The sequence below is a fragment of the Oryctolagus cuniculus genome, chromosome 16, assembly GCF_964237555.1.
Source record: "Oryctolagus cuniculus chromosome 16, mOryCun1.1, whole genome shotgun sequence".
Classification (NCBI taxonomy): Eukaryota; Metazoa; Chordata; class Mammalia; order Lagomorpha; family Leporidae; genus Oryctolagus; species Oryctolagus cuniculus.
In genome coordinates, this window is record NC_091447.1 from 70217401 (window position 1) to 70505758 (window position 288358).

General features: G+C 43.6%; 2 protein-coding genes and 2 long non-coding RNA genes across 6 annotated transcripts; 3 read left to right on the forward strand and 1 right to left on the reverse strand.

Annotated features, from left to right (window-relative positions):
- Positions 1 to 47275: 47275 nt before the first annotated feature.
- On the forward strand, positions 47276 to 50669 carry LOC103347214 (female-specific lacrimal gland protein-like). Its single transcript, XM_008253694.4, has 7 exons — positions 47276 to 47363; positions 47506 to 47645; positions 48369 to 48439; positions 49012 to 49122; positions 49779 to 49880; positions 50135 to 50170; positions 50507 to 50669. Exons 1-6 carry the CDS (start codon positions 47289 to 47291, stop codon positions 50149 to 50151), a joined length of 516 nt encoding a protein of 171 aa, XP_008251916.2. The 5' UTR covers positions 47276 to 47288; the 3' UTR covers positions 50152 to 50170; positions 50507 to 50669.
- Positions 50670 to 64947: 14278 nt separating this feature from the next.
- Positions 64948 to 194264, forward strand: LOC138845734 (uncharacterized). 3 transcript variants are annotated; one of them, XR_011382921.1, is made up of 3 exons: positions 64948 to 65364; positions 66769 to 66975; positions 67111 to 68162. It is a non-coding gene; the product is annotated as an uncharacterized lncRNA (long non-coding RNA). The 3 variants fall into 3 exon arrangements; XR_011382922.1 differs by having other exon boundaries at positions 67114 to 68162; XR_011382920.1 differs by lacking the exons at positions 66769 to 66975; positions 67111 to 68162 and adding exons at positions 193140 to 193346; positions 193482 to 194264 and having other exon boundaries at positions 64951 to 65364.
- LOC127485440 (uncharacterized) lies at positions 167827 to 181884 on the reverse strand. The gene is made up of 3 exons (XR_007912495.2): positions 181694 to 181884; positions 168306 to 168431; positions 167827 to 168082 (listed from the first exon to the last, which is right to left on the reverse strand). It is a non-coding gene; the product is annotated as an uncharacterized lncRNA (long non-coding RNA).
- Positions 194265 to 262263: 67999 nt separating the features above from the next.
- On the forward strand, positions 262264 to 264402 carry LOC127485783 (zinc finger protein 665-like). Its single transcript, XM_070059363.1, has one exon. The coding sequence runs from the start codon at positions 262264 to 262266 to the stop codon at positions 264400 to 264402; it is 2139 nt and encodes a 712-aa protein (XP_069915464.1).
- Positions 264403 to 288358: the final 23956 nt, after the last annotated feature.

The window sequence follows — 288358 nt, forward strand, 5'->3', positions numbered from 1 at the left end:
ATTGCCCTATTATGGGAACGAGTGGCCAAAGCAGTCATTGGGAAAATGTGGACGTTCATGAAAATTGTCTGTGAGAAAAGGAAAGAATGATAAATTGACTTCAGTTGATTAAACCTGCAAAGATAATCTGGGTGCAATTCATTAGATATCTATACATTTTTTCTCTATGCTTAAAGGATCAAAAAACTAGAGTGGGCAGATCCCAATAGGATGTTCATTGCTTTTTGATATTATTCTTAGAAATTATTCTTTGTAACATTTTTCTCATTTTCTCAGACATGTATTTGCTTCAATGGAGGAGTGAATGAGAGATCTCACATCTGAGGTTCCCTCTCTCAGATTCCTTCAAGAACTTGGGCTGGGCCAGGCAGGATCCAGGATCCTGGAGCTCTATCCAGGTCTCTGACTAGGGTGGCAGTGGCAGGGACTCATGGACTAGGATAAGGATCCACCTCATTCTCATGTGCATTATCAAGAAGTTGGATTAGACACAGAGTCTCCAGGACTCCCAATGGAACTTGCATATGGATGCCATTGTCTCTCTTGGCAGCTTCACCTGCTGCACCTTCACGCCTGCTGCAACTTCTGCTTCTTTAACTGCTTTATACTTCTGGAAGTCTTTCTTGGGACTGCTTTTCTGTATTGGAATATTCATGAATAGAGGATAGGTGTGTGCATTGATTTCACATTCACAGGAATCAATGTTATCACGAATGGATCAGTAGCAACATTTTATAGACATGACATCCAGATGAGGGTTAGGAGAAGAGGAGGAGAATGTTATCAACCCAGGACTCTGAGGAACTGACTATCACTGGTTAGAGTTTGAACAATCATTCTCCCAATGTGAAATGAAAGGTAGACAGGAACAAAAGTTTGGTTTAGTAGTGTATCAGCAGTAGAAACTGTTTCTAGAAATGAAATGTGTGACTCCCTCTGTGGTATGTGTACTATGTGTGTGTGTGAAATCATGGCTTCCTTTCTTGCATTCCCATGGAAACCGACTAGGACCCCGGGGGATCTGGAGGGGGAATCCACTTTGGGATCAGTTGATTCTGGGAGAGGGGTTTCCAGGGAGTTGACTCTGCATGAGGCCTTCAGTGCCTGACACCCTGCGCTAGCTTAGTCATGCCGGATTGCAGGGACTGCTTTTCCAAAACATCACCAAGGCTTAGTCAAGTCCCACTGATCTTGGAAAGCAACCCAAATGCTCCGATTCCCCCTGCACATGCACACTGAGCACTTCTGGCCACCAGGCTTCCGTGCGCATATGCAGCCCACAGAGCTCACGAACAAGGCAAGCCTGCACACTTGTGTATTAGGTGTTGCTTGGCAACAGTTACTGTGAGCTCAGAGAAGAGCCCTGAGCCCCTGGCTTGTGGCTGCACACAGTTGCAACGGGTTCCTCAGGCCTCGGAATCTGTGAGAGGTGGCCGCCAGCCTCGGCCAGGAAGAAGGCCTACTCCTTCTCGTTTGGGAAGCAGGATCAGGTGTGAAAATGGTGGGTAGGATGAAATCCCAGTCCGGGGTCTGTCAGCGTGGGTGGAGCGGCCCGAGTCCACCTTAGGTATGGACTACCTGACCTACCTCCTCCTGCAATAGTTCATCCATTGTCACAGGTTTTTGATGGGCTGTGGAGCTGTTTCTGAGGGTCTAATCATGTCATCTGCAGATATGGACTTTTGGTTTTCCTCCTTCTGTTGATTACCCACCTAATGTTTCATATGAATTTTCAATATGAGAGATTTATTTGGAAAATAGGAATATATTAAATAATAACCCAGAAAATAATACTTTATTATTTCTACCTGCAGCAGGACACATTCTCAATTAGTTACAAACCTGGAATCTGTTTTCCTCCTCCTGAAATTCAAGGCCATCTAGTACTGCCAACAATACATACCCACAAGGAAAAAGATAAAAGACTTCATGCCCCACTTTCTACCTGACAACACCAAGTAGCCACAACTCATATTGTGTGAGAGTGCAAAAGAATACTCCAGATTACAGCAGAGAGGAGCAAAGCACCCTTAATTTCAGCATTGCACAGATGCATATGATAGAAGATACAGACAATAGACTCAACTCCAAAGAATTCAAGAGAACCTTGGCATTTCAAATGAAAGATATCTTCACAGTTGGTTAATGGAAAAAATTCCACTGTGAAGGATCAACTGCTATGTCTGAAAATGTGAGAGCACACAGGTCATGAAGGAACCGAACTCTGTTGGAAAAGACAATGAATTCAAAGCCCAGAATGAAAGTTGATCCAGAGTCACACAAGCTTAATGCTTACCCTTCTTCTCACTGTGAAGAATTTAATGTCAACCCTACTGCATGGCATATTTTATGTGTTGAAAGTAGATATCTTCCTGTTTAAGTTGAGTAAAAAGCATGTGTAGAATATTTGTCATGAAGTGTGAATTCAGTCCTTCTCTATAACTTGAATAGTAAAAACATTCTGTGTCAATATACAATGGGAGTATGGGAGAAATAAATTTAGTCTGGACTGGAGGACTAGAGAAGTCCCTTATTGAGAATATCTGGTACACCAATGTTCCCTATTACCACTTTCACAAGGTGACATAAGGACAGGTAGAATCACACTTCCTCCATTTGATGGAGGGAAAACTGAATCACAAGATGACACAACCTGGAAGAGCTAATCTTGCAGTGGAAAGACTCCAAGGTCTCTCCATTTAATGGTTCATTCACTCTCTTCTATTCTTTTTGAAGTTGTATTGATTTATTTGAAAGGCAGAGTGACAGAGAGGCAGACGCAGAGAGAGAGAGAGATGTCTTCCATCCACTGGTTCACTCTCCAAATGGCCACATTGGCAGGAACTGGGCTGGTCCAAAGCCAGGAGCCCAGAGTTCTTCCAGGTCTCCTCTGCAGGTGCAGGGGCCCAAGGACTTGGGGCATCTTCCACTGCTTTCCCAGGCTATAGCAGAGACCTGGATCAGAAGTGAAGCATCTGAGACTCGAACCAGCACTCATATGGGATGCCAGCACTGCATTTGGTGATTTACCCACTATGCCACAGTGCTAGCTCTTCACTCTCTTCTTAAAATGGGTCTAGTAGGTCCTAACAGCAAGGAAATTGATCTTTCTCCAAGCATCCTAACATCCTTATAAAATTTTCTGGCACAGGCGGGCAAGAGAAATTTATTATATAGTGGATGATACATCCTTGGAATAGTGATGAAATGTTTCTATAACTCATAATCTTTTGTTACTATAAAATAAGGTTTATTTTTTTTTGTCAAAGATTTATTTTATTGAAAGAGTTACAGAGAGAGGAAGAGACAGAGACAGAGGTCTTTTTTTTTAAACTTTTATTTAATTAATATACATTTCCAAAGTACAGTTTATGGATTACAATGGCTTCCCCACCCCCAACTTTCCTCCCACCCACAACCCCCCATCTCTGCCCCCTCTCCCATTCCATGCACATCAAGATTCATTTTCAATTATCTTTATATAGAGAAGATCAATTTAGTATATATTAAGTCAAGATTTCATCAGTTTGCACCCACACAGAACATAAAGTGTAAAATACTGTTTCAGTACTAGTTATAGCATGAATTCACATTGAACAACACATTAAGTACAGAGATCTTACATGAGGAGTAAGTACACAGTGACTCCTGTTGTTGACTTAAGAACTAATTATCAAATGCTCTTGGGGCCAGCGCTGTGGTGCAGCAGGTAGAAGCTGCAGTGCCAGCATTCCATGTAGGCGTTGGTTCAAGTCTCAGCTGCTCCACTTCTGATCCGGCTCCCTGCTATGGCCTGGGAAATTAGTACAAGCTGGCCCTAGCCCTTGGGCCCCTGTACCCATGTGGGAGACCTAGAAGGAGTTTATGTCTCCTAGCTCCAGATCAGAGCAGCTCGACATTGTGGCCATCTGGGGTGTGAACTAACAAATGGAAGACCTCTTTCACTCTCTTTCTACCTACCTGTAACTCTGCCTTTCAAATAAATAAATAAAATAAAATAAAGCTCGAGCCAGCACTGTGGCACAGTGGGTTAAAGCCCTAGCCTGCAGTGCTGGCATACCATATGGGCACCATTAGAGTCCTGTTGTTTGACTTCCATTCCAGCTCTCTACTATGGCCTGAGAAAGCAGAAGATGGCCCAAGTCCTTGGGCCCACACACCCACATGGGAGACCAGAAGAAGCTCCTGGCTCCCGGCTTCAGATTAGCTCAGCTCTGAACATTGTGGTCATTTGAGAAGTGAACCAGCAGATAGATGACCTCTGTCTTGCTCTACATCTCTCTGCAATTCTGCTTTCACATAAATAAAATGTCTCTAAAAAGAAAAAGCTCAAGTTGACAACTTAGTTAGCAGCAAACAAAATATCTTCAACAAAAAATATATTACCACAGATATAGAAAGGCTTTACATCATAATAAATGGATTATATATTAGGATGATATAACAATTATAAATGTTAATGTACAATAAACAAAGCCTCAAAAGGCAGAAAACAAAATTCACACATTTTAACAAGAAATTAAAAAAAACACAAGTAATATTAGACAATTAATATATCTCTTCTAGAAGTAAAACATAAAACCAGTCAACTATACATGTGAATGACAGCATATTGACCTAATTAATATCCATAGGCCACTCTGTGAAAAATAACCACCAAACAAAACATATGATGAGTCATAATTAATGACTAAAATAATAAAACATTCTGTCTGATCATACTTTCAAGGTAGAAGTCAATAAGAAAAATGAAAACCAGAAGAATCTCCAATATTTAAACATGAAGAAATGTAATTCCAAATAATCTATGAGTGAGAGAAGAACTCACAAGGTAAATTTGAAAGTATGTTGAACAAATGATCCCATAACAGTGACATCTGGGGCATATTAGTGATGGGACATGCAGTGAGCGTTGACTGGGAGACCACATGGATTCCTGGATGAGTGTTGTTAAGGAGAAGAAAATAGAAGAGTTCAAAGAGAAAGATGAGAAATCACCAGTGAGGTCATGTTAGAAAGAAAAATGAAACAAAAATTTCAGGAGCAGATCACTTACATTGGTTTCAAATATTGCAGAGAAAAAATTAAAGAAGAGGGTAGGCATTTAGACTAGTGTCTAGGATGTCAGCTGAGAAACCCTAATCCAAATTCAGAGTGCCGTGGTTTGATTCCCAACCCTGATTCCTGATTCCAGCAGCCTGCTAATGCAGATGCTGTGAGGCAGTAGTGATAACTCAAGTAACTGGACAATGTGGGTAAGGACTACATTCCTGCCTCTCAGCTGTAGCCTTAGGCCAGTCCTGGCTGCACTGGGTATTTCAGAACTGAGTCAATTGAGTTCTGTCTCTCTTTTTCTGTCTTAATCTCCCCCTCTCTCTGTCAACCTCTCAAATATATATATAGGCTTTGACCGTATATTCTTGGTAAGTACTTGAAGAAATGAATTTTGACAATTTTGAGTAGGTTAAACTCCAAATGAAGAATAGACTGATTGGCCCGAATATATAAATTTACACTAGCTCCAACATGGCTGAAAGAAATGTATAAGAGAGTTCTTTAAGAAAACCACTGTCCACTATATCACCTACAGGACCAAAAAAGACTATATCAGGTTTTCCATCCCACAAGAGTGCTCTAAGTTTCAGCTTGAATTATGTAATGAATAGTCTTTTTGTTATGTAATCAGAAAAACCAGAGGGCAATTTGCAATTAGAATACATGGTTCTAGTGTGTTGTAAACATAACTTTATCTTGTTTATGTATATTCTGTAACAGTGAGTTTTAATTACTTTTACATTTCCATTTTAATCATCACAACCTCTTAAAGCTCCTAAAATACAACATAAAACAATGGAGGAATAAGTTAATAAAGAACTTACTGGCGATGTCTTCATTATCTCAGAGACATGTAGAGGTCTCTAGAACCGCATCTGTAAAGGAAGGTGAATGGAGGGAGTTGTGAGCGAGCTGATCTGGCTTGCTCTTACATTCTACTGCACTAAGAAAGATCATACTGTGTTGAACAAGGAATACAGAATGAGCTGAGAAATAAAAGCAATGAGTTGAAGAGAACTAATTTGTATTTTTAAAGATTATTGTTCAAATCATTTTCAGTACACCATGGAAAGAAATATAATGCTGTCACTAAAACCTACATTAAAAAATGCTTGGTAGGTGTTAAGCATTTCTAATTGATACAGATGCACAATGCAGGGCTCCATGTTACTGTTTATAGAACACCTCTTGTGGTTGTATCCCTACAAAGCCAAATCCATAGAATTTATGCACCTTGTCATTTAGATTTTTCTCCCCACAACTATATAGAAAAAATGGACACACTGTAGTACATCATTGCAGTGCATTTTTCTGGTACTTGGTCCAAATGACACACCTTCCAGGACCCAAGCCTTCACAGACTCCTTCAACACAATAATCCTTGCCTTTGCCATTTCACTTCCTTTATTCCATGGGACATCAGTGACTACAATACTAACATACTTTGAAAAGTAGGTACCTGCTGGAATTTGCCTTATCAGATAGTCAACTTGTGATGAAACCTGGGACGTGCTTGATGGGAGATGTGGGTGCAAGCAAGAACTACAGAAAATAACCAAAGGAGGGATGGGTATTGTGGTGCAGCAGATTAAGCTGCTTCTTGGGACGAATCGCATCCCAGATCAAAGATCTTGGTTTGTGTCCTGGCTATTCTATACCTGCAATACAACTTCCTGCTAATGTGCCTGGGAGGATAAGAACTTGGGTTCTTGCCATCCCAAAGGGAAAACCCAGATGTAGTATATGCCTCTTTATTTCAGTCTGGTAGTTATGGACATTTCGGGAGTATGTTTCTCAAGTCACCTATGTCATCCTTCTCAAAGTTCATGTGAAATTTGAAACATCACCCAGTTTTTGCTTACAGTTAACATAAGAGAGCATCGCTAAAATCTTGCTCACTCTGGGCAGAAGGATCAACAACTGCTTGGGCCTTAGCCATTCTAGGATTCCCTTGCCTAGTCCATGAAGCTCTAGGGAGAGGGTGTGCACCAGAGGGGTGTCCTTTCATGTGGATTCCAACTGATGGAGTCCACTCCTTCATTCAGCATGAACCACTTTGTTAGAGAGGAAATGGGGTCTTCATCCAGAACCCTGATTTCCACCATAAACCCACTGCTCATGAAAACCACACTGTGTATAGACTTCTATGAACTCAAGGAAGGTACTGGGCAGGCCACACATCACAGAAATGGAACAGACCTTTTACTTGTTGGTGAGACACCACAAAGACTCCACAAACCAAACTGCCCCATAGTAATAGATCTTGCACACACTTCACAGTGATTTAGATCAGGATTTGGGAGATATTTTTCTGGTATGTGGAATGCCCTCATGCTTCAGATGGATAAACCAATGTTATACAGGTCAGTAACAGGATCCTTCAGTGGCTGAGCTTGAACCACTCATACTGCACACTTTCCTGCTCATGTGGTCTGCACAGTCCCCGTGCCCCACTGCAATCTTGCATTGACCACATTCATGGAGCTTCTGTAATCAGCTTCTGAACATCTGTAAGCACACAGAGTCATTTAGCTTAACTGCTATACCACAATCTCAGCTACTGACATGGGAATCTCTTGAAGCACAGCCCACAGAACCCCTTTCCTGATTCCCATTCAGAGGATCCAGTGCCACTGTGTCTCCCACACAGACTGAGGCTTATGGCTAACACCTCAATATCAGGGCTCAGCCGCCTGGGTATCATGGATGTTTCTGCTCCACACAAGTGGAGAATGTATGTCCCACTTCCCAGGGCATCCCTGTGGCCTCTACAATCACCTTTTCTCCTGGGATCAACCTTCAGGGATACAGAATCCATTTAATCCATCAAGCAGCATTGGGGGCCACAAAGCCTGAAATTTCTTGGAAAAGAGAGAGCAGAATGGCCAATGCTCTGAATGACCCTGAAAAATCTTCTCACATGGTTTTGTGCCAGTGACGCCATGGCATGGGAAAACACATTTCCCACAGCCTCAGCACTCCTCCTATCAGGAAATAAGAATGATTCATCTATTTCCTAGGTACTCAGTCCTGCTGTCTGGACAGCATACATGATGTATCAGAATTCACCTGCAACCCTGTGCTATCCAAGTCAAATTCTGATGAATCTTAGCTTAGCAAACTCATGTTTCAAAGAAACGTATGAGGAATGGAGAAAATCAAATGTGAGCACAAGACTTGATGATAATTGTCACTACTTTTATTTTAAGTTCTGGTAGTTATATTGTAGTTATAGAACCCCTGTTACTTCATATGGATGCTTGCTTAAAGCACAAGGATAGGAACAATGACTCTATTCTACTTTAAGACACTGAAACAAATAAATAAGGTTCTTAGTGCTACTCATGTCTAACGCTTTATAAAGATGCTTGCTCTCATGTAGTGAAATCATCAGCGATGCATCAATGGATCATATTACACACTTGGGAAAACTCTACTAGTGCACATATTGGAATAAAATAGCGGGTCTCAAGTCAGGTGCATTTCAAACTCAGTGTGGAAATACAAAATTCCAACTCTGATAATTACTCAGCTAGGAACTCCTGAAAATCCATCTGTTCCTTTATCCATCTGTCCATCTGACACATCTTCACAAATCTGAGAGCTGGATCTGCATGCTGCTATAGACAAAACAAGGTCAGCACAGGGTTGCATGGGGTTCCCACTGCTACTGCTGCTCCTCTCCAAATGGGGAAGATCAGGATTGATGTGGGCTTCCTTCTCTGTGCCCAACACATGATTTACCCTGCTTAAAATCCTGATTCTTCTCTAATCCTGCCATTGCCCTTGAATGACAATACTGTAAATGCAGGAAGCTCGGTTTTGAGCTTCCAGCCTTTCAGCTGTCCCCACTCAGAGCACAGTTCTGGAAACAGAACCCAGCTGTCAGCTAGCAGGAGAGGGAGCCCAGTGTTCTCATTCCACAGGTATGGAGTGGAGTTTTCTGAGAGGGGAGAGAGGAAACAGCTCTGCATTCAAATGGCACTGAATCTCCCTGCTTTCAACAAACACTAAATTTTCTTCAGTAAATATTTCTTAATTTGCTGCAACTTTAGGACCATGTCTAGAGACTTTACTTTTTTTTTACCATAATTTTGACCAGGGTTAGCACTGTGACACAGTAGGTTGAACCACCATTTCCAAGGCTTGCATCCTGTTTCACAGTGCTGGTTCCAGGCCCAGTCATTATGCTTCTGATGCAGTTTCCTGATAATACACTTGGGATGGCAGCAAAGGATGTCCCCAAGTGCATGGCCCTTGCCACCTGCATGGGAGACCCAAATGGAATTCTGGGCTTCTGGCTTTGACCCACCCAAGCCAAGGACATTGGGCAAGTGAAGTGCAGGATGGAGGATCTTTCTATATTTCCTTCTCTCGTTGTCACTTTGCCTTTCAAATACATAAATGAATAAGTCTTTTTAAAATAATTTCTATCATTTCTAGAATGAAGGTCCACATAGTTTTTTTTGACAGGCAGAGTTAGACAGTGAGAGAGAGAGAGAGAGAGAGAGAAAGGTTTCCTACCTTTGGTTAATTCACCAAATGGCCACTACAGCCAGAGCACTGTGCTGATCCAAAGCCAGGAGCCAGGTTCTTCCTCCTGGTCTCCCATGCCAGTACAGGGCCCAAGCACTTAGGCCATCCTCTGCTGCCTTCCTGGGCCACAGCAGAGAGCTGGACTGGAAGAGGAGCCACCAGGACAGAACCAGCACCCTGGTCCACAGTTATTCACCCTGTCATGCCAAAAACTTTAAAGCTGCATGCTCTGAGAATTGTGTTTCTAATGTCCACACAGTAATTACATGTTATTACACAAAGAAAAATAAACTCAATCAAACACCTCCTATAAATGACCCACAATATTACTTATGTGCCTTGGAAGTTGTGAAGATATTAAGGAGATCTATATAATTATAATATTAAACTTTATTTAACCCCTCTAAAGGTGGCCCCCATGTTCCCTGAACTGGTAATATCAGTGCATGTGTTGAAAAAGACATGCTCGATGATAAATTTAAACTCTTAGTTATTACAAGTGGTGGTCAAAGATCAGAAAAACCCACAATGATTTACTGTGTGGTTAATTTAGTAGATAATGCTGAGAAAAGAAGAAACCCTAATTAAAAATCTTGCTTCACACTTTTGGGGAGTATAGTCACAATTGCTGGGAAAGTATCTGATTTTGCTTACAAAATTGATTTGATTCAGTTTTTTTTAAAGATTTATTTATTTACAGTAAAGTCAGAGTTACAGAGAGAGAAGGAGAGGCAAAGAGAGAGAGGTCCTCCATCCACTGGTTCACTCCCCAATTGGCCACAACGGCCAGAGCTAAGCCAATTTGGAGCCAGGAGCTCCCTCCAGGTCTCCCATGTGGGTGCAGGGGCCCAAGGACCTGGGCCATTCTCCATTGCTTTCCCAGGCCAGAACAGAGAGCTGGAACAGAAATGGAGCAGCCAGGACTTGAACCAGTGCCCACATGGGATGCCTGCACTGCAGGCTGTGGCTTGACCTGCTATGCCACAGCACTAGCCCCTCTGATTCAGTTTGTAAAGGTTTCTGCAGCTGAACCCCACCAAAGGAAATTTTCATTTCAAATTTGTGGAGACATCTGCCAGGTTATCCTCCAAAGAGACTCTACCATATTATATGCCTCCCAAGTGTGAGTGCGAGGCCCTCACTTCCGCCTACCTTCATCAACAAGTGTTATGTTATCACACAGCCTGTTTGCAATTCCTCTATCACAAAGACTGCTACCACCCTGGGAAAGCAGTGGAAGATGGTCCAAAGGCTTGGGCCCCTGCACCCACATGGGAGGCACAGAAGAAGCTCCTGGCTCCTGGCTTCAGATCAGCCAAACTTTGGCCGTTGCAGCCATTTGGGACGTGAATGAGCAGATGGAAGACCTCTCTGTCTCCCCATCTCTCTGTCTATAACTCTGCCTCTCTGAATAATTAACTGAAAAATAAGAAAAACAAGAACTGCATCTAAGAGTTCTACCTCCAAGTTGTACACGTGGGTATTTTATAAGCCAATTCAGTCCCCTAATATTGTGCTGTTCTTTAAACAAGCATTTCTGTGTGTATCCATATCCCTGCATACAGTGCATATGTGCCATATTTATTTAGTTACTTTTAGACTACAAAACACACCTGTGTGACCTTCTCCATCTCAGCCACCCTACAAGGCAGGGCAAGGATTATCCGCTTACTCTCATTTTTTTAAATTTTTTATTATTTATTTATTGCCACAGAGTTAGACAGTGAGAGAGACAGAGAGAAAGGTCTTCCTTTTTCCATTGGTTCACTCCCCAAGTGGCTGCTACAGCTGGCGCGCTGTGCCTATCTGAAGCCAGGAGCCAGGTGCTTCCTCCTGGTCTCCCATGCGGGTACAGGGCCCAAGCACTTGGGCCATCCTCCACTGCCTTCCTGGGCCATATAGCAGAGAGCTGGACTGGAAGAGGAGCAACCAGGACAGAATCTGGCACCCCAACCGTGAATAGAGCCCAGGGTGCCGGCACCACAGGGGGAGGATTTGCCTAGTGAGCCTTGGCACTGGCCGCTAGCTCTCATTTAAGTAGGAGTAGCTGGGGCTCAGAAGAACAAAGTGATTTACTTGGAGTCACACAGCTCATCCCTGACAAGCCCAGCATTTCTGATCCTGCATTGTGACCCTGTCCTTAAGGTGTTCTTCACTTTCTAGGCACCACTTCCCACTTGTCAGTGTGCCAGGAGCTGCCCAGTCCTGTGCTCAACACTGAGAGGTCCTTCACACTCTATCAATTGGGCTGAAGCCAGACAGTGCCTCTCAGCAAAGAGGTTCATTTACTCTCACAACCACTATCTCTTGAGCCAAGCACAACATGAAGTGATACACTGGATACTGTGTCACAAGGAGACAGACATACACTTACAGGAGAGAAACAATGAAGCAAATAATTACAATGAAATGAGATGAGCCTTTTAAAGGGAGGTAGGAAATTACATTAGGAGTAAATCCCACACAGAAGTCTAGAAACAAGTTTGAGGAAGGCAGCTGCTAGTGGTCAGGTATCTAAAGCCACCAGACCTCACCCTGAGCCCTTTCTGTAGGTCATTTAACCTCACAGCCACCAGCACTGCCCCCAGGAAGGGGCAGAACTTGAAGCAGAATGCCAATCTGCATGTGCCCCTGACTAATGGGCCACTTCCCACCCTACAGCACTTATTTATTTACAAATTAGGATTTCAAAACTTGAGAGCTGGCAAAGAGAAAGGGAGTGCTGATTTAAATACAAACAAACAAAACAACCCTCCAGCCCCTCCTGGCAGTATATAGCAGTAAGATCAGCTGGTGGAAGCCCAAGCCATACCAAAGCATGCCCAGCCTCCCCCACATCAGACTAAGCACCCCAATTCCCTCCCCTAATTACAAAATTGCAGAGAAGGGGCAGCTGGAGCATGCACCATCAGCTGGTCAGCAATGTGGGAAGGAAAGGGAACTCCCCATGAAGGAGCCAAGGGCACCAGGGGGACACAAGGCAGCTGGGCAGATCCTCCGCAGGACTGGGTGAGAAAGGCACTGCTGGGAGCAGACCTGTGTCTCCACTCTCACCTGCTGCTCTGCAGAATGGCATCCTCTGTCTCTCCTCCCTCCTAACCCTAACTCTCAGTCCCTCAGGGTCAAACTCCTCTGTAAAACCTTCATTCCCTCTGATGCTGTCCCCCTAGAAGAGGGACCCAGAATCCACAAGGGACAAAAGCATCACCTCAGGAGGCTGCCTGCTAAAGACAAAGAACTCTGGGCAGCATTCCCTGTGGCTCTGCTCAGCAGGAGGAGTGCAGGCCCTGGGAATCTGCATTACACAGGATGATCCCCACACTCCCCACCCCTCCTCCACCACCACCTCCACCACACATGACCTGAAGCTGGCTGTCCTGACATCACAGCGTGATGCCTGCCCAGGACATGTTCAAGCCCTTCCTGTCTGTGGTTTTTCATGACCATTTCTGCTTCATATAATCATCTTAGCTACCCACCATGACCACCAGGCTCCCAGGAAGAAGAAGTAGGACCCCCTATTTTGACCTAGCCTCCCTCAGGAAAGCCAAGGCCAAGCAATGCACCTCTAATGGGAAACCAAAGAACTCTGCCAAGAATCCAAAGGACAATGGGGCTTCAGCTAATGGCCAAGTGACCAACCATGCAGAGGGCAAAATATAGAGCTGAGCATTAACTCCAGTTTAATCAGGACTCCTAATCTACCTCCCAATAAACAGCAGTAAGGCAATGTCCTCCTTTGCTCACCAAATATTTCCTGAGTGTCTCCTCTGCACTGGGCATGTTTCTGAATACCCTTGGGGTCTTCTGGTGGTGAAGCGATCACACATCACCAGAAAGTATTTGATAGTGATTTCTCTTTGCAAAGTAACTTGAAATGCAAGATCGTCTGTGATGTCAGGCCTTAGAACCACACAAGTGCCAAGTCCTGAATCCCATGTTCAGTGTTGCTCTTCTGCCTCCCAAACAGCTTTGTGAGCCTGTATGGGAAGGCCTGGGGACAGGGAGAGGAAAAACTGGGTGCTCCATGACTGACAGCGAGGTCCTGCCCAGCAGTGAGCTGAACTCCTTCCCTTAAATCAAAAGGCAGCCATGAAAGAGCTGACAGGATTTGAGCTAGCATCTGCTTGCATCTGCTACACACATATGAACATGAGACTACGAACACAACCCCTACTTAAACAAGTGGACTTAGGTAACAGACTCCAGTCCAAGGTCAGCAGGCAGACAATCAGCGTTTCCCACTCCCACACTCCTACTCCACACTCCCTGGCAATCAGAACTCTTCTCTGGCATTCCCAAGCCCCAGGGGTTCCCTTCCTATGACAAGGAAAACATTGAGCTTATTTATGCACTCAGGGTATTGGACAGTCCTCCTTCAGCCCTAGCAGGATACACACAGAATACATGCAAAGGCCTCACCCCAGCTATGCTTCTTCTGCCTCCCCTGTCAATCCCTGTCCAGAACTCCCCCAACTCAGGTCTGCTGTTTATTTCTCACCTGAACTAGAAGGCCCCTGCAAGGCACATACTCCACCTCCACTGAGAACAGATAACCCCCTCTGTGGCCTTGCCTCTGCCGGGCTGGTCCTGCTATCCCTGAGGCTTCTTCCCACAGATGATCCATGTCCAGCTTCACAGCTCAGTTAAGTCAGCAGGCAGCTTTGAGCGGGCAGCAGCAGGGATCACTTCTGCATGGCAGTGGCTGAAAGGGGCAGGAGCAGAGCCAGGTGACCCAGTAGCTTCCCCAGGCAGAGCAGCCAGCTGTCTGCCAGCAGCAAGCAGAGCCAGGCACACTAGGCCAGACAGCTCTGTAGCCATCAGGGACTGCTCCTGCCAGCCAGGCCCCACATCAGCCGTGCAAACATCGCTTCATTCTGACAGGACAGACCCAGCAGCAGGAAAAGGAGTCCCCATGATTGTGTTGAGAGTGAGCAACCAGAAAGCACCATCCTCTTCATAGGAACCTGGGCCCCCTTGGAGAGGCAGAGGAGGAAAGAGGCTCAGAGAACCCAGGAGCGGCTGAGCAGGAAGAGGGCTAGGTCTGTGCAGTCCAGAGGGATGGCCCATGTCGTCTGGGGATTTGCTTTACCCTTAACCGGGGGCTTCTGCTCCAGCTGCACTCCAGAGGTGGAGCCTGGTGACCTGGGCACTGCCCCCATCTCCCCAGCAACCACAGATCTGCTAAAAGCTCAGACTAGTGTCCCCACACCTGCTTCATGACCAGATCCCTTGGAAAGTACCCCCAACCCCCAACACCATCTGCCTGATGTCAGACAGGCCCTGCTCAATCCAGGCTGCCCATGGCCTGGATGGGCTCAATTGATTCTTAAGACACAGGGTCCTCCATGACAACTGACTTTATAAAGACACATCTCAGAGTACCAAATGCCACCCCCTATTCAGAGCTGAGAAGGGCTTTTCAAATACATCACAGAGGAGAGCAAAGCAGAAATCCTGAGGGTGCTGTGATCCACCAGTTTCCTGCCTGAACATAGGAAGTAGCTGCTCCTAATTCAGGGAGACAGCCTGAGGAAGCCATGCTAACAAAGGTGAGAGCTGCAGTGTCTCTACTACTCTTCTCAGCACGATAAAAAGAAGAGAGAAAAGGGTGGTTATAGAGAGGATGGAAGCACAGAAATTCCAAAAGAGAGGAAAGAAAACTTTAGGAAGTTTGCTTAAGAAAATAAAGAGATGGGGCTGGCATTGTGGCATAGTGGAAAAAGCCACAGCCTGCAGTGCTGGCATCCCACAGGGCTGCTTCACTTCTGATACGACTCCATGCAATGGCCCTGGAAAAGCAGTGAAAGATGGTCCACGTTGTCAGGCCACAGCCCCCAATGCAGGAGACCTGGAAGAAGCTCCTGGATTTGGCCTGGCAAAGCCCCGGCCATTACATCTATCTGGGAAGTGAACCAATAGATGGAAGTTCTCTCTTTCTCTATCACTCCCTCTTCCTCTTTCACTCTGATTTTGAAATACATAAACTTTTTTTTAAGAAAGAAAAGTAAATGAAGCAAATCTTTAATATGGGGTGTAAAAACAACATCAGCTCATAAATTCTCACCAGGCTTGAAGCAAACTGCCCTGTCTACCCACAGCCCAAATGTTTCTTTTCTTTTTTTAAGACTTATTTATTTATTTGATTTTTTTTTTATTTTCGACAGGTAGAGTGGATAGTGAGAGAGAGAGAGACAGAGAGAAAGGTTTTCCTTTTGCCCTTGGTTCACCCTCCAATGGCCATTGCGGTCAGTGTGCTGAGACCTGCACATCACACTGATCCAAAGCCAGGAACCAGGTGCTTCTCATGGTCTCCCATGCAGGTGCAGGGCCCAAGCACTTGGGCCATCCTCCACTGCACTCCCTGGCCATAGCAGAGAGCTGGCCTGGAGGAGGGGCAACCGGGACAGAATCTGGCACCCTGACTGGGACTAGAACCTGGCTTGCCAGTGCCGCAAGGAGGAGGACTATCCTAGTGAGCCCCAGCGCTGGCCTTATTTATTTGAAAGAGTTAACACAGAGAGAAGGGGTGACTGAGAGAGAGGTTTTCCATCCGCTGGTTCACTTCCCAATTGGCCAAAATGACTGGAGCAACACCAATCTGAAGGCAGGAGCCGGGAGCTTTTTCTGGGTCTTCCACATGGGTGCAGTGATCCAACAGCTATGGCCATCTCCCACTGCTTTTCCAGGCCATAGCAGAGCTGGAATGGAAGTGGAGCAGCTGGGTCTCAAACCAGTACCCATATGGGATTCCGGCACTGCAGGTAGCAGCCTTACCTACTAAGCCACAGCGCCGGACCCCCAGATGTTTCAAAACACAATTATTTTCTGGTCAACTTTGAGTAGAAGATTATAGGGCTTAGCACTCCAAGTCTCCAAGTGCCAAGTAAATATTTAGTTGTCACTCTGGGTGAATGTAGCCAGAGTCCAACCAGGCACTTGGAAATCTTGAGAACAGCTGTTTCATAAGTTGTAGACATGAAATATGGGGCAGTCACACAGGACAACTGTGTCCAGTGTTCAAGTGAGACCCAGGACAGTAAGCCTGTTATATCCCAAGAGAAGTCAGCTTTCCAGTCTATTACAAGATAAGCACCAGGAAAACACAGCTGCTTGAAATGAAAGATGGATGCTTTATGGAAGACAGATGACACCTCTGTCCTTCACTGAAAAATATCCTGAGGTGCACAAGGGCTGAGAGTTGTGAAAACAGAAGCCCATGCAGTCTGTTAAGTGTGAAACAACAGAAATCCTGGAAAATAATTCCGAGGTCAGAGAGGCATAAGGAGGAAGGCAAAGAAATGAGGGATGGATGGATGGATTTCTGGATGCCATCTCTTCCACCACATTCCACAGGAACTTACACTTGCTAAAGCAGGGGCATTCATTCCACTGCCAAAGGACTGCAAAGGTAGCACAAGTTGGCTGCCTCAAAGGTGCCCACATCATGTCCATGAGCATCTCTGCCAATGGCCAATGTCCCACAAGAAGCAGTCTTCCCAGAGGGACAGAGGCTGACTGGCAATTTGGATCAAGGAGTGAATATTCCTGGAAAATCCTCCTCTTTCCAGACCAGCAGTAACAGCAAATAGAAAAAGAGAGAGGGGGAGAAAGTCAGGGGCAGAAAAACAGGGAAGCCCCAATGGCTGAGCTGCCATCTTTCTGGCTTCCAGATGCTCAGACGAGAGCCACCACAGGCCTTAGGACCCAGTGGGCAGCAGCAGCAGAGCACTGTCACTTAGGAAAACCCACAGATGGCATCCTGGGATCTGCACACAGCTGACTTTGGTCTGCACACATGCTGGGTAAAATGCAGTTGAGCCAAGCCAAGCAAAAAAAAAAAAAAAAAAAAAAAAAAAAAACTGCAAAACCTTCAGCTACAATATTTCCTGGGAAGATGAACTTTGCAAGGCCAAGTCGCCCAGAACAGGTGAGGGTCTCTGGTGAAGAAGCACCGTGCATGGTGGGCCTGATTCAGAGCCCAGTTTCCAGCTGTGTGGTTCCCCCACCAATATATCTTCTCTTCATCTCCCCAGACAAGGCCCAGACACAGAGGAATCCCTGCATCATGCTCATCTGCACACGGAACATCTGTACATGTGAGTCAGTGTGCAAACACACGGATACCTCCAATACTGTGGCACAGACACACACATCTTCCTGTGTCTCTTTTCAGAAATAGCTTCTATGTGAGCCAACAGCCCCTGGAACTGACCAGAGTTAGAACAGACTTCTTTCCCTTTCCCTTGTAAAATTAAGACTTTACAGTTTCAATGCTACCAACAGCGTTTCCAAATATCTATGGAGGAGCTGGCTCCATGGCACAGAGGGTTATACCACTCCAGGATGCAGCCTGGAGACAAGCAAACCCCACACTGGGGCTGAGAGGAGGCACTCAGCAACCTTCACACCCACTGCCTAGAGTCCCTTCTGCTCCTCCCTCCTAGGCGGCCTCATTATGGGCAATCAGGTTCATCAACTGGGAATCCGGTGACAGCACTAATCTAACAGAACAGGGACTCACTCAAGACTGGTTACTCTGCTGACAATTCCACTATGCGGAAGATAAGTGCTGTATTTTCCTGGGCCACAACTCTTTCCCCACTGCGTGGGCATCTCTGCGGGAGAAAGTGGGTGTTTATTTCTGGTCCCTTTCTGTTACCCCTCCTCACACTTGTACAGAGGCCTCCACAGCCCAGACCTTGTGCAAATTAGTAGTGCGCTCCCAATGCTAAAAATGTCTTGGGCTTTGGCACCAAACAGAAAATAAGAACTGAGCGGCTCCCTTACTTCCAGCTGCAGGGACTGTAGGACAATCAGCAGGGAGCTGCACTGCGGGACAGTGAAGAACAGCGGGTAAAGTCAGCGGAGCCCACAGAGCCCCAGCAGCCCCAGTTGCCGTGGGGACCTCACCTTGGGACTGTGTGCATGTGGAGTGGGGGCAGCAGGGCTGATCCATCCACTGCAGCCCTGGGCTCCCTGCTGGGGGCCACCCAGCCCTGCTCCACGGGAACTGCTGCATAATGGCTTGGTAAGTCTGAGGTCGCATGGGCACAGAAAGAGGAAGCTAGCTCTTAACAACTCCAGTTCCAGGCAGTCACCTGCCTGCGTGCACCCAGACCACTGACCCAGCTCTGCACTGGGGCATTTCTCAGAAAGTCTAGCTCCAAACCTCTACCTGGTTGTATGTGTTGTTGTTGTTATTATTTCTGTTTTTGTATTGTTTTCTTTGCCTTTCGCCACATTTTTTCTTCCCAAGAGGAGGGGTCCCTGCCATACTTAGAACCATATAAAAATGAACTCTCCCACCCCACACCTCCGATTGTGGTCCAATTAAAAAAAAAAAAAAAGCGAGACTTTTAAAAACGTGGTACACCTCCTGAAAACCAGCATCCGGCTCACTTAAGACTCTACCTTCACTTGGCACAATAAAGCTTCTGCCTTTTTTGCTACCTTTTCCCGGCCGTTTATTGCTACACTGAGCGGAAGAAATGAACCCACCGATCCATTCCAGTAACTGAACACCCCACACACACCCTTCGCGGCTGGGAACACCCCTTGTACCCCGTAAATAAAAGGCATTTAGGAAACTTGAGAAAAGGGGAGACGCGGGACCCCCAGAGCGTGGGGAAACGCGGGACAGCCTGGGTCCCTCTCAGTCCTTGCCGCCGCCCGATGGCACCCAGAGAGCCAGGACCCCCAGCCGCCAGCAGCCCTGGTACCCAACCCCTCTGCATGGTCTCCGTATCTGCTGTGAGAATTCCGGGGAGCCCGGAGGCTCCCTTCAGGACACGCAGGGAAGCAAGGGGACACGCGGGAAAGGTAGTGGCGATGGCTACAGCCCAACAGCAGCGGGAGGAGAAGCAGCGGGCGCAGCCCGGGTGTTTCGCTCGCAAACTGCCTGGGACCTCAGGTGCAGAGTAACGGATTCGCTGAGTGCAAGCGAACCCGCTGCTCTGCCTCCCAGCGCTGGCTCCTGTCGGTGAATGAAATTCCGCAGTCCTGGGCTTTGGATCCACCTGTGTGCACGCGTGATCCGACATGCACACACGCACGCAGGCGCTCAAGTGCGAATGACGTCAGGGCAGGAGGAAATCTGGAAAATGGAGTCCAGGACCAAGGCTTGCCTGCAGACCAGACTCGCTGGCCATCCTCAAGGGCTTGACAGTCTCCAGCAGGTGGAGACAGAATGGGAACTAAGAACCTTTGCTTTTGTTTACATCTCTCCACTCTTCCCCTCCAAAAATCTCAAGGATGGGTTGCTGCCCTTATTCCTTTTTTCAACAACATCCTTTTTAAAATTTTCTTATAAAACTTTTATTGAATAAATATAAATTTCAAAAGTACAACTTTCAGATTATAGCAGGTTTTCCCCCCATAACCACCCTAACACCGGCAAACCATCCCATCTCCTACACCTTTCCCATCCCATTCTTCATTAAGATTCATTTTTAATTATCTTTATATACAGAAGATCAACTTAGTATATACTAAGTAAAGATTTCAACAGTTTGCACCCACACAGACGCACAAGGGTAAAGTACTGTTTGAAGACTAGTTTTACCATTAATTCACATAGTACAACACATTAAGGACAGAGATCCTACGTGGGGATAAAGTGCACAATGACTCCTGTTGTTGACTTAACAATTAACATTCTTATTTATGACGTCAGTAATCACCCGAGTCTCTTGTCACGCGCTGCCAAGGCCACGGAAGCCTTTTGAGTTCACAAACTCCGACCTTATTTAGACAAGGCTAGAAGCAAAGTGGACGTTCTCTCCTCCCTTCAGAGAAATTGAACCAACATCCTTCAGAGTGACACCCAGTGAAGCTGACCCCAATTTCAGGATGCTTTATAAACTCTGCCTTCTTCCAAAAAGTACCTTACCTGCTGCTTACCTGGAAGATTTCTCTGAGTTTTTACCTGTAACAGTCAAATAGTAAATGAGAATAAATGCAAAATAATTTTTGATGTGTTGCAGAGGGGAAAGCATAGCATCCAGGTTTGAGAATAAAATTTGTATGGTGTTTTATTGATGTTTGGTAGTTATTTTCAAATCATTTTATGTCATCCTTTAGTTCACCAAGTACAGAAAGATAAACAGGAGACCTGGATAGAGAACTAACATTCCTGAGAAACTAAATGCCTTCCATCATTTCTTTTAGCCCATAGATTAATACTAGGGACCATATTATCACTAGTTTGCTAAGAGGAGACTCAAGTGGAAAAGGTTGGATGGAAGACCTTTCTCTCTCTCTCTCTCTCTCTCCTTCCCTCCCTCCCTCCCAACCTCCCTCCCTCCCTCCCTCCCTCCCTCCCTCCTTCTCTCTCTTTCCCTGTCTCTCCTTCTATTACTCTACTTGTCAAATAGATAGATAAATCATATGTACACACACACACACACACATATATATATATATATAATTAAGGGAAGTGTGGTTATATCCTTGGAGTCATACCCATGAAATGCATAACATTTTTATATTAATAAAAGAATTTTGGGGGTCCAGTGTTGTGGCGTACTAGGCTAAGCCTCCACCTGCAGGGCCTGCATCCCCCATATGGGTGCCAGTCCATCTCCCAGCTGCTCCATTTCCTATCCAGCTCTCTGCTTATAGTGTGGGAAAGTGGTGGAAGATGTTCCAAGGGCTTGGGCCCCTGCATCCATGTGGGAGAAAATGGAAAGCCCCAGTAAGCTGAGCTTGGAGTTGAGATAGAAATGGGTGAAAACTGTTGAGCAAACTGAAGAGGAAATTGAAGAAAACTTCACCCATTAAGAGCCCAACGTATGCCAGTGGGCATGTGATGGGTGCCCTCTTAACTCAATCAGGCAGGTAAGTAATAGCTCCATTTTACAACTGAGAAATCAGGCCAAGAGAAGATGATTTCACTTATTCAAATATATGCACAAGGAACCTATATATGTGTAAGATTTTCCCAAGAAGCTCTGAATATCATAGGAGATAGAGGCAAATCATCATATTACATGAGGATGTTTAGACAAGGTACAATGAAGCCATAAGATCAGTCCGTGTGAGAGGCAGCATTCAAATCCTGGACTATCTGGGTGCAAACTTCACCACCTTAGTGGGCCAGCTTTTAGTTAGCATCCTAACACACAGTACATTTCAGAGGGGCAGTGGCCCTTGCTGCTGGCAGGGAGTTGTTGAGAGCAAAGAGAGGACATTGGGAATTGGGAAGCAGCATCTACAAGTAATCCAGCAGCAATTCAGACCCAGAAGAGATGGTGATATATGTCTCCAAAGTGAACAAGCCATAGTGATCCTTCCCGTGGGAAGGGTTGACTCCAGAGTCTAGAGGTGATAGTGGTTCTGGCTTTGGGAGCCACTGGAGGTAGGAAACCAGGTTGCTCATGAACAAAACAACCTGAGGACAAGGGAGTAGAGGGCTCTTGAGCTAGGGTTGACAGTGGAATAGCATTGTTGATCTGAGAAGGAAGGATGCAAATTCTTGGGTTAGGAGGAGAAAATAAACTCTGACAGGATTGGCTGCCTTGGAAAAAGTAAACCTTTGCTTCTTTCTTCCCCTGTGAGCCCCATAGTTCAGGGACCCTGGGCTCCAACATTTGTAGAGATGCGTAGTCTGTGGCTAGTGGATGCATAGCTCAAGCAGGCCTTGTGCATTGGGACAGGCTGTAGGCTTCATTGAGTTTGTGACCCATTCCTCTGGGGCATGTGCATGCACCACTCTGGACCAAGGTTGGCTGAATGATGACAGAGGAGGTGAGGAGAAGAGGTGAGAACTAGATGAGACACAGGAAGTAGAGTGTGGAGCAGCTAGAGGAAGAGCTCCACTCTTGGCAGGTGGCTTCCTTTGATTTCTGATCCAATGGGAGATTTGTAAAGCCAACAAGAAAAAGGCTAATTTAAAAAAATATATTCGGCACTGTCATTGTAGTATAGCAGGTAAAGCCACTGCCTGTGACTCTGGCACCCCATATGGACACTGGTTGAAGTCTTGGCTGCTCCACTTCCAATACAGCTCCCTGCTAATGGCCTTGGAAAGCAGCAAAAGACAGCCTAAGTGCTTGGGGCCCTGCACCCGTGTGGGAGACCTGAAAAAAGCTCCTGGCTCCTTGCTTCAGATTGGTTCAGCTCTGGCATTGTGGGCAATTGGGGAGTGAAACAACCTCTCTCTCTCTCTCTCTCTCCCTCTCTCTCTCTCTCTGTGTGCCTGTGTGTATGTGTGTCTCCTTCTCTCTGTGTAACCCTGATTTTCAAAGAAATAATTATATATATATATTGCAATATATGTACATATATATTGTATATGTATATATATGTATATGTATATATATATTGCACTGCCTTGTAGCATAGAAGGTAAAACCATTGCCTATGACTCTAGCATCCCAAATGAACATCTGTTCAAGTCCTGGCTGCTCCACTTCCAATCCAGCTCCCTGTTAATGGTCTCAGAAAAGCAGTGGAAGATGCTCCAAGTGCTTGGGTCCCTGCCACACACATAGGAGACCTGAAAGAAGCTCCTGGCTCCTGGTTTTGGCACAGCCCAGCCCTCGCCATTGCAACCATCGGGCAGTGAACCAGTGGATGGAAAAATCTCTCTCTCTCTCTCTCTCTCTCTCTGACAGTCAAATAAATAAATAAATTTTTAGAAAACATATTGAACTGCAGCATATGTGTCCCCAGGGAGTTCGCCCTTGCCATGAGAGGTCTCCCAGGGAGGTCGTGCATTCCCAAGCCTGCAGCTTTCTAGGCACTTGCAGGCCTGTAGAAACACCAATGTGCTGCTGCACTTGCTTTTGGTCACTGAAATTTTCAACAAATTCATATTAAAAACAAAGAGAAAAGTAAATGGGGCCAAATGAGTGCTGTGGAAGACCTTTCTCTCTGTCTCTCCCTCTCACTGTCTATAACTCTACCTCTCAAATAAATAATTTATTTGTTACAAAAGTGATGTGAATGTCTTATTGCTCCTGAACACCATCACCCCTACAACTTTTGGAAACTTTGCTCTGTATAGCTCATAGATAAGTAGGCATGTAATCTGTAAAATGTCCCTGTTTTGTGGGAAAGGCAACCAAGGCACAGATGCTGCACTGTTTCGACAAGGTTGGCAGCACCCAAGAAAAGGCCCTTCACGCTTCCAGCAAGAGCAACCTCCCCACCAACATCCAGCAATGCAGCCAAAGAGGCTCAGGAGGGTTAGCAGCCCAAGGTACAGGGAATCACTGAGATTCTAATCATTGAAAACTCTGGTATACTGGGAAAGGAAACAAGAGTGGAAAGATCCAGGCCAACTTTGGAGAAGCAGAGAATTAAAAATAGTGGAACTTTGTTTTGGCTTCTCTTATGATTGTAACTGTGACTTGATAGTCCCAGTAAGTGTTGTTTTCCTGAGTGAGTGGGTAAATGAATGAATCAAAACATTGCTTTCTGAAGTTGAATTATTTCCCTTTAATGGGAAAGAGTGGCAAAACCAGTCATTGGAAAAATGTTGACATTCATGAAAATTTTCTGTGAGAAAAGGAAATAATGACAAATTTTCTTTAGCTGATTAAACCTGAAAAAATAATCTAGGTGTAATTCATTATATATCCATGCATTTTCTCTCCATGCTTAAAGGATAACAATGGCAATACATTCTTCACTCTATTAAAGGAAAATATCCTACCGTTCCTGACTCTACAGTGCAAGTAATGTAATATATGAGGTAAACAGGGACAGGTGTTATGGTTCAGTGAGTTAAGTTGCTGTTTCAGATCCTTGCACTGTGTATGAGAGTAGGCACCTGTTTCTGAGAAAGAAATGAACATCCTATTTGGATCTGATGAATATAGCAAAAATAGTTGTCCAGCACGAGATTTTTTTTAATTGCAAAGTATCTATTTATCATAATTCCTTTTTACATCACATTTTCAACCTAGATTCAGGTAAGTATCTGTGTCTCCCATCAAAGGAGAAGGGTCCTGCACATTACAAAGAGCAAAATTTTTTTCAGAAATAAAACTTTAAATTAATCCATTTCTATTTGCTAAAGTTTCTTGAGTACATTGGAGAGTTGAAAAAAGAAAGAGGAACATATATACTTCAAACAGGGACATTGTGATAACCTTCTTTAAGTTGGTAAGCTATATATTCTTTTATCTGTAATTCAGACCCTGAACCCTCTGACATCCCCTCAAAATTCCTAAATCACAGTTGTTGCTCCCCCATTCATGGAGGAATGACACAAGACCCTGCGCTGTTCTCTTTGCCTGGCCCTTCCCGGGTTAGCTGCCATTCCCTCACTCATGGAGGAATGACGCCATCCCAGGTTGGCTGCCAGCCCCCCCCTCCTCAGAGGTGTTCTTTGGCGTTGATACGCACCTGTACTCAGTGCCCCACGGCACACACTCTGCTCTGCCCTGCTCGAGTTGCCCACAGGTGCTTACAGCCCTACCAATCAGGCAAACAGAATCCGGGTCCTCTCATTGCCATGTTGTGGGGAGACTTATTGGTGTTAATATGTGCCTATTTCGGTGACCTACGGTGCATACTCTGCTAGCTGCCCGCAGGTGCTTACCGCCTTACTAATCAGGCAGACCGAATCCAAGCCCTCTCATTGCCGTGTTGTGGGGAGGCCTTTTTTATTTTTCTCTATTTCTCTCTATCTCCAGGCATTCCTATTTCTCTTATTTTACTTCTATCTCTGGGCATTCTTATATCTCTCATTTTACTTCTATCTCCCAGCATTCTTATTTCTCTTATCCCCATGGGTTCCTGGCGCCCACTGCCCAGCAGCTTCCCAGCACCCTGCACCGCAGTGGCTTCCTGGCTCTGTGTGGGTTCAGCCCATGCTTCTCTCATCTGTGCGGCTTCCTGGCTTTGCATGCGCTCCGCGGTCTCCGCGCCTTTCACACTTGCCCCCACGGCCTCCGTGCTAGCCCCACACTCTTATCTACTTGCGCCCTGTGCGCTCTCTCCGCTCGTACCCCGGGCGCTCTCTCTGCGCTCAGCGGCTTCCGCGAATCACGGCCTAGCTCACGTTTCCACTACTGGTTTAGTTTTAAGTCTAATGCCAACCTAGCTTACATCTCCGCTTCCGGTTTAGTTTTTCACCTTTTGCTCCCCGGGCTAACTTGACAAATCCCAACCTAGCTTAGGTCTCCACTTTGGCCTACCCCCGCAGCTTCGCTTTCCCTAGCTTATATTTTTCTCTACCCAGTACTTTTCCTAGCTTTCTTCCAGTAATATTTCTCTCTCATTTCTCCTAGCTTCTCCCCACAGTCCATATCCGAGTCTAAGTTTTTCCCAGCTTACACTTTCGCTTTCAACCTTAGATTTCTCCTAGCTTCTCCCCACAGTCCGTATCTGAGTCTATGTTTCTTCTAGCTTTCACTTTCACTTTCAAGACCCTGTGCTGTTCTTTCTGCCCGGCTCTTCCCAGGTTAGCTGCCGTTCCCTCACTCACAGAGGAACGATGCTGTCCCGGGTTAGCTGCTGGCCCCCCACCTCCGTGGAGGGGCGGCACCCCCCACCACTTTCCCCACTTCCGTGGAGGAGTGGCACACCACCGGCCGGCTTTCTCGGGAGCTGCTCAGATGTTCCTCAGGTGTTCCTGGTGCATGTTGTCTCTCTCATCCTTTATAGTCCTCTTCCACCAATCCCAACTCTGCTACCTACATGCCGAGCATGCTGCCCTCCTCCAATCAGAAGCAGGATCAGCTCCTGCAGCTTATCAGTCAAATTGGCGAGGGAGCTGCGTAGAAGTTGTTTACTCCTCCCCAGAGCCATATTGTGGGAGAGCAGATGCATAGAATAAGTCTTAATTCCAGTAACTTAGTCTAGTCTCAGTTGCTCCCCACAACAGTGCTCTAAATTCTCCTACATCTCAATGTCAAAGAACTCATTAGTAACCACAAACCTATTATCCTTCCCCAAGAAGGCTGACAAAAAGCAGCAGGCTATTGTAGTGTTTTGTTAGTGCTGAGGTCCAGCTTTCTTTAAAGGCCACTGGAGAGCTATATTTTTAGAGCATGGCTGCAGTACCAGTTCTTTAAAAATCCATAGACTCTCAAGTTCAGATACATCTGGGCTTGGATATCAGCTCTAGCAATTACCGGCTCTGGGATTAAGGCACTGGTTTTACCTCGCTGACCCTCCCTTTTTTATACCTATGAATATATATATTACATATATTTAATATACACAATGCCTATGCTAAGGCACAATAATAAGAATAGAAATAACCAAGTGAGCTAACAGAGTATGTCTGCACATGCTTCATAAGCATTTAACAAGTAGAGGATGAATTTTAATGCTCTCTAGAAACAATACTTTTCAGAGCTTGGTTTACTAAACTTCCCCCAGAACCCCCTATCTTTCCAATGGAGCCAAAGAAATGTACTTGTCAGAAAGATTAAATGCCAGTTTCACTGGATGCTGAAAGGGGTCATACAAAAAAAAGACAGTTTTGCAGGACAAACATGTTTGGGAAAGTCTGGGTTAGTCAACTTTAAAAAAAAAAACAGTCTCTCTCCTTTAAACTTCTGAGGACTTCTACTCTAACATGCATTATGTTCTCTAAAAGATGTCACGAGTACAGCTTGATGTCATTTATCAAGCGCCCACTGTGTGCTAGCTTCTGTGTTAAATGTTTCACGTGTATTAATCCTTGCTTAATCTTGTCACATAACACAGATGATTTCATTACCTTAATGCTATAGATGAAGAAGTGAAGGCATAGAGTGGTTAAGTACCCCATCCAAGGTCACAAGCAAGAAATCAGCAGAGCTGATAGTCTGGGGACTGCACAGATGTTCATTGAATCCATTTCCTCTTCTCATAGGGCTCACCACTGAAGTACATTCCCCAGGCCCTTTGAGGAGTGAACCAAGCAGATGGAAGATCTCTCTCTGTCTCTCTCTTGCTCTCTCTCGCACACACTGTCCTCCTCTCTCTTTCTGTAACTCTGCCTTTCAAATAAATAAAATAAATCTTAAAAAAATCCAGTCACTTGCAGCATGGATGGAACTGCAGGGCATGCTAAGTGAAATAACCCAGCCATAGAAGGACAAATACCACATGTGCTGTCTCATATCTAGAAGCTAAAAATGTTGATTTCACAGAAGAAGAAAGAATGGTTACCAGAGCCTGGGAAGGGGGAGGAAAAAACCTACGTAGACCTGGTTGATGGGTACAAAAGTAGTTATATAGAAGAGTTGGTTTCTAGCATTTTATAGCACAACAGGGCAATGGCAGTTAACAATAACAATTCATTGTGTATTCCTAAGTAGCTATTAAGAGAGAATTCTGAATGTTCTAATCACAATAACAAATTGATAAAGGTCTGAGGTGATAGATAATGCCTAGTACTCTGTTCTGAGCATTACATTCGCTCTTCATGTATTGAAACATCACACCGGACCTGATAAATATGGACAATTATTATGTGTCAATTAAAAATCTTTAAAAATGATGTCTGTCTCCTATACCCAGTCTCTCAGCCTCAATCCCCTCCTATGCCTGGAATGGTGTTCTTGTCATTCCTCAGTGCCCAGTCTAATGCTACTGTAGGTGCACAGGGATCAAATTCTTCAAGTGTCACCTGTAGGCAGAGGCTGGGGGGGGCATAGTGGATTCTGGTGACAAGGGAACCCTTGATCTGTGTGCAGTGAGTGAGTGCTCTACTCAGTGACCCAGAAATTTTCATTCACAAATATCTATCCTCCTGGAGAAGATAAAACAAATGCCTCTTGTGTCCCAGCCAGCACTGGCCATCCTCAGTCTGCCTCCACCATCCAGAGAGAGAAGAAAAACTTTTTTCCATTATATCAGACATGTATTTACTTGAATGGAAGAGGGAGAGACTGAGAGATCTCACATCTGCTGGTTCACTCTCCCAGATTCCTTCAAGAACTTGGGCTGGGCCAGGCAGGATCCAGGAACCTGGAGCTCAATTCAGGGCCCAGACGTGGGTGGCCATGGCAGGGACTGAAGACTAACATCAGGAACCACCTCATTCTCATGTGCATTAGCAAGAATCTGGGTTAGATGCCGAGTCTCCAGGACTCCCAGTGGCACTTGCATATGGATGCCATTGTCTCTTGTGGCAGCTTCACCTGCTGCACCTTCATGCCTGCTCCAACTACTGCTTCTTTAAATGCTTCAAACTTCTGGAAGTCTTTCTTGGGACTGCTTTTCTGTATTGGAATATTCATGAATAGAGGATAGGTGTGTGCATCGATTTCACATTCACAGGAATCAATGTTTTCATGAATGGATCAATAACAACATTTTATAGACGTGACATCCAGATGAGGATTAGGAGAAGAGGAGGAGAATGTTATCAACACAGGACTCTGAGGAACTGACTGACAATCACTGGTGAAAGTTTTAACAATCATTATGCTGATGTGAAATGAAAGGTAGACAGGAACAAAAGTTTGGTTTAGTGGTGTATCAGCAGTCGAAACCGTTTCTAGAAAGGAAATGTGTGACTGCCTTTGTGGTATCTATACTACGTGTGTGTGTGAAATCATGGCTTCCTTTCTTGCATTCCCATGGAAACTGACTAGGACCCCGGGGGATGTGCAGGGGGAATCCACTTTGGGATCAGGCGATTCCGAGAGAGGGGTTTCAAGGGAGTAAACTCTGCATGAGGCCTTCAGTGTCCTGACACTCTGCACCAGTTTAGTCATGCTGGCTGCAGGGAACGCTTTCCCAAAACATCACCAAGGCTTTGTCAATTCCCACTGACCTTGGAAAGCAACCCAAGTGCTCTGATTCCCCCGCACATGCGCACTGAGCACTCCTAGCCACCAGGCTTCTGTGTGCCTGCGCAGCCCACAGAGCTCCTGAGCCAGGCACGCCTGTGCAGTTGTGTTGCTTGGCAACAGTTACTGTGAGCTCAGAGAAGCATCCTGAGACCCCGGCTTGTGGCTGCACACAGCTGCCACAGGTGCCTCATGCCTCGGAGTCTGTGAGAGGTGGCCGCCAGTCTCAGCACGGAAGAAGGCTAGCTCCTTCCCCTTTCGGAAGGGGAATCATGTGTGAAAACTGTGGGTAGGAAGAAATCCCAGTCCGGGGTCTGTCAGCGCGGGGGGAATGGCCCGAGACCACGTTAGGTACGGACTGCGTGACCTACCTACCTCTTGAATAGTTCATCCGTAGTCACAGCTTTTTGATGGGCTGTGCAGGTGTTTCCAAGGGCCTAATCATGTCATCTGCAGATATGGACTTTTGGTTTTCCTCTTGTGAAATTTGATGCCTGTTTTCCTCTTTTTCTTTTTTATTCATCCCACACCCTGTGAGTGAGAGCCCTGCTTTGTCCAGTCCCTCTCAGAGGGACAGACCTGGTTTGTCCGGGAACTCTGGCTGTGGCAGTCTTGCTTTGTCCCGCCCCTCTGTGCCTGGCAGCCCTGCTTTTTACCACCCCTGAGGTTGTGACCATCTTGCTTTCTCCTGCCCCCTGAGAGTGAAAGCCCTGCTGTATCCCACCCCTGAGGGAGTGACAGCCTGCTTTGTACCGCCCTCTTGTACTGACAGCCCTGCTTTGTCCCGACCTTGGGAGTGACAGCCCTGATTTGTCCTATCCCCCTGGGACTGACAGCCCTGGTTTGCCCTGGCTCTCTGGGTGTGACAGCCCTGCTTTTTCCCGACCCCAGGAGTGAAAGCCCTGCTTTTTCCCAACCCCAGGAGTGACAGCCCTGCTTTGTCCAGCCTCTGTCAGAGTGACAGACTTGGTTTGTGCAGGCCCTCTGGCTGTGGCAGTCTTGCTTTGTCCTGCCCCTCTGGGCATGGCATCCCTGCTTTGTCCCACCCCTCAGGGAGTGATAGCCCTGCTTTGTCCTGCCCCCTGTGCCTGACAGCCCTGCTTTGCCCCTCCCCTCTGGGTGTGTCAGCCCTGCTTTATCCTGCCCCCCCCAGGAGTGACAGTGCTGCTTTATCCCACCCTTTGAGAATGAGAGCCTTGCTTTGTCCCGGCCTTCTGGGAGTGACATCCCTGTTTGTCAAGCCCCTCTCAGTGTGACAGCCCTGCTTTGTCCAGGGCCTATGGCTGTGGCAGTCTTGCTTTGTCCTGCCCCTCTGGGTGTCTCAGCCTTGTTTGTCATACCCCTGTGACTGACCACCTTTCTTTGCCCCACCCCTCGGCTTGTAACAGCCTTGCTTTGTCCCGACTATCTGGGAGTGACAGTCCAGCTTTCTCCTGTCACCTGGGAGTGACAGCCCTGCTTTGTCCTGCTCCCTGACGGTGACAGCCCTGCTTTGTCCCAGTCCTATGGCTCTAGCAGCCTTGCTTTGTCCTGCCACTCTGGGCTCTTGGAGCCCTACTTTGTACTGCCCCTCTGGTGGTGGCAGTCTTGCTTTTTCCTGACCCCTGGGATTGACAGTACTGCTGTGTTCCACCCCTCTGGGAGTGACAGCTCTGCTGTGTCCTGCTCCATGAGAGTACAGCCCTTCTTTGTCTTGCCCCCCTGAGAGTGACAGCCCCATGTCTGACTCCCGCTGCCTTTCTCTTTTTCTAACTGCTATGGTGAAGCTTCCAATACTTCATGAAATAAGAGCCGTGGGAGTTGATATCCTTGTCTGGTTCCAGCTCGGAGGGGAACTGACAGATGACTTTGCTCTTCTAATTTTCCTGATCTGTTCCTCCACTTGAATATAGGGTAAAATCAACCTTTTGTCCTTTTGGCTTCTCTTAGGATTGTGACTGTGACTTGATAGTCCCGGGAAGTGTTGCTTTCCTGAGTGAGTGGGTAAACGAGTGAATCAACACACTGCTACCTTAAGTCATATTATTTCCCTGTAATGGGATCCAGTGACCAAACCAGTCATTGGAAAAATGTTGACATTCATGAAAATTTTCTGTGAGAAAAGGAAATAATGACAAATTTCCTTTAGTTGATTAAACCTGAAAAAATAATCTGGGTGCAATTCATTATATCTCTATATCTTTTTGTCTATGCTTAAAGGATCAAAATGCTAGAGTGGGCAGATCCCAATAGGATGTTCATTTCTTTTTGATATTATTCTTAGAATTTATTCTTTGTAACATTTTTCTCATTTTCTCAGACATTTTGTTACTTCAATGGAAGAGTGAGAAGTGAAAGAGTGAGAGATCTCACATCTGCTGGTTTACTCTCCCAGATTCTTCAAGAACTTGGGCTGGGCCAGGTGGGATCCAGGAAGCTGGAGCTCTATCCAGGTCTCTGACTGGTGTGGTGGTGGCAGGGACTAAAGAACTAGGATCCTGAACCAGCTCATTCTCATGTGTATTAGCAAGAAGCTAGGTTAGATGCAGAGTGTCCAGGACTCCCAGTGGCACTTGCATATGGATGCCATTGTCTCTCGTGGCAGCTTCACCTGCTGCACCTTCACGCCTGCTCCAACTACTGCTTCTTTAACTGCTTCAAACTTCTGGAATTCTTTCTTGGGACTGCTTTTCTGTATTGGAATATTCATGAATAGAGGATATGTGTGTGCATCGATTTCACATTCATAGTAATCAATGTTTTCACGAATGCATCAGTGACAACATTTTATAGACATCACATTCAGATGAGGATTAGGAGAAGAGGAGGAGAATGACATCAACCTGTGACTCTGAGGAACTGACAATCACTGGTTGGAGTTTTAATAATCATTTTGCTGATGTGAAATGAAAGGTAGACAGGAACCAAAGTTTGGATTAGTAGTGCATAAGCAGAAGAAACCATTTCTGAAAATGAAATATGTGACTGCCTTTGTGGTGTCTATACTATGAGTATGTTTAAAATCATGGCTTCCTTTATAGAATTCCCATGGAAACCGACTAGGACCCCAGGGGATGTGGAGGGGGAATCTGCTTTGGGATCCGCTGATTCCGAGAGAGGGGTTTCAAGGGAGTTAACTCTGCATGAGGCCTTCAGCATCCTGACACTCTGCACCAGTTTAGTCATACTGGCTGCAGGGACCGCTTTCCCAAAATGTCACCAACGCTTAGTCAAGTCCCACTGACCTTGGAAAGCAACCCAAGTGCTCCGATTCCCCCTGCCCATGCGCACTAAGCATTCTTGGCCGCCAGGCTTCTGTGCACATGCGCAGCCCACAGAGCTCGCGAGCCAGGAGTGCCTGCACAGTTGCATGTTCAGGCGTTGCTTGGCAACAGTTACTGGGCGCTCACAGAAGCGGTCTGAGCCCCTGGCTTGCTGCTGCAAAGAGCTGCCACAGGTTCCTCAGTCCTCGGGGCCAGTCTCGGCCCCGAAAAAGCCTTACTCCTTCCCCTTTCGGAAGGGGAATTAGGTGTGAAAATGTTGGGTAGGATGAAATCCCAGTCTGAGGTCTGTCAGCGTGGGGGGAGTGGCCCTATACCACCTTAGGTACGGACTGCGTGACCTACTTGCTCCTTGAATAGTTCATCCATTTTCACAGCTTTTTGATGGGCTGTGCAGGTGTTTCCAAGGGTCTAATCATGTCATTTGCAGATGTGGACTTTTGGTTTTCCTCTTGTGAAATTTGATGCCTTTTTTGCCTGTTTCTTTTTTTTTTTTTTTAATCCCACATCCTGTGAGTGAGAGCCCTGCTTTGTCCAGCCCTCTTAGAGTGACAGACCTGGTTTGTCCGGGAACTCTGGCTGTGGCAGTCTTGCTTTGTCCCGCCCCTCTGTGCCTGGCAGCCCTGCTTTTTACCACCCCTGAGGTTGTGACCATCTTGCTTTCTCCTGCCCCCTGAGAGTGAAAGCCCTGCTGTATCCCACCCCTGAGGGAGTGACAGCCTGCTTTGTACCGCCCTCTTGTACTGACAGCCCTGCTTTGTCCCGACCTTGGGAGTGACAGCCCTGATTTGTCCTATCCCCCTGGGAGTGACAGCACTGCTTTATCCAGCCCCTTTCAGAGTGACAGCCCTGCATTGTCCCAGCCCTCTGGCTGTGGCAGTCTTGCTTTGTACCGCCCCTCTGGGTGTGGCAGCCCTTCTTTGACCATCTTGTAGTGACCACACTGCGTTGTCCTGCTCATTGAGAGTGACAGCCCTTCTTGGTCATGCCCCCCTGAGAGTGACAGCCCCATATATGACTCCCGCTGGCTTTCTCTTTTTCTACCTGCTCTTGGTAATGCTTCCAATACTGCATGAAATAAGGTTGTTGGGAGTTGATATCTTTGTCTGGTTCCAGGTCTGAGGGAAACTGATAGATGACTTTGCTCTGCTAGTTTTCCTCCATCTGTTCCTCCACTTGAATGCTGGATAAAATCAAGCTTCTCTCTCTCCAACTCTCTGTCTCTGTCTCTTTTTCTGTCTCTCTATCTCTCTGTCTCTGTCACTCTGCCTCTGCTTCTGCCTATCTGTAACTCTTTCAAACAATCTTAAAAAATAATAAAGTGATCCTTCAGTGATCAATGTGTTTTGTCAAATAACAGGTGAACAGTGTATTGAGTGTAATTTTATTGTGTGATTCTTCAGTTTTACCATATTTTATCCATCTTTTCATAAACTTATAGTCCTTTTTTCATTGTTTTTTGTTTGTTTCTTGAGAACAGAGAGTAAACTATATGCCTTTCCCTAGTTTCTTATTTGTATGCAGCTTGGATCTCTCTCCTGAATTCCAGCTCATTTCTTCAGTTCCCATTTGGACGTCCATACATATTTGACACAGAAACTTTGGACATAAGGTGTTCAATATCAACTTCACATCTTTTTTTCTTTTTAAGTTTTATTTATTTATTTATTTGAAAGTCAGAGAGAAGTTACACAGAGAGGGAGAGGGAGAGAGAGAGAGAGGTCTTCCATCCAATGGTTCACTCCCCAGTTGGCTTCAAAGACCAGAGCTGTGTTGATCTGAAACCAGGAGTCAGGAGCTTCTTCCAGGTCTCCCATGCAGGTGCAGGGGCTCAAAAACATGGGCCAACTTCTACTACTTTCCCAGGCCATAGCAGAGGGCTGGATCAGAGGTGGAGCAACCAGGTCTCGAACTGACACCCATACCGGATGCCCGCACTTCAGGCCCAGGTGTTAACCCACTGTGCCACAGCACTGGCCCCAACTCCACGTCTTTCCATCACATTCATTGTCCTTTTTCCCCCAAGTTCAGTTTGCAGTGCCAGTGCCTATCCCACTTGTCATACAGAGTGGAATTAAACTGTACATGTCAGGCCCCTCACAACAAACAGCAGTGAATTCTCCTCTTGCCCTTTTTCCATTTTCTCATGTACACTCAGTTTTCCTGTGCTTATTGCTCTGTGTCCTGATGGAAATTGGTCATGTCTCAGTCTGTTTTGCTTCCCTCTATCATTTAGTTCTTCTCCATTTGCCTCACTGGGGATGGCATTTAATATACCAATCTGTCCGAGTAGTTGCCAGATTTTATTGGTCTCATTATTTACAGCAAATTATTTTCATGTAAAAAATAACAAGTATTTTGATAATATTTGGAGGAAATAGAAAGATACATATTAACATACTTTATAAACTTTTTTTAAGAAATAGCAAGTGCATAAAACTCATTGGAATTAGGTCAAGCACATAAATAAAGTGTCACCTAAGTATCAGCTCTTTAAACACCTTTCTACTTTTACCACCTCACAACCCAAGGCCACTCACTTAAAAATGCTACAGGTTTTAGGCCTGGTCTGGGTTCTCTGTGCTTTTAACAACTGAATGGCTGCATCATATTCTTATGAGCAATTCTTGCATGAGTGAACTGAAACCTGATAATAAAGAAAAATCCATTTTTAAAAACATTCTTGCATCCTGCACCATGACATAGCAGGTTAAGCCATGGCCTGTAGCACCAACATTCCATATGGGTGCTGATTTGAGTCCCAGCTCTCCTTTTCCAATCCAGCTCCCTGCTAATGTGCCTGGGAAAGCAGTGGAAGGTGGCCCAAGTCCCTGATCCCTGCACCCACATGAGAGACCTAGAAGAAGCTCCTGGCTCTTGGTTTCAGACTGGTATAGCTCTGGCTGTTTTGGACTTTTGGGGAGTGAAGCAGCAGGTGGAAGATATTCTGTCTCTCTCTATCTCTACCTTTCAAGTGAATCAATCTTTAAAACATAAAATAAAGAAATTATTTGCTACCCTAATTGAAGATGTTCTCCTGTAGTTTGTCGAGAATGTTAATTCAGTCCTGTGTTTATACTTGAGTCTACAGACCATAGTCTGAGCTCCTTTCACAATCACTAAAAATGAGCTCCAAAATAAGGGAAACTCCACTGTAGTGGTTTTGGAATGGAGGGACGGCAGCCAACCCGGGAAGAACCAGCAACAAACCCGGGAAGGGCCGAGCAGACGAAAGAACAGCTCAGGGTCCTGTGTCGTTCCTCCACAAAGAGGGGGAGTGACATAATGGTGCCGTGACTCGGATAGGAAGCCTAGGAGACATAATGGTGCCATGACTCAGATAGGAAACCTAAGTGGGAAGAAGTGGGAAAATACCAGAGAGAGAGACTAGCAAAGAGCCTAGGGAAAAGCCGGATGGAAAAAGTGCCGGAAGAAGTTAGGATTGAAAGCGAAAGTGAAAGCTGGAGGAAACCTAGACTCGGATGCGGACTATGGCGGGGAAGTTAGGAGATTAAAAGCGAAAGTGAAAGCTAGAAGAAACTTAGACCGGATACGGACTGTGGGGAGAAGCCAGGAGAAATGAGAGGGGAATATTGTTGGAAGAAAAGTTAGGAAAAATACCGGGTAGAGGAAAATATGTTAGGGAGGATGAAGCCGCGGGGGCAGGCCAAAGCGGAGACGTAAGTTAGGTTGGGATTCGTCAAGTCAGCCCAGGGAACAAAAGGTGAAAAACTGGGACCAGAGGCGGAGACATAGGCTAGGTTGGAACCCGTCAGATTAGCCCAGGGAGCAAAAGACGGGAAGCCAAACCGGGAGCAGAGACGTAAGCTAGGTTGGAATTCGTCAGGTTAGCCCAGGGAACTTATACTGAAAACCGAGAAGCAGAAACGTGAGCTAGGCCCTGATTCGCGGAAGCCGCCACATGCAGAGAAAGCACGCGGGGCACAAGCGGAGAGAGTGCACGGGGCGCGAGTAGATAGGAAGTGTGGGGCTGGCGCGGAGGCCGTGGTGCAGGTGCGAAGGGGCGTGGAGACCACAGAGTGCGCGTGAAGCAGGGAAGCCCCGCAGATAAGAGAAGCACGGGCTGAAGCCGCGCAGAGCCAGGAAGCCACCGCGGGGTGAGGCGCCGAGAAGCCGCCTCGGGGCGGGCGCCAGAAAGCCGTGGGGATAAGAGAAACAGAAGTATAGAAGTAAAATGAGAGAAATAGGAATGCTGGCAGATAGAAGTAAAATAGGAGAGATAGGAATGCCCGGAGATAGAGAAATAGAGAAAAATAAGGCCTCCCCACAACATGGCAATGAGAGAGCTTGGATTCGGTCTGCCTGATTAGGAAGGCGGTGAGCACCTGCGGGCGGCTAGCAGCTTATGCACCACAGGACACCGAAGACAGGCACGAATCAACATCAATAAGTCTCCCCACAATACAGCAATGAGAAGGCTCGGATTCAGTTTGCCTGATTGGTAGGGCTTGTAAGCACCTGCAGGCAGTTCTAGCAGAGCAGAGCATGCGCTGCAGGGCACTAAACACAGGCATGCATCAGCACCTAAAAACCTCCTCACAACATGGTGAAGAGAGGACCCGGATTCGGTTTGCCTGATTGGTAGGGCTTGTAAGCACCTGTGGGCAACTCTAGCAAGCAGAGCAGAGTGTGTGCCGTGGGGCACCGAAGACAGGCGCATATCAACACCAAAAAATAAAAAGAAAGGGGGAACTGTGGGGAGCAACTCGGACTAGACTAAGTTACTGGAATTAAGACTTATTCTATGCATCTGCTCTCCCACAATATGGCGCTGAGAAGGGAGTAACAGCTTCTACACATCTGCCTCTCACCAACTTGACAAGCTGCAGGAGCTGCTTCTGATTGGAGAAGAGCAGCATGCTCGGCGTGTGGGTAGCAGAGTTGGGATTGGTGGAAGAGGACTATAAAGGAGGAGAGAGACAACATGCACCAGGAACATCTAAGTGGAACATCTGGATAACATCTGAGCAGCCCCCGAGAGAGCCGGGGGGTGGTGTGCCGCTCCCCCGCAGAAGTGGGGAATGTGGCAGGGGGTACCGCCCTTCCACAGAGGTGGAAGGATCAGCAGCCAACCCAGGAAGAACCAGCAGGAAACCTGGGAAGGGCCGAGCAGACGAAAGAACAGCGCAGGGTCCTGTGTCATTCCTCAACGAAGAGGGGGAGCGACATTGGAATTAGAAAATTAATATAGAAGCAAGATTTTTTCCCTATGATTATGCTTTCTGTTGCTAGGCAGATTACAAACTAAGCTGCACCTTATCAAAAGAAAATAATATGCACACAGAATGCAATCCCAATCTTTGATGAGAGCAGATATAATCAGGAGTACAGATGCTGGTGTCTTTTGAAGATCTGGCTGTAGGATTCAGCTAGTAAGAGTGGCAGCATGTGGACAATGCTAGGAGGACCCTGTAGAGGGATGTGATGCTGAGAACTATAGTCTTTGGGTGAGTAAAACTCACCACAGTCTTTGGGTGAGTGAAACTCCCTTGAAATGGACCACTTTATTCCCATTTGACAAATAACTGGACACATTGTAAGGTTTTGGGCTGGGTAGGTTTAGGAATTGAGACCATGAAGGGTGAGCAGAGCATCTAAATGGGCACTTTTGCTGGGGCTGGCACTGTGGCACAGTGGGTTAAAGCCCTGGCTTGAAGTGCTGGCATCCTATGTGGGCACTGGTCCAGCAGCTCCTCTTCCAATCCAGCTCTCTGCTATGGCCTGCGGTAGCAGTAGAAGAAGGCCCAAGTCCTTGGGCCCCTGGACCCTTGTGGGAGACCCAAAAGAAGCTCCTAGCTCCTGCCTTCGGATTGGCACAGCTCTGGCCATTGTGGCCACCTGGGAAGTGAACCAGTGGATGTAAGACCTCTCTCTCTGTCTTGACCTCTCTCTGTAACTCTGTCTTTCAAATAAATAAAATAAATCCTTAAAAAATAAATTGGCACTTTTGCTGCATAAATTCTAGGACCAAATATTGTCCTTCAGCACTCTAACTTACTGATTTACAAAACCAGCATCATTTTCTAGGAGCAGGGTGTTACAGCACCAAATGCCAGGAGGTCTTCAAGCTGGAGCAAGGAGAAGAGCCCTGTGTGGTGGCAAAATCCATCAATCAGAGCCTCTCAGGTCAGTCAACACACAATGGGCAGGGAGGCTGGGACTAAAAGAACTGCAGAAAGAACTCAGCAGATGACGACTGTGTAGAGCTCTTATCACTAATTTTTCCCCATCCCTGCTCTGAGAACAGCTGGTACCATGCACCAGACACAGGGATTCTGCGGTCTCCAAGGAAGGCTGCCATGTGTATGTTCATCTACTTGCTTTTCTGCTCTTAGTGAATATTATCTTAGATTTTTACCAAAAATTCAATCAATTTGTGGCTCTAATAAGGCTGTTTTCTAGATTAGACAGAGCCCTTACATTCTATCTTGTCCTTGTCTCTACTTTTTTAAGGTAAACAAATTTCATGTATTTCATGAGTGTATGTATTTCATATATGCAGATTTAGGAACATAGTGATTCTTCATCTCCTGCCCTTCCTCCTGTCCACTCTCCCACCTGTTCCTCCTCCCTTCCTCTCTTATTTCTGTACAATTTTTACAATGATCCATTTTCAGTTTACTTTATGCTCATAAGATTAACCCTACACTAAGAGTTCAGCAAATAGTAAGAGGGAAAAAGCCCATTTCCTCCACAGCATCCTGGGTTCTACTACACACCTGGCTTCTTTTTAGACATCCATTTATGTATTCGTTACTTCTTTCAATGCTTATTAGCTGGAAAGTCATAGGCACTGGTTTCTTACTAGTTACAGAGACTGAACTCCTAACTCGTGCTTTCAGCCAGGCAAAGGCATTGTGTTGCCTAAATCTGAGGACTGCACCAGTAAATGAGAACTAATTCCTTCTCCCTCTCCCTCTCCCTCTCCCTCTCCTTCTCCCTCTCCCTCTCCCTCCCTCCCTCTCTCTCTCATGTTTCTCTGTCTTTTCTCTCTCTCTCTCTCGGTCGCTGATTCTCAAATAAATATGTAAGAAAAAATAATACACTGTTGGCAATAATTGAGAAGTAAACCAGTGGATGGGTTCTGGTTTCCTATGTGCTACTCTCTGGATCTCAAATCAAGAGTAGGAAAGAAGTAAAAATAACAGCAAAAGACGCCTCTGTATTATGACATCAGAAATTGAGACACTAAGCAAAAGGAAATGGGTGGTGCTAAACTAACTGAGAGAATCAGGAGAATATGGTTACCAAGGCTACATGAATCCATGGATTCTCAGTGAATCACTGACATTTTTTTGGGAGGGGAGATTGTACTTAAAGTTTTCCTTCAAGGACTGGCACTGTGGTTCAGTGGTTTAAAGCCCCAGCCTGTAGTGCCTGCATCCCATATGAGCGGTGGTTTAAATTCCAGCTGCTCTAATTCTGATCCAGCTCTCTGCTATGGCCTGGGAAAGCAGTAGAGGATGGCCCAAGTCCTTGGTCCACCCTCCCCCATGCCTCTCTTCTCTCAGGGTGTAATTATACTTTCAAATAAATAAATAAATTTTTTGACAGGCAGAGTGGATAGTGTGAGAGAGAGACAGAGAGAAAGGTCTCCCTTTTGCCGTTGGTTCACCCTCCAATGGCCGCCACGGCTGGTGCACTGCAGCCGGCGCATCACGCTGATCCAAAGGCAGGAGCCAGTTGCTTCTCCTGGTCTCCCATGGGGTGGAGGGCCCAAGCACTTGGGCCATCCTCCACTGCCTTCCTGGGCCACGGCAGAGAGCTGGCCTGGAAGAGGGGCAACCAGGACAGAATCTGGCGCCCCGACCGGGACTAGAACCCGGTGTGCCGGCGCTGCTAGGTGGAGGATTAGCCTATTGAGCCACGGCGCTGGCCAATAAATAAATCTTAAAAAAAAACTTTCCTCTTCTGGGGATTAAAAACCTCAACAATAGTTAAGGTTAAGTCTGCTTTTGGGGTCCTTTGATCTTCTTGTATCTGGATGTACATGTCTCTTTCAAGACCTAGGAAATCCTCAACTACTTTTTTACAGATTTATTTATATGAAAGGCAGAATTACAGAGATGGAGAGGCAGAGGCACAGATAGAGAAGCTTCTGCCTGTTGGTTCACTCCCCCAAATGGCCACAATATCTGCAGCTGCGCCAGTCTGAAGCCAGCAGCCAGGAGCTTCCTCTTGGTCTCCCATGTGGCTGTATGGGCCCAAGGACTTGGGCCATCCTCCACTGCTTTCCCAAGTGCATTAGCAGGGAGCAGGATTGGAAATGGAGCAGCCAGCTCTCAAGCCAGCACCCATATGGGATGCTGGCACTGCAGGCGGCAGCTTAACCCACTATGCCACAGTGAAATCCCCCTCAACTATTATTTTCTTTAGCAGGTTCTCAATGCCTCTTCTCTTTTCCTTCATGTATACCTGTAATTTGAATATAATGGTATTCCAAATTTCGTATAGACTTTTAAAATTCTTTCCTGTTTATTTTTGTTTGATTGAGTTGTCTTGTCCTCAAAGTCTGAAACTCTTTCCTCCACTTGGTCTCTTCTGCTGTTAAAGGTCTCAATTGTATTTTTAATTTCACTGATTGAAGATTTCATCTCTAAAATTTCTACCTGGTTCTCCTTAATGATTTCTATCTACTTAGTGATATTTTCATTATGCCATTTATTGATTTCTTCATTTCTTTAACCTATCTGTATGCTCTTGCATTGCATTGAGTTTTCTGACAATCTTTCTTTTGAATTCTATTTCTGACATTCCATGGATTTCCCTTACTTCAGGATCTAATTCTGGAGAACCATTGTGATTTTTGGAGGGCCACATGTACCTTGCTTCTTCAAGTCTCCTGTCCCTATGCTGACACCTGTGCCTCTGGTGTGATTATCTTTTTTTAACGGAGTGGATGTTATTGGTAGAGCTTATGGTTTAGCAAGAACAGAGATATCAGAGCGTGACTGGCTGTTGCAGCCATTTAGGGAGTGAACCAGTGGATGGATCCTCTTTCTCTCCATCTCTAACTCTAACTCTGCCACTCAAATAAATAAAATCTTCAAAAGGTGCATGTCACTGTGCAATAGTGGATAAAGCGGCCACCTGCAGTGCCGACATCTGATATGGGCACCACTTCTGATCCTGGCTGCTCCACTTTTGATCCAACTCTCTGCTATGTCCTGGGAAGGCAGTAGAAAATAGCCCAATTCCTTGGGCATGTGCACCCATGCAGGAGACCCGGAAGAAGCTCCTGACTCTTGGCTTCTGGCCTGGCTCCAGCCATTGTGGCCAATTGGGGAGTGAACTGGTGGATGGAGGAACTTTCTCCCTCTCTCTCTCTCTCTCAGCCTCTGCCTCTCTCTAACTGTCTCAAATAAATAAATAAATAAATACTTTTTTTTACAGGCAAGTGGACAGTGAGAGAGCAACAGAGAGAAAGGTCTTCCTTTTGCCATTGGTTCACCCTCCAATGGCCGCCATGGCCGGCACACTGCAGCTGGCACACCACGCTGATCCGAAGGCAGGAGCCAGGTGCTTCTCCTGGTCTCCCATGGGGTGCAGGGCCCAAGCACTTGGGCCATGCTCCACTGCACTCCCTGGCCACAACAGAGAGCTGGCCTGGAAGAGGGGCAACCGGGACAGAATCCGGTGCCCTGACCAGAACTAGAACCCGGTGTGCCAGTGCCACAAGGCAGAGGATTAGCCTATTGAGCCGCAGCACTGGCTTAAATAAATAAATCTTAAGAAAAATAAAGAGAAAAAAAAAAGGGGTAATTGAAAGACTCCAGTGAGTCCTTAGGGCAGAGAAACATGCAAGTACCCATGACCTTCCCTGCCTGCATGGTGGAGGAGATGGTTGAAAGGAGAGACTCCATTCCTACCTCTCCTGTTGCAGAAAGGGCCAACAGTAAAGTTTTGGATCACAGTAGCCTGAGCTCCCCCCAACACCCCCAGTCTACCACATTCCCTCTCTTGTGACAGACATTCCCAGCTCTACTAGTACATGAACAAAACTATGATCACTCTGGAGAAGATCCTAAGTTTGAGCAGAAGGTCAAGGTAAAAACTGAGAAGGCAGGAGGAGTGAAAAAGCAGGACTGCCCCAGCCCTTGGGCCTATCAGTCTTGTGTACATCTTCTTCCTGTTCCATGGGGAATGAAGAGTGATTGGTCTGGGAACATTCTTAGGGGCTTTTCTGATGTTTTGTCTGGAAGAAATCAGAAACATCTATAATCAAAAAAATTTTACAATTCAATATTCCATGATGATTCCAACTGGAATCAAGGGATTCCCCCCTCCCCCAGGGCCTTTGAAATGTTGGTGTGTCACTTGTGCCACCCTGTCAAATGCACAGGGTGCAGGACTGCAACTCTGAAGAGGCAAACAGGTCTCCCAGGTTCTGAAGAACTTTGACTCACCTGTGTATTCTGATTCCTACAAGTCCATGTGAGCTAACCCAACTCTTCCTGCACATGTGCAAAGTCACATGAATGTAGCTTTTGAGACAAGTCTCCATCTCTCAGTGGCCTATGAAAATTCAACATCAACATATGCATATTCCCTTGACGACTTTATTGGGTTCTTTTTTGATTTAACTTGGATTTTCACTGAGTCCTTTTACCTACTGACCAGTAGAAAAGTTATGCACACAAGCCTACCGACCTCAAAAGTAGTAACTCAGGGAAAAGCCCTGTGGTGTAGCAGATAAAGCTGCCGCCTACAGTGCCAGCATCTGATATGGGTGCTGGGTTGAGTCCTGGATGCTCCACTTCCAATGCAGCTCTCTGCTATGGCCTGGGAAAGCTGATGATGGCCCAAGTCCTTGGGCCACTGCACTCACGTGGGAGATCTAGAAGTTGTTTCTAATTCCTGGGTTTGGATCAGCCCAGCTCCAGCTGTTGCAGCCATCTGGAGAGTGAACCAGTGGATGAAAAACAAATTCTCATTCGCTTGCTCTCGCTCTCTCTCTCTCCCCCTTTCTCTCTAATTCTGCCTAACTCTTTCAGATACGTAAATAATATCTTTAAAGAAAAAAGCAGTAACTAACTCAGAGAGAGACTTGGTGTTAGACATTCTAGTGAAAGACCTGAAAATGAAGCAACTACCTTCTACTGAAATCAACAGACCCCAAAATAGAAATCCACATGCCAATTCTAACCGCCCATGAGTTCTCAGCAATGGTGCCACTTTATCACTGTTGTTTTTCCAAAGGATCCTTATATATGTAAGCTACTGAATACCTCTGTGACCATTTTGTCTCATATTGTGCATAAAATTCGCAGTTTACAACATTTTCACATTTTTAACTACAGTTGTTCATTACCCACAGGCTAGTTTATATTTTCCCATGATTCTACAGCATGCGCACTGTGAACCCTGTGCCCATGTTTAGGAACTGTGCGCAAGCAATCCGCCCAGTGTGCATGCGCAGCGTGATCTCGGACATTTCGACGCATGCACAATGTAAAATGGCCGCCATGGCCAGGAATGAGGCGCATGTGCAGTAGGAAACATACCCAGCGCACATGCACACTGTGACCCTGGGCAATTTGACGCATGCACATTGTGAACCTGGGCCATTTTAGCTCATGCCCATTATGACTCACGGATTTTGCGCATGTGCAGTGTCCCCCAGGCACCGCCCCGCCATGGCCACGCGCCGTGCACCTGGGGCTGCTGTTGTTGCTGCTGAGCACGGGGCTGCACGCCCAGAGTGAGCTGGGGTGTGGCCAGGGACGCCGGGGGCGCCGGGTGGGGGCACAGCGACCCCCCGAAAACAGCCCCAGTGTACACGGGTCCTGACTCCGCCCCATAGCCAACTCCCGGCGTGCACCACAGCACCAGCAGGGCTCTGGGGGCTGCATCCAGGTCTCCAGCAGGTGCAGAGCGGCTCCATCCGGGTCTCCTCTGGCAGGTGAACGGGTCCCCAGGAAGGTGTTGCGGACCCGGATGGAGCCCCTGTGGGACCCAGACGCAGCTCGCGGAGTTGGCCTGGGACCCGGGAAGCTGCTGGGAGCTCGCGGGGGCGGGCCCGGGTGGAGCTCCTGGGGCAGATTCTGGGGGTGACAAAACATTCTGGAATTTTTTTTTTATATTTTTTTCATGGAAAGCTCATTTTTTTTGTTGCTTTTTGACCTTTTTCTGTCAAAGCAACGGATTTTCTGACTGAAAAAATATTCTAGAATGTTCTGGAGTGTTCTAGCAATTGCTTCCATGTTGATTATTGGCCCCTAGGCCATTTTTTCTCATTTTTTAAAACCTTTTTTGTCAGAAAACAGGTTTTCAGACTGAAAAAAAAATTCTAGAAAATTCTGGAACATTCTGGTTTTTTTTAAGATTTTTTTTTAATGGAAACCTTATTTTCGCTCATTTTTTCACCTTTTTTTCTGTAAGAAAAACATGTTTTCTGACTGAAAAAATGTTCTAGAAAGTTCTGGATTGTTTCTAGAAGTCGCTTGCATGTTGTTTGTCCCTAGGCTGTTTTTTGACCTTTTTAAAAAATTTCTGTCAGAAAAACAGGTTTTTTAACAGAAAGAAACATTCTGGAACCTTCTAAAACAATCTACAATATTCTGGAAATTTTTTGAGGATTTGTTTTCTGGGGAAACAGATTTTTATCTTTTTTTGACCTTTTCCTGTCACAAAAATGGGCTTTCTGACTGAAAGAATATTCAAGAATGTTCTAGAAATTGATTTCTTTTTGATATTCCCTAGGCCAGTTTTTCTCATTTTTTTTTTAAACTTTTTCTGTCAGAAACAGGGGTTCCCTAACTAAAAGAACATTCTGGAACATTCTGGATTTTTTTTTTAAGATTTCTTTCATGGAAACATCATTTTTGGGCGATTATTTTTTTACCTTTTTTGGTCAGAAATACAGGTTTTAAGAAAGAATGTTTCTAGAATGCTCTGGAAAGTTCTAGAAATTGCTTTTGTGTGTTGATTGTAGATCCCTAGGCCATTTTTCTCATGTTTTTAGATTTTTTCTGTCAGTAAAAGAGGTTTTCTTACATAAAGAACCTTCCAGAATATTCTGGAATTTTTAAAATTTTTTTTTTCCATGGAAACCTCATTTTGGGTCATGTTTTTGACACTTTTCTGTCAGAAAAATGGATCTTCTCACTGAAAGAATGTTCTAAAACAGGTTTCCTGACAGAAACATCATTCTAGAATTTTCTAGAACATTCTAGGATGTTCTAGAAATTTGCTTCCATGTTGTTTCTCCATAGGCCATTTCTTGTCATTTATTGACTTTTTTTGTTAGAAAAATGGATTTTTGACGGAAAGAACACTCTACAACATTCTGGAATATTCCAGAAATTTTTTTAAAGCATTTTTTTCATGAAAGACTCACCTTTGGCCTTTTTTCAACTTCTGTCAGAAAACCTGATTTCCTGACCCCCCCCCCCCAAAAAAAAGCTATGTTCTAGAGCATCCTGGAACATTCTAGAAAATTCCAGAAGCCAGAAATGCCATACAATCTTCCAGATTTGGTGCCAGGTGGTCTCAGGCAGGTCCTGGCACACACTCCCATGCTTCTCCTGGCCACTTTGTTCTGGCCGGAGCCAGCCTGAGCCCAGGGCAAGTAGAGCGAGAAATCGGATTAAAGGATTTCACGCTGTGGAACTGGTCTGAGCCAGTTTTTTCACTGAGACACAGAGACCTGGAGTGACCTCCCCATGGAACTTGAGGTCATGCCTGGGCGCCCAGGCACAGAAGATGCCAGAAAAATCTGGATTCTGGACAACTCTGGAACATTCCTCTCCAGAACGTGCTAGAATTTCCCGGGATGTTCCAGAATGTTCCACAATGTCCCAGAATGTTCTAGGCTGGTCCAGACTTTTCCCCGAATGTTCTAGAATTTTCTAGGATGTTCTAGAATGCTCCAAAATGCCACCAAGTGAGTCTGGGGGGATGCTGGGATGCAGGTCTGAGTGGAAATTCCCCGGCTGGGTGTGATGGGCCTCCTGGCACCGCACCCAGCCCAGCTGACATTTACACAGGCCACACAACCCACGTGCACACATACAGTGTGGGAGGGGGGCCTGAGGCTAAGGCCAACCCAGGACATCACGTGCCCATCTCTGGGGGCTGTGGAAATTTCCAGCCCATCAGGGGAGGTACTCGACCCCCCAGGATGCTCACTGGGCGCTTTGTGATGTTCTAGAACATTCTACAAATTTCTAGAAAACTCCACAAACCTTCTAGAACATTCTAGAGAATTCCAAGACCCCCCCAGGCACTCACCAGGCATTCTGGAGAGTTCTAAAAGCATTCTAGAAATTTCTAGAAAATCCTAAGTATATTCCCCAGATGTTCTAGAAACATTCCAAGACCCTGAGGACACTCACCAGGCATTCTGGAGCATTCTATGAACATTGCAGAACATTCCAGACTATTCTAAAAAGTTTTAAGAACATTCTAGAAAATTCCATAGAATTCTAGAACATTCTAAGACCCCGGAAACACCCACCAGGTGTTCTGGAAAATTCCAAGCCCCACAAAATCCATGACGAAATCTCCAGGAGCATTCAGGTACCTCCTCCCTTCCCTGGCGGCAACCCAAATGTTTGCACGACCTCGGCCCCGCCTACTCCCGCCCCCCCCCAGCCCCAATTATAAATAGACGCCGGGTCCCAGTCGGCTCCAGACGGCTTCAAAGACGACGAAGACGAGGACGAAGACGAGGATGAGGACGATGATGAAGGCTCTCCTCCTCGCCCTCGTGGTGGGCGTGGCCTGTGCCGACGTTGACCCCACCCAGGTATTATTAATTTGCGTCATTAAATCGCATCATTAATTCACATTAGTTCACGTCATTAGTTCGCATCATTTCTTTGCATCATTCGTTTGCATCACTAATTCGCATCATTAATTCGCATCATCAATTTGCTTCATTTCTTCAGGTCTCTGGGCCCTGGCGCACCGTCGCCATTGCCTCTGACAACCCCGCCCTGACCGCGGACGGCGGCCCCCTGCGGGTGCTGCTTCGAAACATTCAGTGTGACGAGGGCTGCAACGCACTGACGATCACCTTCTTCGTCAGGTGAGCATGGGGGCGGGGCCAGGGGAGACGAGCCGAGCCCAGAGTCAGAGACAAAGGGGGGAGCAGTGGATCCCAGAGACGGGAGAGCAGTCGAGCCCAGAGTCAGAGAGCTGACAGTCCGCTTAGATGTCAAGTGAGCAGGGGTGGGGCCAGGCGGGCTAGGCAGAGGGAGAGATGGGGAAGCGGTGGAGTCCAGAGTCAGAGAGCAGGGAAGATAGGAGCAATCGAATCCAGAGAGAGCCAGGGGAGAGCAGTCGAGCCGAGAGTCACAGAGCATATGGCCCAGGGGGAACAGTCAATCCAAAAGACACAGGGAAGACTAGCCAAGCCCAGAGAGAGAGCAGACAGGAGCAGTCAAGCCAAGAGACAGAGCCAGGGAAGAGCAGTCGAACCCAGAGAGTCAGGGGAGAGCAGTCAAACCCAGAGAGAGCGACGGGTAAAGCAGTGGAGCCCAGAATCAGAGAGCAGATGGCCCAGGGGGGAGCAGTCAAGCCCAGAGACACAAGGAAGATGAGCTGAGCCCAGAGAGAGGGCAGGCAGGAGTAATCAATCCCAAAGACCAGGCATTCATGAGTAGTTGATCCCAGAGCCATCGAGTGGGTGGGCCAGGCAGGAGCAATCTATCCCAGAGAGCAGGCCAGGCAGGAGCAGTTGAGCCCAGAGACCAGGCATGCAGGAGTAATGGATCCCAGAACTGTCCTCCCGGCCCATCCCCCCACCCAGGGAAAACGGGGTCTGCACCCTGCACACAGTTGTGGCCCAGAGGAACGCGGATGGTGTCTACGCAACTGACTGTGAGTGCAGGGGGGGATTCTGGGACGTTCCAGAAAATTTCAGGACATTCCATGGGGCAGGGGCAGGGGGTGGGGGTGGGACTGTCTGTGCACAGCCCTGGGGGGGTCGCAGGTGACTTCAGGTGATATTCCAGGAAGAGAGCTTTGCAGAATGTTCTAGAATGTTCTACAATGTTCCAGAATGTCCCAGAATATTTCAGAAAATTCCCAGAATATCCCGGATTTGCTCTAGAATGTTCCACAGTCTTCCAGAAATGTCCCAGAGTGTTCTAGCATTTTCCAGATGTTTCCACAAATGGTCCATGATGCTTTTCTGGAATGTTCTAGAACATTTCTGAATCTCCTGGAATGTTCTAGAACATTTCGGAATCTTCCAATTTTGCACCAGATAATTCTAGGATGTTCCAGAATGTTCTACACAATACCACAACGTTCTGGAATGTTCTAGATAAAGCTTCTGGGATGTCCCAGCATGCCCCAGAATGTCCCAGCATGCTCCATAATGCCCTGAAATGTTCCACAATGTCCCAGCATGCCCTGGCATGCCCCAAATGCCCACCTCTTCCCCACAGTTGAGGGCCAGAACTACTTCAAGTTCCTGGAGCAGGACAACGGCCACATTGTCTTCCTCGGCCAGAACGTAGGTGCTGATGGCACCGTCAGCCGCATCACCCTTGCCGCCGGTGAGCACCCTACACACACGCGTGTATACAGCCGGTACCCACTACAGAGAGAGCCTGCCCCCGACTGTATACATTTGGCACCCACTAGATAAAGTGAGCGTATACAATTGGCACTCCCAGACAGGGCGAGTGTATACAGTCAGCACCTACTAGATATCCAGATGGTTTTTGCTGAATGTATACAGTCAGCACTTACTAAGCAGAGCCATCCTGACCCCATCCTATCCTGGGTGCATTTGGTCAACTGTTCACAGCCGGTGCATACTGGAGAGAGAAAGCCATCATGACCCTGACTGTATACAGTCAGCACACACTAGCAGAGCCATCCTGACCCTGAGTGTAGACAGCACCAACCGCATGCTGCCCCAGGTGGGTCTGGCCAGCAGTATGCAGCCTAGGTGCATACAGTTGGCGCCAACCCCAGTGGTACACTGAGGGCACCAACTAGATGGAGGCACCCTGACTGCATATAGCTGATGCACACTAGACAGAGGCACCCTGAATGTATACAGTCGGTGCTGACCTTGTGCTGCCCTGGCATTAAGCAGTGGGTACCCACTAGACAGGGTAAGTGTATACAGTCAACACTGAACCTGGCGGTATGCAGTGGGCGCCAACTAGACAGGGTGAGTGTATACAGTCAGCATTCCCTGTAGCCTGGGACCAGGAGCTGAGTGACGAGCACCTGGCGCGGTTCACGGCGCTGACGGAGAAGACTGGGATCCCCAGGGAGAATGTGGATCGTGTGGCCGGCACGGGTGAGCCTGGGGTGTGGCCGGGGTGGAGGGGGTATGGCCAGGTGGGAGTGGGGGCGTGGCCATGGTGGGCATGGCTATAAGTCAGGGGCGGGGCCGGCATGTGAGAGCTGTGTGGAGGGGGCATGGCTGGCACGTTCCAAGGGGCTCCAGAAAAATCCAGAATGTTCCAGGGAGTCCCAGAAAATTCCGGAACGTTCTGTGCAGCCCATGGGCCACCCTGTGCTGACTCAGCTGTGTCTCTCTCTCCCTGACAGATACCTGTCCCCAGTGACACCAATGCCGAGGCCCCGGTGAGCAGAGCCATGGTGCCAGCTGGTCCCCGCGCCTCCCCAGGAGAGCATTCTGGACATTCCGGAATATCCCAGAATGTTCTGGAATGCCCTAGATGTTCCCACCAAGGCCACAATTGCCCCCCAGTGGGCGGGGCCATGTTCTAGATTGTCCAGATTATTCTAGAATTCCCTGGAATATTCTAGATGCTCCCAACACGGCCACGGTCGCCCCAGTGGGTGTGGCCATGTTGCAGACTGTTCCAGAATGTTCTAGAATTCTCTGGAATGTTCTTGAACATTATTTAACATTCCAAAACATCCCTTTTTTCTCCGTTTCCCCCCTCCCCGCAACAGAACAGCCGAGATACTCTCACCGACGTCTCCCTGCCCCTCGGACGCAATCGCCACTGGAAGCTTCCAGAATGTTCTGGAATGTTCTAGAATGTCCTGGAAGCCTCTGTCCCCAGCTCACCCTCTCTCTGCTCCTCTCTCTCACTTACGCCATAAACTGCATTGCACACGACTGTGGGTTCTGTGGTCTTTCTGGAATGTTCCATGGCTGGATCCCCACATCTGGCTCCCAGAATCCCCTGGGAGAAGCCAGGACCCCACTTCTGGCTCCCAGAAACCCCTGGGACTCCTACTCCAGCACCGTCTTCCCCACCACCTGCGCCTTGTGGGGACACAGGTTTGGGGATCAGGACTGTCAATCACCATAGTCCCGCCTCTTTCTGGCTGCCAATCATGATAACCCCGCCCCATCTCTAGGCCCTGAGCTTCCACCAGGGGCTCCATCCGGGTCCCCAACAGGTGCACAGGGCTCCCAGGAGCTCTATCCGGGTCCCCAGGGATCTATCTGGGGCTCCAGAGGTCCCTAGGGATCTATCCAGGTCTCCAGGGCTCCATCTGGGTCACCAGGGGCTCCATCCGTGTCCCCAGCACGTGCTCATGGCTCCCAGGAGCTCCATTTCTGGTCCAGCTGGGACCTCAACAAAGCTGGGACAACCCAGTGGCCACCAGGCCAGGACCATGGGACAATCCGGGAACCGTGGGAAAACATGGTGCCCTGGCACCTCTGGGCTGTGGAGCCCAGATTCGGGGGAAGGGAGGGATCGCCCAGCCCCAGTGAGTGTCCCTAAGGGCGGAGACCCCCGCCCCTCCCCCACCCCTGGATCTGGGTCTCCAGGGCTCCATCTGGGTATCTAGCAGGTGCACAGGGCTTCATCCGGGTTCCCAGCAGGTGCCCAGGGGCCCCAGGAGCTCCATTTCCGGTCCACCTGGGACCCCCGAAGCCTCCGGCCAGGACCGTGGGAACATGGCTAGGCAACCCATGCAGGCGCCCTCAGGGCCTCTGGCCAGCTCTCTGTTGCTAGGCAACAGCCACAGACAACCCGGACCTCTGGGCTTAACCCAGTTTCTAGGCAACGCTAGGAGGCGCACTAATTCTTTAATGAATTTTTAATTTTTTAAATAAAATTTTAAATGAATTTTAATTGAATTTATTTTAAATTAATCTTTGAATTTTTAAAATTAATTTTTAATGAATTTATTTTTAATTATTTTGGACAGCAGTGGCAGCCATATTGGATTCTGGCAAAACTTCTCTGACAGAAACTCGAGGGCGTCCCTGTCAAGGAAAGTTGCCTTTCAGACCCAGGACCGATCTACTGACAGAAACTTGTATGAGAATTAAAATGTTTTTCCTGAGTGACAGGTTTCTGAGTGATGGGCAGGGGTGATCGGTGTTGACAGGTGTCCCCACTGAGACCCCTGGGACCCCCAGAGACACTGAGTGACACCCAGAGACCCCAGAGAACCTGAGACACCCAGAGAACCCCTGAGACCCTCACAGACCCCCCCAGAGCTCCCAGAGACCCCCTGATACTCTGAGAGACACACAGGGACCCCAAGTGGCCCCCAGAGATGCTGAGAGACCCAGAGATCCCCAGAGACCCCTGGGACCCCCTGAGACCCGTGGGACACCAAAAGATGCAAGGGACCCCGAGTGATCCCCAGAGATGCTGAGACCATGAGGGACCCCCCAGAAACCCCCAGAGACACCTGGGACCCCCAGAAACCCCCAGAGACACCCTGCAGTGACTGTAAGAACTCAGAAGTGGACCAGAAGTACCAAAAATGGGTATAAAAGGGACGGAAGTGGACCAGAAGTGACTTAGGAACCCAGAAGTGCAGGGAAGGAAGGAGGGAGCCCACTGAGCTCAGAACACCCCCCCCCAACCTGGGCTGAGAGCCCTGCCCCTGGGTTGAGAGCTCTCCCCGCCCCTTTTTTAAAAGAATTTTTTGGCATCGCGGCTCTTGTCTACCCAGTCCCTGTCCTAGTACAGCATCCTCCGCCCTCTGCCATCCACAGGGTTCATGCCTGCAACGCCCACAGCAACAACCAGGGGGTGGGGCCAGGCTGGAGTCAGGAGCCTGGAGCACTCCATCCAGGCCTCCAGCAGGTGCACAGGGCGCCCAGGGGCTCCATCCAGGCCTCCAGCAGGTGCACGGGGCCCCCAGGGGCTCCATCCGGGTCCCTAGAAGGTGCACGGGGCCCCCAGGGGCTCCATCCGGGTCCCTAGAAGGTGCACAGGGCCCTCAGTGGTTCCATCCAGGCCTCCAGCAGATGCACAGGGCCCCCAGGGGCTACATCCAGGCCTCCAGCAGATGCACGGGGCCCCCAGGGGCTCCATCCGGGTCCCCAGAAGGTGCACGGGGCCCCCAGGGGCTGCATCCGGGTCCCCAGAAGGTGCACGGGGCCCCCTGGGGCTCCATCCGGGTCCCCAGAAGGGGCATGGGGCCCCCTGGGGCTCCATCCAGGTCCCCAGCAGATGCACGGGGCCCCCAGGGGCTCTATCCCGGCCTCCAGCAGATGCACGGGGCCCCCAGGGGCTCCATCCGGGTCCCCAGAAGGTGCACGGGGCCCCAGGGGCTCCATCCAGGCCTCCAGCAGATGCACGGGGTCCCCAGGGGCTGCGTCCGGGTCCCCAGAAGGGGCACGGGGCCCCCAGGGGCTCCATCCGCGTCCCCAGCAGGTGCACGGGGCCCCCAGGGGCTCCATCCGGGTCCCCAGAAGGTGCACGGGGCCCCCTGGGGCTCCATCCGGGTCCCCAGAAGGGGCACGGGGCCCCCAGGGGCTCCATCCGGGTCCCCAGAAGGGGCACGGGGCCCCCAGGGGCTCCATCCGGGTCCCCAGAAGGGGCACGGGGACCCAGGGGCTCCATCCAGGCCTCCAGCAGGTGCACGGGGCCCCCAGGGGCTCCATCCGCGTCCCCAGAAGGTGCACGGGGCCCCCAGGGGCTCCATCTGGGTCCCCAGAAGGGGCACGGGGCTCCCTGGGGCTCCATCCGGGTCCCCAGAAGGGGCACGGGGCCCCCAGGGGCTCCATCCGGGTCCCCAGAAGGGGCACGGGGCCCCCAGGGGCTCCATCCAGGCCTCCAGCAGGTGCACGGGGCCCCCAGGGGCTCCATCCGGGTCCCTAGAAGGTGCACGGGGCCCCCAGGGGCTCCATCCGGGTCCCCAGAAGGGGCACGGGGCCCCCAGGGGCTCCATCCAGGCCTCCAGCAGGTGCACGGGGCCCCCAGGGTCTCCATCCGGGTCCCCAGAAGGTGCACGGGGCCCCCTGGGGCTCCATCCGGGTCCCCAGAAGGTGCACGGGGCCCCCTGGGGCTCCATCCGGGTCCCCAGAAGGGGCACGGGGCCCCCAGGGGCTCCATCCGGGTCCCCAGAAGGTGCACGGGGCCCCCAGGGGCTCCATCCGGGTCCCCAGAAGGTGCACGGGGCCCCCAGGGGCTCCATCCAGGTCCCCAGCAGATGCACGGGGTCCCCAGGGGCTGCATCCGGGTCCCCAGAAGGGGCACGGGGCCCCCAGGGGCTCCATCCGGGCCTCCAGCAGATGCACGGGGCCCACAGGGACTCCATCCGGGTCCCCAGAAGGTGCACAGGTTCCCCAGGGGCTCCATCCAGGCCTCCAGCAGATGCACGGGGCCCCCACGCCTCCATCCGGGTCTCGAGGGCTCCATCTGGTTCCCCCAGAGATCCATCCAGGCCTCTAGCAAGTGCACAGGGCACCATCTGGGTCCCCAGGGCTCCATCCGGGTCTCTAGCAGGTGCACAGGGCCCCCAGGGGCTCCATCCAGGTCTGGAGGGCTCCATCTGGCCCCCCAGTGTGGGCAGCCACAAACTCCCTTTGTTTACACTTAAACATATGAATGGAGACTTCCTGGCACAGACAATTAGGCTAGGGAGATTCTGGGAAGAGGCAGGAAGAACCTAAACCTTTCACAAGAGATGATATAGATAATCAGTCACACCTGAAACCTGCATTTATCACCTAAGTGTAGTCAATAATTAAGAACCTTATCGGGAACTCTTTGTAACCTTAAAAGCCTTTTTGATATGTAAATCTTTTGTGCTCCTTCTTGTAAACAACTTGTCATGTTTAAATACTACTGGATTTGTTGAATAAACAAACAAACAAAAAAAGCCTTGTTCAGGACTTGGCTTCATTCTTTGCATCCTTGTCCCCACATTCCCACTCTCTGTTTCAGGAAACCCGGTTCATTGTGCTGCAGGCCGGCACACCCCAGAGATCCATCCGGGCCTCTAGCACAGGGCTCCATCTGGGTCCCCAGAGCTCCATCCGGGTGTCTAGCAGGTGCACCGGCCCCCAGGGAGGGAATGCATGCACGGGGTGACAGAAAAAACACAAGAGGGGGCCAGCGGGGACCCAGATGGAGCTCCTGTCATGGATTTAACACTGGGGTGATGATTTATGACACCTAATGCAATATAACCCCTATGTGGGGTTGTTATGACAGGAAAAAATATGGAAGAGTCAAGATGGCGGGCAGCAGCGCGCAGGGGGCGGAGCAAAGGTGGAAGAAGGGGAGTGGCCTCCGTGTGCCCCGACCCCTCCCAAGGACCCAACATGGCCGCGCCGAGGGCGCAAGATGGCGGCGCGCAGCGGGGACGGGGCCTAAGGGGCGATGCCGCCCGGGAGTCGCTGCCCCCACCAGCATCCCTCAGCCGCCGTCGCCGCCCGCGCCCCCGCCGCCCTCGCCGCCCGCGTTCCCCGGACCCTCAGCCGCCCTCAGCGCCTCAGCCGCCGCCACCTTCGCCCTCAGCCCCTGCGTCCCCGGCGTCTCCCGCGTCCCGCGCGCTCTCAGCGCCTCAGCCGCCCGCGTCCCCACTGACCACTGACATGGAAGCCGGGTCTCTGCGCCGACCTCCTCTCCCAGTCCCTCCCCTCCCCGCCTGCCCCTGCTGACGTCACTGCGCCCGCCGTAGAGTGTGTCCTGATTGGTGATGTCTTGCCCTCGCTGCCCCTGGTCCTGATCGATTGGTGATGTCTGCTGTGGGCAGGGAGTCCCTTAGAGTGGGTCCTGATCTATTGGTGATGTCTGCTGTGGGCAGTGAGTCCTGTAGAGTGGGTCCTGATCTATTGGTGATCTCTGGCCCCCCACTGCTCCCCTGCAGGCACCCTGGCCTGAGTCATCGACCTGACTGTGGACCAGGGTCATCGACCTGAAGGAGGGCATGTGCCTGTCCACCTTCTGGTTCAGCCACAAGCAGTGCTGCTGGATGTCCAGCGAGACCACATTCAAGGACCCGAACCACTGCCCACTATGGCAGACGTGGGCGTAGCTGCTGGTCAGCTGCTCTGAGGTGAGCAGGGCCGGGGGCGGGGCCTTGGGACCGAGGGCATTGGGGGTGGGCAGGGCCAGGGGACCCGAGGGCGTCACCCTCAGCATCGGCCATGTCCATCCCCTGTGTCCACCATCCAGGGGCCAGCACCTACGTCCTCAATTACCTGATGTACGTCTTGTGGGCGCTGTTGTTTGCCTTCCTGACCGTGTCCATGGTGCATGTGTTCGCATCCTACACCAGCGGCTCTGGGATCCTGGAGGTGAGTGGTGGATGTGGTGGGCGTGGATCCTGTGGGTGGGTGTGGCTCCGTGGGTGGGCATGGCTCCCAATGCTGTCCCTGACCCTCATCTCCCATCATCTCCCACTTCAGGTCAAGACCATCCTGAGAGGCTTCGTGATCCGGGGCTACCTGGGCAAGTGGACGCTGCTAATCAAGACGGTGACGCTGGTGCTGATGGTGTCGTCCAGGCTCAGCCTGGGCAAGGAGGGGCCCCTGGTGCATGTGGCCTGCTGCTGTGGGAACCTCTTCAGTGGCCTCTTCTCCAAGTACAGCCACCACGAGGGCAAGCGGCAGGAGGTGAGTGGGGGCCAATGGTGACCACCCCAGAGCCTGCTGTCCAAGGCCCGCCCCCTTCTTGTCCAAGGCCCGCCCTTGTCCACAGCCCCGCCCCTTCCTCTCTGAGGCCCCGCGCCCTCACTTGCACATGCTCCTTTCTGAGGCCCCGTCCCTTCTTGTCCGAGGCCCACCCCTTCCTCTCCAAGGCCCCGCCCCCTCCCAGCCCCTACTCCTCCTCAGGAAGCCGTGGGAGCTTACCAGCCACTGTCTGTCCTGCAGGTCCTGTTGGCTGCCTCTGCCGCCGGCATCTCTGACTTTCGGGGCCCCGATCGGGGGTGTGCTATTCGATTGGAGCCAGCACTGTTGCATAGCAGGCTAAGCCTCCGCCTGTGGTGCCAGCATCCCATATAGGCACCAGTTAGCACCCTGGCTGCTCCTCTTCCAACCAGCTCTCTGCTTATGGTCTGGGAACCGTAAGTTCTCTGCATATGCTATAAGATGGTCCAAGTCCTTGGGCCCCTGCATCCGCGTAAGAGACCTGGAAGATGCTCCTGACTTTGGATCAGTTCAGCTCTGGCCGTTGAAGCCATTTAGGGAGTGAACCAGCAGATGGAAGACCCTTCTCTCTGTCTCTCCTTCTGTCTGTAGCTCTACCTCTCACAGGCGGACATCAAACATCAGTGCCCCACTTGAATTTAATCTGTGTGTGTGGATAGTTTTTAGAGACTTTCAGGTACTGAAAATCACCACTTCTCCAGCAGACCATGTTTCTCTAAAATTAACTTTTAAATTTATCCTCAAATTACCCAATGACGCCCACAATGGGATATGGGTAGGCTAATTTGGAAAACTCCCCAAAGAAGTCCCTGACTGGCTCTTCATGCCTATTGTGCAAGCTGTGATTCCTGTGTAAAGACTAACAACTGGCAAAAATGTGCAGAACTTGTTTCTGACTCAAGCAAAAATCATAAATAATATAACTTCTACTCTGGAAGACCACTACATGGTTGTACATTTAGTATCTATGGTTGTCTGAGTATTCACTTCACACCTTGATTTCTTCTAGGCACGGGGAACTCTGTGCTATAGCAAACACTGCTTACTATGGCTATATACCATAAGAGAGGTAAAATAGCTGGGGATAAATCCATCTGTTCCCCCAAAGTAATAATAATTTCATCTTTGGTCATTGTTAGTCTTGCAGTTGGCTGATGTGTCCTTACGGAGTTTCAAAAGCCACTACACAGTTATTGACCAAGTGATGGGATGCTAAAGAATACAGTCTTGTAGTTAAGGGGACAGATGCATTGGCTGATATGGGTACAAAGCCCAGCAATCAAGGTCCCTCGGATGAAGTATGAACACTCAGTGATCTGGCCATGGCTGCTCCAGGATAATTACCAGATAAGCCACTGTCTGCCATTATAGCATCGATTCAAGTCCCAGCTGCTCCACTTCCCATCTAGTTCCCTGCTGATGTGCCTAAGAAAAGAAGAAGAGGAGGAAGGGGAGGAGGGGGGGAGGAGAGGGAGAGGAGGGGGATGGGGAGAAAGGGGAGTGTTGGAACTGAGGAATGACTGACTAACATAGAAAACACTAACTTTAAAGTCGGTCAGAACTGGATTCAAACTTTGGGTCTGCACCAGCTGTGTAACTTCAGGCAAGCCACTTAGCTTTTCTGAGTTCCTTTTGCCTAATTTAACAGTGAAGATTTTAATGACCAACTCACAGAGTAATCACAGAGTAATCACTGTGAAGTAAGTGAGTTCATGGACAGAAAGTACCTGAGACTCAGTGGAGCTCATTCAAAGGTAGCTATTATGAAAGGGAGACCATGGCACCTGCCTGGCATAATGAGGACCTGATTGATAGTAATTCCCCTAACTCCTTTTCCCACTCTGATGCCTATAGGCTGGCTTAGTTTGGCAGGCACCTTGTGCTGGACTGCTGCTCTCCCAGCTCCATCCTGGCCAGCGTCTTCTTGGTGGCATCTTTTCCCTCACTCTTAAGAGCTGGTCCATGACCCATCTTCACCTACCCCAAATGCCAAAGCCCCAGGTGAAGCCACTCTGCTAAGCACCTTCCCCTTGAGAATGCCTTGTGCAGTGAATACTGTCCCTCTTCTGTAGATACTTGTGATCTCATTGTTATCACAGCATTATTCACAATGGCTAAGATAGAGAAGTCTCCTAGGTGTCCATTGACCCATGAACAGATGAATATTATATACAACGGAATCCTATTTAGTCAGAAAAACAAATGAAATTCTTGGGGCTGCTGTTGTGTTTCGGTGGGTTAAGCCACTGCCCACAACTCTGGCATCCATATGAGCTCCAGTTCCAGTCCTGACTGCTCAACTTTTGATCCAGATCCCTGTGAATGTGTTTGTGAAAACATCAGAAGATGGACCAAGTGCTTGGACCCCTGATATTCACTTGAGAGACTCAGGTGGAGTTCCAGGCTCCTGACTTTGGCCTGGCCCAGCTCTGACTATTGCAGCCATTTAGGGAGTGAACCAAGCAGATGGAAGATCTCTCTCTGTCTCTCTCTTGCTCTCTCTTGCACGTGCTATTCTCCTCTCTCTTTCTACAACTCTGCCTTTCAAATAAATAAAATAAATCTTAAATAATTCCAGTCACTTGTAGCATGGATGGAACTGCAGGGCATGCTAAGTGAAATAACCCAGCCATAGAAGGACAAATACCACATGTGCTGTCTCATATCTAAAAGCTAAAATGTTGATTTCACAGAAGCAGAGAGAATGTTTACCAGATCCTGGGAATGGAGAGAAAAAACTATGTACACCTGGTTGATGGGTAAAAAAATAGTTATATAGAAGAATTGGTTTCTAGCATTTTATAGCATAACAGGGTAATGGCAGTTAACAATAATAATTTATTGTGTATTCCAAAGTAGCTATTAAGAGAGAATTCTGAATGTTTTAATCACAATAACAAATTGATAAAGGTCTGAGGTGATAGATAATGCCTATTATTCTGTTCTGAGCATTACATTCGGTCTTCATGTATTGAAACCTCACACCAGACCTGATAAATATGGAGAATTATCATGTGTCAATTAAAAATCTTTAAAAATGATGTCTGTCTCCTATACCCAGTCTCTCAGCCTCAATACCCTCCTATGCCTGGAATGGTGTTCTTGTCATTCCTCAGTGCCCAGTCTAATGCTACTGTAGGTGTACAGGGACCAAATGGGAATTCATCAAGTGTCACCTGTAGGCAGAGGCTGGTGGGGGCATAGGGGATTCTGGTGACAAGGGAATCCTTGATCTGTGTGTAGTGAGTAAGTGCTCTGGGCAGTGACCCAGAAAATTTCATTCACACGTATCTTCTCCTCCCAGAGAATACAAAACAAATGCTTCTTGTGTCCCAGCCAGCACTGGCCATCCTAAGTCTGCCTCCACCATCCAGAGAGAGAAGAAAAAAAGATCCAAAGTTCCACTTTTTTAGTTCTCTGCTTCTCCAATGTTGGCCTGGATCTTTCCACTCTCATTTCCTTTCCCAGTATACCAGAGTTTTTGTTGATTTGAATCTCAGTGATTCCCTGTGCCTTGGACTGCTGAGTCTCCTGAGCCTCTTTGTCTGGCTGCATTGCTGGTTGTTGGTTGGAAGTTTGCTCTTGCTGGAAGTTGTGCAGGGCCTTCTCTTGGGTGCTGCCAGCCTCGTCAGAACTGTGCAGTATCTGTGCCTTGGTTGCCTTTCCCACAAAATGTGGACATTTTACAGATTCCATGCATACTTATCTATGAGCTATACAGAGCAGAGGTTCCAAAAGTTGTAGGGATGACGGTGTTCAGGAGCAATAAGACATTCACATCACTTTTGTAAGAAAGAACTTATTTATTTGAGAGGTCAAGGTATAGACAGTGAGAGGGAGAGACAGAGAGAAAGGTCTTCCATAGCACTCACTTGGCCCCATTTATTTTTCTCTTTGGTTTTAATATGAATTTGTTGAAAATTTCAGTGACCAAAACCAAGTGCAGCAGCACATTGGTGTTCCTACAGGCCTATAAGTGCCTAGAAACCTACGGGTGTGTGAATGCACGACCTCCCTGGGAGACCCCTCATGGCAAGGGCGAACTCCCTGGGGACACATATGCTGCAGTTCAATATGTTTTCTAAAAATTTATTTATTTATTTGAATGTTAGAGAGAGAGAGAGAGAGAGAGAGAGAGAGATTTTCCATCCACTGCTTCACTGCCCAGATGGTTGCAATGGCAAGGGCTGGGCTGTGCCAAAACCAGGAGACCAGGAGACCAGGAGCTAGGAGCTTCTTTCAGGTCTCCTACGTGTGTGGCAGGGGCCCAAGCACTTGGAGCATCTTCCACTGCATTTCTGAGACCATTAACAGGGAGCTGGATTGGAAGTGGAGCAGCCAGGACTTGAACCGATGTCCATTTGGGATGCTAGAGTCATAGGCAATGGGTTTACCTTCTATGCTACAAGCCAGTGCAATATATATATATATATATATACACACACACATATATGTATATATATATTTCAATATATATATAATTATTTGAAGATCAGAGTTACACAGAGAGAAGGAGACACAAATACACACACGCACACACAGAGAGAGAGAGAGGGAGAGAGAGAGAGAGAGAGAGAGAGAGATAGAGAGGTTGTTTCACTCCCCAATTGGCCACAATGCCAGAGCTGAACCAATCTGAAGCAAGGAGCGAGGGGCTTTTTTCAGGTCTATAACATGGGTGCAGGGGCCCAAGCACTTGGGCTGTCTTTTGCTGCTTTCCAAGGCCATTAGCAGGGAGCTGTATTGGAAGTGGAGCAGCTAGGACTTCAACCAGTGTCCATATGGGGTGCCAGAGTCACAGGCAGTGGCTTTACCTGCTATACTACAATGCCAGTGTCTAATAGATTTTTTAAATTAGCCTTTTTCTTGTTGGCTTTACAAACCTCCCATTTGATCAGAAACCAAAGGAAGCCACCTGCCAAGAGTGGAGCTCTTCCTCTAGCTGCTCCACACTCTACTTCCTGTGTCTCATCTAGTTCTCACCTCTTCTCCTCACCTCCTCTGTCATCATTCAGCCAACCTTGCCTGCTGGTCCAGAGTGGTGCATGCACATGCCCCAGAGGAATGGGTGACAAACTCAATGAAGCCTACAGCCTGTCCCAATGCACAAGGCCTGCTTGAGCTATGCATCCACTGGCCACAGACTACGCATCTCTACAAATGTTGGAGCCCAGGGTCCCTGAGCTACGGGGCTCACAGGGGAAGAAAGAAGCAAAGGTTTACTTTTTCTGAGGCAGCCAATCCTGTCAGAGTTTATTTTCTCCTCCTAACCCAAGAATTTGCATCCTTCCTTCTCATATCAACAGTGCTATTCCACATATGCCCTCTCCTCTCCACCCTAGCTCAAGAGCCCTCTACTCCCTGGTCCTCAGGTTGTTTTGTTCATGAGCAACCTGGTTTCCTACCTCCAGTGGTTCCCAAAGCCAGAACCATTATCACCTCTAGACTCTGGAGTCAACCCTTCCCACGGGAAGGATCACTATGGCTTGTTCACTTTGGAGACATATATCACCATCTCTTCTGGGTCTGAATTGCTGCTGGATTACTTGTACATGCTGCTTCCCAATTCCCAACATCCTCTCTTTGCTCTCAAAAACTCCCTGCCAGCAACAAGGACCACTGCCCTCTGAACTGTACTGTATGTTAGGATGCTAACTAAAAGCTGGCCCACTAAGGTGGTGAAGTTCACACCCAGATAGTCCAGGATTTGAATGCTGCCTCTCACACTGACTGATCTTATGGCTTCATTGTACCTTGTCTAAGCATCCTCGTGTAATATGATGATTTGCCTCTATCTCCTATGATATTCGGAGCTTCTTGGGAAAATATTACACATCTATAGGTTCCTTGTGTATATATTTGGTGAATAAGTGAAATCATCTTTTCTAGGCCTGCTTTCTCAATTATAAAATGGAACTATTACTTACCTGCCCGATTGAGTTAAGAGTGCACCCATCACATGCCCACTGGCATATGTTGAGCTCTTAATGGGTGAAGTTTTCTTCAATTTCCTCTTCAGTTTGCTCAACAATTTTCACCCAATTCTATCTCAACTCCAAGCTCAGCTTACTGGGGCTTTCCATTTTCTCCCACATGGGTGCAGGTGCCTAAGCCCTTGGAACATCTTCCACCACTTTCCCACACTATAAGCAAAGAGCTGGATAGGAAATGGAGCAGCTGGGAGATGGACTGACACCCATATGGGGGTTGCTGGCACTGCAGGTGGAGGCTTAGCCTAGTACGCCACAACACTGGACCCCCAAAATTCTTTTATTAATATAAAGATTTTATGCATTTTATGGGCATGGTTCCAAGAAGATAACCACACTTCCCTTAATTATATATTTGTGTGTGTGTGTGTGTGTGTGTGTGAGCGCGTGTATGATTTCTCTATCTATTTGAAAAGTAGATTAATAGAGAGAGAAGGAGAGACGGGGAGAGAGAGAGAGAGAGAGAGAGAGAGAGAAAGAGAGAGAGAGATCTTCCATCCACTGGTTCACTCCCCCAAAAGCCACAGTGCCTCTGGGCTAGATAAAGCCAGAAATCTGGACTCCATTCGAATCTCCCACATAGGTGACGGGGGCTCAAGTACTTGGGTCATCTTCCATTGCTTTCCCAGGCAAATTAACAGGGAACTGGATCAGAAGTTAAGCAGCTAGGACTTGAACTGGCACTCATATGGGGAGCCAGTGTCACAGGCAGCGGGAGACCAGAAGCACCTGGCTCCTGCCTTCAGATAGGCGCAGTGCACCGGCCACAGCGCACCAGCCATGGCGGCCATTGGAGGGTGAACCAATGGCAAAGGAAGACCTTTCTCTCTCTTTCTGTCTCTCACTGTGCACTCTGCCTGTCAAAAAAAACATTAAACATAAAAAATGACCATGAAATAATAAGAGTGAGACTTTGAGTGTAATTCATTTTTTTTTGACAATTTGCAATCCTACGTGGATTTTTGCAGTGTGTTCTTCTACAGGTATTCTTCCTCTTTCTCACATTGTTTTGGGAAAGATTTATTTATTTGGAAGGCAGAGTAACAGAGAGGGGTCAGAGAGAGCAATCTTTCATCTGTAGGCTCACTCCCCACATGGCCACAATAGCCAGGGCTGCGGCAGGTTGAAGCCAGAACCCTGGAACTCCATCTTGGTCTCCTACATGTGTGCAGGGGCCCAATGACTTGAGTCATCTTACACTGCTTTATCAGGCACATTTGCAGGGACTGGGATCAGAAGTGGAGCAGTAGAGACTCAAATCGACACCCATTTGGAATGCCAGCCTTGCAGCTGGTGGCTTAAGCCACTGTGCTACATTGCTGGTCCTCTCATTTTTTTTTTCAGCTGGGAAATCTGAGGTTTGAGAAACTGAGCCATAAGACAAAACAATGATTTCTTAAGCTGTGTTAGACTTCAGCTGGTGTCCCTTCTAGTCTAAAAGACTATATTCCCCATGGGCAAATGACAAAACCTTTTCCACCTGAGTCTCCTCTTAGCAAACTAGTGATAATATGGTCCCCAGAATTAATCTATGGGCTAAAAGATATGATGTAAGGCATTTAGTCTCTCAGGAATGTTAGTTCTCTATCCAGGTCTCCTGTTATTCTTTCTGTACTTGGTGAACTAAAGGATGACTTAAAATGATTTGAAAATAACAAACAAACATCAATAAAACACCATACAAATTTTATTCTCAAATCTGGATGCTAAGCTTTCCCCTCTGCAACTTATCAAAATTATTTTGCATTCATTCTCATTTATTATTTGACTGTTACAGGTAAAAACCCAGAGAAATCTTCCAGGTAAGCAGCACGTAAGGTACTTTTTGGAAGAAGGCAGAGTTTATAAAGCATCCTGAAGTTGAGGTCAGCTTCACTGGGTGTCACTCTTAAGGATGTTGGTTCCATTTCTCTGAAGGGAGGAGAGAACGTCCACTTTGCTTCTGGCCTTGTCTAAATAAGGTCGGAGTTTGTGAACTCAAGAGGCTTCCATGGCCTTGGCAGCTCGTGACAAGAGCCTCAGGTGATTACTGACGTCATAAATAAGAATGTCAATTGTTAAATCAACAACGGGAGTCAATGTGCACTTTATCCCCACGTAGGATCTCCATCCTTAATGTGTTGTACTATGTGAATTAATGGTAAAACTAGTCTTCAAACAGTACTTTACCCTTTGTGTGTCTGTGTGGGTGCAAACTGTTGAAATCTTTACTTAGTATATACTAAGTTGATCTTCTGCATATAAAAATAATTAAAAATGAATCTTAATGAAGAATGAGATGGGAAAGGAGTAGGAGATGGGATGGTTTGCAGGTGAGAGGGTGATTATGGGGAGGAAAACCGCTATAATCCGAAAGTTGTACTTTTGAAATTTATATTTATTAAATAAAAGTTTTATAAGAAAATTTTAAAAAGGATGTTGGTTGAAGAAAGGAATAAGGGCAGCAACCCATCTTTGAGATTTTTGGAGGGGAAGAGTGGAGAGATGTAAACAAAAGCAAAGGCTCTTAGTTCCCATTCTGTCTCCACCTGCTGGAGACTGTCAAGCCCTGAGGATGGCCAGCGAGTCTGGTCTGCAGGCAAGCCTTGGTCCTGGACTCCATTTTCCAGAGTTCCTCGTGCCCTGACGTCGTGCGCACCCGAGCGCCTGCGTGCGTGTGTGCACGTCGGAGCGCGCGTGCGCACAGGTGGATCCAAAGCCCAGGACTGCGGAAGTTCGTTCACTGACCTGAGCCAGCGCTGGGAGGCGGGGCAGTGACTTCATTTGCACTCAGCGAGTCTGTTACTCTGCACCTGAGGTCCCAGGCAGTTTGCAAGCGCAACACCGGGCCGCCCCTGCTGCTTCTCCTTACCCTGTTGTTGGTCTGTAGCCATCGCCACTACTGTTCCTGCGCGTCCCCTTTCTTCCCTGCGTGTCCTGAAGGGAGCCGCCGGGCTCCCCGGAATTCTCACGGCAGATAAGTAGACCATGCAGAGGGGTTGGGTGCCAGGGCTGCTGGCGGCTGGGGGTCCTGGCTCGCTGGGTGCCATCGGGCGACGGCAAGGTTGAGAGGGACCCAGGCTGTCCCGCGTTTCCCCTCACTCTGGGCGTCCCGCGTCTCCCCTTTTCTCAAGTTTCCTTAATGCCTTTTATTTACGGGGTACAAGGGGTGTTCCCAGTCGCGAAGGGTGTGTGGGGGGTGTTCAGTGTTACTGGAATGGATCGGTGGGTTCATTTCTGTGGCTCAGTGTAGCAATAAACGGCCGGGAAAAGGTAGCAAAAAAGGCAGAAGCTTTATTGTGCCAAGCGAAAGTAGTGTTAAGCGAGCCGGATGCTGGTTTCCAGGAGGTGTACTAGGTTTTTAAAGGTCTCGCTTTTTTTTTTTTTTTTTAAATTGGACCACAATCGGAGGGGTGGGGTGGGAGAGTTCATTTTTATATGCTTCTAAGTATGGCAGGGACCCCTCCTCTTGTTAAGAAAAAACTGGCTAAAGGCAAAAAAAAAATACAAAAACAAAAATAATAACAACAACAACAGGTAACTACCAGGTAGAGGCTTTGGAGCTGAGACTTTCTGAGAAATGCCGCAGTGCAGAGCTGGGTCAGTGGTCTGGGTGCACACAGGCAGGTGACTGCCCGGAACTGGAGTTGTTAAGAGCTAGCTTCCTCTTTCTGTGCCCATGCGACCTCAGACTTACCAGGCCATTTTACAGCAGTTCCCATGGAGCAGGGCTGGGTGGCCCCCAGCAGGGAGCCCAGGGCTGCAGTGGATGGCTCAGCCCTGCTGCCCCCACTCCACATGCACACAGCCCGCAAGGCGAGGTCCCCACGGGCACTCGAGGCGGCTGGAGCTCTGTGGGCTCCGCTGACTTTTCTCCCCCTTGTTCACTGTCCCGCAGTGCAGCTCCCCGCTGATTGTCTTACAGTCCCTGCAGCTAGAAGTAAGGGGGCTGCTGAGTTTTCTTATTTTCTGTTTGGTGCCAAAGCCCAAGACGTTTTTAGCATTGGAAGCACACTAACTGCCGATTTGCACAAGGTCTGGTCTGTGGAGGCCTCTGTACAAGTGTCAAGAGGGGTAAAATAGAAAAAGGGACCAGAAATAAGCACCCCATTCCCCCGCAGAGATGCCCACGCAGTGGGGAAAGAGATGTGGCCTAGGAAAATACCGCACTTATCTTCCGCATAGTGGAATTGTCAGCAGAGTAACCAGTCTTGAGTGAGTCCCTGTTCTGTTAGATTAGTGCTGTCACCCGATTCCCGGTTGATGAACCTGATTGCCCATAATGAGGCCGCCTAGGAGGAGGAGCAGAAGGGACTCTAGGCAGTGGGTGTGAAGGTTGCTGCATGCCTCCTCTCAGCCCCAGTGTGGGGTTTGCTTGTCCCCAGGCTGCATCCTGTTATGGAGCCTCTGATGGACCAGCAGCTGTGTATTGCTGTTGGGAGGTGCTGTTTCAAGCCGGCGTTCTGAGCACCCACGTTCTGTGACCATTCATCTCCCAGGGAAACAGCCAGGAACAGGATTCCTAGAGCTGTCCTGTTGGCAGGCTGTCCTCTGCAGATCATACCCAGTGCCGCTGGAGGGTGACAGGCAAGGTACTTAGCATGTGGAAGAGAAGTTTTTAATATGAGATACATGCTCTGGTGATTTAGCAGTGATGTCTCTAGGAAAGGCTCCCTGTGGGGAAGCTGATGGTGTCTGATGATGTCCATTCATCTCCCCGTTACTAGCAGCTACTGACATCTGCTGTGGGCTGGAGAAGGAAGCCTTGTCCTCGAACTCCAGTGACTGGGAGGATTCAGCTACAGTTTAATGGAGGCTTCATTTGGAGGGAGTAACCAAAGTACTTCATTTTGTGTGTGTGTGTTTTTTTTAAGAGGTAGTAACATTTTTCAGTTATAGCTCTGCCTGTAAAGATTGTAATTTGTAGCAAATGATGATTTTTTGGTTACATTTTGAGTTTCATTTAGTTTCTGTTTATGTTTTTCAAGTTAATGAATCCTAGAAATCAGCTTATATTATCCTGGCTGTTAATGCAATAACCTTTCTCTCATCTCTCACTCAATGTACATTATAGAGATTTATTTTATTTATTTGAAAGGCAGAGGGACACAGAGAAGGAGAGAGAGAGACAGAGAGACAGAGGGGTCCAGAACTCTATCTGGGTCTCCCATGTGGGTGGCAAGGACCCAAATACTGGAGCCATCTGCTGCTCTTTCCCAGGTGTGTGAGCAGGGAGCTGGATCAGAAGCAGAGCAAGTAGGTCTTGAGTAGTGTTCACAGGGGATGCCAGCATTGGAGGCAGTGGCATAACCATCTGTGCCATGGAGCCAGCTCCTCCAAAGATATTTGGAAATACTGTTGGTAGCATTGGAGCTGTAAAGTCTTAATTTTACAAGGGAAAGGGAAAGAAGTCTGTTCTAACTCTGGTCAGTTCCAGGGGCTGTTGGCTCACATAGAAGCTGTTTCTGAAAAGAGACACAGGAAGATGTGTGTGTCTGTGCCACAGTATTGGAGGTATCCGTGTGTTTGCACACTGACTCACATGTACAGATGTTCCGTGTGCAGATGAGCATGATGCGGGGATTCCTCTGTGTCTGGGCCTTGTCTGGGGAGATGAAGAGAAGATATATTGGTGGGGGAACCACACAGCTGGAAACTGGGCTCTGAATCAGGCCCACCATGCACGGTGCTTCTTCACCAGAGACCCTCACCTGTTCTGGGCGACTTGGCCTTGCAAAGCTCATCTTCCCAGGGAATATTGTAGCTGAAGGTTTTGCAGTTTTTTGTTTTTTTTTTTTTTTTGCTTGGCTCAACTGCATTTTACCCAGCGTGTGTGGAGACCAAAGTCAGCTGTGTGTAGATCCCAGGATGACATCTGTGGGTTTTCCTGAATGACAGTGCTCTGCTGCTGCTGTCCACTGGGTCCTAAGGCCTGTGGTGGCTCTCATCTTAGCGTCTGGAAGCCAGAAAGATGGCAGCTCAGCCACTGGGGCTTCCCTGTTTTTCTGCCCCTGACTTTCTCCCCCCTCTCTCTTTTTCTGTTTGCTGTTACTGCTGGTCTGGAAAGAGGAGGATTTTCCAGGAATATTCACTCCTTGATCCAAATTGCCAGTCAGCCTCTGTCCCTCTGAGAAGACTGCTTCTTGTGGGACATTGGCCATTGGCAGAGATGCTCATGGACATGATGTAGGCACCTTTGAGACAGCCAACTTGTGCTACCTTTGCAGTCCTTTGGCAGTGGAATGAATGCCCCTGCTTTAGCAAGTGTAAGTTCCTGTGGAATGTGGTGGAAGAGATGGCATCCAGAAATCCATCCATCCATCCCTCATTTCTTTGCCTTCCTCCTTATGCCTCTCTGACCTCGGAATTATTTTCCAGGATTTCTGTTGTTTCACACTTAACAGACTGCATGGGCTTCTGTTTTCACAACTCTCAGCCCTTGTCCACCTCAGGATATTTTTCAGTGAAGGACAGAGGTGTCATCTGTCTTCCATAAAGCATCCATCTTTCATTTCAAGCAGTTGTGTTTTCCTGGTGCTTATCTTGTAATAGACTGGAAAGCTGACTTCTCTTGGGATATAACAGGCTTACTGTCCTGGGTCTCACTTGAACACTGGACACAGTTGTCCTGTGTGACTGCCCCATATTTCATGTCTACAACTTATGGAACAGCTGTTCTCAAGATTTCCAAGTGCCTGGTTGGACTCTGGCTACATTCACCCAGAGTGACAACTAAATATTTATTTAGCACTTGGAGACTTGGAGTGCTAAGCCCTATAATCTTCTACTCAAATTTGACCAGAAAATAATTGTGTTTTAAAACATTTGGGGGTCCGGCGCTGTGGCTTAGTGGGTAAGACTGCGACCTGCAGTGCCAGAATCCCATATGGGTACTGGTTTGAGACCCAGCTGCTCCACTTCCATTCCAGCTCTGCTATGGCCTGGAAAAGCAGTGGGAGATGGCCCAAGCCCTTGGACCACTGCACCCATGTGGGAGACCCAGAAAAAGCTCCCGACTCCTGCCTTCAGATTGGTGTTGCTCCAGTCATTTCGGCCAATTGGGAAGTGAACCAGCGGATCGAAAACCTCTCTCTCAGTCTCCCCTTCTCTCTGTGTTTAACTCTTTCAAATAAATAAGGCCAGCGCTGTGGCTCACTAGGATAATCCTCCTCCTTGCGGCACAGGCACACCGGGTTCTAGTCCCAGTCGGGGCGACAGATTCTGTCCCAGTTGCCCCTCTTCCAGGCCAGCTCTCTGCTATGGCCGGGAGTGCAGTGGAGGATGGCCCAAGTGCTTGGGCCCTGCACCTGCATGGGAGACCATGAGAAGCACCTGGTTCCTGGCTTTGGATCAGCGTGATGCACAGGCCACAGCACACTGGCTGCAGTGGCCACTGGAGGGTGAACCAACAGCAAAAGGAAAACCTTTCTCTCTGTCTCTCTCTCACTATCCACTCTGCCTGTCGAAAAAAAAAATCAAATAAATAAATAAGTCTTAATAAAAGAAAAGAAACATTTGGGCTGTGGGTAGACAGGGCAGTTTGCTTCAAGCCTGGTGAGAATTTATGAGCTGATGTTGTTTTTACACCCCGTATTAAAGATTTGCTTCATTTACTTTTGTTTCTTAAATAAAAAGTGTATGTATTTCAAAATCAGAGTTAAAGAGGAAGAGGGAGTGATAGAGAAAGAGACAACTTCCATCTATTGGTTCACTTCCCAGATAGATGTAATGGCCGGGGCTTTGCCAGACCAAATCCAGGAGCTTCTTCCAGGTCTCCTGCATTGGGGGCTGGGGCCCAACAACATGGGCCATTTTTCACTTCTTTTCCAGGGCCATTGCATGGAGCCATATCAGAAGTGAAGTAGCCCTGTGGGATGCCAGCAATGCAGGTTGTGGCTTTTTCCACTATGCCACAATGCCAGCCCCATCACTTTATTTTCTTAAGCAAACTTCCTAAAGTTTTCTTTCCTCTCTTTTGGAATTTCTGTGCTTCCATCCTCTCTATAACCACCCTTTTCTCTCTTCTTTTTATCGTGCTGAGAAGAGTAGTAGAGACACTGCAGCTCTCTCCCTTGTCAGCATGGCTTCCTCAGGCTGTCTCCCTGAATTAGGAGCAGCTACTTCCTATGTTCAGGCAGGAAACTGGTGGATCACAGCACCCTCAGGATTTCTGCTTTGCTCTCCTCTGTGATGTATTTGAAAAGCTCTTCTCAGCTCTGAGTAGGGGGTGGCATTTGGTACTCTGAGATGTGTCTTTATAAAGTCAGTTGTCATGGAGGACCCTGTGTCTTAAGAATCAATTGAGCCCATGCAGGCCATGGGCAGCCTGGACTGAGCAGGGCCTGGCTGACATCAGGCAGATGGTGTTGGGGGTCGGGGGTAATTTCCAAGGGCTCTGGTCATGAAGCAGGTGTGGGGACACTAGTCTGGGCTTTTAGCAGATCTGTGGTTGCTGGGGAGATGGGGGCAGTGCCCAGGTCACCAGGCTCCACCTCTGGAGCAGAGCTGGAGCAGAAGCCCCCGGTGAAGGGTAAAGTGAATCCCCAGACAACATGGGCCATCCCTCTGTCCGAACTGCACAGACCTAGCCCTCTTCCTGATCAGCCGCTCCTGGGTTCTCTGAGCCTCTTTCCTCCTCTGCCTCTTCAAGGGGGCCCAGGCTCCTGTGAGGAGCATGGTGTTTTCTGGTTGCTCACTCTCAACACAATCATGGGGACTCCTTTTCCTGCTGCTGGGTCTGTCCTGTCGGGATGAAGAGATGTTTGCACAGCTGAGGTGGGGCCTGGCGGGCGGGAGCAGTCCCTGATGGCTGCAGAGCCGTCTGGCCCAGTGTGGCCTGCTCTGCTTGCTGCTGGCAGACAGCTGGCTGCTCTGCCTGGTGAAGCTACTGGGTCACCTGGCTCTGCTCCTGCCCCTTTCAGCCACTGCCATGCAGAAGTGATCCCTGCTGCTGCCCGCTCAAAGCTTTCTGCCGACTTAGCTGAGCTGTGAAGCTGGACATGGATCATCTGTGGGAAGAAGCCTCAGGGATCACAGGACCAGCCTGGCAGAGGCGAGGCCACAGAGGGGCTCCTTGTGCTCACTTGCCAAGGGCATCCCCCCAGACTCCACCCCTGATGAGGCTTGCAGGTGCTTTCAGAGTTGTTGGTGAGCTCATCATCTCTTTGCAGGATGTGGCACTCATGAGTGAGTTCTATACTTAGAAACCAGAGTGGGAGGGTCCCTTCCATCTCTTTCAGGCTTCTCTGTGCCCCTGGGTCCATTTGCTGTCTTCTGGGTGGAGGCTGGGGGACTGGGTCAGTAGCACGAACGTGACCAGACCTGCAGTGGAGAACAGACTACAGGGCCTTGTTGTGATAGGAGCCAGTGGAAGGTGCAGGTGGCTGTGGGGGTGGGGGCCAGAGGGAAGGCATGTGGAGGCCTGAGAGCATAGGAAGGGTGAGGGGTGTGTGGTTCTAGCCATGGATGTGCAGACTCATGCACCAGGGCCTGGCTTTTAGGAGATCTGCTGTTGCTGGGGGAATGGGGGCAGTGCCCAGGTCACCAGGCTTTCCCTGGTGCACTGGGACTTAGCTTCTCCCTGGGCACCTGGGCAGTTGCACAGCCATCCATTCAGTCCAGAGGCATTTCCCTTTTCCTTTTCAAGGCCATGAAGCACTTTGGGAGCATTTCCCAAGCCCAGGATCTGCAGGTGGCAACGTGTCCATCCATGGGCCATTCAACACTCACCCCCACAGACAGATGCACAGCAGGCTCTACAGTTTTCATTAGGGATCCAGTGCTTTCTGGAACTCTTCTCACAGGTAGTTTTTCCAGGGATGCTTGCAGGTCAACCCTAGGTTGATGATTTGGAGGTCTTTCTCTGAATCAAAATGCACACATTGTATCTAAACAGCAGAAGCTGCACCATCTACTCCGTTGCCATTTATAGTAATGTGGGAATGGAGGGAGAGAGGCTCAAAATCCCTTTTCTGTGCTGTTCCAGCTGCTCTCTTTTTATTATTATCCACACACCAGGACTAGGCCTGGGTTTCCTCTGACTTCTTTTTCCTTTTATTTGATTCAGATGTGAGCTCCTATTATAGAAACTGAGTCCCTGAGTCAGATGGACTAGGGATAGAGAATCCCCAATCTCAGATACTTTCTTGTCCTGTAAATTTGTTTTGTCACATGTTGTTTGAAATGAACAGTCTACTAGAATTCATGTATCAGGGAGATTGGGGTGATATAGAACAGGTTTGCTGTGATGATACTTGAGCAGTATTCAGGTACAAGGTCTTAGAGTCTCTGGTGTGTGCTCAGACCGTGAGTTACACTGACACCTTCACCCTCTGGCCTAGAGGAGACACATCTGCAGCCCCTTCCCCCATGTGTGTGTCTCAGGCCCATGGCAGGATGGTTATCTGTTCTCAGTGGAGGTGGAGTATGTGTCTTGCAGGGGTCTCCTAGGTCAGGTGAGAAATAAACAGCAGGCCTGAGTTGGGGGAGTTCTGGGCAGGGATTGACAGGGGAGGCAGAAGAAGCATAGCTGGGGAGAGGCCTTTGCATGTAGTCTGTGGGTATCCTCCTAGGGCTGAAGGAGGACTGTCCAATACCCTGAGTGCATAAATAAGCTCCATGTTTTCCTTGTCATAGGAAGGGAAGCCCTGGGGCTTGGGAATGCCAGAGAAGGGTTCTGATTGCCAGGGAGTGTGGAGTAGGAGTGTGGGAGTGGGAAACGCTGATTGTCTGCCTGCTGACCTTGGACTGGAGTCTGTTACCTAAGTCCACTTGTTTAAGTAGGGCTTGTGTTCGTAGTCTCACGTTCGTATGTGTGTAGCAGATGCAAGCAGATGCTACCTCAAGTCCTGTCAGCTCTTTCATGGCTGCCTTTTGATTTAAGGGAAGGAGTTCAGCTCACTGCTGGGGCAGGACCTCGCTGTCAGTCACAGAGCACCCAGTTCTGCCTCGTCCTGTCCCCAGGCCTTCCCATACAGGCTCACAAAACTGTTTGGGAGGCAGAAGAGCAACACAACATGGGATTCAGGACTTGGCGCTTGTGTGGTTCTGAGGCCTGACATCACAGACAATCTTGTGTTTCAAGTAACTTTGCAAAGAGAAATCACTATCAAATACTTCCTGATGATGTGTGATCGCTTCACCACCAGAAGACCCCAAGAGTATTCAGAACTGTACCCAGTGCAGAGGAGACACTCAGGAAATATTTGGTGAGCAAAGGAGGACATTGCTTTGCTGCTGTTTATTGGGAGGTAGATTAGGAGTCCTGATTAAACTGGAGTTAATGCTCAGCTCTATATTTTGCCCTCTGAATGGTTGGTCACTTGGCCATTAGCTGAAGCCCCATTGTCCTTTGGATTCTTGGCAGAGATCTTTGGTTTCCCATTAGAGGTGCATTGCTTGGCCTTGGCTTTCCTGAGGGAGGCTAGGTCAAAGAGGGGGTCCTACTTCTTCTTCCCGGGAACCTGGTGGTCATGGTGGATAGCTAAGATGTTTATATGAAGCAGAAATGGTCATGAAAAACCACAGACAGGAAGGGCTTGAACATGTCCTGGGCAGGCATCGCACTGTGATGTCAGGACTGCCGGTTTCAGGTCATGTGTGGTGGCGGTGGTGGTGGAGGAGGGGTGGGGAGTGTGGGGATCATCCTGTGTAATGCAGATTCCCAGGGCCTGCACTCCTCCTGCTGAGCAGAGCCACAGGGAATGCTGCCCAGAGTTCTTTGTCTTTAGCAGGCAGCCTCCCGAGGTGATGCTTTTGTCCCTTGTGGATTCACTGTCCCTCCTCTAGGGGGACAGCATCAGAGGGAATGAAGGTTTTACAGAGGAGTTTAACCCTGAGGGACTGGGAGTTAGGGTTAGGAGGGAGGAGAGACAGAGGATGTCATTCTGCAGAGCAGCAGGTGAGAGTGGAGACACAGGTCTGCTCCCAGCAGTGCCTTTCTTGCACAGTCCTGTGGAGGATTTGCCCAGCTGCCTTGTGTCCCCCTGGTGGCCTTGGCTCCTTCATGGGGAGTTCTCTTTCCTTCCTACATTGCTGACCAGCTGACGGTGCATGCTCCAGCTGCCCCTTCTCTGCAATTTTGTAATTAGGAGGTGGCCCAGGGGAGGGGCTTGGGGTGCTTAGCCTGATGTGGGGGAGGCTGGGCATGCTTTGGTATGACTTGGGCTCCCACCAGCTCATCTTGCTGCTATACTGCCAGGAGGGGCTGGAGGGTTGTTTTGTTTGTTTGTATTTAAATCAGCACTCCCTTTCTCTTTGCCAGCTCTCAAGTTTTGAAATCCTAATTTGTAAAGAAATAAGTGCTGTAGGGTGGGAAGTGGCAGATTAGTCAGGGGAACATGCAGATTGGCATTCTGCTTCAAGTTCTGCCTCTTTCTGGGGGCAGTGCTGGTGGCTGTGAGGTTAAATGACCTACAGAAAGGGCTCAGGGTGAGGTCTGGTGGCTTTAGATACCTGACCACTAGCAGCTGCCTTCCTCAAACTTGCTTCTAGACTTCTGTGTGGGATTTACTCCTAATGTAATTTCCTACCTCCCTTTAAAAGGCTCATCTCATTTCTTTTTTTTTTTATTTTTTTATTTTTTGACAGGCAGAGTGGACAGTGAGAGAGAGAGACAGAGAGAAAGGTCTTCCTTTAAGGCTCATCTCATTTCATTGTAATTATTTGCTTCATTGTTTCTCTCCTGTAAGTGTATGTCTGTCTCCTTGTGTCACAATATCCAGTGTATCACTTCATGTTGTGCTTGGCTCAAGAGATAGTGGTTGTGAGAGTAAATGAACCTCTTTGCTGAGAGGCACTGTCTGGCTTCAGCCCAATTGATAGAGTGTGTGGGACCCCTCAGTGTTGAGCACAGGACTGGGTAGCTCCTGGCACACTGGCAAGTGGGAAGTGGTGCCTAGAAAGTGAAGAACACCTTAAGGACAGGGTCACAATGCAGGATCAGAAATGCTGGGCTTGTCAGGGATGAGCTGTGTGACTCCAGGTAAATCACTTTGTTCTTCTGAGCCCCAGCTACTCCTACTTAAATTGAGAGCAAGTGGCCAGTGCCAAGGCTCACTAGGCTAATCCTCCCTCTGTGTTGCCGGCACCCTGGGCTCTATTCATGGTTGGAGTGCTAGATTCTGTCCTGGTTGCTCCTCTTCCAGTCCAGCTCTCTGCTATATGGCCCAGGAAGGCAGTGGAGGATGGCCCAAGTGCTTGGGCCCTGTACCTGCATGGGAGACCAGGAGGAAGCACCTGGATCCTGGCTTCAGATAGGCACAGCGTGCCGGCTGTAGCAGCCACTTGGGGAGTAAACCAATGGAAAAAGTTAGACCTTTCTCTCTGTCTCTCTCACTGTCTAACTCTGTGGCAATAAATAAATAAATAATTAAAAAAAATTAAAAAATGAGAGTAAGCGGATAATCCTTGCCCTGCCTTGCAGGGTGACTGAGATGGAGAAGGTCACACAGGTGTGTTTTGTAGTCTAAAAGTAACTATATAAATATGGCACATATGCACTGTATGCAGGGATATGGATACACACAGAAATGCTTGTTTAAAGAACAGCACAATATTAGGGGACTGAATTGGCTTATAAAATACCGACGTGTACAACTTGGAGGTAGAACTCTTAGATGCAGTTCTTGTTTTTCATATTTTTTAGTTAATTATTCAGAGAGGCAGAGTTATAGACAGAGAGATGGGGAGACAGAGAGGTCTTCCATCTGCTCATTCACGTCCCAAATGGCTGCAACGGCCAAAGTTTGGCTGATCTGAAGCCAGGAGCCAGGAGCTTCTTCTGTGCCTCCCATGTGGGTGCAGGGGCCCAAGCCTTTGGACCATCTTCCACTGCTTTCCCAGGCTGGTAGCAGTCTTTGTGATAGAGGAATTGCAAACAGGCTGTGTGATAACATAACACTTGTTGATGAAGGTAGGCGGAAGTGAGGGCCTCACACTCACACTTGGGAGGCATATAATATGGTAGAGTCTCTTTGGAGGATAACCTGGCAGATGTCTCCACAAATTTGAAATGAAAATTTCCTTTGGTGGGGTTCAACTGCAGAAACCTTTACAAACTGAATCAGAGGGGCTAGTGCTGTGGCATAGCAGGTCAAGCCACAGCCTGCAGTGCAGGCATCCCATGTGGGCACTGGTTCAAGTCCTGGCTGCTCCACTTCTGATCCAGCTCTCTGCTCTGGCCTGGTAAAGCAGTGGAGAATGGCCCAGGTCCTTGGGCCCCTGCACCCATGTGGGAGTCCTGGAGGGAGCTCCTGGCTCCAGATTGGCTTAGCTCTGGCTGTTGTGGTCAACTGGGGAGTGAACCAGTGGATGGAGGACCTCTCTCTCTCTGCCTCTCCTTCTCTCTCTGTAACTCTGACTTTCCTGTAAATAAATAAATCTTAAAAAAACTGAATCAAATCAATTTTGTAAGCAAAATCAGATACTTTCTCAGCAATTGTGACTATACTCCCCAAAAGTGTGAAGCAAGATTTTTAATTAGGGTTTCTTATTTTCTCAGCATTATCTGCTAAATTAACCACACAGTAAATCATTGTGGGTTTTTCTGATCTTTAACCACCTCTTGTAATAACTAAGAGTTTAAATTTATCATCGGGCATGTCTTTTTCAACACATGCACTGATATTACCAGTTCAGTGAACATGGGGGCCACCTTTATAGGGGTTAAAATAAAGTTTAATATTATAATTATACAGATCTCCTTAATATCTTCACAACTTCCAAGGCACATAACTAATATTGTGGGTCATTTATAGGAGATGTTTGATTGAGTTTATTATTTTTTTTTTTTGTGAACTAACATGTAATTACTGTGTGGACATTAGAAACACAATTCTCAGAGCATGCAGCTTTAAAGTTTTTGGCATGATAGGGTGAATAACTGTGTGGACCATGGTGCTGGTTCTGTCCTGGTGGCTCCTCTTCCAGTCCAGCTCTCTGCTGTGGCCCGGGAAGGCAGTGGAGGATGGCCCAAGTGCTTGGGCCCTGCACCTGCATGGGAGACCAGGAGGAAGAACCTGGCTCCTGGCTTTGGATCAGCACAGTGCTCTGGCTGTAGCGGCCATTTGGTGAATTAACCAAAGGAAGGAAGATCTTTCCCTCTCTATCTCTCTCTCACTGTCTAACTCTGCCTGTCAAAAAAAACTATGTGGATCTTCATTCTAGAAATGATAAAAATTATTTTAAAAAGACTTATTCATTTATGTATTTGAAAGGCAAATTGACAACGAGAGAAGGAAATATAGAAAGATCCTCCATCCTGCACTTCACTCCCCCAATGTCCTAGGCTTGGCTGGGCCAAAGCCAGAAGCCCGGAATTCCATTTGGGTCTCCCATGCAGGTGGCAAGGGCCTTGCACTTGGGGCCATCCTTTGCTGCCATCCCAAGTGTATTATCAGGAAACTGCATCAGAAGCATAATGACTGGGCCTGGAACCAACACTGTGAAACAGAATGCAAGCCTTGGAAATGGTGGTTCAACCTGCTGTGTCACAGTGCTAACCCTGGTCAAAATTATGGTAAAACAAAAGTAAAGTCTCTAGACATGGTCCTAAAGTTGCAGCAAATTAAGAAATATTTACGGAAGAAAATTTAGTATTTGTTGAAAGTAGGGAGATTCAGTGCCATTTGAATGCAGAGCTGTTTCCTCTCTCCCCTCTCAGAAAACTCCACTCCATACCTGTGGAATGAGAACACTGGGCTCCCTCTCCTGCTAGCTGACAGCTGGGTTCTGTTTCCAGAACTGTGCTCTGAGTGGGGACAGCTGAAAGGCTGGAAGCTCAAAACCGAGCTTCCTGCATTTACAGTATTGTCATTCAAGGGCAATGGCAGGATTAGAGAAGAATCAGGATTTTAAGCAGGGTAAATCATGTGTTGGGCACAGAGAAGGAAGCCCACATCAATCCTGATCTTCCCCATTTGGAGAGGAGCAGCAGTAGCAGTGGGAACCCCATGCAACCCTGTGCTGACCTTGTTTTGTCTATAGCAGCATGCAGATCCAGCTCTCAGATTTGTGAAGATGTGTCAGATGGAGAGATGGATAAAGGAACAGATGGATTTTCAGGAGTTCCTAGCTGAGTAATTATCAGAGTTGGAATTTTGTATTTCCACACTGAGTTTGAAATGCACCTGACTTGAGACCCGCTATTTTATTCCAATATGTGCACTAGTAGAGTTTTCCCAAGTGTGTAATATGATCCATTGATGCATCGCTGATGATTTCACTACATGAGAGCAAGCATCTTTATAAAGGGTTAGACATGAGTAGCCCTAAGAACCTTGTTTATTTGTTTCAGTGTCTTAAAGTAGAATAGAGTCATTGTTCCTATCCTCGTGCTTTAAGCAAGCATCCATATGAAGTAACAGGGTTCTATAACTACAATATAACTACCAGAACTTAAAATAAAAGTAGTGACAATTATCATCAACTCTTGTGCTCACATTTGATTTTCTCCATTCCTCATATGTTTCTTTGAAACATGAGTTTGCTAAGCTAAGATTCATCAGAATTTGACTTGGATAGCACAGGGTTGCAGGTGAATTCTGATACATCATGTATGCTGTCCAGACAGCAGGACTGAGTACCTAGGAAATAGACGAATCATTCTTATTTTCTGATAGGAGGAGTGCTGAGGCTGTGGGAAATGTGTTTTCCCATGCCATGGCGCCACTGGCACAAAACCATGTGAGAAGATTTTTCAGGGTCATTCAGAGCATTGGCCATTCTGCTCTCTCTTTTCCAAGAAATTTCAGGCTTTGTGGCCCCCAATGCTGCTTGATGGATTAAATGGATTCTGTATCCCTGAAGGTTGATCCCAGGAGAAAAGGTGATCCTACAGGCCACAGGGATGCCCTGGGAAGTGGGACATACATTCTCCACTTGTGTGGAGCAGAAACATCCATGATACCCAGGCGGCTGAGTCCTGATATTGAGGTGTTAGCCATAAGCCTCAGTCTGTGTGGGAGCCACAGTGGCACTGGATCCTCTGAATGGGAATCAGGAAAGGGGTTCTGTGGGCTGTGCTTCAAGAGATTCCCATGTCAGTAGCTGAGATTGTGGTATAGCAGTTAAGCTAAATGACTCTGTGTGCTTACAGATGTTCAGAAGCTGATTACAGAAGCTCCATGAATGTGGTCGATGCAAGATTGCAGTGGGGCAAGGGGACTGTGCAGACCACATGAGCAGGAAAGTGTGCAGTATGAGTGGTTCAAGCTCAGCCACCGAAGGATCCTGTTACTGACCTGTATAACATTGGTTTATCCATTTGAAGCATGAGGGCATTCCACATACCAGTAAAATATCTCCCAAATCCTGATCTAAATCACTGTTAAGTGTGTGCAAGATCTATTACTATGGGGCAGTTTGGTTTGTGGAGTCTTTGTGGTGTCTCACCAACAAGTAAAAGGTCTGTTCCATTTCTGTGATGTGTGGCCTGCCCAGTACCTTTCTTGAGTTCATGGAAGTCTATACACAGTGTGGTTTTCATGAGCAATGGGTTTATGGTGGAAATCAGGGTTCTGGATGAAGATCCTATTTCCTCTCTAACAAAGTGGTTCATGCTGAATGAAGGAGAGGACTCCATCAGTTGGAATCCACATGAAAGGACACCCCTTTGATGCACACCCTCTCCCTAGAGCTTCATGAACTAGGCAAGGGAATCCTAGAATGGCTAAGGCCCAAGCAGTTGTTGATCCTTCTGCCCAGAGTGAGCAAGATTTTAGCGATGCTCTCTTATGTTAACTGTAAGCAAAAACTGGGTGATGTTTCAAATTTCACATGAACTTTGAGAAGGATGACACAGGTGACTTGAGAAACATACTCCCGAAATGTCCATAACAACGCTCACTACAGACTGAAATAAAGAGGCATATACTACATCTGGGTTTTCCCTTTGGGATGGCAAGAACCCAAGTTCTTATCCTCCCAGGCACATTAGCAGGAAGTTGCTTTGCAGGTATAGAATAGCCAGGACATAAACCAAGATCTTTGATCTGGGATGCGATTCGTCCCAGGAAGCAGGTTAATCTGCTTCACCACAATACCCATCCCTCCTTTGGTTATTTTCTGTAGTTCTTGCTTGCACCCACATCTCCCATCAAGCAAGTCCCAGGTTTCATCACAAGTTGACTGTCTGATAAGGCAAATTCCAGCAGGTACATACTTTTCAAAGTATGTTAGTATTGTAGTCACTGATGTCCCATGGAATAAAGGAAGTGAAATGGCAAAGGCAAGGATTATTGTGTTGAAGGAGTCTGTGAAGGCTTGGGTCCTGGAAGGTGTGTCATTTGGACCAAGTACCAGAAAAATGCACTGCAATGATGTCCTACAGTGTGTCCATTTTTTCTATATAGTTGTGGGGAGAAAAATCTAAATGACAAGGTGCATAAATTCTATGGATTTGGATTTGTAGGGATACAACCACAAGAGGTGTTCTATAAACAGTAACATGGAGCCCTGCATTGTGCATCTGTATCAATTAGAAATACTTAACACCTACCAAGCATTTTTTAATGTAGGTTTTAGTGACAGCATTATATTTCTTTCCATGGTGTACTGAAAATGATTTGAACAATAATCTTTAAAAATATAAATTAGTTCTCTTCACCTCATTGCTTTTATTTCTCAGCTCATTCTGTATCCTTGTTCAACACAGTATGATCTTGCTTAGTGCAGTAGAATGTAAGAGCAAGCCAGATCAGCTCGCTCACAACTCCCTCCATTCACCTTCCTTTACTGATGCAGTTCTAGAGACCTCTACATGTCTCTGAGATAATGAAGACATCGCCAGTAAGTTCTTTATTAACTTATTCCTCCATTGTTTTATGTTGTATTTTAGGAGCTTTAAGAGGTTGTGATAATTAAAATGGAAATGTAAAAGTAATTAAAACTCACTGTTACAGAATATACATAAACAAGATAAAGTTATGTTTACAACACACTAGAACCATGTATTCTAATTGCAAATTGCCCTCTGGTTTTTCTGATTACATAACAAAAAGACTATTCATTACATAATTCAAGCTGAAACTTAGAGCACTCTTGTGGGATGGAAAACCTGATATAGTCTTTTTTGGTCCTGTAGGTGATATAGTGGACAGTGGTTTTCTTAAAGAACTCTCTTATACATTTCTTTCAGCCATGTTGGAGCTAGTGTAAATTTATATATTCGGGCCAATCAGTCTATTCTTCATTTGGAGTTTAACCTACTCAAAATTGTCAAAATTCATTTCTTCAAGTACTTACCAAGAATATACGGTCAAAGCCTATATATATATTTGAGAGGTTGACAGAGAGAGGGGGAGATTAAGACAGAAAAAGAGAGACAGAACTCAATTGACTCAGTTCTGAAATACCCAGTGCAGCCAGGACTGGCCTAAGGCTACAGCTGAGAGGCAGGAATGTAGTCCTTACCCACATTGTCCAGTTACTTGAGTTATCACTACTGCCTCACAGCATCTGCATTAGCAAGCTGCTGGAATCAGGAATCAGGGTTGGGAATCAAACCACGGCACTCTGAATTTGGATTAGGGTTTCTCAGCTGACATCATAGGCACTAGTCTAAATGCCTACCCTCTTCTTTAATTTTTTCTCTGCAATATTTGAAACCACTGTAAGTGATCTGCTCCTGAAATTTTTGTTTCATTTTTCTTTCTAACATGACCTCACTGGTGATTTCTCATCTTTCTCTTTGAACTCTTCTATTTTCTTCTCCTTAACAACACTCATCCAGGAATCCATGTGGTCTCCCAGTCAACACACTTTCTGATTTACCTTGTGAGTTCTTCTCTCACTCATAGATTATTTGGAATTACATTTCTTCATGTTTAAATATTGGAGATTCTTCTGGTTTTCTTTTTTTCTTATTGACTTCTACCTTGAAAGTATGATCAGACAGAATGTTTTATTATTTTAGTCCTTAATTATGACTCAGCATATGTTTTGTTTGGTGATTATTTTTCACAGAGTGGCCTATGGATATTAATTAGGTCAATATGCTGTCATTCACATGTATAGTTGATTGGTTTTATGTTTTAGTACTATAAGAGATATATTAATTGTCTAATATTACTGGTGGTTTTTTGTAATTTCTTGTTAAAATGTGTGAATTTTGTTTTCTGCCTTTTGAGGCTTTGTTTATTGTACATTAACATTTATAATTATTATATCATCCTAATGTATAATCCATTTATTATGATGTAAAGCCTTTCTATATCTGTGGTAATATATTTTTTGTTGAAGATATTTTGTTTGCTGCTAACTAAGTTGTCAACTTGAGCTTTTTCTTTTTAGAGACATTTTATTTATGTGAAAGCAGAGTTGCAGAGAGATGTAGAGCAAGACAGAGGTCATCTATCTGCTGGTTCACTTCTCAAATGACCACAATGTTCAGAGCTGAGCTAATCTGAAGCCGGGAGCCAGGAGCTTCTTCTGGTCTCCCACATGGGTGTTTGGGCCCAAGGACTTGGGCCATCTTCTGCTTTCTCAGGCCATAGTAGAGAGCTGGAATGGAAGTCAAACAACAGGACTCTAATGGTACCCATATGGTATGCCAGCACTGCAGGCTAGGGCTTTAACCCACTGTGCCACAGTGCTGGCTCCAGCTTTTTTTTGTTTTATTTATTTATTTGAAAGGCAGAGTTACAGGTAGGTAGAAAGAGAGTGAAAGAGGTCTTCCATTTGTTAGTTCACACCCCAGATGGCCACAATGTTGAGCTGCTCTGATCTGAAGCTAGGAGACATAAGCTTCTTCTAGGTCTCCCACATGGGTACAGGGGCCCAAGGGCTAGGGCCAGCTTGTACTAATTTCCCAGGCCATAGCAGGGAGCCGGATCAGAAGTGGAGCAGCTGAGACTTGAACCAACGCCTACATGGAATGCTGGCACTGCAGCTTCTACCTGCTACACCACAGTGCCGGCCCCAAGAGCATTTGATAATTAGTTCTTAAGTCAACAACAGGAGTCACTGTGTACTTACTCCTCATGTAAGATCTCTGTACCTAATGTGTTGTTCAATGTGAATTCATGCTATAACTAGTACTGAAACAGTATTTTACACTTTATGTTCTGTGTGGGTGCAAACTGATGAAATCTTGACTTAATATATACTAAATTGATCTTCTCTATATAAAGATAATTTAGAATGAATCTTGATGAGAATGGAATGGGAGAGGGTGCAGAGATGGGGGGTTGTGGGTGGGAGGAAAGTTGGGGGTGGGGAAGCCATTGTAACCCATAAACTGTACTTTGGAAATGTATATTAACTAAATAAAAGTTTAAAAAAAAGACCTCTGTCTCTGTCTCTTCCTCTCTCTGTAACTCTTTCAAATAAATAAAATAAATCTTTGAAAAAAAGAATAAACCTTATTTTATAGTAACAAAAGATTATGAGTTATAGAAACATTTCATCACTATTCCAAGGATGTATCATCCACAATATAATAAATTTCTCTTGCCCGCCTGTGCCAGAAAATTTTATAAGGATGTTAGGATGCTTGGAGAAAGATCAATTTCCTTGCTGTTAGGACCTACTAGACCCATTTTAAGAAGAGAGTGAAGGGCTAGCACTGTGGCATAGTGGGTAAAGTCGCCAAATGCAGTGCTGGCATCCCATATGAGTGCTGGTTCGAGTCTCAGCTACTCCACTTCTGATCCAGGTCTCTGCTATAGCCTGGGAAAGCAGTGGAAGATGGCCCAAGTCCTTGGGCCCCTGCACCTGCAGAGGAGACCTGGAAGAACTCTGGGCTCCTGGCTTTGGACCAGCCCAGTTCCTGCCATTGTGGCCATTTGGAGAGTGAACCAGTGGATGGAAGACATCTCTCTCTCTCTCTGCGTCTGCCTCTCTGTCACTCTGCCTTTCAAATAAATCAATACAACTTCAATAAGAATAGAAGAGAGTGAATGAACCATTAAATGGAGAAACCTTGGAGTCTTTCCACTGCAAGATTAGCTCTTCCAGGTTGTGTCATCTTGTGATTCAGTTTTCCCTCCATCAAATGGAGGAAGTGTGATTCTACCTGTCCTTATGTCACCTTGTGAAAGTGGTAATAGGGAACATTGGTGTACCAGATATTCTCAATAAGGGACTTCTCTAGTCCTCCAGTCCAGACTAAATTTATTTCTCCCATACTCCCATTGTATATTGACACAGAATGTTTTTACTATTCAAGTTATAGAGAAGGACTGAATTCACACTTCATGACAAATATTCTACACATGCTTTTTACTCAACTTAAACAGGAAGATATCTACTTTCAACACATAAAATATGCCATGCAGTAGGGTTGACATTAAATTCTTCACAGTGAGAAGAAGGGTAAGCATTAAGCTTGTGTGACTCTGGATCAACTTTCATTCTGGGCTGTGAATTCATTGTCCTTTCCAACAGAGTTCGGTTCCTTCATGACCTGTGTGCTCTCACATTTTCAGACATAGCAGTTGATCCTTCACAGTGGAATTTTTTCCATTAACCAACTGTGAAGACATCTTTCATTTGAAATACCAAGGTTCCCTTGAATTCTTTGGAGTTGAGTATTGTCTGTATCTTCTATCATATGCATCTGTGCAATGCTGAAATTAAGGGTGCTTTGCTCCTCTCTGCTGTAATCTGGAGTATTCCTTTGCACTCTCACACAATATGAGTTGTGGCTACTTGGTGTTGTCAGGTAGAAAGTGGGGCATGGAGTCTTTTATCTTTTTCCTTGTGGGTATATATTGTTGGCAGTAGTAGATGGCCTTGAATTTCAGGAGGAGGAAAACAGATTCCAGGTTTGTAACTAATTGAGAATGTGTCCTGCTGCAGGTAGAAATAATAAAGTATTATTTTCTGGGTTATTATTTAATATATTCCTATTTTCCAAATAAATCTCTCATATTGAAAATTCATATGAAACATTAGGTGGGTAATCAACAGAAGGAGGAAAACCAAAAGTCCATATCTGCAGATGACATGATTAGACCCTCAGAAACAGCTCCACAGCCCATCAAAAACCTGTGACAATGGATGAACTATTGCAGGAGGAGGTAGGTCAGGTAGTCCATACCTAAGGTGGACTCGGGCCGCTCCACCCACGCTGACAGACCCCGGACTGGTATTTCATCCTACCCACCATTTTCACACCTGATCCTGCTTCCCAAACGAGAAGGAGTAGGCCTTCTTCCTGGCCAAGGCTGGCGGCCACCTCTCACAGATTCCGAGGCGTGAAGAACCCATTGCAGCTTTGTGCAGCCACAAGCCAGGGGCTCAGGGCTCTTCTCTGAGCTCGCAGTAACTGTTGCCAAGCAACAACTAATACACAAGTGTGCAGGCTTGCCTTGTTCGTGAGCTCTGTGGGCTGCATATGCGCACGGAAGCCTGGTGGCCAGAAGTGCTCAGTGTGCATGTGCAGAGGGAATCGGAGCATTTGGGTTGCTTTCCAAGATCAGTGGGACTTGACTAAGCCTTGGTGATGTTTTAGAAAAGCAGTCCCTGCAATCCGGCATGACTAAGCTGGCGCAGGGTGTCAGGTGCTGAAGGCCTCATGCAGAGTCAACTCCCTGGAAACCCCTCTCCCAGAATCAACTGATCCCAAAGTGGATTCCCCCTCCAGATCCCCCGGGGTCCTAGTCGGTTTCCATCAGAATGCAAGAAAGGAAGTCATGATTTCACACACACACACACACATAGTATACATACCACAGAGGGAGTCACACATTTCTTTTCTAGAAATGGTTTCGACTGCTGATACACTACTAAACCAAACTTTTGTTCCTGTCTACCCTGCATTTCACATTTGGAAAATGATCGTTCAAACTCTAACCAGTGATTGTCAGTTCCTCAGATTCCTGGGTTGATAACATTCTCCTCCTTTTCTCCTAACCCTCATCTGGATGTCATGTCTATAAATGTTGCTACTGATCCATTCGTGATAACATTGATTCCTGTGAATGTGAAATCGATGCACACACCTACCCTCTATTCATGAATATTCCAATACAGAAAAGCAGTCCCAAGAAAGACTTCCAGAAGTATAAAGCAGTTAAAGAAGCAGAAGTTGCAGCAGGCGTGAAGGTGCAGCAGGTGAAGCTGCCAAGAGAGACAATGGCATCCATATGCAAGTTCCATTGGGAGTCCTGGAGACTCTGTGTCTAATCCAACTTCTTGATAATGCACATGAGAATGAGGTGGATCCTTATCCTAGTCCATGAGTCCCTGCCACTGCCACCCTAGTCAGAGACCTGGATAGAGCTCCAGGATCCTGGATCCTGCCTGGCCCAGCCCAAGTTCTTGAAGGAATCTGAGAGAGGGAACCTCAGATGTGAGATCTCTCATTCACTCCTCCATTGAAGCAAATACATGTCTGAGAAAATGAGAAAAATGTTACAAAGAATAATTTCTAAGAATAATATAAAAAAGCAATGAACATCCTATTGGGATCTGCCCACTCTAGTTTTTTGATCCTTTAAGCATAGAGAAAAAATGTATAGATATCTAATGAATTGCACCCAGATTATCTTTGCAGGTTTAATCAACTGAAGTCAATTTATCATTCTTTCCTTTTCTCACAGACAATTTTCATGAACGTCCACATTTTCCCAATGACTGCTTTGGCCACTCGTTCCCATAATAGGGCAATAATATGACTTCAGGAAGCATTGTTTTGATTCACTCGTTTACCCACTCACTCAGGAAAGCAACACTTCCCGGGACTATCAAGTCACAGTCACAATCCTGAGAGAAGCCAAAAGGATGAAAGCTTGATTTTACCCTATATTCATGTAGAGGAACAGATGGAGGAAAAGTAGAAGAGCAAAGTCATCTGTCAGTACCCCTCAGACCTGGAACCAGACAAAGATATCAACTCCCACCACTCTTATTTCATGAAGTATTGGAAGCCTCATCAAGAGCAGTCAGAAAAAGAGAAAGCCAGCAGGAGTCAGACATAGGGCTGTCACTCAGAGGGGGACAGGACAAAGAAGGGCTGTCACTCTCCGGGATCAGGAAAAAGTAAGGTGGTCACTCCCAGAGGGGTGGAACAAAGCAGTACTGTGAATCCCAGGTGTTGGGAAAAAGCAGGGCTGCCAAGCCCAGAGGGGTGGGACAAAGCAAGACTGCCACAGCCATAGGGCCAGGACAAAGCAGGGCTGTCACTCTGAGAGGGGCTGGACAATGCAGGGCTGTCACTCCCAGGTGGCAGGACAAAGCAGGGCTGTCACTCCCAGGTGGCAGGACAAAGCAGGGTTGTAACTCCCAGGGGGTGGTACAAAGCTGGGCTGTCACTCCTAGAGGGTCTGGACAAAGTAGGGCTCTCACTCCCAAAGGGGCGGGATAAAGCAGCAATGTCATTCCCAGGGGTCAGGACAAAGAGGATTGTCACACCAAGAGGGGCATAACAAAGTATTACTGTCAACCCCAGGGGGTGGTACAAAGCAGGGCTGCCACTCCCTGAGGGGCAGGAGAAAGCAGGGCTGTCACTCTCAGGGAGCAGGACAAGGCAGGGATGTCAGTCTCAGGGGGCAGGGCAAAGCAGTGTTGTCACACCAAGAGAGGCGGGACAAAGCAGGGCTATCACACCAAGAGGGGCAGGACAAAGCAAGGCTGTCACTCCCTGAGGAGTTGGACAAAGCAGGGCTGCCAATATCAGGAAGCAGGACAAAGCAGGGCTGTCATTCCCAGGGGTCAGTACAAGGCAGGGATGTCTCTCCCACAGGGGCGGGATAAAGCAAGGCTGTCACATCCAGGGGCTGGGAAAAAGCAAGCCTGTCACTTCTGGAGGGGCAGGACAAAGCAGGCTGCCACGCCCAGAGGGGCAGGACAAAGCAAGTCTGCCACAGCCAGAGGGCCTGGACAAACCAGGTCTGTCACTCTGACAGGGGCTGGACAAAGCAAGGCTGTCAGTCCCTGGTATGTGTAACTGCTCCAGTCTGTAAAGATGGAAGAATTTAACAGCCAGATTTATCTAAATCTTAGGGGAGTATAGTTAACATTAAAAAAGGAAGAAGAAGAAAAAGCAGAGCCAGGGCCATGGCATAGTAAGCTAATCTTCTACCTGCAGCACCAGCATCCCAATATGGGTGCAGTTCATATCCCAGCTGCTGCACTTCTAATCCAGTCTCTGTTATGGCATGTGTAAGCAGTGGAAGATGGTCCAAGTGCTTGGACCTCTGCACCCATATGAAGACCAAGAAGAAGCTCCTGGATCCTGCCTTTGGATCAGCTAAGCTCCAGACATTGTGGCCACTGGGCAATGAACAAGGAGACAGAAGACATTTCTCTCTGTCTCTCCCTCTGTCTGTAAGTCTGCCTCTCAAGTAAATAAATAAAATCTTAAGTAAGATTTGTTACTCTCCTCCTATTGAATCCACTCTCACCTTTTCTAACACTGGATAGCAATCTTTAGTAATATTCATGAAGCACCTGACTCTCCCGTGTCTTTGGTCCCCTCTTCTTAACCATAGTACTCATTACTGAAGCTCAGGGCCCTAATATCAGTACCTGGTATATTATTACAGCTCTGAGTCACCCAAATCATTCAAAACAACATGCAACACTGACCTTCACCTGTAGATGGAGCTCTGAAGGTCAAAAGAGAGAAGGGAGAAAAACCTGTGGACACATTTTGGGTGGCAATGGTTCACATTAAAGCTCAGGGGAAATGTCTAAGACTCTCCTCAGCCCTATTACCAATCACTCACCACTGGCTTTCCTATCTTGATCTGATAACCTCTTCACAGCTGTGGGCAGCCACAGGCAGTCACTCCCTTTGTTTACACTTAACCATATGGATGGAGACTTCCTGGCACAGACAATTAGACTAAGGAGATTCTGGGAAGAGGCAGGAAGAACCTTATCTCACTGCTATACCTCTCACAAGAGATGATATAGATAATCATCACACCTGAAACCTGCATTTATCACCTAAGTGTAATCAATAATTAAGAACCTTATCTGGAACTCTTTGTAACCTTAAAAGCCTTTTTGATATGTAAATCTTTTGTGCTCCTTCTTGTAAACAACTGGTCATGTTTAAATACTACTGGATTTGTTGAATAAACAAACAAACAAAAAAAGCCTTGTTCAGGACTTGTCTTGGCTCCATTCTTTGTGTCCTTGTCCCTACATTCCCACTCTCTGTTTCAGGAAACCCGGTTCATTGTGCTGCAGTCCTGCATGCACAGCGTCTTCCCTTCTCCAAATGTGAAAGCAATGTCCACCAGAGCAGAGTTTGCTCAGGACATTCTGGCAATTTCTCAACCCCCTATACTATAAGATAGCACTTTGGGAGACCGAACAAGGCCTAAAGATGTCAAGTAAACACAGTCTTAGGACTTTTCTTTTGCCAGCTCCAGACACACACTCCCATAGAGGCCCTGAATGACTGTAGGACTTTTTAAATGCAGCAAGGAAAAGAAAACACAAATGCGGTAGTAATAGGAACATTGATAAAAGTCTAGAAAAGATTTCTGAATGTGTGAAAAAGTTATTTTCTCTTTACATTTTTGTTTGAAATTTGCATGATGTCTAATCCTCAGAGGCCTAACCAAAGTTTTAGTTATAAATAATGCAAGTTTCCTAAAATAGAAACAAATAAAGGTAAGGCAGAAAGTTTGCCTTTCCTCCTTTTAAATCCAGCTCCTAAATTTCTCACTACTTTAGTCTTTAAATAAAAACCTCACTGCTCAGAACAGAAGTGGCCTCATTCCAACAAACACAAAGGCTTGTCTCTGAATGGCTGCCAGCTGGCACCTGGCTACTCCCATCCAAGGTAGAAGAGATAACACCCAGTGAAGTCCACAGAATGCTTCAAAGGCAAACAGCCCACTACCACATGCATGGAATGGACAATGCCAAGTGTCACTTTTTTTTTCCAGCTTTCTTCTTTCTCATTGAATTAGCCACACTCACCTACATCTTGATAAAGCTATGTGCTAATGTAGGTCTTCAAAGTACCTGAATTTCTAGTGAGAGCTCATGGTGATTCAGTAGTGGTAAGGCTGAAAGCTATGTTAAATTGTTTCTGGGTCCTACAGAAGCACAGCACTTGTTTATCCCACTGTGTTATAGCTCTCTAAAAATACAGCCAAAATCCCTTTGCCTGGGTGTGCAAAGGTTGCCTTGTGTTTCACTCTTGAATCCCTAGGAGAGACAAAGGGCCACATCCCTTTGGAAAACAGAAAGCGAATTAACTCTCAACATCACCCTCTTTTGAAGGTTAGCTGAGATGGGAGACACTAATATTCTCAGATTTCTCATTCAAGGTGTGATGCAACGTCCCTTAGTGCCTCAAACTCTTCTCTACTCTCATCAGCTTAGGTCATATATAAGGCCTTTTGAAAGACTTAACCTTAGGCTAGTGCTATGGCATAGCAAGTAAAGCTATTGCCAGCAGTTCTGGCAACCCTATGGGCTCTGGTGGGAGTCCCAGATGCTCAATTTATGATCCAGATCCCTGCTGATATGCCTGGGAAAACACTGGAGGGTGATCCAAGTTCTTGAATCTCTGAATCCAAGTGGGAGATCCAGAAGAAACCCCTGGCTTTGGATGAGCCCACCTCTGGCCATTGCAGCCATTTGGGCAGTAAACCCATGGATGGAAGTTCTCTCTCTCTCTCTCTCTCTCTCTCTCTGCTTTTCAAATAAAATAAATAAATCTTTTAATTTTTGACAGGCTGAGTGGACAGTGAGAGGCAGAGACAGAGTAAAGGTCTTTCTTTTGCCGTTGGTTCACGCTCCAATGGCCGCCACGGCCAGTGCGCTGTGGCCAGTGTACCACACTGATCCGATGGTAGGAGCAAGGTACTTATCCTGGTCTCCCATGGGGTGCAGGGCCCAAGTACTTGGGCCATCCACCACTACACTCCCTGGACACAGCAGAGAGCAGGCCTGGGAGAGGGGCAACCGGACAGAATCTGGCGCCCCGACCAGGACTAGAACCCGGTGTGCCGGCACCCCAAGGTGGAGGATTATCCTAGTGAGCCACAGTGCCAGCCAAATAAATAAATCTTTTTAAAGGAAAACCTTTTGGAATCTGTAGACAGTATATATATAGTATATACAATCAACTAGACTGACAAATCCAAACAAAAATTAACCATCGTCATTAAGAAATGCTTCCAGGTTTGAATGCTGACTTTGTCATGCTTAGCAATAGCATCTTGGGTAATCTCTGTTCCTCTTCATCTGGAAAATGATAACAATAGTTATATCTAGTGCTTAAGCAAAAATGAAATGGGACAACACATTTAGAATGCTAATAGTCATGTCTGGCATATAATGACTCATTAAATACTGGTTAACCACTATTACTATTATGTCCTAACAGGCTATTTCCAATGGGCTACCCTTGAGTTCCCATACTCTGAATATATAACCTGAATCAACACATCATGTAGCTGCAGAGGGATCAGTGTCTCCCGTATTCCTCCCTAGAGTGCTCTAGACTACATATAGGGCAAACTATATCCAAGGAGACTCTTAAGAATACACAAGATGAATGGAATTAAAGGGCCAGTGCAGTGGTGCAGTGGGTTAATCCTCCACTTGCAGTGCCCGCAACCCATATGGGTGCCAGTTCTAGTCCTGGCTGCTCCTCTTTGAATCTAGCTCTCTGCTGTGGCCTGGGAAAGCAATAGAAGATGGCCCAAGTGCTTGGGCCCCTGCACCCATATGGGAGACCAGCAAGAAACACCTGGTTCCTGGCTTCAGATAGGTGCAGCTCTGGCTGTTCTAGCCATTTGGGGAGTGAACCAATGGAGGGAAGGACTTTCTCTTGGTCTCTGCCTCTCAATGTCTGTAAATAAATAAAATCTTTTTTAAAAAAAGAAAATGGAATTAAAAGGTAAGTTAACTTTATTACAATTAAAAAATTGATACCTAGTTTTTCTCTGACACACATTTTTAATGAAATTTTTGAAGACTCCTCATGTACCCTCGTCTCTATTATGGGCAACATATTGATTTTCAGAGTCCTTTTGCTTGCACATTATATTTTCTCACTTGATTTAACTCACATATAAAAGCTTTAGGAAATCATGGGAGTAGCCATTAATAGGTCAGGCCTCCCAATATCAGTAGTCACTGGGTTCCACACTCCCCTTCCTTCTCACAGCTAAGTTCAGCTAAGTCAAAGAAAAAAGGGTAGTTCTTTGTATTTTATTCCTGAAAACATCAATCTTAAGACATTTTAAGTCCTCTTTTAAAGCTTCAAGTTGGAGAGAGAACATTTATCCAAGGTCCATGATCTAGGTAGCTGATTACTTTTAGCATCTTTGAGCAAGAATTGTTAATGAGCTTTTAATCTGAAGGGCTTAAATCACCAAAGTGTTCCAAGTTTCAGGGAAGCACCACAGAATTCAAAGGAAATCTCATCAATCGCTTTCTATCAGTTCACTTCCTGACACTCACCTTCCAATAAAAGCAGCCAAAAGACTTTCTAAGATCACAGGTACACTTTAGTGGAGCCACATTCCAAGTCCTTGTTTATAAATTGGTTTTTAAATGGTCAGGGATTGAGGTAATATACTTCATCTCCATTACACAAGTCCACAAAATAATATTAACTTTGTGCCAAAAAAGGGGAGACAGAGCATGAAGCCACAGGCAGTCCAGGTTTTATTCAGAAGGTTTATTCACTCCAAGGTAAATGCATGGCAGAGAGTCCCCAGCAAGCACACAGCAAAGAGAGAACCCCCTGTCTTACAGACTAGTGCTTTATATAGTACAAAGTAGTGGGAAGGAGCTTGGAGGTCTGAGCTAAAGCAGAGCTGCTGAGATAGAGAAGTGCTTGGGCTAGATTTAAAGGTCCTTTGAGGTCACAGTGTGAGCTGGGAGGGGTTTGGAATGAGGCTGGATTCTGAGGCTGAGCTGCTGAGATAGAGGGAGACAGCTTGGGAAGAGTGAAGGAGATCTCAGGCTGATAGCAGGAGCATTCATATATTGTTGTGTCCAAAAGTTGAGGCAGGGCAAGGATGGTCAAGGCGGGGGTGGGGGGAAGAGGCTGTATTAGCAAGACAGAGAAACAGGAGTCTGCTTGTTGTGTAGGTGAGAGGTCAACATGGATGTAAGATTTTTTCTTCCTCCATCACTGTGTATGATAAATCCAGAATAAAGGATACTTTGATGGAAAATTTCTGATATAAATTCTATCATAAAAATGTAGCCAATCACAATCTTTTGCAGTTAAGATAGATTTCTGTGGGTGATCCCATGGGACTGCCTGCCCTGCCCCATGCAGAAAGTTGAGAGGGCATGGTGCACCATGCTTGCTTGGAGGGACCTCACAGCCTGGCTGCTGGCAAGTTGCAGGAGCTCCAGGCCCATTTCCTCCATTCCCCACTTCCTGTTGGAAGCCTTGTGGCTGTGCTTTTGTGGTTCATAAACAGAGAGCTGATAAGCAACAGCCAGATGTGGGCTGGTTGCACAAAGGAGCCCAGGAGCCTATGTGTCCTATGTGACCTATAAGTCGATTAGTTAGAAGCCTTTTGGCATGCTGCCCCTTCTGCCCTATAGAATTACTGTTACCACCCCAGGCTTTTTTCTTCCCCTCTTACCCTATACAAATCTGTGCCTGATTGCTAATAAACAGACATGCTCATCAGGTCTGTCTCCGGTGCTTCTTGTTGAGTGATGCTTTCACTCTTCCAGCCTAACAAATGAGAGTCTCACACAAAGAGACCACAGATGTCAGCCTTTCGATAATGGGATTCACGTTTGGCTGCCTTTCAGCTGGGAATCTGAGGAAATGTCTAGCAAGGGTAAATGCCATAGGAGTTGTCAGAGACCTAGTAGAGAAAATGATGTGCACCACCAATGGCAAAATCCAGCTCTAATGACAGAACTCCAAACCCCCAATATGGAGCCACACATTTAGCATCTTTCAAGTCAGCAAAGAGTACTTATATTTTGCAAGAACTCTCAGTCAAGTCTCAAGCTATATGCATGCCTCTATTTGTTTTAAGAAAATATTATTTGTTGGGTCATTTTAGGAAAGACCAGCAGAATATTAGCCACATTGGGCCCTTTATTCACAAGTTCCTACATCATTACTAGCACCAATTCAGATTTAAGAGGAGGGCAATTGCTAACCTTGAATGTGCATCTTGGGGAAGGGGCTAAGGAGATGTAGTATTTCCTATCTCTTTGCTCATTTTCTAGCTTGCAAACCTCCCTTGCACTTCTCTAGTAGCCACAGGTAAGAAATCAGCCTGCTTCACTTGCTCACAGGTCCTTCTTGCAAATCCCATGGCCCACTCTCCCTCTGTCAGACCCTCATTCATATCAGGCATGTGGGTGAACGCAGGGGACAACACCCAACGTTGCACATACGGTTGTCATTATGACCCACAACCTGCATACATTAACCAGAATTTCATCTGGTGGTCTCTCAGCATCACCCACCCAGGTTGTTGCACTTGACTCAGGCTCATCTAAGTTCAGAGGAGCATAAGGGGAAGGACATGTAGTTAGGAGACCACCCTGCCTTGCAGGGCTAACCCTGCCACATCATCCCCTGAAAATATTGTTGCTATGGCAACTTTCCAACCTTGAGGCCAGTGCTGCATACTTCCTCTGACTGTAGGTCTACACACATCCCTTGGCCTCATCAGGCACTCCAGGAGCAGACTCGCTCCATGCATACTGCAGTGCTGGTTAAGCTGAGACAGGATTAGTTCAAACCACTGCCACCAGTCATCCCTGATGTGTCAACAGCTGCAGGCAGTACCACAAAGCCACAACTCACAAAACATCTTCAGGCCTTCTGTGATCATCCTATCTGTGGGCAGATGTGTGATACAGCAAGCCTCTGAGTCTTCTGCTGTATCCTTTGACCAATGGGCTCTAGTGGGGCAGGGCTTTTCCTCCCCAAATGCTTTCTACACTGTCAAGATAGTGCCTGTCCAATTCTGGTCTTCAGGGATTTGTCATTGTTCCAGGAGCATGTACTCAGGAGGTGGGTGGCTGGGCACTTCTGAAGTGTGCATAGGATTTTCGTTTTCCTTTTCTCTCTTCCTTTCTTTCTTTCTTTCTTTCTTTCTTTCTTTCTTTCTTTCTTTCTTTCTTTCTTTCTTTCTTTCTTTCTTTCTTTCTCTCCTTCCTTCCTTCCTTCCTTCCTTCCTTCCTTCCTTCCTTCCTTCCTTCCTTCCTTCCTTTCTTCCTTCCTTTCTCCTCTTTCTTTCTTTTTTGCTTGCTTGCTTGCTTTGTAAGGAGGACTCTGTGGTTCAGCCTGACCAATGTCCCCTGCCTCAGTTTTCTCACCTTCAAGTATACCTATAAGCTGAGAATAGATTCATGAGTCTTCCATTTACATGATACCTCAAGATTCTGTTCATTCAGCCATTCGTTATCATGTGCCCTGTGATGTGGGTCTATGGGAGGTCTAGTGGCATGAGAGGTTTATGCTAAGAAGACAAGGCCAGAAAAGCCTTCCTATGAAAGAGGGAATCTCAGGGTTAAAAAGATTCTGGCTTCAAATGTTGGGAGCTCCCATAGTCCTCTCAGCCAAAGCCAGAGATGATTTTCTCTTTCTTGGTTATGCCTCTCTGCCAAGACATGGGCACTAGGATAGATATTGGGAGATCCCAGCCTTGTCCAGGTTGATGAGTGGTTTGACAGCCTCCCAGTCAAGATCCATGTTCTGATCCCAGCTTCAGTTACCAAGCTTCTACCTATCATCTGTCTATTTTCATTTCATACAATGCTGTCATTTCTAGGCTCTGCTTCCTCTGAGATCTGACTCTTTTTTTTAAAAAAAGATTTATTTATTTATTTGAAATTCAGAATTACACAGAGATAGAAGGAGGGGCAGAGAGAGAAAGAGGTCTTCCATACCCTGTTTCACTCCCCAGTTGGCCACAAAGGCAGGAGCTGCCCTGCTCAGGAGCCAGGTGCCAGGAGATTCCTCCAGGTCTTCCCATGAGAGTGCAGGGGCCCAAGGACTTGTGCCATCTGCTTTCCCAGGCCATAGCAGAGAGCTGGATCAGGAGTGGAGCAGCTGGGAATTGAACTGGTGCCCATATGGGATGCTCACACTGCTGGGGGTGGCTTTACCCTCCACACCACAATGCCAGCCCTGAAATCTGACCTTAACCTGATGGTTCCTGACTGATAGGCATGGCATCCAAAAATGATGTAGGAGATTGTATTGTGTATCTACAACTTTTGTCACACTGTTTTTAATTATCTATGTCCTTGTCATCTGTCCACCAGGACTCAAATTGCCTTGAGAGTAATCATGATACTCACATTATTCATGTTGCATCAATTATACCCAGGAGAGTACCAGGCATAATGCATACAAGTCATCCTGTCTCCATTCACTCTCTGCTCCTCATTCCCACAGTGCTAGGGGCTCTTGCTCTTCTCCTCCTCCTCCACCCCTCCCTCTGCACAGCTACCACCACCATGAGACCCACACACCATGCTCCTCTACTCCCTGTGACCCCATACACTCTCCAGTTCCAGTGGATCCTAACAGAATGGCATATCAAGTGTGTGAGGTTTAGTTGTCCTCATGAAACAAAGCTACAGTACTCCACTATCACTAAGTGAATTGTGGATGTTGGACTTGAAAGCTCTGATTTTTGTGCTCAGTTCTATGGTCCTAGAACAACTCAGAGCATGGCAGAAATTAAGGAGATGCCTGCCTGCATATTACATTCATTTAGGAGCCACAGAGCTCTACAGCATTGTTCTTGGAGCCCTTTCCATTTATTCACTGCTCAAACCTATTGCTTGCTTTTCTGCTTTGTGTCCATCCACTCATATCAGAGTAGCCAAGGCAGAGTGAGTTTTTTATGAGTCATGATGGTGACCCATTGGCTAGACACCTTACTTGGACTTTATAATGTGCATTTTGGTTATTACAGGAAATTTTTTAGAGATTTACTTATTTATTTGAAATAGTTCCACAGAGAGAGAAGGAGAGGAAGAAAGAAAGGGAAAGGCCCTCCATCTATTGGTTCATTCCCAATTGGCTGCAATGGCTGGAGCTGTGTCAATCGGAATCCAGGAGCCATGACCCAGGAGCCAGGAGCCTCTTCTGGGTCTCCCATGTGGGTGCAGGGGACCAAGGCCTTAAACCATCTTCTACTGTTTTCCCAGGTAATAGCAGAGAGCTGTAGCAGAAGTGGAGAAGCTGGGACTTGAACCGATGCCCATATGGGATGCTGGCACTGCAGGTGGCAGCTGTACCCACTGCACCATAGTGCCACCCCCTACCACGGGGAAATTTTTTTCACTTCTTTCCTGCTTGATTGTGCTTTAGTTATCTAAGGTTGGTGAATATATAAATTGTGAATTACTGAGGTATTCCAAATTTAGCTTTGAATTATATGATTTTGAGGTGTTTTTAATTAAACTTTTTTATAAATATTGACCATTACTATACTTTTTAAACAATATTTATTTATTTATTTGAAAATCAGAGTTACACAGAGAGAGGAGAGGCACGTCGGGTTCTACTCCTGGCCGGGGCACCAGATTCTGTCCCGGTTGCCCCTCTTCCAGGCCAGCTCTCAGCTGTGGCCCAGGAGTGCTGTGGAGGATGGCCCAAGTCCTTGGGCCCTGCAGCCACATGGGAGACCAGGAGAAGCACCTGGCTCCTGGCTTCGGATCAGTGCGATGCGCTGGCCATAGCACACCGGCTGCAGTGGGCATTGGAGGGTGAACCAACGGTAAAGGAAGACCTTTCTCTCTGTCTCTCTCTCTCTCACTGTCTACTCTGTCAAAAAAAAAAAGTGGAGCATCCAGGTCTCAAACAGGTGCCTGTATGGGATGCCAGCACTTCGGGCCAGGGTGTTAACTTGCTGTGCCGCAGCGCGAGCCCCTGAATTTAACTTTTTTATTTAGATTGTTCTTATAGACTCTGACTATGTCTTCTAGTTTCTAAGTAACTGCATCATAAAAAGGACCATTGTATATTTAGCAGTTAAAAATATTTGGCATGATGATCAACATAAGGCTTATAGATTATAGCTACACATGAGACTGTGTCCTGGATTTAGGGGCAGTTTATAAGTCGGTTGGAGGTAGCCTTTTATTACTGATGAACGTTAATGTACTGAGAACTCCTTGCCTATTAAATAATAAAATCTAAATGAAGACTTACACATGAGTTCCCTCCTGCCTCCATCTACCATTGAAATCCTGTTGTTTCTGCGTTTTAGATCTCCCTCTGATCTGTTGCTTCTTCTTCTTTCCCATTACCACCATACCTTGGCTCAGATCCTACTAAATTACCTTTGATATACTTTTCAATTGACCTCTCTGCTTTTTGTTTTTCTTACCTTTGTGTAAATCCTCTTAGTTCATCCAAACCATTTTCTGATTGCTCAGGTTCTCTTACTCCAATAACTAGGGAAATCATGTGGCTGGTAGTTCTTTCAACACACCACACAAAAGAATGCTCAGTAAATGCTTACTAAATAATGAATGAAATGCCTTACAAAGCTAGGGTGAACATTTAACCCGCTTGGCCATGAATGATTTCTGTTTATACATTTCAACCCTGTGTCATTATTAATATGTCTCTTTTATGATCAAATTTATCTCTGAGCAACAAATTATACAGTCATCTAATTGTGGCAGTTATCAAATAGATATCTATTTCATTGTCTCTTCAACTAGGTAGTTCTTGGGATCAGAAATTGTATTTGTTTAATTTTTATAGCCTCATTTATTCATTCAACTAAAAGAATGACTATCAAGATGCTGAGTTTTAATGTCAAAGCAAACATGTTTCTTGCCCTCCTGAATTTTCAATCTGGCAAGAAAAAGCAGTCTACACAAATAATATTGCCTGACATGATAAACATTAGTGTTAAATGAATGGATACATTTAAGCATTCCTAATCCAGCAATTCTAATCCCATGAATTATAATTGCCAGAAGTAATCACAAACAGCACTGCATGTCATCCTGCTTCCATTTACATTCCTACTTAAATCTTAAAAATCAGACACCACAGATATACCTAAGAATGCATAATATTTATATGCTATCTTGATGTTAAACATGAGAAAATTAACCATACAGCAACAGCAACTTTGAATCTCCTTTCTTTTTTAGATAAGTTATAATCCTATGTGTTTCTCTATAGTGAAGATTAGCATTGTAGATACTCTTCCTCTCCTTCACTTTTTATTTTAGAGATGAGAAATCTGGGGTTTAGAAACTGAGCCCCAAATTAAAAGAAATATTTCCTTTTAAAGATTTATTTTTTTATTTGAAAGGCAGAGTTACAAAGAGGCAGAGGTAGAGAGAGAGAGATGTCTTCCATCCACTGGTTCACTCCCCCAAATGGCTGCAATGGCCATAGTTAAGCTGATTCAAAGTCAGGAGCCAGGAAGTTCTGGGTCTCCAGTGTGGATGCAGGGTCCCAAGCATTTGGGCCATCTTCTACTGCTTTCCCAGGCTAGACCAGAAAGCTGGATTGGAAGTGGAGCAGCAGGGACTTGAACCTGCACCCATGTAGAATGTCAGTGTTGAAGGCAGAGGCTTAGCCCACTATGCCACAGTGCTGGTCCCAAAATATTTCTTTTTTTAAATTTTATTTAATAAATATAATTTTCCAAAGTACACTTTTTGGATGTTAATAGTCCCCCCCCCCATAACTTTCCTCTCACCCGCAACCCTCCCATCTCCCACTCCCTCTCCCATTCCATTCGCATGAAAATTCATTTTCAATTATCTTTATATACAGAAGATTAACTTAGTATATATTAAGTAAAGATTTCAACAGTTTGCACCCACACCGAAACACAAAGTGAAAAATACTGTTTGAGTACTAGTTATAGCATTAATTCACCTTGTACAACACATTAAGAATAGAGATCCTACATGAGGAGTAAGTGCACAGCGACTCCTGTTATTGACTTAACAAATTGACACTCTTGTTTATGGCGTCAGAAATCTCCCTAGGCTCTAGTCATGAGTTGCCAAGGCTATGGAAGCCTTTTGAGTTTGTTGACTTCAATCTTATTTAGACAAGGTCATAGTCAAAGTGGAAGTTCTCTCCTCCCTTCAGAGAAAAGTACCCTTCTTTGATGGCCCATTCTTTCCACTGGGATCTCACTCACAGAGATCTTTCATTTAGTTTTTTTTTTTTTTTTGAGAGTGTCTTGACTTTCCATGCCTAAAATAATTTCATGGGCTCTTCAGCCAGATCCTAATGCCTATATTTAACTTTGGTTGGTTGGCCTTTAATCTAGACTTTTTAACCATATTTCCGTGGGCAAATTCAATTCTGAACTCTTTCCACCTCGGCTTTCTCTTTGTAAATTGATAATACTGTCTCCACAATTGACGTAAGGTATAAATGATACAAAGTAAGGCATTTACTCTGTTAATCTGGCCCCTAGAAGATACTTGGCAATGTTAGTCCTGTATCCAGCTCTCCTGTTGTTTTTTTTTTTTTTTTTTTTTTGTACTTGGTGAATTAGAGGGTGGTGTGAAATGCTTTGAAGAGAACAACAAACATCAACAAGACACAAATAAAAATTGTATTCTGAAATCTATATGTTAATCTATGCTGTCTACACCTGTGCTAAGAGTTACATTGAAATCATTGTCATTTATTACTTGAGAGAAGCTGCCCAGGAATAAAGCAGCAGGGGGATTTTTCTGAGGGAAACAGCATGTGTGAGGGAACTGGCATTTGGGACTCAGCAGCAGTGGCTGTGAGTTCTTAAGATTTTGTTCAAGAAAGGAAGAACAGCACCTGACCCTTGAGATTTGGGGTGGGAAGGAAGGGAAGGAGGGATGTAAACAAAAGCAAACGCCCTCTGGTTCCCAGCCTGTCTCCACCCACCCCACACTGAAGCCCTAGGAGAGGGCCAGTAAGTCTATCTAGGAATGCCCTGGCCTGGACTCCATTTCCCAGAGTCATCCGGTGCTCTAACGTTTTCCTCTCTGAATGCCTGTGCGCGTGAATGTGGGAGAACGTGCGCATGCGCGTGCCTTTCCCTGTGGCTCAGGGTTGGGAACAGATGAAGTTCATTTACTGGTCAGAGTGTTCCCTGAGAGGCTGCTTTGCTCTTTCTCCCACATTCACTGGGGCGTCTTGCTCTGCAAGTGCAATTGCAGGCATTTGGGGAGCACACACCCCAGACCTACCACCCGCTGCTTCTGTGCTTCTGCATCTGCCACCCGTGGGTCCCAAATTCCAGTGACTTCTCCTGTCCCACACTCTCCACTTTGCCCTCCAGGTGTCCTGAAGAAAGGGGACGTGCTCCTAAGATTTTCCACGGCAAGTATGGAGAATAGGAAGGGGCATCTATGCATGTGTGGGAGAGGGGTGGGTGTGATGGTGGATGTCGGCTCCCAGGCATTGATCACTAGCTTCTCAGTGATTCTGGGAGCTTCTCCAGCAGAGTCAAGGCTGGGGCCCAGGTGTTGTGTCTCCCACCGCCGCTTCCCAGTCTCCCAGTGCTCGGCCAGTTCCATGGGCTGCCTCACTCAAATTCTTAAAGTACACAGGACGAGTAACGGCACAAGCAGGGCAGTTGAGAGCAAGGCGAAGGAAGGAGTCCCATTCTCTATATTTAAATAAGCCCAGTTCTCACTTTGGGTGGGTCAAAGAATGTTTTCTGGCTGGGCCTCCTGTTATATCCCATGGTAGTTCCAGCTGGGTGGGCTCGGTGGCCTTCAGCTGGGAGCCTGAGGCAGCAGAGAGGTGGAGAGAGAAGATCAGAGTAGGATCTGGCTCATGGCCCCAATGCTGGACCCCGTGGACACATCTGACAGCTGGGGCACCTTGTGTTTGGATGTATTTCCCAGGAGCAATGTGAAGCTTGTGCAGTAGCTTTGTGCATTGATCTCTCCTGTGTGTTTAATTAACAGACCCTTTTTCAATCTGGAGCTTGAGGCCATGGAAACACAGCTGATTTATTTTCCTGCTTTTCAATTTCTGTCTTCACCCCTTCTTTCTTATGTTATTAGGGATGTCAACTATTACTACCTGCTGCTAATCTCTTTGCAAAGTGAGAAGTGAACTGATTTTTTTTTTCAGGCAGAATGGACAGTGAGAGAGAGAGAGAGACAGAGAGAAAGTTCTTCCTTTGCCATTGGTTCACCCTCCAATGGCCGCCGCGGTGGGCATGCTGAGGCCAGTGCACCCCGACCAGGACTAGAACCCGGTGTGCTGGTGCCACTAGGTGGAGGATTAGCCTATTGAGCCACGGCACTGGTGTGAACTGAAATTAATGCAAGTCTACCGTGTGTGTTAATAATGAGCTACTTTAATATGGATATTCATAAAGTGGAGAGCTATGAAAACATAAATACAGAAAAGTGCAATTTTTCTCTTCTGGTTCTTTACAGTCACTCAATGCTCCACCAAGCTGGTTATCTTACAGTCCATACAGTTTTAATTAAGAGGGCCAATTACTTTTTACAAAGAAAATATTTATTTATTTGAAAGGCAGAGTTACAGAGAGGCAAATGCACAGAGAGAGAGAGAGAGAGAGGTCTCCCATCTGCTGGTTCACTCCCCAGATGTTCACAATGGCCAGACCTGCATGGATCTGAAGTCAGGAGCCAGGAACTTCTTCCAGGTCTCCTACACAGATGCAGGGGACCAAGCACTTGGGTCATCTTCCACTGTTTTCCCAGGCCATAGCAGAGAGCTGGATCAGAAGTGGAGCAGCCAGGTCTCGAACCAGCACCCTTATGGTTTTACCCGCTCAGCCAGAACCCCAGCTTCCAATTACTTTTCTTATTCTGGGTTCTGTGTTTAACCCCATGACATTTTCAACATGGGAGGATATTAGTGATAGATTTTCATAATGACTGTGGTCTGTGTCAGCCTTTGTACAAGGTGTTAACCTGAGGAGGAGTAAGGAAGAAAAGAGAAAATATGCCCCTTCCCCCCACAGAGATGCACACACAGTACAGTAAAAGATGTGGCTTTGGGCTGGCACTGTGATTCAGCAGATTAATCCTCTGCCTGTGGTACCAGCATCCTATATGGGTGGGCACTGGTCAAGCACCAGCTGCTCCTCCTCTGATCCAGCTCTCTGCTGTGGCCTGGGAAGGCAGTATAAGATGGCCCAAGGGCTTTGGCCTCTGCACCCATGCGGGAGACCCAGAAGAAGCTCCTGGCTCCTGGCTTTAGATCAGTGCAGTTCTTCTGGCCATTTTAGCCAACTGGGGAGTGAACTAGCAGAAGGAAGACCTTTCTCTCTGTCTATCTGTCTCACTATCTGTAATTCTACCTCTCAAATAAATAAATCATCTTTACAAAAAGAGAGATGTGGCCCTAAAAACTATTGCTGTAGACTTTCAGTATAATGAAATTTTCACTTGATTAACTGAGTGATTCATAGATTCTGTTAGAGTCCTGTTGTCACAAGATTAATAACCTGTGAAACTCATTTAGCATAGTAAAAACAGGAAGTAAAAATAGAAAGGGAATCCTGGATAGAGGTTGTTAGGGTAACAGCATTCTTCCTGTCAAACCCAGTGTGTTTTGACCTTTTCCCCCATGTACTCCCTATCACAGTGCTTGTGAGTGGACAAGCAGTTATGTGTTTCTGCTGAAAAGAGTTGCTTCACACCCAGGAAACAGCTGTAAGACACTTTCTCAGCAACTATGTTGTGTGTACATTAATACAAACTTAAAAAAAAGCCAAGAACAGGATTCCTAGACTACTCAGGCTAACTGACTGTTCTTAGCACATCATTCCCTGCTCTGCTCTAAGTTTCTGGCAAGTTCTTTCAAATTTTTAGGAGAGATATGTTTCACATGAGAGACATAATCTGTTAATGTAGCAGTGATGTCTTTAAGAAAATGTGCCATGTGAGGAAGCAGTCTGATGGTATCCATTCATCTTCCCATTTTTTTTCTGACAGGCAGAGCTAGACAGAGAGAGAGACAGAAAGGTCTTCCTTCCATTGGTTCACCCCTCAAATGGTCACCACAGCCGGAGTGCTGCACTGATCTGAAGCCAGGATCCAGGTGCTTCCTCCTGGTCTCCCATGTGGGTGCAGGGCCCAAGCACTTGGGCCATCCTCCATTGCCTTCCTGGGCCACAGCAGAGAGCTGGACTGGAAGAGGAGCAACTAGGACAGGACTGGTGCCCCAATTGGGATTAGAACCCAGAGTACCAGTGCTGCAGGTGGAGGATTAGCCTAGTGAGCTATGGCACTGGCCCATTCATCTTCCCATTAATAACTTTCATTGATGTCTACCACAGGGTGGCAGAAGGCAATCATCCTCTGAATTGCATCAAGCCAGGAGAATTCATCTACAGTTTATCTGAGCTTTCTTTGTATGAGGGAATAACCAAAATATACATTGTATACAGTGTATTTTTTAGATTCATTTTATTTACTTGAAAGGCAGATTTACAGAGAGATTGAAAGAGAGGTCTTCCATCTGTTGGTTCACTCCTCAGATGGCCACAATGACTTGGGCTGGGCCAGGTGAACCCAGGAGCTAGGAGCTTCTTCTGGTTCTCACACTTGATTTCAGGGGCCCAAACACTTGGGCCATCACCCTCTGCTTTCCTAGGTCAATTAGTAGGGAGCTATATTGGAAATGGAGCAGCCAGGTCTTGAACCAGTGCTCATGTGTGGTGCTGGCACTGCCATGGTCTGCTTAACCTACAACACCAGCCCCATGTGCATTTTTTCAAAGTGTGGGAGGGGTTAATTTTTTTCTAACATGACTCAAAGATTATAATTTGTAGTAGATTATTTTGGTTATATTTTGAGTTTCATTAAATTTCTATATTTTTGAAATTAATGAGTACTAGTAGTTATTTTTTAAAGATTTATTTATTTTACTTGAAAGTCAGAGTTACACACAGAGAGAAGGAGAGGTAGAGAGAGAGAAGATTTCCATCTGCTGGTTCACTCCCCAATTGGCTACAGTGGTCGGAGCTGTTCCGATCCAAAGCCAGGAGCCAGGAGCTTCTTCTGTGTGGTATTATCTTGTTATCCTTGCTTTGGAGAAACAAACTCTCTCCCATCCCTCATTTAAAATGCTTTTTAAAATAGGTTTATTTTGAGGACTGGCACTGTGGCATGGCAGGTGAGGCTGCCACCTATAGTGCTGGCATCCCATATGGGTGCTTTTTTGAGATCCAGCTTTCTGCTGTGGCCTGGGAAAGCGGTGGAAGATGGCTCAAGTTCTTGGGTTCTGCACCTGCATGGGATATCTGACAGAAGATTCTGGCTCCTGGCTTCAGATAGATCCAGCTCTGGCTATTGCAGCCATTTTCAGAACGAATCAGTGCATGGAAGACCACTCTCTGTGCCTCTGCCTCTCTGTAATTCTGCCTTTTAAATAAACAAATAAAATTTTACATGCTACACCACTGCACTGGACCCAAGACCTAACAGGTTTTCTGGGTGCTTATCCTGGAGTTCACTTGGAGCACTAAGCACAGTTATTCTGTGTGCCTGAATATTTCATGTTCCTTCATATGGAAAAGTTTTTCTCATGTTCTGAGTGATTTGGCTACATCTGCCCATAGTGGAAACTAAAACTTAATTTGGCATTTGAACACCCAGAGTGCTGATTCCTGTAATCTTCTGAATTTAATCAGAAAATGGGTTTTGAAACATTTGGTCTATGGATAGGCAGGGCAGTTTTCCTGGATCCCTGTGAGAATTGATGAACTGATGCTGTTTTTCTACTCCACATTATATTCTGAAATTGACTTCATTTCATTTTCTTAAAATAACTATATTTGAAATTTGCTCCCCCCTTCTGAAATGCTTGTGCTTCTGTCCTCCTTATAACCATGCACATGAGTAGCTCTTTTCATTCTCTTTATGATGCTACAAGAGCAATGAGACAATGCAGCTCTCTCCCCTGGCAGCACATCTTCCTCAGTATGTCTCTTTGATTTTGACCCTGGGTTAACTTGGCTGCACAAAAGGCTTATATCTAAACCCAGTGTACCTATTGAATGAAAGTTATCATAAAACAAATATGCTTTGTGGGAGCACATAAACAAGTCTAGTACCTGCTAACACTAACCGATGGAATAAATAAAGGGGAGAGTGATCCAACATGGGAAGTGAGATACTCAGCAGACTCATAGAATGGCAGATGTCCTAAATAGCACTCTGGCCTCAGAATCAGCCCTAAAGGCATTCGGATCTGGCTGAAAAGCCCATGAGAGTATTTCAGGCATGGAAAGCCAAGACACTCTGGCAAAAAGATCTCTGCGAGTGAGATCCCAGTGGAAAGAACAGGTCTTCAAAGAAGGAGGTACCTTTCTCTGAAGGGAGGAGAGAACCTCCATTTTGACTATGACCTTGTCTAAACAAGATAAGAGTCGGAGCACTCAGAGGGCTTCCATAGCCTTGGAAACTCATGACTGGTGCATAGGGACATTACTGATGCCATAGACAGGATTGTCAATTGGTAAAGTCAACAACAGGAGTCACTGTGCACTTACTCCTCATGTAGGATCTGTGTCCTTAATGTGCTGTGTATTGAGATTTAATGCTATAACGAGTACTCAAACGATATATTTCACTTTGTGTTTCTATGGGGGTGCAAACTGTTGAAATCTTTACTTAATGTATACTAAACTGATCCTCTGTAAAAAAAAAAAAAAGAAATTATCAAATCCCAACTTGACTCTCACTGGGATTAAACATGACAATAGGTCTGAAAAAAAAACAAAAAGAAAAACAAATATGCTTTGTAAACCTCTCATCTGTTGTTTTGAAATGTCTTGTGAATGTGTCTTTTATGTCAGTGTCTGTAAGCTGGAGACTTCCCACTTAAGGCAGAAGGCTGCTGAGGGACAGCACAACTGTAGCTTTGCTCTATTACTTTACTATGGCTACTCTTTCACCCTTTCCCTTTATTTTATTAAGATTTAAAAATTTTAGTTTAAAGGCAGAATTACAGAGAAAGAGGCAGAGACAGAAGGATGGGGATCTTGCATCTGCTGGTTCATTCAAGAGACTGAAATGAATAATGCTGGCCCAGCCTGGAAGTCCAACCAAATGTTGCATGTTGGTGCAAGGACCCAAGTACTTGTGCCATCTGTTTCTGCTTCCCCAGTTGCATTAGCAGGGAGCTGGACCAGAAGTGGAACAGCTGTGACTCAAACTGGCACTCGTGAGGCTGACATTATGGCACAATGGGGAAAGCCACCATCTGCAATGCCAGCTTCCCAGATGAGCAGCAGTTCATGTCCCAGTTGCTCCACTTCTAACCTAGCTCCCTTCTGATGGCCTGAGAAAAGCAGCAAAGGATGACTTAAGTGTTTGGGCCATTGTAACCCATGTGAGAGACCCAGATGAAGTGCCTGGCTCCTGGTTTCTGTGTGGTTCAGCCCTGGCCATGGCAGCCATCTAAGATGGAAGATCTCTCTCTCTTTTAGCATTTATTTGCAAGGCAAAGATAGAGAAAGGGAGAGAATGAGAAAGAGATTTTCCATCTGCTGGTCTACTTCCTAGATGGCTGCAATGGCCAGAACTGGGCCAGGCCCAAGCCAGGTGCCAAGAGCTTCATTCAGGTCTCCCACTTGGGTGTCAAGAACCCAGGTATTGGACCATCTTCTACTTTTCCAGGGCCACTAGCAGAGAAGTGGATCAGAAGTGGAGCAGCCAGGACATGAACTGGTGCCTATATGGGATGCCAGCATTGCAGGCAGCAGCTTTACCTGCTAATCCACAATGCCATCCCATCTGACTCTCCCTCCTCTCCATAACTCTGACATTTTTAAGACTGATTTTATTTATTTGACAGAGTTACTGATAGAGATAGAGACAGATAGAGAGGTCTTCAGTCTGCTGGTTCACTCCCCAAATGGCCGCAGTGGCCAGATCTGAGCTAATCTGAAGCCAGGAGCCAGTAGCTACTTCTGGATCTCCCATGTGGATATAGGGGGTCAAGGACTTGGGCCATGCTGTGCCACTTTCCCAAGCACATTAGCAGGCAGCTGGATTGGAAGTGGAGCAGCCAAGACCCAACCGGTGACCATATGGGATGCCGGCCAGGGTCTCAACCAGCTGTGCCACAGCACCAGCCCCCAAATCTTTGACATTCAAATAAATGAATCTTTTTTAAAGGGTGGACACACATATTGGATCCCAGCATTTGATTTGGTGGTGGCTTAATCCACTGTGCCACAAAGCCAGCCCCACCCTTTATCCTTCCGATGACTTGTGTGTCAAGATCTTGGTAATACCTGCTGAACAAATGTTGGTATTATGTTAGACTGTTCTGTTTTATTTTGGTTCTCATTTGTTGAGTTTATTTTGGCTGTCCCTTTTGGGTAGCAAGCTGTGATGTCATCAGTGGCTAAAGCTGCCATGTGTTAGGCTGGCACTGATTCTACCTTTCCATCTCTTCAAATAGAAGTGGAATATGAAATCCTCTCAAAACTAACATGCTACAAAGTAACAACTGGAAATCAAGCTTCCTTCCTTCTCACCTAACAGACTCAACTGGTCTCTGTGTTTCTCATTTTAGCCCAAATCTGTATCAGATTTCTAGAGCAGAAGGAAGCTTATTTTTTAAGGCAGAATTCATAGATGTGGCTGTCCATTCACCTCTGAGAATTAAAGCCATAACTCTGCTTTTTGACTTGTTTTCAGTTTGTGGTGGTGCCATCTCTCACAGGAAGACAGATTCCTCACAGAAGAATACACCTAGGTGGAGAAAAATTTATGGAGTGGGTTTTCCAAAGTGAAATGGAATTCTGGCCTGGACATCTTTGAGATCGTGATTAGCAGAGTGGGGAAATTCTTAGCTATGTCCATTCACACCTTTTCCTTTTGTGTTCAATGTATTCCTCCCTTACATAGTGCTCTGTGTTCCCCTTCTGTTGCACACACACAAGGTGTGTCTGTGATTGAGGCTGTTTGTGTACCACTGCAGTATCTGGAGTTGCCTTTGTCTCCCTCTCTAATCAGAAACTCAGATGCAAAGTGGGGAGGGGACTGTCACCCTGCCACACAGGGTTTGGGCCCCTTGCTCCTTTACTTTTCCTCAGTGCAGGAGCAGCCTTAAACAGAGCTGTACTGGGTAGTATTATTTCTTTTGGATTTGAATGTTTGGATAGCAAAAGAAATAAATATTTTTTTCTTATAGAATGGATTGAGGAGACACTATATAAAGTCAGCAGCAACTTTCTTGGCTCCTGTTACATGTCAAGATGAGTCAGAATATTTAGGGCCATTTGTTAAATTTTTTAAAAAATTAAAAATATTTATTTATTTGAAAGGCAGAGAGAGAGAGAGAGAGAGAGAGAGCTAGAGAGAGAGAGAGATGTAAATCATTTATCCACTATTTCACACCCCTAATGGCCACAACAGCTGGGGTTGGAGCTGGATTAAAGTCAGGAGCCAGTATCTTCTTCCACATTTCCCATGTGGGAGTAAGAGCACAAGCACCATCCTTTGCGGTTTTCCTAGGCACATGAAGGAGCTGGATCAGAAATAGAGCAACTGGGACAAGAACTCATGCACAATATGGAACAGCAGCATCACAGGCAATGGCTTTCCCACTATGCTCTACTGTCTGCTTTTAAAATTATTTTTATTTATTATTATTATTATTTATTTTGTTTTGTTTTCTTTGAGTTAGAGAGATGCAGAGGCAGAGAGAGAGGGAGAAAGGTCTTCCATCTTCTGGTTTACTCCCCAGATGGCTGCAATGGCTGGAGCTACCCCAAACTGAAGCCAAGAGCTGGGAGCCTCTTCCAGTTATCCCACATGGGTTCAGGGGCCCACGGACTTGGGTCATCTTCTACTGCGTCCCCAGACCTTAGAAGAGAGCTGGATCAGAAATGGAGCAGCCGAGACTCAAAGCAGCACCCATAAGGGATGCCAGCAATGCAGGCAGCAGCTTTTCCTGCTAGGACACAGTACCAGCCCCTCTATTGCCTGTTTTATGGAAATATATATTTAAGGGATATTAGAAGGCCATTCAGGCCCTTCCTACAAAACATTTTGCAATAATGATTGACAGTCTACAAGACTGGTTTGAAAGGGAGAGAACTGCAGGGACAGAGAGGCAGTGATATTGAAAGGGTATGAGGAACAAGGGAAGGCAGGAAGGCCAGAAGAAATCTGGAAAAGTACTCCAAAGAATAAAGTAATAGGACACAGGTTATTTGTGCAGATTGCCAAAATGAACCATTTCTATTTTAGGGTTTTCCTTTTTTTAAATTAGAGATAATTTCTAACATAATTTGTGATATACTTGACTCACTTTTCAGTTTTCTTCTTACAGATATGATGTGTTTATAAGATGTAGAGGTGATGGTACTGTGGCACTGGCACCCCATATGGGCACCAGTTCTAGCCCCAGCTGCTAATCTTCTGATCCAGCTCTCAGCTATGGACTGAGAAAATAGTAGAAGATGGCTCAAGTACTTAGGCCCCTTTACCCAAGGGGGGACAGAGAAGAAGCTCCTGGCTCCTGGTTTCAGACCAGTGCAGCTCCATCTGTGAGAGCCATTTGGGGAGTGAACCAGCAGATGGAAGACTTTTATCTCTGTCTCTTCCTCTCACTGTCTATAATTTGACCTCTCAAATAAATAAAATGTGAAAAAATAAGATATAGAAAAGTACTGTAATTAAATGCAATAGTACACTCCTAAATATGCAGTTAGCATTAAATTTTTGTTGAGAAAGGGATGAGCTTGCTTTATGTGTGTCTTGCTTAGAGCAGAATTTTTATGACTAATGATAGGATTAAGAGTCAAAGGTCTGTACTAGTAGATAGAATTAAAAAGGCGAGAATATTCCAACATGGGAAGTGGGATACACAGCAGACTCATAGAATGGCGGATGCCCTAAACAGCACTCTGGCCTCAGAATCAGCCCTTAAGGCATTCAGATATGGCTGAAAAGCCTGTGAGAGTATTTCAGGCATGGAAAGCCAAGACACTCTGTCAAAAAAAAAATGAAAGATCTCCACGAGTGAGATCCCATTTGAAAGAACAAGTCATCAAAGAAGGAGGTGCTTTTCTCTGAAGGGAGGAGAGAACTTCCACTTTGACTATGATCTTGTCTAAATATGATCAGAGTCAGTGAACTCAAAAGGCTTCCATAGCCTTGGCAACTCATGACTAGAGCCTAGGGTGATTACTGATGCCATAAACAAGAGTGTCAAATTGTTAAGTCAACAACAGGAGTCACTGTGCACTTACTCCTCATGTAGGATCTCTGTCCTTAGTGTGCTGTACATTGAGATTTAATGCTATAACTATTACTCAAACAGTATTTTTCACTTTGTGTTTCTATGTGGGTGCAAACGGTTGAAATGTTTACTTAATATATGCTAAACTGATCTGTATATAAAGAGAATCAAAAATTAATCTTGATGTGAATGGAAGGGGAGACAGAGTGGGGGATGGGAGGGTTGTGGGTGGGAGGGAAGATATGGGGGGAAGCCATTGTAATCCTTTGGAAATTTATATTCATTATATAAAAGTTAAAAAAATAAAATAAATTAAAAAAGAAATGAAAATGTCCTTAAGACAGTAAAAGTCATCATGACTGAGCACTGAGGAATCTATTGAAATGATTACATTTTAAAAGATTTATTTATATATTTGAAAGGTAGTGTTAGAGTGAGAAAGGGAGACACTGATCTCTCTGCTTTGTTCTCCTCCAGAATGGCTACAATGACTGGGGCTAGACCAGGCTGATCTCGTAAGATAGGAGCTTCTTACAGATATCACATGGGTTCAAGGGCCCAAGCATTTGGGCAAGCCTTTGCTGCTTTCCCAGACACATTAGCAGGGAGCTGGATAAGTTTGGATCATCAATATCTATGACATCTTCCTTGCAGTACAAGGATATAGAACCCATCTGGCACAATTAACATCCTATTTATGGATGGGCCAACTATAACAGCTTCCAACTCTCAACATGTGGACTAGATGGGCTCTGAGAAATTGTGTTATAATAGACATTAATCCATAACTCTTGGTTTAAGCTTTTGTTAGCAGATAATGGCTGTGACTACTTTGGGTCTCTGCTTTGTCACCAGTGAAGGCATTCCGATTAACAGTAATGAGATCAACAGTCAGCAGAATGGTGTCCAGCTGAACTTAAATGGTTTTTCTATTTTATTGTTAGAATAGTGACCTCCTGCAGTACCCTGGCATCTGGATGTAGACAGTAGACATTGGAAGCCATCCCCTTTGCCAAATGGAGTATGTCAAGTTTGGGTCCATCATATATTAAGGAGGCCATAGTAGCCATTCTCATGTTTTACTGTTCTATATCCATGGCCAAAGTCCTACTAGACAACAAGGTTTGGAGAATCACAGGCTCAAGGTGTGTAGGTGACTGTTTTTCCAGTAGAGCACAGTTAATAGCCATCTAATTTAATTTTACTGGCACATAGCAAGGTTCCAAGAGAGGCTATTCCTTGCATCACAGCCCTTGAGAAGTAATGGATATCATAACTGATCCAAAGAATTTAGAAGGCATATGAGCTCCACAAGTGAAGAAGTCACTGAGAGTACTAATGAGAGTGCCTACAGAATTCAATTTGACTAATTTTAGGACTTTTCATTGGAAGGGGGGCCATATAAGCTGGGCTGATTTGTAGCATCCATGACAAATAATTTTTTAAAGGAGGCATGCATTGCACCAAAACCCAGGAAGGACTAAAAGGCATTAGCATTGTATGTTCTTCAAAGGCAGGTCAAATAGTCTCATTCAGGGAGGAAGTCATCAATGTGATGACTTCTTGCTCTCCTGATAAAAGCTGGGTACAGTTAAATTCTTTGCAAAAATTATGTTTGATGGCAAAGTCAATGAAATGCTCATGTATACCCTAGAAAAAGTATCTTTTCAAAGTGAAGGCAAACTAGACTGAGGAACTGTTGGAAAAGCTTTGAGCAAAACACATTTTCCACTTTTGTAATAATTAAGACAGGTCCTGAAATCTGGTATTGTAATGCCTCCAGCTTTGTTTTTGTTGTACAAGATTGCTTTAGCTATTCGAGGTCTCCTGTGTCTCCATTTGAATTTCAGCATATTTTTTTCCAAATCTGAGAAGAATGTCTTCAGTATTTTGATTGGTATTGCATTGAATCTATAAATTGCTTTCGGAAGTATGGACATTTTGATGATATTGATTCTTCCAATCCATGAGCATGGAAGATTTTTCCATTTTTTGGTATCCTCTTCTATTCCTTTCTTTAAGGTTTTGTAATTTTCATCGTAGAGACTTTACCATCCTTGGTTAAGTTTATTCCAAGGTATTTGATTGTTTTTGTGGCTATTTTGAATGGGATTGATCTTAGAAGTTCTTCCTCAGCCATGGCATTGTCTGCGTATACAAAGGCTGTTGATTTTTGTGCATTGATTTTATACCCTGCTACTTTACCAAACTCTTCTATGAGTTCCAATAGTCTCTCAGTAGAGTTCTTTGGATGCCCTTAATAAAGAACCATATCATCTGCAAAGAGGGATAGTTTGACTTCTTCCTTCCCAATTTGTATCCCTTTAATTACTTTTTCTTGCCTAATGTCTCTGGCTAAAACTTTCAAACTATATTGAATAGCAGTGGTGAGAGTGGGCATCCCTGTCTGGTGCCAGATCTCAGTGGAAATGCTTTCAACTTTTCCCCATTCAATAGGATGCTGGCCATGGGTTTTTCATAAATTGCTTTGATTGTATTGAGGAATTTTCCTCATATAACCAGTTTGCTTGGAGTTTTCATCATGAAAGGGTATTGTTTTTATCGAATGCTTACTCTGCATCTTTTGAGATAATCGTATGGTTTTTCTTCTGCAATCTGTTAATGTGGTGTCTCACACTGATTGATTTGCAAACACTGAATCATCCCTGCATACCAGGGTTGAATCCCACCTGGTGTGGGTGGATGATCTTTCTGATGTGTTGTTGCATTCTATTGGCGAGAATTTTATTGAGGATTTTTGTGTCTATGTTGATCAGGGATATTGGTCTGTAATTCTCTTTCAGTGCTGCATCTTTTTCCGGCTTAGGGATTAAGGTGATGCTGGCTTCATAGAAAGAATTTGGGAGGATTCCCTCTTTTTCTATTGTTCTGAGTAGTTTGAGAAGAATTGGAGTCAGTTCTTCTTTAAATGTCTGGTAGAATTCAGCAGTGAATCCATCTGGTCCTGGGTTTTTCTTTGTTGGGAGGGCCTTTATTTCAATTTCTGTCTCAGTTATGGGTCTGTTTAGGTTTTCTACGTCTTCCTGGTTCAATTTAGGTAGGTTGCATGTGTCCAGGAATCTATCCATTTCTGATAGGTTTCCCTGTTTTCTGGCATACAAGTCCTTGTAGTAATTTCTGATGATTCTTTTTATTTCTGTGGTATCTGTTGTTACGTTTCCCTTTTCATTTCTGATTTTATTGATTTGGGTCTTTTCCCTTCATTTTTAGTTAGTTGGGCCAACGAGGTGTCAATTTTGTTTATTTTTTCAAAAAACCAGCTCCTCATCGTTTGGCTGATTTTTTTGTAATTTTTGTTGTTTAGATTCAATGCTATTCATTTCTTTTCTGATTTTAATAATTTCTCTTCTCGTATTGTTTTGGGTCTGGTTTGCTTCAGTTTTTCTAGATCCTGGAGATGCATTGAAAGCTCATTTATTTGGTGCCTTTCCAATTTCCTGATGTAGGCACCTATTGCTATAAACTTTCCTCTTAACACTGCTTTTGCTGTATCCCATAAGTTTTGGTATGTTGTGTTATCCTGATTTACTTCCAGAAAATTTTTGATTTCTCTTTTGATTTCTTCTATGACCCATTGTTCATTCAGGAGCATGTTGTTCAATCTCCATGTGTTTGTGTATGCTCTAGGGATTCCTGAGTTGCTAATTTCCAACTTCATTCCTTTATGGTCTGAGAAGATGCATGGTATGATTCTAATTCTTTTGAATTTGCTGAGACTTGCTTTATGGCCTAGTATGTGGTCAATCCTAGAGTAGGTTCCATGCACTGCTGAGAAAAATGTGTATTCTGGAACTGTAGGATGAAAAGTTCTGTAGATATCTGTTAGATCCATTTGGGCTATAGTGCCAATTAAATATGCTGTTTCCTTTTTGATCTTCTGTACAGTTTATCTGTCTATTTCTGAGAGTGGAGTATTTTTTTTAATTTTATTTAATGAATATAAATTTCCAAAGTACGATTTATGGATTACAATGGCTTCCCCCCCATACTGTCCCTCCCACCCACAACCCTCCCCTTTCCCACTCCCTCTCCCCTTCCATTCACATCAAGATTCATTTTCAATTTTCTTAATATACAGAAGATCAGCTTAGTATACATTAAGTAAGGATTTCAACAGATTGCTCCCACACAGAAACATAAAGTGAAAAATCATAGATGAGTTTTTTTTTAAATGATGATGAAATCAGATCAGACCTATTGTCATGTTTAATCCCAGTGAGAGTCAAGTTGGGAATTGATAATTTCTTTTTTTTTTTTTACAGAAGATCAGTTTAGTATACATTAAGTAAAGATTTCAACCGTTTGCACCCACATAGAAACACAAAGTGAAATATACTGTTTGAGTACTCGTTGTAGCATTAAGCTTCAATGTACAGCACATTAAGGACAGAGATCCTACATGAAGAGTAAGTGCACAGTGACTCCTGTTGTTGACTTTACAAATTGACACTCCTGTTTATGGCGTCAGTAATCTCCCTATGCTCCAGTCATGAGTTTCCAAGGATATGGAAGCCCCTTAAGTTCTGCAACTCTTATCTTGTTTAGACAAGGTCATAGTCAAAATGGAGGTTCTCTCCTCCCTTCAGAGAAAGGTACCTCCTTCTTTGAAGACCTGTTCTTTCCACTGGGATCTCACTCACAGAGATCTTTTTGCCAGAGTGTCTTGGCTTTCCATGCCTGAAATACTCTCATGGCCTTTTCAGCCGGATCACAATGCCTTTAGGGCTGATTCTGAGGCCAGAGTGCTATTTAGGACATCCGCCATTCTATGAGTCTGCTGAGTATCTCACTTCCCATGTTGGATCACTCTCCCCTTTATTTATTCTATCGGTTAGTGTTAGCAGGTACTAGACTTGTTTATGTGCTCCCTTTGACTCTTAGTCCTTTCATTATGATCAATTGTGAAATGAAATTGATCACTTGGAATAGTGAGATGGCATTGGTACATGCCACCTTGATGGGATTGAATTGGAATCCCCTGGTATGTTTCTAACTCTACCAATTGGGGCAAGTCAGCTTGAGCATGTCCCAAATTATACATCTCTTCCCTCTCTTATTCCCACTCTTATGTTTAACAGGGATCACATTTCAGTTAATTTTCAACACTTAAGAATAACTGTGTATTAATTACAGAATTAAACCCGTCATATTAAGTAGAACAGACAAAAAAAATACTAAGAGGGATAATGTATTAAGTTGTTCATTAACAGTCAGGGCTATGCTGATCAATTAAGTCTGCTGTTTCCTTTTTGATCTTCTGTACAGTTTATCTGTCTATTTCTGAGAGTGGAGTATTGAAGTCCCCCATACTATTGTATTGGGGTCTAAGTCTCCCTTTAAGTCCCATAACAAATTTTTAAATAAACCAGTACCCTGTAATAAGGTGCATACACATTTACAATAGTTACATCTTCCTGTTGAATTGATCTGTTATCATTTTATAAAGCCCCTCTTTGTCTCTCTTAACAGTTTTTTGTTAAAGTTTATTTTATCTGATATTACAATGGCTACACCAGCTCTTTTTTCATTTCTGTTAGCATGGAATATCTTTTTCAAACCTTCCACTTTCAATCTGCATGCATCTTTGTTGGAAAGATATGTTTCTTTTAAGCAGTAAATAGATGGGTTTTATTCCTTAATCCACTCAGCCAGTCTGTCTTTTAACTGGACAGTAGAGGCCATTAACGTTCAATGTGACTACTGATAAGTAGTAACTTTGCCCTGCCATTTGCCAAAGATATTTTCTAATATGTGCTTTGAACTTCTTACGATCTTTTACTGTGAGGTTTTCTTCCTTTACCTTCTTTCATATTGATGGCTGTGTTTCTGTGTTTCTGTGTGTAACACATCTTAAACATCTTTTGCAGGGCTGGACGAGTGATATCAATTTCTTTCAATTTCTGTTTGCTATGAAATGTCTTTATTTCACCTTCATTCACAAATGATAGCTTTGCAGGATGTAATATTCTGGGGTGGCAGTTTTTCTCTCTTAGTACTTGGGCTATATCTTGCCATTCCCTGCTATCTTGTAGGGTTTCTGATGAGAAGTCTGCTGTGAGTCTAATTGGAGATCTTCTGAGAGTAATCTGACGTTTCTCTCTTGCACATTTTAGGATCTTTTCTTTGTATTTCACTGTGGTGAGTTTGATTACAACATGTTGTGATGAGATCTCTTCTGGTCATATTTACTAGGAATTCTATGAGCTTCCTGTGCTAGGATGTCTCTGTTCTCCAAACCCTGGAAGTTTTCTGCTTGTATCTCACTGAAAAGGCCTTCTAATCCTTTCTCTTTCTCCATGCCTTCAGGAACTCCTAGAACGCGAATTTTTTTTTTTTTAATAGTATCCTGTAGATACCCAACAATATTTTTTAGATTTCTAATTTCCTCATCTTTTCTTTGGTTTGACTGTATACTTTCTTGTGCTCTGTCTTCCAAGTCTGAAATTTTCTCTTCTGCTTCACTCATTCTGCTTTTAAGGCTCTCTAATGTGTTTGTCATTTGATCTATTGAATTGTTCATTTCATTATGATTCATCATCACTATCACAGTTTCATGTTCTATTAGTTTTTCATTTCATTTTGATTCCTCCTTAAGATTTCATTTTCATGAGAGAGAAAATGTCCATTAAGGATTTCTGTAGTTCAAGAATTTGTTTTTGAGAACTTCTAAATGTTGTTTTCATAAATTTTTTGAATCTGTATCTTGCATTTCTTCTATCTCATCATGTTCATCATCTTGAATTGGGGTGTCTTGTTCATTTGGGGGTGTTATGATGTCTTCTTTTTTCTTGTTTCCTCATTTTCTTCATTCATTGCTTGGCATTGTGAAGATATTCTTTGGTTTCTAGCTCTATTTTTTTTTTTGCTTTGGTGGTTTTTCTCTTATACATTGACTCTAGATGAAGTGGACTGTCTGCTTTTGATGGATCCTTAGAGGCTTGTGATGGGTGTGGCCACAGAGCTCTGTTCGGTTCTTCAGGGTTAATGGTGACACACCCAGGTTAGGCATGCTAGATATTCTCTTTCTCTCCTTTTTCTTTTAATTCAGAAGGGAAGTAATTCCACACAGATGAGTGTAATTGAAGGCAGTCATTGTCTGAGCTCTGGCCCCTGTGGGTATAATATTCATCTGCTCTGTCACAAGGACCACCCAAAGGATCTCTGCAGTCCTCAGTGTAAGCTCACATTTCCCTGCAATCTCTCATAAGGTTGCCAAGTTTACCAAGTTTGTGGCATCTCCCGAGAGTACTCACATCTCAGGCACTCCATGAGTTCTCTCACACACCCTCAGCTTTGTTTTTTTTTTTTTCACAGTCTCAGTTCATAAGCTCCACACATTCACTAGGTCCTAACCTCCTGTTATTTCTCCCCACCAGAGTCAGGTTTTTCTGTTTGGCTTAGGGCAGGCACAGCCCTGAGGTGGCATAGCTTTTATGTATATCCAGAATGGTGCCTGCTCTTTGTCTTGCTCACCTTTGTAAGGTGAGTGAGAAAAAGAATCGTGTCCGTACTGGTCCATTTTATTTTATTTTATTTATTTTTTTCTCTCCTCTAGTTAGACTGGTGGACTTTCCCCCATGGAGCTTCAAGCCTCATTCCCTCTAGGCTCTTCCTGCTGCTTCCCCACCAGTGTCTCAGGCTACTGAGGTTTCACCTCACCTCCCTTTCCAGAGCTGGTGCATAGACTTGGCAGCTGGGGTCCTGAGCCGTGGGCACCTGTGTCCTCCACATAGGTTCACCGTGTCCCACTACTTCTGGAAGAGTTTCCTCTGAAGTTTTTTCCATAACTCTTCCCTGAAACTACAGTATCTCCACTTTTATTAAACTATCTTTTCCTGGATTATCAGTGTGCTCCGTCCCTATTCCACCATCTTGGAGGACTCCTTCCCCCTGTATTCTAATAGTCCTCCCTGGTAGCTCAAGGAAGTTTTGCCAGGATCTTTGTAAAAAAGATGAAACATATTGTATTTCAGGAGAAAAGTGCTTTGTGCAGTGTCACATGATTTGTAAATACCTGGCACCCTAACTTCTGTCTAATGTTCTCCACTTTGCCACACTTAATTAAAAAACATTTATTTTTCAGATCCATTTCAGAAATTGTCACCAGTTCAAATAGTATTGCTTTAGAAAATTTTCCTGAGCATGTCTTCCCTTTTGCTACTAATGCTATGTTTGGAGTGTGTGACTTCAAAAAGCATATCATGAGGCCGGTGCTGTGGCACAGTGGGATAATGCCCTGTCCTGAAGCACCCACATCCCATATGGGCATGGGCTCAAGACTTGGCTGTTCCACTTCTGCTATGTCCTGGGAAAGCAGTAGAAGATGGCTGAAGTATTTGGGTCCTTGCACTCATGTGGGAGACCTGGAAGAAGCTCCTGGCTTTGGATTGGTGCAGCTCCGACCACTGCAGCCATTTGCGGAGTGAGCATTTGGATGGGAGGCCTCTCTTTCTCTCTCTCTCTCTGTGCCTCTCCTCTCTCTGTGTAACTTTGACTTTCAAATAAATAAATAAATCTTTAAAAAAAACAAAAAGCATATCATAAAAATTTTCCCCCTTTCAGTAATTTCTTCTTGAACAATATGCAGTATACATGCAGCTACAGAAAACTACTCTGAACCTTTATCCTGCTTTCTGAAATAGTAAAATTATATTAAACTAGATTTCATGCAATAATAAGCTTATTAAAATATTAACCAAAAGAACACAATGACCATATATATGCCGAAATGTGAAGCACAACCATATGATCTCCAGATAATTTATTTGTATGAATCCCAGGAATTTTTTTTAGTGTCAGCAGCTTTCCTAAGTTCTAACTGATAGGCAAATATTGTGTTTATAGGAGCTTTTTCTAAGCTTTTAAAAAATTTATTTGAAAATATTGTATATAGAGGAGAGACCCAGAGAGATCTTCCTTCTGCTTTTTCACGTCAGAGATGGCCTCATTGAGCAGGCCTGGGACAGAATGAGGCCAGGAACCAAGATCTTCATCTGGATTTCCCACATTGGTAGCATTTGCCCAAGTATTTGGATCATCTTTCATTGCTTTGCTCAGGCCATCAGCAGGAAGCTAGATCAAAAGCAGAACAGTCAGAACATGAACCTGTGCTCATATGAGGGGCTTGCATTGCACACAGCAGGTTTACTTGCTATGTGACAATGCTGGCCTTGTTTTAATGCAACTTCTAAATGAAATTTTGAAGTTGTATGCATTGTAGTTTGCATGTAATTCAACTTTCTGCCATGCTTACTGATATGTATCAGCATTTGAAGTAAGACAAATCAGAAAACACAATGGCTTAACAAATAGCCATTTGATTTGCAGTTCTTTTACTTATTTATTTTTTGACAGGCAGAGTGGACAGTGAGAGAGAGAGAGAGAAATTCTGTTGGTTCACTCCCCAGTGGCTGCTGCGGCAGGTGTGCTGTGGCCCTCTTAGTATTGTTTTTGTTTGTTCTACTTAATACTTTTGGTTGAATACTGTAATCAATACACAATTCTTCTTAAGTGCTGAAACTTAACTGAAAAGTGATCGCTGTTAAATATAAAAATGGGAATAAGAGAGGGAAGAGATGTGCAATTTGGGACATGCTCAAGCTGACTTACCTCAAACAGTAGAGTTAGAAACATACCAGGGGATTCGAATTCAATCCCATCGAAGTGGCATGTACCAATGCCATCTCACTAGTCCCAGTGATCAATTTCTGTTCACAATTGATCGTAATGATAGGACTAAGAACCAAAGGGATCACATAAACAAGAATAGTGTCTGCAAATACTAGCTGACCCTGAAAATACTAGCTGATAGAATCAAAAAGGGAGAGAATGATCCAACATGGGAAGTGAGATACACAGCAGACCCATAGAATGGCAAATGTCCTAACAGCACTCTGGCTTCATAATCAGCCCTTAAGGCATGAAGATCTGGCTGAAATGCCCATGAGAGTATTTCAGGCATGGAAAGCCAAGACACTCTTGGGGAAAAACAAAAAACCTAAATGAAAGATCTCCACGAGTGAGATCCCAGTGGAAAGAATGGGTCACCATCTTCTACTGTTTTCCCAGGCCATAGCAAAGAGCTGGATCGGAAGTGGAGCAGCCGAGTCTCGAACTGACACCCATATGGGATGCTGGCACTGCAGGTGGTGGCCTTACCTGGTATGCCATAGAACCAGCACCAGAAATAGACAATTTCTAAAGTATTTGCCTTTTCAGATTTTCTTTTTCTGACTGTTGATATCTTCTGAAAAACCCTGGGGCCTGCCTGTTGAAGAGATAGTATGTAGGCTGGCATTGCAGCTCACTAGGCTAATCCTCCACTTGTGGCACCAGTACTCCAGGTTCTAGTCCCAGTTGGGGTGCTGGTTCTGTCCTGGTTGCTCCTCTTCCAGTCCAGCTCTCTGCTGTGGCCTGGGAAGGCAGTGGAGGATGACCCAAGTGCTTGGGCCCCTGCACACACATGGGAGATCAGGAGGAAGCATGTGGCCCTGGCTTTGGATTGGTGCAGCATGCTAGCCATAGCGGCCATTTAGGGGTGAACCAACAGAAGGAAGACCTTTCTCTCTCACTAACTCTGCCTGTCAAAAAAATGATAATATGTAGCCAAGATTCACCACAAACCCAAGACACTTAAGTGAAGCCTCAATAAGTTCTCCATAAAAAACCCAACATTCGGGTTCTAGGAGTTCCTGAAGGCATGGCGAGGGAGAAGGGATTAGAAGGCCTTTTTAGTGAGATATTAGCAGAAAATTTCCCAGGTTTGGAGAAGGACAGAGACATCCTAGTACAGGAAGCTCACAGAACCCCTAATAAACATGACCAAAAGAGATCCTCACCATGACACGTTGTAATTAATATCTCCACAGTGAAACATAAAGAAAAGATCCTAAAATGTGCAAGAGAGAAACATCAGATTACTCTCAGAGGATCTCCAATCAGACTCACAGCTGACTTCTCTTCAGAAACCCTACAAGCTAGGAGGGAATGGCGAATAAAGCCCAGGTACTAAGAGAGAAAAACTGCCAGCCCAGAATATTATATCCTGCAAAGCTATCATTTGTGAATGAAGGTGAAATAAAGACTTTTCATAGCAAACAGAAATTGAAAGAATTTGTCGCCACTTGTCCAGCCCTGCAAAAGATGCTTAAAGATGTGTTACACACAGAAACACAGAAACACAGTCATCAATATGAAAGAAGGTAAAGGAAGGAAACCTCACAGCAAAAGATCACAGGGAATTCAAAGCATATATTAGAACTTATCCTTGGCAAATGGCAGGGCTAAGTTACCTCTTATCATTAGTCACATTGAACGTGAATGGCCTGAACTGTCCAGTTAAAAGACACCGATTGGCTGATTGGGTTAAGGAACAAAACCCATCTATTTGCTGCTTACAAGAAACACATCTTACCAACAAAGATGCATACAGACTGAAAGTGAAAGGCTGGAAAAAGATATACCATGCCAACATAAATGAAAAAAGAGCGGGCGTAGCCATCTTAATATCGGACAACATAAACTTTGCCACAAAAACTGTTAAGAGAGACAAAGAGGGACACTATATAATGATTAAGGGATCAATACAACAAGAAGATATAACAATTATCAATGTACATGCACCTAACTACATAGCACCGGTTTATCTAAAAGATTTGTTAAGGGAATTAAAGGGAGACTTAGACCCCAATCCAATATTCCTGGGGGACTTCAATACTCAATCCAGAAATAGATCAACAGGACAGAAGCTCAACACGGATACAGTAGATTTAAACGACACCATAGCCCAAATGGATATAACAGATTTATACAGAACTTTCAATCCTACACCTAAAGATTTTACATTCTTCTCAGCAGTACATGGAACCTTCTCTAGGATTGACCACATACTAGGCCATAAAGCAAGTCTCAGCAAATTCAAAAGAATTAGAATCATACCATGCATCTTCTCAGACCATAAAGGAATGAAGTTGGAAATTAGCAACTCAGGAATCCCTAGAGCATACACAAACACATGGAGATTGAACAACATGCTCCTGAATGAACAATGGGTCATAGAAGAAATCAAAAGAGAAATCAAAAATTTTCTGGAAGTAAATGAGGATAACAGCACAATATACCAAAACTTATGGGACGCAGCAAAAGCAGTGTTAAGAGGAAAGTTTATATCAATAGGTGCCTACATCAAGAAATTGGAAAGGCACCAAATAGATGAGCTTTCAACACATCTCAAGGATCTAGAATAACTGCAGCAAACCAGACCCAAATCTAGTAGGAGAAGAGAAATAATTAAAATCAGAGAAGAAATCAACAGGATTCAATCCAAAAAAAAATTACAAAAAATCAGCGAAGCGAACAGCTGGTTTTTTGAAAAAAGAAACAAAATTGACACCCCATTGAACCAACTAATAAAAAAAGAAGAGAAAAGACCCAAATCAATAAAATCAGAGATGAAAAAGCAAATGTAACAACAGACACCACAGAAATAAAAACAATCATCAGAAATTACTACAAGGACTTGTATGCCAGAAAACAGGGAAACCTATCAGAAATGGATAGATTCCTGGACACATGCAACCTACCTAAATTGAACCAGGAAGATGTAGAAAACCTAAACTGACCCATAACTGAAACAGAAATTGAAACAGTAATAAAGGCCCTCCCAACAAAGAAAAACCCAGGACCAGATGGATTCACTGCTAAATTCTACCAGACATTTAAAGAAGAACTAACTCCAATTCTTCTCAAACTATTCAGAACAATCAAAGAATAGGGAATCCTCCCAAATTCTTTCTATGAAGCCAGCATCACCTTAATCCCTAAGCCGGAAAAAGATGCAGCACTGAAAGAGAATTACAGACCAATATCCCTGAAGAACATAGATGCAAAAATCCTCAATAAAATTCTGGCCAATAGAATGCAACAACACATCAGAAAGATCACATCCACCCAGACCAAGTGGGATTTATCCCTGGTATGCAGGGATGGTTTAATGTGCACAAGACAGTCAATGTGATACACCACATTAACAGACTGCAAAAGAAAAACAATATGATTATCTCAATAGAAGCCGAGAAAGCATTTGATAAAATACAACACCCTTTCATGATGAAAACTCTAAGCAAATTGGGTGTGGAACAAACATTCCTCAACATAATCAAAGCAATCTATGAAAAACCCACAGCCAACATCCTATTGAATGGGGAAAAGTTGGAAGCATTTCTACTGAGTTCGGGTACCAGACAGGGATGCCCACTCTCACCATTGCTATTCAATATAGTTCTGGAAGTTCTAGCCAGAGATATTAGGCAAGAAAAAGAAATTAAAGGGATACAAATTGGGAAGGAAGAACTCAAACTATCCCTCTTTGCAGATGATAAGATTCTTTACTTAGGGGACCCAAAGAACTCTACTAAGAGACTATTGGAACTCATAGAAGATTTTGGCAAAGTAGCAGGGTATAAAATCAATGCACAAAAATCAACAGCCTTTGTATACGCAGACAATGCTATGGCTGAGGAAGAACTTCTAAGATCAATCCCATTCACAATAGCTACAAAAACAATCAAATACCTTGGAATAAACTTAACCAAGGACATTAAAGATCTCTATGATGAAAATTACAAAACCTTAAAGAAAGAAATAGAAGAGGATACCAAGAAATGGAAAAATCTTCCATGCTCATGGATTGGAAGAATCAACATCATCAAAATGTCCATTCTCCCAAAAGCAATTTATAGATTCAAGGCAATTCCAATCAGGATACCGAAGACCTTCTCAGATCTAGAAAAAAATGATGCTGAAATTTATATGGAGACACAGGAGACCTCGAATAGCTAAAGCAATCTTGTGCAACAAAAATGAAGCTGGATTCATCACAATACCAGATTTCAGGACATACTACTGGGCAGTTGTAATCTAAACAGCATGGTACTGGTACAGAAACAGATGGATAGACCAATGGAACAGAATTGAAACTCCAGAAATCAATGCAAACATCTATAGCCAACTCATATTTGATCAAGTGTCCAAAACCAATCCCTGGAGTAAGGACAGTCTATTCAATAAATGGTGCTGGGAAAATTGGATTTCCACTTGCAGAATCATGAAGCAAAACCTCTACCTTTCACCTTACAAAAAAATCCACTCATGCATTAAAGACTCAAATCTACGACCTGACACCATCAAATTATTAGAGAGCATTGGTGACACCCTTCAAGATATTGGCACCGGCAATGACTTCTTGCAAAACACCCCAGAAGCACAGGCAGTCAAAGCAAAATTAACTTTTGCGATTGCATCAAATTGAGAAGTTTCTGTACTGCAAAAGAAACAGTCAGGAAAGTGAAGTGACAACCGACAGAATGGGAAAACATATTTGCAAACTATGCAACTGATAAAGGGTTGATAAGAAACTTCACAAGATCAAAACAAACAACCCACTCAAGAGATGGGCCAAGGACCTCAATAGACATTTTTCAAAAGAGGAAATCCAAATGGCCAAAAGACACAATAAAAAATGTTCAAGATCACTAGCAATCAGGGAAATGCAAATCAAAACCACAATGAGGTTCCACCTCACCCTGGTTAGAATGGCTCAAATTCAGAAATCTACAAACAATAGATGCTGGCGAGGATGTGTGGAAAAAGGGACACTAACCCACTGTTGGTGGGAATGCAAACTGGTGAAGCCACTATGTAAGTCAGTCTGGAGATTCCTCAGAAACCTGAATATAACCCTACCATTCAACCCAGCCATTCCACTCCTTGGAATTTACCCAAAGGAAATTAAATTGGCAAACAAAAAAGCGGTCTGCAGCCTAATGTTTATTGCAGCTCAATTCATAATATCTAAGACCTGGAATCAACCCAAATGACCATCAACAGTAGACTGGATAAAGAAATGATGGGACATGTACTCTATTGAATACTATACAGCAGTCAAAAACAACGAAACCCAGTCATTTGCAACAAGAAGGTGGAATTTGGAAAACATCATGCTGAGTGAATTAAGCTGGTCCCAAAGGGACAAATATCATATGTTCTCCCTGATTGGCGACAACCAACTGAGCACCAAAGGGGAAACTTGTTGAAGTGAAATGGACACTATGAGAAACAATGACTTGATCAGCTCTTGTCTTGACGGTTGATGTACAATGTAATACTTTATCCATTTTAGTATTTTTTTTTGTTCTAGTACCATTGGTTGAACTCTGTAATTAACACACAATTATTCTTAGGTGTTTAAATTTTAACTGAAAAGTGATCCCTGTTAGGAATTTGGAAAACATTATGTTGAGTGAAATCAGCCAATCCCAAAGGGACAAATACCACTTGTTCTCCTTGATAGGTGACAACTAACTGAGCACCAAAAAGGAAACCTGTTAAAGTGAAATGAATATTATGAGAAACGGTGACTTGATCAGCCCTCCCCCTGACTGTTGATCAGCAGCTTAATATGTTATCCCTCTTAGAATTTTTTTTGTTTGTTCTACTTAATACTTTTGGTTGAATACTGTAATCAATACACAATTCTTCTTAAGTGCTGAAACTTAACTGAAAAGTGATTGCTGTTAAATATAAGAGTGGGAATAAGAGAGGGAAGAGATGTGCAATTTGGGACATGCTCAAGCTGACTTACCTCAAACAGTAGAGTTAGAAACATACCAGGGGATTCGAATTCAATCCCATCGAAGTGGCATGTACCAATGCCATCTCACTAGTCCCAGTGATCAATTTCTGTTCACAATTGATCATAATGATAGGACTAAGAACCAAAGGGATCACATAAACAAGAATAGTATCTGCAAATACTAGCTGATGGAATCAAAAAGGGAGAGAATGATCCAACATGGGAAGTGAGATACACAGCAGACCCATAGATTGGCAAATGTCCTAACAGCACTCTGGCCTCATAATCAGCCCTTAAGGCATGCAAATCCAGCTGAAATGCCCATGAGAGTATTTCAGGCATGGAAAGCCAAGACACTTTGGGGTAAAAAAAAAAACCTAAATGAAAGATCTCCACGAGTGAGATCCCAGTGGAAAGAATGGGTCAACAAGGAAGGAGGTACCTTTCTCTGAAGGGAGGAGAGAACTTCCACTTTGACCATGGCCTTGTCTAAAACTGATCAGAGTCAGTGAACTCAGGGGGCTTCCATAGCCTTGGCAACTCACGATAAGAGCCTAGGGTTATTACTGATGCCATAAACAAGAGTGTCAATTTGTTAAGTCAACAACAGGAGTCACTGTGCACTTACTCCTCATGTAGGATCTTTGTCCTTAGTGTGCTGTACATTGAGATTTAATGCTATAACTAGTACTCAAACAGTATTTTTCACTTTATGTTTGTGTGGGAGCAAACTGTTGAAATCTTTACTTAATGTATGCTAAACTGATCTTCTGTATATAAAGAGAATCTAAAATGAATCTTGATATGAAAGGAAGGGGAGAGGGAGTGAATAAGGGGAGGGTTGCGGGTTGGAGGGACGTTATGGGGGGGAAGCAATTGTAATCAATATTCTGTACTTTGGCAATTTATATTCATTAATGAAAAGTTAAAAAAAAGAAATCTGGTGTTGTGATGCCTCCAGCTTTGTTTTTGATGCATAAGATTGCTTTAGGTATTTGAAGTCTCTTGTTTCCATATGCATTTCAGCCTTCTTTTTTCTTGATCTGAGAGGAATGTCATTGGTATTTTGCTTAGGATTGCATTGAATCTGTAAGTTACTTTCAGTAGTATGAACATTTTGATTATATTCATTCTTCAAGTCCATGAACTTGGGGGATTTTTTCCATTTTTTGGTGTTTTCTTCTATTTATTTCTTTAATGTGTTGTAATTTTCATTGTGGAGATCTATGACATCCATGGTTAAATTTTTTCCATGGTATCTAATTACTTTCTTTAGCTAACATGGATGGGATTGATCTTCTAAGTTTTTCCTAGACATGGCATTGTCTGTATACAAAGGCTGTTGATTTTTGTGTTAATTGTATATACTGCCACTTTACCAAACTCTTGCATGAGTTCCAGTAGTCTATCAGCGGAATCTTTTGGTTCCTATATGTATAGAAGCATGGCATTTGCAATTAGGGATAAGTTTGATTTTCCTCTTCCCAATTTGTATGCCTTTGATTTCTCTTTCTTGTCTGATGGCCCTAGATAAAACTTCCAGGACTATATTGAATAGAAATGGTGAGAAAAAAATTAGTAATGGGGAGAGTGGGCCTCTTGGGTTCCAAATCTCAGGGGGAAGGCTTCCAACTTTTCCCCATTCAATAACATATTTGCTGTGGGTTTGTCATAAATTGCCTTGATTATGTTGAGGCATGTTCCTTCTATACCCAATTTGTTTAAGGTTTTTGTCATGATAGGATGTTGCATTTTATCAAATGCTTTTTCTTCATCTACTGAAATAATCAAGTGATTTTTGTTCAGTTTGTTAATGTCTTAACACTGCTTTTGCTGCATCCCATAAGTTTGGATAATGTTGTATTGTCACCTTCATTCATTTCCAGAAACAGTTTTGCTTTCTCTTTCAGTTTCTTCTTTGTTCATTCAGCAGCATGTTGTTCAGTCTCCATGTGTTTGTATATGTTCTTGAGACTATTGAGTTGTTAACTCCAGCTTCATTTCATTGTGGTCAGAAAAGAGGCATAGTGTGATTTTGATTATCTTGAATTTGCTGAGACTTGCTTTATGACCTAACATGTGGTCTGTCCTAGAGAAACTTCCATGCACTGATGAAAAGAATGTGTATTCTGCTTCTGTGAGATGAAAGGTTGTGTACATATCAGTTAGGTCTATTGGGTCCATAGTGTAGATTAGCTCAATTGCTTCTTTGTTGAATTTCTATCTGGTTGATCTGTCCATTGATGAAACTAGGGTCTTGAAATCTCCCATTACTATTGTTTTGGAATCTGTCTCCCTTTAGTTTTTTTTTAAAAGATTTATTAATTTATTTGTAAGGCAGAGTTACAGAGACAGAGGCATATACACACAGAGGTCTTCCATCTGCTAATTTACTCCCTAAATGGCCACAACAGCCAAAGCTGGCCTGACCAGAAGCCAGGAGCCAAGATTTGGACCATCTTCTACTGCTTTCCCATGCCATAGCAAGGACCTGAATTGGAAGTGGAGCAGCTAGGACTTGAACTGGTGCCCATATGGGATGCAAGCACTGCAGGCAGTGGGCATACCTGCTATATCACAGCACCAGCCCTCTGTCTCACTTTAGAGACATAAACATTTTTTTTTAAATAGCCAGGCACCCTGTGATTGGATTCATATACATTTATTATAGTCACTTCTTCCTGTTGAATTGATCCCTTCATCATTACATAGTGTCTTTCTCTTTCTGTTTTTAACAATTTTTGTCTTAAAGTGTATTTTGTCTGATATCAGGATGGCTACAGAAGCTAATTTCTGCTTTCTGTTAGCATAGAATATCTCTTTTTCCATCATTTCACTTTTAGTTTGCATATATCTTTGTTGGTGGGATTTTTTTTTAACTTTTATTTAATGAATATAGATTTCCAAAGTACAGCTTATGGACTACATTGGCTCCCCCCCCGATGACTTCCCTCCCACCCACAACCCTCCCCTTTCCCACTCTCTCTCCCCTTCGATTCATATCAAGATTCATTTTCAATTTTCTATATATTCAGAAGATCATTTTAGTATACATAAGTAAAGATTTCAAAAGTTTGCACCCACATAGAAACACAAAGTGAAATATACTGTTTGAGTACTTGTTATAGCATCAAATCTCAATGTACAGCACATTAAGGACAGAGATCCTACATGAGGAGTAAGTGCACAGTGACTCCTGTTGTTGACTTTACAAATTGACACTCCTGTTTATGGCGTCAGTAATTTCCCTATGCTCCAGTCATGATTTTCCAAGGCTATGGAAGCCTTTTGAGTTCTCCGACTCTTATCTTATTTAGAAAATGTCATAGTCAAAGTGGAAGTTCTCTCCTCCCTTCAGAGAAAGGTACCTCCTTCTTTGAAGACCTGTTCTTTCCACTGGGATCTCACTCACAGAGATCTTTCATTTAGGTTTTTTTTTTTTTTTGCCAGAGAGTCTTGGCTTTCCATGCCTGAAATACTCTCATGGGCTTTTCAGCCAGATCCGAATGCCTTTAGTGCTAATTCTGAGGCCAGAGTGCTGTTTAGGACATCTGCCATTCTATGAGTCTGCTGTGTATTTCACTTCCCATGTTGGATCGCTCTCTCCTTTATTTTTTCTATTGGTTAGTATTAGGAGGCACTAGACTTGTTTATGTGATCCCTTTGACTCTTAGTGCTTTCATTATGATCAATTGTGAACTGAAATTGAACACTTGGACTAGTGAGATGGCATTGCTACATGCCACCTTGATGGGATTGAATTGGAATCCCCTGGTATGTTTCTAACTCCACCATTTGGGGCAAGTCAGCTTGAGCATGTCCCAAATTGCACATCTCTTCCCTCTCTTATTCCCACTCTTATATTTAACAGGGATCACATTTCAGTTAATTTTCAACACTTAAGAATAACTGTGTATTAATTACAGAATTAAACCAGTAGTATTAAGTAGAACAGACAAAAAGAAAAAAATAGAGGGATAATGTGTTAAGTTGTTCATTAACAGTCAGGGCTTTGCTGACCAAGTCACGATATCTCATAGTGTCCATTTCACTTCAACAGGTTTCCTTTTTGGTGTTCAGTCAGTTGTCACCGATCAGGGAGAACATAAGATATTTGTCCCTTTGGGACTGGCTTAATTCACTAAGCATGATGTGTTCCAGATTCCTCCATTTTGAAGCAAATGACTGGATTTCATTGTTTCTTACGGCGGTATAGTATTCTAAAGAGTACATATCCCATAATTTCTTTATCCAGTCTACCGTTGATGGGCATTTAGGTTGGTTCCAGGTCTTGGCTATTGTGAATTGTGCTGCAATAAACATTAGGGTGCAGACCGCTTTTTTGTTTGCCAATTTAAATTCCTTTGGGTAAATTCCAAGGAGTGGGATGGCTGGGTCTAACGGTAGGGTTATATTCAGGTTTCTGAGGAATCTCCAGACTGACTTCCATAGTGGCTTCACCAGTTTGCATTCCCACCAACAGTGGGTTAGTGTCCCTTTTTCCCCACATCCTCTCCAGCATCTCTTGTTGGTAGATTTCTGTATAAGAGCCATTCTAACCGGGGTGAGGTGGAACCTCATTGTGGTTTTGATTTGCATTTCTGATTGCTATTGATCTTGAACATTTTTTATTGTGTCTTTTGGCCATTTGGATTTCCTCTTTTGAAAAATGTCTATTGAGGTCCTTGGCCCATCACCTGAGTTGGATGTTTGTTTTGTTGTTGTGGAGTTTCTTGATCTCTTTTTAGATCCTGGTTATTAACCCTTTATCTGTTGCATAGTTTGCTAATATTTTTCACGTTATGTCAGTTGTCTCTTCACTCACCTGTTTCTTTTGCAGTACAGAAACTTCTCAATTTGATGCAATCCCAGTAGTTGATTTTGGCTTTGACTGCCTGTGCCACCTGGGTCTTTTCCAGAAACTCTTTGCCTGTGCCAATATCTTGAAGGGTTTCTCCAATGTTCTCTAATAACTTGATGGTGTCAGGTCATAGATTTAAGTCTTTAACCCATGTTGAGTGCATTTTTGTGTAAGGGGTAAGGTAGGGGTCTTGCTTCATGCTTCTGCATGTGGAAATCCAGTTTGCCCAGCACCATTTATTGAATGGACTGTCCTTGCTCCAGGAATTAGTTTTAGATCCTTGATCAAATATAAGTTGGCTGTAGATGTTTGGGTTGATTTCTGGTGTTTCAATTCTGTTCCATTGGTCTATCCATCTGTTTCTGTACCAGTACCATGCTGTTTTGATTACAGCTGCCCAGTAGTATGTCCTGAAATATGGTATTGTGATGCCTCTGGCTTTGTTTTTGTTGTACAAGATTGCTTATCTATCCTAGGTCTCTTGTGCCTCCAAATGAATTTCAGCATCATTTTTTCCAGATCTAGGAAGGTCTTTTTTATCTTGATTGGTATTGCATTGGATCTATAAATTGCTTTTGGGAGAATGGACATTTTGATGATGTTGATTCTTCCAATCCATGATCATGGAAGATTTTTCCATTTTTTGGTATCCTCTTCTATTTCTTTTTTTAAGGTTTTGTAATTTTCATCGTAGAGACTTTACCATCCTTGGTTAAGTTGATTCCAAGGTATTTGATTGTTTTTGTACCTATTGTGAATGGGATCAATCTTAGCAGTTTTTCTCAGCCTTGGCATTGCCTGTATATGCAAAGGCTGTTGATTTTATATCCTGCCACTTTGCCAAACTCCTCTAAGGGTTTCAATAGTCTCTTAGTAGAGTTCTATGGATCCTCTAAGTAAAGAATCATTTCATCTGCAAAGAGGGATCGTTTGACTTCTTGCTTCTCAATTTGTATCCATTTAAATTCTTTTTGTTGTCTGATCGCTCTGGCTAAAACTTCCAGATCTATGTTAAATAGCAGTGGTGAGAGTGGGCATCGCTGTCTGGTGCCAGATCTCAGTGGAAATGCTTCCAACATTTCCCCATTCAATAGGATGCTGGCCGTGGGTTTTTCATAAATTGTTTTGATTATATTGAGGAATGTTCCTTCTATACCCAATTTGCTTAGAGTTTTCATCATGAAAGGGTGTTGAATTTTATCGAATGCTTTCTCTGCATCTATTGAGATAATCATATGGATTTTCTTCTGCAGTCTGTTAATGTGGTGAATCACATTGATTGATTTGCGAATGTTGAACCATCCCTGCATGCCAGGGATAAATCCCACTTCGTCTGGGTGGATGATCTTTCTGATGTGTTGTTGTATTCTATTGGCGAGAATTTTATTGAGGATTTTTGCATCTATGTTCATCAGGGATATTGGTCTGTAATTTTCTTTCAGTGCTGCATCTTTCTCTGACTTAGGGATAAAGGTGATGCTGGCTTCATAGAAAGAATTTGGGAGGACTCCCTCTTTTTTAAATGTTCTGATTAGTTTGAGAAGAAATGCAATTAGTTCTTCTTTAAATGCCTGGTAGAATTTAGCAGTGAATCCATCTGGTCCTGGGCTTTTCTTTGTTGGGAGGGCCTTCATTACTGTTTCAATTTCTGTTTCAGTTATGGGTATGTTTAGGTTTTCTACATCTTCCTGGTTCAATTTAGGTAGGTTGCATGTGTCCAAGAATCTATCCATTTCTGATAGGTTTCCCTGTTTGCTGGCATACAAGTCCTTGTAGTAATATCTGATGATTCTTTTTATTTCTGTGGTGTCTGTTGTTACGTTTCCTTTTTCATCTCTGATTTTATGGATTTGGGTCTCTTCTTTTTTTAGTTAGTTGGGTCAATGGGTTGTCAATTTTGTTTCTTTTTTCAAAAAACCAGCTGTTCGCTTCGCTGATTTTTTGAAAATTTTTTTTTTGGATTGAATCCTGTTGATTTCTTCTCTGATTTTAATTATTTCTCTTCTCCTACTAGATTTGGGTCTGGTTTGCTGCAGTTTTTCTAGGTCCTTGAGGTGCGCTGAAAGCTCATTTATTTGGTACCTTAACCATGTCTTGATATAGGCACCTATTGCTATAAACTTGCCTCTGAATACTGCTTTTGCCGTATCCCATAAGGTTTGATATGTTGTGTTGTTATCCTCATTTACTTCCAGAAAGTTTTTGATTTCTCTTTTGATTTCTTCTATGACCCATTGTTCATTCAGGAGCATGTTGTTCAGTCTCCATGTGTTTCCATACTTTCTAGGTTTTCCTGAGTTGCTAATTTCCAGCTTCATTCTGCTGTGGTCTCAGAAGCTTCATGGTATGATTCTAATTCTTTTAAATTTGCTGAGACTTGCTTTATGGCCTAGTATGTGATCAATCCTAGAGAAGGTTCCATGAACTGCTTAGAAGAATTTGAAGTCTTTACCTGTAGGATTGAAAGTTCTGTAGATATCTGTTAGATACATTTGGGCAATAGTGTTGATTAAATCTGCTGTTTCCTTGTTGATCTTCTGTCCGGGTATTCTGTGTATTTCTGAGAGAGGAGTATTGAAGTCCCCCAGTACTATTGCATTGGTATCTAAGTCTCCCTTTAAGTCCCTTAACAAATCTTTTAAATAAACCGGTGCCATCTAATTAGGTGCATATACATTTATAATAGTTACATCTTCCTGTTGAATTGAACCCTTAATCATTATATAGTGTCCCTCTTTGTCTCTCTTAACAGTTTTTGTATTAAAGTTTATGTTGTCTGATATTAATAGGGCTACACCTGCTGTTTTTTTGGTTTCTGTTGGCATGGAATATCTTTTTCCAACCTTTCACTTTCAGTCTGCTTGCATCTTTGTTAGAGATGTGTTTCTTGTAGGTAACAAAGAGTTCGGTTTTGTTCCTTAAGCCAGTCAGCCAATTGGTGTCTTTTAAATGAAGAGTTAAGTCCATTAATGTTTAATGTGACTATTGATACATAGTGACTTTGCCCTGCAATTTTCCCCGAGATATTTTCTAGTATATGCTTTGAGCTTCCCATGCTCTTTTACTGGTAGGTGTTCTTCCTTTCCTTTCTTTCATATTGATGGCCGTGTTTCTGTGTTTCTGAGTGTAACACATCTTTAAGTATCTTTTGCAGGGCCGGATGAGTGGCGGCAAAGTCTTTCAATTTCTGTTTGCTATGAAAGGTCTTTATTTCACCTTCATTCACAAATGAGAGCTTAACAGGATATAATATTCTGGGCTGGCAATTTTTCTCTCTTAGCACCTGTGCTATGTCTCGCCATTCCCTCCTAGCCTGTGGTGTTTCTGATGAGAAGTCTGCTGTGAGTCTAATTGGAGATCCTCTGAGAGTAATCTGACGTTTCTCAATTGCACATTTTAGGATCTTTTCTTACTGTTTCACTGTGGTAAGTTTAATTACCACGTGTTGTGGTGAGGATCTCTTTTGGTCATGTTTATTGGGGGTTCTATGAGCTTCCTGTACTAGCATGTCTCTGTCCTTCTCCAAACCCAGAAAGTTCTCTGGTAGTATCTCACTAAAAAGGCCTTCTAATCCTTTCTCCCTCTCCATGCCTTCAGGAACTCCTAGAACCCGAATGTTGTTTTTTTTTAATAGTATCCTGCAGATTCCTGGCAATATTTTTTAGATTTCTAATTTTCTCTTCTTTTCTTTGGTTTGACTGTATGTTTTCCTGTGCTCTGTCTTCTAAGTCTGATAATCTCTCTTCTGTTTCACTGACTCTGCTTTTCAGACTTTCTAATGTGTTTGTCATTTGATCTATTGAGCTCTTCATTTCATTTTGATTTCTCTTCACTATCACACTTTCCTTTTCTATCAGTTTCTGCGTTTCATTTTGATTCTTCCTTCAAATTTCATTTTCACGAGAGAGATTTTCAATCCTGTCCAATAAGGATTTCTGTAGTTCAAGGATTTGCTTTTGAAAACTTCTAAATGTTCTAATCATAAATTTTTTGAAATCCGTATCTTACATTTCTTCTATCTCATCATCTTCATAATCTTGGCTTGGGGTGTTTTGTTTATTTGGAGGCATCATAGTGTAATCGTTGATCTTGTTCCCTCGATTTTTGTGTTTGTTGCTTGGCATTGTTAATTGTTCTTCCCTCACTGTGTTTTTTTTTATTTTATTTTATACTATGTCTGTGTTAAGTGGACTGCCTGCTGTTGGAGAAGACTTGGAGGCTTGAGATGGGTGTGCCCTGAGAGCTCTGCTTTGTTCTTCTGGGTTATGTGTGTGCAAAGGTGACACCCTCAAATTATGCATGGTAAATCTCTCCTTTTATTTATTTATTTATTTTATTTTTTATTCAGGAGGTAAGTAATACCACACAGCTGTGCAGAATTGATGGTATTTAGCTTCCGATCTCTGGCTTCTACCCAAAGAGTCTGTGCTGGCTCACTTTCTGCTGTGGACTCCCACTGGGTTGCCTAGGCTACTGAATTGTAGCCTTAGCTCTCCCCTTTTGTTATGTATATTCTGAGTGGGGCCTGCTCTTTGTCTCTTGATCGCCTTTGCAAGGTTGGCGGAGAGAGAAACTTGTTTGTATCAGTACCCCCCCACCCTTTTTTTCCCCTTCTCTCCTGTAGTCAGTCTGGTGAACTTTCCCGCCTCAAAGCCCACTTCCCTCTCGAGTCTGTCTGCCGGTTCCCCACCAATGTCTCTGGTTACTGGGCTCACCTCCCCTTCCAGCGCCGATGTGTAGACTTGGAGCCCTGGGCATCCCTGCTCTCCCCACTGGTGTCTGTGTCACATCCACTCCCCTTCCCGCAGTGGTGCACAGATACTGCAGCTCCCACGGCTCGGCTTCCATGTGGTGGGCAACCTTGCTCTCCCAGTAGGTCCTCTGAGTCACAGCCACTAGATCTGGAAGAGTTTATTCTGCAATTTTTTCCTCATCCTTTTTCTGAGGCTACTGTAACTCCACTTTTATTAAACTAAATTTTCCTGGACTATCAGTGCATGCGCTCACTATTCCGCCATCTTGGCTCTGCCCCTCCCACTCTTATCGAGATGTTTGTTATAGGCAGCAAATACATGGGTCTTGTTTTTTAGTCCATTCAGCTACCCCGTACCTTTTTTATTAAGATTAGATTATTTGAGAGGCAGAGCTATAGACAGAGAGAAGGAGAGGCAGAGTGAATGATCTTCCAACTTTTGTTTCACTCCCCAAATGTTTGCAATGGCCAGTAGCCATTCTGAAGCCAGGAGCCAGGAGCTTCCTCCAGGTCTCCCATGCAGGTTCAGGGGCCCAAGCACTTGGGCCTTCTTTCATTTACTAGGCCATAGCAGAGAGCTGGATTGGAAAGGAAGCAACTGGGCCTTGAACTGGCACCCATATGGGATGCCAGTATGGCAGGTAGCAGCTTTACCAGATGTGCCACAGTTCCAGCCCCCAGCCCTTTTTACCAATTAAAGAGTTTAGACCATTTGCATTCAAGGTAACAAATTGGCCCTCCCATTTTAATGTAAATATTTTTATTTTTTGCTTCGTATTTCCTTTGTACTTTTCTGGAAGATTTTCTGCCTTCACATTTCTTTCATAATAATGATTGTCTTCTCTGTCAAAAAAAATGACCTAAATGAAAGATCTCTGTGAGTGAGATCCCAGTGGAAAGAACAGGTCATCAAAGAAGGAGGTACCTTTTCTGAAGGGAGGAGAGAACTTCCATTTTGACTATGACCTTGTCTAAATATGATAAGAGTCAAGACTTGCTTTATGGCCTAGTATGTGACCAATCCTAGAGAAGGGTCCATGTACTGCTGAGAAGAATGTAAAATCTTTAGCTGTAGGATTGAAAGTTCTGTAGATATCTGTTAGATCCACTTGGGCTATACTGTCATTTAAATCTACTGTCTCCTTGTTGATCTTCTGTCCTGTTGATCTTTCTATTTCTGAGAGTGGAGTATTGAAGTCCCCCAGTACTATTGTATTGGGGTCTAAGTCTTCCTTTAAGTGTCTTAACAAATCTTTTAAATAAACCAGTGCTCTGTAATTAGGTGCATATACATTGATAATTGTTATATTTTCCTGTTGAATTGATCCCTTAATCGTTATATAGTCCTCCTCTTTGTCTCTCTTAACAGTTTTTGTGTTAAAGTTTATGTTGTCTGATATTAAGATGGCTACACCTGCTCTTTTTTCATTTCTGTTGGCATGGAATATCTTTTTACAGCCTTTCACTTTCAGTCTGTATGCATCTCTGTTGGAAAGATGTGTTTCTTGTAAGCAGCAAATAGATGGGTTTTGTTCCTTAAGCCACTCAGCCAATCTGTGTCTTTTAACTGGACATTTGAGGCCTTTAACGTTCAATGTGACTACTGATAAGTGGTAATTTTGCCCTGCCATTTTCCATAGATATTTTCTAATATATGCTTTGAATTCCCTGTGATCTTTTGCTGTGAGGTTTCCTTCGTTTAACTTCTTTCATATTGATGACTGTGTTTCTGTGTTTCTGTGTGCAACACATCTTTAAGAATCTTTTGTAGGGCTGGATGACTGGCGACAAATTCTTTCAATTTCTGTTTGCTATGAAAATTCTTTATTTCACCTTCATTCACAAATGAGAGCTTAGCAGGATATAATATTCTGGGCTGGCAATTTTTCTCTCTTAGCACCTGTGCTATGTCTTGCCATTCCCTTCTAGCTTGCAGGGTTTCTGATGAGAAGTCTGCTGTGAGTCTAATTGGAGATCCTCTGAGAGTAATTTGATGTTTCTCTCTTGCACATTTTAGGGTCTTTTCTTTATGTTTCACTTGGTGAGTTTAATTACAATGTGTCGTGGTGAGGATCTCTTTTGGTCATGTTTACTATGGGTTCTATGAGCTTCCTGTACTAGGATGTCTCTGTCCTTCTCCAAAACCTGGGAAATTTTCTGCTAATATCTCACTAAAAAAGCCTTCTAATCCTTTCTCCCTCTCCATGCCTTCAGGAACTCCTAAAACCCGAATGTTGGGTTTTTTAATAGTATCCTGTAGATTCCCCACAATATTTTTTAGATTTCTAATTTCCTCTTTTTTCTTTGGTTCGACTGTAACCTTTCCTGCTCTCTGTCTCCCAAGTCCAATATTCTCCCTTCTGCTTCATCCATTCTGTTTTTAAGGCTCTCTAATGTGTTTGTCAATTGATCTATTAAATTCTTCATTTCATTATGGTTTCTCATCACTATCTCAGTTTCATATTCTACTGGTTTTTCCTTTCATTTTGATTCCTCTTTAATATTTCATTTTCACGAGAAAGATTTTCTATCTTGTCCATTAAGGATTTCTGTAGTTCAAGAATTTGTTTTTGAGAACTTCTTAATGTTCTTATCAATTTTTTGTGATCCACTTCTTGCATTTCTTCTATCTCGTCATCTTCATAATCTTGAATTGGGGTGTCTTTTTCATTTGGGGGCATCATTGTGTCATCCTTGTTCTTGATACCTTCTGACTTTAACTACAGGTACTCATTGAGAGAAGCTCTTCACAATAACCAGTGCTTCCATTTTTATGGTATCTAAATATCCTACTGTTAAACATAAGCAGAAGATTGAGGAATGTGTTCCTTTCCTAATGGGTAACCCCATGCCATTCAGTATATTCCCTTATGTTGGAAATTTTGTGCATTTTTTCCATTCATTTCATTTCATTTTCATTCATTGTAACCCAAATATTTGCTTACTATCATAGCCATCTGTAACAGTTTTCAAAAGCTTACTGTGAATTTTAATTTGAAAACTGGGCATCCATTAAGAAGACATGGTAAAAACCTAATACAATAGTACTGGGGACTTAAATACTCCTCTCTCAGAAACGGACAGATCAACCAGACAGAAGATCAACAAGGAAAAAGCAGGTTTAATCAACACTATAGCCCAAATGTATCTAATAGATATCTACAGAACTTTCAATCCTACATTTAAAGATTTTACATTCTACTCAGCAGTGCATGGAACCTACTCTAGGATTGACCACATACTAGGCCATAAAGCAAGTCTCAGCAAATTCAAAAGAATTAGAATCATACCATGCAGCTTCTCAGACCATAAAGGAATGAAGTTGGAAATTAGCAACTCAGGAATCCCTAGAGCATATGCAAACACATGGAGATTGAACAACATGCTCCTGAATGAACAATGGGTCATAGAAGAAATTAAACGAGAAATCAAAAATTTTCTGGAAGTAAATGAGGATAACAGCACAACATACCAAAACTTATGGGATGCAACAAAATCAGTGTTAAGAGGAAAGTTTATATCAACAGGTGCCTACATCAAGAAATTGGAAAGGCACCAAATAGATGAGCTTTCAATTCATCTCAAGGATCTAGAAAATCTGCAGCAAACCAGACCCAAATCCAGTAGGAGAAGAGAAATCATTAAAATCAGAGAAGAAATTAACAGGATTATATCCAAAAAAAAAATAACTAAAAATCAGCCAAAAGAGGAGCTGGTTTTTTTGAAAAAGAAACAAAATTGACACCCATTGGCCCAACTAACTAAAAAAACAATTGAAAAGACCCAAATCAATGAAATCAGAGATGAAAAAGGAAATGTAACACAGACACCATAGAAATAAAAAGAATCATCAGATATTACTACAAGGACTTGATGCCAGCAAACAGGGAAACCTATCAGAAATGGATAGATTCCTGGACACATGCAACCTACCTAATTTAACGAAGAAGACATAGAAAACCTAAACAGACTCACAACTGAGACAGAAATTGAAACAGTAATAAAAGCCCTCCCAACAAAGAAAAGCCCAGGACCACATGGATTCACTGCTGAATTCTACCAGACATTTAAAGAAGAACTAACCTGACACCATCAAATTATTAGAGAACATTGGAGAAACCCTGCAGAATATTGGTACCGGCAATGACTTCTTGGAAAACACCCCAGAAGCACAGGCAGTCAAAGCCAAAATTAACATTTGGGATTTCATCAAATTGAGAAGTTTTTGTACTGCAAAAGAAACAGTCAGGAAAGTGAAGAGGCAACTAACAGAATGGGAAAATATATTTGCAAACAATGCAACTGATAAAGGGTTGATAACCAGAATCTACAAAGAAATCAAGAAACTCCACAAGATCAAAACAAACAACCCACTCAAGAGATGGGCCAAGGACCTCAATAGACATTTTTCAAAAGAGGAAATCCAAATGGCCAACAGACACATGAAAAAATGTTCAAGATCACTAGCAATCAGGGAAATGCAAATCAAAACCACAATGAGGTTTCACCTCACCCCAGTGAACGGCTCACTTTCAGAAATGTACCAACAATAGATGCTGGAGAGGATGTGTGGAAAAAGGGACACTAACCCACTGTTGGTGGGAATGCAAACTGGTGAAGCCACTATGGAAGTCAGTCTGGAGATTCCTCAGAAACCTGAATATAACCTTACTATTCAACCCAGCCATCCCACTCCTTGGAATTTACCCAAAGGAAATTAAATTAGCAAACAAAAAAGCAGTCTGCACATTAATGTTTATTGCAGCTCAATTCATAATATCTAAGACCTGGAACCAACCCAAATGCCCATCAACAGTAGACTGGATAAAGAAATAATGGGACATGTACTCTATAGAATGCTATACAGTAGTCAAAAACAATGATATCCAGTCATTTGCAACAAGATGGAGGAATCTGTAAAACATTATGCATAGTGAATTAAGCTAGTCCCAAAGGGGGAAATATATGTTCTCCCTGATCAGGGACAACTGACTGAACACTGTCGCTCCCCCTCTTCGTGGAGGAACGACACTAGACCCTGCGCTGTTCTTTTGTCTGCTCGGCCCTCCCCGGGTTTGCTGGTGGTTCTTCCCGGGTTGGCTACCAACCCTTCCACCCCCGTGGAAGGGCGGTTCCCCCTAGCCACTTTCCCCACTTCCGCGGGGGAATGGCACACCACCGGCCGGCTCTCTCAGGGGCTGCTCAGGTGTTCCTTCAGATAGATGTTCCCCTTAGATGTTCCTGGTGCATGTTGTCTCTATCCTCCTTTATAGTCCTCTTCCATGAATCCCAACTCTGCTACCCACACGCTGAGTACGCTGCGCTCCTCCAATCAGGAGCAGGTCCTGCTGTTTATTGGTTGAACTGGAGGCAGCTGTGTAGAAGCTGTTTCCTCCTCTCCCAGCGCCATATTGTGGGAGAGCAGATGCATAGAATAAGTCTTAATTCGAGTAACTGTCTAGTCTGTGTTGCTCCCCACAGATCCCCCTTTCTTTTTATTTTTGGCATTGATACGCGCCTGTCTTCGGTGCCCCACGGCACACACTCTGCTCCGCTTGCTAGAGTTGCCCACAGGTGCTTACAAGCCCTACCAATCAGGCAAACTGAACCCGGGTCCTCTCTTCGCCATGTTGTGAGGAGGTTTTTAGGCGCTGATGCATGCCTGTGTTCGGTGCCCTGCAGCGCATGCTCTACTGTGCTAGAACTGCCTGCAGGTGCTTACAAGCCCTATCAATCAGGCAAACCAAATCCGAGCCTTCTCATTGCCGTATTGTGGGGAGACTTATGTTGATAACGTGCCTGTCTTCGGTGACCTGCACCCACCCACAGGTGCTTATCGTCTTACTAATCAGGCAGACCGAATCCAAGCTCTCTCATTGCCATGTTGTGGGGAGGCCTTATTTTTCTCTATTTCTCTATCTCCGGGCATTCCTATCTCTCCTATTTTACTTCTATCTGCCAGCATTCCTATTTCTCTCATTTTACTTCTGTACTTCTGTTTCTCTTATCCCCAAGGCTTCCCGGCACCCGCCCTGAGGCTGCTTCTCTGCGCCTCACCCCGCGGCGGCTTCCCTGCTCTGCGCCGCTTCAGCCTGAGCTTCTCTCATCTGCGCGGCTTCCCGGCATCACGCACACCGCAGTCTTGGCGCCCTTTTCGCCCGCACCACGGCCTTCGCGCCAGCCCCGCATTTCCTACTCGTGCCCCGTGCACTCTCCCCGTTTGTGCCCCGTGCGCTCTCTGTGCGCGGCGGCTTCCACGAGTCACACAGCCTAGCTCACGTTTCTGCCACCAGTATTCAGTCTAAGTTCCCCGGGCTAACCTGGCGAAATCCAACGTAGCCTACATTTCCGCCTTACGGTTTGGCTTCCCGTCTTTTGCTCCCCGGGCTAATCTGAAGGATTCCAACCTAGCTTACGCGTCTCCACCTCTGGTTTTAGATTTTTACCTTTTGCTCCCCGGGCTGACTTGACGAATCCCAACATAGCTTACGTCTCCACCTCAGCCTGCCCCCGTGGCTTCATCCTCCCTAACATATTTTTCTCTACCCGGTATGTTTCCTAACTTTTCTTCCAACAACATTGCCCTCTCATTTCTCCTGGCTTCTCCCCACAGTCCATATCCGAGTCTAAGTTTCTTCTAGGTTTCACTTTCGCTTTTAATCTCCTTTATAGTCCTCTTCCACCAATCCCAACTCTGCTACCCACACACCGAGTATGCTGCTCTCCTCCAATCAGGAGCAGGTCCTGCTGTTTATTGGTTGAACTGGAGGCAGCGGTGTAGAAGCTGTTTCCTCCTCTCCCAGCGCCATATTGTGGGAGAGCAGATGCATAGAATAAGTCTTAATTCGAGTAACTGTCTAGTCCGTGTTGCTCCCCACAAACACCAAAGGGGAGACTTGTTGAAGTGAAATGGACACTATGAGAAACAGTGACTGGATCAGCTCTTGTCCTGACAGTTGATGTACAATGTAATACTTTATCCATTTTAGTATTTTTTTTTGTTCTAGTACTATTGGTTGAACTCTGTAATTAACACACAATTATGCTTAGGTGGTTGAATTTAACTGAAAAGTGATCCCTGTTAGGAATTTGAAAACATTATGCTGAGTGAAATAAGCCAGTCCCAAAGGGACAAATACCACATTTTCTCCATGATAGGTGACAACTAACGGAGCAGCAAAAAGGAAACATGTTGAAGTGAAAGGAACACTATGAGAAACAGTGACTTCATCAGCCCTTGCCCTGACTGTTGATGAACAACTTAATACTTTATCCCTCTTAGTATTTTTTTGTTTGTTCTACTTAATATTTTTGGTTGAATACTGTGATCAATACACAGGTATTCTTAAGTGTTGAAATTTAACTGATAAGTGATCATTGTTAAATATAGGTGTGGGAATAAGGAGGAAATTGATGTGAAATTCGGGACATGCTCAAGCTGACTTACCTCAAACGGGAGAGTTAGGAAAATACCAGGGGGTTCCAAATCAATCCCATCAAGGTGGCATATACCAATGCCATCTCACTAGTCCCAGTGATCAATTTCTATTCACAATTGATCATAATGATAGGAATAAGAGCCAAAGGGAGCACATAAACAAGACTAGTGTCTGCAAATACTAGCTGATAGAATAAAAAATGGAGAGAACGATCCATCATGGGAAGTGAGATACACAGCAGACCCATAGAATGGCAGATGTCCTAAACAGCACTCTGGCCTCAGAATCAGCTCTTAAGGCACGCGGATCTGGCAGAAAAGCCCATGAGAGTATTACAGGCATGGAAAGCCAAAACACTCTGGGGAAAAAAAAACCTAAATGAAAGATCTCTGTGAGTGAGATCCCAGTGGAAAGAACAGGTCTTCAAAGAAAGAGGTACCTTTCTCTGAAGGGAGGAGAGAACTTCCACTTTGACCAGGGCCTTGTCTAAATATGATCAGAGTTAGTGAACTCAAAAGGCTTCCATAGCCTTGGAAACTCATGACTGGAGCATAGGGTGATTACTGATGACATAAATAAGAGTGTCAATTTGTAAAGTCAACAAAAGGAGTCACTGTGCACTTACTCCTCATGTAGGATCTCTGTCCTTAATGTGCTGTACATTGAGATTTAATGCTATAACGAGTACTCAAACAGTATTTTTCACTGTGTTTCTATGTGGGTGCAAACTGTTGAAATCTTTACTTAATATATGCTAAACTGATCTTCTGTATATAAAGAGAATTGAAAATGAATCTTGATGTGAATGGAAGGGGGGAGGGAGAGGGAAAAGGGAGGGTTGCGGGTGGGATGGAGGTTATGGGGGTAGTCATTGTAATCCATAAACTGTACTTTGGAAATTTATATTCATTAAATAAAAGTTATAAAAATTGGATTATGTAAATTTGAAATGGGAAATTATAAAGATATGAATAAAGTCTTATCTTGTAGGAGAAAATAGGACATGTACTCTATAGAATACTATACAGCAGTCAAAAACAATGAAATCCAGTCATTTGCAACAAAATGGAGGAATCTGGAAAACATTATGCTGAGTGAATTAAGCCAGTCTCAAAGGGGCAAATATCATATGTTCTCCCTGATCGGCAACAACTAACTGAGCACCAAAGGAGAAATCTATTGAAGTGAAATGGACACTGTGAGAAACAGTGACTTGATCAGCTCTTGTGCTGACTGTTGATTTATAATGTAATACGTTTCCATTTTAGTATTTTCTCTTTGTTCTTTTCTAGTACTATTGGTTGAACTCTGTGATTAACACACAATTCTTCTTAGGTGTTTAAATTTTAACTTAAAAGTGATCCCTGTTAAATATAAGAGTGGGAATAAAAGAGGGAGGAGATGTAGAATTTGGGACATGCTCAAACGGACTTGCCCCAAATGGTGGAGTTAGAAACATACCAGGGGATCCCAGTACAATCCCATCAAGGTGGCATGTACCAATGCCATCTCACTAGTCCAAGTGATCAATTTCAGTTCACAATTTATCACACTGATAGGTCTAAGAGTCAAAGGGATCATACAAACAAGACTAGTGTCTGCTAATACTAGCTGATAGAATCAAAAAGGGAGAGAACGATCCATCATGGGAAGCAGGATACACAGCAGACTCATAGAATGGCCATGTTCTAAACAGCACTCTGGCCTCAGAATCAGCCCTAAAGGCATTTGGATATGGCTGAAGAGCCCATGAGAGTATTTTAGGCATGGAAAGCCAAGACACCATAAAAAAAAAGAAGCCCTAAATGGAAGATCTCTGTGAGATCCCAGTTTAAAGAATGGGGCCATCAACGAAGGAGGTACCTTTCTCTGAAGGGAAGAGAGAACTTCCACTTTGACTATGACCCTGTCAGAATAAAATCGAAATCGGCAAACTCAAAAGGCATCCATAGGCTTGGCAACTCATGACTAGAGCCTAGGGAGATTACTGATCCCATAAACAAGAGTGTCAAATTATTAAGTCAACAACAGGAGTCACTGTATACTTACTTCTCATGTGGGATCTGTCCTTAGTGTGTTGTCCAATGTGAAGTAATGCTATAACTAGTACTGAAACAGTATTTTACACTTTGTGTTTCTGTGTGGGTGCAAACTGATGAAATCTTAATATATACTGAATTGATCTTCTGTACATAAGGATAATTGAAAATGAATCTAGTTGTGAATGGAATGGGAGAGGGAGCGGGAGATGGGAGGGGTGTGAGTGGGAGGGAAATTATGGGGGGGTGAAGCCATTGTAATCCATTTACTGTACTATGGAAATTTATATTTACTAAATAAAAAATAAATTAAAAATATAAAAAATATGATAAGAGTTGGTGAACTCAAAAGGCTTCCATAGCCGTGGCAACTCATGACAAGTGCCTAGGGTGATTACTGATGCCATAAATAAGAGTGTCAATTTGTTAAGTCAACAACAGGGTTCACTGTGCACTTACTCCTCATGTAGGATCTCTGTCCTTTTTTCTTTAAATTTTTGACAGGCAGAGTGGACAGTGAGAGAGAGAGAGAGAGAGAGAAATCTTCCATTTGCTGTTGGTTCACCCTCCAATGGCCACTGTGTTCGGCACGCTGCAGCCAGCGCACACCGCTGATCCGAAACCAGGAGCCAGGTGCTTATCCTGGTCTCCCATGGGGTTCAGGGCGCAAGGACTTCGGCCATCCTCCACTGCACTGCCTGGCCATGGCAGAGAGCTGGCCTGGAAGAGGGGCAACCAGGACAGAATCCGGTGCCCCCACCGGGACTAGAAGCCAGTGTGCCAGCGCCGCAAGGCAGCGGATTAGCCTACTGAGCCACAGTGCCTGCTAGGATCTCTGTCCTTAATGTGCTGTACATTGTGATTTAATGCTATAACTAGTACTCAAACAGTAGTTTTCACTTTGTGTTTATGAGGGTGAAAACTGTTGAAATCTTTAGTTAATATATACTAAACTGATCTTCTGTATATAAGAGAAATGAAAACGAATCTTGATGTGAATGGAAGGGGAGAGGGAGCGGGAAAGGGTAAAGTTCCTGGTGGGAGGGAAGTTATTTGCGGGCAAGCCATTGTAATCCATAAGCTGTACTTTGGAAATTTATATTCATTAAATAAAAGTTTAAAAAAAGTCACGTCACACAACTAACTGAGCACCAAAGGGGAAACTTGTTGAAGTGAAATGGACACTATGAGAAACAATGACTTGATCAGCTCTTGTCCTGATGGAGGATGTACAATGTAATACTTTATCCATTTTAGTATTTTTTTTTTGTTCTAGTACCATTGGTTGAACTCTGTAATTAACACACAATTATTCTTAGGTGTTTAAATTTTAACTGAAAAGTGATCCCTGTTAGGAATTTGGAAAACATTATGTTGAGTGAAATCAGCCAATCCCAAAGGGACAAATACCACTTGTTCTCCTTGATAGGTGACAACTAACTGAGCACCAAAAAGGAAACCTGTTAAAGTGAAATGAATATTATGAGAAACGGTGACTTGATCAGCCCTCCCCCTGACTGTTGATCAGCAGCTTAATATGTTATCCCTCTTAGTATTTTTTTGTTTGTTCTACTTAATACTTTTGGTTGAATACTGTAATCAATACACAATTCTTCTTAAGTGCTGAAACTTAACTGAAAAGTGACCGCTGTTAAATATAAGAGTGGGAATAAGAGAAGGAACAGATGTGCAATTCGGGACATGCTCAAGCTGACTTACCTCAAACGGTAGAGTTAGAAACATACCAGGGGATTCGAATTCAATCCCATCGAGGTGGCATGTACCAATGCCATCTCACTAGTCCAGAGATCAAATTCTGTTCACAATTGATCGTAATGATAGGACTAAGAACCAAAGGGATCACATAAACAAGAATAGTGTCTGCAAATACTAGCTGATGGAATCAACAAGGGAGAGAATGATCCAACATGGGAAGTGAGATACACAGCAGACCCATAGATTGGCAAATGTCCTAACAGCACTCTGGCCTCATAATCAGCCCTTAAGGCATGCTGATCTGGCTGAAATGCCCATGAGAGTATTTCAGGCATGGAAAGCCAAGACAAGACACTCTGGGGGGGGAAAAAAAACCTAAATTAAGGATCTCCGTGAGTGAGATCCCAGTGGAAAGAATGGGTCATCAAAGAAGGAGGTACCTTTCTCTGAAGGGAGGAGAGAACTTCCACTTTGACCATGGCCTTGTCTAAAAATGATCAGAGTCAGTGAACTCAGGGGGCTTCCATAGCCTTGGCAACTCACGATAAGAGCCTAGGGTTATTACTGATGCCATAAACAAGAGTGTCAATTTGTTAAGTCCACAACAGGAGTCACTGTGAAAATACTCCTCATGTAGGATCTTTGTCCTTAGTGTGCTGTACATTGAGATTTAATGCTATAACTAGTACTCAAACAGTATTTTTCACTTTATGTTTGTGTGGGAGCAAACTGTTGAAATCTTTACTTAATGTATGCTAAACTGATCTTCTGTATATAAAGAGAATCTAAAATGAATCTTGATGTGAATGGAAGGGGAGAGGGAGTGGATAAGGGGAGGGTTGCGGGTTGGAGGGACGTTATGGGGGGGAAGCAATTGTAATCAATATTCTGTACTTTGGAAATTTATATTCATTAAATAAAAGCTAAAAAAAAGAGCAGTTGTAAATAAACTATGATGGTAATTATTATGTAAATGTCTATATCATTGCAACTACATGAATGCCTGTAGTACTGTAGTTTGAATTCTATCCAATAAAAAAAATTCCATCCTGTAAAAAAAAAATTTATTACAGAGATCCTTCATATCCTGGGCTAAATTTATTCCAGGGTATTTTGATTTTTTTGTAGCTATTGTGAATCTGATAGGCTCATCATGTCCTCCTCAGCTAGTTCACTATTGGTGTATGAAAGTACTTCTGATTTGTTTGTGTTCAGTTGGTATCCTGCAACTTTACTAAGTTCCTTCTTCAGCTCTAACAGTCTCTTGGTGGAGTGGTTAGGTGGTTACTCTATAAATATAACCACTCACCTGGAAATGAAAATAATTGAATTTCTTCTTTCCTATTTTCACACCATTTCTTTCCTTCTTTTCTTTGGTTGGTTTTGACCAAACATTACAGTGTAATTTTGAATAACATGGGAGAGAGTAAGCATCCTTGTGTGGTTCTAGATCTTATTGGAAACACTTTCAACTTTTTGCCATTCGGTAGGGTGTTGGCAACATGTTTGTCCTAAAGAGGCTTCATTTTATTTGTGTTTGTTCCTTCTGCAGGTATTCTGCTCAAAGTTTTGCTCATAAATGAATGTGGGGTTTTATTGAATGCTTTTCCTACATCTGTTTAGATTGTTATAATGATGTTTATCTCTCATTCTATTGGAATGAATTATTTGGCTTATCAATTTGCATATTATATTCATTTCCCTACATTCCCAGGTTGCTTCTGATTCAATTATGATATCTGAGGTTTTTGATGTTTTTTCTGGATTCAATTTGCTTGTATTATGTTAAGAATTTTTTTCTATATTCATCATATATACTGGTCATAAACTTTTTTATTTGTAAGGCAGAGAATGAAATTGAGAGCTTCCATCTTCTGCTTCACTCTGATTAGATTTCTAATTTCCTCTTCTTTTCTTTGGTCTTACTGTATCCTTTCCTGTTCTCTGTCTTCTAAGTCCGATATTCTCTCTTCTGGTTCACCCATTCTGTTTGTAAGGCTCTCTATTGTGTTTTTCATTTGATCTATTGAATTCTTCACTTCATTATGATTTCTCATCACTATCACAGTTTCCTGTTGTACTAGTTGTTTCGTTTCATTTTGATTCCTCCTTAATATTTCATTTTCACGAGAGAGATTTTCTATCTTGTCCATTAAGGATTTCTGTAGTTCAAGAATTTGTTTTTGAGAACTTCTTAATGTTCTTATCAATTTTTTGAGATCTGCTTCTTGCATTTCTTCTAACTCATCATCTTCATAATCTTGAATTCGGGTGTCTTTTTCATTTGGGGGCATCATGGTGACTTCCTTGTTTTTATTACCTCGGTTTTTGCGTTTGTTATTTGGCATATTGGAGATATTTGGTTTCTTCACTGTGGTGCTTTTTCTTGTTATACTATGACTCTAGATTAAGTGGACTGTCTGTTTTTGATGGAGCCTTAGAGGCTTGAGATGGGTGTGGCCTGAGAGCTCTGTTTGGTGTGCCAAAGGTGACACTCCCAGGTTAGGCATGGTAGATCTCTCTCTCTCTCTCTTTCTTTCTTTGATTCAAAAGGGAAGTAATTCTGCACAGCTGAACGAAGTTGGAGGTAGTTAGCAGGCAAATGATATACCCACAGGAGCCAGAGATCAGAAGCTCTTTCCCAAGGACCACACAGGGAATCTGTTCTGCCCTCAGGGTGGGCTCAGATTCTCCTTCAGTCTCCCACTGGGTTGCCAAAGTTATGGAATTGTAGCGTCTCTGGAGAGTACTCACGTGAATTCCGTGAGTTCTCTCCCCCACCGTCTCTTTTTTCACAGTCTCAGTTCAGTAGCACCACAAATTTACTAGGTCCTAATCTCCTGTTAATTCGCCCCACCCAGAGTCAGGTTTTTCTGTTAGACTCAGGGCCGGTGCAGACCTGAGGTCGCTCTGCTTATGACGTATGTCCAAGATGGCCCCTGCTCTTAGTCTTGCTCACCCTTGAGAGGTGAGCGGAGAGAGAGAAACCCGTGTCCGTACCAGTCACCTTTTTTTTTTCTCTCTCTCTTCCAGTTAGCCTGGTGAACTTTTCCCCCCCGGGGGTCATCGCTGGTGTGCTGAGTCTGCCGCTGGTGTCCCGAACTGTGGGCTCCCACACTCTCCACGCAGGTCCACTGTGAATCACGTGTTCTGGAAGAGTTTCTTCTGCTGTTTCCTCCCCTACTCTTCCTTGAATCTGCAGTATCTCCACTTTTATTAAACTGTCTCTCCCCAGACTATCAGTGTGCTCCCTTCCTATTCCGCCATCTTGCCTCCTCCTACCATGAAAATTTTTTTTAAAAATCACGATGAGGGTCTGGTGCTGTGGTGTAGTGGGTAAAGCTGCTGTCTGCGGTGCCAGCATGCCATATGGGCACTGGTTCGAGTCCCAGCTGCTCCACTTCCAATCCAGCTCTCTACTATGGCCTCATAAAGCAGTGGAAGATGGCCCACATCCTTGGGCCTCTGTACCCATGTGGGAGACCTAGAAGAAGCTCCTGGACCCTGGCTTTGGATCCCAACTCCAGCCATTGCAGCCATCATGGGAGTAAATCAGTGGATGGAAGAGCTCTTGCTCTACCTCTGCCACTCTGTATCTCTGCCTTTCAATAAATAAATAAATATTTTTTTAAAAAATCACTAATAACCGATGGAGTAAATAAAGGGGAGAGTGATCCAACATGGGAAGTGAGATACTCAGCAGACTCATAGAATGGCAGATGTCCTAAATAGCACTCTGGCCTCAGAATCAGCCCTAAAGGCATTCGGAGCTGGCTGAAAAGCTCATGAGAGTATTTCAGGCATGGAAAGCCAAGACACTCTGGCAAAAGATCTCTGCGAGTGAGATCCCAGTGGAAAGAACAGGTCTTCAAAGAAGGAGGTACCTTTCTCTGAAGGGAGGAGAGAACCTCCACTTTGACTATGACCTTGTCTAAACAAGATAAGAGTCGGAGAACTCAGAGGGCTTCCATAGCCTTGGAAACTCATGACTGGAGCATAGGGAGATTACTGATGCCCTAGACAGGAGTGTCAATTTGTAAAGTCAACAACAGGAGTCACTGTGCACTTACTCCTCATGTAGGATCTCTATCCTTAATGTGCTGTACATTGAGATTTAATGCTATAACGAGTACTCAAACAATATATTTCACTTTGTGTTTCTATGGGGGTGCAAACTGTTGAAATCTTTACTTAATGCATACTAAACTGATCCTCTGTAAAAAAAAAAAAAAAAGAAAAAAAAAAAAGAAATTATCAATTCCCAACTTGACTCTCACTGGGATTAAACATGACAATAGGTCTGCTCTGATTTCATCATCATTTAAAAAATATCATCTATTATTTTTCACTTTATGTTTCTGTGTGGGAGCAAACTGTTGAAATCCATACTTAATGTATACTAAGCTGATCTTCTGTATATTAAGATAATCGAAAATGAATCATGATGTGAAAGGAAGGGGAGAGGGAGTGGGAAAGGGGAGGGTTGTGGGTGGGAGGGACGGTATGGGGGGGAAGCCATTGTAATCCATAAGTCGTACTTTGGAAAATTATATGCATTAAATAAAAGTTAAAAAAAAAAGTGACATAAAAAAAATCACTAATAAAAGAAACTGAAGATAAAAACAATGGAAGGATCTCTCAAGTTCATGGATTAGAAGAATTCATAACATTTCCATGCTATCCAAAGTAATTTATAGATTCAACACAATTTCCAACAAATGCTAATGAAATTCCTCACATAACTAGAAAAAAACAAACTTAACATTCACATGGATTAAACAAAAGGCAATCTTGAGATACAGAAGAAGTCTGGAGGTATCAAAATATCTGAATTCAAGACATACTACAGAGGGATGCTAACCACTATCATAAAAACAGATGCACAGACCAGTGACAGAGAATGGAGGTCCCAGAAATTAATCTAATCTCTAACATCTAAGGGAATGGAACTTTAACAAAGACAACATTTATGTGCAAGAGAAGGAATATCTCTTTAGTAAATGGTCCAGGGGAAACCGATTATTCATATGGAGAGAACTGAACCTAGAATCCCTCCTCTCTTATCCTACATGAAAATCAACTCAAAGTGAGTCAAAGATCTAAATGTAAGAACTGAACCTAACAAAACTTAGAAAAAACTCTATAAGAAATTGGCATAGGCATGGGCTTTTGGAAGATTCGAAAATCACACAAGTAGATGAATTTGAGATCAAAGTAAGATGGTTCTTCTCAACAAAGGAAACAATATCCAGAATGAAGACAGAACCAATAGAATGGGGAACAATTTGCAAACTACGCATTTTGGAAATGGCTGATATCCAGAATATATGCAGAACTGGGAAAATTATAAAACACCAATAAATATAGCTAAGGATTGGGAATGGGCCTGAGTAGACATCACTCAGAAGAAGAAATACTAATGGTCAACCAATAGGTGGGTAAATATGAAATATAACTAGTCTTTATGGAAATGCAAATAAATACAAATAAATACACTCCAAAAACCTCAAAAATACCAAATGCTAGTGAGAAAATCGAGAATTCAAATTAGTGCAAGCATTATAGAACACAGCATGGTCATTTCTAAAAAAAAAAAAAAAAAACTAAAATACAATACAACTATATAACTCCTGTGTATATATCAGAAAGAAATAAAATCAGCATATCATAAAGGTATTTGCTTCCTCATGTTGACTACAACAGTAGTGACTGTGGCCAAGATATGGAACCAATCTAGGTGTCCATTGATTGGTGGATGGACAACAGAACAATGAACAGTTAAAGGGAATGAAGTATTATTTGCTACAAAATGAATCAAACAAGGTGATAGTTAATTTAAATGAAAGTAGTCAACAAAAAGAAATAAATCTTGCATATATGGAAGCTTTAAAAAACCAGTGGATATGAACTTCGAATTGTGACTACTTGAGATTGCAAAGGATGAGGACTGGGGATAGAGGGAGGAAGGATTAGGGAGTGAGACAGAAAAACTAAATTCCTGTGTAGACAACACAGTGTTGTAGCTACAGTTTACAATATGATATACTGCATAAAAAAACTGGAATGTAGCCTGCACTGTGGCTCATTTGGCTAATCCTCCACCTGCGGAGCGGTATCCTGGATTCCAGTCCTGGTTGGGGCACCGGATTCTGTCCTGGTTGCTCCTCTTCCAGTCCAGTTCTCTGCTGTGGCCTGGGAGAGCAGTGGAGATGGTCCAAGTGCTTGGGCCCTGCACCTGCATGGGAGACCAGGAGAAGTACCTGGTTCCTGGCTTTGGATAGGCACAGCATGCAAGCTGCAGCGCACCAGCCATAGTGGCCATTTGAGAAGTGAACCAATGGAAGGAAGACCTTTCTCTCTCTCTCTCTCTCTCTCTCTCTCTCTCTCTCACTGTATAATTCAGCCTGGCAAAAAAATAAGAAACTGGAATGGAGGACCTGGTAGGCTCCAATCACACACATACACAATGAAAACAGAAAGACTAGTTGCCTGGCTTGATCAGCTTATGCTATGTATTTATTCAAATATTGCATGGTACCCTATAATATACATGTAGTATATGTTAATCAAACATTGTTTAAATTCAAAAAATCAGAAGCATCTCTGTATACTAACAATAAACTAAAACAATAAATATGAAAAAACAAATTAAGAAAACAGTCCCACTTACAATGTATAAAAAAGCAGTTAGCCAATATCTGTTAATGCAGTTAGGTGTTATTTAAGTTAAAAATAACCTTAAAATCATCAACAAATCAAGGTTGCCTTTCCCAGTAAGACATCTGTATGATTTACAACTGGGTTGTCTGGTATTCTACAAAAGCCACTATTGGAAAGCTAGCTTGGAACTTACACAGGATGACTATAACTGTTTTTGTTAACATTTGTTTATTCATTTGAAAGAGTTACAGCAGACATATAGAGGTGTTCCATCTACTGGCTCATTTCCCAGTGCCTGAAATAGCTGGGGCTGGGCCAGGCTGAATCCAGCCAGGAGCCAGAAATTCCTCTTGCATCCTTGGTCACAAGCTGCTGCCTCCCAGGTGCATTAGCAGGAAGCTGGATTAAAAGTGTGGAGTGGCCAGGACCTGAATTACACATGTCAATATGGGATGCAGGCATCTCAAGTGTTGGCTACTGCAGTGTGCCACATCTCCCTGCCATGCTTATACTGCTTTATTCATTACTAATGCTGTGAAATTATAGGCAAGGTGTTCATCCTTGGGCCTAAGTGTCTCCGCTCAAAAAGCAGACTGGGGACGGGTGTTTAACCTAGTAGTTTGAAACTTATGGTCTACAATGGAGTACCTGGGTTCAGTTCCTGGTTCTGATCTTGAGTCCAAATTCCTATTAGCATTGGTCCTGGAAAGCAGTGGTGATAGCAAAAGTCACTGTGTTCCTACCACCTACATGGAAAACCTGGATTGAGTCCTCAACTCCCAGCTTTAGCCCTGGTCCCTTCCTGGCAGTTGTGGGCATTTAGAAAGTGAATCAGTGAAAAGGAACCCACTGTCTGTCTCTGTCTCTGTCTCTCAAATAAGTAAACAACAAGAAATAAATTCATTAGGGAGGTTTTGAATGCCAGAATATGTAAATAAAAGGCTGTGCTTGAAAACAAATGAAAGTACAGCAACATATTTACTTGATTCCCTTGATTGAATAGATAAATGTTTATTCAAAAGGTTAGTATCAATAAAGATCAGGATTGATCCCACTTCTAATAGCTAGAAGGAATGAGAGGGCCAGCACAGCGGTTCATAGGCTAATCCTCCACCTGAAGCACCAGTACCCCAGGTTCTAGTCCTGGTTGGGGCACGGGATTCTGTCCAGGTTGCTCCTCTTCCAGTCCAGCTCTCTACTGTGGCCCTGGAAGGCAGTGGAGGATGGCCCAGGTCCTTGGGCCCTCCACCTGCATGGAAGACCAGGAGAAGCACCTGGCTCCTGGCCAGGGACACTATATAATGATTAAGGGATCAATTCAACAAGAAGATATAACAATTATCAATGCATATGCACCTAATTACAGGGCACCAGTTTATTTAAAAGATTTGTTAAGGGACTTAAAGGGAGACTTAGACCCCAATACAATAGTACTGGGGGACTTCAATACTCCACTCTCAGAAATAGACAGATCAACAGGACAGAAGGTCAACAAGGAGACTGTAGATTTAAATGACACTATAGCCCAAAATGATCTAACAGATATCTACAGAACTTTCAATCCTACATTTAAAGATTTTACATTCTTCTCAGCAGTACATGGAACCTTCTCTAGGATTGATCACATACTAGGCCATAAAGCAAGTTTCAGCAAATTCAAAAGAATTAGAATCATACCATGCAGCTTCTCAGGCCATAAAGGAATGAAGTTGGAAATTAGCAACTCAAGAATCCCTACAGCATACGTAAACACATGGAGATTGAACAACATGTTCCTGAATGAACAATGGGTCATAGAAGAAATTAAAACAGATATAAAAATTTTCTGGAAGTAAATGAGGATAACAGCACAACATACCAAAACTTATGGGACACAGCAAAAGCAGTGTTAAGAGGAAATTTTATATCAACAGGTGCTTACATCAAGAAATTGGAAAGGCACCAAATAGATGAGCTTTCAATTCACCTCAAGGATCTAGAAAATCTACAGCAAACCAGACCCAAATCTAGTAGGAGAAGAGAAATAATTAAAATCAGAGAAGAAATCAACAGGATTGAATCCAAAAAAAAAAAAATTACAAAAAATCAGCCAAATGAGGAGCTGGTTTTTTTAAAAAAAAATAAACAAAATTGACACTCCATTGGCCCAATTAACTAAAAAAAAAAGAATTGAAAAGACCCAAATCAATAAAATCAGAAATGAAAATGGAAACATAACAACAGACACCACAGAAATAAAAAGAATCATCAGAAATTACTACAACGACTTGTATGCCATCAAATAGGGAAACCTATCAGAAATGGATAGATTCCTGGACACATGCAACCTACCTAAATTGAACCAGGAAGATGTAGAAAACCTAAACAGACCCATAACTGAAACAGAAATTGAAACAGTAATGAAGGCCCTCCCAACAAAGAAAAGCCCAGGACCAGATGGATTCACTACTGAATTCTACCAGACATTTAAAGAAGAACTAACTCCAATTCTTCTCAAACTATTCAGAACAATTGAAAAAGAGGGAGTCCTCCCAAATTCTTTCTATGAAGCCAGCATCACCTTTATCCCTAAGCTGGAAAAAGATGCAGCACTGAAAGAGAATTACAGACCAATATCCCTGAAGAACATAGATGCAAAAATCCTCAATAAAATTCTCGCCAATAGAATGCAACAACACATCAGAAAGATCACATCCACCCAGACCAAGTGGGATTTATCCCTGGTATGCAGGGATGGTTCAACATTTGCAAAACAATCAATGTGATACACCACATTAACAGACTGCAAAAGAAAAACAATATGATTATCTCAATAGATGCTGAGAAAGCATTTGATAAAATACAACACCCTTTCATGATGAAAACTCTTAGCAAACTGTGTATGGAAGGAACATTCCTCAATACAATCAAAACATTCTATGAAAAACCCATGGCCAACATCCTATTGAATGGGGAAAAGTTGGAAGCATTTCTACTGAGATCGGGTACCAGACAGGGATGCCCACTCTCACCACTGCTATTCAATATAGTTCTGGAAGTTCTAGCCAGAGCTATTAGGCAAGAAAAAGAAATTAAAGGGATACAAATTGGGAAGGAAGAACTCAAACTATCCCTCTTTGCAGATGATATGATTCTTTATTTAGGGGACCCAAAGAACTCTACTAAGAGACTATTGGAACTCATAGAAGAGTTTGGCAAAGTAGCAGGGTATAAAATCAATGCACAAAAATCAACAGCCTTTGTATACACAGGCAATGTCACGCCTGAGTAAGAACTTCTAAGATCAATCCCATTCAAAATAGCTACAAAAACAAATACCTGAGAGTAAACTTAACCACGGCCGTTAAGGATCACTACGATGAAAATTACAAAACCTTAAAGAAAGAAATAGAAGAGGATACCAAAAAATGGAAAAATCTTCCATGCTCATGGATTGGAAGAATCAATATCATTAAAATGTCCATTCTCCCAAAAGCAATTTATACATTCAATGCAATACCAATCAAGATACCAAAGACCTTCTTCTCAGATCTAGAAAAAATGATGCTGAAATTCATATGGAGACACAGGAGACCTCGAATAGCTAAAGCAATCTTGTACAACAAAAACAAAGCTGGAGTCATCAATTAAATAATTATTTGTGGACTTCTGTGTCTCAAGGCCTGTGCTAGTTTTGGGAGTACAAAGTGCTCATCCATGATTTGAGGTATTCTCATGGTGCTTGGTGGAACGACAAACAGCAAAAAATCAGGATTCTAAGCAATCTATTAGGAGTCTCCAGAGAAGCAGAACTTATAGGATGTAAAGAGATGAGAGATAGGTAGATGACAGATTTATGGAACAATGATAGACAATAGGAAGATGATAGGGAAGTATACTTCAAAAACTTTATGGAAATGGAATTAGATAAAGTCATTCTGCTGCTGATATCTTTGAAATACATTTATACAAGGTACTTAAAAGTGTTGAAGGAGAATGCATATTATGAAAAAAGTACATCGATTTCTAAAATTTTTGCACAATTATAAAGTGCTTTTATTTTTTAAATTATTTTATTTTGACAGGCAGAGTGGACAGTGAGAGAGACAGAGAGAAAGGTCTTCCTTTTCCATTGGTTCACCCTCCAATGGCCACTGCGGCCAGTGCACTGTGGCTGGCACACCATGCTGATCTGAAGCCAGGAGCCAGGTGCTTCCTCCCGCTCTCCCATGTGGGTGCAGGGCCCAAGGACTTGGGCCCTCCTCCACTGCACTCCTGGGCCACAGCAGAGAGCTGCACTGGAAGAGGAGCAAGCAGGACAGAATCTGGCAGTGGGACTGGGACTAGAACCCAGTGTGCCATTGCTGCAGGCAGAGGATTAGCCTATTGAGCCGTGGCCCCGGCCAGTAAACTGCTTTTGTTTTTATTTATTTTATTTTTTTTTGACAGGCAGAGTGGATAGTGAGAGAGAGAGAGACAGAGAGAAAGCTCTTCCTTTTCCATTGGTTCACCCTCCAATGGCCGCCGCATCTGGCACACCACACTGATCCAAAGGCAGGAGCCAGGTGCTTCTTCTGGTCTCCCATGGGGTGCAGGGTCCAAGGACTTGAGCCATCCTCCACTGTACTCCCAGGCCACAGCAGACTGCTGGATTGGAAGAGGAGCAACCAGGACAGAATCCGGCACCCCAACCGAGACTAGAACCCAGGTGCTAGTGCCACAGGTGGAGGATTAGCCTATTGAGCCGTGGCGCTGGCCAGTGAACTGCTTTTAAAAACTGTTTTTTAAAAGATTTATTTTATTTATTTGAAATACAGAGTTACACAGAGAGAGGTAGGTACAGAGAGAGATGTCTTGCATCCATTGCTTCACTTCCTAGATAGCCACAATGGCCAGAACTGCACTGATATGAAGCCAGGGTCCAGGAGCTTTTTCTTGGTCTCCCACATGGGTGCAGGGGCCCAAGGACTTGGGCCATCTCCCACTGCTTTCCCAGGCCATAGCAGAGAGCTGGATCAGAAGAGGAGCAGCCTGCTAGAACTGGCAACCATATGGGATGCTGGTGCTCAGGCCAGGGCTTTAACCCACTGTGCCACAGCACTGGCCCACTTTATTTTTTAATATGTGTTTTTTTATTTGAAAAGCAGAGTTAGTTACAAAGAGTCAAAGGCAGAGAGAGACATCCTCCATCTACTGGTTTACTCACCAGAAGGCTACAATGGCTGAAGCTGCACAGATCTGAACCAGGAGCCAGGAGCCAAGAGCCAGGAGCTTCCTCCAGGTATCTCACATGGGTGCAGAGACCCAAGGACTCGGGCCATCTTCTACTGCTTTCCCAGGCCATAAAAGAGAGCTGGATCAGAAGTGGAGCAGCCAGGACTTGAACCAGGGCCCATATGAGATGCCTGCACCTCAGGTGGTGGCTCCACCCACTACACCACAGTGCCAGCCCTTTTATAAACTTTAAAGCACCCTTAAAAACATATAGAAAGAAGCACAATGGATAGCACGTAGATGGGTAGGTAGATAAATATTTATCATAAGGTATTGGCTCACGCAGTTATGGAAACTGAGAAATCTCATACTGCAACTACTAATTTAAATTCCAGGAAACCCATTGATGTAGTTTTAAGCCCTGAGAGTCATATAATTAATGATGTAGACTCCAATTTTAGTCTGAAGACATGAGAAACAAGAGCATCAAGGGCAGGGGATGATAAATGTCACACTCATGCTGGCAGATGGGGTGAGCATCAATTCTTCTCTGCTCTTTTTCTCTCTGTGTCAGATTAGTCGATGGCCACCCTCCTTGGTGAGAGCCATCTATTTTATTCTGTCCACTAATTTGAATGCTAATCTTTTCCAAGAACACCCTCACAAACACATCTAAAAGCAATGTTTAGTTAGATATTGGGCATCTCACAATGCAACTAGTGGATACATGAAATTTATCATCACATGAATCATGTTCTAAGGGTAGCAATATAGACAAGATTATTACAGTTTGAGATGTATTGGTCAAATATTCCCTTATTATTGGAGTCCACTGTTGTTCCAATGGGAAACTTTTGACCCCATCCCCCAAAAGACATTTTTTTTTATTTCTGGAGACTTGTTTTATTGTTCTGAGGGAATGATAGGTATGCTATAACTTCTAATAGGTCAAGGCCAAGGATGCTGCTGATCATTCTATAATACAAAAAGCAGAACCCACCTCCCCATGTCAATGTGGCCAAGGATGACAAATATTGCTGTATTCATTCAACAAACATTTATTGACTACCTACTTTTCTAGGTACCACTGGCGATATAACCTTGAACCATTTAAAAAAACATGTTTATCAGCTTGAGAGGAGTGGCTATTGATTTTAAGGAAATGACCATATAATTGCCCTTCAAAAACTATATAAGTTCTGCCTTTTTGAATTTAATCAACTATGGCTCAAAATATATTCAATTGCATCTGCAAGGCAGATGTTGTGGCACAGTGGGTTAAGTTGCCATTTGGGATGCTCAAATTCCACAACAGAGTGCTTGGTTTCAGTCCTGACTACCCTGGCCCAGATCCAGCCTAATGGTAATGTGAATTATGGGAGGGAGCTGGTGATTGTTCAAGTGATTGAATCTGTTTGCCGTGTGGAAGACCAGGAGTTCCAGGATCTCAGTTTCATCTTGGCCTATTCTAAGGCTTTGGGGGGGGCATTTAGGAAATGAAGCAGGGGCAAGCGCTGTGGCGCAGTGGGTTAACAGCATGGCCTGAAGTGCTGGCATTCCATATTGGTGCCGGTTCAAGACCTGGCTGCTCCACTTGCAATCCAGCTCTCTGCTATGGCCTGGGAAAGCAGTGAGAGATCACCCAAGTCCTGGGGCCCCTGCACCCATGTGGGAGACCCAGAGGAAGCTCCTGGCTCCTGGCTTCACATCAGCACAGCTCAGGACATTGGGGCCAACTGGGGAGTGAACCATTGGATGGAAGACCTCTCTCTCTCTCTCTCTCTCTCTGCCTCTCCTTTCTGTGTAACTCTGACTTCAAATAAATAAATCAATCTTTCAAAGAAAGGAAATGTAGCAGTAAATTGAAAAAAAATTATTTTTTATATCTCTCTCATTCTCTCCCTTCCTTTGCAAATAAAAACTGAATAAATAAAAATTTTATAAATTCATATAAAAGATTAAAAGAAAAATATTTTAATTGCATCTACACTGAAGACTTACAGATTATTTGCATGTCACTACTCCATAAACAATACAGTATAACAACAATTTATATAGCATTTATATTGTATTAAGTATATATAACTTTCATTTTAAAATATGCAGGAGGATGTGCATAGCTTATATGCAAATATTATGCCATTTCATTCAAGGGACTTAAGTGTCCATGTATTTTTGTTAACCATAATGAATACATTTTCTTTTCCTTTCTCACAGCCTAATCCTGTGACTAATCATGTACCTACAACTAAAAAAAAAGTATATTCCTTTCACTTTTCACATTCTTCTCAATCAAAGCTAATTGCTAGCTACTCAGAATTGTGTTTAAACAAATAATTCTTGCTTAAGAATTCCAGGAACTGACTTCAGAGAAATCACCAGAATGACAAACCAGACCAACAACTAGGACCACCTGTTGTAACTAGTCAAGCCTTATATCAAATGAACAACTGCCCAATCAGTTTCAAGCACAACCAGTTGTCAAGTACTTTGGACATATGCTTATCAATCATCTGTGCTCATTTTATCTCCCAATATCTTTTTTATACACATATAAGATATTTTATTTCAAAAAGCACAAGAACATTATACAAGTTTTAAATTTACATTTTTGCAATAGGTTATCAATATATGCATTATTTGTATAACTTCATCATGGATGGAATTTGAATCAGTGCTATAAACCTGTTGTCCCAATATCTTTTAACCCTCATTTATACCTTAAGATTCTCTGATAAATAGTGAGGTTGGAATGTCCACCATTCCCACAACGCTGGTAGCCTCTCAAGTAAACCCATCCCCTTGCATCTATTCTTATCTCTGGTGAACTTGCCATTCAGCAACAAGCAGCTTGGGCCCACTTAAGGTTTTTCCTGTACTATTTTGGTAACTTCTGGGTTCCTGGAGCAAATATGTCACTGATACTGAGGGATGATTATTTTAATTACCACAGATGCTAAATGGTGATATAAGTTCTGGGAGAAACAAATGTGTTGTGATGAGGTCGTGTACCAAAGGTATAGAGTTATAGAGTAGGGTAATTAAGAAAAGCTTCTTAAGGAAGTTTCTTTTAAGTATGGCCTATGCGTGTGTAAAAGTAGACAGGGGGAAGGTGTTACAGGTGGAAGTTTGAGAAGGTGCAAATGTCCTGAAGTCCCAGTGTACTTGGTTTTCTGTAGGAAACATGCGAAAGCCACTGGGGCTACAGAGCTGGCAGGGGCTGGGTAATGGATTCGGAGATGAGGCATGGAACGGTCCTGTGAGCTTTTATAACCAAATTAGAGTCTGAATCATATACTAAGAAAAAAAGGAAGGTTAGGGGCCAGTGTTGTGGCATAGCTGGTAAAGCCACCACCTGCAGTGCCAGCATAACATGTGGGCACCGGTTCAAGTCCTGGCTGCTCCACTTCCAATCCAGCTCTCTGAAAGACCTGGCAAAGCAGTAGAAGATGGCCCAAGTGCTTGTGCCCCTGCACCTGCATGGGAGACCTGGAGGGAGCTCCTGTCTCCTGGCTTCAGACTGGTGTAGCTCCGGCCATTGTGTCCATCTGGGAGAGTGAACCAGAGGATGGAAGACCTCTTTCTTCCTTTCTCTCTCTCTCTCTGCCTCTCTATAACTCTGCCTTTCAAACAAATAGGAAAATCTTTTTTTTTTTAAAAAAGGAAAAGAGCCGGCGCCATGGCTCACTAGGCTAATCCTCTGCCTTGCGGCGCCAGCACACTGGCTTCTAGTCCTGGTCGGGGTACCAGATTCTGTCCTGGTTGCCCCTCTTCCTGGCCAGCTCTCTGCTGTGGCCAGGGAGTGCAGTGGAGGATGGCCCAAGTGCTTGGGCCCTGCACCCCATGGAAGACCAGGAGAAGCACCTGGCTCCTGCCATGGGATCAGCGCGGTGTGCCGGCCGCGGCGGCCATTGGAGGGTGAACCAATGGCAAAGGAAGACCTTTCTCTCTGTTTCTCTCTCTCACTGTCCACTCTGCCTGTCAAAAATTTTAAAAAAAGGAAAAGAAAAGAAAAATGGAAGATTAAATAGCAGATTGATTTTTAAGAATTTCATTTCAGAAATAATTTCTCTCCAGTTAAGCAGAGGCAGTCTGGAGAGTTGTGGGGTTGGGGGAGTCATCAAGATGGAAAATACCCTTGAGTAAAAGACTAAAATTTCATCCAGAAGCAAAGAGCTTGTGTCAACATCTGGAAAGAGCAAAACAAGAGAAATGACAGAAGCAAGTCACATCTCACAAGAGGGCATCTGGAAATTAGCATCCCAATACTGGTCCCCACTTACTTCAAGGAGTGAATGCCCTAAATTCTAGAGAGTTACCATCAACAGGCTTTCTTCGTGATCCTAATCCTTAATCAGCTCTGTGGGTTCTGAACATGCCCTTGGGATGGCAAAGAATGTGTCACAGATGGGACCATAAGCAAGCACTGCAAACAGTGAGGAATGCAGGGTGGAGAATATAGAATGCAGAAACTGCTTATTGGGAGTATATGAGAATGGGGATCCTGTGTCCACTCCTGCAACATGGAGGGACATAACCTCAACACCATGGATGGGTTTACATAGATATTTTGACATTTTGGCATTTATTCCTATATCTCCACCACCAGTTAAGTTAATAATGCTTTCATTTTGGGTCTTAAATATTTATTTTATTTGCTTGAAAGGCAGGGTCACAGACAATGAGAGAGGGAGAGAGGGAGAGAGGAAGGGGGAGAGAGAGGGAGGGAGGGAGGGAGAGCGAGCTTCCATTTGCTGGTTCACTCTCCAAATGGCTGCAATGACCACAGTTGGCCAGGCTGAAATCAGGAACCAAGAACTCCATCCAAGTCTCCCACATGTGTAGCTGGGGTCCTAACATGCACCCATTTACAAAGTTTCATCGGTATAATCAATACTGTGGTCCAAATTGGAATTTTATCTAGAGACCTCAATAAGTTTAATCAGAGAATCATGTATGATTTTAGGAAAATTATCAAGCATAAAACAGAAGTAACTTATTTACATTTTACACTTCACTTTAATTATAACATGACTTCAATTTTCCATAGTTAAATGGACCCACTTATTTCATAGGAGGCAGAGAGTCTCTAACTCCATGAGTACAAATTCAAAGTAAATAAAGTTTGTGGAAGCTATAACTTAGCTAGATAAAACAGGACTTCACAGACCCCAAATTAAAAATAATTAAGATGGTCCAATATTGGCTGGCACTGTGGCTCACTAGGCTAATCCTCCGCCTTGCAGCACTGACACACCGGATTCTAGTCCCGGTCAGGGCACCGGATTCTCTCCCGGTTGCCCCTCTTCCAGGCCAGCTCTCTGCTGTGGCCCGGGAGTGCAGTGGAGGATGGCCCAAGTGCTTGGGCCCTGCACCCCATGGGAGACCAGGATAAGTACCTGGCTCCTGCCATCGGATCAGTGTGGTGCACCAGCTGCAGTGCACCAGCCATGGCGGCCATTGGAGGGTGAACCAACGGCAAAAGGAAGACCTTTCTCTCTGTCTCTCTCTCTCTCTCACTACCCACTCTGCCAGTCAAAAAAAAAAAAAAAAAAGATGGTCCAATATAAAGAAACTCAAGGCCTTCAAGGAGTGCGATTTATGATGAAAGACTTAATTAACAAAGGGGTGATTAGTGCCACATCTTTCCCTTGCAGCCCAAGTTTTCCTGTTCTTAAACCTGGAAAGTATACCATACAATAAGTAACTGAGTAGATGTCTTGATATTTCTAAGTAGAGCAACATGCTGTTCAGTGGTTTTTCAAAAGCCTCTCAGTTTGCCTTCACCTTAAAGGTGACAATCATGATAAAAATGAGTGCAAAATAACAGGCGCCTTAGCTGTGAAAACAAAAACAGTCAGCCTCCCTGTGCAGAAATAGTGTTTTACCCATGAGAAGAGGCAGGAAAGAACTCCTTGAAAGAGCATGCACAATTATCCTAATTGGCAATAATAAAACACAAGTTGTTAATGGGTTAATAGAAATATTTTATACTTATTTTGTAAAAAAATTGCCATTACTGAAAACAAATAATTTATATATATATATTAAATATTTATGTATTTATTTGAAAGTCAGAGTTACACAGAGAGAGAAAGAGAGGCAGAGAGAGAGAGAGAGATAGAGAGAGAAGGTCTTCCATCTGTTGGTTCAGTCCCCAGTTGGCCACAATGGCCAGAGCTGAGCTGATCTGAAGCCAGGAGCCAGGAGCTTCTTCTGAGTCTCACACATGGGTGCAGCAGCCCAAGGACTTGGGCCATCTTCTACTGCTTTCCCAAGCCATAGCAGAGAGCTGGATTGGAAGTGGAGCAGCCGAGACTTGAACCAGCACCCATAGGGGATGCCGGTGCTTCAGTCCAGGGCTTTAACCCACTGCACCACAGTGCTGGACCCCTTAATAAGCATTTCTAAAAGCAGGTAATTTCTTAGTAAACATATTCAACCACTGTCCACTGTCTTACTAGAGTAATAAGTTGAAAAGCTGAGCGCTTTCCAGGAGCCATCTGTTTTATGTATTCTTTGCTGATTGTTCAGCCTTGAAGATAGCAAAGCTTTATTGAGCCACTTACTTGCAGGTGCACGATAGAGGCATTTCTTAGTCCTTCACAGCATATATGCCTATGCTCATCTCATGTTCAGTCCTCAAAAGGGAATGGCTATAGGCATCTCTGGGGTTTTTCAAGCAAAAAAAAAAAAAAAAACTTTTATCTGCATTCCATGGTGATATCATTCCCTCTCTTCCTAAGGAAATCTGAGATCTTCAGCTTCTCACTATCACAAAAGGTACAGAAAAGTCCCAGCATACCATCATAGATTTGCTCTCTATACCAGTTCAAGAAAGTAGGTTCTGCAACCCAGGTTGTGTCCACATACTTTATAAAGTGTTTTCCACCTCAATCTGAGATCAGCATACTTGGTATTCTCTCAAATCCTGATATACACATGCCTGCTTGATAATTTGAAGTTCCCAAGCCCTGATTTCTGTTGGAGGATCAATTGTCTTATTTACACCAACAACTTAGTCTTGTATATTTGCTTATCTCCTTCTCATTTTACAAATACAAAAAAAAGAACAAGGGTTGCATTGTGGCATATCAAGTTAAGCTGCTGCCTGCAAAACTGTCATCCCATACAGGAGTGCTACTTTGAGAAAGCTGGTATCCGTGTATGAGACCCAGATGTTGTTCAGGGCTACTGGCTTCAACCAGGAACAGTCCTGGCCATAGTGGCCATTTGCAGAAGAGGCTATTTGTGGAGTGAACCAGATGGATTTTTTTTCCCTTTCTGCTTTTCCAATTCTCTCTAACTCTGTGTTTTAAATAAAAATTTCTCTCTAAAAGAAAGAAGAAGAAGGGAGAATACTGGGTACAAACTTGCTTTCCAAACAACCGTTAGCCTTTCAACATGACTGTATGGGGGTCATTTGACCTTGGTAACCCGAATTTCCTGATTCTCTTGGTGAGTCTAGAAACACTCATTTTCATGTTTCTATTCCAGGTCATTCTTAGTGTCATGATGTCTGATGTCACAATACAGATGCTTCCTCCTGGACCTCTTTCTTCATTTTCTTCTTGATTTATTTGTGAGCCAGAGAATGAGAGAAATACACAGAATCCACTCCATTGGTTCACTCTTCAAATGCATGCAAACCATATCATTTTCTTGTTCATATATTTGCAAGTGAGAGACAGAGAGAGAGAGAGAGAGAATGAGAGAGAGAGAGACAATGAGAGAGCTTCAATTCACTGGTTTAGTTCTCAAATTTATGCAAATGCAAGGCCTGTGCCTGAGCAAAACCAGAGGCAGGGGCTCAATTTCTGCAACTAGTCAGAGAAAAGTGCCCATGAATGGCACATCAATAAGTATTGAAACAATAATTATATGAATAAATTTCTGAATAAAACCAAAATATGAAAGTAGAGAGGATGAGTTAGAATTTAGAGGATGTATCTATCCTAGAAAATAGCCTTATTAGACCCTGAAAGTGATTGCATTTTTGGCAAATCTAAGACAATATTCACCAAATACCAAAAAGCAGCAGATAAATATACACATGAAAGCCTTCCTTAGACAATGGAATGCCTATGTCTGATAAATGACACCAGCTGTTCTTAGGGCAGAGACTTGGGAAAAATTCATAAAAGCTCTACACGGTCGACATGTGCTGAGTGCTTTCTGTCCCAGCCTCCCTGTCCAGTGTTTACTGACTGACCTAGGAAGCTTTGGTTTCCCACCATCTATGGCTCCTCTCCTTGCTCCAACTTGACGATCACCTCAGGTTTGGTACTGCAATATCCTGCGAAAAGGAAAAAATGCTGAACTTTGTGACCACTAACATATATTTTTGAAGGACAACTTGGTATCAGGAGCTGTGTGACAAAAGTGTCAATCTGAATCCTTTCCTCATTTTTCATGGCTTTAAATCTATACCTACACTGCACTAAACTTATAAAGTGTTCATTTATTTATCAAATGGGAAGAAAGTGTTCCATCTGGCAAGAAAGGGGTATGTCACTCACTCAAGGACAGCAGGCTGCTGTAGGTCTCCAACATAATATCCCTGTGCAGGATCCTTTGAGCATGGTCCAGTTCCTGCCATTCCTCTGAGTGAAGTACACAGCCAGCTCTTCAAATGACACCAACATCTATAACAGCACATTTTTCATCAATATATACACTCTGGGTCACTAAGTAGAAAAACTAGACATGCATTCTCCTATGCATATCTGATTTGCTTCTTTTTAAATTTTTATTAATTAATTTTATTAATTAATTTTTATTTATTTAAAAGACAGAGTTACAAAGAGAGGTAGAGACCAAGACAGAGGTCTTCCATCTGCTTGCTCACTCCCCAGAGGGCTGCCACGGCCAGAGCTGCACTGATCAGAAACCAGGAGCTTCCTTGGGTCTTTCATGTGGGTGCAGAGGCCCAAGGACTTGGGCCATCTTATACTGATTTCCCAGGCCATAGCAGAGAGCTAGATCAGAAGGGGAGCAGCAGGGACTCAGACTGGCACCCATGTGGGATGCCAGTGCTTCAGGCCAGGGCTTTAACCCACAGCGCCACAGTTGCTTCTTACATAACATGCAGCTTACTTTGTAAACTACATGGCAACAGGAAGTAAAATCACAATCAATCATAATAGAGTTTCCCTTACTTCTGGAATAGATCTAATTATTCTGAAAGGCGCTCACACTGTAATCTGTTGATGTAAGTATAAACAAATGACTGAAATAACATGTTAGATGATTTACAGGAGAATACATTCACTATCAATCAGGGTAATGAGGAAATTGCTTATAAAATAATTTTTCTTCATTATCAGGTTACTGTTCACTGAGGCACGGAATAAGGCTAGATTTTAAGTACAAATTGCATACATAAATATGATCCAAAAAGTCAGTTGGTAAAAGCACAAAAAACACAGACCTGGTAATAGGGCCAAAATTTTCACTACTACTAGGAGTGGTAATGGACTGTGAGAAGAAAAAAAATGCAGTTATAGTGTTCAAGGAACTCATAATTAAGTGAACTTTTTCTTATATATTAGACATAATTCCAAAAAAACTTCTCTGATTGATTTCCATAAAGCTGTTTGTAAATTATGTTCCTCAGCACTGTAATATTTCCTCCAGCAATAACTGACAACACAGAATCCTGTACCCTACATAGCACTCATTTATGAATGATTGTGAAATACCGACCTTCCATAACAAACAGTTGAAAGAATTTGTCACCACTCATCCAGGCTTACAAAAAATGCTTAAAGATGTGCTACACAGAAAACACAAAAAGACAATCATTATTATATCAGTAATCTCCCCAGGCTCCAGTCATGAGTTGCCAAGGCTATGGAAGTCTTTTGAGTTCACCGACTCTTATCATATTTAGACAAGGTCATAGTCAAAGTGGAAGTTCTCTCCTCCCTTCAGAGAAAGGTACCTCCTTCTTTGATGACCCGTTCTTTCCACTGGGATCTCACTTGCGGAGATCTTTCATGTAGGTCAATTTTTTGTGTGTGTGTGAAGACACACATTAGTCCATAACAAAACAGACCAGTTTACTGCTTCCTAGGCAACCATCTCTAAGGAAGACCTGGCTTTGAGATGAGTGTTAGCATTTCTCATGGTATCATTGTTGATGCTATTTCGATCAACATTAGCACATGAGTGGACACACACACGAAACTGTTGTATACAGGTAAAATGAATACAGCAATCCCTTTGGTGATATATTAGCAGACATTGATGATGAAAAGTAGAATGATGAGAAAAATGAATATGTATTATTCAATATTTATAGTGTCTAAAAAATAAATATCAGAAATAAAAGAATACAAAAATTACACCTCATAATCCTCTAGAACAGTCAACACGAGGGGTGATTTCCTAAAACTTGCACATTTTACATCACTGCTACTCAGCACTAATATTTAGGAATATATGGACATGTAGGAAAGGTGCATTCCCCAAAAGTGTAAAGCAAGATTTTTAATTAGGGTTTCTTCTTTTCTCAGCATTATCTACTAAATTAACCACACAGTAAATCATTGTGGGTTTTTCTGATCTTTGACCACCGCTTGTAATACCCAAGAGTTTAAATTTATCATTGGGCATGTCTTTTTCAACACATGCACTGATATTACCAGTTCAATGAACATGGGGGCCACCTTTATAGGGGTTAAAATAAAGTTTAATATTATAATTATACAAATCCCCTTAATATCTTCACAACTTCCAAGGCACATAAGTAATATTGTGGGTCATTTATAGGAGATGTTCGATTGAGGTTTTTTTTTTTTGTTAACTCACATGTAATTACTGTGTGGACATTAGAAACACAATTCTCAGAGCATTCAGCTTTAAAGTTTTTGGCATGACAGGGTGAGTAACTATGTGGACCAGGGTGCTGGTCTGTCCCAGTTGCTCCTCTTCCAGTTCAGCTCTCTGCTGTGGCCCTGAAAGGCAGTGGAGGATGGCCCAAGTGCTTGGGCCCTGCACCTGCATGGGAGACCAGGAGGGAGACCTGGCTCCTGGCTTCAGATCTGCACAGTGTGCTGGCTGTAGCAGCCATTTGGGGAATTAACCAGTGGAAGGAAGACATTTCTCTCTCTCTCTCTCTCTCTCTCTCTCTCTCTCTCTCTTCCACTGTCTATCTTTGCTTGTCAAAAAAAAAACTATGTGAACCTTCATTCTAGAAATGATAAAATTATTTTAAAAAACTTATTCATTTATGTATTTGAAAGGCAAAGTGACAATGAGAGAAGGAAATATAGAAAGATCCTCCATCATGCACTTCACTCCCCCAATGTCCTAGGCTTGGCTGGGCCAAAGCCAGAAGCCCAGAATTCCATTTGGGTCTCCCATGCAGGTGGCAAGGGCCATGCACTTGGGGCCATCCTTTGCTGCCATCCCAAGTGTATTATCAGGAAACTGCATGAGAAGCATAATGACTAGGTCTGGAACCAGCACTGTGAAACAGGACGCAAGCCTTGGAAATGGTGGTTCAACCTGCTGTGTCACAGTGCTAACCCTGGTCAAAATTATGGTGAAACAAAAGTAAAGTCTCTAGACATGGTCCTAAAGTTGCAGCAAATTAAGAAATATTTACGGAAGAAAATTTAGTATTTGTTGAAAGCAGGGAGATTCAGTGCCATTTGAATGCAGAGCTGTTTCCTCTCTCCCCTCTCAGAAAACTCCACTCCATACCTGTGGAATGAGAACACTGGGCTCCCTCTCCTGCTAGCTGACAGCTGGGTTCTGTTTCCAGAACTGTGCTCTGAGTGGGGACAGCTGAAAGACTGGAAGCTCAAAACTGAGCTTCCTGCATTTACAGTATTGTCATTCAAGGGCAATGGCAGGATTAGAGAAGAATCAGGATTTTAAGCAGGGTAAATCATGTCTTGGGCACAGAGAAGGAAGTGCACATCAATCCTGATCTTCCCCATTTGGAGAGGAGCAGCAGTAGCAGTGGGAACCCCATGCAACCCTGTGCTGACCTTGTTTTGTCTATAGCAGCATGCAGATCCAGCTCTCAGATTTGTGAAGATGTGTCAGATGGACAGATGGATAAAGGAACAGATGGATTTTCAGGAGTTCCTAGCTGAGTAATTATCAGAGTTGGAATTTTGTATTTCCACAATGAGTTTCAAATGCACCCAACTTGAGACCCGCTATTTTATTCCAATATGTGCACTAGTAGAGTTTTCCCAGGTGTGTAATATGATCCATTGATGCATCGCTGATGATTTCACTACATGAGAGCAAGCATCTTTATAAAGCGTTAGACATGAGTAGCCCTAAGAAGCTTGTTTATTTGTTTCAGTGTCTTAAAGTAGAATAGAGTCATTGTTCCTATCCTTGTGCTTTAAGCAAGCATCCATATGAAGTAACAGGGGTTCTATAACTACAACATAACTACCAGAACTTAAAATAAAAGTAGTGACAATTATTATCAAGTCTTGTGCTCACTTTTGATTTTCTCCATTACTCATACGTTACTTTGAAACATGAGTTTGCTAAGCTAAGATTCTTCAGAATTTGACTTGGATAGCACAGGGTTGCAGGTGAATTCTGATACATCATGTATGCTGTCCAGACAGCAGGACTGAGTACCCAGGAAATAGATGAATCATTCTTATTACCTGATAGGATGAGTGCCGGGGCTGTGGGAAATGTGTTTTCCCATGCCATGGCATCCCTGGCACAAAACCATGTGAGAAGATTTTTCAGGATCATTCAGAGCATTGGCCATTCTGCTCTCTCCTTTCCCAGAAATTTCAGGCTTTGTGGCCCCCAATGCTGCCTGATGGATTAAATGGATTCTGTATCCCTGAAGGTTGATCCCAGGAGAAAAGGTGATTGTACAGGCCACAGGGGAGCCCTGGGAAGTGGGACATACATTCTCCACTTTTGTGGAGCAGAAACACCCATGATACCCAGGGGGCCGAATCCTGATATTGAGGTGTTAGCCATAAGCCTCAGTCTGTGTGGGAGCACAATGGCACTGGATCCTCTGAATGGGAATCAGGAAAGGGGTTCTGTGGGCTGTGCTTCAAGAGCTTCCCATGTCAGTACTGAGATTGTGGTATAGCAGTTAAGCTAAATGACTCTGTGTGCTTACACATGTTCAGAAGCTGATTACAGAAGCTCCATGAATGTGGTCGATGCAAGATTGCAGTGGGGCACGGGGACTGTGCAGACCACATGAGCAGGAAAGTGTGCAGTATGAGTGGTTCAAGCTCAGCCACTGAAGGATCCTGTTACTGACCTGTATAACATTGGTTTATCCATTTGAAGCATGAGGGCATTCCACATACCAGTAAAATATCTCCCAAATCCTGATCGAAATCACTGTGAAGTGTGTGCAAGATCTATTACTATGGGGCAGTTTGGTTTGTGGAGTCTTTGTGGTGTCTCACCAACAAGTAAAAGGTCTGTTCCATTTCTGTGATGTGTGGCCTGCCCAGTACCTTCCTTGAGTTCATAGAAGTCTATACACAGTGTGGTTTTCATGAGCAGTGGGTTTATGGTGGAAATTAGGGTTCTGGATGAAGATCCTATTTCCTCTCTAACAAAGTGGTTCATGCTGAATGAAGGAGTGGACTCCATCAGTTGGAATCCACATGAAAGGACACCCCTTTGATGCACACCCTCGCCCTAGAGCATCATGGACTAGGCAAGGGAATCCTAGAATGCCTAAGGCCCAAACAGTTGTTGATCCTTCTGCCCAGAGTGAGCAAGATTTTAGCGATGCTCTCTTATGTTAACTGTAAGCAAAAACTGGGTGATGTTACAAGTTTCACATGATCTTTGAGAAGGATGACACAGGTGACTTCAGAAACATACTCCCGAAATGTCCATAACTACGAGACTGATGTCAAGTAGAATGTAGTATATCTGGGTTTTCCCTTTGGGATGGCAAGAACCCAAGTTCTTATCCATCATGCACTGCCTCCCAGGCACATTAGCAGGAAGTTGCACTGCAGGTATCGAATAGCCAGGACACAAACCAAGATCTTTGATCTGGGATGTGATTCATCCCAAGAAGCAGTTTAATCTGCTGCACCACAATACCCATCCCTCCTTTGGTGATTTTCTGTAGTTCTTGCTTGCACCCACGTCTCCCATCAAGCAAGTCCCAGGTTTCATCACCAGATGACTGTCTGATAAGGCAAATTCCAGCAGGTACCTACTTTTCAAAGTATGCTAGTATTGTATTCACTGATGTCCCATGGAATAAAGGAAGTGAAATGGCAAAGGCAAGGATTATTGTGTTGAAGGAGTCTGTTAAAGCTTGGATCCCAGAAGGTGTGTCATTTGGACCAATTACCAGAAAAATGCACTGCAATGATGTACTACAGTGTGTGTCCATTTTTTTTCTATATAGTTGTGGGGAGAAAAATCTAAATGACAAGGTGCATAAATTCTATGGATTTGGATTTGTATGTAGACAACCACAAGAGGTGTTCTACTATAAACAGTAACATGGAGCCCTGCATTGTGCATCTGTATCAATTAGAAATGCTTAACACTGACCAAGCATTTTTTAATGTAGGTTTTAGTGACAGCATTATATTTCTTTCCATGGTGTACTGAAAATGATTTGAACAATAATCCTTAAAATATAAATTAGTTCTCTTCAGTAACATTTTTCTTACAGAATTGAGGGTGACATTGTGGCACAGCAGGTTAAGCTATGATTTGCATTGCCAGCATCCCATATGGGTGCTGGTTTTGATCACATCTATTGTAGTCTTTAGGGGAGCAAACCAGCAAAGTAAGTAGCAAATAAATATTTTCACTAACTTGATAATTTGTAAAGCACTGTTCCCACACAGGGAGGCTCCTTGCTTTTGTTTCTTGGCTCATGCCTGTTATTCTGTATTCTTTGTTCTACACAGTATGATTTGCTTAGTGCAGTAGAATGTAGGAGCAAGCCAGATCAGCTCTCTCACAACTCCCTCCATTCACCTTCCTTTACAGATACAGTTCTAGAGACTTCTACATAGGTCCGAGTAATGAAGACATCTCCAGTAAATTATTTATTAACTTATTTCCCCATTTGTTTTATGTTGTATTTTAGGAGCTTTAAGAGGTTGTGATAATTAAAATGGAAAAGTAAAAGTAATTAAAACTCATTGTTATAGAATATACATAAAAAAGATAGTTATGTTTACAACACACTAGAACCATGTATTCTAATTGCAAATTGCCCTCTGGTTTTTCTGATTAATAACAAAAGACTATTAGTTACATAATTCAAGCTGAAACTTAGAGCACTCATGTGGGATGTAAATCCTGAAATAGTCTTTAATGGTCCTGTGGTGATATAGTGGACAGTGGTTTTCTTAATAAATTCTCTTATACATTTCTTCCAGCCATGCTAGAGCTAGCGTTAATTTTTATGTCCAGGCAAATCATTCTATTCTTCATTTGGAGTTTAACCTACTCAAAATAGTCAAAATTCAATTCTTCAAGTATTTCAAAAAGAACATATATTTGAGAGGTTGACAGAGAGAGAGGGAGATCAAGACAGAAAAAAGAGACAGAACTCAATTGACTCAGTTCTGAAATACCCAGTGCAGCCAGGACTGGCCTAAGGCTACAGCTGAGAGGCAGGAATGTAGTCCTTGCCCACCTTGCACAGTTACTTGAGTTATCACTACTGCCTCACAGCATCTGCATTAGCAAGCTGCTGGAATCAGGAATCAGGGTTGGGACTCAAACCATGACACTCTGAATTTGGATTAGAGTTTCTCAGATGACATCATAGACAGTAGTCTAAATGCCTGCCCTCTTCTTCAATTTTTTTCTCTGCAATATTTGAAACCAATGTAAGTGATCTGCTCCTGAATTTTTCTCTTTTTTTCTTTTTTTTTCTAACATGACCTCACTGGCGATTTCTCATCTTTCTCCTTGAACTCTTCTATTTTCTTCTCCTTAACATCACTCACCCAGGTATTCCATGTGGTCTACCAGTGAACCCACACTGCATGTCCTATCACTAATAAGCCCCAGATGTCACTGTTATGGGATCATTTGTTCAACATACTTTCTAATTTACCTTGTGAGTTCTTCTCTCACTCATAGGTTATTTGGAAATGTATTTCTTCATTTTTAAATATTGGAGACTCTTCTGGTTTTCTTTTTCTTACTGATTTCTACCTTGAAAGTGTGATCAGACAGAACACTTTATTATTTTAGTCCTTAATTATTACTCAGCATATGTTTGTTTGGTGATTATTTTTCACAGAGTGGCCTAGGAATATTAATTAGGTCAACATGCTGTCATTCACATTTATAGTTGACTGATTTTTATGTTTTAGCACTATAACAGATATACTAATTGTTTAATATTACTTGTGTTTTTTTTAATTACTTGTTAAATTGTGTGAATTTTGTTTTCTGCCTTTGGAGGCTTTGTTTTTTGGTACATTAACATTTATAATTGTTATATCATCCTGATGTGTAATCCATTTATTATGATGTAATGCCTCTCTATATCTGTGGTAATATATTTTTTGTTGAAGATATTTTGTTTGCTGCTAACTAAGTTGTCAACTTGAGCTTTTTTTTTAGAGACTTATCTTATTTATGTGAAAGCAGAGTTGCAGAGAGATGTAGAGCCAGAAATAGGTCATCTACCTGCTGGTTCACTTGTCAAATGACCACAATGTGCAGAGCTGAGCTGATGTGAAGCTGGGAGACAGGAGCTTCTTCCAGTCTCCCACGTGGGTGTGTGGGCCCAAGGACTTGGGCCATCTTCTGCTTTCTCAGGCCATAGCAAAGAGCTGGAATGGAAGATGAACAGCCAGGACTCTAACGGTGCCCATATGTTATGCCAGCACTGCAGGCTAGGGATTTAACCCACTGCACCATAGTGCTGGCTCCAGCTTTTTTTATTTTAAGATTTATATATTTGAAAGGCAGAGTTACAGGTAGGTAGAAAGAGAGAGAAAGAGGTCTTCCACCTGCTAGTTCACACCCCAGATGGCCACGATGTCGAGCTGCTCTGATCTGAAGCCAGGAGCCATCAGCTTCTTCTAGGTCTCCCACATGGGTACAGGGGCCCAAGGGCTTGAGCCATCTTGTACTATTTCTCAGGCCATAGCAGAGAGCTGGATCAGAAGTGGAGCAGCTGAGACTTGAACAAACACCCACATGGGATGCTGGCACTGCAGCTTCTACCTGCTACACCACAGAGCCGGCCCCAAGAGGGTTTTATAATTAGTTCTTAAGTCAACAACAGGAGTCTGTGTACTTACTCCTCATGTAGGATCTCTGTACTTAATGTGTTGTTCAATGTGAATTCATGCTATAACTAGTACTGAAACAGTATTTTACACATTGTGTTCTGTGTGGGTGCAAACTGATGAAATCTTGACTTAATATATATTAAATTGATCTTCTCTATATAAACATAATTTAAAATGAATCTTGATGTGAATGGAATGGGAGAGGGAGCAGGAGCTGGGGGGGTTGCGAGTGGGAGGAATGTTGGAGGGGGAAGCCATTGTAATCCATAAACTGTACTTTGGAAATGTATATTTACTAATTAAAAGTTAAAAAAAGACCTCCCTGTCTGTCTCTTCCTCTCTCTGTAAATCTTTCAAATAAATAAAATAAATCTTTGAAAAAAGAATAAACCTTATTTTATAGTAACAAAAGATCATGAGTTATAGAAACATTTCATCACTATTCCAAATATATCATCCACTATATAATAAATTTCACTTGCTTGCCTTTGCCAGAAAATTTTATAAGGATGTTAGGATGCTTGGAGAAAGATCAGTTTCCTTGCTGTTAGGACCTACTAGACCCATTTTAAGAAGAGAGTTAAGGGCTGGCGCTGTGGAGTAGTGGGTACAGTCACCAACTGCATTACTGGCATCCCATATGGGTGCTGGTTCAAGTTCCAGCTGCTCCACTTCTGATCCAGCTCTCTGCTATAGCCTGGGAAAGCAGAGGAAGATGAACCAAGTCCTTGGGCTCCTGCTCCTGCAGAGGAGACCTGGAAGAACTCCTGGCTCCTGGCTTTGGATCAGCCCAGTTCCTGCCATTGTGGCCATTTGGGGAGTGAACCAGTGGATGGAAGACCTCTCTCTCTCTGCCTCTGCCTCTCTGACACTCTGCCTTTCAAATAAATCAATACAACTTCAAAAAGAATAGAAGGGAGTGAATGAACCATTGAATGGAGAGACCTTGGAGTCTTTCCACTGCAAGATTAGCTCTTCCAGGTTGTGTCATCTTGTGATTCATTTTTCCCTCCATCAAATGGAAGAAGTGTGATTCTATCTGTCGTGAAAGTGGTAATAGGGAATATTGGATGTACCAGATATTCTCAATAAGGGACTTCTCTAGTCCTCCAGTCCAGACTAAAATTATTTCTCCCATACTCCCATTGTATATTGACACAGAATGTTTTTACTATTCAAGTTATAGAGAAGGAATGAATTCACACTTCATGACAAATGTTTTACACATACTTTCTACTCAACTTAACCATGGAGATATCTACATTCAACACATAAAATATGCCATGCAGTAGGGTTGACATTAAATTCTTCCTCAGTGAGAAGAAGGGTAAACATTAAGCTTGTGTGACTCTGGATCAACTTTCATTCTAGGCTCTGAATTCATTGTCTTTTTCAACAGAGTTCGGTTCCTTCATGTCCTGTGTGCTCTTGCATTCTCAGACACAGCAGTTAATCCTTCACAGTGGAATATTTTTCATTAACCAACTGTGAAGACATCTTTCTCACTCAGCATCTATTTAAGATTCACATTTGAAATGCCAAGGTTCCCTTGAATTCTTTGGAGTTGAATCTATTATCTGTAACTTCTACCATATGGATCTGTGCAATGTTAAAATTGAGAATGCTTTTCCCCTCTCTGCTGTAATCTGGAGTATTCTTTTGCAGTCTCACACAACATGAGTTGTGGCTACTTGGTGCTGTCAGGTAGAAAGTGGGGCATGAATTGTTCTCTATCTTCTTCCTTTGTGTGTATGTATTGTTGGCAGTAGTAGATGGCCTTGAGTTTCAAAGGAGGAAAACAGATTCAAGGATTGTAGCTAATTGAGAATGTGTCCTGCTGCAGGTAGAAATAATAAAGTATTATTTTTTGGGTTATCGATTCTTATTTTCCAAATAAATCTCTCATGTTGAAAATTCCTATGAAAACATTGTGGGTAGTCAACAAGTGTCAGGACACATCTCTGAGCTCCCAGTAACTGTTGCCAAGTAATGTCTGAACACACAACTGCACAGGCATGCCTGGCTCACGAGCTCGGTGGGCTGCGCATGTGCACAGAAGCCTGGTGGCCAGGAGTGCTCAGTGCACATGAACAGGGTGAATCTGAGCACTTGGGGTTGCTTTCCAAGGTCAACAGGACTTGACTAAGCATTGGTGATGTTTGTGAAACTGGTCCTTGCAGTCCAGAAGAACTAAGCTAGTAAAAAGTGTCAAGACGCTGAAGCAGGGCTGCCATGTCCAGGGGCAGGACAAAGGAGGACTGCCACAACCAGAGGTGTGGTACAAAGCAGGGCTGTCATGCCCACAGGGGTGGAACCAAACAAGACTGCCACAGCCAAAGGGCTGGGAAAAAGCAGGGCAGACACTCTGAGAGGGGGGGACAAAGCAGGCCTATCATCACAGGGGGCCAGGGAAGCAGGGCTCTCAAACCAAAAAGGGCAGGATACAGCAAGGCTGTGAGTCCCAGGGGGCAGTACAAAGCAGGGCTGTCACCCCCTGAGGGTCAGGACAAATCAGGGCTGTCAGTCCCAGGGGGCTGTATAAAGCAGGGCTGTCAGTCACAGGGAGCTGTATAAAGCAGGGCTGTCACTCCCACAGGAACAGGATAAAGCGGGGCTGTCAATCCCATGGTGTGGGAATAAGCAAAACTGTCACAGCCAGAGGGCCCGGACAAACAAAATCTGTCACTCTGAGAGGGGATGGACAAAGCAGGGCTCTCAGACACAGGGTGTGGGATAAAAAGAAAAACCAAAGTTCATATCTGCACATGACATGATTAGACCCTCAGAAACACCTCCACAGCCCATCAAAAAGCTGATATATAATGAATTGCACGCAGATTATTTTTTCTGGTTTAATCAACTAAAGTCAATTTGTCATTATTTTCTTTTCTCACAGAAAATTTTCATGAATATCAACATTTTCCAATGACTGGTTTGGCCACTCGTTCCCATTACAGGGAAACAATACGACTTCAGGAAGCATTGTGTTGATTCACTCATTTACCCACTCACTCAGGAAAGCAACACTCCCTGGGACTATCAAGTCACAGTCACAATCCAAAGAGAAGCTAGAAGGATGAAAACTTGATTGTACCCATTATGCAAGTGGAGGACCAGATGGAGGAAAACTAGAAGAGCAAAGTCATCTGTCAGTTCCCCTCAGACCTGGAACCAAAGATATCAACTCCGACTGCTCTTATTTCATGGAGTCTTGGAAGCCATATCAAGAGCAGTTCGAAAAAGAGAAAGCCAGCAGGAGTCAGACATGGGGCTGTCACTCTCGGGTGGGGGGCTAGGACAAAGAAGGGCTGTCACTCCCAGAGGGGAAGAACAAAGCAGCACAGTCAATCCCAGGGGTTGGGAAAAAGCAGGGCTCCCATGCCCAGAGGGGCGGGACAAAGCAAGACTGCCACAGGCCTAGGGCCAGGACAAAGCAGGGTTGTCACCATCAGGGAGCAGGACAAAGCAGGGCTGTCACTGCCAGGTGGCAGGACAAAGCAGGGCTGTAACTCCCAGGGGGTGGTACAAAGCAGGCTATCACTCCTAGAGAGGGCCAGGAGGAAGCAGGGCTCTCACTCCCAAAGGGAGGAGATAAAGCAGCGCTGTCATTCCCAGGGGTCAGGACAAAGAGGGCTGTCAGTTCCACAGGGCAGTACAAAGCAAGGCTGTCAGTCCCAGGGGGCAGGACAAAGCAGGGATGCCATGCCCAGAGGGGCGGGACAAAGTAAGACTGCCACAGCCAGAGGGCCTGCACAAACCAGGTCTGTCCCTCTGACAGGGGCTGGACAGAGCAGGGCTGTCACTCCTGGGGTTGGAACAAAGCAGGGCTGTCACACCCAGAGGGGTGCAGCAAAGCAGGGGTGTCACTCCCTGAGGGGTGGTACAAAGCAGGCTGCCATGCCCAGAGGGGCGGGAAAAAGCAAGACTGCCACAGCCAGAGGGCCTGGACAAACCAGGTCTGTCCCTCTGACAGGGGCTGGACAAAGCAGGGCTATCACCCCCAGAGGAGCAGGGCAAAACAGGGCTGTGAGTCCCAGGGGGCAGTACAAAGCAGGGCTGTGACTCCCTGAGAGGTGGTACAAAGCAGGTTGCCATGCCCAGAGGGGCAGGACAAAGCAAGACTGCCACAGCCAGAGGGCCGGGACAAAGCAAGGCTGTCACTTCTGGGTTCCAAAAAAGCAGGGCTGTCACACCCAGAGGGGAGGGGCAAAGCATGTGTGTCAGTCCCAGGGGGTGGTACAAAGCAGGGCTATCACCCACTGAGGGGTGGCACAAAACAAAGCTGTCAGTCCCGGGGTCAGGACAAAGAAGGGCTATCAAGCCCAGGGTGCACAGAAAAAGCAAGACTGTCACAACTGGAGGGGTGGGAAAAAGCAAAACTGCCACAACCAGAGGTCCCCGACAAACCAGGCTTGTCACTCTGACAGGGTCTGCACAAGCAGGGCTCTCACTCACAGGGTGTGGGATGGAAAAAAAAAAAAAAAGAAAGAAAAAAAGGAAAACAAGCCATCAAATTTCACAGGAGGAAAACCAAAAGTCCATATCTGCAGATCACATGATTAGACCCTCAGAAACAGCTCCACAGCCCATCAAAAAGCTGTGACAATGAATGAAGTATTCAAGGAGGAGGTCAGTCAGGTAGTCCGTACCTAAGGTGGTCTTGGGCCACTCCACCCGCGCTGACAGATCCCGGACTGGGATTTCATCAGATCCACCGTTTTCACACCTGATCCCCCTTCTGATATGGGAAGCAGCAAGCCTTCTTCCGGGCCGAGACTGGTGGCCACCTCTCACAGACTCCCAGGCCTGAGGCACCTGTGGCAGCTGTTTGGAGCCACAAGCCAGGGCCTCGGGCACTTCTCTGAGCTCACAGTACCTGTTGCCAAGCAACGCCTGAATACACAACTGCACAGGCACGCCTGGCTCTCGAGCTCTGTGGGTTACACATGTGCACAGAAGCCTGGTGGCCAGGAGTGTTCAGTGCGCATGCGCACTTGGGTTGCTTTCCAAGGTCAGTGGGACTTGATTGATCATTGGTGATGTGTTGGAATCTGGGAGAGTGAACCAGCAGATGTGAGATCTCTCACTCCCTCACTCTTCCATTCAAGTATATACATGTCTGATATAATGCAGTAAAGTGTTACAAAGAATAACTTCTAATAACAATATCTGAAAGAAATGAACATCCTATTTGGATCTGAAGAATATAGCAAAAATAGTTGTCCAGCACCAGTTTTTTTTAATTGCAAAGTATCTATTATCATAATTCCTTTTTACATTATGTTTTCAACCTAGATTCAGGTAAGTATCTGTGTCTCCCATCAAAGGAGAATGGTCCTGCACATTACAAAGAGCAAAAGTTTTTCAGAAATAAAACTTTAAATTGATCCATTACTATTTTCTAAAGTTTCTTGAGTATATTGGAGAGTGGAAAAAAGAAAGAGGAACAAATATAGCTCAAACAGGGTCATTGTGATAACCTTAGGTTGGTAGGCTATATGTTCTTTTATCTGTAATTCAGACCCTGAACCCTCTGACATCCCCTCAAAATTCCTAAATCACAATGCTCTAAATTCTCCTACATCTCAATGTCAAAGAGCTCACTGGTAACCACAAATCTATTATCCTTCCCCAAGAAGGCTGACAAAAAGCAGCAGGCTATTGTAGTGTTTTGTTAGTGCTGAGGTCCAGCTTTCTTTAAAGGCCACTGGAGATCTATGTTTTTAGAGCCTGGCTGCAGTACCAGTTCTTTAAAAATCCATAGACTCTCAAGTTCAGATACATCTGGGCTTGGATATCAGCTCTAGCAATTACCAGCTCTGTGACTAAGGCACTGGTTTTACCTTGCTTAGGCTCCCTTTTTGTTATCTCTATGAATATATATATTCATATATGCATATATATAGAATATATGTATATATGTAATATACACAGTGCCTATGCTAAGGCACAATAATAAGAATAGTAATAACCAAGTGAGCTAACAGAGTATGTCTGCACATGCTTCATAAGCATTTAACAAGTAGAGGATGAATTTTAATGCTCTCTAGAATCAATAGTTTTCAGACCTTGGTTTACTAAACTTCCCTGGAACCCACCTATCTTTCCAATGGAGCCAAAGAAATGTACTTGTCAGAAAGATTAAATACCAGTTTCACTGGATGCTTGAAAGGTGTCATACAAAAAAAAAAAAAAAAAAAAAAAAAAAAAAAAAAAAAAAAAGAGACCGTTTTGCAGGACAAACATGTTTGGGAAAGCCTGGGTTAATCAACATTTAAAAAAAAAAACAGTCTCTCTCCTTTGAGACTTCTGAGGACTTCTACTCTAACATGCATTATGGTCTCTAAAAGATGGCGCGAGTACAGCTTGATGTCATTTATCCAGCGCTCACTGTGTGCTAGCCTCTGTGTTAAATGTTTCACGTGTATTAATCCTTGCTTAATCTTGTCACATAACATAGATGATATCGTTACCTTAATGCTATAGATGAAGAAGTGAAGGCATAGAGTGGTTAAGTACCCCATCCAAGATTGCAAGCAAGAAATCAGCAGAGCTGATACTCTGGGGACAGCACAGATGTTCATTGAATCCATTTCCTCTTCTCATAGGGCTCACCACTGAAGTCAATTCCCCAGGCCCTTTGGAAGTTGAACAGATGGGCCCCCACCCTATACTCTGGAGTTGTATGTATGTATTTATTTGAGAGAGAGAGAGAGAGAGAGAGAGAGAGAGAGAGAGAATCTTCCATCTGCTGCTTCACTCTCAAATACCAGGGTTGGCCAGGCCAAAGTTGGGAGACTGAAACCCCCACATGGGGGGTCAGAGCCCCAAGGACTTAATCTCATCACTTGCTACCTTCTAGAGTGTGCATTAGAGGGAATATGAATTGGAGGTGAAGTCCTGGGACTTGAACCAGGCCCTCTGGAATTTGATGAGGGTGTGCCAAGGGGCAGCTTAACCGCTGTGCCAAATGTCTGCCTTTATATTCCCTTTTCCCTTATCTGTTGGCAGATTACAGAGGACTCAATAAGAGATTCTAAGGATGTAAAAAGATGGACAAGAAACACCATGAAATGAACTTGGACCCCAGAATGACTGCACAAGTAGTCCATCAACCAAACCCACCCCCACCCTTTCCAAGCAGCACCAGACTGTGACACTGATTAGATTTATTGATTACCTTAAACCCCTGAGATTTGAATGGTACCTGTTACAGAATTTATGCTGTCCTATCATGACTAACAGTCAGGACGTCCTTTTTTCCTATGGAATCTCTTGTGCCCAAGATCTGGGGGAGTGTTGGCACTGAGGAATGACTGACTGACTAACATAGCAAACACTAACTTTAAAGTGATCAGAACTGGATTCAAATTTTGGGTCTGCACCAGCTGTGTAACTTAAGGCAAGCCACTTAACTTTTCTGAGTTCCTTTTGCCTAATTTAACAGTGGAGATTTTAATGACCAACTCACAGAGTAATCACAGAGTAATCACTGTGAAGTAAGTGAGTTCATGGACAGAAAGTACCTGAGACTCAATGGATGCTCATTCAAAGGTAGCTATTATGAAAGGGAGACCATGGCACCTGCCTGGCATAATGAGGACCTGATTGATAGTAATTCCCCTAACTCCTTTCCCCACTCTGATGCCTATAGGCTGGCTTAGTTTGGCAGGCACCTTGTGCTGGACTGCTGCTCTCCCAGCTCCATCCTGGCCAGCGTCTTCTTGGTGGCATTTTTTCCCTCACTCTTAAGAGCTGGTCCATGACCCATCTTCACCTACCCCAAATGCCAAAGCCCCAGGTGAAGCCACTCTGCTAAGCACCTTCCCCTTGAGAATGCCTTGTGCAGTGAATACTGTCCCTCTTCTGTAGATACTTGTGATCTCATTGTTATCACAGCATTATTCACAATGGCTAAGATAGAGAAGTTTCCTAGGTGTCCATTGACCCATGAACAGATGAATATTATATACAACGGAATCCTATTTAGTCAGAAAAACAAATGAAATTCTGGGGGCTGCTGTTGTGGTTCAGTGGGTTAAGCCACTGCCCACAACTCTGGCATCCATATGAGCTCCAGTTCCAGTCCTGACTGCTCAACTTTTGATCCAGATCCCTGTGAATGTGTTTGTGAAAACATCAGAAGATGGACCAAATGCTTGGATCCCTGATATTCACTTGAGAGACTCAGGTGGAGTTCCAGGCTCCTGACTTTGGCCTGGCCCAGCTCTGACTATTGCAGCCATTTAGGGAGTGAACCAAGCAGATGGAAGATCTCTCTCTGTCTCTCTCTTGCTCTCTCTTGCACGCGCTATTCTCCTCTCTCTTTCTATAACTCTGCCTTTCAAATAAATAAAATAAATCTTAAAAAAAAATCCAGTCACTTGTAGCATGGATGGAACTGCAGGGCATGCTAAGTGAAATAACCCAGCCATAGAAGGACAAATACCACATGTTCTGTCTCATATCTAAAAGCTAAAATGTTGATTTCACAGAAGCAGAGAGAATGGTTACCAGATCCTGGGAATAGAGAGAAAAAACTATGTACACTAGCTTGATGGGTACAAAAATACTTATATAGAAGAATTGGTTTCTAGCATTTTATAGCATAACAGGGTAACGGCAGTTAACAATAATAATTTATTGTGTATTCCAAAGTAGCTATTAAGAGAGAATTCTGAATGTTTTAATCACAATAACAAATTGATAAAGGTCTGAGGTGATAGATAATGCCTATTACTCTGTTCTGAGCATTACATTTGGTCTTCATGTATTGAAACCTCACACCAGACCTGATAAATATGGACAATTATCATGTGTCAACTAAAAATCTTTAAAAATGATGTCTGTCTCCTATACCCAGTCTCTCAGCCTCAATACCCTCCTATGCCTGGAATGGTGTTCTCGTCATTCCTCAGTGCCCAGTCTAATGCTACTGTAGGTGTACAGGGACCAAATGGGAATTCATCAAGTGTCACCTGTAGGCAGAGGCTGGTGGGGGCATAGGGGATTCTGGTGACAAGGGAATCCTTGATCTGTGTGTAGTGAGTAAGTGCTCTGGGCAGTGACCCAGAAAATTTCATTCACAAGTATCTTCTCCTCCCAGAGAATACAAAACAAATGCTTCTTGTGTCCCAGCCAGCACTGGCCATCCTAAGTCTGCCTCCACCATCCAGAGAGAGAAGAAAAAAGATCCAAAGTTCCACTTTTTTAATTCTCTGCTTCTCCAAAGTTGGCCTGGATCTTTCCACTCTCATTTCCTTTCCCAGTATACCAGAGTTTTCGTTGATTTGAATCTCAGTGATTCCCTGTGCCTTGGACTGCTGAGTCTCCTGAGCCTCTTTGTCTGGCTGCATTGCTGGATGTCGGTTGGGAGTTTGCTCTTGCTGGAAGTTGTGCAGGGCCTTCTCTTGGGTGCTGCCAACCTCGTCAGAACTCTGCAGTATCTGTGCCTTGGTTGCCTTTCCCACAAAATGGGGACATTTTACAGATTCCATGCCTACTTATCTATGAGCTATACAGAGCAGAGGTTCCAAAGTTGTAGGGGTGATGGTGTTCAGGAGCAATAAGACATTCAGATCACTTTTGTAAGAAAGAAATTATTTATTTGAGAGGTCGAGGTATAGACAGTGAGAGGGAGAGACAGAGAGAAAGGTCTTCCATAGCACTCACTTGGCCCCATTTACTTTTATCTTTGGTTTTAATATGAATTTGTTGAAAATTTCAGTGACCAAAACCAAGTGCAGCAGCACATTGGTGTTTACAGGCCTACAAGTGCCTAGAAACCTATGGGCATGTGAATGCACGACCTCCCTGGGAGACCCCTCATGGCAAGGGAGAACTCCCTGGGGACACATATGCTGCAGTTCAATATGTTTTCTAAAAATTTAATTATTTATTTGAATGTTAGAGAGAGAGAGAGAGAGAGAGAGAGAGAGATTTTCCATCCACTGCTTCACTGCCCAGAGGGTTGCAATGGCAAGGGCTGGGCTGTGCCAAAACCAGGAGACCAGGATCCAGGAGCTTCTTTCAGGTCTCCTATTTGTGTGGCAGGGGCCCAAGCACTTGGAGCATCTTCCACTGCATTTCTGAGACCATGAACAGGGAGCTGGATTAGAAGTGGAGCAGCCAGGACTTGAACCGATGTCCATTTGGGATGCTAGAGTCATAGGCAATGGGTTTATCTTCTATGCTACAAGCCAGTGCAATATATATATATATATATATATATACACATATATATGTATATATATTGCAATATATATATATAATTATTTATTTGAAGATCAGAGTTACACAGAGAGGAGACACACATACACACACGCACACACAGAGAGAGAGAGAGGGAGAGAGGGGGAGAGAGAGAGAGATAGAGAGGTTGTTTCACTCCCCAATTGGCCACAATGCCAGAGCTGAACCAATCTGAAGCAAGGAGCCAGGAGCTTTTTTCAGGTCTATAACACGGGTGCAGGGACCCAAGCACTTGGGCTGTCTTTTGCTGCTTTCCAAGGCCATTAGCAGGGAGCTGTATTGGAAGTGGAGCAGCCAGGACTTGAACCAGTGTCCATATGGGTTGCCAGAGTCACAGGCAGTGGCTTTACCTGCTATACTACAATGCCAGTATCTAATAGATTTTTTAAATTAGCCTTTTTCTTGTTGGCTTTACAAACCTCCCATTTGATCAGAAACCAAAGGAAGCCACCTGCCAAGAGTGGAGCTCTTCCTCTAGCTGCTGCACACTCTACTTCCTGTGTTTCACCTAGTTCTCACCTCTTCTCCTCACCTCCTCTGTCGTCATTCAGCCAACCTTGCCTGCTGGTCCAGAGTGGTGCATGCACATGCCCCAGAGGAATGGGTCACAAACTCAATGAAGCCTACAGCCTGTCCCAATGCACAAGGCCTGCTTGAGCTATGCATCCACTGGCCACAGACTACGCATCTCTACAAATGTTGGAGCCCAGGGTCTCTGAGCTACGGGGCTCACAGGGGAAGAAAGAAGCAAAGGTTTACTTTTTCTGAGGCAGCCAATCCTGCAGAGTTTATTTTCTCCTCCTAACCCAAGAATTTGCATCCTTCCATCTCATATCAACAGTGCTATTCCACATATGCCCTCTCCTCTCCACCCTAGCTCAAGAGCCCTCTACTCCCTTGTCCTCAGGTTGATTTGTTCATGAGCAACCTGGTTTCCTACCTCCAGTGGCTCCCAAAGCCAGAACCATTATCACCTCTAGACTCTGGAGTCAACCCTTCCCATGGGACGGATCACTATGGCTTGTTCACTTTGGAGACATATATCACCATCTCTTCTGGGTCTGAATTGCTGCTGGATTACTTGTAGATGCTGCTTCCCAATTCCCAACGTCCTCTCTTTGCTCTCAAAAACTCCCTGCCAGCAGCAAGGACCACTACGCCTCTGAAATGTACTGTGCGTTAGGATGCTAACTAAAAGCTGGCCCACTAAGGTGGTGAAGTTCACACCCAGATAGTCCAGGATTTGAATGCTGCCTCTCACACTGACTGATCTTATGGCTTCATTGTACCTTGTCTAAGCATCCTCGTGTAATATGATGATTTGCCTCTATCTCCTATGATATTCGGAGCTTCTTGGGAAAATATTACACATCTATAGTTTCCTTGTGTATATATTTGATGAATAAGTGAAATCATCTTTTCTAGGCCTGCTTTCTCAATTGTAAAATGGAGCTATTACTTACCTGCCCGATTGAGTTAAGAGGGCACCCATCACATGCCCACTGGCATATGTTGGGCTCTTAATGGGTGAAGTTTTCTTAAATTTCCTCTTCAGTTTGCTCAACAATTTTCACCCAATTCTATCTCAAATCCAAGCTCAGCTTACTGGGGCTTTCCATTTTCTCCCACATGGGTGCAGGGGCCTAAGCCCTTGGAACATCTTCCACCACTTTCCCATACTATAAGCAAAGAGCTGGATAGGAAATGGAGCAGCTGGGAGATGGACTGACACCCATATGGGGGTTGCTGGCACTGCAGGTGGAGGCTTAGCCTAGTACGCCACAACACTGGACCCCCAAAATTCTTTTATTAATATAAAGATTTTATGCATTTTATGGGCATGGTTCCAAGAAGATAACCACACTTCCCTTAATTATATATTTGTGTGTGTGTGTGTGTGTGTGTGTGAGCGCGCGTATGATTTCTCTATCTATTTGAAAAGTAGATTAATAGAGAGAGAAGGAGAGACAGGGAGAGAGAGAGAGAGAGAGAGAGGGAGAGAGAGAAATCTTCCATCCACTGGTTCACTCCCCCAAAAGTCACAGTGCCTCTGGGCTAGATAAAGCCAGAAGTCTGGACTCCATTCAAATCTCCCACATAGGTGACGGGGGCTCAAGTACTTGGGTCATCTTCCATTGCTTTCCCAGGCACATTAACAGGGAACTGGATCAGAAGTTAAGCAGCTAGGACTTGAACTGGAACTCATATGGGGGCCAGTGTCACGGGCAGCGGGAGACCAGAAGCACCTGGCTCCTGCCTTCAAATAGGCACAGTGCGCCAGCCGCAGCGCACCAGCCATGGCGGCCATTGGAGGGTGAACCAATGGCAAAGGAAGACCTTTCTCTCTGCCTCTGTCTCTCACTGTACACTCTGCCTGTCAAAAAAAATTAAACATAAAAAATGACCATGAAATAATAAGAGTGAGACTTTGAGTGTAATTCATTTTTTTTGACAATTTGCAATCCTACGTGGATTTTTGCAGTGTGTTCTTCTACAGGTATTCTTCCTCTTTCTCACATTGTTTTGGGAAAGATTTATTTATTTGGAAGGCAGAGTAACAGAGAGGGGTCAGAGAGAACAATCTTTCATCTGTAGGCTCACTCCCCACATGGCCACAATAGCCAGGGCTGCGGCAGGTTGAAGCCAGAACCCTGGAACTCCATCTTGGTCTCCTACATGTGTGCAGGGGCCCAATGACTTGAGTCAACTTACACTGCTTTATCAGGCACATTTTCAGGGACTGGGATCAGAGGTGGAGCAGTAGAGACTCAAAGCGACACCCATTTGGAATGCCAGCCTTGCAGCTGGTGGCTTAAGCCACTGTGCTACATTGCTGGTCCTCTCATTTTTTTTTTCAGCTGGGAAATCTGAGGTTTGAGAAACTGAGCCATAAGACAAAACAATGATTTCTTAAGCTGTGTTAGACTTCAGCTGGTATTCCTTCTAATCTAAAAGACTATTTTCCCCATGGGCAAATGACAAAACCTTTTCCACCTGAGTCTCCTCTTAGCAAACTAGTGATAATATGGTCTCCAGTATTAATCTATGGGCTAAAAGATATGATGGAAGGCATTTAGTCTCTCAGGAATGTTAGTTCTCTATCCAGGTCTCCTGTTATTCTTTGTGTACTTGGTGAACTAAAGGATGATGTAAAATGATTTGAAAATAACTAGCAAATATCAATAAAACACCATACAACTTTTATTCTCAAATCTGGATGCTAAGCTTTCCCCTCTGCAACTCATCAAAGATTATTTTGCATTCATTCTCATTTATTATTTGACTGTTACAGGTAAAAACCCAGAGGAATCTTCCAGGTAAGCAGCAGGTAAGGTACTTTTTGGAAGAAGGCAGAGTTTATAAAGCATCCTGAAATTGGGGTCAGCTTCACTGGGTGTCACTCTTAAGGATGTTGGTTCCATTTCTCTGAAGGGAGGAGAGAACTTCCACTTTGCTTCTGGCCTTGTCTAAATAAGGTCGGAGTTTGTGAACTCAAGAGGCTTCCGTGGCCTTGGCAGCTCGTGACAAGAGCCTCAGGTGATTACTGACGTCATAAATAAGAATGTCAATTGTTAAATCAACAACGGGAGTCAATGTGCACTTTATCCCCACGTAGGATCTCCGTCCTTAATGTGTTGTACTATGTGAATTAATGGTAAAACTAGTCTTCAAACAGTACTTTACCCTTTGTGTGTCTGTGTGGGTGCAAACTGTTGAAATCTTTACTTAGTATATACTAAGTTGATCTTCTGCATATAAAGATAATTAAAAATGGATCTTAATGAAGAATGGGAAGGGAAAGGAGTAGGAGATGGGATGGTTTGCAGGTGGGAGGGTGGTTATGGGGGGGGAGGAACAGCTATAACCCGAAAGTTGTACTTTTGAAATAAAAGTTTTATAAGAAAATTTTAAAAAGGATGTTGGTTGAAGAAAGGAATAAGGGCAGCAACCCATCTTTGAGATTTTTGGAGGGGAAGAGTGGAGAGATGTAAACAAAAGCAAAGGCTCTTAGTTCCCATTCTGTCTCCACCTGCTGGAGACTGTCAAGCCCTTGAGGATGGCCAGCGAGTCTGGTCTGCAGGCAAGCCTTGGTCCTGGACTCCATTTTCCAGAGTTCCTCCTGCCCTGACGTCGTGCGCACCCGAGCGCCTGCGTGCGTGTGTGCACGTCGGAGCGCATGTGCGCACAGGTGGATCCAAAGCCCAGGACTGTGGTAGTTCATTCACTGACCCTAGCCAGCGCTGGGAGGCGGGGCAGTGACTTCATTTGCACTCAGCGAGTCTGTTACTCTGCACCTGAGGTCCCAGGCAGTTTGCAAGCGCAACACCGGGGCCTCTCCTGCTGCTTCTCCTTCCCCTGTTGTTGGTCTGTAGCCATCGCCACTACTGTTCCTGTGCGTCCCCTTGCTTCGCTGCGTGTCCTGAAGGGAGCTGCCGGGCTCCCCGGAATTCTCACGGCAGATAAGGAGACCATGCAGAGGGGTTGGGTGCCAGGGCTGCTGGCGGCTGGGGTTCCAGGGTCGCTGGGTGACATCAGGCGACGGCAAGGTTGAGAGGGACCCAGGCTGTCCCCCGTTTCCCCATGCTCTGGGGGTCACGCGTCTCCCCTTTTCTCAAGTTTCCTTAATGCTTTTTATTTACGGGGTACAAGGGGTGTTCCCAGTCGCAAAGGGTGTGTGGGGGGTGTTCAGTGTTACTGGAATGGATCGGTGGGTTCATTTCTTCGGCTCAGTGTAGCAATAAACGGCCGGGAAAAGGTAGCAAAAAAGGCAGAAGCTTTATTGTGCCAAGCGAAAGTAGTCTTAAGCGAGCCGGATGCTGGTTTCCAGGAGGTGTACTAGGTTTTTAAAGGTCTCACTTTTTTTTTTTTTAAATTGGACCACAATCGGAGGGGTGGGGTGGGAGAGTTCATTTTTATATTGTTCTAAGTACTGCAGGGAGCCCTCCTCTTGGGAAGAAAAAACTGGCTAAAGGCAAAAAAAATTACAAAAACAAAAATAGTAACAACAACAACACATACAACCAGGTAGAGGCTTTGGAGCTGAGATTCCCTGAGAAATGCCGCAGTGCAGAGCTGGGTCAGTGGTCTGGGTGCATGTAGGCAGGTGACTGCCCGGAACTGGAGTCTTTCAGTGCCCATGCGGTTTCAGACCTACCAGGCCATTTTGCCGCGGTTCCCGTGGAGCAGGGCTGGGTGGCCCCCAGCAGGGAGCCCAGGGCTGCAGTGGATGGCACAGCCCTGCTGGCCCCACTCCGCAGGCACACAGCCCCCAAGGTGGGGTGCCCTCAGGCACTCAGGGCGGCTGGGACTGCGCAGGCTCCGCTGACTTTTTCCCCTGTTCTTCACTGTCCCGAAGTGCCGCTTCCCGCTGGCTGTCCTACAGTCCCTGCAGCTGGAAGTAAGGGGGCCGCCGAGTTTTCTTATTTTCTGTTTGGTGCCAAAGCCCAAGACATTTTTAGCATTGGGAGCGCACTAACTACTAATTTGCACAAGGTCTGGTCTGTGGACATCTCTGTACAAGTGTGAGGAGGGGTAAAACAGAAAAAGGGACCAGAAATATGTGCCCCCTTTCCCCCGCAGAGATGCCCACGCAGTGGGGAAAGAGTTGTGGCCTAGGAAAATACGGCACTTATCTTCCGCATAGTGGAATTGTCAGCAGAGTAACCAGTCTTGAGTGAGTCCCTGTTCTGTTAGATTAGTGCTGTCACCCGATTCCCGGTTGATGAACCTGATTGCCCATAATGAGGCCGCCTAGGAGGAGGAGCAGAAGGGACTCTAGGCAGTGGGTGTGAAGGTTGCTGAGTGCCTCCTCTCAGCCCCAGTGTGGGGTTTGCTTGTCCCCAGGCTGCATCCTGTTATGGAGCCTCTGATGGACCAGCAGCTGTGTGTTTCTTCTGGGAGGAGCTGCTTCAAGCCGGCGTTCTGAGCACCCACGTCCTGTGACCATTCATCTCCCAGGGAAACAGCCAGGAACAGGATTCCTAGAGCTGTCCTGTTGGCAGGCTGTCCTCTGCAGATCATACCCAGTGCCACTGAAGGGTGACAGGCAAGGTACTTAGCATGTGGAAGAGAAGTTTTTAATATGAGATACATGCTCTGGTGATTTAGCAGTGATGTCTCTAGGAAAGGCGCCCTGTGGGGAAGCTGATGGTGTCTGATGATGTCCATTCATCTCCCCATTACTAGCAGCTACTGACATCTGCTGTGGGCTGGAGAAGGAAGCCTTGTCCTTGAACTCCAGTGACTGGGAGGATTCAGCTACAGTTTAATGGAGGCTTCATTTGGAGGGAGTAACCAAAGTACTTCATTTTGTGTTTTTTTTTTTTTTTTTAAGAGGTAGTAACATTTTTTCAGTTACAGCTCTGCATGTAATGGTTGTAATTTGTAGCAAATAATGATTTTTTGGTTACATTTTGAGTTTCATTTAGTTTCTGTTTAATTTATGTTTTCAAATTAATGAATCCTAGAAATCGGCTTATATTATCCTGGCTGTTAATATAATTACCTTTCTCTCATCTCTCACTCAATGTACATTATAGAGATTTATTTTATTTATTGGAAAGGCAGAGTGACACAGAGAAGGAGAGAGAGACAGAGAGAGAGAGGGGTCCAGAACTCTATCTGGGTCTCCCATGTGGGTGGCAAGGACCCACATACTGGAGCCATCTTCTGCTGCTTTCCCAGGTGTGTGAGCAGGGAGCTGGATCAGAAGCAGAGCAAGTAGGTCTTGAGTAGTGTTCATAGGGGATGCCAGTATTGGAGGCAGTGGCATAACCCTCTGTGCCATGGAGCCAGCTCCTCCATAGATATTTGGAAATGCTGTTGGTAGCATTGAAAATGTAAAGTCTTAATTTTACAAGGGAAAGGGAAAGAAGTCTGTTCTAACTCTGGTCAGTTCCAGGGGCTGTTGGCTCACAAAGAAGCTGTTTCTGAAAAGAGACACAGGAAGATTTGTGTGTCTGTGCCACAGTATTGGAGGTATCCGTGTGTTTCCTGTTTGCACACTAACTCACATGTACAGATGTTCCTTGTGCATATGAGCATGATGCCGGTATTCCTCCATGTCTGGGCCTTGTCTGGGGAGATGAAGAGAAGATATATTGGTGGGGGAACCACACAGCTGGAAACTGGGCTCTGAATCAGGCCCACCATGCACGGTGCTTCTTCCCCAGAGACCCTCACCTGTTCTGGACGACTTGGCCTTGCAAAGCTCATCTTCCCAGGGAATATTGTAGCTGAAGGTTTTGCAGTTTTTTTTTTTTTTTGCTTGGCTCAACTGCATTTTACCCAACATGTGTGCAGACCAAAGTCAGCTGTGTGTAGATCCCAGGATGACATCTGTGGGTTTTCCTGAGTGACAGTGCTCTGCTGCTGCTGCCCACTGGGTCCTAAGGCCTGTGGTGGCTCTCGTCTGAGCATCTGGAAGCCAGAAAGATGGCAGCTCAGCCACTGGGGCTTCCCTGTTTTTCTGCCCCTGACTTTCTCCCCCCTCTCTCTTTTTCTGTTTGCTGTTACTGCTGGTCTGGAAAGAGGAGGATTTTCCAGGAATATTCACTCCTTGATCCAAATTGCCAGTCAGCCTCTGTCCCTCTGAGAAGACTGCTTCTTGTGGGACATTGGCCATTGGCAGAGGTGCTCATGGACATGATGTAGGCACCTTTGAGACAGCCAACTTGTGCTACCTTTGCAGTCCTTTGGCAGTGGAATGAATGCCCCTGCTTTAGCAAGTGTAAGTTCCTGTGGAATGTGGTGGAAGAGATGGCATCCAGAAATCCATCCGTCCATCCCTATTTCTTTGCTTTCCTCCTTATGCCTCTCTGACCTCGGAATTATTTTCCAGGCTTTCTGTTGTTTCACACTTAACAGACTGCATGGGCTTCTGTTTTCACAACTCTCAGCCCTTGTGCACCTCAGGATATTTTTCAGTGAAGGACAGAGGTGTCATCTGTCTTCCATAAAGCATCCATCTTACATTTCAAGCAGCTGTGTTTTCCTGGTGCTTATCTTGTAATAGACTGGAAAGCTGACTTCTCTTGGGACATAACAGGCTTACTGTCCTGGGTCTCACTTGAACACTGGACACAGTTGTCCTGTGTGACTGCCCCATATTTCATGTCTACAACTTATGAAACAGCTGTTCTCAAGATTTCCAAGTGCCTGTTTGGACTCTGGCTACGTTCACCCAGAGTGGCAACTAAATATTTATTTGGCACTTGGAGACTTGGAGTGCTGAGCCCTATAATCTTCTACTCAAATTTGACCAGAAAATAATTGTGTTTTGAAACATTTGGGGGTCCGGCGCTGTGGCTTAGTAGGTAAGGCTGCTACCTGCAGTGCCGGAATCCCATATGGGTACTGGTTTGAGACCCAGCTGCTCCACTTCCATTCCAGCTCTGCTATGGCCTGAGAAAGCAGTGGGAGATGGCCCAAGCCCTTGGACCACTGCAACCATGTGGGAGACCTGGAAAAAGCTCCTAGCTCCTGCCTTCGGATTGGTGTTGCTGCAGTCATTTCGGCTAATTGGGAAGTGAACCAGCAAATGGAAATCCTCTCTCTCAGTCTCCCCTTCTCTCTGTGTTTAACTCTTTCAAATAAATAAGGCCAGCGCCACGGCTCACTAGGCTAATCCTCCACCTTGTGGCGCCGGCACACCGGGTTCTAGTCCCAGTCGGGGTGCCAGATTCTGTCCCAGTTGCCCCTCTTCCAGGCCAGCTCTCTGCTATGGCCAGGGAGTGCAGTGGAGGATGGCCCAAGTGCATGGGCTGCACCCCATGGGAGTCCAGGAGAAGCACCTGGTTCCTGGCTTTGGATCAGCGTGATGTGCAGGCCACAGCATGCTGGCCACAGTGGCCACTGGAGGGTGAACTAATGGCAAAAGAAGACCTTTCTCTCTCTCTCTCACTGTGCACTCTGCCTGTTGAAAATAAAAAAAAATCAAATAAATAAATAAGTCTTAAAAAAAGAAAAGAAACATTTGGGCTGTGGGTAGACAGGGCAGTTGGCTTCAAGCCTGGTGAGAATTTTTGAGCTGATGTTGTTTTTACACCCCATATTAAAGATTTGCTTCATTTACTTTTCTTTCTTAAAAAAAAAGTTTATGTATTTCAAAATCAGAGTGAAAGAGGAAGAGGAAGAGATAGAGAAAGAGAGAACTTCCGTCTATTGGTTCACTTTTCAGATAGATGTAATGGCCAGGGCTTTGCCAGGCCAAATCCAGGAGCTTCTTCCAGGTCTCTGCATTGGTGGCTGGGGCCCAACAACATGGGCCATCTTTCACTTCTTTTCCAGGGCCATTGCATGGAGCCATATCAGAAGTGAAGCAGCCCTGTGGGATGCCAGCACTTCAGGCTGTGGCTTTTTCCACTATGCCACAATGCCAGCCCCATCTCTTTATTTTCTTAAGCAAACTTCCTAAAGTTTTCTTTCCTCTCTTTTGGAATTTCTGTGCTTCCATCCTCTCTATAACCACCCTTTTCTCTCTTCTTTTTTCGTGCTGAGAAGAGTAGTAGAGACACTGCAGCTCTCTCCCTTGTCAGCATGGCTTCCTCAGGCTTTCTCCCTGAATTAGGAGCAGCTACTTCTTGTGTTTAGGCAGGAAACTGGTGGGTCACAGCACCCTCAGGATTTCTGCTTTGCTCTCCTCTGTGATGTATTTGAAAAACCGTTCTCAGCTCTGAGTAGGGGGTGGCATTTGGTACTCTGAGATGTGTCTTTGTAAAGTCAGGTGTCATGGAGGACCCTGTGTCCTAAGATTCAGCTGAGCCCATCCAGGCCATGGGCAGCCTGTACTGAGCAGGGCCTGGCTGACATCAGGCAGATGGTGTTGGGGGTTGGAGGTACTTTCCAAGGGCTCTGGTCATGAAGCAGGGGTGGGGACACTAGTCTGGACTTTAAGCAGATCTGTGGTTGCTGGGGAGATGGGGGCAGTGCCCAGTTCACCAAGCTCCACCTCTGGAGCGCAGCTGGAGCAGAAGCCCCCGGTGAAGGGTAAAGCGAATCCCCAGACGACCTGGGCCATCCCTCTGGACTGCACAGACCTAGCCCTCTTCCTGCTCAGCCGCTCCTCGGTTCTCTGAGCCTGTTTTTTCCTCTGCGTCTCCAAGGGGGCCCAGGCTCCTGTGAGGAGCATGTTGTTTTCTGGTTGCTCACTCTCAACACAATCATGGGGACTCCTTTTCCTGCTGCTGGGTCTGTCCTGTCGGGATGAGGTGATGTTTGCACAGCTGAGGTGGGGCCTGGCTGGCAGGAGCAGTCCCTGATGGCTACAGAGCTGTCTGGCCTAGTGTGCCTGGCTCTGCTTGCTGCTGGCAGACAGCTGGCTGCTCTGCCTGGGGAAGCTACTGGGTCACCTGGCTCTGCTCCTGCCCCTTTCAGCCACTGCCATGCAGAAGTGATCCCTGCTGCTGCCCGCTCAAAGCTGTCTTCTGAATTAGCTGAGCTGTGAAGCTAGACATGGATCATCTGTGGGAAGAAGCCTCAGGGATAGCAGGACCAGCCTGGCAGAGGCAAGGCCACAGAGGGGCTCCTTGTGCTCACTTGCCAAGGACATCCCCCCAGTCTCCACCCCTGATGAGGCTTGCAGGTGCTTTAACAGTTGTTGGTGAGCTCATCATCTCCTTGCAGGATGTGGCACTCATGAGTGAGTTCTCTACTTAGAAACCAGAGTGGGAGGGTCCCTTCCACCTCTTTCAGGCTGTGCCCCTGGGTCCATTTGCTGTCTTCTGGATGGAGGCTGGGAGACTGGGTCAGTAGCACGAATGTGACCAGACCTGCAGTGGAGAACAGACTATAGGGCCATGTTGTGATAGGAGCCAGTGGAAGGTGCAGGTGGCTGTGGGGGTGGGAGGCAGAGGGAAGTCATGTGGGGGCCTCAGAGCATAGGAAGGGCGAGGGGTGTGTGGTTGTGGGCATGGATGTGCAGACTCATGCACCAGGGCCTGGATTTTAGGAGATCTGCTGTTGCTGGGGGAATGAGGGCAGTGCCCAGGTCACCAGGCTTTCCCTGGTGCACTGGGACTTAGCTTCCCCCTGGGCACCTGGGCAGTTGCACGGCCATCCATTCAGTCCAGAGGCATTTCCCTTTTCCTTTTCAAGGCCATGAAGCACTTTGGGAGCATTTCCCAAGCCCAGGATCTGCAGGTGGCAACGTGTCCATCCATGGGCCATTCAACACTCACCCCCACAGACAGATGCACAGCAGGCTCTACAGTGTTCATTAGGGATCCAGAGCTTTCTGGAACTCTTCCCACAGGTAGTTTTTCCAGGGATGCTTGCAGGTCAACCCTAGGTTGATGATTTGGAGGTCTTTCTCTGAATCAAAATGCACACATTGTATCTAAACAGCAGAAGCTGCACCATCTCTTCCCTTGCCATTTATAGTAATGTGGGAAAGGAGGGAGAGAGGCTCAAAACCCCTTTTCTGTGCTGTTCCAGCTGCTCTCTATTATTATCCACACACCAGGACTAGGCCTGGGTTTCTTCTGACTTCTTTTTCCTTTTATTTGATTCAGATGTGAGCTCCTATTAGAGAAACTGAGTCCCTGAGTCAGATGGACTAGGGATAGAGAATCCCCAATCTCAGATACTTTCTTGTCCTGTGAATTTGTTTTGTCAGATGTTGTTTGAAATGAACAGTCTACTAGAATTCATGTGTCAGGGAGATTGGGGTGATATAGAACAGGTTTGCTGTGATGATACTTGAGCAGTATTCAGGTACAAGGTCTTAGAGTCTCTGGTGTGTGCTCAGACCGTGAGTTACACTGACACCTTCACCCTCTGGCTTAGGAAGACACATCTGCAGCCCCTGCCCCCATGTGTGTGTCTCAGGCCCATGGCAGGATGGGTTATCTGTTCTCAGTGGAGGTGGAGTATTTGACTTGCAGGGGTCTCCTAGTTCAGGTGAGAAATAAACAGCAGGCCTGAGTTGGGGGAGTTCTGGACAGGGATTGACAGGGGAGGCAGAAGAAGCATAGCTGGGGAGAGGCCTTTGCATGTAGTCTGTGGGTATCCTCCTAGGGCTGAAGGAGGACTGTCCAATACCCTGAGTGCATAAATAAGCTCAATGTTTTCCTTGTCATAGGAAGGGAGGCCCCTGGGGCTTGGGAATGCCAGAGAAGGGTTCTGATTGCCAGGGAGTGTGGAGTAGGAGTGTGGGAGTGGGAAATGCTGATCCTCTGCCTGCTGACCTTGGACTGGAGTCTGTTACCTAAGTCCACTTGTTTAAGTAGGGCTTGTGTTCATAGTCTCACGTTCATATGTGTGTAGCAGATGCAAGCAGATGCTACCTCAAGTCCTGTCAGCTCTTTCATGGCTGCCTTTTGATTTAAGGGAAGGAGTTCAGCTCACTGCTGGGGCAGGACCTCGCTGTCAGTCACAGAGCACCCAGTTCTGCCTCGCCCTGTCCCCAGGCCTTCCCATACAGGCTCACAAAGCTGTTTGGGAGGCAGAAGAGCAACACTGAACATGGGATTCAGGACTTGGCGCTTGTGTGGTTCTGAGGCCTGACATCACAGACAATCTTGTGTTTCAAGTAACTTTGCAAAGAGAAATCACTATCAAATACTTCCTGATGATGTGTGATCGCTTTACCACCAGAAGACCCCAAGAGTATTCAGAACTGTGCCCAGTGCAGAGGAGACACTCAGGAAATATTTGGTGAGCAAAGGAGGACATTGCTTTGCTGCTGTTTATTGGGAGGTAGATTAGGAGTCCTGATTAAACTGGAGTTAATGCTCAGCTCTATATTTTGCCCTCTGCATGGTTGGTCACTTGGCCATTAGCTGAAGCCCCATTGTCCTTTGGATTCTTGGCAGAGATCTTTGGTTTCCCATTAGAGGTGCATTGCTTGGCCTTGGCTTTCCTGAGGGAGGCTAGGTCAAAGAGGGGGTCCTACTTCTTCTTCCCGGGAACCTGGTGGTCATGGTGGGTAGCTAAGATGTTTATATGAAGCAGAAATGGTCATGAAAAACCACAGACAGGAAGGGCTTGAACATGTCCTGGGCAGGCATCACGCTGTGATGTCAGGACTGCCTGTTTCAGGTCATGTGTGGTGGCGGTGGTGGTGGAGGAGGGGTGGGGAGTGTGGGGATCATCCTGTGTAATGCAGATTCCCAGGGCCTGCACTCCTCCTGCTGAGCAGAGCCACAGGGAATGCTGCCCAGAGTTCTTTGTCTTTAGCAGGCAGCCTCCCTAGGTGATGCTTTTGTCCCTTGTGGATTCTCTGTCCCTCCTCTAGGGGGACAGCATCAGAGGGAATGAAGGTTTTAAAGAGGAGTTTAACCCTGAGGGACTGGGAGTTAGGGTTAGGAGGGAGGAGAGACAGAGGATGCCATTCTGCAGAGCAGCAGGGGAGAGTGGAGACACAGGTCTGCTCCCAGCAGTGCCTTTCTTGCACAGTCCTGTGGAGGATTTGCCCAGCTGCCTTGTGTCCCCCTGGTGGCCTTGGCTCCTTCATGGGGAGTTCTCTTTCCTTCCCACATTGCTGACCAGCTGACGGTGCATGCTCCAGCTGCCCCTTCTCTGCAATTTTGTAATTAGGAGGTGGCCCAGGGGAGGGGCTTGGGGTGCTTAGCCTGATGTGGGGGAGGCTGGGCATGCTTTGGTATGGCTTGGGCTCCCACCAGCTCATCTTGCTGCTATACTGCCAGGAGGGGCTGGAGGGTTGTTTTGTTTGTTTGTATTTAAATCAGCACTCCCTTTCTCTTTGCCAGCTCTCAAGTTTTGAAATCCTAATTTGTAAAGAAATAAGTGCTGGAGGGTGGGAAGTGGCAGATTAGTCAGGGGAACATGCAGATTGGCATTCTGTTTCAAGTTCTGCCTCTTTCTGGGGGCAGTGCTGGTGGCTGTGAGGTTAAATGACCTACAGAAAGGGCTCAGGGTGAGGTCTGGTGGCTTTAGATACCTGACCACTAGCAGCTGCCTTCCTCAAACTTGCTTCTAGACTTCTGTGTGGGATTTACTCCTAATGTAATTTCCTACCTCCCTTTAAAAGGCTCATCTCATTTCATTGTAATTATTTGCTTCATTGTTTCTCTCCTGTAAGTGTATGTCTGTCTCCTTGTGTCACAATATCCAGTGTATCACTTCATGTTGTGCTTGGCTCAAGAGATAGTGGTTGTGAGAGTAAATGAACCTCTTTGCTGAGAGGCACTGTCTGGCTTCAGCCCAATTGATAGAGTGTGACTGACACCTCAGTGTTGAGCACAGGACTGGGTAGCTCCTGGCACACTGGCAAGTGGGAAGTGGTGCCTAGAAAGTGAAGAACAGCTTAAGGACAGGGTCACAATGCAGGATCAGAAATGCTGGGCTTGTCAGGGATGAGCTGTGTGACTCCAAGTAAATCACTTTGTTCTTCTGAGCCCCAGCTACTCCTACTTAAATTGAGAGCAAGTGGCCAGTGCCAAGGCTCACTAGGCTAATCCTCCCCCTGTGGTGCCGGCACCCTGGGCTCTATTCCCAGTTGGGGTGCCAGATTCTGTCCTGGTTGCTCCTCTTCCAGTCCAGCTCTCTGCTATATGGCCCAGGAAGGCAGTGGAGGATGGCCCAAGTGCTTGGGCCCTGTACCTGCATGGGAGACCAGGAGGAAGCACCTGGATCCTGGCTTCAGATAGGCACAGCGTGCCGGCTGTAGCAACCACTTGGGGAGTAAACCAATGGAAAAAGACCTTTCTCTCTGTCTATCTCACTGTCTAACTCTGTGGCAATAAATAAATAAATAATTTTAAAAAATTAAAAAATGAGAGTAAGCGGATAATCCTTGCCCTGCCTTGCAGGGTGGCTGAGATGGAGAAGGTCACACAGGTGTGTTTTGTAGTCTAAAAGTAACTAAATAAATATGGCACATATGCACTGTATGCAGGGATATGGATACACACAGAAATGCTTGTTTAAAGAACAGCACAATATTAGGGGACTGAATTGGCTTATAAAATACCGACGTGTACAACTTGGAGGTAGAACTCTTAGATGCAGTTCTTGTTTTTCTTATTTTTTAGTTAATTATTCAGAGAGGCAGAGTTATAGACAGAGAGATGGGGAGACAGAGAGGTCTTCCATCTGCTCATTCACATCCCAAATGGCTGCAATGGCCAAAGTTTGGCCAATCTGAAGCCAGGAGCCAGGAGCTTCTTCTGTGCCTCCCATGTGGGTGCAGGGGCCCAAGCCTTTGGACCATCTTCCACTGCTTTCCCAGGCTGGTAGCAGTCTTTGTGATAGAGGAATTGCAAACAGGCTGTGTCATAACAGAACACTTGTTGATGAAGGTAGGCGGAAGTGAGGGCCTCACACTCACACTTGGGAGGCATATAATATGGTAGAGTCTCTTTGGAGGATAACCTGGCAGATGTCTCCACAAATTTGAAATGAAAATTTCCTTTGGTGGGGTTCAACTGCAGAAACCTTTACAAACTGAATCAGAGGGGCTAGTGCTGTGGCATAGCAGGTCAAGCCACAGCCTGCAGTGCAGGCATCCCATGTGGGCACTGGTTCAAGTCCTGGCTGCTCCACTTCTGATCCAGCTCTCTGCTCTGGCCTGGTAAAGCAGTGGAGAATGGCCCAGGTCCTTGGGCCCCTGCACCCATGTGGGAGTCCTGGAGGGAGCTCCTGGCTCCAGATTGGCTTAGCTCTGGCTGTTGTGGTCAACTGGGGAGTGAACCAGTGGATGGAGGACCTCTCTCTCTCTGCCTCTCCTTCTCTCTCTGTAACTCTGACTTTCCTGTAAATAAATAAATCTTTAAAAAAATTGAATCAAATCAATTTTGTAAGCAAAATCAGATACTTTCTCAGCAATTGTGACTATACTCCACAAAAGTGTGCAGCAAGATTTTTAATTAGGGTTTCTTATTTTCTCAGCATTATCTGCTAAATTAACCACACAGTAAATCATTGTGGGTTTTTCTGATCTTTAACCACCTCATGTAATAACTAAGAGTTTAAATTTATCATCGGGCATGTCTTTTTCAACACATGCACTGATATTACCAGTTCAGTGAACATGGGGGCCACCTTTATAGGGGTTAAAATAAAGTTTAATATTATAATTATACAGATCTCCTTAATATCTTCACAACTTCCAAGGCACATAACTAATATTGTGGGTCATTTATAGGAGATGTTTGATTGAGTTTATTTTTTTTTTTTGTGAACTAACATGTAATTACTGTGTGGACATTAGAAACACAATTCTCAGAGCATGCAGCTTTAAAGTTTTTGGCATGATAGGGTGAATAACTGTGTGGACCATGGTGCTGGTTCTGTCCTGGTGGCTCCTCTTCCAGTCCAGCTCTCTGCTGTGGCCCGGGAAGGCAGTGGAGGATGGCCCAAGTGCTTGGGCCCTGCACCTGCATGGGAGACCAGGAGGAAGAACCTGGCTCCTGGCTTTGGATCAGCACAGTGCTCTGGCTGTAGCGGCCATTTGGTGAATTAACCAAAGGAAGGAAGATCTTTCTCTCTCTCTCTCTCTCTCTCTCTCACTGTCTAACTCTGCCTGTCAAAAAAAACTATGTGGATCTTCATTCTAGAAATGATAAAAATTATTTTAAAAAGACTTATTCATTTATGTATTTGAAAGGCAAATTGACAACGAGAGAAGGAAATATAGAAAGATCCTCCATCATGCACTTCACTCCCCCAATGTCCTAGGCTTGGCTGGGCCAAAGCCAGAAGCCCAGAATTCCATTTGGGTCTCCCATGCAGGTAGCAAGGGCCTTGCACTTGGGGCCATCCTTTGCTGCCATCCCAAGTGTATTATCAGGAAACTGCATCAGAAGCATAATGACTGGGCCTGGAACCAACACTGTGAAACAGAATGCAAGCCTTGGAAATGGTGGTTCAACCTGCTGTGTCACAGTGCTAACCCTGGTCAAAATTATGGTGAAACAAAAGTAAAGTCTCTAGACATGGTCCTAAAGTTGCAGCAAATTAAGAAATATTTACGGAAGAAAATTTAGTATTTGTTGAAAGCAGGGAGATTCAGTGCCATTTGAATGCAGAGCTGTTTCCTCTCTCCCCTCTCAGAAAACTCCACTCCATACCTGTGGAATGAGAACACTGGGCTCCCTCTCCTGCTAGCTGACAGCTGGGTTCTGTTTCCAGAACTGTGCTCTGAGTGGGGACAGCTGAAAGACTGGAAGCTCAAAACCGAGCTTCCTGCATTTACAGTATTGTCATTCAAGGACAATGGCAGGATTAGAGAAGAATCAGGATTTTAAGCAGGGTAAATCATGTGTTGGGCACAGAGAAGGAAGTGCACATCAATCCTGATCTTCCCCATTTGGAGGGGAGCAGCAGTAGCAGTGGGAACTCCATGCAACCCTGTGCTGACCTTGTTTTGTCTATAGCAGCATGCAGATCCAGCTCTCAGATTTGTGAAGATGTGTCAGATGGACAGATGGATAAAGGAACAGATGGATTTTCAGGAGTTCCTAGCTGAGTAATTATCAGAGTTGGAATTTTGTATTTCCACACTGAGTTTGAAATGCACCTGACTTGAGACCCGCTATTTTATTCCAATATGTGCACTAGTAGAGTTTTCCCAAGTGTGTAATATGATCGATTGATGCATCGCTGATGATTTCACTACATGAGAGCAAGCATCTTTATAAAGGGTTAGACATGAGTAGCCCTAAGAACCTTGTTTATTTGTTTCAGTGTCTTAAAGTAGAATAGAGTCATTGTTCCTATCCTCGTGCTTTAAGCAAGCATCCATATGAAGTAACAGGGGTTCTATAACTACAACATAACTACCAGAACTTAAAATAAAAGTAGTGACAATTATCATCAACTCTTGTGCTCACATTTGATTTTCCCCATTCCTCATACGTTTCTTTGAAACATGAGTTTGCTAAGCTAAGATTCATCAGAATTTGACTTGGATAGCACAGGGTTGCAGGTGAATTCTGATACATCATGTATGCTGTCCAGACAGCAGGACTGAGTACCTAGGAAATAGATGAATCATTCTTATTTCCTGATAGGAGGAGTGCTGAGGCTGTGGGAAATGTGTTTTCCCATGCCATGGCACCACTGGCACAAAACCATGTGAGAAGATTTTTCAGGGTCATTCAGAGCATTGGCCATTCTGCTCTCTCTTTTCCAAGAAATTTCAGGCTTTGTGGCCCCCAATGCTGCTTGATGGATTAAATGGATTCTGTATCCCTGAAGGTTGATCCCAGGAGAAAAGGTGATCCTACAGGCCACAGGGAAGCCCTGGGAAGTGGGACATACATTCTCCACTTGTGTGGAGCAGAAACATCCATGATACCCAGGCGGCTGAGCCCTGATATTGAGGTGTTAGCCATAAGCCTCAGTCTGTGTGGGAGACACAGTGGCACGGGATCCTCTGAATGGGAATCAGGAAAGGGGTTCTGTGGGCTGTGCTTCAAGAGCTTCCCATGTCAGTACTGAGATTGTGGTATAGCAGTTAAGCTAAATGACTCTGTGTGCTTACACATGTTCAGAAGCTGATTACAGAAGCTCCATGAATGTGGTCGATGCAAGATTGCAGTGGGGCACGGGGACTGTGCAGACCACATGAGCAGGAAAGTGTGCAGTATGAGTGGTTCAAGCTCAGCCACTGAAGGATCCTGTTACTGACCTGTATAACATTGGTTTATCCATTTGAAGCATGAGGGCATTCCACATACCAGAAAAATATCTCCCAAATCCTGATCTAAATCACTGTGAAGTGTGTGCAAGATCTATTACTATGGGGCAGTTTGGTTTGTGGAGTCTTTGTGGTGTCTCACCAACAAGTAAAAGGTCTGTTCCATTTCTGTGATGTGTGGCCTGCCCAGTACCTTCCTTGAGTTCATGGAAGTCTATACACAGTGTGGTTTTCATGAGCAGTGGGTTTATGGTGGAAATCAGGGTTCTGGATGAAGATCCTATTTCCTCTCTAACAAAGTGGTTCATGCTGAATGAAGGAGTGGACTCCATCAGTTGGAATCCACATGAAAGGACACCCCTCTGATGCACACCCTTTCCTTAGAGCTTCATGAACTAGGCAAGGGAATCCTAGAATGGCTAAGGCCCAAGCAGTTGTTGATCCTTCTGCCCAGAGTGAGCAAGATTTTAGCGATGCTCTCTTATGTTAACTGTAAGCAAAAACTGGGTGATGTTTCAAATTTCACATGAACTTTGAGAAGGATGACACAGGTGACTTCAGAAACATAGTCCCGAAATGTCCATAACTACCAGACTGAAATAAAGAGGCATATACTACATCTGGGTTTTCCCTTTGGGATGGCAAGAACCCAAGTTCTTATCCTCCCAGGCACATTAGCAGGAAGTTGCATTGCAGGTATAGAATAGCCAGGACACAAACCAAGATCTTTGATCCGGGATGCGATTCGTCCCAAGAAGCAGCTTAATCTGCTTCACCACAATACCCATCCCTCCTTTGGTTATTTTCTGTAGTTCTTGCTTGCACCCACATCTCCCATCAAGCAAGTCCCAGGTTTCATCACAAGTTGACTGTCTGATAAGGCAAATTCCAGCAGGTACACACTTTTCAAAGTATGTTAGTATTGTAGTCACTGATGTCCCATGGAATAAAGGAAGTGAAATGGCAAAGGCAAGGATTATTGTGTTGAAGGAGTCTGTGAAGACTTGGGTCCTGGAAGGTGTGTCATTTGGACCAAGTACCAGAAAAATGCACTGCAATGATGTACTACAGTGTGTCCATTTTTTCTATATGGTTGTGGGGAGAAAAATCTAAATGACAAGGTGCATAAATTCTATGGATTTGGATTTCTAGGGATACAACCACAAGAGGTGTTCTATAAACAGTAACATGGAGCCCTGCATTGTGCATCTGTATCAATTAGAAATGCTTAACACCTACCAAGCATTTTTTTTTAGTATTGATTTTCAGAATGTTTCTTTTTTTTTTATCTTTTAGTAAATGAATATAAATTTCCAAAGTACGACTCATGGGTTACAATGGCTTTCCCCCCCATACCGTCCCTCCCACCCACAACCCTCCCCCTTCCCACTCCCTCTCCCCTTCCATTCACATCAAGATTCATTTTCAATTATCTTAATATACAGAAGATCAGCTTAGTATACCTTAAGTAAGGATTTCAACAGTTTGTTCCCACACAGAAACATAAAGTGAAAAATAATAGATGATTTTTTTTAAATGATGATGAAATCAGATCAGACCTATTGTCATGTTTAATCCCAGTGAGAGTCAAGTTGGGAATTGATAATTTCTTTTTTTTTTTTTTTTTACAGAAGATCAGTTTAGTGTACATTAAGTAAAGATTTCAATCGTTTGCACCCCCATAGAAACACAAAGTGAAATATACTGTTTGAGTACTCGTTATAGCATTAAGCCTCAGTATACAGCACATTAAGGACAGAGATCCTACATGAGGAGTAAGTGCACAGTGACTCCTGTTGTTGACTTTACAAATTGACACTCCTGTTTATGGCATCAGTAATCTCCCTATGCACCAGTCATGAGTTTCCAAGGCTATGGAAGCCCCTTGAGTTCTCCGACTCTTATCTTGTTTAGACAAGGTCATAGTCAAAGTGGAGGTTCTCTCCTCCCTTCAGAGAAAGGCACCTCCCTCTTTGAAGACCTGTTCTTTCCACTGGGATCTCACTCACAGAGATCTTTTTGCCAGAGTGTCTTGGCTTTCCATGCCTGAAATACTCTCATGGGCTTTTCAGCCAGATCCGAGTGCCTTTTGGACTGATTCTGAGGCCAGAGTGCTATTTAGGACATCCGCCATTCTATGAGTCTGCTGAGTATCTCACTTCCCATGTTGGATCACTCTCCCCTTTATTTATTCTATCGGTTAGTGTTAGCAGATACTAGACTTGTTTATGTGCTCCCTTTGACTCTTAGTCCTTTCATTATGATCAATTGTGAACTGAAATTGATCACTTGGAATAGTGAGATGGCATTGGCACATGCCACCTTGATGGGATTGAATTGGAATCCCCTGGTATGTTTCCAACTCTACCAATTGGGGCAAGTCAGCCTGAGCATGCCCCAAATTATACATCTCTTCCCTCTCTTATTCCCACTTTTATGTTTAGCAGGGATCACATTTCAGCAAATTCAAAAGAATTAGAATCATACCATGCAGCTTCTCAGACCATAAAGGAATGAAGTTGGAAATTACCAACTCAGGAATCCCTAGAGCATACGCAAACACATGGAGATTGAACAACATGCTCCTGAATCAACAATGGGTCATAGAAGAAATCAAAAGAGAAATCAAAAACTTTCTGGAAGTAAATGAGGATAACAGCACAACATACCAAAACTTATGGGACACAGCAAAAGCAGTGTTAAGAGGAAAGTTTATATCAATAGGTGCCTACATCAAGAAATTGGAAAGACACCAAATAGATGAGCTTTCAATTCACCTCAAGGATCTAGAAAACCTACAGCAAATCAGACCCAAATCTAGTAGGAGAAGAGAAATAATTAAAATCAGAGAAGAAATCAACAGGATTGAATCAAGAAAAACATTACAAAAAATCAGCCAAACGAAGAGCTGGTTTTTTGAAAAAATAAACAAAATTGACACCCCATTGGCCCAACTAACTAAAAAAAGAAGAGAAAAGACCCAAATCAATAAAATCAGAGATGAAAAAGGAAATGTAACAACAGACACCACAGAAATAAAAAGAATCATCAGAAATTACTACAAGGACTTGTATGCCAGCAAACAGGGAAACCTATCAGAAATGGATAGATTCCTGGACACATGCAACCTGCCTAAATTGAACCAGGAAGACATCGAAAACCTAAACAGACCCATAACTGAGACAGAAATTGAAACAGTAATAAAGGCCCTCCCAACAAAGAAAAGCCCAGGACCAGATGGATTCACTGCTGAATTCTACCAGACGTTTAAAGAAGAACTAACTCCAATTCTTCTCAAACTCTTCAGAACAATCGAAGAAGAGGGAGTCCTCCCAAATTCTTTCTATGAAGCCAGCATCACCTTAATTCCTAAGCCGGAAAAAGATGCAGCATTGAAAGAGAATTACAGACCAATATCCCTGATGAACATTTCAGTTAATTTTCAACACTTAAGAATAACTGTGTGATAATTACAGAATTAAACCAGTCATATTAAGTAGAACAGACAAAAAAAATACTAAGAGGGATAATGTATTAAGTTGTCCATTAGCAGTCAGGGCTATGCTGATCAAGTCACCATTTCTCATAGTGTCCATTTCACTTCAGGAGGTTTCCTTTTTGGTGTTGAGTCAGTTGTCACCGATCAGGGAGAACATATGGTATTTGTCCCTTTGGGACTGGCTTACTTCACTCAGCATGATGTGTTCCAGATTCCTCCATTTTGTTGCAAATGACTGGATTTCGTTGTTTCTTACTGCGGTATAGTATTCTAAAGAATACATATCCCATAATTTCTTTATCCAGTCTACCATTGATGGGCATTTAGGTTGGTTCCAGGTCTTGGCTATTGTGAATTGTGCTGCAATAAACATTAGGGTGCAGACCACTTTTTTCTTTATCCATTTAAACTCCTTTGGGTAAATTCCAAGGAGTGGGATGGCTGGGTCGAACGGTAGGGTTATCTTCAGGTTTCTGAGGAATCTCCAGACTGATTTCCATAGTGGCTTGACCAGTTTGCATTCCCACCAACAGTGGGTAAGTGTCCCTTTTTCCCCACATCCTCGCCAGCATCTGTTGTTGGTAGATTTCTGTATGTGAGCCATTCTAACTGGGGTGAGGTGAAACCTCATTGTGCTTTTGATTTGCATTTCCCTGATTGCTAGTGACCTTGAACATTTTTTCATGTGCCTGTTGGCAATTTGGATTTCCTCTTTTGAAAAATGTCTATTGAAGTCCTTGGCCCATCTCTTAAGTGGGTTGTTGGTTTTGTTTTTGTGGAGTTTCTTGATCTCTTTGTAGATTCTGGTTATTAACCCTTTATCTGTTGCATAGTTTGCAAATATTTTTTCCCATTCTGTTGGTTGTCTCTTCACTCTCCTGACTGTTTCTTTTGCAGTACAGAAACTTCTCAATTTGATGCAATCCCAATAGTTGATTTTGGCTTTGACTGTCTGTGCCTCCCGGGTCTTTTCCAGAAATTCTTTGCCTGTGCCAATATCTTGAAGGGTTTCTCCAATGTTCTCTAATAACTTAATGGTGTCAGGACGTAGATTTAGGTCTTTAATCCACGTTGAGTGGATTTTTGTGTAAGGTGTAAGGTAGGGGTCTTGCTTCATGCTTCTGCACGTGGAAATCCAGTTTTCCCAGCACCATTTATTGAATAGACTGTCCTTGCTCCAGGAATTAGTTTTAGATCCTTGATCAAATATAAGTTGGCTGTAGATGTTTGGATTGATTTCTGGTGTTTCAATTCTGTTCCATTGGTCTATCCATCTGTTTCTGTACCAGTACCATGCTGTTTTGATTACAACTGCCCTGTAGTATGTCCTGAAGTCTGGTATTGTGATGCCTCCGACTTTGTTTTTGTTGTACAAGATTGCTTTAGCTATTCGAGGTCTCTTGTGCCTCCATATGAATTTCAGCATCATTTTTTCTAGATCTGCGAAGAATGTCTTTGGTATCTTGATTGGGATTGCATTGAATCTATAAATTGCTTTTGGGAGAATGGACATTTTGATGATGTTGATTCTTCCAATCCATGAGCATGGAAGATTTTTCCATTTTTTGGTATCCTCTTCTATTTCTTTCTTTAAGATTTTCTAATTCTCATCGTAGAGATCTTTTACGTCCTTGGTTAAGTTTATTCCAAGGTATTTGATTGTTTTTGTAGCTATTGTGAATGGGATTGATCTTAGCAGTTCTTTCTCAGTCATGGCATTACTTGTGTATACAAAGGCTGTTGATTTTTGTGCATTGATTTTATATCCTGCCACTTTGCCAAACTCCTCTATGAGTTCCAATAGTCTCTTAGTAGAGTTCTTTGGATCCTCTAAGTACAGAATCATATCGTCTGCAAAGAGGGATAGTTTGACTTCTTCCTTCTTGATTTGTATTCCTTTGATTTCTTTTTCTTGTCTGATGGCTCTGGCTAAAACTTCCAGAACTATGTTAAATAGCAGTGGTGAGAGTGGGCATCCCTGCCTGGTGCCAGATTTCAGTGGAAATGCTTCCAACTTTTCCCCATTCAATAGGATGCTGGCTGTGGGTTTTTTATAAATTGCTTTGATTATATTGAGGAATGTTCCTTCTATACCCAATTTGCTTAGAGTTTTCATCATGAAAGGGTGTTGAATTTTATCAAATGCTTTCTCTGCATCAATTGAGATAACCATATGGTTTTTCTTCTGCAGTCTGTTAATGTGGTGAATCACATTGATTGATTTGCGAATGTTGAACCATCCCTGCATACCAGGGATGAATCCCACTTGGTCTGGGTGGATGATTTTCCTGATGTGTTGTTGTATTCTATTGGCCAGAATTTTATTGAGGATTTTTGCATCTATGTTCATCGGGGATATTGGTCTGTAATTTTCTTTCAGTGCTGCATCTTTCTCTGGCTTAGGGATTAAGGTGATGCTGGCTTCATAGAAAGAATTTGGGAGGATTCCCTCTTCTTCGATTGTTCTGAATAGTTTGAGAAGAATTGGAGTTAGTTCTTCTTTAAACGTCTGGTAGAATTCAGCATTGAATCCATCTGGTCCTGGGCTTTTCTTTGTTGGGAGGGCCTTTATTACTGTTTCAATTTCTGTTTCAGTTATGGGTCTGTTTAGGTTTTCGATGTCTTCCTGGTTCAATTTAGGTAGGTTGCATGTGTCCAGGAATCTATCCATTTCTGATAGGTTTTCCTGTTTGCTGGCATACAGGTCCTTGTAGTAATTTCTGATGATTCTTTTTATTTCTGTGGTGTCTGTTGTTACGTTTCCTTTTTCATCTCTGATTTTATTGATTTGGGTCTTTTCTCTTCTTTTTTTAGTTAGTTGGGCCAATGGGGTGTCAATTTTGTTTATTTTTTCAAAAAACCAGCTTCTCGCTTGGCTGATTTTTTGTAATGTTTTTTTTGGTTTCAATCCTGTTAATTTCTTCTCTGGTTTTAATAATTTCTCTTCTCCTACTAGATTTGGGTTTGGTTTGCTGCAGTTTTTCTAGGTCCTTGAGGTGCGCTGAAAGCTCATTTATTTGGTACCTTTCCAATTTCTTGATATAGGCACCTATTGCTATAAATTTGCCTCTCAATACTGCTTTTGCTGTATCCCATAAGTTTTGATATGTTGTGTTGTTGTCTTCATTTACTTCCAGAAAGTTTTTGATTTCTCTTTTGATTTCTTGAATGACCCAGTGTTCATTCAGGAGCATGTTGTTCAGTCTCCATGTGTTTGCATACTTTCTGGGGTTTCCTGAGTTGCTAATTTCCAGCTTCATTCCTCTATGGTCTGAGAAGCTGCATGGTATGATTCTAATTCTTTTAAATTTGCTGAGACTTGCTTTATGGCCTAGTATGTGATCAATCCTAGAGAAGGTTCCATGCACTGCTGAGAAGAATGTGAAGTCTGTAGATGTAGGGTTGAAAGTTCTGTAGATATCTGTTAGATCCATTTGGGCAATAGTGTCAATTAAATCTGCTGTTTCCTTGTTGATCTTCTGTCCGGATGATCTGTCTATTTCTGAGAGTGGAGTATTGAAGTCCCCCAGTACTATTGTATTGGAATCTAAATCTCCCTTTAAGTCCCTTAACATATCTTTTAAATAGACCGGTGCCCTGTAATTAGGTGCATATACATTTATAATAGTTACATCTTCCTGTTGAATTGAACCCTTAATCATTATATAGTGTCCCTCTTTGTCTCTCTTAACAGTTTTTGTATTAAAGTTTATTTTGTCTGATATTAATATGGCTACACCTGCTTTTTTTTGGTTTCTGTTGGCATGGAATATCTTTTTCCAACCTTTCACTTTCAGTTTGCATGCCTCTTTGTTAGAGAGATGTGTTTCTTGTAGGCAACAAATAGTTGGGTTGTGTTCTGTGAGCCAGTCAGCCAAACGGTGTCTTTTAACTGAAGAATTCAGACCATTAATGTTCAATGTGACAATTGATACGTAGTGACTTTGCCCTGCCATTTTCCTGGAAATATTTTCTAGTATATGCTTTGAGCTTCCCATGCTCTTTTACTGGTAGGTGTTCTTCCTTTCCCTTCTTTCATATTGATGGCCGTGTTTCTGTGTTTCTGAGTGTAGCACATCTTTAAGTATCTTTTGCAGGGCCGGACGAGTGGCCACAAAGTCTTTCAATTTCTGTTTGCTATGAAAGGTCTTTATTTCACCTTCATTCACAAATGAGAGCTTACCAAGCATTTTTTAATGTAGGTTTTAGTGACAGCATTATATTTCTTTCCATGGTGTACTGAAAATGATTTGAACAATAATCTTTAAAAATATAAATTAGTTCTCTTCAGCTCATTGCTTTTATTTCTCAGCTCATTCTGTATTCCTTGTTCAACACAGTATGATCTTGCTTAGTGCAGTAGAATGTAAGAGCAAGCCAGATCAGCTCGCTCACAACTCCCTCCATTCACCTTCCTTTACAGATGCAGTTCTAGAGACCTCTACATGTCTCTGAGATAATGAAGACATCGCCAGTAAGTTCTTTATTAACTTATTCCTCCATTGTTTTATGTTGTATTTTAGGAGATTTAAGAGGTTGTGATAATTAAAATGGAAATGTAAAAGTAATTAAAACTCACTGTTACAGAATATACATAAACAAGATAAAGTTATGTTTACAACACACTAGAACCATGTATTCTAATTGCAAATTGCCCTCTGGTTTTTCTGGTTACATAACAAAAAGACCATTCATTACATAATTCAAGCTGATACTTAGAGCACTCTTGTGGGATGTAAAACCTGATATAGTCTTTTTTGGTCCTGTAGGTGATATAGTGGACAGTGGTTTTCTTAAAGAACTCTCTTATACATTTCTTCCAGCCATGCTGGAGCTAGTGTAAATTTATATATTTGGGCAATCATTCTATTCTTCATTTGGAGTTTAACCTACTCAAAATTGTCAAAATTCATTTCTTCAAGTACTTACCAAGAATATACGGTCAAAGCCTATATATATATTTGAGAGGTTGACAGAGAGAGGGGGAGATCAAGACAGAAAAAAAGAGACAGAACTCAATTGACTCAGTTCTGAAATACCCAGTGCAGCCAGGACTGGCCTAAGGCTACAGCTGAGAGGCAGGAATGGAGTCCTTACCCACATTGTCCAGTTACTTGAGTTATCACTACTGCCTCACAGCATCTGCATTAGCAAGCTGCTGGAATCAGGAATCGGGGTTGGGAATCAAACCACGGCACTCTGAATTTGGATTAGGGTTTCTCAGCTGACATCCTAGACACTAGTCTAAATGCCTACCCTCTTCTTTAATTTTTTCTCTGCAATATTTGAAACCAATGTGAGTGATCTGCTCCTGAAATTTTTGTTTCTTTTTTCTTTCTAACATGACCTCACTGGTGATTTCTCATCTTTCTCTTTGAACTCTTCTATTTTCTTCTCCTTAACAACACTCATCCAGGAACCCATGTGGTCTCCCAGTCAACGCTCACTGCATGTCCCATCACTAATATGCCCCAGATGTCACTGTTATGGGATCATTTGTTCAAAATACTTTCTGATTTACCTTGTGAGTTCTTCTCTCACTCATAGATTATTTGGAATTACATTTTTTCATGTTTAAATATTGGAGATTCTTCTGGTTTTCATTTTTCTTATTGACTTCTACCTTGAAAGTATGATCAGACAGAATGTTTTATTATTTTAGTCCTTAATTATGACTCATCATATGTTTTGTTTGGTGATTATTTTTCACAGAGTGGCCTATGGATATTAATTAGGTCAATATGCTGTCATTCACATGTATAGTTGACTGGTCTTATGTTTTAGTACTAGAAGAGATATATTAATTGTCTAATATTGTGTTTTTTTTTAATTTCTTGTTAAAATGTGTGAATTTTGTTTTCTGCCTTTTGAGGCTTTGTTTATTGTACATTAACATTTATAATTGTTATATCATCCTAATATATAATCCATTTATTATGATGTAAAGCCTTTCTATATCTGTGGTAATATATTTTTTGTTGAAGATATTTTGTTTGCTGCTAACTAAGTTGTCAACTTGAGCTTTTTCTTTTTAGAGACATTTTATTTATGTGAAAGCAGAGTTGCAGAGAGATGTAGAGCCAGAGAGAGGTCATGTATATGCTGGTTCACTTCTCAAATGACCACAATGTTCAGAGCTGAGCTAATCTGAAGCTGGGAGCCAGGAGCTTCTTCTGGTCTCCCATGTGGGTGTGTAGGCCCAAGGACTTGGGCCATCTTCTGCTTTCTCAGGCCATAGTAGAGAGCTGGAATGGAAGTCAAACAACAGGACTCTAATGGTGCCCATATGGTATGCCAGCACTGCAGGCTAGGGCTTTAACCCACTGTGCCACAGTGCTGGCTCGAGCTTTTTTTATTTTATTTATTTATTTGAAAGGCAGAGTTACAGGTAGGTAGAAAGAGAGTGAAAGAGGTCTTCCATTTGTTAGTTCACACCTCACATGGCCACAATGTCGAGCTGCTCTGATCTGAAGCTAGGAGACATAAACTTCTTCTAGGTCTCCCACATGGGTACAGGGGCCCAAGGGCTAGGGCCAGCTTGTACTAATTTCCCAGGCCATAGCAGGGAGCTGGATCAGAAGTGGAGCAGCTGAGACTTGAACCAACGCCTACATGGAATGCTGGCACTGCAGCTTCTACCTGCTGCACCACAGCGCTGGCCCCAAGAGCATTTTATAATTAGTTCTTAAGTCAACAACAGGAGTCACTGTGTACTTACTCCTCATGTAAGATCTCTGTACTTAATGTGTTGTTCAATGTGAATTCATGCTATAACTAGTACTGAAACAGTATTTTACACTTTATGTTCTGTGTGGGTGCAAACTGATGAAATCTTGACTTAATATATACTAAATTGATCTTCTCTATATAAAGATAATTGAAACTGAATCTTGATATGAATGGAATGGAAGGGGGGCAGAGATGGGGGGTTGTGGGTGGGAGGAAAGTTGGGGGTGGGGAAGCCATTGTAATCCATAAACTGTACTTTGGAAATGTATATTAACTAAATAAAAGTTTAAAAAAAAGACCTCTGTCTCTGTCTCTTCCTCTCTCTGTAACTCTTTCAATAAAATAAATCTTTGACAAAAAAATAAACCTTATTTTATAGTAACAAAAGATTATGAGTTATAGAAACATTTCATCACTATTCCAAGGATGTATCATCCACTATATAATAAATTTCACTTGCCCACCTGTGCCAGAAAATTTTATAAGGATGTTAAGATGCTTGGAGAAAGATCAATTTCCTTGCTGTTGGGACCTACTAGACCCATTTTAAGAAGAGAGTGAAGAGCTAGCACTGTGGCATAGTGGGTAAATCACCAAATGCAGTGCTGGCATCCCATATGAGTGCTGGTTCGAGTCCCAGCTGCTCCACTTCTGATCCAGGTCTCTGCTATAGCCTGGGAAAGCAGTGGAATATGCCCAAAGTCCTTGGGCCCCTGCACCTGCAGAGGAGACCTGGAAGAACTCTGGGCTCCTGGCTTTGGACCAGCCCAGTTCCTGATATTGTGGCCATTTGGAGAGTGAACCAGTGGATGGAAGACATCTCTCTCTCTCTCTCTGCCTCTGCCATTCTGTCACTCTGCCTTTCAAATAAATCAATACAACTTCAAAAAGAATATAAGAGAGTGAATGAACCATTAAATGGAGAGACCTTGGAGTCTTTCCACTGCAAGATTAGCTCTTCCAGGTTGTGTCATCTTGTGATTCAGTTTTCCCTCCATCAAATGGAGGAAGTGTGATTCTACCTGTCCTTATGTCACCTTGTGAAAGTGGTAATAGGGAACATTGGTGTACCAGATATTCTCAATAAGGGACTTCTCTAGTCCTCCAGTCCAGACTAAAGTTATTTCTCCCATACTCCCATTGTATATTGACACAGAATGTTTTTACTATTCAAGTTATAGAGAAGGACTGAATTCACATTTCATGACAAATATTCTACACATGCTTTTTACTCAACTTAAACAGGAAGATATCTACTTTCAACACATAAAATATGCCATGCAGTAGGGTTGACATTAAATTCTTCACAGTGAGAAGAAGGGTAATTGTGGGGAACAACCCGGACTGGACTGAGTTACTGGAATTAAGACTTATTCTATGCATCTGCTCTCCCACAATATGGCGCTGGGAGAGAAGAAAACAGCTTCTACGCAGCTGCCTCTTGCCAACTTGAGTGATGACCTCCAGGAGCTGATCCTGCTCCTGATTGGAGAGCAGCGTACTCGGCGTGTGGGCAGCCGAGTTAGGATTGGCAGAGGAGGACTATAAAGGAGGAGAGAGACGGCATGCACCAGGAACATCTAAGGGGAACATCTATCTGAAGGAACACCTGTGCAGCCCCCGAGAGAGCCGGCCAGAGGTGTGCTGCTCCCCCGCGGAAGTGGGGAATGTGGCAGGGGGAACCGCCCTTCCACGGAGGTGGAAGGGACGGTAGCCAACCCGGGAAGAACCAGCAGCAAACCTGGGGAGGGCCGAGCAGACAAAAGAACAGTGCAGGGTCCTGTGTCATTCCTCCATGAAGAGGGGGAGTGACAGTAATCATTAAGCTTGTGTGACTCTGGATCAACTTTCATTCTGGGCTGTGAATTCATTGTCCTTTCCAACAGAGTTTGGTTCCTTCATGACCTTTGTGCTCTCACATTTTCAGACATAGCAGTTGATCCTTCACAGTGGAATTTTTTCCATTAACCAACTGTGAAGACATCTTTCATTTGAAATGCCAAGGTTCCCTTGAATTCTTTGGAGTTGAGTCTATTGTCTGTATCTTCTATCATATGCATCTGTGCAATGCTGAAATTAAGGATGCTTTGCTCCTCTCTGCTGTAATCTGGAGTATTCTTTTGCACTCTCACACAATATGAGTTGTGGCTACTTGGTGTTGTCAGGTAGAAAGTGGGGCATGAAGTCTTTTATCTTTTTCCTTTGTGGTTATGTATTGTTGGCAGTAGTAGATGGCCTTGAGTTTCAGGAGGAGGGAAAGAGATTCCAGGTTTGTAACTAATTGAGAATGTGTCCTGCTGCAGGTAGAAATAATAAAGTATTATTTTCTGGGTTATTATTTAATATATTCCTATTTTCCAAATAAATCTCTCATATTGAAAATTCACATGAAACATTAGGTGGGTAATGAACAGAAGGAGGAAAACCAAAAGTCCATATCTGCAGATGACATGATTAGACCCTCAGAAACAGCTCCACAGCCCATCAAAAACCTGTGACAACGGATGAACTATTGCAGGAGGAGGTAGGTCAGGTAGTCCATACCTAAGGTGGACTCGGGCCGCTCCACCCACACTGACAGACCCCGGACTGGGATTTCATCCTACCCACCATTTTCACACCTGATCCTGCTTCCCAAACGAGAAGGAGTAGGCCTTCTTCCGGGCCGAGGCTGGCGGCCACCTCTCACAGACTCCGAGGCCTGAGGAACCCGTGGCAGCTGTTGCAGCCACAAGCCAGGGGCTCAGGGCTCTTCTCTGAGCTCACAGTAACTGTTGCCAAGCAACACCTAATACACAAGTGTGCAGGCGTGCCTTGCTCTGGAGCTCTGTGGGCTGCACATGCGCACAGAAGCCTGGTGGCCAGAAGTGCTCAGTGTGCATGTGCAGGGGGAATCGGAGCATTTGGGTTGCTTTCCAAGATCAGTGGGACTTGCTAAGCCTTGGTGATGTTTTGGAAAAGCAGTCCCTGCAATCCGGCATGACCAAGCTGGCGCAGGGTGTCAGGCGCTGAAGGCCTCATGCAGAGTCAACTCCCTGGAAACCCCTCTCCCAGAATCACCTGATCCCAAAGTGGATTCCCCCTCCAGATCCCCCAGGGTCCTAGTCGGTTTCCATGGGAATGCAAGAAAGGAAGCCATGATTTCACACACACACACACATAGTACACATACCACAGAGGGAGTCACACATTTCATTTCTAGAAACGGTTTCTACTGCTGATACACTACTAAACTAAACTTTTGTTCCTGTCTACCTTTCATTTCACATTGGGAGAATGATTGTTCAAACTCTAACCAGGGTTAGTCAGTTCCTCAGAGTCCTGGGTTGATAACATTCTCCTCCTCTTCTCCTAACCCTCCTCTGGATGTCATGTCTATAAAATGTTGCTACTGATCCATTCGTGATAACATTGATTCCTGTGAATGTGAAATCGATGCACACACCTATCCTCTATTCATGAATATTCCAATACAGAAAAGCAGTCCCAAGAAAGACATCCAGAAGTATAAAGCAGTTAAAGAAGTAGAAGTTGCAGCAGGCATGAAGGTGCAGCAGGTGAAGCTGCCAAGAGAGACAATGGCATCCATATGCAAGTGCCATTGGGAGTCCTGGAGACTCTGTGTCTAATCCAACTTCTTGATAATGCACATGAGAATGAGGTGGATCCTGATCCTAGTCCATGAGTCCCTGCCACCGCCACCCAAGTTGGAGACCTGGATAGAGCTCCAGGATCCTGGATCCCACCTGGCCCAGCCCAAGTTCTTGAAGGAATCTGAGAGAGGGAACCTCAGATGTGAGATCTCTCATTCACTCCTCCATTGAAGCAAATACATGTCTGAGAAAATGAGAAAAATGTTACAAAGAATAATTTCTAAGAATAATATCAAAAAGCAATGAACATCCTATTGGGATCTGCCCACTCTAGTTTTTTGATCCTTTAAGCATAGAGAAAAAATGTATAGATATCTAATGAATTGCACCCAGATTATCTTTGCAGGTTTAATCAACTGAAGTCAATTTATCATTCTTTCCTTTTCTCACAGACAATTTTCATGAACGTCCACATTTTCCCAATGACTGGCCACTCGTTCCCATAATAGGGCAATAATACGACTTCAGGAAGCATTGTTTTGATTCACTCGTTTACCCACTCACTCAGGAAAGCAACACTTCCCGGGACTATCAAGTCACAGTCACAATCCTGAGAGAAGCCTAAAGGATGAAAGCTTGATTTTACCCTATATTCATGTAGAGGAACAGAGGGAGGAAAAGTAGAAGAGCAAAGTCATCTGTCAGTACCCCTCAGACCTGGAACCAGACAAAGATATCAACTCCCACCACTCTTATTTCATGAAGTATTGGAAGCCTCATCAAGAGCAGTCAGAAAAAGAGAAAGCCAGCAGGAGTCAGACATAGGGCTGTCACTCAGAGGGGGGCAGGACAAGAAGGGCTGTCACTCTCCGGGATCAGGACAAAGTAGGGTGGTCACTCCCAGAGGGGTGGAACAAAGCAGTACTGTCAATCCCAGGTGTTGGGAAAAAGCAGGGCTGCCAAGCCCAGAGGGGCGGGACAAAGCAAGACTGCCACAGCCATAGGGCCAGGACAAAGCAGGGCTGTCACTCTGAGAGGGGCTGGACAATGCAGGGCTGTCACTCCCAGGTGGCAGGACAAAGCAGGGCTGTCACTACCAGGGGTGGGACAAAGCAGTGCTGACACTTCCAGAGGGGTGGAATGAAGCAGTCCTGTAAATCCCAGGCATGGGGAAAAGCAGGGCTGCCAAGCCCAGGGGGGCGGTACAAAGTAGGGCTGCAAGAGTCCAGAGGGGCAGGACAAAGCAAGACTGCCACAGCCATAGGGCCCAGACAAAGCAGGGCTGTCACTCCCAGGTGGCAGGACAAAGCAGGGTTGTAACTCCCAGGGGGCGGTACAAAGCTGGGCTATCACTCCTAGAGGGCCTGGACAAAGTAGGGCTCTCACTCCCAAAGGGGCAGGATAAAGCAGCACTGTCATTCCCAGGGGTCAGGACAAAGCAGGGCTGTCACACCAAGAGGGGCATAACAAAGTATTACTGTCAATCCCAGGGGGTGGTACAAAGCAGGGCTGTCACTCTCAGGGAGCAGGACAAGGCAAGGCTGTCAGTCCCAGGGGGCAGGGCAAAGCAGGGTTGTCACACCAAGAGGGGCGGGACAAAGCAGGGCTGTCACACCAAGAGGGGCAGGACAAAGCAAGGCTGTCACTCCCTGAGGGGTTGGACAAAGCAGGGCTGCCAATATCAGGAAGCAGGACAAAGCAGGGCTGTCATTCCCAGGGGTCAGTACAAAGCAGGGATGTCACTCCCACAGGGGCGGGATAAAGCAAGGCTGTCACATCCAGGGGCTGGGAAAAAGCAAGCCTGTCACTTCTGGAGGGGCAGGACAAAGCAGGCTGCCACGCCCAGAGGGGCAGGACAAAGCAAGTCTGCCACAGCCATAGGACTGGGACAAGGCAAGGCTGTCAGTCCCAGGGGGTGGTACAAAGCAGGGATGCCACACCCAGAGGGGCAGGACAAAGCAAGACTGCCACAGCCAGAGGGCCTGGACAAACCAGGTCTGTCACTCTGACAGGGGCTGGACAAAGCAAGGCTGTCAGTCCCTGGTATGTGTAACTGCTCCAGTCTGTAAAGATGGAAGAATTTAACAGCCAGATTTATCTAAATCTTAGGGGAGTATAGTTAACATTAAAAAAGAAGAAGAAGAAAAAGCAGAGCCAGGGCCATGGCATAGTAAGCTAATCTTCTACCTGCAGCACCAGCATCCCAATATGTGTGCAGTTCATATCCCAGCTGCTGCACTTCTAATCCAGTCTCTGTTATGGCATGTGTAAGCAGTGGAAGATGGTCCAAGTGCTTGGACCTCTGCACCCATATGAAGACCAAGAAGAAGCTCCTGGTTCCTGCCTTTGGATCAGCTAAGCTCCAGACATTGTGCCCACTGGGCAATGAACAAGGAGACAGAAGACATTTCTCTCTGTCTCTCCCTCTGTCTGTAAGTCTGCCTCTCAAGTAAATAAATAAAATCTTAAGTAAGATTTGTTACTCTCCTCCTATTGAATCCACTCTCACCTGTTCTAACACTGGATAGCAATCTTTAGTAATATTCATGAAGCACCTGACTCTCCCGTGTCTTTGGTCCCCTCTTCTTAACCATAGTACTCATTACTGAAGCTCAGGGCCCTAATATCAGTACCTGGTATATTATTACAGCTCTGAGTCACCCAAATCATTCAAAACAACATGCAACACTGACCTTCACCTGTAGATGGAGCTCTGAAGGTCAAAAGAGAGAAGGGAGCAAAACCTGTGGACACATTTTGGGTGGCAATGGTTCACATTAAAGCTCAGGGGAAATGTCTAAGACTCTCCTCAGCCCTATTACCAATCACTCACCACTGGCTTTCCTATCTTGATCTGATAACCTCTTCACAGCTGTGGGCAGCCACAGGCAGTCACTCCCTTTGTTTACACTTAACCATATGGATGGAGACTTCCTGGCACAGACAATTAGACTAAGGAGATTCTGGGAAGAGGCAGAAGAACCTTATCTCACTGCTAAGCCTCACAAGAGATGATATAGATAATCAGTCACACCTGAAACCTGCATTAATCACCTAAGTGTAATCAATAATTAAGAACCTTATCTGGAACTCTTTGTAACCTTAAAAGCCTTTTTGATATGTAAATCTTTTGTGCTCCTTCTTGTAAACAACTGGTCATGTTTAAATACTACTGGATTTGTTGAATAAACAAACAAACAAAAAAAGCCTTGTTCAGGACTTGTCTTGGCTCCATTCTTTTTCTCCTTGTCCCTGCATTCCCACTCTCTGTTTCAGGAAACCAGGTTCTTTGTGCTGCAGGCCTGCACGCACAGAGTCTTCCCTTCTCCAAATGTGAAAGCAATGTCCACCAGAGCAGAGTTTGCTCAGGACATTCTGGCAATTTCTCAACCCCCTATACTATAAGATAGCACTTTGGGAGACCGAACAAGGCCTAAAGATGTCAAGTAAACACAGTCTTAGGACTTTTCTTTTGCCAGCTCCAGACACACACTCCCATAGAGGCCCTGAATGACTGTAGGACTTTTTAAATGCAGCAAGGAAAAGAAAACACAAATGCAGTAGTAACAGGAACATTGATAAAAGTCTAGAAAAGTTTTCTGAATGTGTGAAAAAAGTTATTTTCTCTTTACATTTTTGTTTGAAATTTGCATGATGTCTAATCCTCAGAGGCCTAACCAAAGTTTTAGTTATAAATAATGCAAGTTTCCTAAAATAGAAACAAATAAAGGTAAGGCAGAAAGTTTGCCTTTCCTCCTTTTAAATCCAGCTCCTAAATTTCTCACTACTTTAGTCTTTAAATAAAAACCTCACTGCTCAGAACAGAAGTGGTCTCATTCCAACAAACACAAAGGCTTGTCTCTGAATGGCTGCCAGCTGGCACCTGGCTACTCCCATCCAAGGTAGAGGAGATAACACCCAGTGAAGTCCACAGAATGCTTCAAAGGCAAACAGCCCACTACCACATGCATGGAATGGACAATGCCAAGTGTTACTTTTTTTTCCAGCTTTCTTCTTTCTCATTGAATTAGCCACACTCACCTACATCTTGATAAAGCTATGTGCTAATGTAGGTCTTCAAAGTACCTGAATTTCTAGTGAGGGCTCATGGTGATTCAGTAGTGGTAAGGCTGAAAGCTATGTTAAATTGTTTCTGGGTCCTACAGAAGCACAGCACTTGTTTATCCCACTGTGTTATAGCTCTCTAAAAATACAGCCAAAATCCCTTTGCCTGGGTGTGCAAAGGTTGCCTTGTGTTTCACTCTTGAATCCCTAGGAGAGACAAAAGGGCCACATCCCTTTGGAAAACAGAAAGCGAATTAACTCTTTACATCACCCTCTTTTGAAGGTTAGCTGAGATGGGAGACACTCAGGTTTCTCATTCAAGGTGTGATGCAAAGTCCCTTAGTGCCTCAAACTCTTCTCTACTCTCATCAGCTTAGGTCATATATAAGGCCTTTTGAAAGACTTAACCTTAGGCTAGTGCTATGGCATAGCAAGTAAAGCTATTGCCAGCAGCTCTGGCAACCTTATGGGCTCTGGTGGGAGTCCCAGATGCTCAATTTATGATCCAGATCCTGCTGATATGCCTGGGAAAACAGTGCAGGGTGATCCAAGTTCTTGAATCTCTGAATCCAAGTAGAAGATCCAGAAGAAACCCCTGGCTTTGGATCAGCCCACCTCTGGCCATTGCAGCCATTTGGGGAGTAAACCCATGGATGGAAGTTTTCTCTCTCTCTCTCTCTCTCTCTCTCTCTGCCTTTCAAATAAAATAAATAAATCTTTTAATTTTTGACAGGCTGAGTGGACAGTGAGAGGGAGAGACAGAGTAAAAGGTCTTTCTTTTGTCATTGGTTCACGCTCCAATGGCCACCACAGCCGGCGCGCTGTGGCCAGTGCACCACACTGATCCGATGGTAGGAGCAAGGTACTTATCCTGGTCTCCCATGGGGTGCAGGGCCCAAGCACTTGGGCCATCCACCACTACACTCCCTGGACACAACAGAGAGCAGGCCTGGGAGAGGGGCAACCGGGACAGAATCCGGCGCCCCGACCAGGACTAGAACCCGGTGTGCCATCACCCCAAGGTGGAGGATTATCCTAGTGAGCCACAGTGCCGGCCAAATAAATAAATCTTTTTAAAGGAAAACCTTTTGGAATCTGTAGACAGTATATATATATATATATATATATATATATATAGTATATACAATCAACTAGACTGACAAATCCAAACAAAAATTAACCATCGTCATTAAGAAATGCTTCCAGGTTTGAATGCTGACTTTGTCATGCTTAGCAATAGCATCTTGGGTAATCTCTGTTCCTCTTCATCTGGAAAATGATAACAATAGTTATATCTAGTGCTTAAGCAAAAATGAAATGGGACAACACATTTAGAATGCTAATAGTCATGTCTGGCATATAATGACTCATTAAATACTGGTTAACCACTATTACTATTATGTCCTAACAGGCTATTTCCAATGGGCTACCCTTGAGTTCCCATACTCTGAATTTATAAGCTCAATCAACACATCATGTAGCTGCAGAGGGATCAATGTCTCCCATATTCCTCCCTAGAGTGCTCTAGACTACACATAGGGCAAACTATATCCAAGGAGACTCTTAAGAATACACAAGATGAATGGAATTAAAGGGCCAGTGCAGTGGTGCAGTGGGTTAATCCTCCACTTGCAGTGCCCGCATCCCATATGGGTGCCGCCAGTTCTAGTCCTGGCTGCTCCTCTTTGAATCTAGCTCTCTGCTGTGGCCTGGGAAAGCAATAGAAGATGGCCCAAGTGCTTGGGTCCCTGCACCCATATGGGAGACCAGGAAGAAACACCTGGTTCCTGGCTTCAGATTGGTGCAGCTCTGGCTGTTCTAGCTATTTGGGGAGTGAACCAACGGAGGGAAGGACTTTCTCTCTGTCTCTACCTCTCAATGTCTGTAAATAAATAAAATCTTTTTTAAAAAAAGAAAATGGAATTAAAAGGTAAGTTAACTTTATTACAATTAAAAAATTGATACCTAGTTTTTCTCTGACACACATTTTTAATGAAATTTCTGAAGATTCCTCATGTACCCTCGTCTCTATCATGGGCAACGTATTGATTTTCAGAGTCCTTTTGCTTGCACACTATATTTTCTCACTTGATTTAACTCACATATAAAAGCTTTAGGAAATCATGGGAGTAGCCATTAATAGGTCAGGCCTCCCAATATCAGTAGTCACTGGGTTCCACACTCCCCTTCCTTCTCAGAGCTAAGTTCAGCTAAGTCAAAGAAAAAAGGGTAGTTCTTTGTATTTTATTCCTGAAAACATCAATCTTAAGACATTTTAAGTCCTCTTTTAAAGCTTCAAGTTGGAGAGAGAACATTTATCCAAGGTCCATGATCTAGGTAGCTGATTATTTTTAGCATCTTTGAGCAAGAATTGTTAATGAGCTTTTAATTTGAAGGGCTTAAATCACCAAAGTGTTCCAAGTTTCAGGGAAGCACCACAGAATTCAAAGGAAATCTCATCAATTGCTTTCTATCAGTTCACTTCCTGACACTCACCTTCCAATAAAAGCAGCCAAAAGACTTTCTAAGATCACAGATACACTTTAGTGGAGCCACATTCCATGTCCTTGTTTATAAATTGGTTTTTAAATGGTCAGGGATTGAGGTAATATACTTATTCTCCATTACACAAGTCCACAAAACAATACAAACTTTGTGCCAAGAAAGAGGAGACAGAGCATGAAGCCACAGGCAGTCCAGGTTTATTCAGAAGGTTTATTCACTCCAAGGTGAATGCATGGCAGAGAGTTCCCAGCAAACACACAGCAAAGAGAGAACCCCCTGTCTTACAGACTAGTGCTTTATATAGTACAAAGTAGTGGGAAGGAGCTTGGAGGTCTGAGTTAAAGCAGAGCTGCTGAGATAGAGAAGTGCTTGGGCTAGATTTAAAGGTCCTTTGAGGTCACAGTGTGAGCTGGGAGGGGTTTGGAATGAGGCTGGATTCTGAGGCTGAGCTGCTGAGATAGAGGGAGACAGCTTGGGAAGAGTGAAGGAGATCTCAGGCTGATAGCAGGAGCTTTCATATATTGTTGTGTCCAAAAGTTGAGGCAGGGCAAGGATGGTCAAGGTGGGGGTGGGGGGAAGAGGCTGTATTAGCAAGACAAAGAAACAGGAGTCTGCTTGTTGTGTAGGTGAGAGGTCAACATGGATGTAAGATTTTTTTCTTCCTCCATCACTGTGTATGATACATCCAGAATAAAGGATACTTTGGTGGCAAATTTCTGATATAAATTCTATAATAAAAATGTAGCCAATCACAATCTTTTGCAGTTAAGATAGATTTCTGTGGGTGATCCCATGGGACTGCCTGCCCTGCCCCATGCAGAAAGTTGAGAGGGCATGGTGCACCATGCTTGCTGGGAGGGACCCCACAGCCTGGCTGCTGGCAAGTTGCAGGAGCTCCAGGCCCATTTCCTCCATTCCCCGCTTCCTGTTGGAAGCCTTGTGGCTGTGCTTTTGTGGTTCATAAACAGAGAACTGATAAGCAACACCCAGATGTGGGCTGGTTGCACAAAGGAGCCCAGGAGCCTATGAGTCCTATGTGAGCTATAAGTCGATTAGTTAGAAGCCTTTTGGCATGCTGCCCCTTCTGCCCTATAGAATTACTATTACCACCCCAGGCTTTTTTCTTCCCCTCTTACCCTACACAAATCTGTGCCTGATTGCTAATAAACAGACATGCTCATCAGGTCTGTCTCCGGTGCTTCTTGTTGAGTGACGCTTTCACTCTTCCAGCCTAACAAATGAGAGTCTCACACAAAGAGACCACAGATGTCAGCCTTTCGATAATGGGATTCACGTTTGGCTGCCTTTCAGCTGGGAATCTGAGGAAATGTCTAGCAAGGGTAAATGCCATAGGAGTTGTCAGAGACCTAGTAGAGAAAATGATGTGCACCACCAATGGCAAAATCCAGCTCTAATGACAGAACTCCAAACCCCCAATATGGAGCCACACATTTAGCATCTTTCAAGTCAGCAAAGAGTACTTATATTTTGCAAGAACTCTCAGTCAAGTCTCAAGCTATATGCATGCCTATATTTGTTTTAAGAAAATATTATTTGTTGGGTCATTTTAGGAAAGACCAGCAGAATATTAGCCACATTGGGCCCTTTATTCACAAGTTCCTACATCATTACTAGCACCAATTCAGATTTAAGAGGAGGGCAATTGCTAACCTTGAATGTGCATCTTGGGGAAGGGGCTAAGGGGATGTAGTATTTCCTATCTCTTTGCTCATTTTCTAGCTTGCAAACCTCCCTTCCCCTTCTCTAGTAGCCCCAGGTAAGAAATCAGCCTGCTTCACTTGCTCACAGGTCCTTCTTGAAAATCCCATGGCCCACTCTCCCTCTGTCAGACCCTCATTCATATCAGGCATGTCGGTGAACGCATGGGACAGCACCTAACATTGCATATACGGTTGTCATTATGACCTGCATACAATAACCAGAATTTCATCTGGTGGTCTCTCAGCATCACCAAACCAGGTTGTTGCACTCGACTCAGGCTCATCTAAGTTCAGAGGAGCATTAGGGGAAGGACATGTATTTAGGAGACCACCCTGCCTTGCAGGGTTAACCCTGCCACATCATCCCCTGAAAATATTGTTGCTATGGCAACTTTCCAACCTTGAGGCCAGTGCTTCATACTTCCTCTGACTGTAGGTCTACACACATCCCTTGGCCTCATCAGGCACTCCAGGAGCAGACTCCATGCATACTGCAGTGCTGGTCAGGCAGAGACAGGATTAGCTCAAACCACTGCCACCAGTCATCCCTGATGTGTCAACAGCTGCAGGCAGTACCACGAGGCCACAACTCACAAAATGTCTTCAGGCCTTCTGTGATCATCCTACTCTGTGGGCTGATGTGTGATGCAGCAAGCCTCTGAGTCTTCTGCTGTATCCTTTGACCAATGGGCTCTAGTGGGGCAGGGCTTTTCCTCCCCAAATGCTTTCTACACTGTCAAGATAGTGCCTGTCCAATTCTGGTCTTCAGGGATTTGTCATTGTTCCAGGAGCATGTACTCAGGAGGTGGGTGGCTGGGCACTTCTGAAGTGTGCATAGGATTTTCTTTGTTTTCTTTTTCCCTCCCTCCCTTCCTCCCTCCCTCTCTCCCTCTTTCTTTATTCCTTCCTTCCTTCCTTCCTTCCTTCCTTCCTTCCTTCCTTCCTTCCTTCCTTTCTTCTTCTTTCTCCTCTTTCTTTCTTATTTTCTCCTCTTTCTTTCTTTCTTGCTTGCTTTGTAAGGAGGACTCTGTGGTTGAGCCTGACCAATGTCCCCTGCCTCAGTTTTCTTACCTTCAAGTATACCTATAAGCTGAGAATAGATTCATGAGTCTTCCATTTACATGATACCTCAAGATTCTGTTCATTCAGCCATACGTTATCATGTGCCCTGTGATGTGGGTCTATGGGAGGTCTGGTGGCATGAGAGGTTTATGCTAAGAAGACAAGGCCAGAAAAGCCTTCCTATGAAAGAGGGAATCTCAGGGTTAAAAAGATTCTGGCTTCAAATGTGGGGAGCTCCCATAGTCCTCTCAGCCAAAGCCAGAGGTGATTTTCTCTTTCTTGGTTATGCCTCTCTGCCAAGACATGGGCACTAGGATAGATATTGGGAGATCCCAGCCTTGTCCAGGTTGATGAGTGGTTTGACAGCCTCCCAGTCAAGATCCATGTTCTGATCCCAGCTTCAGTTACCAAGCTTCTACCTATCATCTGTCTATTTTCATTTCATACAATGCTGTCATTTCTAGGCTCTGCTTCCTCTGAGATCTCTTTTTTAAAAAAAGATTGATTTATTTATTTGAAATTCAGAATTACACAGAGATAGAAGGAGGGGCAGAGAGAGAAAGAGGTCTTCCATACCCTGTTTCACTCCCCAGTTGGCCACAAAGGCAGGAGCTGCCCTGCTCAGGAGCCAGGAGCCAGGAGATTCCTCCAGGTCTTCCCATGAGAGTGCAGGGGCCCAAGGACTTGTGCCATCTGCTTTCCCAGGCAATAGCAGAGAGCTGGATCAGGAGTGGAGCAGCTGGGAATTGAACTGGTGCCCATATGGGATGCTCACACTGCTGGGGGTGGCTTTACCCTCCACACCACAATGCCAGCCCTGAAATCTGACCTTAACCTGATGGTTCCTGCCTGATAGGCATGGCATCCAAAAATGATGTAGGAGATTGTATTGTGCACCTACAACTTTTGTCACATTGTTTTTAATTATCTATGTCCTTGTCATCTGTCCACCAGGACTCAAATTGCCTTTAGAGTAATCATGATACTCACATTATTCATGTTGCATCAATTATACCCAGGAGAGTACCAGGCATAATGCATACAAGTCATCCTGTCTCCATTCACCCTCTGCTCCTCATTCCCACAGTGCTAGGGGCTCTTGCTCTTCTCCTCCTCCTCCTCCACCCCTCCCTCTGCACAGCTACCACCACCATGAGACCCACACACCATGCTCCTCTACTCCCTCTGACCCCATACACTCTCCAGTTCCAGTGGATCCTAACAGAATGGCATATCAAGTGTGTGAGGTTTAGTTGTACTCATGAAACAAAGCTACAGTACTCCACTATCACTAAGTGAATTGTGGATGTTGGACTTGAAAGCTCTGATTTTTGTGCTCAGTTCTATGGTCCTAGAACAACTCAGAGCATGGCAGAAATTAAGGAGATGCCTGCCTGCATATTACATTCATTTAGGAGCCACAGAGCTCTACAGCATTGTTGTTGGAGCCGTTTCCATTTATTCACTGCTCAAACCTATTGCTTTCTTTTCTGCTTTGTGTCCATCCACTCATATCAGAGTAGCCAAAGCAGAGTGAGTTTTTTATGAGTCATGATGGTGACCCAGTGGCTAGACACCTTACTTGGACTTTATAATGTGCATTTTGGTTATTACAGGAAATTTTTTTAGAGATTTACTTATATTTGAAATAGTTCCACAGGGAGAGAAGGAGAGGAAGAAAGAAAGGGCAAGGCCCTCCATCTATTGGTTCATTCCCAACTGGCTGCAATGGCCAGAGCTGCGTCATTCTGAAGCCAGGAGCCATGACCCAGGAGCCAGGAGCCTCTTCTGGGTCTCCCATGTGGGTGCAGGGGACCAAGGCCTTAAACCATCTTCTACTGTTTTCCCAGGTCATAGCAGAGAGCTGTAGTAGAAGTGGAGAAGCTGGGACTTGAACCGATGCCCATATTGGATGCTGGCACTGCAGGTGGCAGCTGTACCGACTGCACCATAGTGCCAACCCTACCCCGCGGAAAATTTTTCACTTCTTTCCTGCTTGATTGTGCTTTAGTTACCTAAGGTTGATGAATATATAAATTGTGAATTACTGAAGTATTCCAAATTTAGCTTTGAATTATATGATTTTGAGGTGTTTTTAATTTAACTTTTTTATAAATATTGACCATTACTATACTTTTTAAAAATATTTATTTATTTATTTATTTGAAAATCAGAGTTACACAGAGAGAGGAGAGGCACGTCGTGTTCTACTACTGGCCAGGGAACCAGATTCTTTCTCAGTTGCCCCTCTTCCAGGCCAGCTCTCAGTTGTGGACTGAGAGTGCAGTGGAGGATGGCCCAAGTCCTTGGGCCCTGCAGCCACGTGGGAGACCAGGAGAAGCACCTGGCTCCTGGCTTCGGATCAGTGCGATGTGCTGGCCACAGCGCACTGGCTGTAGTGGCCATTGGAGGGTGAACCAATGGTAAAGGAAGACCTTTCTCTCTGTCTCTCTCTCACTGTCCACTCTGTCTGTCAAAAAAAAAAAAAGTGGAGCATCCAGGTCTCAAACAGGTGCCTGTATGGGATGCCAGCACTTCAGGCCAGGGTGTTAACTTGCTGTGCCACAGCGCCAGCCCCTGAATTTTACTTTTTTATTTAGATTGTTCTTATAGACCCTGACTATGTCTTCTAGTTTCTAAGTAACTGCATCATAAGAAGGACCATTGTATATTGTAGCAGTTAAAAATATTTGGCATGATGATCAACATAAGGCTTATAGATTGTAGCTACCCATGAGACTGTGTCCTGGATTTAGGGGCAGTTTATAAGTCGGTTGGAGGTAGCCTTTTATTACTGATGAACATTAATGTACTGAGAACTCCTTGCCTATTAAATAATAAAATCTAAATGAAGACTTACACATGAGTTCCCTCCTGCCTTCATCTACCATTAAAATCCTGTTGTTTCTGCATTTTAGATCTCCCTGTAATCTGTTGCTTCTTCTTCATTCCCACTACCACCATACCTTGGTTTAGATCCTACTAAATTACCTTTGATATACTTTTTAATTGACCTCTCTGCTTTTTGTTTTTCTTACCTTTGTGTAAATCCTCTTAGTTCATCCAAACCTTTTTCTGATTGCTCAGGTTCTCTTACTCCAATAACTAGGGAAATCATGTGGCTGGTAATTCTTTCAACACACCACACAAAAGAATGCTCAGTAAATGCTTACTAAATAATGAATGGAATGCCTTACAAAGCTAGGGTGAACATTTAACCTGCTTGGCCATGGATGGTTTCTGTTTATACATTTCAACCCTGTGTCATTATTAATATGTCTCTTTTATGATCAAATTTATCTCTGAGCAACAAATTATACAGTCATCTAATTGTGGCAGTTATCAAATATATATCTATTTCATTGTCTCTTCAACTAGGTAGTTCTTGGGATCAGAAATTGTATTTGTTTAATTTTTATAGCCTCATTTATTCATTCAACTAAAAGAATGACTCTATCAAGATGCTGAGTTTTAATGTCAAAGCAAACATGTTTCTTGCCCTCCTGAATTTTCAATCTGGCAAGAAAAAGAAGTCTACACAAATAATATTGCCTGACATGATAAACATTAGTGTGAAATGAATGGATACATTTAAGCATTCCTAATCCAGCAATTCTAATCCCATGGATTATAATTGCCAGAAGTAATCACAAACAGCACTCCATGTCATCCTGCTTCCATTTACATTCCTACTTAAATCTTAAAAATCAGACACCACACATATACCTAAGAATGCATAATATTTATATGCTATCTTGATGTTAAACATGAGAAAATTAACCATACAGCAATAGCAACTTTGAATCTCCTTTCTTTTTTAGATAAGTTGTAATCATATGTGTTTCTCTATAGTGAAGATTAGCATTGTAGATACTCTTCCTCTCCTTCACTTTTTATTTTAGAGATGAGAAATCTGGGGTTTAGAAACTGAGCCCCAAATTAAAAGAAATATTTCCTTTTAAAGATTTATTTTTTTATTTGAAAGGCAGAGTTACAAAGAGGCAGAGGTAGAGAGAGAGAGAGACATCTTCCATCCACTGGTTCACTCCCCCAAATGGCTGCAATGGCCATAGTTAAGCTGATTCAAAGTCAGGAGCCAGGAAGTTCTGGGTCTCCAGTATGGATGCAGGGTCCCAAGCATTTGGGCCATCTTCTACTGCTTTCCCAGGCTAGACCAGAAAGCTGGATTGGAAGTGGAGCAGCAGGGACTTGAACCTGCACCCATGTAGAATGTCAGTGTTGAAGGCAGAGGCTTAGCCCACTATGCCACAGTGCTGGTCCCAAAATATTTCTTTTTTTAAATTTTATTTAATAAATATAATTTTCCAAAGTACAGTTTTTGGATGTTAATAGTTCCCCCCCTATAACTTTCCTCTCACCCGCAACCCTCCCATCTCCCACTCCCTCTCCCATTCCATTCGCATGAAAATTCATTTTCAATTATCTTTATATACAGAAGATTAACTTAGTATATATTAAGTAAAGATTTCAACAGTTTGCACCCACACCGAAACACAAAGTGAAAAATACTGTTTGAGTACTAGTTATAGCATTAATTCACCTTGTACAACACATTAAGGATAGAGATCCTACATGAGGAGTAAGTGCACAGCGACTCCTGTTGTTGACTTAACAAATTGACACTCTTGTTTATGGCGTCAGAAATCTCCCTAGGCTCTAGTCATCAGTTGCCAAGGCTATGAAAGCCTTTTGAGTTTGTTGACTTCAATCTTATTTAGACAATGTCATAGTCAAAGTGGAAGTTCTCTCCTCCCTTAAGAGAAAAGTACCCTTCTTTGATGGCCCATTCTTTCCACTGGGATCTCACTCACAGAGATCTTTCATTTATGTTTTTTTTTTGAGAGTGTCTTGACTTTCCATGCCTAAAATAATTTCATGGGCTCTTCAGCCAGATCCGAATGCCTATATTTAACTTTAGTTGGCTTTTAACCTAGACTTTTTAACCATATTTCCGTGGGCAAATTCAATTCTGAACTCTTTCCACCTCGGCTTTCTCTTTGTAAATTGATAATACTGTCTCCAGAATTGACGTAAGGTATAAATGATACAAAGTAAGGCATTTACTCTGTTAATCTGGCCCCTAGAAGATACTTGGCAATGTTAGTCCTGTATCCAGCTCTCCTGGTTTTTTTTTTTTTTTTTTTTTTTTTTTTTTTGTACTTGGTGAATTAGAGGGTGGTGTGAAATGCTTTGAAAAGAACAACAAACATCAACAAGACACAAATAAAAATTGTATTCTGAAATCTATATGTTAAACTATGCTGTCTACACCTGTGCTAAGAGTTACATTGAAATCATTGTCATTTATTACTTGAGAGAAGCTGCCCAGGAATAAAGCAGCAGGGGGATTTTTCTGAGGGAAACAGCATGTGTGAGGGAACTGGCATTTGGGACTCAGCAGCAGTGGCTGTCAGTTCTTAAGATTTTGTTCAAGAAAGGAAGAACAGCACCTGACCCTTGAGATTTGGGGTGGGAAGGAAGGGAAGGAGGGATGTAAACAAAAGCAAACGCCCTCTGGTTCCCAGCCTGTCTCCACCCACCCCACACTGAAGCCCTAGGAGAGGGCCAGTAAGTCTATCTAGGAATGCCCTGGCCTGGACTCCATTTCCCAGAGTCACCCGGTGCTCTAACGTTTTCCTCTCTGAATGCCTGTGCGTGTGAATGTGGGAGAACGTGCGCATGCGCGTGCCTTTCCCTGTGGCTCAGGGTTGGGAACAGATGAAGTTCATTTACTGGTCAGAGTGTTCCCTGAGAGGCTGCTTTGCTCTTTCTCCCACATTCACTGGGGCGTCTTGCTCTGCAAGTGCAATTGCAGGCATTTGGGGAGCACACACCCCAGACCTACCACCCACTGCTTCTGTGCTTCTGCATCTGCCACCCGTGGGTCCCAAATTCAAGTGACTTCTCCTGTCCCACACTCTCCACTTTGCCCTCCAGGTGTCCTGAAGAAAGGGGACGTGCTCCTAAGATTTTCCACGGCAAGTATGGAGAATAGGAAGGGGCATCTATGCATGTGTGGGAGAGGGGTGGGTGTGATGGTGGATGTCGGCTCCCAGGCATTGATCACTAGCTTCTCAGTGATTCTGGGAGCTTCTCCAGCAGAGTCAAGGCTGGGGCCCAGGTGTTGTGTCTCCCACCGCCGCTTCCCAGTCTCCCAATGCTCGGCCAGTCCCATGGGCTGCCTCACTCAAATTCTTAAAGTACACAGGACGAGTAACAGCACAAGCAGGGCAGTTGAGAGCAAGGCGAAGGACGGAGTCCCATTCCCTATATTTAAATAAGCCCAGTTCTCACTTTGGGTGGGTCAAAGAATGTTTTCTGGCTGGGCCTCCTGTTATATCCCATGGTAGTTCCAGCTGGGCAGGCTTGGTGGCCTTCAGCTGGGAGCCTGAGGCAGCAGAGAGGTGGAGAGAGAAGATCAGAGTAGGATCTGGCTCATGGCCCCCATGCTGGACCCCGTGGACACATCTGACAGCTGGGGCACCTTGTGTTTGGATGTATTTCCCAGCGGCAATGTGAAGCTTGTGCAGTAGCTATGTGCATTGATCTCTCCTCTGTGTTTAATTAACAGACCCTTTTTCAATCTGGAGCTTGAGGCCATGGAAACATAGCTGATTTATTTTCCTGCTATTCAATTTCTGTCTTCACCCCTTCTTTCTTATGTTATTAGGGATGTCAACTATTATTACCTGCTGCTAATCTCTTTGCAAAGTGAGAAGTGAACTGATTTTTTTTTTCAGGCAGAATGGACAGTGAGAGAGAGAGAGAGAGAGAGAGAGAGAAAGTTCTTCCTTTGCCATTGGTTCACCCTCCAATGGCTGCCGCAGTGGGCATGCTGAGGCCAGTGCACCCCGACCAGGACTAGAACCCGGTGTGCTGGTGCCGCTAGGTGGAGGATTAGCCTATTGAGCCGCGGCACTGGCGTGAACTGAAATTAATGCAAGTCTACCGTGTGTGTTAATAATGAGCTACTTTAATATGGATATTCATAAAGTGGAGAGCTATGAAAACATAAATACAGAAAAGTGCAATTTTTCTCTTCTGGTTCTTTACAGTCACTCAATGCTCCACCAAGCTGGTTATCTTACAGTCCATACAGTTTTAATTAAGAGGGCCAATTACTTTTTAAAAAGAAAACATTTATTTATTTGAAAGGCAGAGTTACAGAGAGGCAAAGGCACAGAGAGAGAGAGAGAGAGGTCTCCCATCTGCTGGTTCACTCCCCAGATGTTCACAATGGCCAGACCTGCATGGATCTGAAGTCAGGAGCCAGGAACTTCTTCCAGGTCTCCTACACAGATGCAGGGGACCAAGCACTTGGGCTATCTTCCACTGTTTTCCCAGGCCATAGCAGAGAGCTGGATCACAAGTGGAGCAGCCAGGTCTCGAACCAGCACCCTTATGGTTTTACCCGCTCAGCCAGAACACCAGCTTCCAATTACTTTTCTTATTCTGGGTTCTGTGTTTAACCCCATGACATTTTCAACATGGGAGGATATTAGTGATAGATTTTCATAATGACTGTGTTCTGTGTAAGCCTTTGTACAAGGTGTTAACATGAGGAGGAGTAAGGAAGAAAAGAGAAAATATGCCCCTTCCTTCCAAGAGATGCACAAACAGTACAGTAAAAGATGTGGCTTTGGGCTGGCACTGTGATTCAGCAGGTTAATCCTCTGCCTGTGGTACCAGCATCCTATATGGGTAGGCACTGGTCAAGTACCAGCTGCTCCTCCTCTGATCCAGCTCTCTGCTGTGGCCTGGGAAGGCAGTATAAGATGGCCCAAGGGTTTTGGCCTCTGCACCCATGTGGGAGACCCAGAAGAAGCTCCTGGCTCCTGGCTTTAGATCAGTGCATTTCTTCTGGCCATTTTAGCCAACTGGGGAGTGAACTAGCAGAAGGAAGACCTTTCTCTCTGTCTATCTGTCTCAGTATCTGTAATTCTACCTCTCAAATAAATAAATAAATCATTTTTACAAAAAGAGAGATGTGGCCCTAAAAACTATTGCTATAGACTTTCAGTATAATGAAGTTTTCACTTGATTAACTGAGTGATTCATAGATTCTGTTAGAGTCCTGTTGTCACAAGATTAATAACCTGTAAAACTCATTTACCATAGTAAAAACAGGAAGTAAAAATAGAAAGGGAATCCTGGATAGAGGTTGTTAGAGTAACAGCATTCTTCCTGTCAAACCCAGTGTGTTTTGACCTTTTCCCCCATGTACTCCCTATCACAGTGCTTGTGAGTGGACAAGCAGTTATGTGTTTCTGCTGAAAAGAGTTTCTTCACACCCAGGAAACAGCTGTAAGACACTTTCTCAGCAACTATGTTGTGTGTACATTAATACAAACTTAAAAAAAAGCCAAGAACAGGATTCCTAGACTACTCAGGCTAACTGACTGTTCTTAGCACATCATTCCCTGCTCTGCTCTAAGTTTCTGGCAAGTTCTTTCAAATTTTTAGGAGAGATATGTTTCACATGAGAGACATAATCTGTTAATGTAGCAGTGATGTCTTTAAGAAAATGTGCCATGTGAGGAAGCAGTCTGATGGTATCCATTCATCTTCCCATTTTTTTTTCTAACAGGCAGAGCTAGACAGAGAGAGAGACAGAAAGGTCTTCCTTCCATTGGTTCACCCCTCAAATGGTCACCACATCCGGAGTGCTGCACTGATCTGAAGCCAGGAGCCAGGTGCTTCCTCCTGGTCTCACATGTGGGGGCAGGTCCCAAGCACTTGCGCCATCCTCCATTGCCTTCCTGGGCCACAGTAGAGAGCTGGACTGGAAGAGGAGCAACTAGGACAGGACTGGTGCCCCAGTTGGGATTAGAACCCAGAGTACCAGTGCTGCAGGTGGAGGATTAGCCTAGGGAGCTTTGGCACTCGCCCTTTCATCTTCCCACTAATAACTTTCATTGATGTCTACCACAGGGTGGCAGAAGGCAATCATCCTCTGAATTGCATCAAGCCAGGAGAATTCATCTACAGTTTATCTGAGCTTTCTTTGTATGAGAGAATAACCAAAATATACATTGTATACAGTGTATTTTTTAGATTCATTTTATTTACTTGAAAGGCAGATTTACAGAGAGATTGAAAGAGAGGTCTTCCATCTGTTGGTTCACTCCTCAGATGGCCACAATGACTTGGGCTGGGCCAGGTGAACCCAGGAGCTAGGAGCTTCTTCTGGTTCTCACACTTGATTTCAGGGGCCCAAACACTTGGGCCACCACCCTCTGCTTTCCTAGGTGAATTAGTAGGGAGCTATATTGGAAAAGGAGCAGCCAGGTCTTGAACCAGTGCTCATGTGAGTGCTGGCACTGCCAGGGTCTGCTTAACCTACAACACCAGCCCCATGTGCATTTTTTCAAAGTGTGGGAGGGGTTAATTTTTTTCTAACATGACTCAAAGATTATAATTTGTAGTAGATTATTTTGGTTATATTTTGAGTTTCATTAAATTTCTATATTTTTGAAGTTAATGAGTACTAGTAGTTATTTTTTTAAAGATTTATTTATTTTACTTGAAAGTCAGAGTTACACACAGAGAGAAGGAGAGGTAGAGAGAGAGAAGTCTTCCATCTGCTGGTTCACTCCCCAATTGGCTACAGTGGTCGGAGCTGTGCCGATCCAAAGCCAGGAGCCAGGAGCTTCTTCTGTGTGGTATTATCTTGTTATCCTTGCTTTGGATAAACAAACTCTCTCCCATCCCTCATTTAAAATGCTTTTTAAAATAGGTTTATTTTGAGGACTGGCACAGTGGCATGGCAGGTGAGGCTGCCACCTATAGTGCTGGCATCCCATATGGGTGCTTTTTTGAGATCCAGCTTTCTGCTGTGGCCTGGGAAAGCGGTGGAAGATGGCTCAAGTTCTTGGGTTCTGCACCTGCATGGGATATCTGACAGAAGATTCTGGCTCCTGGCTTCAGATAGATCCAGCTCTGGCTATTGCAGCCATTTTCAGAATGAATCAGTGCATGGAAGACCACTCTCTGTGCCTCTGCCTCTCTGTATTTCTGCCTTTTAAATAAACAAATAAAATTTTACATGCTACACCACTGCACTGGACCCAAGACCTAACAGGTTTTCTGGGTGCTTATTCTGGGGTTCACTTTGAGCACTAAGCACAGTTATTCTGTGTGCCTGAATATTTCATGTTCCTTCATATGGTAAAGTTTTTCTCATGTTCTGAGTGATTGGGCTACATGTGCCCATAGTGGAAACTAAAACTTAATTTGGCATTTGAACACCCAGAGTGCTGATTCCTGTAATCTTCTGAATTTAATCAGAAAATGGGTTTTGAAACATTTGGTCTATGGATAGGCAGGGCAGTTTTCCTGGATCCCTGTGAGAATTGATGAACTGATGGTGTTTTTCTACTCCACATTATATTCTGAAATTGACTTCATTTCATTTTCTTAAAATAACTATATTTGAAATTTGCTCCCCCCTTCTGAAATGTTTGTGCTTCTGTCCTCCTTATAACCATGCACATGAGTAGCTCTTTTCATTCTCTTTATGATGCTACAAGAGCAATGAGACAATGCAGCTCTCTCCCCTGGCAGCACATCTTCCTCAGTATGTCTCTTTGATTTAGACCCTGGGTTAACTTGGCTGCACAAAAGGCTTATATCTAAACCCAGTGTACCTATTGAATGAAAGTTATCATAAAACAAATATGCTTTGTAAACCTCTCATCTGTTGTTTTGAAGTATCTTGTGAATGTGTCTTTTATGTCAGTGTCTGTAAGCTGGAGACTTCCCACTTAAGGCAGAAGGCTGCTGAGGGACAGCACAACTGTAGCTTTGCTCTATTACTTTACTATGGCTACTCTTTCACCCTTTCCCTTTATTTTATTAAGATTTAAAAATTTTAGTTTAAAGGCAGAGTTAAAGAGAAAGAGGCAGAGACAGAAGGATGGGGATCTTGCATCTGCTGGTTCATTCAAGAGACTGAAATGAATAATGCTGACCCAGCCTGGAAGTCCAACCAAGTGTTGCATGTTGGTGCAAGGACCCAAGTACTTGTGCCATCTGTTTCTGCTTCCCCAGTTGCATTAGCAGGGAGCTGGACCAGAAGTGGAACAGCTGTGACTCAAACTGACACTTGTGAGGCTGACATTGTGGCACAATGGGGGAAGCCACCATCTGCATTGCCAGCTTCCCAGATGAGCAGCAGTTCATGTCCCAGTTGCTCCACTTCTAACCTAGCTCCCTTCTGATGGCCTGAGAAAAGCAGCAAAGGATGACTTAAGTGTTTGGGCCATTGTAAGCCATGTGAGAGACCCAGATGAAGTGCCTGGCTCCTGGTTTCTGTGTGGTTCAGCTCTGGCCATGGCAGCCATCTAAGATGGAAGATCTCTCTCTCTTTTAGCATTTATTTGCAAGGCAAAGATAGAGAAAGGGAGAGAATGAGAAAGAGATTTTCCATCTGCTGGTCTACTTCCTAGATGGCTGCAATGGCCAGAACTGGGCCAGGCCCAAGCCAGGTGCCAAGAGCTTCATTCAGGTCTCCCACTTGGGTGTCAAGAACCCAGGTATTGGACCATCTTCTACTTTTCCAGGGCCACTAGCAGAGAAGTGGATCAGAAGTGGAGCAGCCAGGACATGAACTGGTGCCTATATGGGATGCCAGCATTGCAGGGAACAGCTGTACCTGCTAATCCACAATGCCATCCCATCTGACTCTCCCTCCTCTCCATAACTGATTTTTTTAAGAATGATTTTATTTATTTGACAGTTACCGATAGAGATAGAGACAGATAGAGAGGTCTTCAGTCTGCTGGTTCACTCCCCAAATGACCGCAGTGGCCAGATCTGAGCTAATCTGAAGCCAGGAGCCAGTAGCTTCTTCTGGATCTCCCATGTGGATATAGGGGGCCAAGGACTTGGGCCATGCTGTGCCACTTTCCCAAGCACATTAGCAGGCAGCTGGATTGGAAGTGGAGCAGCCAAGACCCAAACCGGTGACCATATGGGATGCCGGCCAGGGCCTCAACCAGCTGTGCCACAGCACCAGCCCCCAAAACTCTGACTTTCAAATAAATCAATCTTTTTTAAAGGGTGGACACACATATTGGATCCCAGCATTTTATTTGGTGGTGGCTTAACCCACTGTGCCACAAAGCCAGCCCCACCCTTTATCTTTCTGATGACTTGTGTGTCAAGATCTTGGTAATATCTGCTGAACAAATGTTGGTATTATGTTAGACTGTTCTGTTTTATTTTGGTTCTCATTTGTTGAGTTTATTTTGGCTGTCCCTTTTGGGTAGCAAGCTGTGATGTCATCAGTGGCTAAAGCTGCCATGTGTTAGGCTGGCACTGATTCTACCTTTCTATCTCTTCAAATAGAAGTGGAATATGAAATCGTCTCAAAACTAACATGCTACAAAGTAACAACTGGAAATCAAGCTTCCTTCCTTCTCACCTAACAGACTCAACTGGTCTCTGTGGTCCTCATTTTAGCCCAAATCTATATCCGATTTCTAGAGCAGAAGGAAGCTTATTTTTTAAGGCAGAATTCATAGATGTGGTTGTCCATTCACCTCTGAGAATTAAAGCCATCACTCTGCTTTTTGACTGGTTTTCAGTTTGTGGTGGTGCCATCTCACAGGAAGACAGATTCCTCACAGAAGAATACACCTAGGTGGAGAAAAGTTTATGGAGTGGGTTTTCCAAAGTGAAATGGAATTCTGGCCTGGACATCTTTGAGATCGTGATTAGCAGAGTGGGGAAATTCTTAGCTATCTCCATTCACACCTTTTCCTTTTGTGTTCAATGTATTCCTCCCTTACATAGTGCTCTGTGCTCTCCTTCTGTTGCACACACACAAGGCGTGTCTGTGATTGAGGCTGTTTGTGTACCACTGCAGTATCTGGAGTTGCCTTTGTCTCCCTCTCTAATCAGAAACTCAGATGCAAAGTGGGGAGGGGACTGTCACCCTGCCACACAGGGTTTGGGTCCCTTGCTCCTTTACTTTTCCTCAGTGCAGGAGCAGCCTTAAACAGAGCTGTACTGGGTAGTATTATTTCTTTTGGATTTGAATGTTTGGATAGCAAAAGAAATAAATATTTTTTTCTTATAGAATGGATTGAGGAGACACTACATAAAGTCAGCAGCAACTTTCTTGGCTCCTGTTACATGTCAAGATGAGTCAGAATATTTAGGGCCATTTGTTAATTTTTTAAAAAAATTAAAAATATTATTTATTTCAAAGGCAGAGTTAGAGAGAGAGAGAGAGAGAGAGAGAGAGAGAGAGATGTAAATCATTTATCCACTATTTCACACCCCTAATGGCCACAACAGCTGGGGTTGGAGCTGGATTAAAGTCAGGAGCCAGTATCTTCTTCCACATTTCCCATGTGGGAGTAGGAGCACAAGCACCATCCTTTGTGGTTTTCCTAGGCACATGGAGGAGCTGGATCAGAAATAGAGCAACTGGGACATGAACTCATGCACAGTATGGAATACCAGCATCACAGGCAATGGCTTTCCCACTATGCTCTACTGTCTGTTTTTAAAATTATTTTTATTATTATTATTATTATTTATTTTGTTTTGTTTTCTTTGAGTTAGAGAGATGCAGAGGCAGAGAGAGAGGGAGAAAGATGGAAGCATCTTCTGGTTTACTCCCCAGATGGCTGCAATGGCTGGAGCTACCCCAAACTGAAGCCAAGAGCTGGGAGACTCTTCCAGTTTTCCCACATGGGTTCAGGGGCCCACGGACTTGGGTCATCTTCTACTGCTTCCCAAGACCTTAGAAGAGAGCTGGATCAGAAATGGAGCAGCCGAGACTCAAAGCAGCACCCATAAGGGATGCCAGCAATGCAGGCAGCAGCTTTTCCTGCTAGGACACAGTACCAGCCCCTCTATTGCCTGTTTTATGGAAATATATATTTAAGGGATATTAGAAGGCCATTCAGGCCCTTCCTACAAAACATTTTGAAATAATGATTGACAGTCTACAAGACTGGTTTGAAAGGGAGAGAACTGCAGGGACAGAGAGGCAGTGATATTGAAAGGGTATGAGGAACAAGGGAAGGCAGGAAGGCCAGAAGAAATCTGGAAAAGTACTCCAAAGAATAAAGTAATAGGACACAGGTTATTTGTGCAGATTGCCAAAATGAACCATTTCTATTTTAGGGTTTTCCTTTTTTCAAATTAGAGATAATTTCTAACATAATTTGTGATATACTTGACTCACTTTTCAGTTTTCTTCTTACAGATAAGATGTGTTTATAAGATGTAGAGGGGATGGTACTGTGGCACTGGCACCCCATATGGGCATCAGTTCTAGCCCCAGCTGCTAATCTTCTGATCAAGCTCTCAGCTATGGACTGGGAAAATAGTAGAAGATGGCTCAAGTACTTAGGCCCCTTTACCCAAGGGGGGACAGAGAAGAAGCTCCTGGCTCCTGGTTTCAGACCAGTGCAGCTCCATCTGTGAGAGCCATTTGGGGAGTGAACCAGCAGATGGAAGACTTTTATCTCTGTCTCTTCCTCTCACTGTCTATAATTTGACCTCTCAAATAAATAAAATGTGAAAAAATAAGATATAGAAAAGTACTGTAATTCAATGCAATAGAACACTCCTAAATATGCAGTTAGCATTAAATTTTTTGTTGAGAAAGGGATGAGATTGGCTTTATGTGTGTCTTGCTTAGAGCAGAATTTTTATGACTAATGATAGGATTAAGAGTCAAAGGTCTGTACTAGTTGATAGAATTAAAAAGGCGAGAATATTCCAACATGGGAAGTGGGATACACAGCAGACTCATAGAATGGCGGATGTCCTAAACAGCACTCTGGCCTCAGAATCAGCCCTTAAGGCATTCAGATATGGCTGAAAAGCCTGTGAGAGTATTTCAGGCATGGAAAGCCAAGACACTCTGTCAAAAAAAAAAAAAAATGAAAGATCTCCACGAGTGAGATCCCATTTGAAAGAACAGGTCATCAAAGAAGGAGGTACTTTTCTCTGAAGGGAGGAGAGAACTTCCACTTTGACTATGATCTTGTCTAAATATGATCAGAGTCAGTGAACTCAAAAGGCTTCCATAGCCTTGGCAACTCATGACTAGAGCCTAGGGTGATTACTGATGCCATAAACAAGAGTGTCAAATTGTTAAGTCAACAACAGGAGTCACTGTGCACTTACTCCTCATGTAGGATCTCTGTCCTTAGTGTGCTGTACATTGAGATTTAATGCTATAACTAGTACTCAAACAGTATTTTTCACTTTGTGTTTCTATGTGGGTGCAAACGGTTGAAATATTTACTTAATATATGCTAAACTGATCTACTGTATATAAAGAGAATCAAAAATGAATCTTGATGTGAATGGAAGGGGAGAGGGAGCGGGGGATGGGAGGGTTGTGGGTGGGAGGGAAGATATGGGGGGAAGCCATTGTAATCCTTTGGAAATTTATATTCATTATATAAAAGTTAAAAAAATAAATAAAAAAAGAAATGAAAATGTCCTTAAGACAGTAAAAGTCATCATGACTGAGCACTGAGGAATCTATTGAAATGATTACATTTTAAAAGATTTATTTATATATTTGAAAAGTAGTGTTAGAGTGAGAAAGGGAGAGACTAATCTCTCTGCTTTGTTCTCCTCCAGAATGGCTACAATGACTGGGGCTAGACCAGGCTGATCTCATAAGATAGGAGCTTCTTCCAGATATCACATGGGTTCAGGGGCCCAAGCATTTGGGCAAGCCTTTGCTGCTTTCCCAGACACATTAGCAGGGAGCTGGATAAGTTTGGATCATCAATATCTATGACATCTTCCTTGCAGTACAAGGATATAGAACCCATCTGGCACAATTAGCATCCTATTTATGTATGGGCCAACTATAACAGCTTCCAACTCTCAACACATGGACTAGATGGGTTCTGAGATATTGTGTTATAATAGATATTAATCCATAACTCTTGGTTTAAGCTTTTGTTAGCAGATAATGGCTGTGACTACTTTGGGTCTCTGCTTTGTCACCAGTGAAGGCATTCCGATTAACAGTAATGAGATCAACAGTCAGCAGAATGGTGTCCAGCTGAACTTAAATGGTTTTTCTATTTTATTGTTAGAATAGTGACCTCCTGCAGTACCCTGGCATCTGGATGTAGACAGTAGACATTGGAAGCCATCCCCTTTGCCAAATGGAGTATGTCAAGTTTGGGTCCATCATATATTAAGGAGGCCATAGTAGCCATTCTCTTGTTTTACTGTTCTATATCCATGGCCAAAGTCCTACTAGACAACAAGGTTTGGAGAATCACAGGCTCAAGGTGTGTAGGTGACTGTTTTTCCAGTAGAGCACAGTTAATAGCCATCTAATTTAATTTTACTGGCACATAGCAAGGTTCCAAGAGAGGCTATTCCTTGCATCACAGCCCTTGAGAATTAATGGATATCATAACTGATCCAAAGAATTTAGAAGGCATATGAGCTCCACAAGTGAAGAAGTCACTGAGAGCACTAATGAGAGTGCCTACAGAATTCAATTTGACTGATTTTAGTACTTTTCATTGGAAGGGGGGCCATATAAGCTGGGCTGATTTGTAGCATCCATGACAAATAATTTTTTAAAGGAGGCATGCATTGCACCAAAACCCAGGAAGGACTAAAAGGCATTAGCATTGTATGTTCTTCAAAGGCATGTCAAATAGTCTCATTCAGGGAGGAAGTCATCAATGTGATGACTTCTTGCTCTCCTGATAAAAGCTGGGTACAGTTAAATTCTTTGCAAAGATTATGTTTGATGGAAAAGTCAATGAAATGCTCATGTATACCCTAGAAAAAGTATCTTTTCAAAGTGAAGGCAAACTAGACTGAGGAGCTGTTGGAAAAGCTTTGAGCAAAACACATTTTCCACTTTTGTAATAATTAAGACAGGTCCTGAAATCTGGTATTGTGATGTCTCCAGCTTTGTTTTTGTTGTACAAGATTGCTTTAGGTATTCAAGGTCTCCTGTGTCTCCATTTGAATTTCAGCATAATTTTTTCCAAATCTGAGAAGAATGTCTTCAGTATTTTGATTGGTATTGCATTGAATCTATAAATTGCTTTCAGAAGTATGGACATTTTGATGATATTAATTCTTCCAATCCATGAGCATGGAAGATTTTTCCATTTTTTGGTATCCTCTTCTATTTGTTCCTGTAAGGTTTTGTAATTCTCATCGTAGAGATCTTTAATGTCCTTGGTTAAGTTTATTCCAAGGTATTTGATTGTTTTTGTGGCTATTTTGAATGGGATTGATCTTACCAGTTCATTCTCAGCTGTGGCATTGCCTGTGTATACAAAGGCTGTTGATTTCTGTGCATTGATTTTATATCATGCTACTTTGCCAAACTTTTCTATGAGTTCCAATAGTCTCTCAGTAGAGTTCTTTGGATCCCCTTAATAAAGAACCATATCATCTGCAAAGAGGGATAGTTTGACTTCTTCCTTCCCAATTTGTATCCATTTAATTACTTTTTCTTGCCTAATGGCTCTGGCTAAAACTTTCAAACTATATTGACTAGCAGTGGTGAGAGTGGGCATCACTGTCTGGTGCCAGATCTCAGTGGAAATGCTTTCAACTTTTCCCCATTCAATAGGATGCTGGCCATGGGTTTTTCATAAAATGCTTTGATTGTATTGAGGAATGTTCCTCATATAACCAGTTTGTTTGGAGTTTTCATCATGAAAGGGTATTGTATTTATCGAATGCTTACTCTGCATCTTTTGAGATAATCGTATGGTTTTTCTTCTGCAATCTGTTAATGTGGTGTATCACACTTATTGATTTGCAAACACTGAATCATCCCTGCATACCAGGGATGAATCCCACCTGGTGTGGGTGGATGATCTTTCTGATGTGTTGTTGCATTCTATTGGCCAGAATTTTATTGAGGATTTTTGTGTCTATGTTGATCAGGGGTATTGGTCTGTAATTGTCTTTCAGTGCTGCATCTTTTTCCGGCTTAGGAATTAAGGTGATGCTGGCTTCATAGAAAGAATTTGGGAGGATTCCCACTTTTTCTATTGTTCTAACTAGTTTGAGAAGAATTGCAGTCAGTTCTTCTTTAAATGTCTGGTAGAATTCAGCAGTGAATTCATCTGGTCCTGGGTTTTTCTTTGTTGGGAGGGCCTTTATTTCAATTTCTGTCTCAGTTATGGGTCTGTTTAGGTTTTCGATGTCTTCCTGGTTCAATTTAGGTAGGTTGCATGTGTCCAGGAATCTATCCATTTCTGATAGGTTTCCCTGTTTGCTGGCATACCAGGTCTTGTAGTAATTTCTGATGATTCTTTTTATTTCTGTGGTATCTGTTGTTACATTTCCCTTTTCATTTCTGATTTTATTGATTTGGGTCTTTTCCCTTCATTTTTAGTTAGTTGGGCCAACGAGGTGTCAATTTTGTTTATTTTTTAAAAAAACGAGCTCCTCATCGTTTGGCTGATTTTTTGTAATTTTTTTTTTTTTAGATTCAATGCTATTCATTTCCTCTCTGATTTTAATAATTTCTCTTCTCCTACTAGTTTTGGGTCTGGTTTGCTTCAGTTTTTCTAGATCCTGGAGATGCATTGAAAGCTCATTTATTTGGTTCCTTTCCAATTTCTTGATGTAGGCACCCGTTGATATAAACTTTCCTCTTAACACTGCTTTTGCTGTATCCCATAAGTTTTGGTGTGTTGTGTTATCCTCATTTACTTCCAGAAAGTTTTTGATTTCTCTTTTGATTTCTTCTATGACCCATTGTTCATTCAGGAGCATGTTGTTCAATCTCCATGTGTTTGCATATGCTCTAGGGATTCCTGAGTTGCTAATTTCCAACTTCATACCTCTATGGTCTGAGAAGCTGCATGGTATGATTCTACTTCTTTTGAATTTGCTGAGACTTGCTTTATGGCCTAGTATGTGGTCAGTCCTAGAGTAGGTTCCATGCACTGCTGAGAAAAATGTATATTCTGGAACTGTAAGATGAAAAGTTCTGTAGATATCTGTTAGATCCACTTGGGCTATAGTGCCAATTAAATATGCTGTTTCCTTTTTGATCTTCTGTACAGTTTATCTGTCTATTTCTGAGAGTGGAGTATTTTTTTATCTTTTATTTAATGAATATAAATTTCCAAAGTACGACTTATGGATTACAATGGCTTCCCCCCCATACCGTCCCTCCCACCCACAAACCTCCCCTTTCCCACTCCCTCTCCCCTTCCATTCACATCAAAATTCATTTTTGATTATCTTAATAGACAGAAGATCAGCTTAGTATACATTAAGTAAGGATTTCAACAGTTTGCTCCCACACAGAAACATAAATTGAAAAATCATAGATGAGTTTTTTTTTTAAATGATGATGAAATCAGATCAGACCTATTGTCATGTTTAATCCCAGTGAGAGTCAAGTTGGGAATTGATAATTTCTTTTTTTTTATAGAAGATCAGTTTAGTATACATTAAGTAAAGATTTCAACCATTTGCACGCCCATAGAAACACAAAGTGAAATATATTGTTTGAGTACTCGTTATAGCATTAAATCTCAATGCACAGCACATTAAGGACAGAGATCGTACATGAGGAGTAAGTGCACAGTGACTCCTGTTGTTGACTTTACCAATTGACACTCCTGTCTATGGCATCAGTAATCTCCCTATGCACCAGTCATGAGTTTCCAAGGCTATGGAAGCCCCTTGAGTTCTCCGACTCTTATCTTGTTTAGACAAGGTCATAGTCAAAGTGGAGGTTCTCTCCTCCCTTCAGAGAAAGGCACCTCCCTCTTTGAAGACCTGTTCTTTCCACTGGGATCTCACTCGCAGAGATCTTTTTGCCAGAGTGTCTTGGCTTTCCATGCCTGAAGTACTCTCATGGGCTTTTCAGCCAGATCCGAATGGCTTTAGGGCTGATTCTGAGGCCAGAGTGCTATTTAGGACATCTGCCATTCTATGAGTCTGCTGAGTATCTCACTTCCCATGTTGGATCACTCTCCCCTTTATTTATTCCATCAGTTAGTGTTAGCAGGTACTAGACTTGTTTATGTGGTCCCTTTGACTCTTAGTCCTTTCATTATGATCAATTGTGAACTAAAATTGATCACTTGGAATAGTGAGATGGCATTGGTACATGCCACCTTGATGGGATTGAATTGGAATCCCCTGGTATATTTCTAACTCTACCAATTGGGGCAAGTCAGCTTGAGCATGTCCCAAATTATGCATCTCTTCCCTCTCTTATTCCCACTCTTATGTTTAACAGGGATCACATTTCAGTTAATTTTCAACACTTAAGAATAACTGTGTGATAATTACAGAATTAAACCAGTCATATTAAGTAGAACAGACAAAAAAAATACTAAGAGGGATAATGTATTAAGTTGTTCATTAACAGTCAGGGCTATGCTGAACAATTAAGTCTGCGTTTCCTTTTTGATCTTCTGTACAGTTTATCTGTCTATTTCTGAGAGTGGAGTATTGAAGTCCCCCATACTATTGTATTGGGGTCTAAGTCTCCCTTTAAGTCCCATAACAAATTTTTAAATAAACCAGTACCCTGTAATAAGGTGCATACACATTTATAATAGTTACATCTTCCTGTTGAATTGATCTGTTATCATTTTATAAAGCCCCTCTTTGTCTCTCTTAACAGTTTTTTGTTAAAGTTTATTTTATCTGATATTACAATGGCTACACCAGCTCTTTTTTCATTTCTGTTAGCATGGAATATCTTTTTCAAACCTTCCACTTTCAATCTGCATGCATCTTTGTTGGAAAGATGTGTTTCTTTTAAGCAGTAAATAGATGGGTTTTATTCCTTAATCCACTCAGCCAGTCTGTCTTTTATCTGGACAGTTGAGGCCATTAACATTCAATGTGACTACTGATAAGTAGTAACTTTGCCCTGCCATTTGCCAAAGATATTTTCTAATATGTGCTTTGAACTTCCTATGATCTTTTACTGTGAGGTTTTGTTCCTTTACCTTCTTTCATATTGATGACTGTGTTTCTGTGTTTCTGTGTGTAACACAGCTTAAACATCTTTTGCAGGGCTGGATGAGTGATGACAATTTCTTTCAATTTCTGTTTGCTATGAAAGGTCTTTATTTCACCTTCATTCACAAATGAGAGCTTTGCAGGATGTAATATTCTGGGGTGGCAGTTTTTCTCTCTTAGTACTTGGGCTATATCTTGTCATTCCCTGCTATGCTGTAGGGTTTCTGATGAGAAGTCTGCTGTGAGTCTAATTGGAGATCCTCTGAGAGTAATCTGACGTTTCTCTCTTGCCCATTTTAGGATCTTTTCTTTGTATTTCACTGTGGTGAGTTTGATTACAACGTGTTGTGATGAGATCTCTTCTTGTCATATTTACTAGGAATTCTATGAGCTTCCTGTGCTAGGATGTCTCTGTTCTCCAAACCCTGGAAGTTTTCTGCTAGTATCTCACTGAAAAGGCCTTCTAATCCTTTCTCTCTCTCCATGCCTTCAGGAACTCCTAGAACGCGAATTTTTTTTTTTAAATAGTATTCTGTAGATTCCCAACAATATTTGTTAGATTTCTAATTTCCTCTTCTTTTCTTTGGTTTGACTGTATACTTTCTTGTGCTCTGTCTTTGAAGTCTGAAATTTTCTCTTCTGCTTCACTCATTCTGCTTTTAAGGCTCTCTAATATGTTTGTCATTTGATGTATTGAATTGTTCATTTCATTATGATTTCTCATCACTATCACAGTTTCATGTTCTACTAGTTTTTCATTTCATTTTGATTCCTCCTTAAGATTTCATTTTCATGAGAGAGAAAATGTCCATTAAGGATTTCTGAAGTTCAAGAATTTGTTTTTGAGAACTTCTAAATGTTGTTTTCATAAATTTTTTGAATCCGTATCTTGCGTTTCTTCTATCTCATCATCTTCACAATCTTGAATTGGGGTGTCTTGTTCATTTGGGGGTGTTATGATGTCTTCTTTTTTCTTCTTTCCTCAGTTTCTTCATTCATTGCTTGGCATTGTGAAGATATTCTTTGGTTTCTCTCTCTATTTTTTTTTTTTGCTTTGGTGGTTTTTCTCTTATACATTGACTCTAGATTAAGTGGACTGTCTGCTTTTGATGGATCCTTAGAGGCTTGTGATGGGTGTGGCCACAGAGCTCTGTTCGGTTCTTCAGGGTTAATGGTGACACACCCAGGTTAGGCATGCTAGATATTCTCTTTCTCTCTCTTTTTTTTTAATTCAGAAGGGAATTAATTCCACACAGCTGAGCGGAATTGAAGGCAGTCATTGTCTGAGCTCTGGCCCCTGTGGGTATAATATTTGTCTGCTCTGTCACAAGGACCACCCAAAGGATCTGTGCAGTCCTCAGTGTAAGCTCACATTTGCCTGCAATCTCTCATAAGGTTGCCAAGTTTACCAAGTTTGTGGCATCTCCCGAGAGTACTCACGTCTCAGGCACTCCATGAGTTCTCTCACACACCCTCATCTTTGTTATTATTTTTCACAGTCTCAGTTCATAAGCTCCACACATTCACTAGGTCCTAACCTCCTGTTATTTCTCCCCACCAGAGTCAGGTTTTTCTGTTTGGCTTAGGGCAGGCACAGCCCTGAGGTGGCATAGCTTTTATGTATATCCAGAATGGTGCCTGCTCTTTGTCTTGCTCACCTTTGTAAGGTGAGTGAGAAAAAGAATTGTGTCCATACTGGTCCATTTTATTTTATTTTACTTTATTTTATTTATTTTTCTCTCTCCTCTAGTTAGACTGGTGGACTTTCCCCCATGGGGCTTCAAACCTCATTCCCTCTAGGCTCTTCCTGCTGCTTCCCCACCAGTGTCTCAGGCTACTGAGGTTTCACCTCACCTCCCTTTCCAGAGCTGGTGCATAGACTTGGCAGCTGGGGTCCTGAGCCGTGGGCACCTGTGTCCTCCACATAGGTTCACCATGTCCTACTACTTCTGGAAGAGTTTCCTCTGAGTTTTTCCTGTAACTCTTCCCTGAAACTACAGTATCTCCACTTTTATTAAACTATCTTTTCCTGGATTATCAGTGTGCTCCCTCCCTATTCCACCATCTTGGAGGACTCCTTCCCCCTGTATTCTAATATTCCTCCCTGGTAGCTCAAGGAAGTTTTGCCAGGATCTTTGTAAAAAAGATGAAACATATTGTATTTCAGGAGAAAAGTGCTTTGTGTAGTGTCACATGATTTGTAAATACCTGGCACCCTAACTTCTGTCTAATGTTCTCCACTTTGCCACACTTAATTAAAAAACATTTATTTTTCAGATCCATTTCAGAAATTGTCACCAGTTCACATAGTATTGCTTTAGAAAATTTTCCTGAGCATGTCTTCCCTTTTGCTACTAATGCTATGTTTGGAGTGTGTGACTTCAAAAAGCATATCATGAGGCCGGTGCTGTGGCACAGTGGGATAATGCCCTGTCCTGAAGCACCGACATCCCATATGGGTATGGGCTCAAGGCTTGGATGTTCCACTTCTGCTATGGCCTGGGAAAGCAGTAGAATATGGCTGAAGTACTTGGGTCCTTGCACTCATGTGGGAGACCTGGAAGAAGCTCCTGGCTTTGGATTGGTTCAGCTCCAGCCACTGCAGCCATTTGCAGAGTGAGTCATTGGATGGGAGACCTCTCTCTCTCTCTCTCTCTCTGTGCCTCTCCTCTCTCTGTGTAACTTTGACTTTCAAATAAATAAATAAATCTTTAAAAAAACCAAAAAGCATATCATAAAAATTTTCCCCCTTTCAGTTATTTCTTCTTGAACAATATGCAGTATACATGCAGCTACAGAAAACTACTCTGAACCTTTATCCTGCTTTCTGAAATAGTAAAATTATATTAAACTAAATTTCATGCAATAATAAGCTTATTAAAATATAAACCAAAAGAACACAATGACCATATATAAGCCGAAATGTGAAGCACAACCATATGATCTCCAGATAATTTATTTGTATGAATCCCAGGAATTTTTTTTTTAGTGTCAGCAGCTTTCCTAAGTTCTAACTGATAGACAAAGATCGTGTTTATAGGAGCTTTTTTCTAAGCTTTTAAAAAATTTATTTGAAAATATTGTGTATAGAGGAGAGACCCAGAGAGATCTTCCTTCTGCTTTTTCACGTCAGAGATGGCCTCATTGAGCAGGGCTGGGACAGAATGAGGCCAGGAACCAAGATCTTCATCTGGATTTCCCACATTGGTAGCATTTGCCCAAGTATTTGGATCATCTTTCATTGCTTTGCTCAGGCCATCAGCAGGAAGCTAGATCAAAAGCAGAACAGCCAGAACATGAACCTGTGCTCATATGAGGGGCTTGCATTGCAGACAGCAGGTTTACTTGCTATGTGACAATGCTGGCCTTGTTTTAATGCAACTTCTAAATGAAATTTTGAAGTTGTATGCATTGTAGTTTGCATGTAATTCAACTTTCTGCCATACTTACTGATATGTATCAGCATTTGAAGTAAGACAAATCAGAAAACACAATGGCTTAACAAATAGCCATTTGATTTGCAGTTCTTTTATTTATTTATTTTTTGACAGGCAGAGTGGACAGTGAGAGAGAGAGAGAGAGAAATTCTGTTGGTTCACTCCCCAGTGGCTGCTGCGGCAGGTGTGCTGTGGCCCTCTTAGTATTTTTTTTGTTTGTTCTACTTAATACTTTTGGTTGAATACTGTAATCAATACACAATTCTTCTTAAGTGCTGAAACTTAACTGAAAAGTGATCGCTGTTAAATATAAGAGTGGGAATAAGAGAGGGAAGAGATGTGCAATTCGGGACATGCTCAAGCTGACTTACCTCAAACAGTAGAGTTAGAAACAAACCAGGGGATTCGAATTCAATCCCATCGAAGTGGCATGTACCAATGCCATTTCACTAGTCCCAGTGATCAATTTCTGTTCACAATTGATCGTAATGATAGGACTAAGAACCAAAGGGATCACATAAACAAGAATAGTGTCTGCAAATACTAGCTGACACTGCAAATACTAGCTGATAGAATCAAAAAGGGAGAGAATGATCCAACATGGGAAGTGAGATACACAGCAGACCCATAGAATGGCAAATATCCTAACAGCACTCTGGCTTCATAATCAGCCCTTAAGGCATGCGGATCTGGCTGAAATGCCCATGAGAGTATTTCAGGCATGGAAAGTCAAGACACTCTGGAGGGGAAAAAAAAACCTAAATGAAAGATCTCCACGAGTGAGATCCCAGTGGAAAGAATGGGTCACCATCTTCTACTGTTTTCCCAGGCCATAGCAAAGAGCTGGATCGGAAGTGGAGCAGCCGAATCTTGAACTGACACCCATATGGGATGCTGGCACTGCAGGTGGTGGCCTTACCTGGTATGCCATAGAACCAGCACCAGAAATAGACAATTTCTAAAGTATTGGCCTTTTCAGATTTTCTTTTTCTGACTGTTGTTATCTTCTGAAAAACCCTGGGGCCTGCCTGTTGAAGAGATAGTATGTAGGCTGGCGTTGCAGCTCACTAGGCTAATCCTCCACTTGTGGCACCAGTACTCCAGGTTCTAGTCCCAGTTGGGGTGCTGGTTCTGTTCTGGTTGCTCCTCTTCCAGTCCAGCTCTCTGCTGTGGCCTGGGAAGGCAGTGGAGGATGACCCAAGTGCTTGGGCCCCTGCACACACATGGGAGATCAGGAGGAAGCATGTGGCCCTGGCTTTGGATTGGCACAGCATGCTAGCCATAGTGGCCATTTAGGGATGAACCAACAGAAGGAAGACCTTTCTCTCTCACTAACTCTGCCTGTCAAAAAAAATGATAATATGTAGCCAAGATTCACCACAAACCCAAGACACTTAAGTGAAGCCTCAATAAGTTCTCCAAGTGACTAAACTCTCATTTCTGCTCCTGGAGTGATCACAGGAACTGCCCAGCTGAGTGCAGCCCATAACATGGGGTCAGAACTGCAAATCAGGGCCGGCACCATGGCTCAATAGGCTAATCCTCTGCCTGAGGTGCTGGCACCCCTGGTTCTAGTCCAGGTTGGGGTGCCAGATTCTGTCCCAGTTGCTCCTCTTCCAGTCCAGCTCTCTGCTGTGGCCCAGGAGTGCAGTGGAGAATGGCCCAAGACCTTGAGCCCTGCACCCGCATGGGAGGCCAGGAGAAGCACTTGGTTCCTGGCTTCAGATCAGCACAGTGCGCCAGCCCAGCCCTCATCCTGACTGTTGATAAGCAGCTTAATATGTTATCCCTCTTATTCTTTATTCATTCTATCATATTCTTTTTTCCCACTGTTCAGTGCAGAAGGAAACCAGAGGGTTTTTTTAAAGTTTCATTTATTTATTGAAAGAGTTGCAGTGAGAGAGAGAGAAAGAAAGCCTTCTATCTGCTGTCTCACCCTCCAAATTACTGCAAAGGCCAAAAGCTGAGCTGATCCAAAGCCAAGACCCAAGAGCTTCTGGGTCTCCCATGCAGGTGTAGTGGCCCAAGGACTTGGACCATGTTCCACTGCTTTGTCAGGACATAGCCGGGAGCTAGATTGTACATTCAGCAGGAAGGATTTGAACCAGCCCCCATATGGAATGCTGGCACTGCAGGCAGCAACTTTACCCGTTATGCCACAGCGTTGGCCTCCCGAGTTTTCTTTGAACTCCTGCCATTCACCTTCTCTCCCAGGTATGATTCTAGGCCCTCCACATGATTCTAGGAGGAAGGAAAATTAATATATCACTTGTAAGTGTTTTTTCTTCTCAAATTATTCCCCAGCTTGGCAGTACTCATTTTAGGTGTTTAATGCTAGTTTTTTTTTTTTTAGATTTTTTTTATTTGTTTGAAAGTCAGAGTTACAGAGAAGCAGAGGGAGAGAGAGAGTCTTCCATCCACTGGTTCACCCCCCAGTTTGCCACAATGGCCGAAGTTGCACTGATCCAATGCTAGAAGTGAAGAGCTTCTTCTGGGTGTCCCACATGGGTACAGGGTCCCAAGGATTTAGGTCATCTTCTACTGCTTTTCCAGGCCGTTGCAGAGAGCTGGATTGGAAGCAAAGCCACTGGGACTTGAACTGGCACCAATATGGGATGCCAGCATTGCAGATAGTGGCTTTACCTGCTATGCCACAGTGCTGGTCCCAGTATACTAGTTAATTAAAATGGAAAAATACAGGGCTGGCTCTGTGGCTCAGTGGATTAACACCCTGGTCTGAAGTATCGGCATCCCATATGGGCAACAGTTTGCAATCGGCTGCCCCACTTCTGCTCCAGCTCTCTACTATGGCCTGGGAAAGCAGTGGAAGATGGCCCAGGTCCTTGTGCCCCTTCACCCATGTGGGAGACCCAGAGGAAGCTCCTGGTTCCTGGCTTCAGATTGGTGCAGCTCCAGCCACTGCAGCCAATTGGGGACTGAACCAGCAGATGGAAGACCCACCCCTCTCTCTGTAACTCTTCCTTTCAAATAAATAAATAAATCTTTAAAAATTTTTAAAATAGAAAAATAGAAAAATAGACATAAAATTTGTTCTCATGAAATATGCAGAAATGAATGATGAATTTGGCATGACTGTGAAACATTACCATCATCTTTAATAATGCAGTTTGGTCTCTTGTTTTTCTGTTGCTATAGCAAAATATATATTTGTTACACGAATTGAGTTGAAACTAAGCACAATATGCTACATTTTGGGGGTCATGTGGTCTGAATCAGTCTTTATTGTCACATAGATGATGTACTGAGGAGTGTTTTAGTGCTATCTATGAAGTTAACACTTAGCATTCTGCAAGAGGAAGAGTTACCGAGTGCTAAAGCACAAATCAGTTAAGTTTGTTTTTGAATTTTTAGAGTAATGGAGTCCTTAATATCTTTGAGAAGCTTAATTGGATTTGGGAATAGGATAAGGAATGTGTGGAGAAGAGAATCTACTAGAGGCTCATTTATTTTTTAAGATTATTTAGTTGAAAGGCAGACTTACAGAGATTGGGAGAGACAGGGAGACAAAAGGAGATATCTTCTATCTACTGTTTCCTTCCCCTAATGCCTGCAATGGCTGGGACTGGACCAGGCCAAAGCCAGCAGCCTGGAACTCCATCTAGGTCTCCCATATTGGTGGAAGGGTCCAAATACTCAGGCCATTTTCACTTCTCTTTCAGTCAGATTAGCAGGGAACTGGATTGGAAGTGGAGCAGCCAGGACTCAAATCCTCTGTTTACATGGGATGCCAGCAGTGATGGTGGAGGCTTAGGCTGCTGCATCACAATTCTGGTGACTATTGCAGGTTCTTAAACAAATCTCTAAGCATTTTTCTCAGTGAGTCACAAGTGCAGATTGTACTGCAGACATTCCCAGGTTCTCTTTTGGGGCAAATAATTCCATTGCTTTCACCTTAATTATGTATAATGTTATTTCAAATGTTTATCATTTGAATGTTTTGGGCAAGTAATTCCATTGCTTTCTTTCTTTCTTTCTTTTTTTTTTTTTTTTGACAGGCAGAGTGGACAGTGAGAGAGAGAGACAGAAAGGTCTTCCTTTTTTCCATTGGTTCACCCTTCAATGGCCGCCATGGCTGGCATGCTGTGGCAGGCGCACCACACTGATCTTAAGCAGGAGCCAGGTGCTTCTCCTGGTCTCCCATGGGGTGCAGGGCCCAAGTACTTGGGCCATCCTCCACTGCAATCCCGGGCCACAGCAGAGAGCTGGCCTGGAAGAGGGGTAACCGGGAAAGAATCCGGCATCTCGAATGGGACTAGAACCCGGTGTGCCAGCGCCGCAAGGCAGAGTATTAAGCTAGTGAGCCATGGAGCTGGCCACCATTGCTTTCACTTTAATTAGGTATAATGTTATTTCAATTGTTTATCAGTAGAAGAATCATAGACAAGGGCAAAAGCTAATTTGTATTCTTTGTCTTACCTGTATTTTCTCTCTTACTTAAAAATATTTAATAGCTTGATATTGAAAGAAGTTGATGGACTGAGAGATAGAGAGCTTTGACACATTAATTCACTCCCTAGATAACCATACCAAACATAGTTGGGGCAGGACTGAAGCCAGAATTAAGAAATGGAATCTAGGCCTCCTTCATTGGTGACATCACAACTGCTTCCCCAGGTCTGCATTATCTGTGAGCTAAAAACTGCCACTGGCATTGGAAATCAAACATAGACACTCTGAGGTGGCACCAGAAACACTAAGCTAAATGTCTGCCCTGTCTTTTAATGTATTTTTTCTCTGACATATTGGAAATGATAGGCATGGTGTTTTCCTGGAAATTATCTTCTGTTCATTCCTATCATAGTTTCACTGATGCTTTCTTGCCTTTTTTCCTCAATGCTTCTACATACTTCTCCTTAACCCTGCCCATTCATGAGTCAATATTGCCCCTCTGTTAGCCTGCTGTGCAATTCCCCTTGACAGATGTGGCCTTTGTGATTTGAACCTCCTGTTTCCCTCCAGCTTAGGCATTTCTCACAGCCTGTAGATCATGGGTTTGACTCTGTTGAATGCTTCTGTGTGGATTTCTTAACACTCAACAAGTTTAATGAGAAACCATATCCTTTCTTTTTTCCTTTGTATCCACACACAACTGTGGGTGTTTATTTTGTGACAGAATTAATATGTTGACTGGAAATGTAATATTACAGGTGATGATAGCATTTGAAGACCTGGCTGTGTACTTTACTTGGGAGGAATGGCAGAAAATGAACAATGCTCAGAAAATCCTGTACAGAGATGTGATGCTGGAGACCTACAGCAGCCTGTTCTCCTTGGGTGAGTAACACCCATCACATACCCAGTGATAATATTTTCTTGCTATTTGACAAATAAGGGAACACTTTATAATGTTTAATATTGGGCTGGTGTAGAATTTGAGTCCAGGAATGATCTGAATATCTACCCTCTAATAAAAGATTCAAATTGGAACATTTGTTGCATAGCTCCTGGACCAAGCTGTAGTCCTTTAAATAACCCAAGATAGTGATTTCACAAAGTCTTACATGTTTCCATTAATAGGGCACTGCATTACCAAACCTGACTTGATCTTCAAGTTGGAGCAAGGAGCAGAGCCATGGATAGTGGAAGAATGCCTGAATCAGAGCCTTCCAGGTCAGTCTGCACATAAGAGAGAGGGAGACCAAGGCAGAAATTGTGCAGATGGTGACTGGTGCTCTTTCCATGAATTTTTCTCAAGCCTTACTCCTGATGACAGCTGGTTTTGTGCATCAGACACAGGCATTCTAGAGTATTTAGTGATACCAGTGTCTTTCTAACTTTTGTTCTTAGTGAAGATGTTCTTTGAATAAAAAAAATCCAATCATTTTCTGATGTTACTAAGGCTTTTATCTAGGTTTGATAATTCCCCAAATTCTAACTTGTCCTTCTCTAAACTTTCATACCTTTTCCTTCATGCACTTATTAGTTCCTTCAGTGCTTGTTAATTAGGCAATGTTCAGAAACTTTTTTTTTAAGATTAATGTTTCTTTTTTTTAAAAGATTTATTTATTTGAAAGTCAGAGAAGAAGGAGAGGGAGAGAGAGAGGTTTTCCATCCACTGGTTCACTTCCCAATTGGCTGTCATGGCTGGAGCTGCACTGATCCAAAGCCAGGAGCCAGGAGCTTCTTCCAGGTCTCCCACATGGGTACAGGGGTCCAAGGATGTGGGCCATTTTCTACTGCTTTCCCAGGCCATAGCAGAGTGCTGGATCAGAAGTGGATCAGCTAGGACTTGAACTGGTGCCCATAAGTGATGTTGGCACTGCAGGTGGTGGCTTTACCTGCTATGCTACAACGCTGCCCCCCCCCCCCAGAAACTTATTTCTAACTCATTGCTCAAATTGAGTACCCACTCATGATTTTGCCCAGGAATAGAACTTTCTCAGGATGGAATCAATAAATGTGAACTCTCTCTCTGTCTTAGTCTCTTTCCTTTTTTTTCCTCTGTGCCTCTCAAATAAATAAGAAAATTATAGTTTGTTGGAAACATTTGAGGAGTGAGCCTATAGCTGGCAAACCTCTGTTCAGTCTTTATCTCTCATTCTGTGTCTCTGACTCTCAAGTAAGTAAATAAGTAAATGCTAAAATATGGTCACGGGTCCAGTGCTGTGGTGCAATGAGTTAACACCCTGGCCTGAAGTGCCAGCATCCCATATGGGCACCAGTTCAAGACCCAGTTGCTCCACTTCCAATCCACCTCTCTGCTATAACCTGGGAAAGCAGTAGAAGATGGTCCAAGTCCTTGGACCCCTGCACCCAAGGGAGACCCAGAAGAAGCTACTGGCTCCTGGCTTCAGATCAGCACAATTCTGGCCATTGAGGCCAATTGGGGAGTGAACCATTGGATGGAAGACCGTACTCTCTCTTTGCCTCTCCTCTCTCTGTGTAACTCTGACTTTCAAATATATAATCTTTCAAAAAAGATGGTCATGAGTAAGCCTCTGTGCTGTGACATCAGAAATTAGGAAGCTAGGAATGACACTGTGGTGCAGTGTGTTAAAGCTCCAGCCTGTAGCACTAGCATTGCATATGGGTGCCAGCTCAAGTCCCAGCTGGTCCTCTTCTAATCCAGCTCTCTGCTAATGCACATGAGAAAGGAGTAGAGGTTGGCCCAAGTCCTTGGCTCCCTGTACCCATGTGGGAGACAAGAAAGACACTCCTGGCTCCTAACTTCATCTTGGCCCAGTATTGGTTGTTGTGTCCATATAGGGAGTGAACCACTTCTCTCTGTCTCTACCTCTCTCTATAATTCTAGCTTTCAAATAAATAAAGTAAATCTTTGAAAAAAGAAATCATAAACTAAGCATGAATTTATATAAAACATGAAAATAAGTGATCCTAGACTAACCAAAAAAGTAATGAGATTTTGAGACCAAGGTCAAGTAGCCTCGTGGGTTTATGTTGAGTGGTTCAGATTTCTTTAAGGGTGGAGTTTGAAGTATGCTTTCTCTCCTATTTTTCAGTATCATTGAAAAATATGCAAACAAAAAGATGAGAAATGCATAGGAAATGAATCTTTCTGTGCAAATAGGAGGCAATTGATCAAAAGCCTCCAGAAATTCAAATTATCACACAGGAATGTTTATAGAAAGAATTTAGAGGAGGTAACCAGCACTGATGATTTCAGAATGAGCTAGAAAACACTTTTAAAGAAGATGAGCACATCCCAGTTTGCAGAAACACATTCTTCAAACTGATTGGAAGTGTTTAACCACAGTGGTATATTGTGACTATTTTCTACCTGTTGTACTTCTGAGAAGCTGAAGGTGTTGGGTGTCCTTAGGAATTTGGGGAAGCTGTCCTAGAGTAGAGACAAAGTATTTTTTCATTTGAAAAATCCCACAAATGATGTTTACCTAGGAAGATTGAATGTAAGACAATCATAGATTCCAATCATACTCCTTAAATGTTGTCTTGCTGAAAGTACAGGAACATTTCACTCTTCTCCACCTACAAGTAAGTGATCAGTAAAACTTTTTCATGTTTATATTTGAAATATCAGAGAAGCACAAAACACACAGATTTTATAAAAAATAAACTGGAGAAAAAGGACAGGGAAAAATGGTTGCTAGTTAGTGGATGAATATTTTTATTAAACATTTGTCCATTCTTTAGAATACTTTATAGTTATTTCATCTTTGTGAAAGGCAGAGTGATAGTGAGAGGAGAAAGAGAGAGAAAGAGGTCCTCTCTTAGCTCACTTCCCAGATGCCTGCAACACTTAGGTCTAACTAGTCTGAAGCCAAAACTCTAGAATTCATCTAGTCTTCCCTGGTGTCTCACAGGTTCCCAGGCACATGACCCATTATCTACTTCCTCCCTGTTTACATGGGTAGAGAGCTGTACTGAAAGCAGAGTAGCCGGGGCTGAAACTGACACTGTTTTGAGATGCAGGGATCACACACATCATAGCACAAATGAAATTCTACCATCCTTGAAAAATTCTCATAGTAAAAAGAATCATGTTTCAACATTGGGAAACCTCATGGTACAATTTAATATATGAATGTATTAAGGAGAAAAGCCATATAATGGTCATAAATAAGTACCTCATACTGATTTTGTGAAAATATTATGCCACTTGGATAACAAGTGACTTCATTCCCTTTACATGAGTATGCCAGGAGAAATAGTTACATGCGATTCAGTAACATGATTGCTTTTTTCTCATTTCAGTGGTCATGAAAAGGGATGACCTGATTAGGATCAACCAGGAAAGTCATGACAAAAATCTGAATCAGGATTTTATGAAAAATAATAAGACATCAGCTCTCAAGAGAGTTGAATTAAGAAAAACACTTAGTTTAAAATCAAGCCATATTCCAACACTGATTATTAAAAAGGGAACCTATACAGGATTGAAGCCTGAGGAATACACTAAATGTCACACTGTGTATCCCCCCAGTGGGCCTGATCAACTACAGGCTGGAGAGAAATTTGATAACACCAAGATACCTGGAAATTCTCTCCAGTTCTGTGAGCCTCTTGGTCAGCATGACAATATTCATGTTATGAAGAAGCCATTTGGACCCACTGGACAAGCAAACGTCTGCACAAGAAAGATGTTTTATAAATCTGAGAGGATTCATATGGCAGAAAACTATAATAAATCAACTGTCACTTTTGGAAAAGCAACGCAAATAGAAAAAGCTAAACATGAAAATTTTAGCCTCAATATGTACCAACAAACCTACACAAGAGAGAAACTTTATAAGTACCTTAGGTATGTTGAACCTGTCATTCACCATTCACATCCTGCAATAAATCAAAGATTAAATACAAGGGAAAAACTCTACACATGTAAACCTTGTGGAAAATCAATCAGTTTTAATTCACCTTATGAATGTAATGACTGCGGAAAAGCTTTTGGACAAAAGTCAGTCCTCAGGAAACATCAGCAGATTCACACAGGGGAGAAACCTCATAAATGTAATGACTGTGGGAAAGCCTTTGGACGAAAGTCAGACCTCATCATACACCAGCGAATTCACACAGGGGAGAAACCTCATAAATGTAATGACTGTGGAAAAGAATTTGGACGAAAGTCAAACCTCATCATACATCAGCGAATTCACACAGGGGAGAAACCTCATAAATGTAATGACTGTGGAAAAGCCTTTGGACGAAAGTCATACCTCATAATGCACCAGAGAATTCACACAGGGGAGAAACCTCATAAATGTAATGACTGTGGAAAAGCCTTTGGGCAAAAGTCAAACCTCATAATGCACCAGCAAATTCACACAGGGGAGAAACCTCATAAATGTAATGACTGTGGAAAAGCCTTTGGGCAAAAGTCACACCTCATAATACACCAGCAAATTCACACAGGGGAGAAACCTCATAAATGTAATGACTGTGGGAAAGCCTTTGGACGAAAGTCAGCCCTCATCATACACCAGCGAATTCACACAGGGGAGAAACCTCATAAATGTAATGACTGTGGAAAAGCCTTTGGGCAAAAGTCAGACCTCATCATACACCAGCGAATTCACACAGGGGAGAAACCTCATAAATGTAATGACTGTGGAAAAGCCTTTGGGCAAAAGTCAGCCCTCATCATACACCAGCGAATTCACACAGGGGAGAAACCTCATAAATGTAATGACTGTGGAAAAGCCTTTGGACGAAAGTCAGCCCTCATCGTACACCAGCGACTTCACACAGGGGAGAAACCTCATAAATGTAATGACTGTGGAAAAGCCTTTGGACGAAAATCAGCCCTCCTCGTACACCAGCAAATTCACACAGGGGAGAAACCTCATAAATGTAATGACTGTGGAAAAGCCTTTGGGCAAAAGTCAGCCCTCATCATACACCAGCGAATTCACACAGGGGAGAAACCTCATAAATGTAATGACTGTGGAAAAGCCTTTGGGCAAAAGTCAGCCCTCATCATACACCAGCGAATTCACACAGGGGAGAAATCTCATGAATGTAATGACTGTGGAAAAGCCTTTGGACGAAAGTCAAACCTCATCATACACCAGCGAATTCACACAGGGGAGAAACCTCATAAATGTAATGACTGTGGAAAAGCCTTTGGGCAAAAGTCAGCCCTCATCATACACCAGCGAATTCACACAGGGGAGAAACCTCATAAATGTAATGACTGTGGAAAAGCCTTTGGACGAAAGTCAGACCTCATCATACACCAGCGAATTCACACAGGGGAGAAACCTCATAAATGTAATGACTGTGGAAAAGCCTTTGGACGAAAGTCAAACCTCATCATACATCAGCGAATTCACACAGGGGAGAAACCTCATAAATGTAATGACTGTGGAAAAGCCTTTGGACGAAAATCAGCCCTCATCAAACACCAGCAAATTCACATGGGACAGAAACCTCATGAATGTAATGACTGTGGAAAAGCCTTTGGATGATATTCAGACCTCATCATACACCAGACAATTCACACAGGGCAGAAACCTCATGAATGTAATGATTGTGGAAAAGCCTTTACAAAAAAGTCACACCTCATAAAGCACCAGAAAATTCACAAAGATGAGAAGTCCTATGAATATAATGACTATGGGAAAGCCGTTGTATGTAAGTCAGACCTCCTCATACATCAGTGAATTCACACAGGGCAGAAACCTCATAAGTGCAATGACTGTAGCAAAACCTTTTTATGACAGTCACACCTCATATCACACTAAAGAATTCACACAGGGGAGACCCATGAATGTAATGACCAGGGGAAAGCCTCTTGATATAAGTCAGTCCTTTGGAAACATCAGAGAATTCACACAGGGGAGAAACCTCATGAGTGTAATTACTGTGGAAAAGCCTTTGGACAAAAGACAAACCTCATATCATAGAAGAGAATTAACACAGGGTAGAAAACTCATGAATGGAATAACTGTGGAAAAGCATTTAGCCATAAGTCAACCCTCATCATGCATCAGAGAATTCACACAGGTCAGAAACCTTATGAATTTAATGACTGGAAAACCCTTTGGACAAAAGTCAACCCTCATAATGCACCAGAGAATGCACACAGTGTTGAAACTTCATGAGTATAATGACTGTGGAAAAACTTTTGGTTCCAACTCCAAATGCATCAGAGGATTCACCCAGGGAAATAATCTTATAAATGTAATGACTGCAGAAAAGCATTTTTCTATAAATTATACCTCATATCAAACAGAATTCACACAGGGCATAAACCTTATGAATCTAATGAGTGTGGAAAAGCCTTTAGAAATCATATGTTATAAATCATAGCTCATATCACACCAGAGACTTCACACCAGGGAGAAACTTCATGAATGCAATGACTGTAGAAAATTCCTTGGGAATAAGTCACATCTCAGAATGCATCAGAAAATTCACATGAAGAGAAACCTTTTGAACATAATGACTTGGAAAGCTTTTTCCCATAATTCAGCCCTCATTGCACATCATCTAATTCATATGGGGGAAAACACTTTGGATATAATGCATATGGAAAAGCTTTTATCCTCAAGTAACACCTCTTAAAACATCAGAATTCACATCGGGGAGAAACCTTATGAACAGAATGAGTGTTGGAAACTGCCAAAATCACACAATATAACAGCAGAGAATTTAGTACATGGTAGAAATCTTGTAATAAATGTGAGAAAGACTTTTTTCAGAAGGAATACCTCATAACACATGCAGTTCAAATGAGGGAGTGAACTTGAATATAATGAATGTGAAGGACTTTTTCCAAAATCAATATAACTATGTGACAGAGCCTTTTAATGGAAATCCCATAAGGAAGAAAGTTGGGGACCAGCGCTGTGGCACAGTAGGTTAAAGCCCTGGCCTGAAGTGCCAGCATGCCATGTGGGCACTGGTTCTGGTCCCAACTGCACCTCTTCTGATCCAGCTCTCTGCTATGGCCTGGGAAAGTAGTAGAAGATGGCCCTGCACCCAGGTGGGAAACCCAGAAGAAGCTCCTGACTCCTGGATTTGGATCTCTGTAGCTCCAGCCATTGCATCCATCTGGGGAGTGAACCAGTGGATGGAAGACCTCTTTATGCTTCCCTGTCTCTCTGTAACTATCTTTCAAATAAATAAAGTAAATCATTAAAAAATGAAGAAGTTCAGAAATATTATTAGTGTGACAAAAAGCCATTTGTCAGAAATCGATCATTATACATCAGAGAATTCACATAAGGGATTTCTTAGGAGTGTAATGAATGTGGAAGTATATTTTCATGGAATTCAGGCTTGAATAAATATGCAACTCAAAAAAGGTGATATCCTTCCAGTGCAGTAGATTTGAACAAACCATAGCCAGAAATTAGACATCAGGCTGGCACCGTAGAGCAGTAGGTTAATCCTCCCCCCACAATGCTGACATCCCATATGGGTGCCAGTTCTTATCCCAGCTGCCCCTCTTCCAGTACAGCTGTATGCTGTGGCCTGAGAAAGCAGTAGAAGATGGCCTAAGTGCTTGGGCCTCTGCACCCACATGGGAGACCAGGAAGAAGCCCCTGGCTCCTGGCTTTTGTTTAGTGCAGCTCTGGCCATTGCAGCCATTTGAGGAGTGAACCAACAGAAGGAAGACCTTTCTCTCTGTCTCTCTCACTGTCTGTAACTCTACCTGTCAAATAAATAAATAAAAATCTTAAAAAACAAGAAATTAAACATCAACAAACAAGAGAATTCAAATAGTAAAATGTCAGTTTAATGAATGTGAAAAATTCTTCTGCCATTAATCAATTCACATGAAGAGACTCAGAAATGAGAAAACATACATGCATAGGAAAGTCATGTACCATACATCATCTCTCAATGGTTACCTGACAACTCACAGAAAGAAAAAAGCCTATGACTGTATTGTGATGGGAAATACCTTTATTATTAGGTGACCTTCCACAAAACATAGCAAGATTACAGAGAGAAGTCCCTGAAATATAATTTGTCTGGAAGAATTCTTTGGTGGAATCACACCTTAGTAGGTATTGGGCAGTTTTCATGATGAATTGTGACAGAGAGTGCTTAACCATTCTTCAGACATTTTTCTCTTATACAACCTGCAGTTTTGGTTTCTCATTGAGAGTGGGATCAAGTATATGAATTGAACTGTGCTCTCCTGTGTAAATTTTGTTAATAAATATTTCAAAGTTGAGTAACAGTAATTGCAACAGTTATTTGGAATACCATCTTCATCAATTACAAAGTTATTTGTTTATAGCTGCTTTGTTGGCCACCCAGGATTCTTTCCCCACATTATTGTAGTGCAAATCATAGGCATATGAAGTGACACATGTTCCAGCCATAATAGTGTACCCTGACCCTGGATAATAAGTGTTGTGTGCAGCACAAGGGAATGCGTTTGTGGTGACCTATATACCCATGAGAAATTTCAACTTATCTGTGTGCACATCTGGATTAGACTCCAATATCCAAGGTCTATTTGAATATGCAAGTAGATGTTGTCCCACACATCACCCTCATTCTTTAAAGGGACAACCTCAAACACTATAACTTGCAACACTCATCTGAATTTTCCTGTATTACTGAGTGCAAAATACCTTTTTCATTCATGATCCCCCTATTCTACATGTCTTCATTCTATTCCTAATTGCCTTGAGAGAAGAACATGGAATGAAGTCTGTCCAGGTGGTACCCATTGCAACAGAGAAGCAGGAGCATAAATGTAGTACACTTTTTAAAAAAAAAAAAAGATTTATTTATTTATTTGAAAGAGTTACACAGAAAGAGCAGAGGAAGTGAGAGGGAGATCTTCCATCCAATGGTTCACTCTCCAATTGGCCACAATGGCCAGAACTGTGCTGATACAAAGCCAGGAGCTTCCTCCGGATCTCCCATGTAGGTGCAGGGGCCCAAGGACTTGGGCCTTCTACTATTTCCCAGGCCATAGCAGAGAGCTTGATTGGAAGTGGAGCAGCCGGGTCTCGAGCCAGCACCCATATGGGATGGCGGTACTTCAGGTCAGGGCGATAACCTGCTGTGAGACAGCACTGGCCCCTGTAGTGTACTTTTGTATTAATTTAACTTTACTATAATTTTTATAAACTTTTATTGTTGTATTATTCCCTGCTCCTACAGGTGGCTCTCATTTTTACTGAAAATGTGTGTTTTTATCCCTTCCAATTGACAATGTCATTTCTTGATTTATATAAACCTGATGTACATTCAGTTAATTCCTCAGGATACCCTCAGGAGGAACAATTTTCCTAGGTTGCATGGCTATCCCATGATAACAGAGCTACACATACTATGATGCATCTAGTTGCAGTAGCTCTTTTATTTCCTATCTAGAGAATAGCTGTGCAAGTAATCCATTCCACCTCCATTACTACCCATTAGAAATAGCTCTTCATCCCTGTTTAAGTCCCCATGGCTTCTTACAAGTGTTCATCAAATTAAGTCTTATATAAACAGATTTAATAGAAAATGAATGGTGTGTCTGCTGGTAGTTTCAGTGAGGTTGAATGATTTGCTGGACTGCTGTTTTGTCTGGGTTATCTTTCATATTACTTAGAACTAATTTTTCACAATATTGCTTGCCTGAGCATTTTTTCTAGGCTCCCAGCTAAACAGGTGTTTGAAGACTAGATTTGCTATTAATTCTCATAGTACAACTCACTAAGGACAGAGGTCTCAATGGGGAGCATAGATCCTTATGTGGTCCTTGGGACAGAGTAAATATACACACTTGATTTAGTACTCAGGCACTGGGCTCCATCAAGGAGAAGAGCTCAGCTGAACAGAATATAACTCCCTTCTGATTAAAAAAAGAGAGATTTACCATGCCAAACCTGGATGTGTCACCTTAGGCATACCCTTTACCCTTGAGAACTGAACAGAGCTCTCTGGCCATACCCACTATAAGCCTCTAGAGATTCACTGAAAGCAGAAAGTCCATTTATCTACAGTGATAATACAATGATAAAAACCGTCACAGCAGAAAAAAAGATGAGTATCTAAAAAATGCTAAACAAGAAATGCAACAATATGAGAAAAATAAGGAAGACATCATGACACTCCCAAAAGAACATGACACTTCCATACTAGATCATGAAGGTGATGAGATAGAAGAAATGCAAGAAATAGAACTCAAAAATTTGATCATATGATTACATAGAAGTAATCAAAAGCAAATGCACAAACTACTGAAATCCATGAAGGTCATGAAAGAAAATCTCTCCCATGAAATTGAAATTATAAGGAGGAATCAAGATGAAAGGAAGAATTCAACAGAACACGAAACTGAGATATTAAGGAGAAATCAAAATGAAATGAAGAATTCAATAGAACAAATAAAAAATGCAGTGGAGAGCCTTAAAAATAGAATCAGTGAGGCAGAAGAGAGAATATCAGACTTAGTAGACAGAGCACAGGAAAGTATACAGTCAAACCAAACACAATTAGAGGAGATTAGAAAAAAGATTATTGGGAATCTACAGGATACTATAAAAAAGGCAACATTCTGATTCTAGGAGTTCCTGCAGGCATGGGGAGAGAGAAAGGATTAGAAGGCATTTTTAGTGAAATGCTAGCAGAAAACTTTCCAAGTTTGGAAAAAGAGATACATCCAAGTACAGGAAGCACACAGAACTTTCAATAGAAATGTCCAGAAAACATCCTTGCCATGACACATTGTAATCAAACTGCCACAGTGAAACATTGAGAGTGCTCAAAGTTCCAGCCACACCATGAGTCTTCCCACACATCCTCAGTTTTTTTTCATTTTTTTTCTCATTCCTGCTTCAGAAGCTTCACACAGTCACAAGTTCCTAATTCCATGTTATTTCTCCCCACCAGAGACAGGAGTCTCTTCTCAGCTACTTGCCAGGTGCAGACACAAGCTGGCATAGTTGTTATGCATGTCCATCATGGCTCTTGCTCTATCAGCTTGCACACCTTTCTGAGGTGATTGGAGAGAGAAAGATGTCTGTACTGTCCCTTTTTTCCTCTCCTCTAGTTTGGCTGGCACACTTTCTCCCATGGAGATTTAAGCCTCATTCCCTCTAGGTTCCTGCCACTTTTTGCCGGTGGCTCAGGCTACTGCAGTCTTGTCTCACCTCACTTTCCAGTGTTGGTGCATAGGCTCTAGCTGTTGGAGTCGTGAGCTGTGAACACCATGCCCTCCATGTGGGTCCACCATGTCCCTCTAATGTCTGAGAATTTCCTCTGTCATTTTTTTCCCTAACTCTTCCCTGAGTCTACTCTCTTTCCACTTTTTTAAAACTATCCTTTCCTTGTTTAGAGCAGTAAGCTCCCTGCCTACTCCACCATCCAATTATTGGCTCATCTCTATATGATTATGACTCTGTTTCTGCCAAATTACTAATTTATACACCATATAATCAAAATTAAATGCCTTCCATGGAATGCATATTTATTTTGTCATTTACTACTCTCACCTGCATGTGTAATGAGTAACCTGATTTGTGACAGTCCTAACACAGGGACATGATGGGTACCATGGTTTGGTTTATAATTGTGTGGTCATCAACTCACTCTAAATGCTGGGAGTTGTCCCAGCAACTGTCATGTGTATAGGATTTGAGTATATTGCAGTGCCAGCATCATCATGGTCATCAGCATGGGGTACATTCTTAATGTTTCTAGATGCTCCTGGAGCTTTAAATTATTTTCTGATTGTGGAAATTTCCTAAACTATAAGTCTGTATCATACTTTAACTTTTCCAGTTTATTCTGGACTGTTTTTCACCAAATATTCATCCACAAATTTGTTTTTTAATTATGGCTCACATTAAAATACACATTGTTACCAAGGGCAAAGCAAAGTTTTAACTTCCATGTGCATCAGGTTTCTATTTTTTATTTTGCCTTTCATTTTATTAATTTCAACTGAGTATGTCAATATCCACATGGAAACCAATCTTAGCACTGCCAAGGTATGATGATTCTTTTGGGCACTTGCATTTTCATGTCATAAATGCACTAAATAATGTTCAAGTTGTCTTAGCAACCTCCATTTTTATGGCCTATCAAATAATTTTAGAACGTTAGCATTCTTTTACACTTTCAAGGACACTTTTATATAGCTTCTTTATATTTAGAGAATCAAAATTGTCATTCTCTTTAAAATTTCCATGCATTAGATTGAGACAATTTTGTCTTGGTTTTAAAATTACTGAATTCAATGGCATAAGCTTTCTTTGATTTAAGAGAGCACAAATTTTCTGTATTTAAATGTGTACTTAGGGCTATTTTTATTAATATCTGTTACATCTCCTTGTAATCTTATTCCTGCTTCTACTAAATTTACCATTTGTACACACAACTGTCAATATACAACATATATTGAACTGAATACATTTCTTTTTCATGTTGATTCAAATTTATTATTACCACCTCAATAAATAGTCAATCACCTAATTTGTGCCAATTCTAGTGCAGGGAACTTCAGGCTACCATGATTTACTTTATCATTGTAAGGCCATCAACTATCTAAATTCTGGAAGATGTCCAAATTTCATTTTCACAGTATATGAGAACAATTTAGGGCCAGTTCCATCACCCATTAGCAGATTTAATTCTTAGCCTTAGAGACATTCATGGAACTTGAAGTTAACCTTTAATTATGAAAATTTAAGGTAATTTTTAAATTCACTGGAGTCACTCTTTTGCACAAATATTTTAGGCTAGGCCAATCCCAGCACTGTGAATCTGTAGCCAGGGTGATTTAACTTTTATTGTAAGATCATCACCCCCAACATTCTGTAAGTTGCCCTGGAAACTGTCAGGTACACAGTGTCTCAGGGCCATTTTAGCCAAGGGTAATATTTTTTTCTCCTCAGTGTAAAATATATATGAATATATGTAACATATATAACATATATATATATATATATATATATATATATATATATAAATTTACCACTGTGTCTAGATACTAGTATATTTCCTGAAAATTATGCGGGAAAATAGTGAGATCTTAATGTTATTTTTATCCTAAAATTGTGTATGTTTATTTAATTTTAGAGGTTGGTAGACTTGGAGACACAGAGAAACAGATTATGAGCTACAACTTGGTAGCTTACTCTTCATTCTTGTAATGATCAGAAACTGGTTTATTACAGAAATCTGAGCTATCCTTTGCTGATGATAAATACATTATAAAAATTTCAAAGTGTTGCTCTATATACATTTATATTACTAATTATATATACGTACATTTACATTATAATGTCATAAATCACACACACACATATGATTATATATAAACACCTTTAAAATTCTCCTGGTTATTGGTATAATTTTTTTGAATTTTAAATGTTTACTTCTTTTTAAAATTTTATTTAAGTAATATAAATTTGCTATATTTCATATATACAGATTAATGAATGTGACACTTCCCCCAATACCCTCCCTCCCACACACACTCCAACCCTTTCTCCTCTTCCCTCTCACATTCCCACTTAACTTTTACAAAATATGTTTTCAGTTTATTTAATGATTGTATAGTTAACCTTACACTAAGTAAGAGTTCAGCAAGTCAGCAAATAGTATGAAGAAAAAAATAAATTAAAAAAAAAAATCACTGTTCCTCAATGGAAGAGACAAGGGCTGTAAACAATCATCAAATCTCAAAATGTGTATCTAACTCCAATACATTACATTTGAGGTACTCTATTAGGTACCTCAGATCAGGGAAAACATATGATATCTGTCTTTTGGGGTCTGGCTTATTTCACTAAGTATAATGGTTTCCAGTTGCATCTATCTTGTTGCAAAAGACAGGGTTTCCTTTTCTTTCTTTCTTTTTTATAACTGAGTAGTATGCCATAGTGTGCACATACCATAATTTTCTTGTCAAGTCAACAATTGATTGATATCTGGATTGTTCCCAGATCTCAGCTATTGTGAATTGTGCTGCAATGAACATGGGGTTATAGATAACTCTTTCATATGCTAATTTCTTTTGGTTTGGGTAAATTCCAAGGAGTGGGATGGCTGGATCATACGATAGGTCTATAATCAGATTTGTAAGATATCTCCATACGGTCTTTCACAGTGGCTTGCACCAGTTTACATTCCCACCAATAGTGGACCAGGGTAACTTTTTCCCCACATCCTCATCAGTTTTGTCACTGTTGATTTTTTTTTTGGACAGAGAGTTAGTGAGAGAGAGAGAGACAGAGAGAAAGGTCTTCCTTCCATTGGTTCACCCCCAAATGGCCACTATGGCTGCTGCGCTGCAGCTGGCACACTGCAGCCAGCACACTGTGCGGATACGAAGCCAGGAGCCAGGTGCTTCCTCCTGGTCTCCCATGTGGGTGCTATTCTTTCTTCCCTAGTTCTGACTCTGTTAAAGCTGTTCCAAATTATGGGATTTGATTTAATGCACCAGGTCTTAAATTTAAGGTTTTATTTCTGACTTTTTAACAACCAAAGAGACAGATTCTGTGTTATTTTAAAGTAATCTATTATGTTCTCTTAATGCCTCTTAAGTTCTAATTGTTTAAAAAACTGAATTTTAAAGGAGTTATGATTTGATCAAATCAGTTCTATACTTTGTCATGATGTTAAGGGATCTTATTTCAACCAGATATTTTAAGCCTTCTTGTCATCTTTGACAGGCATTCAAAAAATCAAAGTTCCAAAGAATTTGGACTTTGATATTTCCAGTTGGGTCCCTGGAAATGTCAAAGGATATATGTCTCTCATCTTGGAGAAACACCAGCTAATCAATCAGGCCACTTGGGTTATATTACAGGTACTGTCAAAATGTGAAGTGCTAAATTTTAAGTTTCAATAATATAAAATGCCATTGATACAAATGTCTGAAAGTGAAAAAGTCTAATGATCTTGTGTTACTAGACATGATGGTTATCTTATGGAGAAAGGCCCAGGGACCTAAAAGAGTTAAATGTTTTATAAAATCCTACAGGTGCTTTTGAAAATACTGTGTGAAGTAAGCAAATGCCTCTTATTGGTTAATGAGTTTATCATTTTAAACATGGCTATAAGTCTTTTCTCATCCACAGTTTTGTATATCAAATTTGCTGCTCGTTAAACTAAAACATTGTTGCTTCTGTGTTTAGCTGCTCTCCTAGGTTCTGAAGGACTTTTTCCAGCCACTTCTATTGTATTCACTAGTTTTGAATGGCTCTGTAAACAGATGAAGTCAATAATGCACTACAGGTTTCAACTGTGTGGCTATCAGCCTGAAATGCAAAACCCTGGACACAGTCTCTGAAAGCTGACCCTCTGACAAACCAACTTCAGTGCCTTTCCTTGAAAAAGCCATTCCTAGAAAGATCCTCTTCAGATCAGCTATACCCAGGTGCTATTGAACATGACTACATCAGTAAAATTAGGATTAAATGTCTACCTCTCGAGTCCTCACAGGTGTGCTCAAAAAATGCCTGATTATTCCTATAAGCCAATCAGAGATCTTAAGCAAAAAGAAAAGTAAAGCCTTTGCTTTCCTCACATCAAGAGTGCTGCACATGAAGACAGGCATGGCGTACCTGCTGCTTTTGATTCTCTCTGTTATTAATAATAAAATTCCTAATGTGTTCTTCTATTATAATTCTCTATACTCAAGCTAAATGGTTTTATAATGCATCACCACCGACTATCTGGGAGTCTGTAGGATGTGGTCTTTTCATCTTAAAAGGACACTCCACTTACAAGTGGTTATGTTCCAGTTTTGCTCACACTGATTAACAAATTTATATGTTCCAGAACTCAACAACTTCTGGGAGTAACTGACCAGGCAGGGGACATAGACATTGGTGGTGACCAAGATTGCTCCAGCTCACAAAGAGAATTTGTTAGATGAGATAGGCAGAGACTTCCAGACCCAGGACCAGCAGGGCCTGCACTACATCCCTCGTAAACAGGAAGCAGCTATAGAAGATGTGATGATTCTACACCCTTCAATATCCCTTGGATTAAGGGAATGGAGTCTCTGAAGGGGGAATGATGTAGGCAGTCATATATCATTAGCCTTGAGAGCTGGAAGGCTATGCCTTCATCACACTTCCCCCATGCCCCCTGTGTGATCTCATGCCCCTGCTTTCCCATACCTGTGCACCCGCCTGCCTATTACAAAGGCCTGAAACATGGTGGGCCTGGCCTTTTTCCCTTTGCCCTTCTTTTCCTCCCTGCCCTTAATCCCTGTGCTAGGCATTCTTCAATTTCATTTAAAGCTTATTGTGGGTTGTGGCTTGTTGCCATGTCATGCTAAGCACAGTCATACTTGCCCTAAAACAAAGCGGGGAGATATGGGTGATCCTGTGAGACTTTCTGCCTAGCCCATGTGGCTAGCCTGACTGATGGTGGGAGGTGGGAGCCTCAGGCACATTCCTCCCACCCCCGCCTTCTGCCAATCAGGTAAACTGCTGCTGGGGGTGGTCCAGGCCCACCTGGAAAGCTACCCTAGCTATGAGACCTTCAAGCTAATTGGAGATGCATATTGGTGCCAGTGTCGGTTCTGTCCAATAGAGTTAGTGTTGCCCTGAATTAGTTACACCCCTTCTGCCTGCCCTTTAAAAATGTATGTAGTCATTAATAAAGGTGGACATGTCCACTGAAGCCTGTCCCCGGCACTTCCTATGGAAGAACACCATTGCCCCACTCTCCCTGATGGTTTGTGGGCCTCACAGGACAAGTCCACAACTCTTGGCCTGCTCCCTGCTTGATATGGCCCCTACTTAATTTCCAGACTTTCCTTTCTCCTTTAGATAGAGCTCTCACTCTCCTATGCATTTCTCTCACTGAATAAAAGCTTAAAGACTTAGCTTATCATCTGGTCTATTTGAGCCAGTATTCAGAATTTGTCTCTGAATTCATGGCAAGAACCTACACAGTTTATTAATTTCAGAAATATTAATAAGTGCTGAAGTCTCAGGGCCAACTTACGGAGTCTTTTATTTTTGAAAGCCGGCAGCTGCACAGGGGCATGTGCTCTCCAAATCAAACAGCCCTGATAGAGCCCTAGGGTGAGCTTATAAAGGCCCAAACCATATCTTGTTGAAGTTAATTACAAAGGCAAGCCTTTGTTACAGAAGCTAGAGCAAGCAACATTATGCTTATCTTGTGGGCATCAACAAGTTTCCCAGCAGTTAATGTAAATAAACTTACAGATCACCTCTCACAAGATTAGTTTTTGAGAAGCTAGCAGTTGTGGGACTGCTTAGAAAAAAATAGAGGACAATCAGGGGACAAAAAGGAGTGACTCTGGTCAGGGCATAGCTCATTTGAACTTGAAAATCAGTAAAATGTAGCCTGAGGATCTGCAGCACCTCCTGCATGGACCCAGAGGCCCCTCTGACTTTGACCACCTTGACCTCAGCATGACACTGGCACAGCTCCCCATACTCTGTTACAGGAAACTGGATTGCCAGCATCACTGAAGAGAACAAGGAGAGTCCCACAGTGACAGAGGTGGAGCCTGAGTCTCAATGAGGGGCAAGGACCCATGGCAATGTGGCCAGGTGTTCCCCATGTCTCACAGAAGACAGTGAGTGTGCCTCTGGTGGACTTCTTGTTGCAGGCAGAGGATTGCTCATCTGCAATCCCCACTTGAGGACTGGTTACTATGTGAATCATGCTGGCTGTGAGGCCTTAGCTCCAGGCAAAACTTTGCTCCTCCATTGGCTGCCCAGAATTAATCCAGATATGGCCAAGCAGGCCCTACAGCACTGCTCAGTGCATGGCGTGGCCTTTGTCAGTGAGCATAGTGTCAACAAAAAGAAGCTGCACCACTGCCCCTGAGCCAACCACCCAAAAGCAGTTGTCTGTCCCAGCATCTGAACATCAGCCTGTTTTCATAATCAATTTCATTGTGACAGTCAATAAACCTGGAGAAAAAGTGGGAAAAACTAATGTAATTCTATACACTTTTCAAAAGATGAAGAGGAGGAATACATCTGGACTAATTTATAATGCAAACATTATCCAACTTCAATGATTGAAGAAATCAAATTTCCACATGAGCAATAATAAAAAATCAAACTAAATTTTGAAACAGGATATTCTTCAATAGGTGAATGTATGAGTAAACTGTGTTGTATCTGAGAGACCTGAGCCGGGATCAAGGCACAGCTCTTTTAGAATAGGCCTCCATCTTTTAACTCAGGCCTGACAGGGCCCTGAACCCTACAGCTCATGAAAGAAAAAAGAAATAAATGAACTCCCTTGCAATAAACCCACCTAGCAACAGCCAATCGGCAGATAGCAGGGAAATACCTGAAGTTTCAGGTGTCTTTTCAGGCTGTTAAGGTGATTGATAACATCCCGAGACACTGCAGTTTGGCATGTACACCCTAGCGGCTTGGACCCTATACTTTAGCCAATAATTTTAAAAGGCATTGACCTCAAAAGCCATCCCACCACCTTTACTGGGTCCATTCCTGCCCCTGGATGCACTAACCAATTTTAAGAGATGTTCTTTGAATTTCCCGTGGAATGAGATGATTTGCTGAATGGTGCTATAATGTATAGATTGTCTCTGAAAACCCTATAAAAACCCTGTTAACTGAAGAGTTGGGGCTTTCAACCAGACCTGTGTCATCAATGATATTTGAGAGCCCAGGCCCAGACCTGCAAAAAAATTCTCGCGTGTTTTACAGCGGTATAGGCTCCTTGGTGGTCTTTGGGGACAATTGAACTGGGCATAATATATCAAACAAAAAAAATTAATTTCTAAAAGGAAATGAGCTCACAAATCATTTGGGCCATTAGCATTGAATACCACATCCTGTTTCAACAGCCTGAACATGCAGATGAACATCTGTGAGATGGGATAACTTCAAAGTAAAGTTAAGTTTCAAGATAAAGTCTGGGAGTCAGCACTGTGGTGTAGTGGCCTAAGCCTCTGCCTGCAGTGCCATCATCCCATATGGGCTCCAGTTCAAGTCCCAGCTGCTACACTTCTGATCCAGCTCTCTGCTTTGGCCTGGGAAGGCAGTGGAAGATGCCCCAAGGTGTTAGGCCCTTGCACCCATGTGAGAGACTTGGAATGAAGCTCATGGCTTTGGATTGGTCCAGCTCCAGCCATTTGGGGAGTGACCAGCAGATGGAAGATCTTTTTGTCTGTCTCTCTCTTTGTCTATAAATCTGTCCAATAAATAAATAAAATCTTTGAAAAGAAAAGATAAAGTCGGCCTGATTTTGTATCACTGTTTTCTGTTGTTGCTGAGACTTGAGGCAGCTTTCCTAGTTTATTTCTGCCTGCATTGGGGGGTTCATTCCCTATACTTTTTCAGTGGATAGGGATGTTTGACAAATTTAACATGGTCTCCTGACTTAAAAAATCTCAGGAAATTGAAAATACAATAATACTCCATCAATATGAAAAAGAGTATATACAATAAAACTCCAAAACATATTTAATGACAAAAAATAAAATACTTCACTGTTAATACCAGGAACAAGATAGTAATTTGTTTTCACTACTTTTATTCAACTTTGTAGTGAAGATTCTAGCAATAAAAATAAATAAAAGTAGTGAAATTGAAAGGAAGAAGGAAAGATGTCTATTCACAAATATGATCACAACATAGGGGTGAGAATTCTCCACCCTCAAACTCTCACTTGTAGGCAGCTTCAGGTTTTAGTGATAAAGTTTTATTGGAACACAGCTATGCTCATGGATTTATTTATCTATGACTACTGTCACACTAAAATGACAAAAAGTTGTCACAGAAAATGTATTGGTACAAATAAAAAATATTTACTATCATTAGTAAGAGAGTAGTTTGAGAAAGAAAACAACTGACAAGAATTGGTCTAGACAAAAATTCTGATGGCATAAACCAAAACATAATGCAGCAATAAGTGAGTTTAGTAAAATGAGAAGAAACAAAATCAATACAGAAGAATAAAATGCATTTAATGTAACACCAATGAAAATCAAAATTTTAGAATCACCACTAGTTCACTTAAAATATGAAATGCACATCTGATGAAATACTGACAGACCTACAAAAACAACTTAATTTTAAATGAAATTAATTATTCCTGTCTAAGTGGAAACATTTTATTCAAGAATCTCAGGATTCATCAATGTTAAAACATTAATTATCCTAACATTATTGTACAGACTCAACATTTCAATCTCTTTTCCAGCAAGCTACCTGGTTATTTTTAAAGTAACAAGCTGATATAAGCTCATATGAAAATGCAAAGAATCTAGGATAACCAAAATAACTCTGTAAAAATTATAAAATCAAAGCGATGATTTTAGGAGTTATACATTTATACTAACTAAAGTGTGCCGTTGACACACAGAAAGCCAAACAGATTAATGGAACACAAGAGGTTGCATAGAAGATCGAACACAAACAGTAAACAGTTTTCTACAGAGTCTCAATTGCAATGCAGTGGAGAAAGTATAGCCTTTTCAACACATAGTGTTAGCACAATAAGATATTTCCAATAAAATAGCTTCTACTTACAAAATTGAAAAAAAAAATGTGCCACAGATATAACTATAGTACTGAAAACTGCAATACTTCCAGAAAAAAATCATAGAAGAAAATTTTTTTTACTTTAAGTTAGGGAAAGATTTCCTAGATATGAGAAAAACTTAAGAGGACATCCATTCACTGGTTCACTCCCCAGATGGCCACAATGGCCAGAGCTGGGGTGATCTGAAGTCAGAAGCCAATAGCTTCTTCTGGATTTCCCAAGCAGTTGGGCCATCTTCTACTGCTTTCCCAGGCCATAACAGTGAGCTGGATCAGATGTGGAGCAGCCAGGACTCAAATTGGTACCCAGATGTGATGCCGGCACTGCAGGCAACAGTTTTATGCACTATGCCACAGCACTGGCCCCAAAAACTTCTTTTCAAAACACTGTTTAAAGAATGAAAGTCAAAGCAAAAAAAATCCTTGAAAAATATATCATGGGACCAGCTCTGTAGCATAGTGGGTAAAGCTTCTGCCTAGAGCGCCAGTATCTCATATGTGCTCCAGTTTGAGTCCCAGCTGCTCAACTTCTGATCCAGCTCTCTGCTATGGCCTGGGAAAACAGTAGTAGATGGCCTGAGTCCTTGGGCCCTTAAGTCCTCATGGGAGATTTGGAGGAAGTGCCTGACTCCTGGCTTTGGATCGGCACAGTTCCGGGCATTGCGGCCAACTGGGGAATGAACCAACAGATGGATGACCTATCTCTCCCTGCCTCTCCTTCTCCCTCTGTGTAACTCTGACTTTCAAGTAAATGAATAAATCTTAAAAAAAAGGAAAAGGAAAAATATACCTGATACATTAATGGTATCCATAATATATGAAGAAATTTTATAGCGCAACACATAAGATGCCAACAAAAAAACCCTTCATTCTAAAATAGCAAGCATGTTAGATATACTTAACCACAAAAGATGTGAGAGGGTGCTGTTGTTTAATAATAGGTTGTACCAACCCCTACAATACTAGCATTCTTTTTTTTCTTTTTTTTTCCTTTTTTTATTTAGTAAATATAAATTTCCAAAGTACAGTTTATGGATTACAATGGCTCCCCCCCATAATTTCCCTCCTACTCGCACCCCTCCCATCTCCCGTTCCCTCTCCCATTCCATTCGCATCAAAATTCATTTTCAATTATCTTTATATACAGAAGATCAATTTAGTATATATTAAGTAAAAATTTCATCAGTTTGCACCCACACAGAAACACAAAGTGTAAAATACTGTTTCAGTACTAGTTATAGCATTACTTCACATTGGACAACACATTAAGGATAGACGTTTCTCTCTTGCACATTTTAGGATCTTTTCTTTATGTTTCACTGTGGTAAGTTAAATTACCATGTGTCGTGGTGAGGATCTCTTTTGGTCATGTTTATTGGGTGTTCTATGAGCTTCCTGTACTAGGATGTCTCTGTCCTTCTCCAAACCTGGAAAGTTCTCTGCTAGTATCTCACTCAAAAGGCCTCCTAATCCTTTCTCTCTCCCCATGCCTTCAGGAACTCCTAGAACTCGAATGTTGGTTTTTTTAATAGTATCCTGTAGATTCCCCACAATATTTTTTAGATTTCTAATTTCCTCTTCTTTTCTTTGATTTGACTGTATGTTTTCCTGTGCTCTATCTTCTTTTTTTTTTTTACTTGAATTCTTTTTTTTTGTTTTGTTTTTAAACTTTTATTTAATGAATATAAATTTCCAAAGTACAACTTATGGATTACAATGGCTTCCCCCCCATACCGTCCTTCCCACCCACAACCCTCCCCTTTCCCACTCCCTCTCCCCTTCCATTCACATCAAGATTCATTTTCGATTATCTTAATATACAGAAGATCAGCTTAGTATACATTAAGTAAGGATTTCAACAGTTTGCTCCCACACAGAAACATAAAGTGAAAAATAATAGATGATTTTTTTAAATGATGATGAAATCAGATCAGACCTGTTGTCATGTTCAATCCCAGTGAGAGTCAAGTTGGGAATTGATAATTTCTTTTTTTTTTTTTTTTTTTTTTTTTTACAGAGGATCAGTTTCTACCTTCTAAGTCCGATATTCTCTCTTCTGCTTCACCCATTCTGTTTTTAAGTCTTTCTTTCTTTCTTTTTTTTTTTTTGACAGGCAGAGTGGACAGTGAGAGAGAGACAGAGAGAAAGGTCTTCCTTTGCCGTTGGTTCACCCTCCAATGGCCACCGTGGCCGGCGCGCTGTGGCTAGCGCACCGCGCTGATCTGATGGCAGGAGCCAGGAGCCAGGTGCTTTTCCTGGTCTCCCATGGGGTGCAGGGCCCAAGCACCTGAGCCATCCTCCACTGAACTCCCTGGCCACAGCAGAGAGCTGGCCTGGAAGAGGGGCAACCGGGACAGAATCCGGCGCTCCAACCGGGACTAGAACCCGGTGTGCCGGCGCCGCTAGGCGGAGGATTAGCCTAGTGAGCCGTGGCGCCGGCCTTTTTAAGGCTTTGTAATGTGTTTGTCATTTGATCTATTGAGCTCTTCATTTCATTTTGATTTCTCTTCACTATCACACTTTCCTGTTCTACTAGTTTCTGCGTTTCATTTTGATTCTTCCTTAAAATTTCATTTTCACAAGAGAGATTTTCAATCCTGTCCAATAAGGATTTCTGTAGTTCAAGGATTTGCTTTTGAAAACTTCTAAATGATCTTATCATAAATTTTTTGAAATCCATATCTTGCATTTCTTCTATCTCCTCATCTTCATAATCTTGGCTTGGGGTGTTTTGTTTATTTGGAGGCATCATAGTGTCATCGTTGATCTTGTTCCCTAGATTTCTGTCTGTGCGCTGTTTCTCCCCTGGACTCCCACTGGGTTGCCTCGGCTACTGAATTGTAGTGACTCAGTTCCTTAGCTCTCCCCTGTTATGTAAATCCAGAGATGGGGCCTGCTCTTTGTCTCTTGAAAACTCTTCAAGCCTTGCAGCTTTGCAAGCTTTGTAAGGTTGGCGGAGAGAGAAACCCCCAACCTTTTTTTCCTTCTCTCTCATAGTGAGTCTGGTGCACTTTCCGGCTCCCCTCTAGATTCTGACCCCAGTTTCCCTGCCAATGTCTCAGGTTATTGAGCTCATCTCCCCTTCCAGCGCTGTGTGGACTTGGAGCCCTGGGCGTCCCAACTCTCCCCACTGGTGTCTGTGTCACATGCACTCCCCTTCCTGCACTGGCGCACAGACCCTGCGGCTACCGCGGCTCGGCTTCCGCGCGGTGGGCGACCTTGTTCTCCCAGTAGATCCTCCGATTCACAGCCGCTAGATCCAGAAGAGTTTCCTCTGCAATATTTTCCTGGTCCTTTTTCTGAGGCTACCGTAACTCCCCCCCCCTTTTTTTTGACAGGCAGAGTGGACAGTGAGAGAGAGAGACAGAGAGAAAGGTCTTCCTTTGCCGTTGGTTCACCCTCCAATGGCCGCCACAGCCTGCACGCTGCGGCCGGCGCACCGCGCTGATCCGATGGTAGGAGCCAGGAGCCAGGTGCTTTTCATGGTCTCCCATGGGGTGCAGGGCCCAAGCACCTGGGCCATGCTCCACTGCACTCCCTGGGCACAGCAGAGAGCTGGCCTAGAAGAGGGGCAACCAGGACAGAATCCGGCGCTCCAACCGGGACTAGAACCTGGTGTGCCGGCGCCGCTAGGTGGAGGATTAGCCTAGTGAGCCACAGCGCCGGCCTCCCCTTTTATTAAACTAAATTTACCTGCACTATCGGTGTGCGCCCTCACTATTCCGCCATCTTGGCTCCGCCTCTCTTGTTCGGTGTCTTGGCTTTCCATGCCTAAAATACTCTCATGGGCTTTTCAGCCAGATCCGCATGCCTTAAGGGCTGATTCTGAGGCCAGAGTGCTGTTTAGGACATCTGCCATTCTATGAGTCTGCTGTGTATCTCACTTCCCATGATGGATCGTTCTCTCCATTTTTTATTCTACCAGCTAGTATTTGCAGACACTAGTCTTGTTTATGTGCTCCATTTGGCTCTTAGTCCTATCATTATGATCAATTGTGAATAGAAATTGATCACTGGGACTAGTGAGATGGCATTGGTATATGCCACCTTGATGGGATTGAATTGTAATCCCCTGGTATGTTTCCAACTCTCCCATTTGGGGTAAGTCAGCTTGAGCATGTCCCAAATTTCACATCTCTTCCCTCTCTTATTCCCACTCCTATATTTAACAGTGATCACTTATCAGTTAAATTTCAACACTTAAGAATAACTGTGTATTGATTACAGTATTCGACCAAAAATATTAAGTAGAACAAACAAAAAACTACTAAGAGGGATAACGTATTAAGTTGTTCATCAACAGTCAGGGCAAGGGCTGATCAAGTCACCGTTTCTCATAGTATTCATTTCACTTCAATATGTTTCCTTTTTGGTGTTCAGTCAGTTGTCACCCATCAGGGAGAACATATGATATTTGTCCCTTTGGGACTGGATTATTTCACTCAGCATAATGTTTTCAAATTCCTAACAGGGATCATTTTTCAGTTTAAATTTAAACACCTAAGCATAATTGTGTGTTAATTACAGAGTTCAACCAATAGTACTAGAACAAAAAATACTAAAATGGATAAAGTATTACATTCTACATCAACTGTCAGGACAAGACCTGATCAAATCACTGTTTTTCATAGTGTCCATTTCACTTCAAAAAGTTTCCCCTTTGGTGCTCAGTTAGTTGTCACCGATCAGGGAGAACATATGAAATTTCCCCCTTTGAGACTGGCTTAATTCACTCAGCATGATGTTTTGCAGATTCTTCCATCTTGTTGCAAATGACCAGGATTCATTGTTTTTGACTGCTGTATAGTATTCTATAGAGTACATGTCACATAATTTCTTTATCCAGTCTACTGTTGATGGGCATTTGGGTTGGTTCCAGGTCTTAGCTATTGTGAATTGTGCTGCAATAAACATTAAGGTTCAGACTGCTATTTTCTTTCCCAATTTCATTTCCTTTGGGTAAATTCCAAGGAGTGGGATGTCTGGGTTGAATGGTAGGGTTATCTTCAGGTTTCTGAGGAATCTCCAGACTGACTTCCATAGTGGCATAACCAGTTTGCATTCCCACCAACAGTGGGTTAGTGTCCCTTTTTACCCACATGCTGGCCAGCATCTATTGTTGGTAGATTTCTGAATGTGAGCCATTCACTGGGGTGAGGTGAAACCTCATTGTGGTTTTGATTTGCATTTCCCTGATTGCTAGTGATCTTGAACATATTTTCATTGGTGTCTTGATTGGTATTGCATTGAATCTATAAATTGCTTTTGAGAGAATGGACATTTTGATGATATTGATTCTTCCCATCCATAAGCATGGAAGATTTTTCCATTTTTTGGTATCCTCTTCTATTTGTTCCTGTATGGTTTTGTAATTTTCATCGTAGAGATCTTTAACACCCTTGGTTAAGTTTATTCCAAGGTATTTGATTGATTTTGTAGCTATTGTGAATGGGATTGATCTTAGCAGTTCTTTCTGAGCCATGGCATTGCCTGTGTATACAAAGGCTGTTGATTTTTGTGCATTGATTTTATATCCTGCTACTTTGCCGAACTCTTCTATGAATTCCAATAGTCTCTTAGTAGAGTTCTTTGGGTCCCCTAAATAAAGAACCATAACATCTGCAAAGAGGGATAGTTTGAGTTCTTCCTTCCCAATTCATATTTCTTTAATTTCTTTTTCTTGCCTAATAGCTCTGGCTAGAACTTCCAGAAGTATATTGAATAGCAGTGGTGAGAGTGGGCATCCCTGTCTGCTACCAGATCTCAGTGGAAATGCTTCCAACTTTTCCCCATTCAATAGGATGTTGGCCATGTGTTTTTCATAGACTGCTTTCATTGAATTGAGGAATGTTCCTTACATACCCAGTATGCTTACAGTTTTCATCATGAAAGGTTGTTGTATTTTATCGAATGCTATCTCTGCATCTATTGAGATAATCATATGGTTTTTCTTCTGCAGTCTGTTAATATGGTGTATCACATTGATTGTTTTGCACACATTGAACCATCCCTGCATACCAGGGATAAATCCCACTTGGTCTGAGTGGATGATCTTTCTGATGTGTTGTTGTGTTCTATTGGGCAGAATTTTATTGAGGATGTTTACATGTATGTTCATCAGGGATATTGGTCTGTAATTCTCTTTCAATGTTGCATCTTTTTCTGGCTTAGGAATTAAGGTGATGCTGGCTTCATAGAAAGAATTTGGGAGGATTCTCTCCTTTTCAATTGTTCTGAATAGTTTGAGAAGAATTGGAGTTAGTTCTTCTTTAAATGTCTGGTAGAATTCAGCAGTGAATCCATCTGGTCCTGGGCTTTTCTTTGTTGGGAGGGCCTTTATTACTGTTTCAATTTCTGTCTCAGTTATGGGTCTGTTTAGGTTTTCTATGTCTTCCTGGTTCAATTTAGGTAGGCTGCATGTGTCCAGGAATCTATCAATTTCTGATAGGTTTCCCTGTTTGCTGGCATACCAGTCCTTGTAGTAATTTCTGGTGATTCTTTTTATTTCTGTGGTGTCTGTTGTTACATTTCCTTTTTCATCTCTGATTTTATTGATCTGGGTCTTTTCTCTTCTTTTTTTAGTTAGTTGGGCCAATGGGGTGTCAATTTGGTTTATTTTTTCAAAAAACCAGCTCCTCATTTGGCTGATGTTTTGTAATTTTTTTTTTGGATTCAATCCTGTTGATTTCTTCTCTGATTTTGATTATATTTCTTCTACTGGATTTGGGTCTGGTTTGCTGCAGATTTTCTAGATCCTTGAGATGAATTGAAAGCTCATCTATTTGGTGCCTTTCCAATTTCTTGCTGTAGGCACCTGTTGATATAAACTTTCCTCTTAACACTGCTTTTGCTGCATCCCATAAGTTTTGGTATGTTGTGCTGTTATCCTCATTTACTTCCAGAAAATTTTTGATTTCTCTTTTAATTTCTTCTATGACCCATTGCTCATTCAGGAGCATGTTGTTCAATCTCCATGTGTTTGTGTATGCTCTAGTGATTCCTGAGTTGCTAATTTCCAGCTTCATTCCTCTATGGTCTGAGAAGCTGCATGGTATGATTCTAATTCTTTTGAATTTGCTGAGACTTGCTTTATGGCCTAGTATGTGGTTAATGCTAGAGTAGGTTCCATGCACTGCTGACAAGAATGTAAAATCTTTAGCTGTAGGATTGAAAGTTCTGTAGATATGTATTAGATACATTTGGGCTATAGTGTTGATTAAACCTGCTGTTTCCTTGTTGATCTTCTGTCTGGTTGATCTGTCCATTTCTGAGAGAAGTGTATTTAAGTCCCCCAGTACTATTGTATTAGATTTTTACCATGTCCTCTTAATCAAAGCCCAGTTTTCAAAATAAAATTCACAGTAAGCTTTTGAAAACTGTTAGAGAAGTCTATGATAGTAAGCAAATATTTGGGTTACAATGAGTGAAAATGAAATGAAATGAATGGAAAAAATGCACAAATTTCCAACATAAGGGAATATACTGAATGGCATGGGGTTACCCATTAGGAAAGGAATGCATTCCTCAATCTTCTTCTTATACTAAACAGTAGGATATTTAGATACCATAAAAATGAAAGCACTGGTTATTGTGAAGAGCTTCTCTCAATGAGTACCTGTAGTTAAAGTCAGAAGGTATCAAGAACAAGGATGACACTATGATGCCCCCAAGTGAAAAAGACACCCCAATTCAAGATTATGAAGGTGATGAGATAGAAGAAATGCAAGAAGTGGATCTCAAAAAATTGATAAGAACATTGAGAAGTTCTGAAAAACAAATTCTTGAACTACAGAAATCCTTAATTGACAAGATAGAAAATCCCTCTCGTGAAAATGAAATATTAAGGAGGAATCAAAATGAAACAAAACAACTAGTACAACAGGAAACTGTGATAGTGATGAGAAATCATAATGAAATGAAGAATTCAATAGATCAAATGACAAACACATTAGAGAGCCTTAAAAACAAAATGGGTGAAGCAGAAGAGAGAATATTGGACTTAGAAGACAGAGAACAGGAACGGATACAGTCAGACCATAGAAAAAAGAGGAAATTAGAAATCTAAAAAATATTGTGGGGAATCTACAGGATACTATTAAAAAACCCAACATTTGGGTTGTAGGAGTTCCTGCTCGCATGGAGAGGGAGAAAGGCTTAGAAGGCCTTTTTAGTGAGATATTAGCAGAAAAGTTCCCAGGTTTGGAGAAGGACAGAGACATCCTAGTACAGGAAGCTCCTAGAACTCCTAGTAAATATGACCAGAAGAGATCCTCATCACAACACGTTGTAATCAAACTCACCACAGTGAAACATAAAGAAAAGATCCTAAAATGTGCAAGAGAGAAACATCAGATTACTCTCAGATGATCTCCAATTAGACTCACAGCAGACTTCTCATCAGAAACCCTACAAGCTAGAAGGGAATGGTGAGACATAGCCCAGGTACTAAGAGAGAAATCTGCCAGCCTAGAATATTATATCCTGCTAAGCTCTCACTTGTGAATGAAGGTGAAATAAAGACCTGTCCCATATCAAACAGAAATTCAAAGAATTTGTTGCCACTTCTCCAGCCCTATAAAAGATGCTTAAAGATGTGTTGCACACAGAAACACAGAAACAGTCATCAATATGAAAGAAGTTAAACGAAGGAAACCTCACAGCAAAAGATCACAGGGAATTCAAAGCATATATTAGAAAATATCTTTGGAAAATGGCAGGGCAAAGTTACCACTTACCAATAGGCACATTGAACGTTAATGGCCTCAACTGTCCAGTTAAAAGACACTGATTGTCTGATTGGCTTAAGGAACAAAACCCATCTATTTGTTGCTTACAAGAAACACATCTTTCCAACAAAGATCCATACAGACTGAAAGTGAAAGGCTGGAAAAAGATATACCATGCCAACAGAAATGAAAAAAGTGCGGGTGTAGCCATCTTAATA

What these genes read in the sequence shown, in the direction of transcription:
- LOC103347214 (XM_008253694.4), top strand. Translation starts at nt 47,289, where the DNA reads ATGAGGACGATGATGAAGGCTCTCCTCCTCGCCCTCGTGGTGGGCGTG. An exon ending in ACGATCACCTTCTTCGTCAG is followed by an intron (nt 47,646 to 48,368) that starts GTGAGCATGGGG and finishes CCCCCCACCCAG; the next exon opens with GGAAAACGGGGTCTGCACCC. An exon ending in CCGCATCACCCTTGCCGCCG is followed by an intron (nt 49,123 to 49,778) that starts GTGAGCACCCTA and finishes CATTCCCTGTAG; the next exon opens with CCTGGGACCAGGAGCTGAGT.
- LOC127485783 (XM_070059363.1), top strand. Translation starts at nt 262,264, where the DNA reads ATGAAAAATAATAAGACATCAGCTCTCAAGAGAGTTGAATTAAGAAAA.